The 210,090-nt window shown below is 43.4% G+C and overlaps 2 protein-coding genes across 11 annotated transcripts; both read right to left on the reverse strand.

Moving 5' to 3' along the window:
* Window positions 1-6,100: 6,100 nt before the first annotated feature.
* On the reverse strand, window positions 6,101-28,185 carry PPIB (peptidylprolyl isomerase B). The gene is made up of 5 exons (XM_040342923.1): window positions 27,965-28,185; window positions 19,585-19,698; window positions 18,642-18,735; window positions 8,907-9,091; window positions 6,101-6,528 (listed from the first exon to the last, which is right to left on the reverse strand). The coding sequence occupies exons 1-5, from the start codon at window positions 28,097-28,099 to the stop codon at window positions 6,406-6,408; spliced, it is 651 nt and encodes a 216-aa protein (XP_040198857.1). The 5' UTR covers window positions 28,100-28,185; the 3' UTR covers window positions 6,101-6,405.
* Window positions 28,186-58,281: 30,096 nt separating this feature from the next.
* CSNK1G1 (casein kinase 1 gamma 1) lies at window positions 58,282-193,646 on the reverse strand. Of its 10 annotated transcripts, XM_040342927.1 has the most exons (14): window positions 193,243-193,646; window positions 140,799-141,202; window positions 131,109-131,149; window positions 129,734-129,803; window positions 129,450-129,601; window positions 128,639-128,873; window positions 113,494-113,579; window positions 109,302-109,386; window positions 103,522-103,670; window positions 102,120-102,227; window positions 86,747-86,857; window positions 84,185-84,291; window positions 80,869-80,892; window positions 58,282-60,473 (listed from the first exon to the last, which is right to left on the reverse strand). In XM_040342927.1, exons 2-14 carry the CDS (start codon window positions 140,977-140,979, stop codon window positions 60,416-60,418), a joined length of 1,407 nt encoding a protein of 468 aa, XP_040198861.1. In that variant the 5' UTR covers window positions 140,980-141,202; window positions 193,243-193,646; the 3' UTR covers window positions 58,282-60,415. The 10 variants fall into 10 exon arrangements, with proteins under 10 accessions (XP_040198861.1, XP_040198866.1, XP_040198862.1 ...); XM_040342932.1 differs by lacking the exon at window positions 86,747-86,857 and having other exon boundaries at window positions 193,243-193,645; XM_040342928.1 differs by lacking the exon at window positions 80,869-80,892 and having other exon boundaries at window positions 193,243-193,645.
* Between the last annotated feature and the right edge of the window lie 16,444 nt (window positions 193,647-210,090).

A 210,090-nucleotide genomic window follows, 5' to 3' on the forward strand; every position in this document is an offset into this window, starting at 1 on the left:
AGGTCCATCCTGTGGGGTTTCTATCATTTGTCTCATAAAATTGTTCTGCAATATATTGTCAAAAAACAGTAAGCCATAGTCAATTATGCAGTACCATTAATATCAGAGTAACTGAAGTCCCCCTAATAACACCACACGGTTTCCCCACTTCTTCTGAGAAAAGAGATTTAGCTCTTCAGTTTTGAGCATGCTATAACTTACTCACATAATTAACTATTCGTTGCATTTGTGTACATCTTCAGCCATAAAAACTTTGCGCCATCACCATATTTGTTGATATCCTCATACTTTAGATGGTTTGGCATATAGGCATACCCCCAACTCTTCTACCAACCCAGTCCCTCTGGACTGGAGTGTTCCCTTGGATATTCGTAGTTCAGTCCTGTGAGCACTCCACACAGATTCTGCCACTCCCACAAAATCAAAATCTTCCTCAAGTAACAGAATTTATAGTTCATCCAAAATTTAGCATTTGTGCACATGCCTTTTAATTTTGTACTAGCACACAGCATTCTGTTATTGCAAGACTGTTTTCATTGAATTAGGTAATATCTGACATCTAGTTTTTGCCCTGCCCCCCTCCAGTCCACCCACCTCTATATACTGTACCTGCTTTTGCTTCCTATATGCCAATTCTTTTCAGGTCCCTCACCCCAGATTTTAGTTTAAAAGCTCCTCCAACATTCTAGACATTTTCTTCCCCAACAGATCAGCACCCTCCCCAGTTAGGTGTAATTCCTACAGCAAAGCCAGTAGTTGACCAAAATGCCGTACCAGTAACCCAAACATCTCCTAATCCACTATAGAAGATCCCCTGCATCTCTGGTGTGGCTCATGACACATTAAATATATGAAGGTGATCTCGCGCTAAATAAATATAACCCTTGTGCAAACTACAATTGATATAGAAAGTGTAAAAAATAGGAAATAGAAAAAACTGTGCCAACTCTATAAACCAGTTATGATACCGGAAAGGAAAAATGTTCAATATGAATAAAAACATAAAGAGGAATTTAAAAATTGAATTGAAAAATAAATTGAAAAATAAATTTGTCCAAATAAATGATTGATATAGATTGATATAGAAAGTGCAAGAGAAATAGCTCCTGGGATCTAAATAAAGTGCAATAGTGGTGAAAACTGTCACCTTCACAAATGTGCCAATACATCAATGAATCAATAAATTAATACAGGTCAACAAAAGATGGAAAACACTGATCTAGTGCAAACATGCAAGCAAAAATGATGATATAAGTGCAAATAGTGCAAAAATAGTTCAATATTGCAATCTTAGTAGATGGATGAATGTTCAGTTCAAAATAGTCCCATACAATGGACAAAATTTAGGAATCCAATCCTCAAATTCTTTAGGAGACTTTATCGTATTATATGTGCCATCCGTAGTATATTCTCAATTGGAGTATTGAACCTTAGTGGGGATCCTACACCTGTCTCCCAGAACTCTCACCTCTGAATTATATATTAGGGCATATTCTTAATACATTAACACCGGGAGGAAAGAATGTAGAGTTTGATTTAAACTCTAGTGTCTTGTACCACATCTCTACACATTTAGTTTGAGTGATTAGTCAACGTTTACCTTAGATTTGGTTTCAATTTATTGGTCATACTGTATATATCCTAATATTTACTCTCCTTCTGTAACTTCAAGGTATGCAGTGTTAGCCCATCCAATAATACAGTATCCAGAGAGAGTAGATATTGCAGCCACCTCTAGGGGAATGCCAGCACTTTACATTGTCCCTCAGTGGATTTAGATTTTATCTCAACATTTTAATATTTATATTTTAACCTACGTAGGTTTTATTATAGTTTATGATGGTACAGTGGTGAGATGGGTGGTATTAATTGTCCCAACGGTTTGGTGTATAGCCCTGTGGGAAAAACCAGATACACAGTCAGACCGCTGTGTCCTATGCATGATGGGGATGTCAGTATTACTATTGGATGCTTTATCCATCAATTTCGTTTACATAGTCACCATCTTACAGCAGAACATTACAATTCCTGCTGGTACAGACAATAGGACTTCAGGAAAATGGTGGCTCCGCCATTTCCTGTATCTTCAGGAAAATGGCGGCGCCCATCTGCTTTGTTGTGACCTCCAACAAAATGAATTATCGTCCATTTCTGGTCTAGAGCGGTACATAAAATATGCCTCAGCAACCAATCAGGTTACCCTGAGGAAGTCACAAGGCACGTGACGTAACGGCGTAGGGAGGAAGCGATGAGCGAAAGGACAAGTAAGACAGCGTTTACCACGCTGCGATCTACCTTACTGCCTGCTTTATTTTAATGTGATGTAAGAGTCAAATTTTTAACTTGTGTTATATTAAAGTTTTATCGAGCATACTACACCATTCCAAGTCTCTCTGTCCCTTGCTTTTATTTGGGTCACTGGCTGGGGCTCTTCCTCCTCCCCCCCCTCCCTTTTCCGTTTAGGAAAGCTACCATCTGAGGAATTGCTGTGAAAGGTAGAGGATGCAACACAACAGGAACGCCAGTAACCAATAGCAGAGGAGAGTTGAGAGAGCTGATGTGCCCTAATATATAATTCAGAGGTGAGAGTTCTGGGAGACAGGTGTAGGATCCCCACTAAGGTTCAATACGCCAATTGAGAATATACTACGGATGGGACATATAATACGATAAAGTCTCCTAAAGAATTTGAGGATTGGATTCCTAAATTTTGTCCATTGTATGGGACTATTTTGAACTGAACATTCATCCATTTACTAAGATTGCAATATTGAACTATATTTGCACTTATTTCGAAATGTTTGCACATTGCATTTTTGCATATATATATATATATATATATATATATATATATATATATATAAATATTATTTTTTTTAAAGTGTATTTTGTGCGTGTACTCGAGAGAGCCGGACTGCAGGAGTTGGGAGTAGGCAGGCCTCCCCCAGAGGCCATCTGCCACCTTTCTCCATGCCCCGGGTGGCAATGGCGGGTGTGTGAGGGGGTCCTCCCACACAGCCCGCCCTACCTGCTCCGCTTTGAAGCCCAACGGGGCAGAGGGACTCCCTATAAGGGAGTGAGAGGATTTGCCCGCTCAACCAGCCCCGTTAGTCCTTTGCCTCTCTTTTTTAGAGACGGCGTGGTTAAAGTGCGTGCATGTTAACCCAATTTCGAGTGCGTGTAAGTGTGGTGGTTTTTGTGGGAGGGGGGTGGGCGTACTAAGCGCAGGCTTACCTCGCATAGCACACCCACCGGGAGCCGGGCTGAGACCACCAAACTCAATTCACATGTAGCCGAGACCGGGATCCGAACCCCTAGCTGCAGAGGTAAATGGCTTGTCAGCGCAGTGCCAATCGCGTTGAGCCACCGCAGCACTAGTGTATAGAGTGCATTCATATTTTTGCCACCCAAATGCATTCTTACATTTTTCTACATTAAACATCATTTGCCATGTAGTTGTCCAACCCATTCATTTGTTCAGATCTTCTTGCAAGGTTTCCACATCCTGCGGAGAAGTTATTGCCCTGCTTAGCATCGTCTGCAAATACCGAGATTGAGCCGTTTTTCCCTATCCTCCAGGTCGTTTATGAACAAATTAAATAGATTGGTCCCAGCACAGAACCCTGTGGGACCCCACCGATGACCATTCTGAGTACTCCCCATTTATCACCACCCTCTGAACTCGCCCTTGTTGCCAGTTTTCAATTCATGTACTCAGCCTATGGTCCATGCAAATGGACCTTATTTTGTACAGTAAACACATCTACGGGCCTTCCTTTATCTAGATGGCAACTCATCTCCTCATAGAAGGTTAATAGATTGGTTTGGCAAGAACAATTCTTCATGAATCCATGCAGATTACTGCCGATACCATTTTCATTACTAAAATCTTGTATATAGTATTGAGGTTAGGCTAACCGGTCTAATTCCCAGGGATGTATTTTGGGCCCTTTTTAAATATTGGTAATACATTGGTTTTTCTCCAGTCTGCTGGTACCATTCCAGTCACCGTTGGTAAAAAAAAAAAAAGTACCCTCGGGTGCAAGACATCCGATCCCAGTGATACATTAATGTTACGTTTCCCCAAGTCTAATTCTGTCCTGTTAGCCATGAGGGTGCTGCTCGTAGATGTCGCTCAAGCCAGTTGGTAGCCATAGGCAGGCTTTCAAAGAAGTGTACAGAACCATCTGCTACCACACATAGTTTGGCTGGGTAAAGCATGGAATAAATCAGATCTTGCACCTGTGAATTTTGCCCTCTTTCAGACTGCAGCTGGAAAATTCAGATATATTGGCTTTTTGCCTAGCCAGGTGAAGGATAATGTCTTTGTAGTGTAAGAGCTTCAGCAAGAATTGTCTGTCATTGCCTCCTGGTGGAGGTGGCTGAGAAGGCACCCTGTGAGCTCTTTCCACAGAATCAAAAAAAATGGGGTAAGTTTATTTCTGCCAAATGTGTCAGCTAGCCAAGTTTCAATAAAGTCAACAGGGTTCTTTCCCTCAGATTGTCAGGCATGCCAAAAAATATGGATATTGCTACAGAGCAGCCTATTCTCTACAGCAGGGATCCTCAAACTACGACCCTCCAGCTGTTGTGGAACTACACATCCCATGAGGCATTGTAACACACTGACATTCACAGACATGACTAGCCATGATGGGAATTGTAGTTCCTGAACAACGGGGGGGCCGTAGTTTGAAGACCCATGCTCTACAGTTTCAACTCTAGCCGCTATTTGCCGTTTATTTGAAAATCTTGTAAAAGTTGAGGCAATTCATCCTCTCTACCCTCCAAAAGCAGTGGCCCTTCCTCTGATTTTTTGCATGTCTAATATGCAATATACATTACTTCACACTTTACTTCTGCTGATAAATCAGTGAGAGATCAGCCATATGTACTGCAGGAAGGATTTCTAACAGAGAAGGTTCTCTATGCTCAGTCAGGTTTCTGCTATTCCAGGTAAGGGGGGGGTTAGAACTCACTTGGTCCCATGAGCTGCCGCCGCCATTTTCTCTGCTACATGTTGCTCCATGTGCTGAGGTTTCACAGAGGGGGGGGGGGTAGTTCTTTGCTGCCTATGAGACTGCTGCACAGATTTGACCACCTGGTTCGTAGGCACTTTTCCTCACTTTTGTCCGTCCTTCACTGCCCGCTGCTGAAGCGGTGATGCACAATTTTGGATCTGCCGCTCGGCAAGAAAAAGTTCTCCTCCTGCCTTTTAGTCATCCCTGCCTTAAGGGGAATTTGACTGGAAGTCACTGAAGGGGTAGCTCCACATCGGGAGCAAAGTGTGTCCAGTCAATGTCTGCTGGTAAACCCACTCACAACAGGATGAATGGCGTCGGGATACTAGAGCCAATGTGAGGCATGTCTTCTCACATGTACAGCCAAGCCCCGCCCCCTTGAACGTGTTTAATGAGCACATACATGGAGCAGGATGTGCAATGGGTAGGTATACCACTCATGGAAGACAGTTGCCTTTTGCTTATGGGGATACTCAACAATTTTAGAGCCCTGTGACAAGCAACACTGTTAGGCTTGTTGCTGCCCCTAATCATGATTTGCACTACACACTCGCAGTCTTAGTGCTGCCATGTGCCTGCTCATAGAACGCAGTACCACCAGATTCTGTGATCCTGCAAACACTTTCCCACGCAGTCAACAGTCACGGTCCCGTCATGTGCTGCCACTTGCGGTCCACTTCATGTAGCCCCAGCCCCCCACAACAATCTAGATATTTTACTGGCAGTAATGTAGATTTTGTTACTGGCATTATTTGTCACAGCCCCTTACAGTACTCCTGATAATTTACTGGCATTAATGTGGATAATTGTATTTATTGTTAAGTTTATCACAGTAGTTTTCACAGCCTCAAACACACATGATGTCAGACAGCTGTAGCCCGACATGTGGTCTCCATGACGGCAGCCCATGCTCCTCTCCTCTGGTAACCCAAAGAGTTCTTCTCCTGCCTCCAGAAATGTAGGTTTTACACCTGCTCCTCATTAGTAGAATAACTAATAAGCAACCATTGGTACTAAAGGATATTCAGACATTCGTATGCAATAAAAAAAAAAAAAAAAATAATAAACTTGACACCATACATTTTATAGAAACCGGTTTATTCCAATGAATTTTACATAGTCACGGTCTTTTCTCATTCCCAATTTAAAAATTTTGGACATTTAGTGGGTGGAATGTACAAGTCAATTTACGGTGTTCCAATAAGTGATGTTAAACAGTCACTTGTCTTGGTCACTTTCAGATTAGTCCAGTGCTAAATACACAGTACTGGTTAGGTGGTAAACAGCTGAATGCCAGTCCTTGAACAAAGGCAACTGGTAAAGAGATCCTCAAGCTCAGGCAGATCCAGTGATGGAAGAGCGTTTTCTGACCTGGTGGGCTCCATTATTCTTTGGCAATTCCAAATGGCTTCTCTACCTCAATTTTTCCACAGTCTACGATGACCACATCTTTCAGAGGCTTGTCTCGGGAATCTGTCTTTGTGGCTTCAATTTTTCTAACCACATCCTGTAGAGAAAAAAAAAATACCACAAGTCCAAAAAAATTAAAACACATTGGAAAATCTGCCAGTCGTATTCAAACATAGAAACAAAATGGAGTGTCAACTATAAATACATAAAAAATACTTTGTAGCAGCGTGGTGGCCAAGTGGTTCGATTTCCAACCACACTACCTGCATGAAGTTTGCATGTTCTCCCTATGCGAATTTCCTCCCACACTCCAAAGACATGCTGGTAAGTTAATTGAATCCGGCCTAAAATTGGCCCCAATATGTGCATAAATTAATGTGAGTTAGACCTTAGATTGTAAGCTCCTTGAGGGTGGGGGCTGATCTGAATGTATAACATATGTTAAAGCACTGCGCAAGTTGATGGCGCTACACAAGTACCTGTAATAGCTGATGGACCCTCTGGCTACCAATGACACTTAAAAGGGTTAATGTGAACCTTGCGCGCCCCCCCCATGTGTGAGGAACAAAAAAAATAATTGTTAGTTCCCCATGAGTAATCTCCAAGGGTGGAGCAAAACACGGAGGCATAGCCTGGCAGGGATCCAGGCTGTGACTGCCATTAACCATCACACAGGTCGTCTTGTTTTTATGTGCGGCTCCTGGGACAGCCGTTTACTTTTCACCATTGTTAGGAGCATAGACCAGCTCCTTCCCCATACAGTATAGTAGTGTTGTCCCGATACCACTTTAAGACCGAGTACAAGTACCAATACTTTTTTCAAGTACTAGCCGATACCAATAATTTTTATTTTTTTTATCTCATGTGGCAGTGGCACATGTCAGTAGTTTATTTTTTACAATACATTTGTTTTACAATGCTTTTTTTTTGGGGGGGGGGGGGGGGGTTCAGTGTCAGTGTTTTTTTTTCTCACAATTGAGAGAAGTAATGAAACGGCTATACATTGGTGATCGGTGCCAACTCCCCCACCGCACTGATCACCACTGACACTACAAGTATCGGGAGCATTTGCCCGAGTACATGCACTCGGGCAAATGCTTGGTATCGGTACCGATACTAGTATCGGGACAACCCTACAGTATAGCGTATTCCTACACAGCCCGAGCAGCCCACACAATTTTTTGGTTCCTATATCCAACTGGCTCATTTAGAGCAAGTGTAGATATTGTGGTGATGCCTCCTTCCTTGATACATATTTTAATAAAACCATATGGGGGGGACTGGCATTGCCGTTTAGAGCATAAAAACATACATTACCAAAATATATATATATATATTTATTTATTTATATTACACACTTTAATGGCATCCCAGTCTTAGCCCATAGGGTTCAATGTTGAGTTGGCCCACCTTATGCAGCTATAACAGCTTCAGCTGTTCTGGGAAGGCTGTCCACAAGGTTTAGGAGAGCGTCTATGGGAATGTTTGACCATTCTTCCAGAAGTGCATTTGTGAGGTCAGGCACCGATGTCGGATGAGAAGACCTGGCTTGCAGTCTCCGCTCCAATTCATCCTAAAGGTGTTCCATCAGGTTGAGGTCAGGACTCTGTGCAGGCCAGTCAAATTCCTCCACCCAAAACGTGCTCATCCATGTCTTTATGAACCCCGTTTTGCACTGGTGTGCAGTCATGTTGGAAAAGGAAGGGGCCATCCCCAAACTGTTTCCACAAAGTTGGTAGCATGAAATTGTCCAAACTATCCTGGTATGCCAATGCCTTAAGAGTTCCCTTCACTGGAACCAAGAGCCCAAGTCCAACCCCTGAAAAACAACCCCATCCACCTTCAAATGATTTGGACCCCTTGCACAAAGCAAGGTCTACGATGACAGTTTGGGGTGGAGAAATTTGACTGGCCTGCACAGTCCTGACTTCAACCCAATAGAACACTTTTGGGATGAATCAGAGTGGAAACTGCAAGCCCGGCCTCTTCCACATCAGTGCCTGACCTCATACGTGCTTCTGGAAAATGGTCAAGTGTTCCTATGGACACTCGTCAACCTTGCGGACAGACTTTCCGGAAGAGTTGAAGCTGCAAAGGGTGGACCAACTCAATATTAAACCCTACAGACCTAGACTGGGATGCAATTAAAGTCTTAATACTTTTGGCCATATAGTGTACCTTGAATTAGCTGCAGTGTTTAAAGCCCCCCCAAGTTTTATACTGTACACGTGAGGTAGTTCAGCAGGATTCTGACAATTTATTTCTAAAAAGATAAGCTTTTTTGAGCTTCTTGAGGGGGAAAGGCTGCAGTGGTCATTTACATTTACTGAATAAAAAAAAAAAAAGTGTAATTCTCCTGATGTCTGACAGATCAATCCTCAGGATAACATTGCCGTTAAAATAACAAGTCTAAATAGGTTGTTTTACAAGGATACATATTCAAACCAAAGTACAAATAGGACTGGAAATTCTTACCTCTCCTTCTATCACTTTACCAAACACCACATGCTTTCCATCTAGCCAAGAGGTCTTTACTGTGGTGATGAAAAACTGAGATCCATTTGTGTCTTTGCCAGCATTTGCCATGCTCAGCCAGTAAGGAGCAAAGTGCTTCAGCTTGAAGTTTTCATCAGGGAACCTGTCCCCATAGATGCTTTTACCTAGAGGAGAAAAGCATTCGTAGTATTAGCATTTCCATGTGGGAATGAGGATGCAGCAAGCATTGCTGGAAATGGCAGAAAGTATATTAGTGTTGAGTACAAGTTGTGACGTCTTGTGGGCCCACCATAGCCAAGATTACACAGGCAATAATAATTTTGCTACTGAGGGAAATAAGATTTGTTTACATCTTACCGGCAGCAGAATATTTCAGTCTACTACAAATTAGCAGACTATTGAATGGGGTCTCATTGTTGACCACTTCTCCTGAAATAACCGAGCTCATAATATTTCCTCCCCCACATGCCTCTTCCCCCTTACTTCTCTTGAGCAATGGCACAACCATCCACCCATCCCCACATGCCAGGGTGCTAGGTGTCATCCTGGATCCTGAACTCTTGGCCCCACATCCAATCCCTTACCAAAGCTTGCTGCCTCAACCTCTCCAAACCACGTTCCTTTGTAGCCAATGAAACTACAAAGCTTCCAATTCACTTCCTGGTTCTCTCGACTACTGCAACACAATCCTCATTGGCTTACCTTTAAATAGGCTATCCCCCCCCCCCCCCCTTCAGTCCATTATGAATGCTGCTGCCAGACTCATCCACCTTACAACCCGCTCAGTGTGCTACCTTTCTGCCAATCCCGCCATTGGCTGCCACTCACCCAACAAACTAAATTCAAAATACTAATATCTTACAAAGCCTTCTTCAACTCTGCCCCCAGCTACATCACTAAAGGTAAATCAGAAAAAATCATAACGAGTGCCCAACCAATAATGACTCGGTGTAGCAGTCCAATGATTAATTGCACAGTGCAAATAAATAAGTGAAAGTCTTGTAATAAGTGTTACACCCCCTTTGGGTTAAATGTAGAAACCGACTTGAACGCTTTTATTGATAATTCTTAACCTTTGGTTTTTATTTAACTTTTTTTATATTTTCCATACATTTTCTATTTTTTATATAGCATACTACCAATCTTATGTTATATTTCCACTCATTGTACACTCGATACGACGCCTTGGCGGCATTACAGGTGTAATATATATTAAGAATCTTTCATTAATATTGTTTTTTCCAATCAGAATCACTTTTGATGTTTCTATTTATATATTAATATTTTAGAATAGATTTTTTATCATGTAGTTGTTTCCATATAGTCCATGCGACTATTTAGAATAGATTTTTGCATCTACATATGAGACATCCTTAAGCGATCGTTCTTTTGACATTGGCAATGTAGTTTTCAACCACTATGTGGTGCCCTGTCGTTAGCATTGTGAGAAATATTAGTTTTAGTTCTCTGTCTTAATAGTTAGTCAGATTTTTAGTTATTTTATACATATTTCAATTTAATCCATTCCTCCTGCTTGTTCGCATATTAAATTTGCTATACTGGCTTCCAGTTCTGCGATTGGGGATTGTTCCGCTGCCTACGGCTCATATTGAGGCATGGTTTTGTTGTTTTATACACACGATGAGTCAGTTCGTCGCCCGTTCCCCAGACGCCATCTCTTCGTGAAACGTACGTCGGGAGGCAGACGCGCTGACGTCATCACCCTGAAAGGCAGACTGCATGCCGGCCGACTCTCCATTGTCTTTTACGGTTGTTTTTATGCTACGAAAGTGCAAGTTGCTATTTTTTGGACATTAAACAATCAAGCAATACACACTTTGTGAGCGTTTCTTTATTCTTGGGTCATTGATGCTGATCTCCGGCCATTGGGCTTATCGAGTTCATCCAGTTTAAATGCCTGCCTTCCCTGTCATTGGAAATCGCTACAAACCAGGAGTAGGACCACCACTTTTGGCTTGGTATAGCTTGCCTTCGGTAAGCGCATAACTTTATAGGTGGCGGTGCATGTGTGGTTATTGGTGACACCACTTAGGTTCACTCCTTTCCTCTCCTATACAAGACTAACTTATTGTTTTTGCACTGTGCAATTAATCATTGAACTGCTACACCGATTCATTATTGGTTGGACACTAAGATTTTTTTCTGATTTACCTATGGTGCGCATATGCACATTTTGTACACCGTTTGTAAATTCAATTTGTGATTGGAGCATGTTTGTATGAAGACTGCTGTTCATTGATTTATCTGAGTTTTCTTCCTAGTCATGTTCAATTCACTATATTTCACATTCATTCTTTGCGCAGCTCCCCCCCTCTTTTGTGTCTATTTGAATGTGTGGTCTCACATTACAAGCTGCTGCATATTTGTAATATTCACGTGTTTAGGTAGCGCAGTATATTCCATTTTATACACAGCTACATCACTAGCCTAGTCTCAAAATACCAACCTATTCATCCTATCCGTTCCTCCCAAGACCCTCCTGCTCTCTATCTCCCTCATCACCTCTTCCCATACTCTCCTCCAGGACTTCTCACAAGCCTCTCCCATCCTCTGGAATTCCCTACCCCAATCTGTCAGACTATATCCAAATCTATCCACTTTTAGGCAATGCCTAAATGTCTTTTCAGAGAAGCCTACCCTGCCTCCACCTAACTGTACTTTAATTTTTTTCATTAGATCCCCCACATTTTTTTTTAACCTTTTGCATCACCTGACCCTCCCTCCTAGATTGAACGTTTTAACAACTCCTCCTGTATTGAACTGTACTGTCTGGGAGTAGGAGGAAGGAAGGAGGAGGAGAATCATCCACATTTTCCTCTGAACTGGATTACTTTCTGCTCATGTAGCCCTCAAGCATGTCACTAGTAGTACCTTGCCAGGGGCAGAATTCCTCAAGTACAGGTCCTCATTAGGCATCACATCCTCACTGTTGGAAACTTGCAAAACCTCACTTTTCAATGAGAAGTAGTGATGGGACAGGAATTTATTGCTGCAGTCAGTAGGGAAAGCAGATTCTCTCACCAGGTTCACTAGTTTGACATGTTCATCCATGACAAGTTACTCACATCTCATTAAAGTGACTCATGAAAGTGGGTGGTAGGTGGCCTCCCTTGCATCCTTTTTGAAAATGCTAAATGCCTGGAACAAGCATGCTCCAATTGCGTGTACAAACTACTTATCTTTAAGTGACCCTGAGCACACAAGTGCATATCTGACAAACAAAACTGTTCCAGGTCAGTCATTTACCAAGTAGCAAAGGAATGATGTGAGCTTCAGCCCAGGAACAAAACCAAGTCAGCAATATCATCTCCCATAGGTCTATCCTGACAGGTCCTATATATATTTTATAGCCATCTAGACTCAAAATAAAGGGATTTTTAATACAGCTTACCTGTAAAATCCTTTTCTTGGAGTACATCACGGGACACAGAGCAGCATATTCATTACTATGTGGGTTATATGGAGTACCTTCAGGTGATGGACACTGGCAATCTCAAACAGGAAGTGCCCCTCCCTATATAACCCCCTCCCATAGGAGGAGTACCTCAGTTTTGTAGCAAGCAGTATGCCTCCCAAAATGGTCCCCATAAGAGGGGTGGGAGCTCTGTGTCCCGTGATGTACTCCAAGAAAAGGATTTTACAGGTAAGCTGTATTAAAAATCCCTTTTTCTTTCTCGTACATCACGGGACACAGAGCGGCATATTCATTACTATGTGGGATGTCCCAAAGCAATGCTTACAATGAGGGGAGGGAGAACATCTTCCCAAGACAAAAGGATTTAATTTAGAGATATACTCAAATCATAATAAATCCAACTTAGTTGAGAAAAATAATTTATATTTAACTCAAAAGGGAGCCCCCGGAATCCGAGGGTCTCAAACTGCAGCCTGCAGCACTGCCTGCCCAAAGGCTGTATCAGTATTCCTTCTTACGTCCAACTGGTAGAATTTTGTAAACGTGTGGACAGAAGACCAGGTTGCCGCCTTGCAAACTTGAGCCATAGAGATCTGGTGGTGTGCTGCCCAGGAGGCGCCCATGGCCCTAGTAGAATGAGCCTTTAATGATAACGGAGGAGGCAACCCTTTCAAGCCGTAGGCCTGAGTGATTAACTGTCTAATCCACCTTGAGATGGTGGATTTTGCAGCTGCCTGCCCCTTCTTGGGCCCATCCGGTAAAATGAACAACACATCTGTTTTCCGGATCTTCTCTGTAGCTTTAAGATAGGCCTTCATGGCCCTGACAATATCCAAGGTATGCAGCAACCCTTCCTTTCTGGAAGTAGGTTTAGGGAAGAAGGATGGTAATACCAAATCCTGGTTTAGGTGAAAACTGGATATAACCTTCGGTAGGAAGGAAGGATGAGGGCGGAAAACGACCTTGTCTTTATGTAAAATAAGATATGGTTCCTTACAGGATAAGGCTGCCAGTTCCGAGACTCTTCTGGCGGAAACTATTGCGACCAAAAATACTAACTTCCTTGTTAGTAAAACCAAAGGAATTTCAGCCAACGGCTCAAAAGGTTGTTTCTGTAAACTTGACAGAACAAGATTTAAATCCCACGGACAAAGCGGGGATTTAACTGGAGGATTAATACGCAAGACCCCTTGAAGGAAGGTCTTAACTAGCGAGTGGGTGGCCAGCGGCCGCTGAAACCACACTGACAAAGCTGAAATCTGTCCTTTGATTGTGCTTAATGCCAGTCCTTTATCCACTCCTAGCTGGAGAAAACGTAATACTCTATCGATGGTAAATTTGCGAGAAAGCCATCGCTTGGACTCACACCAGCCTACATAGGCCTTCCAGACCCTGTAATAAATCACCCTAGAGACCGGTTTCCTGGCTCTGATTAGGGTAGAGATTACTTTCTGAGACAGACCTCTACCCCTGAGAATCAGGGATTCAGCTTCCAGGCCGTCAAATTTAGATGCCGTAAGGCAGGGTGGAGGATCGGACCTTGCGATAGCAGGTCTGGCCGTAGAGGAAGAGTCCAAGGGTCTCCCACTACCATCTTTAGGATTAGTGAGTACCATGCCCTTCTGGGCCATGCTGGAGCTACCAGGATGACTGGTATGTGCTCCACCCTGATCCTGCGCAGCAGGCGGGGTAGTAACTGGAGCGGGGGAAATGCATAAAGAAGTTTGAACTGATGCCAAGGGCAAACTAACGCATCGGTTCCGCAGGCTCTGGGATCCCTTGTGCGGGACATGAACCTGTCTAGCTTCTTGTTTAGTCTCGATGCCATGATATCCACGTCCGGCACTCCCCACTTCTGGCAGAGTGTCTGAAAGACCTGTGGATGCAGAGACCACTCCCCCGGCAATAGAGTCTGGCGACTTAAGAAGTCCGCCTGTAGGTTGTCCACTCCGGGAATGAATATAGCCGATATGCAGGGCACATGGGCTTCTGCCCACAAGAAAATCAAGCTCACTTCTTTCTGAGCGGCTTGACTCTTGGTTCCCCCTTGGTGATTTATGTATGCCACCGCCGTGGCATTGTCCGATTGTATTCTCACCGGGAACCCCTGCAGTTTGGACGTCCAAGCCCTGAGGGCTAGCCGGGCAGCTCTGAGCTCCAAGATATTGATGGGCAACTGCTTCTCTGCCGCTGCCCAAGCGAGTGCAACCATCCAAAATTGCTCCCCAGCCGATCAGGCTGGCGTCTGTGGTTACTATCTTCCAGGTCACAGGACTGAACGTCTTTCCCTTCAGGAGATTCTGAGGGTTTAACCACCAAGATAGACTTTGCCGGACTCTTGGTGAGAGTGGCAAAGGAATCTCCAAGGCCTGAGGCCTCTTGCTCCATGCTGACAGGATGGCTGCCTGCAGGATGCGAGTGTGGCTCTGAGCATACGGTACCGCCTCGAAGGTGGCCACCATCTTGCCTAGTAGCCGCATACATAGGCGAACAGTTGGCTTTCTCTTGCTCAGAACTATTTGTATTAGCTCTTTGATGGCCTTGACCTTTAATAGAGGTAGAAACACCTTCTGTTCTGTATCCAATCTCATGCCGAGATATTCCAGCTGCCTTGTGGGCCGAAATGCTGATTTGTCTCGATTTAGGACCCAGCCGAACCTCTCGAGGTACTGAACCGTGAGGGCGACTGCTCGTTCCAGGCCAGGAAACGAGTGGTCTACGACCAAGAGGTCGTCCAGGTAAGCTAGGACCGTGACCCCTTGGGTCCTTAGATTGGCTAGGATTGGGGCTAGGACCTTCGTGAATACCCGGGGGGCGTAGCCAACCCGAAGGGGAGCGCCACAAATTGGAAATGACGCTGAGCCACCGAGAAGCGCAGAAATACCTGATGTGGCTGAAAAATTGGTACATGAAGGTAAGCATCCTTTATGTCTATGGACGCCATGAAGTCGTCCTTCTGGAGCACGGCGACAGCTGACCGAATAGTTTCCATCCGGAATGAGCGGACCTTTAGGTACGCATTTACTCCCTTTAAGTCCAAAATTGGCCTGACATCGCCGTTTGGGATGATAAACAGGTTGGAGTAGAACCCCAAGCCCTGTTCCTGGACTGGTACTTCTACTATCACCTTCTGGCACAGCAGATGATTCAATGCCGCCATCAACGCGGCTCCCTTCACCGGGTCGCCTGGTACTCTTGACTCCTGGTAATGAGGAGGAGGAAATTCTGAAAATTCTAGTTTGTAGCCCGTGGCCACGGAAGACCGTACCCAGCAGTCGGGAATGCTGGCCTCCCAAACTTCTGCAAAGAGACGTAGCCTTCCCCCCACCATCATAAGGCCGACTTGGGGGCTGGCTTCGCAGGCTTGCGGTACCACTGCTTCTTGCCCCCAGTGGCTTGGCCTTGTGGTTTATTGTAAAAGCCTGATCTTGCAGGAGGCCGTCGATACTGTCTGGTATTAGAGGGCTCCTGTCCCGGAGAGGGCAGGCGCTTAAACGCGGGCCCTCGGGCTTTCTTCTTGACTGGCAAGAGAGTGCTTTTGCCGCTTGATATAGTCTGAATATATCTATCCAGATCTTCTCCGAAGAGTCGTCCTCCATGGAAGGGAAACCCTACCAGGAGCTTTTTGCATGGGGGCTCAGCCTCCCAACTCTTCAAACCATAAGAGCCTTCTCATATGGATTAGAAATAAGGATAAACGTGATGCCTGCTGGATGGAGTCCTTGATAGCATCCACCGTAAAGCGTATAGCCCTCGGTATATCCGAAAATTCCTCTGCCTGCTGGGCAGGGATAAGTTTAAGCATCTGCTTAGTCTTATCTGATAATGCTTGGGTAATTCCAATAGCAGCCACAGCGGGCTGAACTATCGCCCCTGCTGAAGTAAAGGAGGCTTTCAGTAATGTTTCCAAGCGTTTATCAACCGGATCCTTAAACACCTGTACGTTTTCCACCGGACAAGTTAAAGATTTGTTCACATAGGAGATGGCTGCGTCCACCGCCGGGGGCGCCCATCTTTTGGAGAATTTCTCCTCCATAGGATATAAAACAGAGAATTTTTTAGGTGGTAAAAAGACTCTATCTGGCTTAATCCAATCCTGAAACATGACCTCCTCGAGTAGAGGATGGATCGGGAAAACTGCGTTGCTTTGAGGCGTTTTTAAAGAGCCTAAAGCTGAAACCGCCGATACTTGAGGTTCTGGTATGGGTAACTTAAATGCCTCATGGACCATGTCCGTTAAGGCCTGAACCCACAAACTTTCCCCTTGGGAGGCTGAACCAGACCCCTCAGTATCCAGATCCTCGATCTCTGAACCACCCTGGTCCAAAGCGTCAAGTCTATCCAATTCCCCTAGGGAAAGGATTTCTGTGTCTGAGGGTTCTTGCTCGGGTGACGGAGACCTAGTCCGCTTTCTACCCGATATAGCTTTAGCTATCCTTTTTGCCATTCTTTTCTCTAGTTCACCTAAAGAAACAGCAAGAACTCTCTCAGTGACAAAGCCGGGGTTGGACTGACCTGGATCAGCACCAGATCCCCCAGGTCCCATCAAGGCGTGCCCTGATATGTCCTGTGGGGAGAGCAGCGGCATAGCCGTGTCTGAGCCCTCGGATTTTGCGGGGGAATCCCCACCCTTTGTACCCTCTGACCCAGAAGGCATGGTACAATACCGAGGTACACCTGCTATCACCCAGCCACAGACGTAGCTAAGGGGATCTGTCGGTTTGGGAGCGATAGAGACTAACGCCCAAACTGAGAAGGGAGATCAGCAGTTCTTTCCCTTCTTTTTCTTTTTTTTTGAAGAGGAAAAGAAACCACTCTGTCTCCCACTAAGTATTGCCAATAGCCATCTGCTGAAAAAAGGAAAAGAAAACCTATCTGTAGGTTTGACAGTCCTTAGGAAAAACTGCAATTCTTCCTTTCGCCACCGGGTGTCCTCGGCGTGCTCCGCTCTGTGTCCTCCTCTCCTCTAGCTCAGGATGACACTGAGCTCTTGGCAGCTAATGGAAGGACCTCCCCTTCCTTTACTTGTGATTCGCCGCCCACCGGGACGCGCCCCCACCACGGAAACGGCGCGAAAATAGTTTATATCTCGGGCACGTGCCCATCGGCGGGGGCCATCACACATGGAGGACGGAGCAGCGCAGGCACCCAGGCAGGTAAGCCCTTTAGGTAGGTCACAGACCTCCTTTTAGCATGGGAAAAAGACTCCCCTCTTACAGAGATCCCACACCTAGCGCCAGCAGCCCAGCTAAACAACACTTACCAGGGAGGTCACATATTACTGGGGAAAAAAGATTGAATCATCCTGTCTCTGTCATAGACATAGTGATTCCTTGCCAATGCAGAGCATACCCAGGCCTGTCCCCCTGTGCACCCCCTGTAGGGAACCTGCTAAGAACCAAGTTCCGCAAGCTCCCCCAATACTTACCTGCTCCATGCCGCAGGACTTTTGCACAGCAAGAGGTCCAATCTTCCCCCATCTCCGTGGGTGGCGTCTAGAACTTCAGGCCCTGGGTTCCTATGAAGGAGCCACTGTCCTGGGCCCATATAGCACCCTGGCAACAGAAACATTAGGCCCCCAAAGGTTTCTAAGTTCTGGGCCCAGGGTCCAGCTCTCTGAACAGAAAGCATTATGGGCTACACCCCAATGGTTTGGGGTCCGGTTGCTGACCACTTTAGCACTGAGGCCTTTGGACAGAACCGGTTAGCCCACCTTAATCCCAAGGATGTGGAGGTAAGCTAAACCATGACCAACACCTAAGACACTGGCGAAAAAACTGAGGTACTCCTCCTATGGGAGGGGGTTATATAGGGAGGGGCACTTCCTGTTTGAGATTGCCAGTGTCCATCACCTGAAGGTACTCCATATAACCCCACATAGTAATGAATATGCCGCTCTGTGTCCCGTGATGTACGAGAAAGAAAAAAGAATCCTACTTAAAGCCATTTGCATGAATAGGAGCACATAAATCCCATAGAGTTAATGGCTCCCTTACTAGCTGGCTGACGTTTCCTGTGACAGGAAGGGTCCTACTGAATTAGAGAAATAAAATAAGTTCTGATAAGGACACCACACTTCCCTGATCCGTCACTGCACAAGTGCTGCCATCAATTAGCATGATACATGGAGGGAGTAAGCACCTGCAAAGTTTGTGTAGTTGGTAAAGGTATACTATTGGTTACCTCACTTGCTTTAAGTTTTGCCCTGTAATTGGGCTCAATTGTTTCAGGAAACAAAAAAGGGTGGAAAAAATAAAAAAATGTCGGACAACACTGACCTCCTGTACCATCTCCTCTAGTGAAATCTCCACCCTGAATCATGAAGTCTTTGATCACACGGTGAAATTTGCTGCCCTTGTAACCAAATCCTTTCTGAAATGAGAAAAACAAACAGGATTTACTATTAAAATCTCAAACAAAACAGGTCTACATTTATGGATATTCAGCTGAGTTTTGAACCCTAAAAACCTTCACTAGTACAACTGCTATTCACACGAGCTATTCACTTTGCCACGTATATGTAAGGGTTTACCACTTTAAATCTTCGCAAAAGAACATATTTTCTACCCAATTTACTTTGGTTTTACTACATCGCATTCAAGGCAGCCCAGGATAAATTGAACACTGTCTAGGAAGTGCGCTTCAAGTCTTCATTTCAGTCTTAAAGAGGAAGTGAACAACATTTACCTATAGGTAGTGTAAATATCTCCTTAATGTGTACCGTGTAGGAGATATTTATATTACATGCAGCCAGTGAAATCACTGGCATATGCGCTCTGAACAACCACAGGTGCCATTGCTTCTGAGCCCTGTAAGCTGAACGACAGCTCCCACATCATGGCTTCGGCCAATTACAGAGCCAGAGACCCGAACGTGGAAGAAAAATGGAAGCTGCTATAGCGCTGACATTGCGGCGCAGGAACAGCTTTGTTTTAAGTTAAGTTTCACATAATGTGCTAGTATGTCCAGCAGTATACAACTGCTTTAGTAGTGTGTAAAGATAAGATGCAGCCACCTCTGACTACAGATCTCACAAGAACTGCAGCTGTAGAAATACACTCTGGCTTTCAGTCATTTATTAACAGAGCCCAATGAAAAGCAGACAGACACTCACAGCAGCCAATCATCCCTCATTTATCAATAAGGAACAATGAAAAAAGATTGCTGCATGATTGGCAAGGATCAATAAGTGAGAAGGACCCTCAAACGTCATTAACTTACCTCCCCAGTTGACAGTGCAACAAAGTTCTCAACAGTCTTGGGACAAGTTTTACCAAAGAGGCCAATGACTACTCTTCCGATTTCATCATCCCCAATCTTCATATCAAAGTACACCTGTGGGGGGAAGACAAGAAAAGTGATGAAGAGGAGTTCATGTGAAATATAATGAAGGACTTTGAATGTTTTGTTCACTATGGTTTATGATTTCACAAATGTTAAAACATTAAGATTAAACAAGTTCTAATCTTTAATGTATTGTTCAATTCACTGAATGGCTTAATGCCGAGCCTGGATATTATTCACATGTAATTTAGTTATCCCCTGACATTTAAGCAAGTCCAAAGTTTAGTAAAACATAACATTTGTGAAGATTAACATTTGCAAAAAAGGAGGTTGAATACCAAATCCAACATTATAGGGTGATATTTGACCTTTGTTCCTTGACAATAACGCCAAGCTTAAGATAACACTTTACTGTTCTAGAACTACATAGGAGTATCAGATTCTAGTACGTGTAATGTGGGGCAATCAATAGAAAAGGGCACATGGGCGATAACAGGGAATTATCGGGTTATCATTCGATTTCTCATTAAGCCACGTCTAATCCAGGAAAATAAAATGCCATCAGATAACATTCTGGTACAACCCCCCCAAGTCTATACAGTATTTTCCAGGCTAATACTCCGATAAGAATAATGAAAGAAAAATTAAATGCGTCTTTGCAGACAAGCCTGCTGAAGACCATTCTGAGGCCAAAATACATTTAAGTAGAACTATAGGAGAATATTTTCCCCCCATTTTGAATAGAGTGAGGGAGGGTTATAACCCGTCAGATTTTTTTGCCATCCCTGCCCCATTGCAGAGATTTCCCTTCACTTCCCGTCTCATCCCATAGCCAAACAGGAAGGGAGAGGATGTGAATTAAGGAACTAGTATCCCAAATGGAAAATTTCCCCTCTATTACTTTTCTAGGGACAACCAAATATTTGGGATTTTATTTTACTTTCCATTAAATTATGCCAGGGTTTGACAAATTTGCTTGGAATCTAGGAGCCAGCTAAAAAAGTTAGGAGTCAGAAAACGCGCCCCGTCAAGCTTGTGCGCAGAAGCGAAAGCATACGTGAGTAGCGCCCGCATATGTAAACGGTATTCAAACTACACATGTGAGGCATCACCGCGATTGGTAGAGCGAGAGCAATAATTCTAGCCCTAGACCTCCTCTGTAACTCAAAACATGCAACCTGTATATTTTTTTTAAACGTCGCCTATGGAGATTTAAGGGTAAAAGTTTGTCGCCATTACACGAGCGGATGCAGTTTTGAAGCGCGACACGTTGAGTATCAATTTACTCGGCGTAACATTATCTTTCACAATATAAAAGAAAATTGGGGTAACTTTACTGTTGTCTTATTTAATTAAAAAGGTGTATTTTTTCCCCAAAAAAGTGCGATTCTAAGACCGCTGCGCAAATACGGTGTGACAGAAAGTATTGCAACGACCGCCATTTTATTCTCTAGGGTGTCATTAAATATTTTTTTATTCTGATTGGGGGTTCTAATTAGAGGGAAGGAGATGGCAGTGAAAAACACATTAGAACTGCTGTTTTACTTGTAATGCCAACAGCCACCACAAGATGGCGCCAGATCACAGAAGGAAGCTTAGGCCTGCAGAAGGCCGCAAAGCCGCAGCCTCAATTACCGGCAGGCCCGCCGCGATCGCGGGGCCCAACAAGATGGCGTGGTGGGGGCGCACGGAGACACAGGATCGTGCGTCCCCATCTCCCCCGCCGCGCGATCTTGGCGGTCCCGCGCTGGCCGGTAATTGAGGCTACGGCTTTGCGGCCTTCTGCAGGCCTAAGCTTTGTCGCAATTGTGACCAGGCACCCGGATTTTGTCGAGCCCTGAATTATGGTAAACCGGACAAAGAGTGTAAATCCCCCTAACTGTGGCAAAGGCCACAATATAAAAACTGACCAGGGGTTCCAAGCCCTCTCCACTTTATACTTAAAGCGGTGGTTCCCCTAAAAATAAAATGTTGACATCGCATTTAGCAAATAAATTACAGTTAGAATCGGGTTGTTTTATTTAAAAAATACCTCCGTACGTATCGTTTCCATTATTCGGTCCCACCGCCACTTCCGGGTACGATGCAGGCGGTGGGCGTTCCTAATTGATTGACAGGCATCCGAACGACGCATCCATCGCGTCACGAGATGCCGGAAAAAGCCGAACGTCGGTGCGCATGCGCCGTATAGAGCCGCACCGACGTTCGGCTTTTTTCGGCATCTCGTGACGCGATGGATGCGTCGTTCGGATGCCTATCAATTAGGAACGCCCACCACCTGCATCGTACCCGGAAGTGGCGGTGGGACCGAATAATGGAAACGATACGTACGGAGGTATTTTTTAAATAAAACAACCCGATTCTAACTGTAATTTATTTGCTAAATGCGATGTCAACATTTTATTTTTAGGGGAACCACCGCTTTAATACTTAAAAAATGTTTTGCCTTTAGTTAGACTTTAAAATAAATCACACCCTTTTGTGATATTTCCAATGGTGCTCAGTCTCTGCAGCAAACGGACAAATGATGTGGTCAGACTCTTCCCTTTTGATTAATAGGCAACCAGTGATTATTGTTATAGATGTTTTCTAGAAATTTCCACCCCATTACTACTGGGCGATTGCTTCATATACGTAAAGGGGGGGGGGGCTGCTGCACTACAGAAGGTTTTCACCTTAACCACTTTAGCCCTGGAAGGATTTACCCCCTTCCTAACCAGAGCATTTTTTGCGATTTGGCACTGCGTCGCTTTAGTGGACAATTGCGCGGTTGTGCAACGTTGTACCCAAACAAAATTTATGTCCTTTTTCCCCCCACAAATGGAGCTTTTTGGTGGCATTTAATCACCTCTGGTTTTTATTTTTTGCGCTATAAACAAAAAAAAAACATAAAAAATAAAAAGTGCAATATTTAACTTTTTGCTATAATATCCCCCAAAAATATATAAAAAAAGTGTTTTAGTTTCAGCCGATACGTATTCTACACATTTTTGTTAAAAAAAATAAAGTCTTAATAAGTGTATATTGATGTGTGCGCAAAAGTTATAGCGTCTACAAAAAAAGGGCTAGCTTTATGACATTTTATCAGGACTGCGACATTAAGGCGACACATCGGACACTATTTTGGGACCACTGTCATTTATACAGTGATCAGCGCTACAAATAGAGACCGATTACTGCATAAATGACACTGGCAGGGAAAGGGTTAAACACTAGGTGTTTAAGGGGTTAAGCATGTCCTAGGGAGTGATTCTAACTGTAGGGGGATTGTCTCACTACAACATGCCGGATCACTGCTCCCGATGACAGGTAGCAGTAGATCTGTCATGTTGCTAGGCAGAACAGGGAAATGCCTTGTTTACTCTGTCATGATCACGCACCCGCTAGGCAGCAAATTCAAAGGGATGTACAGGTTCGCCAATCTGCCAACGTAAATTGGCATGCGGTGGTCGGGAATGCATTAAGGTGAAAAATGTTGAGTGTTTATAACCCCTTTAAGTGGTTAAACTGCCCTAATTTACTTTGCATAAAAAAAAAAAACACACATTGTTTATCCCCTATGCATACAATGTTAATAAACAATTTGCTTTTTTGTTTTTTTGTCAGCTCTGAGTGAATAGAGAACCTCTCTGCACCTACATGAAAGAATGGTGTAAATGCTGCATAGAGATCATATGGGGGGAGGGGGGGGTAGAATCGAGATCGCAATGTTTTTAATGATTCATCGCACGGCTCTAACTGGAACATACCAACCCAACACTACAGGAAAACTGGGGCTTGGTGCATTTTTTTCTCACTTTGGGGACCAATTCATGGTACATGGAGATGGCCTTTGTTTGCCATTCGGCAGCACCAAAAGCCTTAACTGATCTTAATTGGTTTTCCTTTTATGGGGACAAGGCAAACACATTGCTATGCAGTATGTGCTTATAGAGCCTCATTTTCAGGAATGAAATGTGTAAAGGGTTTAAAAAGGTTCATTTTGATCCAATCCATCTCCGCAATAAAAGCTGGGATGGATTTTATCCATTTTCTTTTTATATCGATCGGTGTAAGTGCAATGAAAGATGAAATGTGGCCCCAAGTGGGAGAACCAATTGTTATCAAAAGCCTGCACCTTAAAATTTATTCAGTTAGCCACATGTAAGGTCGGGTTTTTTGTAAGGTTTTTTTATAGATTGAGTGACCCTAACATCTTTGATTGACCAATTATTTTTTAGAATATGGCAAGCATTATATCCTAAGATGGGAATCCCTGTAGACCCCAATAGAGTCAAGGCCATCTGTTTATCCTCGGAATGCACATGTGCATTGGACAGGTTGGGGCGCGCCAAACCGGCTGCAAACCAAAGCTTTAGGCTGCTGAGATTTTTAGCCAGAAGCATAACATTTTGGATGCATGAAAACTGCAAATAGACAATGGCTCATCCAATTATCACTGACTGCATTCTCTTCTTGAATGTTACCCGCTAAATACATTGCGACTTACAAACAGTTAATGTTCACTACTCAAGGCCGGCCATCCATATGGTTGATCACATGAGAAGCAACATTTTTGGCAACAAGTTGACAAGTTTTTAAGAACCAAGTGGTCGGATCTGGCTGCACATTTAGGTGGGTCTTTGGGTGTATTTTTTCGTCAGTCTCATACCTGTGCCAGACAGTGCAGCCCTTGAATGATTATATCCTTCATCCCTACTGTCTGATTTTCTAGCAGAGATCCCACAGAAGAGGGCTGCCCGAATATATACCCAGCCTGATTACTGTACAGAACACTCATATCTGTGGGGTACCACTGAAGAAAAACACTAGCAACTCCCTATAAAATAGTGCGCCAAAAAAAGATTAAAAACCTTTCAAGATACTGCGAGGAACATAAAAAGTTCAAGTCCCCAGGAGCCCATCACCGAGTGGATGACTGGCAACCTTCTGAGGAAGAGGAAATATTGCCGTTATTTCTATTTCACAATAGCTGGTTTCCCAAGCAATGTGAGGACCGGTGCGCTTCATTTTGTTCACCGCATGTGGCTATTGTTTTCCATTATAGGTCTATGGGAAAAATAAACTGAAGTAGGTGGGCAGGTCGATTGCATGTTAAATCTGAATAAATTCTCAATGATCTCAAACATCTCAAGCAGATTATTGTTAATGTAAGCAGCTAAAGTAGCTCAGATGTATTTATAAAATCATTTGCTTAGCTATTCACCCAGCCAAACGCCATTCATTGTGTATCAACTAATCAGCACACCTAAATAGCATCTGTCAGGTAGGTGCTGCCAGAAAAAGCCAGGCTAACAAACTGCATTTTTTGGCTCACCATTATGCACATTTACCAGCATATGGCATTTAGAAGTGGATGTGTAAAATCATTCTACTGGATAGAATATTTATTCCAGCCGCTAGAATGCATTTAAGTGTTTTTTACACTTTTATGTATTACAAGTGTAAACATGCTTCTCCAAGAACACATTTTATGTCCATGAACACAGCATGCAAATACTGACTTAAACACTCGCATGTGCACATTGGCCAACATGCACGTGTGTCCATAGGTATAAAAAAATAAACTGCTGGAGGGAAGTAGCAATGGTTACATTTATTATTTATTTATTACTACAGAATTCCCATTTACCAATTCCTTGCAGAGTTCTCTAATATTGCTACATTGAATCTCTTCTTGCTAAAATGTATTTATTCCTCTGTGCCATCTAGTGGCCACAATGTGCAATTTTTCCCCAATCACTATATTCATCATGACTGAACCCATCTTTACTACTACTGCCCATAATACGTAAAGAACATTCGACCAGAAGAGAAAATGGCTTAAAGCCCCGAAAAGTGGAACTTACACTTATCCGATACCCCCTCTAGGTGCCACACCTTTTTTTACAGGACCCGTCCCCACTTCCAGGAGACCAGGCCGCGGCAAAGTACATCAGCAGCTTGCCCCCCCCCCCCCTCCTCCTCCTGCTGGGCCAGCGAGGCTAAAAAGGCTACACTGCCGGGATACACCGACCCGCAATGGCGGCGGCACCAACCAACGTAAAGGGGCGGGCGGAACTCAAACATTAATTTCACCCCGTTTTCACAACGCAAACGTACATGCAGTCTTGCCAGACTAATACCTATGCACTTTATTGTACGATAAAGAGATCCTCATATGTACATCTGGAAGTGGCTCAGCTCACGTTTTACACATCTCCATCTTCAGCCATGTGACATCTTCAAATCTCACCCAACAACAGAAACATTACACCTTAGTGCAAGTTCAGACAAGGAATTATAGGGTAGAGCTGGCTTATTTACCCCAATTGCAATAGCCGCATACAGTGGCGTTTACATGCTACAATAATGACGCGTTGCGTCCGCAGCCAATGCTATCCCATGTGCAACAATGGCTGCTGAATGCAACCCATTCAAGTGAATAGGGAAACGCTGCCAACGCCCCACAACCTCAATGTATGTAGTTGTGGCGCGTTGTTGGCAAAAAAACACGTTAGAACAGGCGGTAAGGAGGGCGCCATTCTCCTCAACTACTTCAATCGCCTCTGAAGAGTGATCTAAACACAAATCACTCTTCAAAGGGGTGGCATATTAATACACATCTAATTTTAGCCGAAGGATCTTTATTCCGATAGGTTAGCTTTATGGATTGAGTCTGCAATGAGGTTATTAAATGTTCATTAACAGTGGACCGATTGCTGCACTCGGGCCAGTCAGGATAGCAGAAGCACATAACACGGGCACCACTAGTTGTAGCGGCGTTTTACCATCCTTTCGGCGCCGCTTTTAACCCCCCGCTAGGGGCCAAAGGGTTAGAAGCGCCAGGGATGCAGCAGCGCTGCTATTCATTTCAATGGGCAGGACGTATTGGGAGCGATGTATACACCACACCTAAACCGTCCCAAAGGTGCTGCTTGCAGGACTTTCCCGTCCCGCAAGCACCACCCTAGTGTGAAAGAACTTGGGCTTTCACACTGGGCAGGCATGAGAGCGCTAAAATGTATGAAAAGCACCTCCAGTGTGAAAGGGGCCCAAGAGACACCTGTAAAGATTGACACTAAAGCATTGGGCATTTTTTGTGCTGGCTTCCAGGAGAGAACATCCTGTGCACAAGGCCTAAGGTAGGGGTTGGCAACCTGGGGCCCTCCAGCTGTTGTGGAACTACATTTCCCATGAGGCATTGCAAGGCTGGCAGTTACAATTTCTCCCAGAAGCATTATGTGACTTCTAGTTCTGCAAGAGCTGGAGGGACCCAGGTTGCCTACCCCTGGGGAATTTTCCCCAGAGCTTGGTGACTGAGGGGACAGTCAACTGCCTTCCATCATCCAATCATAGACAAGTAACTACTGTTTTATATTGAATGTCCCTGCCCTGTGATTGGCTGTTGACGGTCTCCTCAGGCACTGAGCTGGGGGGGGGGGGTTGCTCATTGAACAGACCATTTGCCCTCCATCCATGGCCTTCTCTATGAGGAGCGATAAGGAGTCAGTCAGCGGTCTGCACATACAGTGCTCTGCCCTCTATACACAGCACAGTGAGAGGGGGGGGGGGCTCAGGTCTCTACACAGCAGTGAGGGGGGGGGAGCTCAGGCCTCTATACACAGCACAGTGAGAAGGGGGGGGGGGGCTCGGGTCTCTATACACAGCCCAGTGAGGGGGGGGGGGGGGCTCAGGTCTCTACACAGTACAGTGAGGGGGGGGGGGCTCAGGTCTCTACACAGTACAGTGAGGGGGGGGGGGGAGCTCAGGTCTCTACACAGTACAGTGAGGGGGGGGGGGGGAGCTCAGGTCTCTACACAGTACAGTGAGGGGGGGGGGCTCAGGTCTCTACACAGTACAGTGAGGGGGGGGGGGGCTCAGGTCTCTACACAGTACAGTGAGGGGGGGGGGGGGGGCTCAGGCCTCTATACACAGTGAGAAGGGGGGAGCTCAGGCCTCTATACAGTACACAGCACAGTGAGGGGGGGGCAGCTCGGGCCTCTATACACAGTGAGGGGGAAGCTCAGGCCTCTATACACAGTGAGGGGGAAGCTCAGGCCTCTATACACAGTGAGGGGGAAGCTCAGGCCTCTATACACAGTGAGGGGGAAGCTCAGGCCTCTATACACAGTGAGGGGGAAGCTCAGGCCTCTATACACAGTGAGGGGGAAGCTCAGGCCTCTATACACAGTTAGGGGGGAGCTCGGGCCTCTATACACAGTTAGGGGGGAGCTCGGGCCTCTATACACAGTGGGGGGGGGAAGCTCAGGCCTCTATACACAGTAGGGGGGGGGGGAACTCAGGCCTCTATACACAGCACGGATCTCCGCATTACCTTGACGGTAACCTTGGGTCCCTTCTTCTTCTCATCGGCCTCGGACGCACTAGGGAAGAGCAGGAAGATGACGGAGCCCGCGATGAGGGCGGCAGCGAACAGAAGCTTCATGTTCCTCTCCAGCACCCGCAGCATCAAAGGAGGAGAGTGGCTGACCACCGGGAGAAGAAGAGGGACTGCAGACGTGACGTCACCGCGACAGGGGCGAGACCAATACGAGGAGGAGGGGGGAAGGGGGCGGAGATTCTTTAAGCTGTGTCACGTTTAGTGAACCATAACCGGACAGGAGTGGACCGGGGGGTCGTGTAATAATATATAGGACAGCTCCCCTCCTCATAATAATGAACTCATCCGTATCAGTAGTGTGGTTTCTGAGAGAACAGAGAGTTGTGTGCGCTGTAATTAGCCGGCGTTCTGCATTTCCAGATATCCCTCATAACAACTGTGCGGGTGTATAGGAGACCAGACTGTACCATTGTCGGAAACCCCCCTGCGACCCCTAGACTCGTGCCACGTTACGACTTTTGCATTGGTTTGTAGGTGCGACCAATAGCAGGCCGACATGACAGCCATGTCTACCTATGGGAAGGGACGCTGCTGCAGCGGACCCGCCCAGAGTAAGGGGGCGGCAGGAGCCAGTAGGAGGATGTGGAATTGAATGACAGGGGGGCGGGGAGGTAGGTGGAGCCTAAAACATGGCCATAAACCCGGCAAAATTAAAGGGAGTGTGTTCAGTAATGTGCTATTCGGATGTATTGTTCCAGGTGTATACGTTCTATAGAGCGGCACGATGGGAATAAACAATATGTGGAGTGGTGCAGCTAGCCATGACAGCTCACACAATCATCTCCCGTCCATTACAGAGCGGACAACAAACTCCAGTGTAGCTCCGCCCCCTCGGCTGCTGCGGAGCATGCGCAGATGTGCCCACCACTCCACCCAGCCTTTTGGTCCTGGTAGCTCTATCAGCACATCTGTGAACACTCAGTGGAATTTCCATGCATGCACAGACATGGAAGCTTTCACACTGACGCTCCCCTATTAGTAGTCTGTGTGCAGATTCTGGGTCCCCGATATATGTACAGATCTGTCACAGGGCTCTCCAAGGCTTCACTAGGCGAGAAATACAGGACAAATTAAAGTGCTTGTAAAGGCTGAAGTTAAAAAAAAAAAAACTTTTGTTGCCCCCACACAGACCCCTAGTACTCACCCGAGCCCCCTCTCCATCCAATGATGTGCACAGGAGCCTCGGCTGTCCCAGAACTCCCCCCTCCTCCTTGGCCATTGGCTCCAACTGCTGTAAATCACACTCAGTGAGGCAATAAGGAGAGAGTGTGGGGTGGGACCAAGCCATTGCTCTATGTTTTATCAACGCATAGAGCAGGTCTCGGTAGCGAGCACACACCAGTGCCCCCAGAGCAAGTGGCTTGCTATTGGGGGCACTGGTCAAGGGGGAGGAGCACTTACCCCATCAGCAGCGACTTCCCCCTGCTCGGCGGCAGGGGCCTCCCATTCTCCATCCCCAGCGGCTTCCCCTGCTCAGAGGCCTCCCGTTCTCCTGCTCTCCACGGTGGTGGCTTCCACTTCCTCCCTCCTCTGTCCTCAGTGGCCAAGCAGGAGTGCGTAAAAAATAAATCTCCTGCTGCTGTAATTAATGTCCCCCGAAAGGGGCCGGTTGCATGAATAGGGAGTGGCCGCGATGGCAATGGATGAATCTATCCATTATGCATAAAGGGGTGGTGTGAGAGAGGAGGCAACACTCCCAATGGAGGTGCTACCACTGTCTGAAAAGAAGAGGGTTTGGGGCTTCTCTGTGCAAAACCATTACACAGAGCAGATAAGTATTGTGTTTTTCTTTAGTTTGTTGTTTTAACAAACCTTTAATATCGATTTAGGTCCTTAAAGCGGTAGTTCCCCCTCAAAAAAATTGTTACCCTTAGATTCATGCTCATTTTGTCTAGGGGAATCGGCTAGTTGCTTTAAAATCGAAGCCGTACTTTGCGTTTTAGAGAGCGATCTTCTCCGCCACTTCCGGGTATGGTCTTCGGGACTGGGCGTTCCTATTTGATTGACAGGCTTCCGACGGTCGCATCCATCGCGTCACGAGTAGCCGAAAGAAGCCGAACGTAGGCGCGGCTCTATAAGGCGCCTGCGCACCGACGTTCGGCTACTTTCGGAAAATCGTGACGCGATGGATGCGAGCGTCGGAAGACTGTCAATCAAATAGGAATGCCCAGACCCGAAGACCATACCCGGAAGCGGCGGAGAAGATCGCTCTCTACAACGGTAAGTACAGCTTCGATTTTAAAACAACTAGCCGATTCCCCTAGACTAAATGAGCATCCATCTAAGGGTAACAATTTTTTTGAGGGGGAACTACTGCTTTAAAAGAAATATATTAATGTCCATTGGTATGGCTGCTGTTAAAGTGGTTGTATACCCTCATGGCATGCTTGCACCTACAGGTAAGTCTACATTAACCACTTCCCGCCCGGCCCATTGCCAAATGACGTCCACAAAGGACCTCTAACGATCCGGGTGGACGTCATATGACGTCCTGGGCTTTGTGGGGGGATATCTGAATGATGCCTGCAGCTAGAGGCATCATTCAGATATCCTTTTCTTCTGCCGGCGATTCTGCACAACGTAAGAATGATCATAGTGGCGGTTCCGCCGCTAGATCGTTCTTACAGGCGGCAGGAGGGGACATCCCCCCCTCCCGCCGCCATCCGGTGCTTCTCCGGGCTCTCCCGTGCCATCGGGGGCCCGGAGAACGAATCGTCCGGCGCTGGCAGGAAGCATAGAGATGACTGGTGACCAGATGGTCACCAGTCATCTCTATGACCGTCGGAGGACCCGGGCACGATGTGATGACGTCACACCCGGGTCCCCGTAAGTAAACAAAGCCGCAATTGCGGCTGCTAAGCAACAGCAAGCATGAGATCGGTGAATTTTTTTTCACGATCTCATGCTTTCCAGCCTGGAGGAGAGATGTGCGGTCTTATTGACCCTGCATCTCTCCATAAAGAGTACCTGTCACACACATTCCTATTACAAGGGATGTTTACATTCCTTGTAATAGGAATAAAAGTGATAATAAAAAATAAAAAATAAATAAAAAAAAAAATAAATATGTAAAAAAAAAAAAAAAAAGAAATACAATTTTTTTTTAACGCCCCTGTCCCCAGTAGCTCGCGCGCAGAAGCGAACGCACACGCAAGTCCCACCGACATATGTAAACGCCGTTTAAACCACATATGTGAGGTATCGCCGCGTGCGTTAGAGTGTCAGCAACAATTCTAGCACTAGATCTCCTCTGTAAATCTAAACTGGTAACCTGTAAAAATTTTCAAAGCGTTGCCTATGGAGATTTTTAAGTACCGAAGTTTGGCGCCATTCCATGAGTGTGTGCAATTTTAAAGCGTGACATGTTAGGTATCTATTTACTCGGTGTAACATCATCTTTCATATTTTACAAAAAAATTGGGCTAACTTTACTGTTTTGTTATTTTTTTAATTCATGAAACAATTTTTTTCCAAAAAAAAGGCGTTTGAAAAATTATTGCGCAAATACCGTGCGAGATAAAACGTTTCAATGACCGTCGTTTTATTCCCTAGGGTGTCTGCTAAAAAAACATATATAATGTTTGGGGGTTCTGCGTAATTTTCTAGCAAAAAAATTATGATTTGTACATGTAGGAGAGAAGTGCCAGAATAGGCCTGGTATGGAGGTGTGTATAACAGCCCTGTATGGAAGTGGTTAAAGGATCACTAAAGGAATTTTTTTTTCAGCTAAATAGCTTCCTTTACCTTACTGCAGTACTGGTTTCATGTCCTCATTGCTCGTTTTTGCTTTGAAGTTGCTGTAATTCTGCTCTGATCTCCACACTTCCTTGTTGTCTATTTCCTTATAACCATCATACTGGGTGCTTTTCACGATGGTCTAAGCTGTCATTACTGTGTGTCTAAAACTTAACAGAACCAATCAGATTCATTTTAAAAACAAAACACTGCCCTGGATTTGTTTGCTTTTGTTCTGTGGGTCTCTTTACTTCACATAAACATGAAACCAGTTTTAAAACGAAAGTGAAACTGTAGGCACATTATATGATTGAATTTGATCTATTTTTAATCATTTTTAAAAGGAATCAGTTAACTTTTATGTCTCTATACCCTATAAACAGTCATTTCAGCAAAACATTTTTTTCCTTTAGTGACCCTTTAAGGCTTACCTGTAGGTGCTTGCAATATCTCCTTAACCCAGGGCTGGACTGGGACAAACATTTGGCCCTGGACTTCATCCAGACTGGCCCACTTTGACAGGTCTCTCCCATGGCGGCCGGACAAATCCCGCACCCCCCCCCCCCCTCACTAGCCGTTCTACTTTATTAGAGTAGAACGGCTGGTACTGGTATTCTTTTAGGCAGTACCAGTGGGGAAGCTAGACATTATTTCACCCGGGGCAAGGAATCAGTTCGGTACCCCCCCTTATGGGACAAGATTAGGCAGAAGTGAGAAACTCCCAGGCCATACCTGTTGAGTCAGCTGTCTGTCCCCTCCCCCATGCTCCTCTGGTCCTCCCCCTGCTTCTCTGTTCCCCCCAGGTGAGCACTGCGGGGAGGGAGAGAAGGTGAGCGCTGCGGGGAGGGAGAGACAGAGGAGCGGAGGGGGGCGGCGGTCTGCTGTCACTGAAGCCGGCCCACTGAGCCATCAGCCCACCGGGAAACTCCCTGTAGTCCCAATGGCCAGTCCATCCCTGCCTTAACCTACATGGTTAAAGTGGTTGTAAACCCCACTTTTTGACTTTTACCTACAGGTAAGCCTATAATAAGGCTTACCTGTAGATATAAAGAATATCTCCTAAACCTGTACAGTTTAGGAGATATTCCCCAACACTGATTGCAGCGGCGCATGCGCAGGGGGGATCCTCAGCTAAAGGGCCGGCCGCCGCCGGCCCTTGCCGGAATGAAATCTCCCACGCGCATGCGTGGGAATGACGACATCGCCGCTCCAGCCAATCACAGCGCTGGAGCGGCGATACCCGGAAGACACGCCGGAGCAAGATGACATCTGTTTCAGGGGTAAACAACCACTTTAAATATCACATTATTATTTTGCTTCATTTTATTTAGAACACTGTTGGAGAGCTTTGGTTAAGTGTCAGGGGTCTAAATTTTCACCAAAGAGAAAGAAACTGAGGACATTTATTACATTAATATTTACTAAAGGCAAATCCACTTTGCACTGCAAAGTGCACTTAAGATTGCAGTCGCTGTAGATCTGAGGGGGACATACAAGGAAAATAAAAAAAACAGCATTGTAGTTTGCGCGTGATTGGATAATAAAATCAGCAGAGCTTCCCCTCATTTCAGATCCTCCCAGGGGTCAAGTCCTGGGGGAAAAAGTGTGGGAACTCCCACCCAAGATCCCCTCCCCCACCAAAAAAAAAAATGATACGCTCATCGAGGAAGTGACGGAAAACCCGCACACCACTCGATTAATCCATATACAGGAAGCGGCCAGTAACAAAGGATTACTAAGGTTCACCTGCCCCTGGCAGTGACTCGAGCTGGGCATTGCCGCTTAGTGAAGGATTGGCTCGGGTGGCTCGGCTGCTCTCAGCTGCTCTAGTCCTGCAAAGGGAACTGCGTTCCTGCTGTGAAAAGAGTGCAGGAACTCCGTTCCCACGCGTTCCCGCAGGACTTGAGCCCTGGATCCTCCCCTCATTTCAGATCCACCCCTCAGATTTACAGCGACTTCACTTCCAAGTGCACTTTCATAAGAAAATGCTTCCCGTCTTGCCACTCTACCCCATAGCCCAGACATATGAAGTATATGGGAGATTGTTGTCACATGTACCACTCAGTCAGTACTTCCTGCAGATCCTATAATGCTGCTGTAGGCCCCTTGGTAGCCTCCCTGACCATTTTTCTTCTCATCAATTTTGGAGGGATGTCCAGTTCTTGGTAATGTCCTTGTTGTGACATATTTTCTCCCCACTTAACCACTTCCATACCAGGTACTTACGCAGCTTCCCGCCCAAGCCAATTTTCAGCTTTCAGCACTGTCGCTCTTTGAATGGCAATTGCGCGGTCATGCTACACTGTACCCAAACAAAATTGGCGTCCTTTTTTCCCCACAAATAGAGCTTTCTTTTGGTGGTATTCGATCACCTCTGCGATTTTTTTTTTTTGCGCAACAACTAAAAATAGGCTGAAAATTTGGAAAAAAAAATACGTTTTTATTTTTTTCTGTTAATTTTTTTGTAAATAAGTTTTCTCTTTCAATTACGGGCACTGATATGGCGGCACTAATGGGCACCGATGAGATGGCACTGATGGACATCGATGAGGTAGTACTGACGGGCACAGATGAGGTGGCACTGATTGGCGGCGCTGGTATGCGACACTGATGGGCACACATAGGCGGCACTGATGGGCACACATAGGCGGCACTGATGGGCACACATAGGCGGCACTGATGGGCACACATAGGCGGCACTGATGGGCACTCATGGGCGGCACTGGGCACTCATAGGCGGCACAGATGGGCACTCATGGGCGGCACTGATGGATACTTATGGGTGGCACAGATGGGCACTGATAGGTGGGCACTGGGCATGGATGGGCACTGTGGGGTGGCACTGATGGACACTGGGGTGGCGCTGATGGACACTGGGGTGGCAGCACTGATTTTTGTCAGGTTGCCAGTCAGTGCCCATTTGTGGGCACTGACTGGCATCTTTTTTCTTTATGCTTTTTTTTTTATTTTTTAGACTTTTTTTTTTTTTCTGCCATTTTTTTTTTTTGCCCACCCTGGTGCTCCAGGGTGGGCATCCCTGGTGGTCCAGTGTGGCGATCCGAGGGGGGGCTGCGCTGATAAACAATCAGCGCTAACCCCCCCTGTCAGGAGAGCCTCCGATCGGCTATCCTCTACTCGCGTCTGTCAGACGCGAGTGAGGAAGAGCCATCGACGGCTCTTCCTGTTTACATCGTGATCAGCCGTGGTTGGACACGGCTGATCACGTGGTAAAGAGTCTCCGCCGGAGGCTCTTTACCGAGATCGGAGATGCAGGGTGTCAGACTGACACCCCGCATCACCGATCGCCGCGATGCGCGCCCCCACGGGCGCGCGCGGCATGAAATCCTGCAGGACGTTCTAGAACGTCCTGTCAGGATTTCATAACCACTTCCCGGACGTAAATCGGCCATAGGCCGGGCGGGAAGTGGTTAATGATGACTGTCTTCACTGTGTTCCATGGTATATCTAATGCCTTGTAAATTCTTTTGTACCCTTCTCCTGATACATTTTAATAATGAGATGCCTCTGATGCTTTGGAAGCTCCCTGTGGACCGTGGCTTTTTCTGTAGGACGCGACTAACAAAATGTCAGGAAAGACAGCTGAACTTTATTTGGGGTTATTAAGAGGCACTTTAAATAATGGCAGATGTTTGTGCTGACTCCTGTTTAACATGAGTTTAAATGCGATTGCTTAATTCTGAACACAACTACATCCCCAGTTATAAGAGGGTGTGCACACTTATGTAACCACATTATTTTTACCCCTCCCCCTTAAAAGATTTTAGTTGGTTTTTCAATTGAGTTGTACAGTTTATAGCTCACATTAAAAGGTAGAAAAAGTTCTGGAATTATTATTATTTTTGACATTACAAGAAATGTGACATTTTAACAGGGGTGTGTAGACTTTTTCTATCCACTGTACAAATATATCCTAATATCAGTTAAATGTATTTCAAGCTGCATACAGCTGTTTCAGGCTTGTTAGTAGGGATGAGCTTCGTATTCGAGTCAAACTCATGTTCGACTCGAACATCGTATGTTCGATCGTTCGTCGAAATACGAACAAAACGGGTCGTTCGCGCCAAATTCGAGTTACGTTTCACAGACCATAATTCACTGCGGCATCGCTGGCTGCTGATTGGCCAAGCATGCACTATGACCTGCATGCTTGGCCAATCACAGCTTGCAAAAAACGAAGACATATAATTGGCCAAAGCCAGGGTGGCTTTGGCCAATTATGGCTCAGGGGGGTTTAGTACACGCCCCACACTATAAAAGAGTGTGTCATTTTTTTGCAGGCAGGCTAGTCAGTTAATGTTACAGTGTGTAGAGGCGATATAGATATATATATCTCCCAGGTGTTGTACATATATTTATACACTGTATAGTTTAGCTAGATCAGTTCTTCCTAATTTACTGGAAAGCAGGTGATTGTGCTATCTGCAGTATTCTTACGTGGTTTATTGCCTGTGTCCTCTGTAGTTTGCACCTAAAGCTACTTGGTGTGTACTGGCCGTGTGCTCTGTAGTTTGCACCTAAAGCTACTTGGTGTGTACTGGCCGTGTGCTCTGTAGTTTGCACCTAAAGCTACTTGGTGTGTACTGGCCGTGTGCTCTGTAGTTTGCACCTAAAGATTCAGGAGCAGTGATTTTAATAATGCTTAAATAAAAAAAGAAAAAAAAAAAAAGAAAAATTCCTTTAAATATTGTACCTGCTGGGTGTCTATACTATGCCTGTGAAAACGTCTTTGAGAACCCGGGTCTTGCCCAAGGGAACATGTATCAATGGAAAAAAAAATGTTTTAGAACCGGTCGTTTAAGGAGTCCTGAAAAAAACAACAGTTTTTAAAACTTTTTTTCAATTGATACATGTTCCCTGGGGCAAGACCCAGGTTCTCAAAGACATTTTCACAGGCATACTATAGACACCCAGCAGGTACAATATTTAAAGGAATTTTTCATTTTTTTTTTTTATTTAAGCATCATTAAAATCACTGCTCCTGAAAAAACAACCGTTTTTAAAACTTTTTTCCATCGATACATGTTCCCTGGGGCAAGACCCGGGTTCTCAAAGATGGTTTACGACAATAACTTGCATTAGGCTTTAAAATTAGCACTTTTGAATTCGAACGTTCGAGTCCCATAGACGTCAATGGGGTTCTAAATGTTCACGCGAACATTCGGTCCGTTCGAAGGATCTGGTGCGAACCAAACGGGCCTTTGTGTTCGGCTCATCCCTACTTGTTAGTCATCATGAGTGCAGTGTATGGAAGCCACCATTACTTTTATGGAATAAGTCTTGGAACACAAACAGACCTCCGAAATGCGCCGGGACTTAGTGACATCATCCGGGTCGGTGCTGCATTTCAGCCTTTGCTTTGAGTTCTTACCTGCTCTTACTATCCAGCCCACCGGAAAACAGCCTCTGCAAGTGGCGAACTGCTATAGCGCAGGCTTATGAAGCCCCTACTACACCTTCTCACATCCCACAGATTTCTCTTTCCTGTGACATGAATGTTTTTAACTAATTTCATGTGAGTTTTCTACTTTAAGCTCTTATTAAATTATCTTACAGTCAATACTCTAGACAGTATCATGTTTCTTGCACACTAAACATATTGATACAGTAGGATGGATTTACTAAAATTGGAGAGCGCACAAGTGGGTACAGCTGTGCATAAAAACCAAACAGCTTCCAGGTGTTTTTTTTATTTTGCTGCTTTAACCAAACAAAATTTGCATCTTTATTTTCCCCGCAAATAGCGCTTTCTTTTGGTGGTATTTGATCACCTCTGTAGTTTAATTATTTGCGATATAAACAAAAACAAAAAAAAGACAGAAAATGTTGAAAAAATAAATCATACATTTAGGCCAAAATGGATTCAGCCACGTGTCTCGAATAAAAAAAATAAAAAAAAATAAAAAAAAAATCAATAAGCCTATATTTATTGGTTTGCACAAAAGTTATAGCATCTACAAACTAGGGTACACGTTCTAGCATTTACACAGCTTTTAGTTTATGACTGCCAATCTCACAGCACCACCACCATTTTGGAAAGTAGACACCCCAAGGCATTTGCTGCAAGGCATGTTGAGCACATTAAATATTTCTGACCGTACGTTGCTGGTTTTTGTTGGGCATATATTGCAATGTTATTTTTTTTTCCATGCAGCCTGTGGACTGAATTGAGGGGGGAGAGATTAATCGGTGGGTATACCCACCATTAAAATACCACCCTGCACCCACCCACTTCTAATGATGGGCATACACCATTTTTTTGCTATAGTGGTGAAATCACCTCCTATAGCGCTGGAGTCACTGATTTATGTATTGTGAAAGCAAACACTGTCTAGATAAATAAAATCAGGGCTGCAGCTAAATGGCATACCTGAAAATAAAATAATGGTTAACAATAAAACACAGTAAAGTATAAAAGCATTACATACCTGAAAAGCAAACATGATAAAAAACATAGTAACAATAGAACATTGCAGTTACAAAATATAGTAAAACGAGACAGAAAGAGAGTAAAACGACAAACTATTTTTGGCTTTTTTATTTAATTGTTTTCAACTTTTATTTGTAACAGTTGTAACGGTTCCAGGTTTGAGTCTCTAAAAACTCAATGTCATCTTTGGAAACCCTTTGAATTGGGCCAGTCGTGTCTGGGTAAAGGGAGGACAGAACTTCAAGCAGGCTCTCTCCCCCCACCTAAGACAGAAATCTACAAGCCATTGGGGCAAGTCCCTGCAATTGGATCGCACAATGCCACATGCGCCAATACCATTATCAAAACAAGTGACTAAAAAATGTCACGCTTGTGTAATAATTGTCCACATAACAAGTGGAACCCCTTTCCGAAAAAGGGCGATACCGAGTCCCACACAATCTTACCAACTTTCCCTATGTAGTCTGGGCAGTTCTCTGGCTCTACGTAACTAGCTCTTCCCTCATAAAACTATATGTATAGCCTGTTGACCTGTCACAGAGAGTATATATCTTGACCCCATATGTGGCACGTTTGCTGGGAAGATACTGTTTTAATGACAAGCGACTCATCAACGCGGAAAACTTGATCAACAAGGCTGCAAACTGCTGGTTGAAGTGGTTTACGAGGGGCCGCATTTTGTAGAGCCGATCAAATTCAGGTATAAATATACAAAGACCTTGCGAGCTGCCAAAGAATGAAATAAAAATTAAATAAAATGGGAAAAAAATAATTATATATATATAAATAAATAAATAAAACTACTGCACAGCAGCCAGCACTCCCCACACTTCCTCACAATGTGAAAATGCAAAAACACATATACCCAATGTGCAGCGATCGTAACAATTTAAAACACCTCTAGATTATTAAAAAAACTCAGGTAAATCTATATCACAATGTATATAGTCTAAAAACAAATTCCTAAATAGCGTGCAAGTGCTTTACATACATACAGCTAGATTCACGTACAGCCGCCTATCTTTAGGTCGGCGTAGCGCATACCATTTGCACTACGCCGACGTAACATAGTGAGGCAAGTACTGTATTCACAAAGCACTTGCCTCCGAAACTACGTCGGCATAGCGCAAATGGCCCGGCGTAACCCCGCCTAATTCAAAATAGGCAGGTAGGGGGGTGTGTTGTATGGTAATGAATTCACGATTCATTACCATACATGTAAATGAAGTGCCGATCGTACGGCGCATGCTCAGTATCACGTCGCAAATACTCCTTGCTTTCGACGTGAACGTAACCTACGCCCAGCTCCATTCTAAATCGGCTTACGCAAACGTGAAATTCGACGGCTGTCTGACGTCCATACTTAACATTGGCTGCTCCATCTTTTTGGTGGTTTATCTTTACGCCTTACGTAAACGGCGTATCTTAAATGCGACGGGCGAGCGTACGTTCGTGAATAGGCGTATCTACGTCATTTACTTATTCTCGGCGTAAATCGACGTACACGCCCCTAGCGTAAATGTGCAACCAAGATACGACGGCGTAGGAGACTTACGCCGGTCGTATCTTAACAACATTTAAGCGTTTCTCAATTTGAGCATACGCTTAAAGATACGACAGCGCGGATTCGGACTTACGATGGCGTATCTACTGATACGCCCGTCGTAAGTCTTTAAGAATCTAGCCCATAGTGTCCAATTTAAAGTGCAAGTGCTCATTGTATTTATACACAGCCCTTAGTAATATTATTAAAGCAAAAATAGTGGTAATACTCCATAATGGCTGCAAAAAATATATTGGTGTCTAATAAATTATGTGCACTCTCCCCCACCAGGTGCACCCTCACCTTAAGGGCTGTGAAAAATTAAGCCTGTAGTGAAAAACCACTTGAATGATTCTCTTATGGTTCCCTAGATGAGACAGCTTCAAAACCCAGACCATATATTCCTTCCACCCCTTTCCTCCAGGTTTAAATGTTGATCAAAAAGTCAATACTCACTCCTAGGCTTTCAAATGGTCACCTCATATACATGCAGAGAACAGAGGCATACAATAGTGTAATTCCCTTTAAAAGGGGTTTTAATGGCAACTATAGCTTAAATTGTATAAGCTATAGTTTCCATTAAAAACCCCTTTTAAATGGAATTACACTATTGTATGCCTCTGTTCCCTGCATGCATAAGATCTATAGAGATCTTGCGTGAAAAACAGCGAATAAAACGCAAGTGATGTAAAAATCAACTGTTTTCACCCGAATTCCGGGTTGGCCAGTGAATGGGGGGGGGGGGGGTAGTATGGGTCCTGCAGAAATGGTGGGCTCCCAATTCAGATTGGCAAATGCAGCAGGAAGAGCACTATGGGCCCATCTTTGTCTTCTTGGGGCAGCGGGACACTAGTTGTGCTAGCTACCTCACCAGCTTGAACTGCACTTGTGGGACTCGCCACGTCACCACGATACTGCAGTGCTAGTTTGACCATGACCAGGACATACTAGGTCACTGGTACTTGCCAGTTCACCAGAAAGATGAGGGGCACTAGTACTGGCTCTCTGCTCCACACGAGACCCTTGCAGTTCTTGCACCTCAACAACAGCAGAACTGGGTCGAGTACGCCTGACCTGGGTAGGGACCAGAACTCCGTCATTAGAGCCATCTGTCAGGGTGCCGCTGCTGTCTACAGGATCGTATTCGGAGTCTGAATCTGACAGATGGGCGACTTCCTCTTCACTATCTGTCATGCTCAGAAACATGTAGGCCTCTTCACTAGCGTACCTTTAATTGGACATTGTGGCCTCTAAATTTACTGGTACACTAGTGAGACTCACAGGAAAAAAAGAAAAAAAAGAAAAGGAGGAGTACCTGTCAGCAACTGTATCAAATGCTACCAAAAATACTAGGGTAGGCCCGATACCACTTTGAGACCGAGTACAAGTACCGCTCCTTTTTTTCCCCCAAGTACTCGCCGATATCGAATACCGATCCTTTTTTTTTTATGTCATGTGACAGTGGCGGTATTTTTTTTTTTTTACCATTTTTTTTTACAGTGATTTTTATTTTTTGTTTTTTTTTGGGGGGGGGGAGTGAATTGTCAGTGTGTTTTTATTTTTTTATTTACATTTTATTTTTATTTATTTTTTAAATTTATTGCAATTTTTTTTTTTTATCAGCCCTGTTGGGGGTCTTTGGTGAGATATCAGGGGTCTTAACAGACCTTTGAAATCTCCCCTTTAAGACAGAGAAAAGGACTAAGGACACAGATTCCCCAGTCCCTTTTTCTGCAGCCTCAGCTGAAATGAATGGAGGGAAGCTCCTCTCCATTCATAAACTGAAGCATCGTAAACACAGGTTACGATGCTCAGTTATGAGTTATGTGAATGTCCATTCGGAAAAGGTAGGAGCCGGGTTTAGCGGCTCCTACCTCCGCTCTCCATCCTCACAAATTGAGGGGGGAGAGCGGCACGGACAGGGGGAGAGAATAGCATCACGGACGGGGGGGGGGAATAGCGGCACTGAGAGGGGGAGAGAAGAGCGGCACGGGGGGGTGGGGTGGTGAGGAAAGACTGCACGGAGCACAGGAGGGGAGGAAAGACTGCACGGAGCACGGGAGGGGAGGAAAGACTGCACGGAGCACGGGGGAGAAGACTTGCAACTCCCCTGCCTACCCAGGTATCGGATGAGGCATCGGAGCATTTCCCCCCGAGTACAAGTACTCGGGGAAATGCTCGGTACCGATACTAGTATCGGGACATACCTAAAAAATACTGTTAGCGTACACAAGGATTAGGCTTGACTCTGCTAAAAGCTGCAGTTGTGTTTTGTAAGTGACAGCGATAGATTCATAGTGCACTCGGGTGGGCTGGGCAGAGGGGCTGAACTCAGGTGCTAGCAGGTATCTGGGCTAATTCCGCTAACACTGCATTTTTGGGAACCCTAAACTATTGGGGACGCTAGTATAGATCTGATCAGATGTCGATCCGTTCAGACACTATACTACTAAGGGAGGTGTATGGTGTGTGCATGTTGGCGCTACTGGCCCTAATCTGACGTTGCCTGGGGCGAAGCAGACCCCATCCAACGCTAAAAACCTAACCAATATCACCCACCAGTTGACCAGGGGGTTAAACCTTTATTTAGGTAATATATGGCAGGTGCCCCGACGCTATAAAAAATAAAATAAAAATCTAACTTGCATCACCTGTGACACCAATACAATGATCACTGGTGGTACTCAAGGGGTTAAACTTGTATTAGGGGTGTACCCTAAAGCTATCTGGGCCTACCACTAACTGCCCTAACACTGATTAGTATCACAAATGACACCAGTACAGTGATCAGTGAAAAATCTGACAACTGCACTGGGTGACACAAACCTAGAACAAGCTGAAGTCAGAAGCCGATTGGCTACCATGCACAGCTAGACCAGATGTTTCACTCTGCGGTTTTAATAAATCAAATACCATTGTGTTTTAGCCATGTGTATATGAGTGCAATACTTACACACTGGATGTTTTTAAATGATTCTATTGGGGACAGTTGGTGTTTTTCTATTGTTCTGCCAGTAAACCCCCCCCCCCCCCCTGCATGTTAAACTAGATTTCCATGCATTTAGAGACAGGAAGGAAAGAGGAAAAAAAAGGAAGGAAAGAGGAAAAAAAAAAAAAAAAAAAGACACTGGCAGCATGTTCAGGAGCAGCAAAGTCTAGACACGTTTACAAGGGTGAAGCATTTTTTGATGCCAGGAGGAAAGGTGTCTAGAAAAAAACATGCAAATGCCCTGTGTGCATGAGAGCTTATGGTGTCCATGATGCACAAGACACTCACCTCCATACTTACCTATGCTAAAATTCTTAAAGTGGAACGTTAGGCTGCAGCCCTCCCTGTGGCAGCAGTACGGGTAGACTTTTCCTGTACTAGCCATCACTTTTTAAAATCAGCGTGGCCATGCGGGGCGGCTCTGCCCACACAGCGCATCATTCATTCACACAGCTTTGTGTGTGAATGAACTAGTCCAGACATGATATGTGCACCGCTCAGGCAAGTAATGAGTTGCTGACTGCTGCAGGCGCTCGCCCCAGCTCACCACCGTCAATTTGCAGATAAAGTAAGAGAGATGGCCACATACCACAATGGAAGCAAAACCTTTCAAAATCCTTTGTCACCGCGCCAGACAAAAGATAGGAACACCATTGACGGCTTTCACACTTAATTAAAACCATGTGAATAAACTACAAGCCCAACCTCCTTTGCAGATGTCAGCTTGTAGTTCTCGAATTACCACATCGCTGTAAAGTGCCGTGGTAGTTTATCGATTTCTTCCCGTCAGTGTATATGCCTGCCCATGTGAAATGTAGGAGTATACTGACAGATCGGAAGGAGACCTGTGTGGCAGCTGCTGATCGCTGATGCAATGCTTTACAGGCTCCAAAATAGAAAAAATAAATGCACATTTTTTTTACCTGCAAAAAATGTGCATTTATTTTTTCTATTTTGGAGCCTGTAAAGCATTGCACCAGCGATCAGCAGCTGCCACACAAGTCTCCTTCAGATCTTATTATTATTATTTTTTCTACAAAGTTGAACTTATCCTTTAAGTCCTGATAGATCACTTTAGGCTGGCTCCTTTTGCTGGTACAGCTATATAAAACATGTTTACAAATAAGTGCCTATACTGTTTAAACGGTTTGTAAACTCTCATGTTTTTACACCTTAAACACATGCTATGCATTAAAGGTGAAAAAACTGTCAGTCATCCCCCTGTATTACTTACCTGACCCCCGTATTTCCCTTGGAGGAGACGCACTGTCCCTCTCTGCAGGGGGTCCCGTCTCTTGATTGGATATATTGATAGCAGTGCAGCCATTGGCGTACGCTGCTGTCAATCAAATCCAATGACGCAGGCGCCTAAGGGCCGATTCGGCATTCTTGTGTATGGCCAAATGCTGGACTCGGGAGCATGCCCACAAGGTAACCCCCCGGGAGAGCGCTTCTCTGAGGGGGTTATCTGATGCAAGAAGGAGCTACCAGCGCCGCTGGGGAACCCCAGAAAAGGACGACCGGGGCCACTCTGTGCAAAACGAGCTGCACAGTGGAGGCCAGTATGACAGATTTATTTAAAATAACAAGCTTTACAATCACTTTATCCACTTGCCTACTGGGCACTTTCATCCCCTTCCTACCCAGGTTTGCCCACTTTTAAGTACTCACATTTTATTTTACACAAATATAGCTTTCTTTTGGTGGTATTTAATCAACACAGAACACTGATCATCAGTGCCAATGTCCCCCTTTAACACAAACCGTTATCAGCTTGTGTTTACATCTGTGAAGAGCTGTCATTGGACACAGCTGATCGCGTGGTAAAAGGATCACAGGGGACATGTGGGCACTGCAATCACATGAAGACGTCAATAGATGCCCTTCCTGCAAAGTAATCCCATCATTTGGCTATAGTGCAGGCAGGAAAGGGTTAAAATTCAGTATTGCACTGTCTCACTTTGCTTGTCTGATCTTTATTTTTAGCACTGTACCTAAAATCAGAGCCACTAGAGGCCGATCAGCTGGCATTTTTAAAGGATCGCTAAAGGATTTTTTTTTTTAGCTAAATAGCTTCCTTTACCTTACTGCAGTACTGGTTTCATGTCCTCATTGTTCGTTTTTGCTTTGAAGTAGCTGTAATTCTGCTGTGATCTCCACACTTCCTGCTTGTCTGGCTCCTTATGAAAAAACTCATGGGAGCTTCTCACTGTGGTCTAAAACTCCTCAGAACCAATCAGATTCATTTTAAAAACAAAACACTGCCCTGGATTTGTTTGTTTTTGTTCTGTGGGTCTCTTTACTTCACATAAACATGAAACCAGTTTAAAACCGAAAGTGAAACTAGAGGCACATTATAAAAGGAATCAGTTAACTTTTATGTCTCTATACCCTGTAAACAGTCATTTCAAATTTTTTTTTCCTTTAGTGACCCTTTAAGATTTACTCTTACTGAAGGGAGAATAAGGCAAGAGGAAGGACACAAACTTTCGAGGGAAAACAGATTAGGGAGGAAGAATAGAAAAGCAGAAGAGTTGACAGGACAAACTCTGCTGCCAGGGAGACACAAAAGAGTTAAACTTACGAGAATTGTAACTTATTTTATTGCCCCGATTCTTTTTCCTTTCACCCTCATGGGCAGCCTGTAAACTTGAACATTGTAAGGGGCCTCTCACACGGACAGATAGAATCGTGCTTTTAGCTGCGGATTTTCTAGTTTTCTACCGCAGCTAAAAGCACACACTGCTTTCCTATGGCCCCATTCACACACAACGTTTAGCTGTGATTTTGTTGCATGCGGTTTGGTGCGAATAGAAAAAATAGAATTGAATGCGCCCAGGTGCGATTTAGCGCAGCTATATGCATACAACCGCAGTCTTTTGTGTCAGCTGCGGATAGCAGCATGAAAAAATAAAAACAGGAAGCACATCATAAATCAAAAAAATAAAAAGGGTCGCTATGGAAATGACTACTGCAGCTAAACGCGGCTGCTTGTAACCGCACGTAATCGCAATTTACAAATGCAGCTAATCGCAGTGCCCGGAGCCTTGAATTTCACAGAAAATGTACACACTTTTAACTGCGGCAAAACTGCCGTCCATGTGAAAGGGGCCTAAAGATTCTGTCAGTGTTTCTATCAGAACCAAGATATACAATGAAGGCTCGAAATGCACACATTTTAATTACAGAGAGTGACAGTTTTTGAGACCAAGGAGAAGGGAAGTTTCCAATAAAGGAACAGACTGCTCTGGGCTTCAACAAAATGGCAGCCTCCAGCAGAAAGAAACATGAGTAATGCTGGAGCACACATTAATTGTGGTAGCATAGTTATTACTGTGGGGTGCTTCTGTAAAGAAAATTATTACCATCAGTTATGGGTAAAGTTCCGCTTTAAGGTCTGGAAACTGGTTGAACTATAACAGTAACTCAAATTTGACCCCTCCTCTCTGGTCCGTGTGGGTTGGCCTGAGCCTTACAGGAACCTTCTTCACCCGCTACCCTTCCAATCTTCTATACCCTCTTTAGATTCTCATTTTCTGCATCTGTTTTCTTCTCCGTTCCTTTCTTTCATTTTGCCAGCCTCTCAATAATTAAGTCCTAAGTCGCCCTATGCCTCCCTCTCAAACAGGGGCAATTATTAACTTTGTTAGCGAGGAATCCCCATAGATTTTTTTTTCCCCCACCACTCAATATATCTTTTACGTATTATCAATACATCAGCTGGAATTATGACTTTTTCTTCTTGCCAGGTTATTTCTAGGTGCCAGGTTTTCAGCCTCTTGCATGGCCAGCAGGGGATGGTGTCATGCGTAGGGGAGGCAGACGCTCCAGCAAAGCCAGGGGATAAAGAAAATAAGCAGTACAGTTAACATTCATGAATAGAATGAGCTGGGAGAGGCGTCTTAGTGCAGAAGAGACATAGCATGCTTCATCTGCAGTGAAGAGCTTCCTGGTTGCAATTGTAAACAGTTTAAGAGCCTTAAATTTGCGCTGTAAATTTGTTCCGTTTTTTTGTCCTGTGTGAGGTGTGCATTTACTGCGAATTTCAGGAGTTGGACATAGCCGTGTTTGATATTCTAGCCAATGGAATCATAATGTAGAAAAAAAAAAGTCTTAACTTTGTGTACTTTCTGGTTGTTGAGGAGAGTAGTGTGGAGGAATTCGCACATACAGTGAGGAAAATAAGTATTTGAACACCCTGCTATTTTGCACGTTCTCCCACTTGGAAATCATGGAGGGGTCTGAAATTGTCATCGTAGGTGCATGTCCACTGTGAGAGACATAATCAAAAAAAAAAAAAATCCAGAAATCACAATTTATGATTTTTTAACTATTTATTTGTATGATACAGCTGCAAATAAGTATTTGAACACCTGTCTATCAGCTAGAATTCTGACCCTCAAAGACCTGTTAGTCTGCCTTTAAAATGTCCACCTTCACTCCATTTATTATCCTAAATTAGATGCACCTGTTTGAGGTCATTAGCTGCATAAAGACACCTGTCCACCCCATACAATCAGTAAGAATCCAACTACTAACATGGCCAAGACCAAAGAGCTGTCCAAAGACACTAGAGACAAAATTGTACACCTCCACAAGGCTGGAAAGGGCTACGGGGAAATTGCCAAGCAGCTTGGTGAAAAAAGGTCCACTGTTGGAGCAATCATTAGAAAATGGAAGAAGCTAAACATGACTGTCAATCTCCCTCGGACTGGGGCTCCATGCAAAATCTCACCTCGTGGGGTCTCAATGATCCTAAGAAAGATGAGAAATCAGCCCAGGACTACATGGAAGGAGCTGGTCAATGACCTGAAAAGAGCTGGGACCACCGTTTCCAAGGTTACTGTTGGTAATACACTAAGACATCATGGTTTGAAATCATGCATGGCACAGAAGGTTCCCCTGCTTAAACCAGCACATGTCAAGGCCCGTCTTAAGTTTGCCAATGACCATTTGGATGATCCAGAGGAGTCATGGGAGAAAGTCATGTGGTCAGATGAGACCAAAATAGAACTTTTTGGTCATAATTCCACTAACCGTGTTTGGAGGAAGAAGAATGATGAGTACCATCCCAAGAACACCATCCCTACTGTGAAGCATGGGGGTGGTAGCATCATGCTTTGGGGGTGTTTTTCTGCACATGGGACAGGGCGACTGCACTGTATTAAGGAGAGGATGACCGGGGCCATGTATTGCAAGATTTTGGGCAACAACCTCCTTCCCTCAGTTAGAGCTTTAAGATGGGTCGAGGCTGGGTCTTCCAACATGACAATGACCCGAAGCACACAGCCAGGATAACCAAGGAGTGGCTCTGTAAGAAGCATATCAAGGTTCTGGCGTGGCCTAGCCAGTCTCCAGACCTAAACCCAATAGAGAATCTTTGGAGGGAGCTCAAACTCTGTGTTTCTCAGCGACAGCCCAGAAACCTGACTGATCTAGAGAAGATCTGTGTGGAGGAGTGGGCCAAAATCCCTCCTCCAGTGTGTGCAAACCTGGTGAAAAACTACAAGAAACGTTTGACCTCTGTAATTGCAAACAAAGGCTACTGTACCAAATATTAACATTGATTTTCTCAGGTGTTCAAATACTTATTTGCAGCTGTATCATACAAATAAATAGTTAAAAAAATCATACATTGTGATTTCTGGATTTTTTTTTTTGGTTATGTCTCTCACAGTGGACATGCACCTACGATGACAATTTCAGACCCCTCCATGATTTCCAAGTGGGAGAACTTGCAAAATAGCAGGGTGTTCAAATACTTATTTTCCTCACTGTATGTGAACCATTAATGCAATTCCAGAACGTTTTATACTGAAGTCTATGGAGACTAAATTGACAACGCAATGCTGTAAACTCACACAAGACCTTTTTTTTTTTTTAATTGAATCGCATTCGTAGAGTAATCACAACACATGTATGTGAACGACCATCATTGACAACAATGACTTTATGGATGACATGCAAATTTAGAATGTTTGACGCATCACATTCGTTATGAACGCGCATCAGTGTGAACCGGGCCTAATGATTTATTTCTCCTTTAAGTGCTAGTTCACACTACCCGCATCGCAGTAAAACACCATGCACATTGACTTTAAATGGCTAGCCATCGCACTCTTCCAGGATGCACCTGCTATACAAGCAATGCAGTACGAACTTACAGTGAAACTGCACACAAAATGTGACATTTTGCTATTAAAAATGTTAATTGTACCTAAACAGTATCCTGAAAAAACATTAGTTATTACCCAATAACTCCTTTTCTAGAAATCCTCTATGATGGTCACATTGGAGGCGCCACCTAAACAAAATAAAACACAGATTCAAAGTTGCCCTGCAGATCCTGCCCCTCAGTATTAAAAAGTTATGCTTTTTTTTTGGGGGGTTAGGAGGGAAATAAGGGGTTTAGATAATAGATGTATGAAATATATGTTATGTATATTAAGCTGTAATGTTTTTTTTTTTTTTTTCTCTCTGAGAGAGTTGTAATATGTAATTGCTTACCTATTAAGAAAATAAAAGAATGTTAAACATAAAAAGTTATGCTTGCACAGCAAAAAACGATATTAGGGAGGAAACACCTACCTTCTTGGTTTCCCAAGTCACCCATCAGGATGGTCTCACAAAAGACCATTAATGCACGTATAGAACTAATGAGCGTTCAAGTCACATTAGTGAAACGCCTCAAACACCCCGTGAGATTTTTTTGTTGAATAGATGACTTAAATGGAAAATGATCACTTCTGATGCTTTGTCACCACCACACCTTAAATGTACTGCAAATACCTTCAGGGCATTTACAGCTTTGCTTGTGGCAAGTTTCAATAGCAGTAAATAGTAACTGGTTGTAAAGCTTCAATGCTTGAACTCTCTAGGCATTGTTATTTTTGCCACAAGGCAATGCCAACACTTCAGTGTGTAAAACTTCATCAGGCTCCCTATTTTAACATTGAATGGCATTAATGGGCAGATGGGAAGTGGCAAAAAGACAACTGCTTATTTTCAACACCTATGTAAAATAATTCTTCTTGCATGCATTCATGCAGACAGATGGAGATACACCTCCTGTAAAATGAGAGGAGGAATGAAGATGGGAGGAAGCTTTTTGGAAGGATCATGGGGGACCATGTTCAAAACTGCAATGTCAGGAGACAAGGTAAAAGAAAGGTTCTTTTACAGAGAACGCCAGTAGCTCACATACGTAATTGGCATGACTACCATAAAAGACAATTTTAATAATTTGTCCATTAGGGTTTCAAAAGGAGGCTTCATGGGAGTGAAGAAAACTAGACGGTCCCAGGGTGGAATACATACATCTTAGAAAGTGCTGTGAAGAATCATTTGCCAAGTAATTGAGACAATAGGGCCTGCTCCAGCTTTACTGACAATCCTGCTGCATGGACCTACTAGACATACAGATACATTTTTCCATCAGCCCCGTTCTGTTAAAAAAAAAAAAAAAGGGGAAAAAAGAAAATCCAAGATCACTGGTATTGTATGCCAATCTGCTGTGATCAACGAGACCCTGCACTAGTATACTTCCCAAGATATTAGACAGATAACCTTAGTAACTCTTGTACTTCCCTACTTAGAGCAGGGTGTTAGCTACATTCAGGATCCATGATGATCTAGACCATGGGTGCTCAACCTGTGGCTCTCCAGCTCTCCATCATGCCTCTGCCTTTGGGAGTCATGCTTGTAACAGTCAGTAGCTTGCAATGCCTCATGGGAATTGTAGTTCTGAAACAGCTGGAGAGCCACAGGTTGAGCACCCATGATAGACCATGGATATGCAATTAGTAGACCTCCAGCTGTTGCAAAATTACAAGTCCCATCCTGCCCCTGCATCTTGCAATGCCTCATAGAACTTTTAGTTCTGCAACAGCTGGAGGTCCGCCAATTGCATATCCCTGATCTAGGCTATGACTTGGTGTGTAGGACATAGTCCTGGAGTGGGTGATCTTTATGATGGGGAGGAAATAAAGGGGTTCCTCCAATAGCAGCTCCAGTTAGGAAACCATGCTCTTTTCAGTCAATAAACTGCTATAACCACTTATAGACCAGGCCTTTGATGGCAATTTTTGTTTACAAGATTAAATCAGTATTTTTTGCTAGAAGATTTATTCCCCCCCCCACAAACATTTTTTATTTTTTTTAGCAAAGTTCCTAGGGAATAAAATGGCAAACGTTGCAATTTTTGATGTCACACGGTATTTGCACAGCAGGTTTTTCAAACGCAAGTTTTTGGAAAAAAATACACTTTAACCACTTGAACACTAGGCCTTTTCTGGAACTTGTTTAAGTTTAAAGTAGTATTTTTTTGCTATAAAATTACTTAAAAAACCCCAAACAGTGCTTTAAATAGAGATGTACAGACAGTATCTCACAAAAGTGATTACACCCCTCACATTTTTTGTAAATATTTTATTATGCAACAAAACTGAAGAAATTACACTTTGCTACAATGGAAAGTAGTGAGAGCCGATTCACACAGGGGCGACCTGGGATCCGCCTTGAAGTTGCCCCAAGTCGTGTGGTTGAGAAAAATCAATGGAAGTGAATGGAGCCGTCTTAACCTCTTGACCACTGGGCACTGGGCACTTAAACCCCCTTCCTCACCAGACCAATTTTCAGCTTTCGGTGCTCTCACAATTTGAATGACAATTACTCAGTCATACAACATTGTGCCCATCTGAAATTTTTGTCCTTTTTTTTCCCACAAATAGAGCTTTCTTTTGGTGGTATTTGATCACCTCTGCGATTTTTATTTTTTGCGCTATAAAAGAAAAAACACTGAAAATTCTGTTAAAAAAAATCGTTTCTGTCATATTAGCAGGTATTGCGGAGTATTGGGTGGTATTGCGGAGTATGGGGTGGTATTGCGGAGTATGGGGGGTTAATTGCAGAGTATGGGGGGTTAATTGCAGAGTATGGGGGGTTAATTGCAGAGTATGGGGGGTTAATTGCAGAGTATGGGGGGTTAATTGCAGAGTATGGGGGGTTAATTGCAGAGTATGGGGGGTTAAATGCAGAGTATGGGGGGTTAAATGCAGAGTATGGGGGGTTAAATGCAGAGTATGGGGGGTTAAATGCAGAGTATGGGGGGTTAAATGCAGAGTATGGGGGGTTAAATGCAGAGTATGGGGGGTTAATTGCAGAGTATGAGGGGTTAATTGCAGAGTATGAGGGGTTAATTGCAGAGTATGAGGGGTTAATTGCAGAGTATGAGGGGTTAATTGCAGAGTATGAGGGGTTAATTGCAGAGTATGAGGGGTTAATTGCAGAGTATTGCACAGGGAGGGAGGGATGGATCTGTGACTGCATGTGTCACAGATCCATCCCACAGCAGCTGCTGCTGCTGCTGCCGCTCTCCCCCCTCTCCTCTCACACTGTACCGATCGGTACAGAGAGGAGAGGGAGGAACCGGCGTCATGACATGACGCCGGTTTGTTTACAAGTGATCGCTCCGTCATTTGACGGAGCGATCACGTGGTAAACCGCCGCTATCAGCGGCGATTTACCGCGATCTGTGATGCGCCGGGGCTTCTAGACCCGGCGCTCACAGATGATTCCGCGAGCGCGCCCCAGGGGGCGCGCGAGTGAAGGATTCTGGGAGGACGTCCCAGGGACGTCGTCCCGGAATAACTCCACCGCGCTGTGGCAGTATTTTCGCTATGGCGCGGTGGGGAAGAGGTTAATACACACTACTGAAGTGCTCCGACTTCAGAAAAGGTTCCTGTACTACTTCAATCCGACTTCTAGGCAACTTGTACCCATTAATTTCAAATGGAAGTTGCCTCAGAAGTCGATCACTCTCTTAACTGAAGCAACAATACAGGAAGAGAACATACATTTCTCAGGCAAACCCCTCCCTCCCACATAGCCGATTGTGGTTTGATTGGCCACTGGAAAGCCTCCTGTCCTGGAGGAGACTTGAAGTTGCCTTGTAAGTTGCCTGATGGATTCATACTCAAGTCGTGTCCAAGTTGCCTCCCAAAGTCGTGCTGGAAGTCGTGTTGCCCCTGTGTGAACCGGCTCCGAGTGTACAGCTTGTATAAAAGTATATATTTGCTGTCCTCTTAAATAACACAGCCATTAATGTCTAAACTGCTGGCAACAAAAGTAAGTAAACCCCTAAAAAAATTTATGAAATGTCCAAATCGGGTCCAATTGGCCATTTTCCCTCCCCAGTATTGTGTGCTCGTTAGTGTTACAAGGTACCATTTGTGAATAGGGAGGAGGTGTGTTAAATTTGGCATCATCGCTCTCACTTTTAGGCTGGGTTCACACTGGTCCGACAAACGCTCCGACATTGGGAGCTCATGTTGCATGACGTCTGAAAATCAATGTTTCCCTATGAGACCTGTCTAGACTGGTCCGACACATCAGTCCGACTTTGAAAATGCTCCATGTACGACTTTGATCCTACTTCAGCCCATTGAATATCATTGAAGTCGGATCAAAGTAGAACCCTTGTCCTTACTATCCAACTTTTGACATCCGACATTGTGATTACAGCAGCAGTAAAGGGAATTTATCTCACTCTGGGATTGTTTTGATTGGTCAAAGAACAAGTCAGACTATCACAAAGTCAAATCAAAGTATCCTGTTTACGAAATATAGGACGGATGTCGCAGAGCAAAGTAGGATGAAAGTCGTACTACTGTCGTATAGTGTAAACCGAGCCTCATACTGGTCACTGGAAGTTCAACCAACATAGCACCTCATGGCAAAGAACTCTAAGAGCCAGTTCACACTGGAGCGACTCATCAGGCCGCTTAGCCGCCTGACGAGTCGCGTCCCATTCTATGCAATAGAACCGTTCTAATAGGAGCGACGCAAGTCGGGGGTGGCTCGGGGCGATTTGCATTGACTTCTACACAGAAGTCATTTTGCTAATCGCCTCTGAAGTAGCCTTCAGGACGACTTGCAGAGTAGCCCCCGAAGTCATGCCGCCGCAGTGGGAACTGGCTCTTAGGAGCTGAAAAAAAATAATTGTTGCTCTACATAAAGATGGCCTAGGCCAGTGATGGCGAACCTTGGCACCCCAGATGTTTTGGAACTGCATCTCCCATGGTGCTCATGTACTCTGCAGTGTAGCTGAGCATCATGGGAAATGTAGTTCCAAAACATCTGGGGTGCCAAGGTTCGCCATCACTGGCCTAGGCTATAAGAAGATTGCCAGGACCCTGAAACTGAGCTGCAGCACAGTGGCCAAGACCATACAGCAGTTTAGAAGGATAGGTTCCACTCAAAACAGGCCTCACCATGGTCGACCAAAAAAGTTGAATGCACGTGCTCAGTGTCATATCCAGAGGTTGTCTTTGGGAAAAGGATGTACGAGTGCTAGCAGCATTGCAGCAGAGGTTGAAGGTGTGGAAGTCAGCCTATCGGTGCTCATACCATACGCTACATACTGCATCAAATTGGTCTGTATGGCTGTTTTCCCAGAAGAAAGACTCTTAAAGATTATGCACAAGAAATCCCACAGTTTGCTGAAGACAAGCATACCAAGGACATGGATTATTAAAACCATGTCCTGTGGTCCAACGAGACCAAGATAAACTTATTTGGTTCAGATGGTGTGAATTGGGATTATAAAAATGGTGCCAATGACAAAAACAAAGGATATTTATTAGGGCTGTGCAAATTAACTTTTAATCGATTAATCTTTAATTTTTTTGATCAATCAAAATCTTTTTGATCGATTAAAATTCTTTTGATTGGTACTCACCTCTCCGCCGGCTTCTGGGCCTTCAGGGAGTTCCCTTGGAGATCCAGTAATGTCACGGACACCGGCAGGGCTTGCCGTGTCCATCTGAAGGACTCCTTGGCATGCAGATATGAAGGCACAGCAAATGGGACCTTACCATCTGCCACACGCAAGGGCTGTTACACTTCCCTCTATCAACCTGGGATTCTACAGCCATCCACCGGGAGTTGTGATAGTTCCCTTCATGGGACATCTACATGCCAACGGACTCATCTGGATTCAGCAGTGGTATCGTTGTACACATTTTTATACTAGTATCCTACTTAGCTACATGTTTTTATGACTGCTTTTGGTACCGTTTGGTATTACTCGCACCATTTTTACAGTTTATGTAGCTACATCGATTTTTATCTCCAGTGCAATATTTATTTGGTTACCTACTTGAAGACTATAAAAGTTTTAATGCTATTCCCATCGAGCGCTGCCTTTGTGTGTTTTTTGTATCCTGCTATCCATTTTTCCAGTGGTTGGTAGCTGCACTGGGAATCAGCCTGCAAGATCATCAGCTAAAAGTAGTTGGATCTGTATGTGCGTTATAATTAATCAAAATTAAAAATTAATCGATTTAAAAAAAAAACAAAAAAAAAACGATTAATCGAACAGAACATTTTTGATCAGTAACAGCCCCATAAAAAGACCCCAAAACACAGAAACGGTCCGATAACATATAGAAGCAGAGTGTTGTACAAAATAATGTTTACTAGTCTTGGACGTCTATATACATAAGGTGGTCAATAATAGATGTCATATCCCAACATGTTTTGCCAACTTTGGCTTCCTCAGGGGACTCTTATGGACCAATTTCCATGCAACTCATGAGAGCACCAAGGAACGCCAACATAACAATCCGCAATGAATGGAGGGGGGGGGAGGTTCTGTGTAATCACATGGGGTATATGGGGACCAGGAAAACTCTGCTATAGAAAGAGAATGATGCAGGGGCACCAAGTAAGGACTGCAGTCAATAGATGGATAGATTTACTCATATGGACCCTCTCGTGCAACACCACAGGAAAATGCAATGGCCCCCCTTGCCCTCTGTTCATTGCAGATTGGAGTGTTGGCGTTCCTTGGTGCTCCCTTGAGTTACATGGAAATTGGTGGTACATAAAAATCCCCTGAGGAAGCCAAATTTGGCAAAACATATTGGGATGCGACATTATTAATCAACCACCTTATGTATATGGGCACCTATGAACAGTAAATATTTTGTAAAAACACTCTGCTTATACATTTTATTTGATCGTTTGTGTTTAGCTGCCTTATGTAATAACATTTCTAATTTTTTAAATATCCTTGTAAATGTTCTTTGGCACTGTTCTAATCACAATTCACCCTATTACTACTATAAAATATTGATACTTTGGGCCCAATTTGGAAATTTTCACATATGGGTGTACTAACTTTTGTTGCCAGTGGTTTGGACATTAATGGCTGTGTGTTGAGTTATTTTGAGGGGACAGCAAATTTACACTGTTATACAAGCTGTACACTCACTACTTTACATTGTAGCAAAGTGTCATTTCTTCAGTGTTGTGACATGAAAAGATATACAAATATTTACAAAAACGTGAGGGGCGTACTCACTTTTGTGAGATACTGTAAAATCCCAATTGTGTTTTGATTTTTGTAAAAATATATATGTTTTTCCAGGCTTCTAATAATTTTTTTTTTTTTTAAGATAAAAATATTTTTAAGTATCAGAAAAGGTGAACTTATCCTTTAAGGTGGTTTGATTTTGGCACCAAGGCTGGGTCCACACATGCACAATGCCAGACATCGCATGTGATGCACATCACATGCAATTCAGCCATACAGTTTGTATGGCTGAAGTCGCATCACATTCGCACCAAAATAGTACAGGACCCTTGTTTTTTGGTCTGCACTGGAATCAGATTGCATAGGTGTTTACACCCATGCGATCAGATTCCACTGTTGGCCACTGCATTCTGTGAACCAATTAGGGGGGGTGTCATTAACGCTTTATCGACAACCACAGCGGTTCACAGAGACCAGTGTGAACTGCCTGCAAGTGAGATGCGATGCGGGAACCCACACACAAACCGCATATGTGTGAACCCAGCCGAAAAGTGGGTTCTTTACTTTCTGTTTCAGAGTGATTAGAGTAGGGCTCATCTATCCCTTCCCATTCTGAATCAGAAATAGAGGGGACCGATTTACCACTCAATGACCAAGTATGGCTGCAGCCGTTTGGCCTTTGAATGGAGTTTTAAGTCCTCCAATACTAAAAACACAAACGTGAAAGGGCCTCCCCACACATTCATGGATGCATTTCTGCAATAATATTTTTTTTCAAATAAGTAGCTAGCTTAACAGAAAAAAAAAAATGCATATTTTCTTACACAGTGGGTTCAGGCTTTTCTCGTGATTTGACCTGCAAGATACAAAATTGTGGTAACATGCTCTAGCACTTACAAGTTGTCTAAAGTGTACAGCTTCTGCCACCAAGAGGCATACACAATCAGTGCAATAATTTAAAAAAAAAAAAAAAAAAAGCCCCACGCTAAGCATCCAGCCCTAGCATTCTCACACAACAGCAAATAAGGATGTATGCAGTAAAGAAAACCAGCATCTTACCACGAGGGACGGAGGTCAGGCTCTACAGAAGCAGTTCACACGACGAGTCCTCCAACATGCCAATTGTCCTGGAAGGGACCTAGCACCAAACAGAAGTGCTTTAAAGGAGTTTCCTTGTCTGCAGCTGATTGGATCATTGAAGTGATAGGATGGAGGTGTACCCTCATTGCCGAAGTCCACCCGGTACACCACCTTAGTATTTGCCCTTATATGGCAAAGGCAGGACTGTCTTCTCTCTCCACACAGTAATGTTTTTTCTATAGACCAGAAGGTCCGTTCCTTGCGTCACTCATGATTGGCAAGCTTCAGCAACCTGCTACAACATACCTTGCAGGCATCATGACGAACAAGAGTAAAGGAGGAAACCAAAAATTGACATCAGCACCTGCCTTTAATTAACCAGCACTTGCTCAGCAGTGACCTCCGGCGTACCTACCCCCATATATAACAGGTAAGAAATTAAGGAGGTTGTAGTCCAGGGTGACCAAAACCAAAATAACCAACCTTAAAGGGTTTGTAAAGGACTTTTTTTTTTTATCTGAATAGCTTCCTTTACCTTAATGCAGTGCTGTTTTCATGTCCTCATTGTTCGTATTTGCTCTCAAGTTGCTGCAATTCTTCTCTGATCTCCACACTTCCTGGTTGTCTGTTTCCTGATAACCACAGTACTGGGAGCTTTCTCTCTGTGATCACTAATCAAGGAGGTGTGATTACTGTGGGTCTAAAACCCCTCAGCACCAATCAGTTTCGTTTTTCCAAACCATGACTGCCCTGTATTGGCTCTGTGGCTCTGTACATCACAGAAGCAGGAAACATGCAAAAACGAAACTAGAAACTACAGGTACATTAAATGATTGATTTGTATCTATTTTTAATCATTTTTAAAAGAAATCAGTTAACTATTATGTCTCTATACCCTGTAAACAGTCATTTCAGCCAAATTGTTGTTCCCCCTTTACAACTCCTTTAATTCTCTGCCATCTACAGCCTGTAGGATCCACCAACATGTTGATTAGCTAATGTTGAGGGAGAGGGATACCGCCTTTTAATTTTATTTTTTATCATTTTAGGCAGAGCTTCCGGAACCTAGCACTTTTAGGCACAAAAGGTATAAAATATCTGCTAAAATCTAAAAAGCCATTGCAAATAGGTTCATTCACAATGTGTGTTGAAATGCATTTTATTATCAACTTGCTCTTCCATGTAGCAACAGGTTTATTCAGTGTAGTTTCCAACGTTTCTTTCTGCAGCACTATTATACAGAACCCCCACCAAGTTTTGCTGAAGAATGAAATCATTTGCCCATTCATACATTTACAGTAATCTCATATACCTCTACCTGAAACATTACACAGACAAACATTTATTAAAGTTCTTAAAAGAAACACAAAACTGGTTTTAAAAAAAATCCCCTTATAGCTACAGTGCAATGCAATACTCTAAATTAAATATACCTTTAAAACAAAATACAAAAAAGTGATCTTTGTACATTGCAGATACGTGGGAATTTTCCTGAGGGGGGTGATCCATCCATGTAGAAGAGTAGGAAACAGAGGAGGAATTACATGAGTCCTAGGTTTACCTCCAAAAAGCAAGTGAAGCATCTTATGAGGCATATCCATGTGGCAATTGGTTTTCAGTGTCTGGAAGTTCAAATTGAAGACTCAGAGTAACACAAAAAGGCACTGGGAGCAGTAGGGAAACCTCTTCATCACACCACTTTTGGGTATCCCAGTCTCATCAGTGCATCAGGAGTTATCACATCTGGCAATCAAAGGCTCACAAACAATCAGAAAAGCTGCAGTACAGACTACATAATGCTATATCAGTATTCCCTCATCATATGGAGAAAAAAAGATAAGCCATCATGGCTGGTTCTAAGCACATGGTTAGAAATGTGATGGAGAAATCAGACTGGCTGATCTCTAAATGAGAAAAAAAAAAGTCATTCATAGAATTCTGGCAAGTTAAAATTAGGAGTGGTTGGCTGATGGCCATGTCATTATATTAGCCATATTAGTGCATTTTTTATGTATGCCCATTTTTTTTTTATGACACAAAAAAGGAAAACCGACATCTGAATGAGCAAAACCAAAACTGCTTCTCAAAAAAAAAAAAAAAAAAAATACATAAAAAAAAAAAAAAACCACGAGATAGAACCAGCTCTGACAGCTTACAATGATTAAATATATAAAAAGATAATGAATTCACAGTTTCTGCAGCCAAACTCAGTGTATGCTATAAAACGGGTACAACCGTTACCCTCCACAGTATTTGGAAAACAAATCAAAGTATTGTTTTGTAGGAAAAAGTACTGTCTGCCAATACCAAGCGAAATTAAACAGATGCGAGAATTTAGGTGGTTTCTATGAAAAAGTAAAACATTGCAACAAGATCTACAGTAAGAATTCAAGCATAGAGAGGTATTCCCATATTCATTAGTCCGTTTATCGATTTCTTTTCACCTGAAAGCAGCAATACTAAATACTCATCCTCAGTTTATCAGCTGTGATCTGCTGTTTACATAAAGCTAAGCAGGGAGACAAGGCTTCATCATCCTAAAACCTGAGCCCAAGCCTCGCTCTGAGGTGAACGTGCAGCAGAGCAAGAGAATGTACACGTCTTATAAAAAAGGTATATTTAGTTTAAAGCCAGTAGTGCAACACAGACTCTGTGAGGCATTTACCCATGCAGGAAGCGGCCTGTCTACTGTGGAATGCTTTCAATTGTCTATACTTTATTTCTAAGAGGGAAAAATAAAAATGTAGAAAAGTATTTAAAAAAAAAAGAAAACAAAACAAAACAAAAACCCCTTTTAGTCTGTTGGGGGTGGGGTGTTCTTAAAATATAAAGTAGTCAAGTTTCTGTTCCCTCCAGTCTCAAGTAACAAGGTGGGGGGTAAAAGTGGGAGCTGAGATGCAACCCCCAACCATGGCTATAGAGGAGGAGGAAGGAACTTTGCTGAATTCAAGCAATAAGGGAGTGCAGTAACTGATGCATTTAATACAAATGAACATAACGGGATGGTCCCTGGCAGTCCCTAATTCGAGCCTCGGACATGCCCCTTTCAGGGTTCTCAGCTCTAGGGGGATCAGCATTATTGCACCTTGTCTTAGGAACCATTTGTGGGGCGGCCTTCCATTATAGCCGATGACATTCGTTTTTTCCGGTGTTTGTTTTCCCTCAAGTTTTACACCAAGTAGAAACTACATCCTTCCCCAATGCCCTGAAGTCACTGACACAGCGACACTGTAGATGCCATTCTCACAATTTCCTCCCCAAAGGATTATGGGATTTCACTTGTGGTGTCTCTGAGAGTGGTTCTTTCTTTTCCTTTTAAAGAAACAGCAGCACCTATTAAGAAAAGAGACAGTATCTGTCAGTGACTGAAATAGGTCTTACATAAACCTTCATACAAAAAACTTTAAATGTGCCACAGTTGCCAATTTGAAATAGCCTCCATCCACAATGAAAGTGGAAAATCTATCCATGCTCCCATGATGCAGACTGGTGGGACAGACTATTTAAACACCCTGCAATTCAGCTGTACCAACAGCACTGTCAAGAAGATCTGAGGCCACTACCGTTTGGAAAGATGCTTGGTTTGTTTATTTCAGGTAGTTATACAGCGCCGTCAATTTACGCAGCACCTTACATATACATTGTAAAAAATAAAAAAAACTTGAAAATGTACTGCAAGACAAATCATTTTGAAGTTTAGCAGCATTTTGAAATGTCGAGCTGCTCCAAGTTGTGGTAGGCTAGGATGTTCAGCTGTAGGGGTTTGAAGCAGGGAGATTCCCACAAATCAGCAGCACAAGGAGTGCGTTTCTGTCTAAAATGTAAAAAAAAACAAAAAAACATTGCAGCACAGGTATTTCAGCTACGTAGAGGACTAGGTGTTATTTTTACAAAAGAATCAACAGGTATTAAATAGAAACATTATAAACAGAAACCACTTTTCTGCCAAAGGGGGAAGATAATTTGTGGATTTATAGGACAACCTGACTATGCCACAAGACAACACAAGTTGGAACCAAATGGAGGTTAGAGACACTGGAAAAATGAGGGGCAAGAAAAAAAGACCAGCATGTTGCATGCAGACAACACATGGCGAGAAAGTGAAAAAGTGCACAACAAATTAGGCAGACATAGTAGGATTTTGGTGAAAGCATATAACCCCAGGAGTGATGTGGTCTTCAGCCATTAAGGAACAATTCTGACATAAAATGAAAGTCTAGTCTACCTCAGACTTTGAGCACACAGCATAAATAACCTAGACAAGTCTACTCTGCATGTCATTTATATACTTGGCGTTTCCTGGCACAAAGATTCAATTTAGAGTTGCAAATCAATGACCCGAGTTAAAAGGCATTATTCACTCCATGTAAAATGGATTGCGAACTGCCCGATTACTTAATTGACTGTCTATAAAGCTATATGGTGGCAGCCTTAGAAGAACAAAGTAAGAACAAGATGCATACCCTTCCCTCTAATTTGTCTTCTGAAAACCACAGGCGTGTTTAAATATGAACTTCAGATGTAAAGTGTATTTGGATACCCAGTTCTTGGTGCTGCGAGTTCTAAGTGTAGAACTGGTAGCTTCTAGAAAGTATACTTCAGGTGCCTAATGAGGTATGTTTGGTTAAAGTTAGGGTTTAAGGGGTATTCTAATGTTAAGTGAAAAGGTAACACGCAACGCGTACACCCAAAAGGGAATTGTAAATGAAAAGTTAAAGCGGGAGTTCACCCATAAAAAATGTTTTACCCTTAGATTGATGCTCATTTTGTCTAGGGGAATCGGCTAGTTTTAAAATCGAAGCTGTACTTACCGTTGTAGAGAGCGATCTTCTCCGCCGCTTCCGGGTATGGTCTTCGGGACTGGGCGTTCCTATTTTGATTGACAGTCTTCCGACAGGCTTACGACGGTCGCGTCTATCGCGTCACGAGTAGCCGAAAGAAGCTGAACGTCGGTGCGGCTCTATACTGCGCACCGACGTTCGGCTACTTTCGGAAAATCGTGACGCGATGGATGCAACCGTCGGAAGCCTGTCAATCAAAATAGGAACGCCCAGTGCCGCAACCCATACCCGGAAGCAGCGGAGGAGATCGCTCTCTACAACGGTAAGTACAGCTTCGATTTTAAAACTAGCCGATTCCCCTAGACAAAATGAGCAGGAATCTAAGGGTAAAAAATGTTATTTCTGGGTGAACCTCCACTTTAAAGTTAAAGGTCCATAGACCCGATACAAAAATCTGATGGAAAAATTTGTTCGACAAAATTGTTAGTACGGTGCTTTCGACAGCAGATTGCACTTTTTCGTCAGACAAAAGCTGGATGTGCAGACTATAAAATTTGTCGGATGTGAACTCATTTCATTAGTATTTTTTTTTTCGTAAGAAAACCAAAGAAGTAGGAGCAAGACTACACATGCTCAGAAACTTAATACATACATACATACTAAAACACGTTACGTCACTTCCAACGCGTTCTGTCGTATGAAAATTTTCGCATCATTCGTAACCTCTTCACTTTCGACATGAAACTAGCATGCCCAAAAAAAAAACAACTAACATTTGGTCGCTCGAAAATCTAGGAGTGTGCACGAAGGCTTTAGGTTAAGAATAAGCTGGACTAAAATGTCAAGCAGTGCAGTCAGCCCTACCAGACTTCTCCCCTGCTTGCTTACAGAACATTCCCTATCCATATAAACAAAGGATGTTTATTAGAGACCTATAAAAGAGGGCTATAGTGAGCAGCGGCTTTGAACCAGAAAAATTTGCGCACCAAGCTCTACCAAGTTTGGGGGCTAACCTGTACAAATACTGCAGCATACGGACATTGGCAATATTACTACAGTTCACCGTTTATGCTTTCATTTTCATATGTCCGACACAAGGTCAAATAGGTCCTGGGAAATGCAATATAGAATAGGGCAGGGCATGAGGAGGGAGATTTCCAGGCATGCTAGGAGACCAGATAGGATTTTTGTCTTGCCTGTAAAACCCTTTACTTCGCGTATATTACAGCTACCATGATGAAGTATTCTGGCATCATGGGATTATACAGCTGCCTTCAGGAGATTGAACACTGGCAAACAAAGCTGTGAAAGGCACCCCTGTAACTCCCCCCACAAAGTATTTGGAGGATGGGGGGGGTTGCAGTAAGGTGTTTACCTTAATGCGTTTATTAACCCCCAAAAACAACAAATATTGATTCTGTTAAGCATTTTATACAGCACAGTACTTGTGCTGTATAATTTGCCCCCCTGTAACACCTGGTTGATCTTGCCAATTTCTCCCCTCCCCTATGTAAACTGACCACGTGGTCAGTTTATGTGCTTCAGTAAACATGCAGTCTGCTATCTGCAGCTCTCCTCCCCCTCCGCCTGTCATGTCTGTGTGTGAGCCGCCCCCCCCCCCCCCTCCTATCATTGTTCCGAGCAGTGCACTCTGCTAGGATTATATGATGTACAGTACAGACCAAACGTTTGCACACACCTTCTCATTCAAAGAGTTTTCTTTATTTTCATGATTATATAAAATGGTAGATTCACACTGAAGGCATCAAAACTGTGAATTAACACATGTGGAATTATACATAACAAAAAAGTGTGAAACAACTGAAAATATATTTCATATTCTAGGTTCTTCAAAGTAGCCACCTTTTGCAGCAGACACATCTCTAGAACTGTTAAGAGGAGACTGTGTGAATCAGGCCTTCATGGTAGAATATCTGCTAGGAAACCACTGCTAAAGAAAGGCAACAAGCAGAAGAGACTTGTTTGGGCTAAAGAACACAAGGAATGGACATTAGACCAGTGGAAATCTGTGCTTTGGTCTGATGAGTCCAAACTTGAGATCTTTGGTTCCAACCCCCGTGTCTTTGTGCGATGCAGAAAAGGTGAACGGATGGAACTCTACATGCCTGGTTCCCACCGTGAAGCATGGAGGAGGAGGTGTGATGGTGTGGGGGTGCTTTGCTGGTGACACTGTTGGGGATTTATTCAAAATTGAAGGCATACTGAACCAGCATGGCTACCACAGCATCTTGCAGCGGCATGCTATTCCATCCGGTTTGCGTTTAGTTGGACCATCATTTATTTTTCAACAGGACAATGACCCCAAACACACCTCCAGGCTGTGTAAGGGCTATTTGACCAAGAATGAGAGTGATGGGGTGCTGCGCCAGGTGACTACCTCTTGAAGCTCATCAAGAGAATGCCAAGAGTGTGCAAAGCAGTAATCAAAGCAAAAGGTGTCTACTTTGAAGAACCTAGAATATGAAATATATTTTCAGTTGTTTCACACTTTTTTGTTATGTATAATTCCACATGTGTTAATTCGTAGTTTTGATGCCTTCAGTGTGAATCTAGAATTTTCATAGTCATGAAAATAAAGAAAATATTTGAATGAGAAGGTGTGTCCAAACTTTTGGTCTGTACTGTATATACTATATGCCATTTTCTAAAATTTCTCTTATAAATACATTTTTTTTATATCCCCGATCAGCAGTCATGTGAATGCCTGGCAGACGTCAAAGGGAGAGCTCAGCCCCTACCTCTGGAATACATACAGCGGAGAAAGACAGCGTTGGGCGGTCACATGATTGGGGATAAGAAAAACTTCATTTATAAAAAGAATTTTAGAAAAATGGCATATAGTATATACATTATATAATCCTAGCAGAGGGGCTGGCAGTGGCTGTATGCACTGCCTTAACGATCACATTAATGCAGACAATGCATTAAAGTGGAACTTTAGTCAGAAAATTACATCCTGATAGATCATCTGACTGGCCTCTTGGTATAGCTATACATGTAAAACATAAAAAATAAGTGCTTTTACTGTTTAAAATACAGTACTGTACTGTCTCACCCTGCTCTCATATGCTCAGTCCCTCTCAATTCTCAGCACTGTGCTTAAAAATTTAAGTCACTAGAGGCCGATCAGTTGATAGCCTAAAGATTTACTGTTGCTGAAGGGTGAAGAAAGCAAGAAAAATTGAACAGCCTGTGCCGAGAGAACACAAATAAGGGAGGGAGAAAAGAAAAGCAGGAGAGGACAGGACAAACTCTGCTGTCAGGGAAACACAAAGGCATTAAAAAGGTATAAGGATAGGGTCTTGTCTTCCAGATTTTCTTTCTCCCTGGGCAACCTGTGAACTTCAGCATGCCAAGACATTACAATCAAGGCTGGAAATGTACAGATTTTAAATTAAAAAGAAAGTGACATTGTTTGAGACCAAGGAGAGGAGAGTTCCCAATAAGATCTGACTGCTCTCGGCTTTAACGAAATGGTGTCTTCCAGCATAAGAAACAGGAGCAATGCTGGAGGCAGTTTACAACACACTCATTTTGGTAGGAAAATTACTAATGTAGAACGTGTGTTCTTTTGTTAAACATTGTTATCAAACTGTTATGGGCAACATTCTGCTTTAAGGTTTAAAAACAAGCAATAAATTAGAGTGGTTATAAGAAACAGAATGGAAGGACTCCCAAGAAAATGATTTTACTGTATGAACTATTGTGGAACCAAGGGACATCAAAAAGCAGTCCAACTGAGAAAAAGGAACAGATAGGGCCTTACAGCTTACAGGGATGCAAGAACCATATGACCAAAGCCAGCATTCATGAAGGCCTGGGTAAAACGTAACAAACATGTGAACCAAAAGACCAAGGGGGCAAACCTGAGAAATGTAACCCTGATGCTGAAAGGTCCAGGAAGCACTAACAGATCCAATACGTGCACCTTGACCAGAAAGGGAGGAACTTTGGTTTCGAGGTCACAATCATTACTAGAGTAGTTGTCAAATCCACCTAGCAATAGTGGAACGTAAAGGCGGCTGACCCCTGCGGGGGTCTTTAGGAATTTAGAAATGGCGAGTTGGATTATTGAAAAAATAAATTGTAGTCGAGCCAAAAACCTGTACATGTATACTTTTAATTTGATCTTGAGATGTTTTATAGGGGTACACCTTTTGTGGTAGCTGCAGGGAGTTTTTTTGAGATATACTTACCAGTTTAATTAGGTGCAACTTTTTCGATTTTATAATCAAAACGCAAATAGGTCATACAACATCCAAACAATAGAGGAAATTATCCTTTTGATGATTGGACGCAGAATATGGAAAGAATGTCCTGGTCAAGGTAGAAACCACCATGGGAAGGAAAGATGCCCTAGGCCTCAAGACAACCTAGTTTGTGTAGAAGTTTTTTTTTTTTTTAAGCGGTCAAGCCTGCCAACTCAGAAATTTGCAATGCAGAAGTGATGGTAATAAGAATAGCAAACGGAATACAAAGAAATATGCCAAATGCTTCCTAGGCTAGGTCTCTGAAAGACCAACAGGACTAGGCTGAGATCCCACAGAGCTGCAGGGGAATGTAAAAGAGGAACAATGTAAGCAACAACCTGTATGAAGGCCTTCACTTACAAGTGACAGGCAAGTGGTCTCTGAAAAAGAACGACCAAGACTGAGCTTTGACCCTTGATGATAAAGTCAAATGGTGACCCAGCCAGACTGGAGAAAGACAGGATTTATCCCACAGTATACTTCCTGAGATAAAATGTTCTTGTCTTACACCAAAGTACACCTTCCAAGTGCAATGATGGACGTTGCGAGAAGTATTCATAGCTTTTAAGAGTGTAGCCAAAATCGAATCAGCTAGATCCCTGTTAAGACCTGGGCTTCAACAGCAAAGCAATTAAAGCCAGGGACTGAGACGCAGCAGGATACAGTGCCTTGAAAAAGCATTCATACCCCCTTGAAATTTTCTCATGTTACAACCAAAACTGTAAATGTATTTGTGTTGGTCTATCACATAAAATCCCAATAAAAGTGGCACATAATTGTGAAGTGGAAGGAAAATGATAAATGGTTAACTTTTTTTTACAAATAAATATGTGAAAAGCATGGCATGCATTTGTATTCAGTACATTTTTGCTGCAATTACAGCTGGAAGTCTTTTTTGGGTATTACTCTACCAGCTTTGCAAATCTAGAGTGAAATTTTTGCCCATTCTTGGGCAAAATAGCTCAAGCTGTGTCAGATTGGATGGAGAGCATCTGAACAGCAATTTAAGTTTTGCCACAGATTCTCAATTGGATTTAGATCTGGACTTTGACTGGGCCATTCTGACACATGAATATGCTTTGCTCTCAACCAGGGTAAGCAATGTGGGGCACTCCAGCTGTTGTGAAACTACATTTCCCATGAGGCACTGCAAGGCTGGCAGTTACAATTACTTCCAGAGGCATGATGGGACTTTTAGTTTTGCAACAGCTGGAGGGTCCCAGGTTGCCTACCCCTGAATTCTAAACCATTCCATTGTAGCTCTGGCTGTATGTTTAGGGTTGCTGTCCTGCTGGAAGGTGAACCTCCGCCCCAGTCTCAAGTCTTTTGCAGACCAACAGGTTATCCAAGACTGCCCTGTATTTGGCTCCATCCATCTTCCCATCAATTCTGCCAAGCTTCCCTGTCCCTGCTAAAGAAAAGCATCGCCCAAAAGTGCTGCCACCACCATGTTTCACAGTGGGGATGGTGTGTTCAGGGTCATGTGCAGCATTTGTTTTCCACCACACAAAGCAGTTTGCTTTTAGCCCAAAAAGTTTTATTTTGGTCTCATCTGACCAGAGCACCTTCTTCCACCTGTTTGCGAGAAGACATGTGGGGGACACCGCAAACTGCAAATTTGACTTCTTCCATAAAGGCCAGATTTGTGAAGTGCCCGACTAATGGTAGCCCTGCAGACAGATTCTCCAAGAGTTGGCTCCAGCTCCTCCAGAGTTACCATGGGACCCTCGGCTGCTTCTCCGATTAATGCTCTCCTTGCTCGGCCTGTCAGTTTACGTGGACGGCCATGTCTTGGTAGGTTTGCAGTTGTGCCATACCATTTCCATTTTTAGATGATGGATTAACAGTGCCTCAGAAATGTTCAAAGCTTGGGATTTTTTTTACTACCCTAACCCTACTTTAAACTTTGTCCCCGACATGTCTGGTGTAATCCTTGGCCTTCATGATGCCATTTGTCAACTAAGGTTCTCTAAACAAACCTTGAGGGCTTCACAGAACAGCTGTATTTATACCAAGATTAAATTACCCACAGGTAAACTATTTACCAAATTAGGTGCCTTCTGAAGGTAATTGGTACCACTAAATTTTAGTTAAGGGCATCAGAGTAAAGAGGGCTGAATACAAATGCACGCCACACTGTTCAGATATTTGTAAAAAAAAAAAAAAAATATTGAAAACCATAATTTTCCTTCCACTTCACAATTATGTGCCAATTTATGTTGGTCTATCACATCCCCCCTCTCTCCATCTTCCTGTTACTTTAGCCTTTTCCCCCCAATCTGTAATTTGTAAACCCCAAACCCTTTTTTAAAAGCTAGCATTTTCTTTAGAATCAAGGAACCTTCAAAACAGCACATTCTACAGCCTAAGTATAACGCGTTATATTGTTACCGTTATGTTAGAATAGCTATAAGAAACTATGCGCAAAAAAAAAAGTTAAATGGTTTGACCTTACAAGGCGGAGAAGACATTGGTTCTCCTAAGGATGCTAGCAAAAAACCTGGGAGTGGGTGTGGAGGATTATACAGGGCTGTCCTTCAACCTTGTTTGCCAGTGTCCAGACTCCTGAAAGCAGTTGCATAACCCATGGCTACAGAACACTTCATCTTGGGCCTGTAATAGATGATTAAAGTGGTATTAAACCACAAAAAAATAATGTAATACATTACAACTTACTAATCCTTAGATGCGGTGGCTGCATTCGTTTTCTTTCCCTTTGTTTCGACTTGGTGATCTGGCCAGTAATGCACCTCCTGTATTAACATGCCCTCCCACACTGGATGAAAGGGCATAGCAGGCTGCAGCACTGTTAATCTGAGTGGAGTTTTAGTCTATTTAAATCTGCTAGTACATCTAACAAATTGAAGCCAAACTCCAGCCCATATTGCTGTTGCACAACTTTTTTTTACTTTTGTAATAAAGGTTTTATATAAATAAAAGTCGAATATTGTAAACATCCTTTATCAGTGGCAAATAGTTTGTCTCAACACTCTTAACTGATGCATACAGGAAAGCTTGTTCTGTTGAAAAACAGACTTACTAGCTTGATCACCAGTAGAAAAATAAAGGAAAGAAAGCCCAAAGAAAAACAAATGCAGCCATCGCATCCAAGAACTGGTAAGCTGCAATATAAAAGGGTTTCTTTTGGGTTTAGCACCTTAAATAAAAATGAATGCGACAATAAGCTGCTTTTATTTTATAGGTCCTGACTTACCCACAGGTTTGCTGACAGGCCTAGAACGTCTGATAATTTGCATATTCGAAGCCATCAAAATTTTTGATTTTATAGGTCTGAACAGCTGTTGGCTAATAAATCAATAGTGCGAAAAGAAATGAGTCTTAATTTTTTTTTTTTTAAAGCCAATCTAGGGTGCAGAACCCCTGCATCTGGGAACTCAAATGCCACTGCATATCAATTGCATTTAACTAGTGGGTGCAGTGCTGTAAAAACAACATAGTGTATTACACGCCTTATGTTAGAAGGTCGGGGTATTTTTTCAGAATCACAGAATGCATGGGGAACACATATTCCCAAGCCCTCATTAGGCCTCATGCACACAGGTGTCACAACACGTCTAGTTGAGTTTAAGGCTGGGTTCACACCAATACTACACGACAGTCATTCAACTTGTCCTTTGACAAAACAATCCCAGTGTGATAAATTCCTTTTACTGCTGCTGTAATCACCATGTCGGATGTCAAAAGTCGGATGGTAAGGACAAGGATCCTACTTTGATGCGACTGCAATGACATTCAATTGGCTGAAGTAGGATCAAAGTAGTACAGGGAGCATTTTCAGTGGCTGACCAGTTAAGACGGCTCCCATAGGGAAACATTGATTTTTCACAAGTCATGCGACATGAGCTCCCAAAGTCGGAGCGTTTGTCGTACCAGCGTGAACCCAGCCTGAAGCCAATTTCTAAATGTGTCTGGAGGATAATGCTTTTTTTTTATTTATTTTTTTTAATAGCTCAATGCACACCTAAACGTTCAGTAGTTGACATTTAGCAAGTGCTTATATATAGAGGTATGCATGTCCTGGGGCCGGTTAGTCTGGTTTTATGCAGTTAAACGTCGTCTAAAAGCAGCTAAATGTGTGCAAATGCATTTAGAGGTCATTTCTAAATGCATCTGGAAGCATTTAAGGCTTTTTATGTATGAAAGCACACCTTGACATTCAGCAGTATCTACATGCATTCCGTCTAGCGTCATTTACATAAAGAAATAGGTGCATCCCAGGACCATTGGCCTGGTTTTATGCAGATAAACAGGTGTAAAGAAAGGTACATTTAAAATGATCTGAGAACTAAAAAGCGTGTTTATACTTCCCAGATCGATTTCTCCTAAATTTAAAAAAACAATCTCAGGCGGACCGTATTAATGGGGAGTCACGGCATTAACTTTGGAACATATAAAATGTTTAACCGGTTCCTGACCAGCCGCCGCAGTCGTACTGCGGCAGAATGGCACGGGTCTACGAAAATACGTTACCATAAGGTCAGTTTGCATTTTGACCACTAGGGGGCGCGCGCACGCCACCAAAGCCACGATCACTCATGACAGAGCAAGAACTGGGAACTGTGTGTGTAAACAGTGACATTTGTACAGTAGTCGGTGCATCTTTATAGCACCGTTCGCTGTATAATTGTCACTGATCAATGTTGTTTGGGTCCAGTGTCGCACGACCGCCCAATTGTCAGTTAAAGCGCCACAGTGCCGTATTGCAAAAAATGGCCTGGTCATTGAGCAGCCAAATCTTCCAGGGCTGAAGTGAAAAAAAAAAAAGAAAAGAAAAAAGTGTGGCAAAAGCTATCAGAAAATTATAGAAAATTTAGTGCAGCGCAAAACTAAAGCAAGTGAAATACTGATATGGTAGTAATACTGGTATAATGAGTACCAGTAAACTTATATATGTGTATATATATTGTTAAAAAAGGCCAAGAAAAATAAATTAAATAAAACTCAAAGTCATAGTCCCAAATCCACAGGTGTCAAAAATTGAATGAAGTAGATATAATCAATCTCCACCACGTGATTAACCACCAGACATAAAGTGATCCCTCCACGTTAGAGATGGCTACTCTCACCTTCATGTGTGGACCACTGAGTTAACAAATGGTCAGTAAGGCAGGTATCACAATAAACAGGAACCAGGCAGGTGTATCAGATCCTCATTAGGCAACCATATCACATGAAACCGATGCATGGAAAAGATAATCACAGATAATCCTGAACCCGGGGGTTCAGGAGCCTGCACACCACGTCGCTCATCTGCCGTCCACATCTTGAACTGTTCTTCTGAAAAGTCGTTTTTAGTCTGGCCAAATGTGAGTAGCCTGACTTTTGTATACACTTATGATTAAATCTACCTAATACAACAGAGAGCACTTAGTCTGTGATTATCTTTTCCATGCATCGGTTTCATGTGATATGGTTGCCTAATGAGGATCTGATACCACTGCCTGGTTCCGGTTTATTGTGATACCTGCCTTACTGACCATTTGTTAACTCAGTGGTCCACACATGAAGGTGAGAGTATTGATACAAAAAAATCACTGGCGCTCAATGGGAAATAACTAATATCCCATGAAATACTTGAAACCCTCGTATGGGCTGAGAACAGTCCGTGCTGCAGAGATCCGGATACCCTGAAGTACCACAAATACACAAATACACCAAAAAGGAAAACTCTGCGCTCCTGAAAGTTCACCAATTATAAATCCACTTAATGTTTGTGAAGAAAAAAACAAACATACATTAACACTTTAATTTTCGGAAGATCCAGTCCTTTATATGGTTAAAAAAGGGAAAGTTTCCACAATGTGCACAATATGATAAAAAAAGTATAAAAAAAAAAAAACTTTCCAAATGTCTGCATCAGACCAGCACCCTCTTCAGACTTCAAATGGTTAAAGCTTGCGGTTTTAGTTTGTGGGCTGTCTAGCAAGACATCATTAGTGCAAATGGTGAGCACAGTACATTACCCAGCCAGATGTAAACATCGATCGAATGTCCTTCTCCTGGCTGATGTAACAATGTCCGGGATCCTAAGCTCTCTCCTATGCGGGTCTGGAAGCTTCACAGACCCGATAAATGTGACTGCTGGAGACACAGGGTGGATCAGCCTATCAGAAAGGACGCTCTCCCTGGGTGAACATGCAAGCGTCCCACGTCTGAGACACTGTTTCAGTAAACCAGCTGTACTGCAGGGAGAAGTTTAGGCGCCCTCCAGTGGGCAAATTGCAGTATGCGCTTGTTGAAAAATCAACAGCGTTGCATGGCGATTAAAATAATCGGATATAAAAGTTCTTATGCATGAATAGGATCTTCCATCATAAAAGGGGGATATTAAGAGGGGTCCTAGACGACGCGTTTCGCCCTTACAAGAGCTTTGTCACAGTCAATAGGACCTAGGTATAAAGTTTAATTAAATAGACTAAGATAGGGGGGGAATTTGAGGAAGGGGAGGAGAAAGGGGAGGTGTACCAAACCGAGAGATTTAACCCTTTGGACATCCAAAAAGACAAACAGACAAATAAATCACATATATATTGCAAGAGAATTATTTTTAAAAAATATATAGCAAGAGAATTCGTTTTTAAAAAAAAACATATTAGCATATCATAAATTACTAAAAGATAAACAGCAGTTTTGTGTCTTAACTGGTCACTAGATCTCATTATAACAAATCTATATTGTTGCAACATAATATCCACAATAGGTTGTATGGGCACTCTATCCAGATGGTGCCCTCTAGTGGCAATTCATAAAAACTATATTCTAAAAAATGTTATAGAATATAGAATAAAAAGCTATATATAAAATAGGAAGAGTTAGATAAGAACGTTAACTTCAATTTCCTCATTTAACCCCTTAGGTGCCAAGCTGTCGAACTTATGTATCCAGAAGACCTCCCTTCTGCAAAGAAGGGAGAATCTTTCATTGGTAGTCAGAGTTCCTTTCGGAATGTGCTCAATTACAAAAACTTCAAGATATTTAAAATCCCTGTTGTGACAACGATCAAAGTGCCGAGGAACGCTGTGTTCAGTACAGCCCTTTTTAATCAGGCGACGATGATCGCCGATTCGGGCGCGTAGAGCTCTGATAGTTCTGCCAACATAGAAAAGACCACAGGCACACCGTAGGACATAAATAACAAATTCTGTAGAACATGTCACAAAATGTTTGATACCAAATGATTTTCCAGGAGATAGATGAATCTTCTCTGTGCCATGGGAAATGAATTGGCATGTCAAGCATGCCCGTTTTTTGCACTGAAAGATCCCCTTACGGTCATTAAAATAGCTTCTAATATCTAGTGGAGAACCTGATGGTTTCTTCTGAATTTTACTAGGGGCTAAGATATTTTTGAGTGTACGGGCCCTCCGAAAAGTAACCTGCGGGATGGCTGGAAGTATAGGAGCCAATCTTTGGTCTAAGTGAAGTATTTTAAAATGTTTCTTTATAATATTGGCAACTGATTTGTAACAATCATTGTATGTAGTAACAAATCTAGTGGTATATTCACTAACCCGTTGTTCTTTGGTTGTTACCGTCTCAGGGGGTTTCAGAAAAAAAGAAAAGGCCTCATTGACTAACTTTTCAGGATAGCCCTTCTCTTCAAATTTCTTCTGCATTAGGATGCTCTGTTCAATATATTCATCATCCCGAGTACAATTCCTTTTGAGTCTATTGAATTGTCCTTTTGGAATATTCTTCTTCCACACAGGATGATGGCAACTGTCATAGTGCAGATATGAGTTACCATTAGTTGGTTTGTTATGATTCTTGGTAATTATTTTATCTTGTTCATGTGTTACCACTAAACCTAAGAAGACTATTTCAAGGGGATCTATTACATATGTAAAGGATAAATTGAAAGTATTGGAATTACAATACGAGACAAAGGAGAGAAAAGTCTCCATTGTCCCACTCCAAATGAGGATCACATCATCAATGTAACGTCCAAAATAAACTATAAATTCAGCATAGGGATTGTTTTGCCAAATATATATGTCTTCCCATTGGCCCATGGTTAGATTGGCATATACAGGTGCATAATTAGCTCCCATCGCCGTCCCCTTTAATTGTAAATAAAACTGCTCACAGAACGTAAAATAATTGTGTTTGAGACAGAACTCCACTGCCTCCAATAAAAACTGGGACTGTAAAGAATTAAAATCTCCACTCTTGTTTAGGAAATATTGGACAGCTCTAGTTCCCACTTCGTGCGGAATAGAGGTATATAGCGATGCCACGTCCAGAGATGCCCAAAAGTATCCTGGTTCCCATTTGTAATGTTGGAGGGCGTCTATCACTTCTTTTGAATCTTTTATGTATGACGGCAATTGGAGAACCAGAGGTTGTAACATATGGTCGATATACATTGAAAGGCCATTAAGGAAGCTGTTCGTGCTGGCTATAATAGGGCGGCCTGGATGATCTACAAGAGATTTGTGAATTTTCGGTAAAAAATAAAAATGGGGGGTACTACATTCAAAGGGGAGGAAAAACTGCCTTTCTCTTTTCGTGAGCACACCACTTTCCCACGCTGTATAAATCAGCGTTTTCAGTAGCTGTTGGTATTCGGGGAGAGGGTCTTTAGACAGTTTAAGGTAAGTGTCAGTATCCGCTAGAAGACGGCTGGCTTCTTTCAGATAATCTACCTTATTTTGGATCACTATGCTGCCCCCTTTGTCCGCCTGTTTAATAATAAGGTCAGCATTATTCTTTAAAACTTTAAGAGCTTGATTCTCCTCAAATGATAAATTCAAATGTTTTGTATTTTTTGGTTTTTCACACAAAACGACCAGATCTTTGTAGACCGCTTGATAGTAGGTCTCGATGTACGGCCCTTTAGAGGAACTGGGGTAAAATGTGGATTTGGGTTTAAAAGTGGTGGTTAGCATAGGGGGCTCCACCTGTGATATGGCTTTTAAACACAGGTGGAGCCCCCTATGCTAACCACCACTTTTAAACCCAAATCCACATTTTACCCCAGTTCCTCTAAAGGGCCGTACATCGAGACCTACTATCAAGCGGTCTACAAAGATCTGGTCGTTTTGTGTGAAAAACCAAAAAATACAAAACATTTGAATTTATCATTTGAGGAGAATCAAGCTCTTAAAGTTTTAAAGAATAATGCTGACCTTATTATTAAACAGGCGGACAAAGGGGGCAGCATAGTGATCCAAAATAAGGTAGATTATCTGAAAGAAGCCAGCCGTCTTCTAGCGGATACTGACACTTACCTTAAACTGTCTAAAGACCCTCTCCCCGAATACCAACAGCTACTGAAAACGCTGATTTATACAGCGTGGGAAAGTGGTGTGCTCACGAAAAGAGAAAGGCAGTTTTTCCTCCCCTTTGAATGTAGTACCCCCCATTTTTATTTTTTACCGAAAATTCACAAATCTCTTGTAGATCCTCCAGGCCGCCCTATTATAGCCAGCACGAACAGCTTCCTTAATGGCCTTTCAATGTATATCGACCATATGTTACAACCTCTGGTTCTCCAATTGCCGTCATACATAAAAGATTCAAAAGAAGTGATAGACGCCCTCCAACATTACAAATGGGAACCAGGATACTTTTGGGCATCTCTGGACGTGGCATCGCTATATACCTCTATTCCGCACGAAGTGGGAACTAGAGCTGTCCAATATTTCCTAAACAAGAGTGGAGATTTTAATTCTTTACAGTCCCAGTTTTTATTGGAGGCAGTGGAGTTCTGTCTCAAACACAATTATTTTACGTTCTGTGAGCAGTTTTATTTACAATTAAAGGGGACGGCGATGGGAGCTAATTATGCACCTGTATATGCCAATCTAACCATGGGCCAATGGGAAGACATATATATTTGGCAAAACAATCCCTATGCTGAATTTATAGTTTATTTTGGACGTTACATTGATGATGTGATCCTCATTTGGAGTGGGACAATGGAGACTTTTCTCTCCTTTGTCTCGTATTGTAATTCCAATACTTTCAATTTATCCTTTACATATGTAATAGATCCCCTTGAAATAGTCTTCTTGGATCTAGTGGTAACACATGAACAAGATAAAATAATTACCAAGAATCATAACAAACCAACTAATGGTAACTCATATCTGCACTATGACAGTTGCCATCATCCTGTGTGGAAGAAGAATATTCCAAAAGGACAATTCAATAGACTCAAAAGGAATTGTACTCGGGATGATGAATATATTGAACAGAGCATCCTAATGCAGAAGAAATTTGAAGAGAAGGGCTATCCTGAAAAGTTAGTCAATGAGGCCTTTTCTTTTTTTCTGAAACCCCCTGAGACGGTAACAACCAAAGAACAACGGGTTAGTGAATATACCACTAGATTTGTTACTACATACAATGATTGTTACAAATCAGTTGCCAATATTATAAAGAAACATTTTAAAATACTTCACTTAGACCAAAGATTGGCTCCTATACTTCCAGCCATCCCGCAGGTTACTTTTCGGAGGGCCCGTACACTCAAAAATATCTTAGCCCCTAGTAAAATTCAGAAGAAACCATCAGGTTCTCCACTAGATATTAGAAGCTATTTTAATGACCGTAAGGGGATCTTTCAGTGCAAAAAACGGGCATGCTTGACATGCCAATTCATTTCCCATGGCACAGAGAAGATTCATCTATCTCCTGGAAAATCATTTGGTATCAAACATTTTGTGACATGTTCTACAGAATTTGTTATTTATGTCCTACGGTGTGCCTGTGGTCTTTTCTATGTTGGCAGAACTATCAGAGCTCTACGCGCCCGAATCGGCGATCATCGTCGCCTGATTAAAAAGGGCTGTACTGAACACAGCGTTCCTCGGCACTTTGATCGTTGTCACAACAGGGATTTTAAATATCTTGAAGTTTTTGTAATTGAGCACATTCCGAAAGGAACTCTGACTACCAATGAAAGATTCTCCCTTCTTTGCAGAAGGGAGGTCTTCTGGATACATAAGTTCGACAGCTTGGCACCTAAGGGGTTAAATGAGGAAATTGAAGTTAACGTTCTTATCTAACTCTTCCTATTTTATATATAGCTTTTTATTCTATATTCTATAACATTTTTTAGAATATAGTTTTTATGAATTGCCACTAGAGGGCACCATCTGGATAGAGTGCCCATACAACCTATTGTGGATATTATGTTGCAACAATATAGATTTGTTATAATGAGATCTAGTGACCAGTTAAGACACAAAAAAACTGCTGTTTATCTTTTAGTAATTTATGATATGCTAATATGTTTTTTTTTAAAAACGAATTCTCTTGCTATATATTTTTTAAAAATAATTCTCTTGCAATATATATGTGATTTATTTGTCTGTTTGTCTTTTTGGATGTCCAAAGGGTTAAATCTCTCGGTTTGGTACACCTCCCCTTTCTCCTCCCCTTCCTCAAATTCCCCCCCCTATCTTAGTCTATTTAATTAAACTTTATACCTAGGTCCTATTGACTGTGACAAAGCTCTTGTAAGGGCGAAACGCGTCGTCTAGGACCCCTCTTAATATCCCCCTTTTATGATGGAAGATCCTATTCATGCATAAGAACTTTTATATCCGATTATTTTAATCGCCATGCAACGCTGTTGATTTTTCAACAAGCGCATACTGCAATTTGCCCACTGGAGGGCGCCTAAACGTCTCCCTGCAGTACAGCTGGTTTACTGAAACAGTGTCTCAGACGTGGGACGCTTGCATGTTCACCCAGGGAGAGCGTCCTTTCTGATAGGCTGATCCACCCTGTGTCTCCAGCAGTCACATTTATCGGGTCTGTGAAGCTTCCAGACCCGCATAGGAGAGAGCTTAGGATCCCGGACATTGTTACATCAGCCAGGAGAAGGACATTCGATCGATGTTTACATCTGGCTGGGTAATGTACTGTGCTCACCATTTGCACTAATGATGTCTTGCTAGACAGCCCACAAACTAAAACCGCAAGCTTTAACCATTTGAAGTCTGAAGAGGGTGCTGGTCTGATGCAGACATTTGGAAAGTTTTTTTTTTTATATACTTTTTTTATCATATTGTGCACATTGTGGAAACTTTCCCTTTTTTAACCATATAAAGGACTGGATCTTCCGAAAATTAAAGTGTTAATGTATGTTTTTTTCTTCACAAACATTAAGTGGATTTATAATTGGTGAACTTTCAGGAGCGCAGAGTTTTCCTTTTTGGTGTATGAAGGTGAGAGTAGCCATCTCTAACGGTGGAGGGATCACTTTATGTCTGGTGGTTAATCACGTGGTGGAGATTGATTATATCTACTTTTTATATCTACAATTTTTGACACCTGTGGATTTGGGACTATGACTGAGTTTTATCCAATTTCTTTTTCTTGGACTTTAACAATATATATATATATATATATATATATATATATATATATATATATATATATATATATATATATATATATATATATATATATATATATATACACACACACATCTATAAGTTTACTGGTACTCATTATACCAGTATTACTACCATATCAGTATTTCACTTGCTTTAGTTTTGCGCTGCACTAAATTTTCTATAATTTTGTATCTCCTTGGATTTTTGCGACTATCCTGTAGTGTTCAGCCGGCAATACTTGTGATCCGAACCCTGGGGATCTTCTTCACTTAACACATTATTTTAAATATTTTGATCTATATATTTGCGCTGATTGCACCTTATTTTGTATAAAAGCTATCAGAAACCACAATCACATTTATTAAAAAAAAATGGGCCAATAAGGAATTGCAGGTCACCTGCTCACAATCATCCAGAATCAGCCCATGCAGAAATGAACTTTTACATCCACCAGACCATAAACCATGGATTCAAGCGCAAGTTCACCTATACAGGGGGGGTGGGACAAACCACACAGTAAGATGACCTTACACTGGACCCATTTACGCTGTACTGTAGTTCTGTGGTCCTGCTCTGTCAGGGACCGGAAATGCTGCTTCACCGATACAGGGAATTTGTAATCCTCCTGCCGGGACAGGCAAGACACATTCGAATTGGTCAGCACATCCATGTGACTGTGCTGACCAATTAGAATGCCTCGTCAGCACACTGAGAAATACGGAAAGGACATTAAGCCGCAGGGATTCCAAATCTCCAGACCGGTGAAGCATTGTTCTGGTGCCTGACAGAGCAGGATCACAGGACTACAGTACAGCGGGGCCAGTGGGGGATTGGGACGGGATCAAGTGCAAGATCACCTTATAGATTTTCTGCAAAGGTGAACTTGCACATTAAATGATTAGTTCACACACATATATACACACACACACATACATATATATATATATATATATATATATATATATATATATATATATATATATATATATACACATATATACACACACACACACACATATATATATATATATATATATATATATATATATATATTATATATACACACATACATACATACATATACATATACACACACACACACACATTATATATATATATATATATATATATATTATATATACACACATACATACATACATATACATATACACACACACACACACACACACACACACACACTGCCTACAACTTTCTGTTATCCATGTATGGGTTTCTGTATGAAATCTTTAGGTAGGAAGTGTCAATGAACTACCAGAAACTACAGAAATAACTTGTGGTTCATTCAAAAGGTCCCTCTGAACAAATGACGCAGCTGGGTGGGCAGAGCCCCGTACAGCTGCGCATTTTTTTAAACACTTCAATACCAGACACTTTCAACCCCCTTGCTGCCCAGGCCCATTTTCAGATTTCAGCGCAGTCATACTTTGAATGCCAATTAAGCAGTCATGCAACACGCTACCCAAATAAAATATATAAAACATTTTGAGACAAAAATAACTTTCCTTTGATCACATTTAATCACCAATAGGGTTTTTTTTTTTTACATATAAATGAAAAAAAATTAAACAAATGCACATTTTTCTTAGTTTATTTTAAAAAGATTTGCAATAATCTTTCTTCATAAATGAAGTCCAAAATGTATTCTACTACATTTCCTTGGTAAAGAATAACCCGAATCAGTGTATATCATTTACATTTTATTTTCACATTGAGTATGCAGTGCAGTTTTTTTAGGCGGTATAGCAGCGCTAATTTTAGCACTGTACCGCCTGAAAAACTCCTCAGTGTGAAAGGGGTCTAAGACTTAAACTATAGTGTGCCTTACTAATGTAGATAACAGAAGACATCGTAAAGCATCCTATCAGACCCCAAAAAACATCCCAAACTGCTGCTCAAGGTTTTATATATTTTAAGAACTCCATCTCTATTCTAAGAATTCTACTTTGACATGCAATAAAAGTATTCATTACTGATTTCTACAACCAATACTATCCATTAAAGCAACAATATATTGAAACCCGGCATGTCAAGACCTTATAAACGCCTTATAAGCCAATACAAGTACATTAGGTTGGGATTGTTTTTATATACCAAATAAGCAGAGACCATTGAAAATCTGCTTTTGTAACACCAATCTACAAAAACACCTTCCAGGATTTTTTAAACCAATTATTGCTTAGCTGACTTGATTAGACATTGAACAATTACATAAAACTAAAAGGGTATTTTCCCTAATTAGAAGGGGGACCTCTCCCTGGTATGCATTCCGCAGAGAGAGACTCACCACAAGTTGAGCATTTTCACGCAGCTACAGAATGTTAAAAGACAGAGAGAAAGAGAGAAGAATTAATACACCCAAGAGACACTAGGGAGAGGATGGGGGTGCAGCCATGCAGACAACATGCCTTGCAGGTCACAGGAAAGGAGAGTACATTAAGGTTAGGAGAGGTTGCGACTGTCCAGACAAAAAAATTAATCAAAAATAATTTGAGGAGGACAATTTTATTTTTTTAAATAAAGGGGACTTCTATATAAAACCTATAATCCACTCATACATCCTCAAGTCCAAGTATGGCAGATTGTTGGGAATGCTTTCCTGGGACCTGAATCATTGTATATTATGTGGTATTTCAAGGCCTTTTACATTGTGGGCTCACATTAGTGTAACAGAAAATAGAGCATCCATAAGTGAGGCCAAGCAAATAAAACAAAAGGTCTCAAACGTTTCCCTCCGCCAACATCAATCACTGCCCCTATTCTGCTGCAGTATCATACTGGTAAGCACGATGCAGGGCTCTCCAAGTGGAATCAGGCAGTGATGAGTGGACGCAGTTGACTGATCTAGTGCTCATTGAGCTCTATTCTTGTTTTAGCTCCAAAATATTAAGTTTGCAGGGCTGTAGAACTACACCTATTATTATGCTTGCTTTTAACTCATGAAGACGTGTCAAGTAGCAAAGTGTCCAAATAAAAATATCTTAACATTTACATACTAGGTCTTGGACCTGATGTTCCTCAATACTTTTAAATGTATAAAGTGGTTGTAAACCCTTACATATACCCAAGGTCGTGACTGGCCTCAGGTGGTACAGAGAATAAATACGTTGTACACGTTTATATGCAGCGCTTTCTTCTGTACAGCTGGTCAAAATGGCAAATTACATTTGTCTGAGCTTTCAGAAAGCGGGGGCAGAGAGCTGTAGTTATACTCAGTGAGAAGAGCCGAGAGCTGATTGAAGGGAAGGGACACAATCCCTCTTCACACAGGAAGAGAAGAGGAGCGGACTACAGGCTGCGTGCTGGAGCTCGCTCCTGTCAACTTTTTACATCTTGGTGCAAGGAAAACTGATAGCAGAAGAATTAGGCAGCAGAGAAATCACACGTATGCCCAGTACACACTACTAATTTTTTTTCCCCGTTCAACTTAGTGGGCTGAATGAAAAAAAAAAACACAACTGAAGAGCTCGGGAGGAGCCAACTATCCAATGTTAAAACACAATTGCTGCACTGACAAGGGGACAGACCCCCCCCCCCCCAAGAACACACTGGTCAGTGCTCGCAACCATTGGCTGAGAGCACATATTGGGTGCCGATAAAGGGGCATTACTGAAAAAGGTCTGTCTGACAGAAGCCAATGAGGTGGGAGTTTGGGACTTTGCATGAGGCACATAAAAGAAAAACAATGTTTGGTAAAAAAAACAAGTTTAACGAGTACATATGACCTAACGCATTAAATATATACATGGATGAATAGTAAATTGGTCAACAATCCAATGACCCCATATAATACACGTAGGAGTGCAACATGAAACAGTATAAAAATGTCAAACTTTTGAAATGATCCCTTGTTGTGTTCATACTTTGAACCAACATGCAAGTAGGGGGATGGATATTCCTCTTCCTCCCAATGCCTTGCTCCGTTTCTTTTGTCCATCTTCCCCATTAATGGGGTTCTACTTAAGCGCACATGGGCTTTTTTTTTTTTTTTTTCAGACAAGTCATATCCATCTGCTCCTGATGAGGTGGTACAATCACCAAAATGCGTTGAGCCTATTGATGCATATATATTTCCTCATACACGATGTGGTCGCTGTCTATTCTTGTCTTTTACAATTTATCATATGGAGCAATTAATGGCCTTTAATACTGTTTATTCCATGTTACTCTCATACATCATGTCCTACATGGGGTCATTGGTTTGTTGACCAATATACATTCATCCTTACAGGTATATATTTGATGCGTCATGTCATTCATACTGGTTAAATAAACTTGTTTGACCGAACATGGTTTTCCTTTCATGTGCCTCACGCAAAGTCCGAACCCCCCCCCCCCCCCCCCTCAGTGCAATTGATAGGGATGGAGACACCTACTTCCCCATGTGGTTCATTCAAAGTCCCAATTCTTCCTTTTTTTACCTTGACAGAAGCCAAGTGAACCGCCGGCTTCTGTCGGACTGGCTGCCGCACACATGGGCTGAATGTTGGCCCGGTTTCTATAGAACCGGCTGATGCCATTCAACATTTGGCCCATGTGTACAGCTCTTCAGCGCTCTGGACTAAGACAAAGTACACACTATAGAGGGATATGCTTTGTTCATATTTCATGTCAGAGGTTTACAACCACTTTAATTTTACCAACATGAGACACATGCTGTCTTCTGCAGGTACAAGGCTTTTGGTTATCACAATAATCTATGGCACTAGACATTTAAAAGGTTTTTCCATAAAATTGTCACATTTTGAAGATCTCGGCCTTCTAACTCTGAAGCCAATACCAGATGCAACCTGGAAGAGTAATTGCAAATATTCTCAGCAGATCCTTGATTCTGTGGGAGCACAGAAGCGCCCCCATAGTAATTCGCTTTAAAGAAGCAGAACATTATTGCTCCTTTCATCTATGTAGGAGACCAGTGATCTGTCAATTTCCTATCACTAATGTAAGTACTTTTGTATTGGCAAAAAAAAGCTACAATCTACAGTACTAGCTGCAGCATAGGAGAGACATGCCATGTCCCTATCCTAGGTAGGATGTATCCAGAGTCCAATTGCAGGGGGAAAAAGGTCCATCAGTGCCAAGAGTGGACTTTTCTTTAACTGCGCCTTTGCCAAATGATCCAGAGTAAATACAACCAAAAGTAGCACATCAATTTATAGGTTTTGAAGGTTTTGCAGTTAAAACAGGCTATATATACACTGGAAAGAGGTATAACTCTTCCATACACACACCAGGGACTGATAGTGTAGGCATTATAATACAACCTGGTCAGTGTATGAAGTCTAAAATCTGTACAGGCCTGAAAATACCACCCAACTATAAAGATGGCAAGCTTTGTTTTACAAGGGATGAGATGATTCAGTGTGAAAAGGACAGCTGTGTAGTCTGCATCCTTTAGAAAATTGAGCGACCGCATGCAAAAGCGGCTGCAATTAAGGATGTGGCTGTATACATTAGGAGTGTTTATGATAAAAAAATAAAATAAAAATAGTAAGAGCACATGGTGCCAAACAGAAAAGAAGATGAGGCACATAGGTAAAGGTACCAATGGAGACACGTGCAAGCGTAGCAGACTATGTAGTAATAAACTAGATGGCACATACTTAGCTTCCTCCACAACCTCCACCTCGGCCTGCGCTGTGATCGGTGCGTTGGAGTGACCTCCTGTTTGGTCATCAGCATTCAGCTGCCCATTTGTTGAACTCATAACCTGTGTGTCACAAATTAACAGAACAAAAATGCAGGTGATTCAGTTATAGCAAGTGGCCATGCATATAATTTTTGCATCCTAAAGCTTTTATTACTAGCAACATATACACTAATGGCCCTTTACAGCAAGGTTTACAATCTTGCAGAAATAAATCTCATACTGTTAAGACTTTTTCACCCGAGGATGCCACTAGTAAATGCAATAAATAAGATGAGACAACTTACAGTGAACCTAGAGGTGTGCTGATGCAGGCCAAACCTATAGGTTCGCATTAACAGTGGCGTTCGCATTAACAGTGGCCCCAAAAGCAGCACATACCCCTTTGTTCCCACACCCCTCTGCTGGTTGTCTGCTGGAATGGAAGAAACTCAATACTTCTAGGTGTTTGAAAGCAAGTGAATTAGCACAATCACATGGAAGCATGGAGAGAGTCCTGCATGAGCTTCAACCAACAACTTGGAGCTTACAGAAGGCTTCAGCGCTCCACTCCCAGTTATAAGAGGGGCGTAGGTAGTGAAGGTAGGTATGTGCACCTGGAGTGTCCGACAAAGTGAACCTGTTGATCATCCCAGCATGGGCAAAGCACAGGTTCACTTTAAGTTTAGATTGGGACACACACACACACACACACACACACACACTTCAAAAGTACATATTTAGTGAAGATTAGATTTTTGTGCTTGCATTTATTTAAAAGCGGAGTTCCACCCAAATGTGGAGCTTCCATTCATCGGATTCCACCCCCCCCCCCTCCAGTGCCACAATTGGCACCTCCCACTTCCGGGAGTCTGGGCTGCGGCCCGTGAAGTCAGCGCGGGGCTTCCTCCTCTGGGCCAGTAGGAAAGAGGAGCGGGGCCTCGAGCATGCACAGTAGGGTTCCCGCTGAAATGCTACACTGTCGGGTACCCTCATCCGCAATGGCAGCGACAGCTGATGGAAACATCAGCTGCGGTGCCAACATCGCTGGACTCCAGGAAAGGCAAGTGTCCATTTATTAAAAGCCAGCAGCTACAGTATGTGTAGCTGCTGTTTTTTTTTGGGGGGGGGGGGGCGGAACACCGCTTTAACCTTTAAATATTTCAGAATCTCCACAACTATTTTATTCAATAAATTAGCTTCACCTCCATAAGTAAACTTGGTACATGGTAGATCGCATTATATACTACATAAATTTACTATCCTGAAAACAGTACTTAGTATTTAGTAAAACAGTCCATCTTAATATTACCTAAAAATGTAATAACTTGCATATGCCCTCCAGCAACAAGTATTAAAGCATATGTAAACCCTCGTCTTTTAAAACACATTCAAGTAAAAATAGATGGGAAAGGCAAAACATTTGTTTATAAATAATAATAAAAAAAACACCACATAAAAAACCTCCCACCCCACACACTTACTTTTTTTTTTTTAATAAGTGATTACATACCCTCTGTTCTCAGCTGCATAAGGATCTTGGAAAGCTAGGGGTGGAAAAATGGTAGCACACTGGTCTTGCTAGTGAAGAGCTGTGCAGTGGGGGGGGGGGGGCACATGTCAAGAGCAGGTCGAGTTCTCAGCACAGCTAGAAAATTGCTCTCATGTCTAGTATGGTCAGTTTTTAAGTAGGAAATCAGATGGACTGACATGAACACCATGAATTCTACACAATGGAATTAATACAAAGAACAGGATGCTTTCTGTTACAGGTACATGGTACAAGGGGTGCACATCAGGAATATAAAAGGTCAGGTTTACATATTCTTTAAAATCCATTCTGACATATATTTTTGCCAGCATATAGTGTTTGTTGCCCCAGCTTTGAGCAACAGAACTGCTGACCTTTTCTTCAAACATTCATCCAATCTATTGATCCCAGGGCAAAAATATTAAAGTGGAATGTCAGCTTGAACATAACTACTGTTAAAACTGCCTCCTTCACCCACCTAAACACACGCTTACCAACCTGTGCAAGAAAGAATAGTAGAACATACTAATCTGCTCACTCCAGTCACATGACCACCCGTGTCAGCCCACTGTGGGAGGACAGAGAGGTCAGACAATGGCAAGTAAAGTATGGAGTGCTGACATCACCCATATGCTGCAATGGCCCATCCGTGGTCATCGCTAGCTCCTCTCCTCAGAAGCCGTGCAGGCTGACACAGGAGAGCTGGATCACATGACTGGACTATCATAAAATAACTTGTATATACAATTTTTTTTTAAATGACAAACACAGGTTAATTAGCGTAGGTGTTAAAAAGAAAGGGGGGGGGCAGTTTTAAGAGTAGCTAAGTTTAAGCTGGAGTTCCACTTCAGTCAGGTTAATGGAATTGGTTAGAGATAGCAGAAATATTTAAAAAGAAATTATTGCACATAACTGAAACGAGGACATATGCAAAACAGGTTACAAGAATTAAATGCAGTTTAACGGGTTATCAAGTAGCTGAAAAAGAAACCCAACATGCTCTAATACCTGCACGGATCCCCCAAGCCGGTCTGATGCCAGGTGAGGTGCCAGGTAAGCGGGGTGAGCCTGTCGGCTGGCTTGTAACTCCCAAGCTCCTCGGCGGTCTGGGGCGCCCGTCTGCGCAGAGGCGTTAGGAAGCATGCGATTGCAAGGTGTAGAAGGACAGGGGTGTTTGGGGAGAAGGAGGTCAGCCAGGCCAAAGCAATGGAAACAGATCACTGTGTTAGTGAAGGTGAGTAGAAAGCCAAGCTATGACTGCGTGCTGCAAGCAGAACAAAATACTCCAGGCCCTCTTTTTGCTGGGAAAAAAGCAGGGTATACCATTGTGCTTTTACTCCAGCAAGAGAGGGCTGATAAAGCAATGCAAGCAAGTAATAACACACTAAAGAAATTAACCCTTCATATTATGCACTCATTTCACAATTCTCCAAAGCATCAGTCCAAAACGCAATACTACTTTGTTGTAAATACAGTGCCTTGAGAAAGTATTCGGCCCCCTTGAACTTTGCGACCTTTTGCCACATTTCAGTCTTCAAACAAAGATATAAAAAACTTTTTTTTTTTTTTGAAGAATCAACAAGTGGGACACAATCATGAAGTGGAACGAAATTTATTGGATATTTCAAACTTTTTTAACAAATAAAAAACTGAAAAATTGGGCGTGCAAAATTATTCAGCCCCCTTAAGTTAATACTTTGTAGCGCCACATTTTGCTGCGATTACAGCTGTAAGCCGCTTGGGGTATGGTCTCCATCAGTTTTGCACATCGAGAGACTGAAATTTTTGCCCATTCCTCCTTGCAAAACCGCTCAAGCTCAGTGAGGTTGGATGGAGAGCGTTTGTGAACAGCAGTTTTCAGTTCTTTCCACAGATTCTCGATTGGATTCAGGTCTGGACTTTGACTTGACCATTCCAACACCTGGATATGTTTATTTGTGAACCATTCCACTGTAGATTTTGCTTTATGTTTTTGACCATTGTCTTGTTGGAAGACAAATCTCCGTCCCAGTCTCAGGTCTTTTGCAGACTCCATCAGGTTTTCTTCCAGAATGGTCCTGTATTTGGCTCCATCCATCTTCCCATCAATTTTAACCATCTTCCCTGTCCCTGCTGAAGAAAAGCAGGCCCAAACCATGATGCTGCCACCACCATGTTTCACAGTGGGGATGGTGTGTTCAGGGTGATGAGCTGTCTTGCTTTTACACCAAACAAAGTTTTGCATTGTTGCCAAAAAGTTAGATTTTTGTTTCTGACCAGAGCACCATCTTCCACATGTTTGGTGTGTCTCCCAGGTGGCTTGTGGCAAACTTTAAACAACACTTTTTATGGATATCTTTAAGAAATGGCTTTCTTCTTGCCACTCTTCCATAAAGGCCAGATTTGTGCAGTATACGACTGATTGTTGTCCTATGGACAGAGTCTCCCACCTTAGCTGTAGATCTCTGCAGTTCATCCCGAGTGATCATGGGCCACTTGGCTGCATCTCTGATCAGTCTTCTCCTTGTATGAGCTGAAAGTTTAGAGGGACGGCCAGGTCTTCTTAGATTTGCAGTGGTCTGATACTCCTTCCATTTCAATATTATCACTTGCACAGTGCTCCTTGGGATGTTTAAAGCTTGGGAAATCTTTTTGTATCCAAATTCAGCTTTAAACTTCTCCACAACAGTATCTCGGACCTGCCTGGGGTGTTCCTTGTTCTTCATGATGCTCTCTGCGCTTTAAACGGACCTCTGAGACTATCACAGCGCAGGTGCATTTATACGGAGACTTGATTACACACAGGTGGATTCTATTTATCATCATTAGTCATTTAGGCCAACATTGGATCATTCAGAGATCCTCACTGAACTTCTGGAGAGAGTTTGCTGCACTGAAAGTAAAGGGGCTGAATAATTTTGCACGCCCAATTTTTCAGTTTATTTGTTAAAAAAGTTTGAAATATCCAATAAATTTCGTTCCACTTCATGATTGTGTCCCACTTGTTGATTCTTCAAAAAAAAAAAAAATTACAGTTTTATATCTTTATGTTTGAAGCCTAAAATGTGGCAAAAGGTCGCAAAGTTCAAGGGGGCCGAATACTTTCGCAAGGCACTGTAGAACTGAAAAGCAACAAAAGTCCATTCAGGGAAAGGTAATCTTTGCATTAGAATTTCCACACCTTTTTTGGTCATAAACATGTACCATAGATGTAAAAAACACAAAAATGTTCACCAAACCTAGAGATAGATTAGAGTCTAAGGTTGTAATCTTAAAAACTACAAAAAAAAAAAAAAACTTTGAGCTTTGAATTGAGGATTTAAATTGACATCTATGGTTCCCGTTAGGCTAGGTATACATGTATTGCTGTGAATTTTACATTTTGAAGAAACACACTACAGTCCATTTACCATGGTTTCCTAAGGGTCATATTCACATCTGATTTTGAAACCAATGCTTTTTTTTGGAAAGGGTCAGGAACCTTACTTTTTTTGCCCACAGGTTATGTTTTTGGTTAAATAAATTCAATTAGAAACGCACCAGAAATGCATAAAAAAAAACATGCCGCTTGCATTTATGCATTTCCACTGCATTTTTGTAGGTTTCTCCAGCATAAACAAACACCTACTAAAAACACAAAATGCATTAAAAAAAACAAACAACTAAAATAGTACCAATAAGGTGTGCAAAAAATGCTACTCCCCTAGCATTACACAACCTCAACCTGCATAGGTGTAAACCTAGGGAGATTCAAAATCTATATATGTTCTGTTTGGCATTTTAAACAAGGGTGAAAAAAAAAAAATATAATATATACATAAATATATATATATATATATATATATATATATATATATATATATATATATATATATATATATATATATATATATATATATATATATATATATATATATATATATAATCTGATCAGGACCCTAGTTCTAGTGATTCTGGTTGACAATCAGGAATTCCCTCACTTTTGGCATTCAACTTTCCGTTTTGGCCATGGAGCAGGAAGTAAAAAAAAAACGGAAAATCTCCCCAATAGGACACGGATGGCAAAAAAATAAATAAAATAAAACACACAACGGTCAAGGGTTATTCTCGTACGGTGTCCAAAATGTCTAATTGGTCACACAATTTAAGGTCAGAGCCTAACAAGCTGGATATAGTTACCATAGTCATGACAAATGGTATGAGAGTTCAATTTTTTTTTGTTACAAAAACCCAACCCTGCATATTCTTCTGGCCTCCTCATTCCTTTGTTGACAGCGGGTATCTTACAGTGCAACAGTTAGCCTCTGTCCCGCAAAATTCAGAAAAAGCACCACATTTTAAAATAAAAACCTCTTACAATGAGTATTACAAGTGCTTGTTACCACATACAGATTTTCCAAGGTGTTTTTTCTTTGCACAAAAAAATGTTACCTTTCAAAATGGGCTGTATTCATGTGCTGGTCAGACAAATCTGTCAGGTGCTGTCATGTCAGCACAAGGCGTGTTAACACGGGCAGGGATCTTACCATTTTATTACAATGTTAGACACTTTCCTGCCTGCATGCTTCCCGTAAGAATACGGAAACGAACATCCCTAAACACTATGCAGATTTACAAATAGTTTTATCCAGGCCATTGAATAATATTATGGTAGAATGGTGGAAGGGTTATAACTTTCACAGAGACAAAGAGGACCAATTCAAAATGTTAGAGCAGTCATTGTAACATGAGTAAGGGCTCCTTGCTAAGATCTGGTGTGGAATTTCTGATCAGAAGTGGAATTTTTGATTACAAGTGGAGAGTTAATAACCAGGATTTGCTTTTAGCTGCTTTTAACTGTTTCTGCTGCAAGTGTTCAATTGTTTGTCTTTTTTTCTCTGACACTTTTTAAACAGCTTTTTTTTTCCTTTCTGCTAATTTAGGGGAGTGTTTAATTGTTAACAGGGGAGTGTCTAATTGTTAACAGGTGAGTATATAAGTGTCTGTAAAAACTCCATAAGAGCTGGCTCCTTGCTAAGATCTGGTGTGGAATTTCTGATCAGAAGTGGAATTTTTGATTACAAGTGGAGAGTTAATAACCAGGATTTGCTTTTAGCTGCTTTTAACTGTTTCTGCTGCAAGTGTTCAATTGTTTGTCTTTTTTTCTCTGACACTTTTTAAACAGCTTTTTTTTTCCTTTCTGCTAATTTAGGGGAGTGTTTAATTGTTAACAGGGGAGTGTCTAATTGTTAACAGGTGAGTATATAAGTGTCTGTAAAAACTCCATAAGAGCTGGCTCCTTGCTAAGATCTGGTGTGGAATTTCTGATCAGAAGTGGAATTTTTGATTACAAGTGGAGAGTTAATAACCAGGAGTTTAAAACAAGAGTTAAGACACGAGTCTTCTAAAACTGTAAGTATTATCTTAATCTTCATACAAGTAATTATATTGTAACTGGGAAATGAGTGCTAGCAGGGTTGAAGGTTTTGCTCAGTGCACAGTGTGTCACATGTATGCAAAATTGGTGCAACAGCTCCAAGATGGATACCGCTGTGACAGATGTGAGCAGGTTGCCCTTCTGGAAGCTTGTATTAGAGATCTGGAGGAGCAAGTTGCAACACTGGGTAGAAATGACAACCTTGAAAGGGGTCCTCTGCTCGCTGAGCAAGTGGTCAGTAAGGTTGATGTGGAGGGTGGAGGGGAAAGTCAGGATTATCAGATAGGGAGATGGGTTAATGCAGTTAGAGGGAGTGGAAGGGGCGTGAAGAAAGGGAAGGCCAGTCCTGTATTTGTGCATCAAAACAAATTTGCCAAGTTGGGTGATGATGTGGAGGTGGCAAACACAGAGGTGGCAGCCCTAGATGTTACTGCTACCCCTAACAGCCGGGAGAGCAACCCATCTAGTAGAGGTGGGGAGGGGAGTGCAGGTAGGCCTAGACAGTTGGTGGTAATAGGGGATTCTATAATCAGAAGGACTGATAGAATAATTTGTCGCCAGGATCGCTTCAACCGAATGGTTTGCTGTCTCCCTGGTGCCAGGGTTCGGCATGTGGTGGACCGGGTGGATAAATTACTGGGAGGGGCTGGGCATGACCCAGCTGTCTTGGTCCACGTTGGAACCAATGACAGTATACATGGAAGGTGGAGGCTCCTTAAGAATCAATTTAAAGAACTAGGCTGCAAGATGAAGGGAAGGACCTCCAAGGTGATATTCTCTGAAATATTGCCTGTGCCATGCGCAACACAGGAAAGGCAGGGGGAGATTAGAGAGCTGAATGCATGGCTAAAGACCTGGTGTAGGAAGGAGGGATTTGGGTTTCTAGAGCACTGGGCTGACTTTTCATTGGGGTGCAGCCTATATGCTAAAGACGGTTTGCACTTGAATGGAAGGGGGTCTGCTGTGCTGGGGGAGAGGTTTATGGGAATGCTGGAGGAGTATTTAAACTAGGATTGAGGGGGGAGGGTGAATTAGAATTACATCGAGCAGACAGGTCAGTTAGTGGTCAGACATTAATGGAGAGTGGAATGGGGATAGATGGGGGGAGGGTTATGGCAGGTGACAAGAAAGTTCCCATGTTGCAAACAGCCATTGGAAATAATAGTGCCATTTGTACTACTATAAATTATATGAAAAACACCAGAGAAAAATGTAACAATACATTTAAGTGTTTGTTCACCAATGCCAGAAGTCTGCCAAGCAAAACAGGTGAGCTGGAAGCTCTGATGCATGAGGAGAGCTATGATGTAATCGGTATTGCTGAAACTTGGCTTCAATCCTCACATGACTGGGCTATTAATATTCCTGGCTATGCTCTCTTTCGGAAAGACAGGGTAAAAAGGAAAGGTGGAGGGGTCTGTCTCTATGTGAGAAGTGACCTCAAAGCAAGCGTGAAAGAGAACCTGGTTGATGGAGCGTGTGATGAGGCTGAAGCATTATGGGTGGAACTGCATACAGATGTGCGTAGTTCAAAATTAATCATTGGAGTTTGTTATAAACCACCCAATGTTAATGAGGAGGTGGAGACTCAGCTCCTTGCACAGATGGAAAGGGCTGCAAGGTCTGGGACGGTGATTATAATGGGGGATTTTAACTACCCAGAAATTGACTGGATTAATGGCACTTCTGGGACAGTTAAAGGACAAAAATTTAAAAACCTATTGCAGGACAATTTTATGGTGCAGTTTATTGAGGCCCCAACTAGGAATGATGCCCTGTTGGACCTGATAATTTCAAACCATGCAGAGCTTATTACTAATGTTCAGATAAAGGAACACCTGGGTAGCAGTGATCATAACATGATTTCATTTAATGTTAACTATAAGCAAGAAATACATACAGGAAATATTAAAACACTAAATTTTAAGAGAGCAAATTTTCCAAGGATGAGGGCTGCTCTCCAGGACTTGGACTGGGAGGGACTATTGGCACATATGAACACAGAACAGAAATGGGAATTCTTCAAAAAGACTGTGTGGAACCTCACTGCAAAGTATGTTCCCATGGGCAATAAGTTTAAAAGGCTAAAAATAAAACCTATGTGGCTCACGGTCAAAGTTAAAAAAGCTATAAACAATAAGAAAGTAGCTTTTAAAAAATATAAAAATGAAGGAACACTAGTGTTGTTTAAATGTTACAAAGAATATAACAGGATATGCAAAAAGGAAATCAAGGATGCAAAAATTCAAAACGAACGACAGATTGCAAAAGATAGTAGGACAAACCCCAAAAAATTCTTTAAATATATTAATAGTAAAAAGGTGAAGTCTGAGCATGTAGGCCCCTTACAAAATAATCTAGAGTGGGTGACTGGGGACAAAGAGAAGGCAAATTTATTAAATGTTTTCTTCAGCTCTGTGTATACAATGGAGCATGGGGGAGCTCATGTCCAAAATGGGGGTGGGAGTGACACAGCCCCAAATCCACAATGGCTCAAAAGTGATATGGTCCAGAAATATTTAGACAGAATAAAGGTGGATAAAGCACCTGGACCTGATGGCATCCACCCACGGATCCTAGGTGAGTTGAGCTCTGTCATTTCAAAGCCACTGTATCTAATATTTAGGGACTCATTAAAGACAGGAATAGTACCACTGGATTGGCGCAGGGCCAATGTGGTGCCCATATTTAAAAAGGGAACAAAGTCTTTACCAAGTAACTATAGACCTGTTAGTTTAACTTCTATAGTTGGGAAGATACTGGAACGTTTAATAAAAGACCACATGGATGAGTTCTTGCTGGAAAAAAACTATTTAAGCAGCAGTCAACATGGATTCATGAAAGACAGAAGTTGTCAGACAAACCTGATTTCCTTTTATGAAGAGGTAAGTAAAACCCTGGACAGAGGCGTGGCTGTGGACGTGATATATTTGGATTTTGCAAAAGCGTTCGATACAGTTCCGCACACACAGCTCATGTGTAAGGTAAGGTCTACAGGATTGGATATATCAGTTTGTAAATGGATAGAAAACTGGCTGAAAGCCAGAATTCAGAGAGTCGTGGTTAATGATTCTTACTCTGAATGGTCCAATGTTATCAGTGGTGTACCCCAAGGTTCAGTGCTGGGACCCTTACTTTTCAATATATTTATAAATGATATTGGGTCTGAGATCAAAAGTAACATTTCTGTCTTTGCAGATGACACCAAGCTATGCAGTGGAATAACGTCCTTACAGGATGTCTCCAATTTACAAGCCGACCTCAATGCTCTGTCTGATTGGGCGACTAAGTGGCAGATGAGGTTTAATGTAGATAAATGTAAAGTTATGCACTTGGGGGCTAAGAATATGCATGCATCATACATACTAGGGGGAGTACAACTGGGGGGGTCTGTAGTGGAGAAAGATCTGGGGGTTTTAGTTGATCATAAGCTCAATAATGGCATGCAATGCCAAGCTGCGGTTTCCAAAGCGAGCAAAGTCCTTTCTTGTATTAAGAGAGGTATGGACTCCAGAGACAGAGATATAATTTTGCCCCTGTACAAATCATTAGTAAGACCTCATCTGGAATATGCAGTTCAGTTTTGGGCACCAGTTCTCAAAAAGGATATAGGAGAACTGGAGAAAGTGCAGAGAAGAGCAACCAAATTGATAAGAGGCATGGAGGAGCTCAGCTATGAGGAAAGATTAGAGGAACTAGATTTATTCACTCTTGAGAAGAGGAGAATAAGGGGGGATATGATCAACATGTACAAATATATAAGAGGTCCATACAGTGAACTTGGTGTTGAGTTATTCACTTTACGGTCATCACTGAGGACAAGGGGGCACTCTTTACGTCTAGAGGAAAAGAGATTTCACCTCCAAATACGGAAAGGTTTTTTCACAGTAAGAGCTGTGAAAATGTGGAACAGACTCCCTCCAGAGGTGGTTCTGGCCAGATCAGTAGATTGCTTTAAGAAAGGTCTGGATTCTTTCCTAAATGTACAGAATATAACTGAGTACTAAGATTTGTAGGTAAAGTTGATCCAGGGTAAATCCGATTGCCTCTCGGGGGATCAGGAAGGAATTTTTTCCCCTGCTGTAGCAAATTGGATCATGCTCCGCTGGGGTTTTTTGCCTTCCTCTGGATCAACTGTGGGTATGAAGTTGGGTGTATAGGATTTTACTGTGTTTTTTTATTTTGTTTTTTGTGGTTGAACTGGATGGACTTGTGTCTTTTTTCAACCTGACTAACTATGTAACTATGTAACTATGTAACTATATATGGAAAATCTCCCAAGGAGGATTCCCTCTACCTTCCTGTTCCAGTGTTAAATTTTTACATCAAATTTGGATTTATTTTTTAGTCAGTCTTAAAGCGGAGGTTCACCCGTATATATGACTTTTTCCCCCCTTAGATGAATGCTCGTTTTGTCTAGGGGAATTGGCTAGATGTTTTAAAATATGAGCCGTACTTACCGTTTACGAGATGCATCTTCTCCGTCGCTTCCGGGTATGGGCTGCGGGACTGGGTGTTCCCATGTTGATTGACAGTCTTCCGAGAGGCTTCCGACGGTCGCATCCATCGCGTCACGATTTTCCAAAAGAAGCCGAACGTCGGTGCGCAGGCACAGTATAGAGCCGCACCGACGTTCGGCTTCTTTCGGCTAATAGTGACGCGATGGATGCGACCGTCGGAAGCCTCTCGGAAGACTGTCAATCAAGAAGGAACGCCCGCTCCCGAAGACCCATACCCGGAAGCGACGGAGAAGATGCATCTCGAAAACGGGTAAGTACAGCTCATATTTTAAAACAACTAGCCGATTCCCCTAGACAAAACGAGCAGGAATCTAAGGGGAAAAGATCAAAAAATAAATAAATGGGTGAACTCCCGCTTTAACTAAAATGCCATTTTAGTTTTGGTTAAACTCATTAGATTTTAGTCAACTAAAATGTACTGGATATTTTAGTCGACTAAAACCGAATGAGTTTAAATTGTAATGCATTATTATAAGCATTTCTCTAAAATTTCCCAACTCATTATATACTCCTGGAGAAAAAAAAAGTTACATTATTTATGGTATTAGGGTTTGAACATGCATTACAGACGCCGATTTAGCCGCTGTGATATAACCAGTGGTCATTTTGACACTAAATTTCTATTTCATTTTATTACTTTTAGTCTTGGAGTAAAAAGTGATTTTTGGTTTAGTCGTGTTTTAGTTGACTAAAATAGTGTTAAATTAACTGTCTCTCTGATCAAACGCATGTTAAAAATCCCCATGAGGACCTAGGCAGTAACAAAAAACCTGATAGAAGTTCTATGTGGTTCGATCTGTTCTCCCCTACTTCACTACAGGACACAATAGTTAGGTGGGGGCTATTGGAAAGGAAACAATAAATAAAAATATAGAGGGCCAGGCATTCTACACATTCTTGAAACGTGTCTCGTGAATATTCTGCGGAGGCTGTACCTTTGAACAAAAGCGATGTGAGAACATGTCAAATCGCACCAGTGTGAACCAGGGCTAAGGTTCATATGTCTCACAATGTGCTACGCGCATTCTGACAAAACTTGAACACTTCAACAAAAGCAAACTGGTCAGATCTTCAGGTTTTATTAGCTGGGAAAAGGCAGCTGAGGTGGGAGGTTTGTTTCTGCTAAATATCATGCATAGGCAGTACACAGCTAGAAGATTAGACCATGTATGAATAAAATTTCATCTGTGTCGGCTTTGCTTGGGGATAAATTCCAATTTATAACAAAAAAAACACACACAGTTTATGGTATCTGTCAATAACGGCTTCCGAATCCTTCCACTGACAGCATCTTACAAGCAATGTGTGTGGCCTGACCCGCTCCGATCCACCAAAGTGTGACGGAGAAAAAACCTACTTTTCCATCCGTCTGGCGGATCGGATGAACAACGGACAGACGGTCCATGTTCATCCGATCCCCCCATAGGGGAGAGCGGAGAAAAGACAGGGCGGTCCCTGCACAGTGTGCGGGGACCGCCCTGTCATCCGCCGGCTCAGCGGGGATCAACGGAGCGATCCCCGCTGAGCAAGCGGAGGTTCACGGGGCGGATCATTACTGATCCGCCCCATGTGAAAGAGGCCTTAGTCAAGGGTGGAGGACGGTCCAGCTATAGCCATGGCTCAGCTAGCCTAACAATCAGCAATCTACACCTGCCCTAACAATTTGGTCTAGGCTAGAAATAGCCACCAGTACAGGATCGAGACCACCCTGAAGAGGAGGCCTGACGAATGTTTAATAACCACAACTCCTGCAATGACTTGGTTACTGGGTTTAAGGACATGGCGGAAATCTTCCACAGTAACTGCGGATCAGCAAGCAATTTAGAGGCCAAGTCCCACTTTGCAAAAAAATAAGTGCACGTGTTTACACGCAGGGAAAAAAAAAAAGTGAATTTATTAGTTTACAGCAAAACATTGCACCTGTGATCAGGGGATTGCGGGTGTAATGTCAGGCTCCTGCAGACACTCCCTCTTGCTCTCTGCCTATACCTCTATACAGGTTTTTAGTTAGAAAGCAGGAGAAAGTGTCAATGGACTACGAGCACGCTGCCTACTTGTATGCCTTTTTGCTCCTTCATTTGTAATCAGAATATTTTGCACTATTTCGTGGTGTGGAAAATTACTGAAAAACCTCAATAAAAATCTTTGTAAAAAGAACAGAGTGCGCTTATTAACGCACTTAGTCTATTGAGAGCTGAAAGTCTGTCTAAATGGCAGGGAATGGGCCTTGTAGTTTATCCAAAGATCACTATAAAAAAAAAAAATGCTGTGGTGGGAGTGGAACTCCACACAACCATGCCGATTTTAAATGCAATGGCGGCTGTGCAGAGAGGGGAAGTCTGGGGGTGGGAAGAAGATTAGAAACATGTTACACCCTAAATACTGGTTTAATGTAATCCATTTCTAAAAGTGAACCTAGACTTTAAAACAGGGTTATGCAATTAGCGGACCTCCAGCTGTTGCAAAACTACAAGTCCCATCATGCCTCTGCCTCTGGTTGTAATGCTTTTGGCTGTCAGAATTTTGCTATGCCTCATGGGACTTGTAGTTCTGCAACAGCTGGAGGTCCGCTAATTGCATATCCCTGCTTTAAAACATGAGCTGGAAAAACGTATCTTTTATCAGAGAAATTATCCTATTAAAAATGAGACTTGTGTCCCAAGCACAGCATTAAGAGCCTTTTCACACTGCCAGCACCCGAAAAACGCTGGTAAAGCGCCGATATAACTAGCAGCGTTTTTCAGGCAGGGCCTGCTAGTGGCCGAATAAAGGGTTAAAAGTGCCCACAAAGCTCTGCTGCCAAGGCGATTTGCAGGCGCTTCCCACTGATTTCAATAGGAAGGGGTGCTTTAGGAGCGGTGTATTTAGCGTAATAGCGCCTGCAAACCGACCCAGTGAAAGGGGTCTTAACCAATAAAGGTTACCACTTAAAAGTGAATTTTAATTTAATTTTTTAAGAATAAACAAACCTTTACAAACAGGTTATACTTGCCTGCACAGAGCCCCCCCCCCCATCCTCTTTTTCTGGGGTGCCCCTTGCAGAAAAGGAGGGTTCCTCCTCTTCATTGAGTGCCCCCACGGAGGGCTGCATTCCATTGGGACACTCGTGCAGGCACTCTTCCGAGTGCTGCGTCCATCGACACAGACAGCAGGACTCAGCCCCACATGGCAAAGAACTCAGAGGATCTGAAAAAAAGAATTGTTGCTCTACATAAAGATGTCCTAGGCTATAAGAAGATTGCCAAGACCCTGAAACTGAGCTGCAACTCTGTGGCCAAGACCATACAGCGGTTTAACAGGACAGGTTCCACTCAGAACAGGCCTTGCCATGGTCGACCAAAGAAGTGGAGTGCACGTGCTCAGCGTCATATGCAGAGGTTGTCTTTGGGAAATGGACATACGAGTGCTGCCAGCATTGCTGCAGATGAAGGGGTTGGGGGTCAGTCTGTCGGTGCTCAGACTATACGCTGCGCACTGCATCAAATTGGTCTGCAATGCTGTTGTCCCAGAAGGAAGCCTCATCTAAAGAGACAGCGTAGGATAAATAGGGTATCCTAGAAAGCAAAGGCACAGTGGGAACAGGACGTGGGACACATTGTGGAAACGGACTGGGGTGAAATACTGGAAGGTGTTAAGACTGCATCCCCTAAATTATCAGACAGACTGACGCAACTATATATACTTCACCAGGCGTACCTTACGCCACTAAGACTAGCGAAGTTTCAACCTACAAAGAGCCCCTTGTGCCCCATGTGCTCCCGGATGGAGGGCAGTTTCTATCACCTACTGTGGCAATGTACTGATATGCAGGCCTACTGGCTGCAAGTGACACGATTCCTACACGATAACATGGGGTCGCCTGTGGGGATGGACCCAAAAATGTGTATACTGGGGCTACTGCCGGATGTGGAGGTAGACAAGTAACAGGCCATATTTATCTACGAGACATTGTTTCTAGCAAGAAAGGTGGTGGCCAAGGCTTGGTCTCGGGAGACAGCCCCAACACTGAGAGACTGGAAAAGGGAAATAAATGCAGTCCTTCCATATAGGAAAATGATCTATAAACATAGGAGGTACCCTCCGAAGTTTGCCAGTGTGTGGGATAGGTGGCTGGAGGATGGGGAGACTTGCACTGGGTGATGTGAGGGGATGTTATTTGACATGGGCCAAGGGGACTAAAAGATTCAACCACAAAGAAATGATGGCATGTGTGTGTGGCTTGCTGTTTGTACCTGCCACCGCTGTGCATAATAGGCACGGAGGTATACCTGAGTTACTATGCTGGTTCAAGACAATGTTACTGTTAATAGTTCATGTGTACCGGATCTTGATGGAATTTCTGTGATGTCATAACTGTATGCCTTGACTACATCTCAATAAACTTGTTTTTCTGGTTAAAAAAATCAAAAGATTCCGCACAAAAAAAGCATGCAGTTTGCTAAAGAAAAGCCAACAAAGGACATGGATTACTGGAACATTGTCCTGTGGTCTGATGAGAATTGAAACTTAACTTCAAAATTAACACTGGTCTGTAGTGCATGTTCATACCTCAATACCATAAACAACAACATATTAGATTATTCACTCCAGCAGTATAATGAGTTTGGAAATTGTAGAGAAATGTTAAGTAATGCATTACAATTGAACACCCATTCGATTTAAATGACTAAAATTAGTTTTAGTTAGGGGTGCAACGGATCGTCACCGATCCGTGATCCGAACGGGCCACCCCGTTCGGATCGGCACACCCCGCGATCCGCGGAGCGCTCCGGAGCCTAGGCCTAGGAAAGTTCCCGGCTTCGGCCTAGCTCCGGAGCGGCGGCCAGTCTGCTTGCCAGAGCCCAGCGTGACACGCCTCCCCGGGGAGGCGTGTCACGCTGTGCACTGGGCTCTAGCAAGCTGAATGGGAATGTTAGCAGTGAAGCACTGGTGTGAGAGGAGGGGGGGGGAAAGGGGAAAAAAGAGCACAATAGCAATTCACAGGGGTGGATTAAAGAGGAAGCAGGTGAGGCTGTTTGGGACTTAAAGTACAATCTTGATGTTTTTACAGCAAAAAAAAAAAAAATATAAATATATAAATATATATAAATATATATATATTTATATTTTTTTTTTTTTGCTGTAAAAACATCAAGATTGTACTTTAAGTCCCAAACAGCCTCACCTGCTTCCTCTTTAATCCACCCCTGTGAATTGCTATTGTGCTCTTTTTTCGGATCAGCAAAAAAAAAAGGTTCCTTTTTTTTTCATTGGTCCAAAATATATATATATATATATATATATATATATATATATATATATATATATATATATATATATATATATATATATATATATATATATATATATATATATATATATATATATATATATATATATATATATATATATATATATATATATATATATACACATATACATACACATATACATACATACATACATACATTTTTTTTTTGCTGATGCGAAAATGATCCGATCCGTGACTCCTGATCCGAGGATCGATCCGATCCGTTGCACCCCTAGTTTTAGTTGATTAAAACGTACTGAAGATTTAGTCCACTAAATACGACTAAAGCTAAAAAAAACAATTGCAGAAGACTAAAATGTGACTAAAACTAAAATGCCATTTTAGTCCCAAGACCAAGATTAAAAACTAAATCGAAATTTGCTGCCAAAATTAACACTGCGCAAGATGTATTGCCTTTGGACTAAACCCAGTACAATATTACCTCTGGACTGATTCTTTGGTGCTTATGAAATAATTTAAAGGATATCACTGGTCACAAAAATAGAATACTTTTCTCAAAATTTTAGAATACATCTTCAATATTATTTGCTACTCCAGAACAATTATCTAAGACAGTTTTAATTTGGTAATTAAATAAAAGCAGCAGCAGCACATTAAACCAGCTCTAAGTAGGATGTTCAAAATTACACACAAACTTAAAGGGGTGGTTCCCCTAAAAATAAACTTTTGACATTGCATTTGCTACATTAATTACAATTAGAATCGGCTGGTTTTATTGAAAAAATACCTCCGTACGTAGCGTTTGCTATATTCGTTCCCACCGCCACTTCCGGGTACGATGCTGGCGGTGGGCGTTCCTAATTGATGGACAGGCATCCGACCGACGCATCCATCGCGTCACGAGATGCCAAAAGAAGCCGAACGTCGGTGCGCATGCGCCGTATAGAGCTGCACCGATGTTAGGCTTCTTTCGGCATCTCGTGACGCGATGGATGCGTCGGTCAGATGCCTGTCCATCAATTAGGAACGCCCACCGCCAGCATCGTACCCGGAAGTGGCGGTGGGAACGAATATAGTAAACGCTACGTACGGAGGTATTTTTTCAATAAAACCAGCCGATTCTAATTGTAATTAATGTAGCAAATGCAATGTCAAAAGTTTATTTTTAGGGGAACCACCGCTTTAATCTAGTGTTTTGACAATAAAGAAACTGACCTGGTTTCTGAGTGGTTGAGTTTGTGATGGCCGCTCCCGGTGGACATGACTGTCTCTGGTTATCGCAGAAGTTCCAGAATCAACGTGGACGGATCCCACAGGGGTAGGCTGAAAAAAAAAAACGGCTTTTACTGTGATTACATGAAGTAGTCTTTGTGGGCAGACATTTACAAAGACAAAAGAAGCTAATCAGCAAAAACTACAGTTAGATTACATACATGTTAAAGTACATCAGGAACTAAATGCTAGGACTAAGGATTTACAGCCAGGAAGCTGCCATCATAGCCAATTTTGATTGGCATTTTCCATGTAATCAGTTATGACACAAGCCATTTGATAGCTCGAAAGCTCAGTTGAGAGAAAAGGCAAAATGTCAGAGTTATTCATAACATTCCTTGAATGTAACGGTTTTGGAAAACAAAGGGGAGGTGCAGTATCCCCCCCCAGCGCAACAAAAAAATGAAAGGGGTTGTAAAGGGAAAAAAAAATTCCCCTAAATAGCTTACTTTACCTAAGAGTGCAGTCCTTCACTTACCTCATCCTTCGATTTTGCTTTTAAATGTCCTCATTTCTTCTGAGAAATCCTCACTTCCTGTTCTTCTGTCTAACTACACACCGTGATGCGAGGCTTTCTCCCTGGTGTGGAGAAAGCCTCTTGAGGGGGGGGAGGGGGTGAGCAGGAGTGTCAGGACGCCCACTAACACACAGCTCCTTTCTCTATCTGCAAAGTAGAGAGTGTCCTGACTTGCCTGCTTGCCCCCTCCCCCCTCAAGAGGCTTTTTCCACACCAGGGAGAAAGCCTTGCATTACGGTGTGTAGTTACAGACAGAACAGGAAGTGAGGATTTCGCAGAAGAAATAAGGACATTTAAAAGCAAAATCTAAGGATGAGGCAAGTGAAGGAGGACTGCACCAAGCCATTTAGGGGGAAAAAAATAAATCCTTTACAACCCCTTTAAGTTAGCAGCTACAAAATACTGTAGCTGCTGACTTTTAAACATAAGAACACTTACCTGTCCAGGGATCCTGCAATGCCAGCATCCCAGACAATTTTACTATCGGTGCTGCAACCGCCATTCATGGTAAGGGAAACCGGCAGTGAAGCCTTTTGTCTTTACAGCCGGTTCCCTACTGCGCATGTGCAAAGTGCACTGGGATTTCCAACTGACAAGGCGGCGGAGGAGGGCGGGGGCCACACTTCCTGCCGTGAGGTCTCCTGGATGTGGGAAGAGGTTTAACCACTTCAATACAGGGCACTTCATTGCCATTTGTAAGGAAAGTAAAATGTTTGACATTTTAAAATTACAAAAGATAGCATTTAACGGCAACTGTAATTTGACCACAGCTGGTTCTATAAAACTAGGAAATAATCCTTCAGTCCTTAAAATGAAAAAACTACTCACAATTGGCCTGCCAACCCAATCATATACATAGTCAAACGTGTATCCTTTTCGTTCAAAGAGTTCAGAGAACAGCGTTCTGAGATAGTCATAGTCCGGCTTCTCAAAGAAATCCAAACGCCTTACATATCTCAGGTAAGTTGCCATTTCTTCTGGAAAAAAACAAATGCAAAATGAAAGATGTTTCAATACAGTTTCTATATCAAATACAATAGGTATCGCACTCAGCAATATATGATAAATAGGATATTCTTGAAAAAATGGTCACATACTCATGTTATTCAACTACAATCTTCTACAGATCAACAAATGAATACGTAATTGAAGGGGCTGCCCAATTGGAACCAAAATTAAAGTGGTTGAATTAGGCAGCCACGTCTAAAGACTAGTAAATGCTGTTTCTTTCGTTCAACTCAGCTCAAACGCAAATCTACCCAGCTGAGCTCTTCAGTGTGCCGTGTTGTGGTTTCCCCCCCCCCCCCCATTCAGCCTGAATGAAAAAAACAAACAAAAAAAAAGACACACACACACACACTGAAGAGCTCGGCAGGGTAGATTTGATTTAAAATCAAGTCCATTTAAATCAATTTAGATCAACTCAATTTAAATCATAATTTTTAAAGAGAAACTTTCATCTCGGTCCTGCAGTGGCTCCTCCTCTGACCTGCTGTTGACTCACCGACAGTCCCATTAACTATAATGGGATAGCTGGTGATGTGGCAGTGGCACAAGGTGAGGGACGTGGCGGAAGCAGGTGAGTGGACGCCCGCCAACCGATGCCGCCATGATGGATCTGAAATTACAGGTGCTCTTTCAATATAAAAAGGGGCGAGAGTTAGGGACTTTGAATGAAGTGTGTACCAAACAGGTGATGCAGTGAACATAAACATAGTACAAAAAAGGGCAATCTTTATTAAATTATCCATAGACAATGAGTTCAATGTTTAAACATGATAAAACAATTAATCAAATCAGTAATCACAGCAATATTACAATAGACAACGAATACAAATAACCAACATATAAATACATAACTAGAAGGATTGCAGCCCAATATGCTCTACACGTTTCGTGAGACATCACTTCTTCAGAAGCAATCCAAATATAAAGGTGGCTTCTATGTCAAACATGGCACCAACAGCACAGCAAGAGCTCTCCAATGGGTGCCCACCATGGGGAAAGAGGGGAACATACCACAACGATAGGTTGCAAAGTGGAGATCACAGGGAAGACGGAGGTGTCCATATGAGAATCACTAGTGGCTTAACAGATCATCCAGAAGAATTCTTGTTTATGCTGTTAAGTGCTTAGCCAGAAAAAAATAAAGTTGGTCCAATAATGAAAGTGACCAGTGGTCCTTTGAAAATCACCTAACCGGCAAAAGCCTGATCAGATTTTGGCGGTCAGGTGATGACGCACTCCCTCCTAAGTGCGGCACGTGACACTGGGGGCCATTTTCCATGCACGCCTGATAGGGTTTACATCTACCCCCCTTGCAGAAGACTACTGGTCAGTTTCATTATTGGACCAACTTAATGATATTTTTCTGGCCCCGCACTTATGTTGGTTTTGATTTTCATTCATTGCTGTCTATTGTAATATTGCTGTGATTACCGATTCAAGGAATTGTTTTAACATGTTTCAACATTGACCCAATCGTTGATGGAAAATTTAAGATTGTCCTTTATGTACTCTTACCTTTGCATACGCATTGATTTATGTTCACTACATCAGCTGTTGGGTACACGCCTCATTCAAAGACCCGCTCCCCTTTATACAATTGAACAGGGATGGAGACACATGTCTATGTGGGCCTCATCTAAAGTCCCAAACTTTTTCTTATGCTTTTTAAATGCAAGGACTTATTCTTGCTGCCAATTAGAATCTTTAAGATTTTTAATCAAAATTAAAAGGTTTCCTATTAAGAATAATAAGCAGTCAGGTTGGTAAAACGGCGATAAAAACGGCGATAGCAGAACTGATTCAATCATACAGTTTGAAGTGCAAATAGATTTGCAAAACAAAGATAAAAGGGATATTCCTGAACCGTTTAATCACAGGGTTACAGCGAAATTGTGTGAATGCATCAATGCAGTGCATGTTCTCAGCTTGGATTCATTAAAAAAAGTTCACCAAAAATGTAAATATTGCAGAATATACAGCCTTATGCTACATAACCAAGCTCCATTTTATGCCGAATAAACCAAATTATTAATGCAGCTTAAGATTTTTACACCAAAAGCATTTTTATAAAAAAAAAAAAATGTAAACATTGATTTTTACCCACCCTAGAGCTCAGGAAGAGCCGCTGTATTAACAAAGTAAGGTTTGTACAGCGATCTCCCTGCTTAGCTATTGCGTTCTGGAGAGGGGGACGGTCCCCCACTAGAAATCATCGGACAGCACTTTCAGCTATCGGTCGAGAGCACTGATCGGATGCTGATCGCCAGACCTTTTTCAGTAATGCCCCTTTGACAGAAGTCGGACGTTTGGTTCATTTCTGTCAGACCGGCTGCCACACACACAGGCCGAACGGCAGCCGGTTGCTATTGAACCTCACGACAGGAGTATGACACTTTAGTGTCTTATATTCCACCCTACATCAGATCGTCTGGTAAGATACTGCATTATAAATGCTGTATAGTTTTATTCCTAGCTGGAAAGATCTGAATCTTAAAAAAAAAATATCTAAAGCTCAGTTTCTCTGAACCAAACCCTTCTCCTCCTGCCCATTCAGTCATTCCAAATGATGTAATACTGGAGGAAGCCACAGACACAGCAAGGACTTCTGTTGATGTGAAATAGTATAGCTTATAGGGGCAACTAATTTATACTTGGAGCCCTCCCAGGGACCTGTTAATGCTGTCTGGCAGGGGGTGTGACTTGCAAAAGACAGACTTCAGCCAAACCTTGTGTTATGTCAAAGCTTAAAGTGCGATGACACTTGATAAGGGGATAAAAAATGCTTTTGAATACCCGTGCCCTCAGAATAGGGAGGGTTTGTTTTAATTCTCACCTCATTTCTAATGAAGTTGCAGGGTCGGCATTCCTTTAGCAGGCAAGCGTTTAGGGAGTATATCCCCGAAAATGTAACTCCTACTACAGAGGATGCCTAAAATTTCTATGACTACACTACTAGAACTTTGTTCAAAAACATTTGTTCCAAGAGAATTTGTTAGATTTTCTAATCGTTAATGGGGTCAAACTGACATTCATTTTAAACTGCAGTAACAAGAAAAGTCGAGGAGCAAAATGGGAAATTTTTTTCTTAAACAAAACTTCTAACCATAAATTTGCTTTTAACATTCAATTTTGAACTACTTTCAATTCTGGTCAACCAAATGTACCAAGAATTATCAATCAGCCAGCTAATCACAAAACACACAGTTGTGCTCATAGTTTACATACCCTGGCAGAATTTTGTATTTCTTGGCCATTTTTCAGAGAATATGAATGAGAACACACTTTTCGTTCACTCATGGTTAGTGTTTGACTGAAGCCATTTATTATCCATCAACTGGGTTTACTCTTTTTAAATTATAACAATAGAAACTACTCAAATGACCCTGATCAAAAGTTAACATACCCGGGTGATTTTGGCCTGATAACATGCACACAAGGGGTTTGAATGGCTATTAAAAAAGGTAACCATCCTCACCTGTGATCGGTATGCTTGTTATTAGTGTGCGTGTATAAATAGGTCAATGAGTTTCTGGACTCCTGACAGACCCGTACATCTTTCATCCAGTGCTGCACTGATATTTTTGGATTTTGAATCATGGGGTAAGCAAAACAATTGTCAAAGGATCTGGGGGAAAAGGTAGTTGAACTGTATAAAACTGGAAAAGGATATAAAAAAAGATATCCAAGGATTTAAGAATGACAACCAGCAGTGTTTAAACTTCAATCCAAAAGTGGAATATGAGGGGTTCTGTTGAAGCCAAACCACGGTCCGGTAGACCAACAAAAATTTCAGCTACAACTGCCAGGAATATTGTTCGGGATGCAAGAAAAACCAACAAATAACTTCATATGAAATACAGGACTCTGAAAACATGTGGTGGGGCTGTTTTACGATGCATAATGAGGAGGCACTTGAGGAAAGATGGGCTGCATGGTCAAGTCGCCAGAAGAAAGACATTACTTTGCGAATGCCAAAGCATCCTGCTTACAATACACCAAACAGCACAGAGACAAGCCTCAAACCTTCTGGCACAAAGTTATTTTGAGTGACGAGACCAAATTTGAGCTTTTAGGCCACAACCATAAACGCTAAATTTGGAGAGGAGTCAACAAGGCCTATGATAAAAAGGTACGCCATTCCTATTGTGAAATAGGGAGGTGGATCGCTGATGTTTTGGGAATGTGTGCTCTACAAAGGCACAGGAAATTTGGTTGAAAATGATGACAAGATGAATGCAGTAAGTTATCATAAAAATACTGGTGGAACATTTGCATTTATCAGCCAGGAAGCTGTGCATGGGACGTACTTTGACATTCCAACATGACAATGATCCAAAACACAAGGCCAAGTCGACCTGTCATTGGCTACAGCAGAATAAAGTGCATAAAGTACAGTTCATGCAAGACAGCCCGAGAATTTACAGGAACTGGAGGCTTTTTTCTAAGAGGAATGGCAGCTTTACCATCTGAGAAGATAAAGAGTCTCATCCACAAATACCACAAAAGACTTCAAGCTGTCATTGAAGTTAAAGGGAGCAATACACGGTATTAAGAACTGGGGTATGTAAACTTTTGACCAGGGTCATTTGGGTAGTTTCTGTGGTCATTTAAAAATAGTAAACACAATTGATTGATAATAAATGGCTTCAGCCAAACACCAACCATGAGTGAAAGAAAAGTTTGCGTTATCCATATTCTAGGAAAAATGGCCAAGAAATCAAATTCTGTCAGGGTATGTACTTATGGAGCACAGCTGTATCTGAGGCCACTGTAGATTGGAACAGCAAAGTAATTTTTAAAATAACTCTAAACTACAAAATGGCTTCTGCATCAATTTTACAAACTACATTTATTTCAATGGAATTTTCTGCTATGCGGTGTCAGTTCAGTGCAGCAGTTTTGGGCCCAATTTTCCTTGGGAACTAGTTTCATCCCAGTAAAAGGCTTTGTGATAGGGGGGGGTGCACATGGTACAAATCAGCCACTAGGTAGAGGGGTAAAAATGAATTGCTACTGATTCACCCCCAAATAACCCAAAGCTTCCTTGGAGGATTAAAGCCCAGTGGCATCCAAATTTCTAGTATTACACTTTGGACAAAATGAAGAAGCTTTAAAGTTTGTCTCAATTTCATCGGGGCCAAATCACACTTATCAATTTTTGCCAGATGCATTTTATGTTGCAATAACCGGAAACAGCAAAACGCATGTCAACACATGTGAATGTGTATTAATACTGGCAATCACATGCAGTGGAATTCCACCCAAAAATGCAACTTATGCTTTTCAGGAATCTTCCGGGCATAGACCCCCCCCCACTGCTGTCTCCTGGGAAACACACTGGTCCCAGGAGAGAGCGGGGACCAGTGAGGGCGCTCTGCGCTACTCACGATTGCTCTGTCTCGGCTGAGCAATCGTGGATGAATTACATGACATATTCCATAGCCAACAGACCTGGAATTCTGCTAGAACTGGGCTAATATAACAACTCAAGATGAAGGGTGTGAAGCCAAGCTCTTTACATTATAAAAACCTAGAGACAACATTGGTAATCCACGTAGGTTGCCCTACTAAATAGTTTTACAAGGAAGAATAGTCCTTACCTGGGAAATTCTCACAAAGAACTTCTACAGGAGTGTTGCGCTTTGTATCTCCAATCTTCTGATAGCGTTCCTTAAGGGTATCCGCCTGTATAGTTGACAATACATGGGATAACATGACAGAATTCCATTTATAAAAAGGAGCTAAAAAGCAACATGAAAGCCACAAGGGCAAGCACAAGGCTTACAAGACTAGCTATCTTTAAGCCTAATAAACACAGTATTGCACAATTACTTTACCCGTTTACCACTATCTTTTTCAAACTACAATATTACGGGGTGGTGGTGTAGTTAGCACTTTCGCCTAGCAGCAAAAGGGTCACTGGTTCAAATCCCAACCATGACACTACCTGCCTGGAGTTTGCATTTTCTCCCTGTGCCTGCATGGGTTTTCTCTGGTTTTCTCCCACACGCCAAAGACATGCTGACAGGTGAATTGGCTCCTGTCTAAAATTGGCCCTAGTAGGTGTATGTATGAATGCGAGTTAGGAACCTTAGATTGCAAGTTACTTGAAGGTAGGGACTGATGTTAATGTATATGAAAAAAAGTGCTGCATAAATTGATGGCGCTATACAAGTACCAGAAATAAATCAATCTAAGCAATACCTTTCTACAGTCTGCTCCCTAGCCCTGCTTACTAGCATAAGGTTATAGAAACATAATTTAACAAGATATCAATTATGAATGGACGAATAACTAAACTAAAGCATAGACGAATAAATGCAAGTTATGCAACAGATTTTAGCTCTGTGGTGACAAAGTCCTGCGGTCAGAAAAGCAACAAGGGACAATATTTAGAAAAATTGCAATGGATGGTGGCGCAGGTTATAGCATGTAAAAATGTAAGGCAAGTCCAACAGGAAGTCCTTTGAGCTTAGTTAGCTCTAGTGTGAGATGAACAGTCTAATATGACAGGGCAGCCTTGCAAAGGGAGCTGAAGCCACTCGAAACATGTAAAGAGAAAAGCAAGAACTGGCGCCTCTTAAAAGGGGTTGTAAAGGTAAAAAAAAAAAAAAAAAATCCCTAAATAGCTTCCTTTACCTTAGTGCAGTCCTCCTTCACTTGCCTCATCCTTAAATTTTGCTCCGATGTCCTTTCTTCTGAGAAATCCTTACTACTTGTTCTAACTACACACCGTAATGCGAGGCTTTGGCCCTGGTGTGGAAAAAGCCGGGGGAGAGGGCAAGCTGGAGTGTCAGGACACCCACTAACACACAGCTCCTTTCTCCATCTGCAAAGCAGAGTGTGTCCTGACACTCATGCTCGCCCCCTCAGTAGGGTTTCTCCACACCAGGGAGAAAGCCTTGCATTACGGTGTGTAGTTGCAGACAGAAGAACAGGAAGCGAGTATTTCTCAGAAGAAATGAGGACATTTAATAGCAAAATCGAAGGATGAGGTAAGTGAAAGAGGACTGCAATAAGGTAAAGGAAGCTATTGGGGGGGGTAATTTACCTTTACAAACCCTTTTAAGACTGTATTAAATTTAATCGGCAAGTGCACTAAAATAACTCATTTAGATATCTTTAAGCAGGCACAAGAAAGTCCAGTATGCTCAATCACAGTCTCCGTTGTCAGCAAAGGCTGTTAGCTCTGTGTCTCGTGTGCAGCCGGTGTCCTGTCCAGCAGGGCTCTTCCGGTGTACGAGTGGGATGCAAAGCAAGGCTTGGAATTCAGCTCATTGGTCACAGAGGGCTGGAGAGTGGCGTACGACATAATTATGTCACTGGCGTGAGGACGAAGCGTTTTGAAGCTTGGCGCACCAGGGGAATACTGGAGGTGCGCGCTCCTTTGTCAATCTCTGGTGATTGAGCACACTGGACTTTCTTGTGCCTGCCTAAAGATACCCAAATGTGAGTTATTTTAATGCACTTGTCGATTAAATTTAATACAGTTTTACTCAAGAGGTACCTGTTCTTGCTTTTCTCTTTACAATATTTTGAAAAATCCCTGTGGAACCAATTTGTGTTATCTATGGAGAAAGACAGCCAAAGGATCACAGTACAAGTGTTACACGCATCTGAAACCCAAGTGGGGAAGAACACTGGGGTTGATTTACTAAAAACGAAAGAGTGCAAAATGTAGGGCAGCTCTGCACAGAAACCAATCAGCTTTCGGGTTTTAGGCTGGGTTCACACTGGTATGACAAACACTCCGACATTGGGAGCGCATGATGTGTATAAATCAATGGTTCCCTATGAGAGCAGTCTTAACTGGTCCAACACAAGTCGGTCCGACTTTGAAAAAGGTTCCTGCACTACTTTGGTCTGACTTTGATTCTACTTCAGCCCATTGAATAACATTGAAGTTGGATCATCATCTTAACAGATCTGACTTTGGAATGCGACTTGTGCCCTGAGGATTTTAATGGGGACAAGGGCCTCTTCCCAACAACCCTGGCCGGTGGTTGTCGGGGTCAGTGGGCGGAGATCTTATCGGAATCTGGAAGCCCCCTTTAACAAGGGGGTTTCAAAGATCGCGGTCCTCCACCCTATGAGAGTCAGTATAGGGTACATTTTACCCCTATGTATTCACCAAAAAAAAAAAAAAACAGACACACAGATTTGTGACAAAGTAATTTATTAAAGCAGCTCCAGCATCTGCTCCTCCCTCCGCATAAGACGTTGAGAGAACCGGCAAAGGGAGAAGACTTCAGCGTGGAAGAAAAACTGGAGAAAATTGGAAAGAGAAGAGTCACCGGAGCGGTCTTAATAAATTACTCACATGGGGTGGGGGAACCTGGATCTGGTTCCCCCTTGTTAAAAGGAGTTCCAGATTCAGATAAGCCCCGTGCCAGCAGACCCCAACAACCACCAGCCAGGGATGTTGGAAAGAGGCCCTTGTCCCTATCAACATGGGGACAGGGTGTTTTGGGGTGGGGGGGCGCACCCACCTCTCCATGTTGAGGGCATGTGGCCTGGTATGGTTCAGGAAAGGGGGGGGGCTCTCACTTGTTCCCACCCATTTTCCTGACCTACCGGTCTGTGTGTGTTTGGATAAGGGTCTGGTTTGGATTTTTGGGGAGGGACCCATAAAAAAAAAAAAAAAAAAAAAAAAAGGCATAGGGTCCCCCCTTCAATCTGGTATAGATTTTAAGAGGAACCCCCACGACAAAGAAATGACATGGAATTTCCCTTAAACTCCATACCAGACTGAAGGGTTTGGTATGGTCTTGGACGGGGGACCCAATGCAGTTTTGTTTTTTAAACACAAAGGGCCTGGTATTGTCAGGATCAAAGTCGGATCCCGTCGGACTTCGATTTATAGGCCAAAGTCGGATGCAGTCGTATGACTGTCGTGCCGTACCAGTGTGAACCCAGCCTTATTGCCAAAGCTTATATAGCGGAATTCCACCTGGGTAAAAAAAAATTTTTTTTAAAGTAAGCGGCTACAAATACTGTAGCTGCTGACTTAATATAAAAGGACACTTGACTGTCGGAGTACACGATGTTGGCACCCCGAAGCTGACCAGTCCCTGGTTTTGACAGTTATCTGTTTATTCCCCCCGAAAGTTGCAAAATGTGGCATCGGAGGGGGGGTTTCAATGAGCAGAAGTTCCCTTTATGGGTGGATCTCCGCTTTATTTGAACAAGCTGAAATTAGAAGCAGATTGGCTACCATGCACAGCTGCAAAAAAATTGCACTCTCCAGCTTTAGTAAATCAGCCCCAATGTGTCAGATACCATTGAGACACAGCTTTCACACATACTGATCTTAAATTCTTTAAACACTTTTTGTGGAAAAACTCTTGGGGTTCCCTGCCAGTGATTTTTGCTCCTCCTGAGTGTTTCCATATAGCAAGCCATTTTCTGAAGGAGCGCATCTGCAGGCTCACTCACACAGAGGAGGCTCAATCCCCCCCCCCCTCCTCACAGGATTTGATTGAAAGCAGGAGCAGTCAATGGCTCCCTCTGATGTCTGTGTTCCATGGAGGGGATGAACACAGACTGGCACAGCACCAACATAGGCAAGTATTTAGGTTAGTGAGGGGGCGATGCAACTATTGGGACATTCCCCCCCCCCCCCATTAATGCATGGAATAAATCAGAAATCACGTTTTATGTTCCAAGGGCCAATTTAAAAATACCTAGTGAAAGATGGTAAATCTTGACTTTCCACAAATAGAAACGGTACTTTCTACAACTGCAGATCGAGGAATTATTCTTAAACTGGAGAAGGAAAAAAAAAATGCTTACCTTAAGGCCTTGCCATGGAAGGCTTCCTCGCAAAAAATACATGAACATGTGTCCCAATGCTTCCAAGTCATCTCTCCGACTTTGCTCTTAAAAAAAAAAAAAAAGTGAGCCAAGCCCTTAAATCATACGAATTGTGATTATACCAGCATTTTATTTTTGCATATTTTAATTTGGTGGAATGCTTAAAGTTTTTTTATTTTTTTTTAAACACACAAACATATCATACTTACCCACTCTGTGCAATGGTTTTGCACAGAGCAGCCCCGATCCTCTTTACGGGTCCCCCACCGGTGCTCCCAACTTCTCCCCCTTGACCAATGCCCTCAACACTGGTGCATGCTCCCTTCCGATGTGTTCATAGGATACAGAGCCACGGTTCGGCCCAACCTCCCAAGCTCTCCTTATTGGCTCATTGGCTGTGATTGACAGAAATGAAAACCAATAGCTCCCACAGTGGGTCATCCAATGAGGAGAGAGACCTGGGACAGCTGAAGCTTCTGTGCACATTGCTGGATTAAGAGGGGCTCAGGTGAGTAAAAGCAGCAACAGCCTCTACAACTAAATACATTATGCAATAAAGAATAGAAACGACTTCATTTAAAGCAGAACAGTCACAAAAACACTGAACATGAATGTTCCAATTCAAGTAACTCGAGGAAATGAATAAATAAATAAAAAAAAAAAAAACACATAATATATAATACACATACACAAGCATCTGGAAATTCTTCACACAGCTTCCATTTTTCCACATTGTTATGTTACAGCCTTATTCCATAAATGGATTCAATTCATTATTTTCCTCAAAATTCTACAAACAGTACCACCCCATAATCACAACATAGAAGTTGGTTTGAAATCTTTCCAAAAAATAAAAAAAAGTTCATAGGTATTCAGCTTTTTCCATGAAACTCAAAATTAAGCTCAGCTGCATCTGTTTCCACTGATCATCCTTGAGATATGTTTCTACCTGTGGTAAATTCAGTTGAGTGGACATGATTTGGAAAGCCAGACCTGTCTATATAAAGGTCCCACAGTTTACAGTGCATGTCAGAGCACAAATTAAGCCATGAAGTCCAAGGAATTGTCTGTAGACCTCCGAGACAAGACTGTATTGAGGCACAGATCTGGGGAAGAGTAGAAAAACATAGCTGCAGCATTGAAGGTCCCAATGAGCACAGTGGCCTCCATCATTCATAAATTAAAATAGTTTGGAACCACCAGGACTCTTTCTAGAGTGGGCAGCCCGGCCAAACTGAGCGATTGGGGGAGAAGGGCCTTAGTGAGGTAGGTGACCAAGAAACACTCCAGCATTTCTCTGTGGAGAGGAGAGCCTTCCAGAAGAACCACCATCTGTGCAGCACTCAGCCCTGTATGGTAGAGTGGCCAGACGGAAGCAACTCCTTAAAAAGGCACATAAAAACCTACCTGGAGTTTGCCAAAAAGGCACCCAGAAGGACTCTGACCACGAGAAACAAAATTCTCAGGTCTAATGAAACAAAGATTGAACCCTTTGGCCTGAATGGCAAGCGTCAGGTCTGGAGGAAACTCTGCACCACCCACCTGGCCAATACTATCCCTACAGTGAAGCATGGTGGTGGCAGCATCATGTTGTGGGGAGGTTTTTCAATTGCAGGAACTGGGACACTCGTCAGGATCGAGGGAAAGATGAATGCAGCACTGTACAGAGACATCCTTAATTAAAATCCTGCTCCGGAGTGCTCTGGACCTCAGACTGGGTCAAAGATTCATCTTCCAACAGGATAACGACTAAGCACACAGCCAAAATAACAAAAGGAGTGGCTACAGAACAAATATGTGAATATCCTTAAGTGGCCCAGCCAGAGCCCAGATTTGAACCCGATTGAACATCTCTCTGGAGAGATCTGTAAATATCTGTGCACCGACACTTCCCATCCAACCCGATGAAGCTCGAGAGGTCCTGCAAAGAAGGTTGGGAGAAACTGCCCAAAAATAGGTGTGCCAAGCTTGTAGCATCATACTCAAAAAACGTAAGGCTGTAAATTGGTGCCAAAAGGTGCTTCAACAAAGTATTGAACAAAGGCTATGATTACTTTGCAAATTTTTTTTAAAGTAAAAAAAATTTTTTACATAAGATTTCAAACAAACTTCTTTCACATTGTCATTATGGGTATGGTTTAATTTTGAGTAAAAGAATGTAATCCATTTAGGAATAACACTGCGTACACACGACCGTTTTTCACGACGTGAAAAATGCAATTTTTTTAAATGGTCATTAAAAACGATCGTACGTAGGCTCCAAAGCATTTTTTCTCGACGCAAAAAATGGCCATTAAAAATTTAGAGCATGCTCTAATTTTTTGCGTCGTGAAAAACGGTCGTGAATGAATGAATGACTTGTATAGTGCTACACATGCAAACTGAATCGCCTCTAGTCGCTTTTTGCAGCCAGTGTCTTCCTGGCTGGTGCAGTCAATTACCCCGTAGGATATTAACACGCTTGGGACACACACACTATAATTTTATATATATATATATATATATATATATATATATATATATATATATATATATATATATATATATATATATATATATATATATATATATATATATATATATATATATATATATATATATATATATATATACATACATATATATATATACACACATACACATACATATACACATACATATACATACATACATATACACACACATATACACACACACACACACACTGGGCCAATTTGGCCAGGATCCAATTAACCTACCAGCATGTCTTTGGAGTGTGGGAGGAAACCCACACAGACACAGGGAGAACATGCAAACTCCAAGCAGATGGTGTCGTGGTCAGGATTCAAACCAGCGACCCTTTTGCTGCTAGGTGAAAGTGCAAACCATTACACCACTGTGCTGCGTGTGTAGGCTTTAACCACTTAAAAACCGCACACCGTCATGATGTCCAAAAAGGGGATCTCTTATCCCGGGTGGACGTCATATGATGTCCTGTACTTTGTGGGGTAATATCTGAATGATGCCTGCACCTAGAGGCACCATTCAGATATCATTTTGTTCCGGTGGCGATCCTGCGCACCATAAGAACAATCATAGCGGCGATCCTCCGCTTGATCGTTCTTATAGGCGGCGGGAGGAGGCAACCCCCCTCCCGCCGCCATCTGGTGCTTCTCCGGGGGATCTCCCATGCCATCAGGGGCCCGGAGAGATGGTCACCAGTCATCTCTATGGTCGGAGGCCCGGGCGCGATGCGAGGTCACGCCTGGGTACCCGTAAGTAAACAAACCGCAATTGCGGCTAGTAAGAATGAGGAGGATCACTCGGAGGATCACCAGGAGGAATCAATTGTCATTTGCCCTCTGTTCTGCTTGCAGTGAGGTTTGTAGCACCTGCTGCCAGAGGAAGGTTAGGTAGTCCAGCCAGCGATATTCCAGCCTCCTACATCCAGCAGGACTCTGCACCCCCAGCGCCGACTCCCAACTCTCACTCCTAGGGCCAGACAGGCAGGGGTCTCCTCAGCCAGGATCCAGGACAGCCACTCTTCCTCCACCTTTGGCCTCCCTCTTTCCTCCCCAACATCATCAAGGTAAGGCCTTTTTTCGTTCAGGCCTATCCACCTCCCCTTGGGCTAATTCGCGACTGCCTTTTTCAGGATAAGCCTCGGCTGCGGCCCAACAAAGAGGATAACGAATAGATCTTCCAACCCCCACACTCCCAGCCGCGATCAGGGCCTCCATTCCTCAATCCCACCTCGGCCTGAACAATTCGGCGGCGACCGCATTTAGGAAAGTCCACGGCTTCAGCCGCGGCCTAGCGGTGCGCCTGCTCCTCAAAAACCCCCTCAAACTTCACTAAACCACCCCTGCCCCTGGAGGATCTCTACCATCGCCCCTTGGTGCCCCAGAGCCCCCTCCTCCCTACAACCGGGCCTCACCCAGCTGCACAGCCCCTGGCTCGGGCCTGGAAAAAGTGAAGCGCTAAGAATACTTTCTGGATGCACTGTATACACACACACACACACACACACACCTGCATTGGGATTCCCCTGCAAAGGGGAAAAAGAAAATTGCCTTTGGTATCAGAGAAAAAAAAAAAACACCAACACACACACACACACACACACACACACACACACACTTACTTACCTTGTCCTTTGCTCTGCAGCCGGTGATAACCTCTCTCCAACACTCCAGGGTTGTGGATGGGTCCTTGGCTTACAATGCAAGACCACTGGTCCTGCATTGTAGCCTATGATATCAGAACTGTGACTGCTGGTTAGAGCACCTTAGAGAAATGGCTTTGGGTGACTGGTCACTTGGAAGGAAGCTTGCAGGAGCGAGGGATCAGGCATATGAAAATCTTTCCTGGTTCACTGTGCAAAAAATTTGCATTTATACATCTACAGTGTGAGTTGAGCCCCACTGCAAGGGTATTTTTTTATTTCCCCTGGAGTTCAACTTTAAATGTACAGTCAGTGCCTTACACTAGAACTTTCAACTATACATTTTTTCAGCTCTACTAGGAGAGTTCAGTAATGCCTTACCATGCATTCTAACAATGTCCTGCTACTAAATGTTCCCAGCAGTACAGTAAGCATCTTATGCCAAGATTTTTTTTAACTTATAGATGTGGTTAAGTTACAAATAGAAACTCGTCGCATATCACAAATATTCCTTTTAACATTTTCTCTACAATACAAAAAAAAAAAAAAAAAAAAAAGGTGCAAAACCTATTAATATACTTATTAGGAAGGTTTAACTGTCTAAAAAATTGTCTTCAAGTATTTAGCATAGAAAATGTGGAGGCAAGACTAAAGCAGAAGGTTACAGTAATGATATTACAACACTGTAGTTGCCATAGAAATCAAACCATTATACTCTTTCCTATAGAGATTGTCAAAGCAGCAAGCAACAGAGGATAATAAGACGTTTAGTGATACCAACTCTGGAACTGACAGCCAATCAAACCTCCATACTTCAAACCATAGCATTTAAACGCATATTCTTGCTGTGGGTTACCAAAGACAGATACATTATGCATCACAATCCTAGTACACGGCATGCAATAAAAAAAGACTCATCCAAAGACTATAGGATTAGTAGCTTCTGCCACATTAAGCTTAGTCATTACAGGATCATTATTCTGTGAAGGTGAAGCAAAAACCTCTGCATAATATACTTTTTTAAACCTCGCCCCTCCCAATAGAGATTAGTTCAAGACAGCCCCTACCAACAGACTGTTTTCCACGTGCATGGCTGCATCAAGTGGCAAACTTTGTTCGCATCAGTTATTGCCAACTGATGTTCCTGCCAGAGGCATGCAGCTGGCCATGCTTTATGCCAAGTTTCACCAATTTAAATTTGTCTTTTAAAAAAAATAAAAAAACACAACATCTAAAACCTACCACCAATAAATTTTGATCATTACATAGCATTAATAAAAATGTTTTGCAAATCGCATGCGCCAACAGGGATATCTGCTGATCCTGCCAGTGAAATCACCCTCCTGCAGATTCCTGTGATGGGGTGACAATGCTGCTGTACTGCCTGCGACTGAATACACAGCAATGTTGTCACCCTGATGTAGGCTGTGCCTGTTGGCTCTACAGAGAGATGACAAAACGATGTGGGGGAAATGGGTATCAGAATTGCAAGTACTACTCCACAAGCCAGTAGCTTGTATATCAGCAGATAACCACAACTTGTATTTTCCCATTGCTTTCTAGATAGACAGAACTGCCTTTGCTTCTAAAACCTCCCCATTAACAGTTGTCTTGGATGGGGTGGAGGCAAAGGCAAATGCAAAGATAACCCCATAAAGGGAGATTTGAACTTTTCTGTCAACTGCCTACAGCAGTAGTCTCCAAACTGCAGCCCTGGGACTGGATGCGGCCCTTTGCATTCCATCATCTGGTCCTTTGAGACACAATTCCTTCCAACAATGGGGCACAATTCCTTTCATTTATACCAACCATTTTCTCCCCCCCCCCCCCAATACCAGAAATCAGGCATGGTCTACTCCCACTGGGTAGACTCAAGGATAGTAAACTGTCCCCTTTCTTTAGAAAGTTTGGAGACCCCTGGACCGCAGCCTTATCTCAGAGATATTTCAAAAGAATAAAGAAGGTATTCTTGCCCTGATGACCATTGTGAGACATTTTTAAGGAGGTTACTGGATCAGTAGGCAAGGGAAAACCAAGACAACCAAGAGAGAATTTCCCTGAAACTTTGGGGAGATTTATCACTTTCTTTGTGTGCCTCAGATAGTTGGAAGTGAAAGGGAAATTTCCCCAAAGTAATAAAAAGGCACCTGAGAGTACCAAATCACCTTCTCCTAAAAAAAAAAAAAAAAAAAAAAAAATGGATAATTGCTGAAGCCAACATCAGCTTCTGACTCATCCAAAAGGTTTCTGGAGAGAAGGGAAAAAAAATGTAATTAAATTTTATAGCCACAATATGTAAAGATCATACTTTATTGCACATCCTAAATTCAACAACTATTTGCAGTTCTATTAAATCATTTGTCAACACTGCAGCCATTAGGCTGAGAGAGAGAAGAGAGCCGGCCACGTGAGCGCGAATATGCGCTCTGTAAACAGGTATATAGCTGCATTATTTTTATAAAAGCACAGTTACAGTGGGACATTACATGAATAAACCAAGAGGCTAGTGTCAATTTAACCCTGTGGGTTAACAGCCACTTTAACTTAGTCTGTGTCCCTATTCTGTGGAACAACCACCACCCACAAGGAAAAGATTGAAAAACTCCAAGGATATGTTCTCAGATAAAAATTCCTAGTTTTGTGCGGTAAAGCTTAAAGGGCAGGTTCACCTTCTCAGGAAAATGTATTTTCATAATAGAAGCCTTCAAATGTCGTTTCTGCCGAAGCCAGCCCAATGCGCTCATCTCTCACTTACTCCATGGCAGCCTTCAGTCTGCACCCCTCTAAAACAAAATGTTAAAAAACGCAATCTGAGACCTGACTTCCTGTAGCATCATGTGACCATTCAGGAAACCTCATCTCCCATCCTGCTTCACAGAATAGGGCGTTTTTTGGGAAATGTTTTATTAAAGTTTTCATAATACAGAAACAAAAAGAACACATACACGTTGGGGGGGGGGGGGGCACAGCCCAACTACCAAACACATTACTAACAAGACCTCGGCACTTGGCAAATAGTACAGCTCAAAGGCAAATATAGAACTGTAGGAACAATAAGTCCAACATATATCTCACGTACAAGCGGGGTTCCAGTCAAATAATTTTTTTTTTTTTGGCCAGTTCAATTGAATTACACTACACATAACATTAAACATAGTAAAAGATCCCCAAACGATTGCTAAAGCAATCCAACACGTGCCTTCTTTGCTGTAGCAGATTCTGTGGCCATTGCCATTTTATGTGGGGGCATTTGAAGCCCAGTACATTTTTTTCCTGTTTTCGTCGCGTTCTCGCGCCTGCGCAGTACATCGGCGCTCGTAGCACATGTTTGTGCCGTTGTCATGACAACGGGCGGCGGCGAAACGTCACTGACGACACTCCTTTCCCAGGAGTCTGTTCGGCTTAGTTAGGAAAGGAGAAGGACCGCGGTCGAGGAAGAAGGCAGATTAGAAATTCTGCCTAGCAACTGGCTTTTCCAGGCAAGTAAAAAAATGTTTTCACATAAACATTTTTAAACTGATTAAAAGGAACATATTGAAGCAAAGTGAGATTTTAGGGTGGAGATCCGCTTTAATGTGGTATAAAATATCTGTACGGACTCCCATTTCTTATAACCATCTACTGATCTATAGGTGTGAACAGACTTTGGATATAAATATCTAGATTAACTAAAGCGCTCTACAAAAGACCCAAAATGTCAAACTCAAAAACAGAATGGATACTATTACAAGTCATCTAGAATATACCAACTCAGACACTGTAGAAACATTATTTGTCCAGCCCCCCCCCCCCCCCCCCACACTTTATCAATTTAAAGGGGGATTCCCCTATTAGTGTATGTGGCTTTGTAGAAAGGGAGGGAGGGCTTTATTGATAAGTGACTTCCAGGCTGGAGCAGCAGGAGGTGCTTTCCAAGAGAGAATTATCTTTCTAGCATAGTAGATTAGTAGTGTCAAAAGAGTACGTGTAACTAGTCCCAGGAGAGACACATTAATAGTGGGTCCAACATTGAGAGTAGTTCTTTCCTCTATACATTCATTAAGCCCAAGCCAAAACTGCTGTACAGTAGTACAGTTCCCAAAAATATCCATAAAATCCACCCTGGGTGAGGTGCACCACCAGCAGCAGGACTGGGAGGAAAATAATTTAGCCAGTCTGGCTGGAGTAAGGTATATTCAATGCAGGAATTTGTATTGGGCGAATTTGTATTTGTCTTGAAATTTATTTGCCAGATATCATCCCAGTCATCTTCAGCTAACTGAGGGAACACCCCCTCCCAAGCCACCCTGCAAGGTACAAGGATCCTGCCAATAGCCACAAACAGCTGCGTATAGATATTGGACAAAGGATTGTCTGATCGTCTCCAAGCATAGATTCTATATCGCTTTCTTTCAGTGCGATTGGTGCAGTACTAAATGGACAGTAATACGTATGGCGCAGTTGTAGATAACCAAACTGATGAGAATTAGGCAGGTTAATTTCGATTTCAAATAAAAATTTTAGAAATTTTCCATTCAAAAATATTGCCACCTTTTTAATACCAATTTTGGTCCATATGACAGGGTAATTATACAAGTGCAAGAGCTGAGGATTTTCCACAATGGAGTGTGGGGAGAAATTACCTTACAGTCTTGATTCTGTCTTATCTGCCACCACCCATGCTCCAAAAGTTGCCCACATAGATGTAGTGATAGGGTAGGGGGAACTACTGCCCCTGAGCAAAAGATGCATCAGCGCCTCATAGGAGCCTACTATAGCAGCTTCCAAATCAACTGCTGCATTACCCTCCAGAAGGGTGAACAACCCATGAACGAAAACTAGTTGCCCGGCTCTCAGGGGTACAGAGGCCAGGAGACATAGGGCAAACTTGATGGGCACCTAAAAAATTCAGAGAGCAAGCCATTCAGTTTAAAGGCCGCAGTTAAAGTAATGATACAAAATTCGAATCCACTGTTGGAACTGAGGGCCAAAGCAATATGTTTCCAACACTGAGGTCATATACTGCCAGTCCACTGAATCAAAAGCTTTTTTTTAAAAAAGGTGCAAAAAGACTAGAACTCCTCCACTGGAAATATCCGGTCCTAGCTGGGTATGGGTAAAAACCCTGTGTAGGTTAATGTCTGACTTTTTTGGCATGAAGCCCATCTGGTCAGAGGAGACAAAGTGCCCGGCCTGAGTCGTACTTTTGAAATCTATATGAAGTAGGGATATAGGTCTGTGGGATGAACACTGAAGGGGGTCTTTATCTGGTTTGGCCAGCAACACTATATGCGCCTCGTAAAAGGAGGAAGGAAGGGAGCCATTCTTAAAACAATTATAAAAATTGAAGTAAATTCGGTGAAAAAACCTCAGCGTATTGTTTATAACACTCGATCGGTAGTCCATCCGAAACCGGTGCCTTTTCATTAGGAAAATAACCTATAGCAATGGTCAGAATAGGGCGCGTTTATACTGGAACACACCTCCCTCATTACTGGTGCACCCTCTTTACCCTTTAAAGGCCGTACAATCCGATTATAAAAATATTCTAGATCGTCCAACTACGAAGTGCAACAGCCTTTCTGATTTTATCAGTATTGGCCCGTCCATTAGGGGTGCATGCAGGCACCCTCATCCATGCGTCCGGCCCCCTAATCCACATGCAGGGTGCCGACTCATGGGATTCCAATGGGGATTTTTTTTTTTTTTTTACTTGGCCTTAAACATTTTCATTTTGATTTTGAGGAAGATAGCCACTAGAGGGAGTATTTACCAACACAGACATCAGAATCTGCAACAAACGCCTTATAATTTTCAGAGTGGCTGCCTTAACCACTTAAGGACCGCCTCCTGCACATATACGTCGGAAGAATGGCACGGCTGGGCACAAGCACGTACCGTATTTTTCGCTCCATAAGACGCACCTAGGTTTTAGAGGAGAAAAACAAAAAAAAAAAAAAATATTCTGAACCAAATGGTGTACTAAAATATTTTATATTATACTACTACTATAGGTGGGTGGTGGACACACAGCAATACCACCCCACCTATCAAATCAGCTCAGCTACACTATATCTGGTGGTGGACACAGCAACCTCCCCTCCTTCCCAGATCAGCTCAGGGTGGCAGGGCAGACACAAACACCCCTTAAGCCTCTATCACATTAGCTCAGTAATGAGCAATGGATACCATGCCAGCTCACACCTCCAACCCCCTTATCAACAGCTCACCTCAGGCAGTGGAGGACACTGCCATTATAATCCCCTCTGGCTGGCTCTCAGATGTACCCAGGAAGCAGCTAGAAATCAGTTGTGGGGACATAGTTTACAGCAGCAGCTGCAGGGGAAGGAGCAGGAAGTCAAACAGGACTAGACCACGGCGCCAAATGGGGGGGGGGGGGGGGGGGGGGGATTCGGCTGAAAGAAAAACCCAGCAAAGGCTCTCACTGCCTTCGGGATGGTGTCACCACCCCCATCGCACGGCTACTGACATCCATGTTTTGACACCCGGGGGCAAAACGTCTCCCCCCACTCCCTCTTGGTATGCCCCTGCTAGGAATGCGTCTCACGTCCTGTCCTCTCTCCTCCACAGAGGAGAGAGCTATTCTGACACGAAGCTCCGTGACCGCTGCAACCGATCGCCGCCTGAGTCCCGCGAGCTGAAGAACAGGGAGAGCTGTGTGTGTAAACACAACTTACCCGTTCTTCACTGTGGCGCTGTCATTGATCGTCTGTTCCCTGGTATAGGGAAGCACGATCAATGACGTCACACGTCCAGCCCCACCCCCCTACAGTTAGAAACACATACGCGGTCACACTTAACCCCTTCAGCGCCCCCTAGTGGTTAACTCCCAAACTGAAAATTGTAATTTTCACAGTAAACAATGCATTTTTATAGCATTTTCTGCTGTGAAAATGACAATGGTCCCAAAAATGTGTCAAAATTGTCCGATGTGTCCGCCATAATGTCGCAGTCACGAAAAAAAAGCAATAAAACTATCCCCTAATTTTGTAAACACTATAAATTTTGCGCAAACCAATCGATAAACGCAAAAATAGGTAGAAGAATACTTATCGGCCTAAACTGAGGATAGAGAGATAGATAGATATATATATATATATAGAGATAGATATATATATATAGAGATAGATATATATATAGAGATAGATATATATATATATAGAGATAGAGATATATATATAGAGATAGAGATATATATATATATAGAGATAGATATATATATATATATAAATTTTTTGGGGAATATTATAGCAAAAAGTAAAAAAATAGAATTTTTCTCAATATTGTCACTATTTTCGTTTATAGCGCAAAAAATAATAACCGAAGAGGTGATCAAATACCACCGAAAGAAAGCTATTTGTGGGGAAAAAAAGAATGCCAATTTTGTTTGGGAGCCACGTCACACGACTGCGCAATTGCCAGTTAAAGCGACGCAGTGCCGAATCGCAAAAAGGGGCCAGGTCCTTTACCTGCATTTTGGTCCGGGTCTTAAGTGGTTAAGGGCATGCATAGAAAAGTACTGGTTATCTGTTCTTACATGAATAACCAACATACTACACAAGCCCACCCTAAAGAAGCTTACATCCTAATGTGCACGCCACAGTCAAATGAAAAGTATAAACACTATGAACAAGGTTGAATGAGCAGAAGTGTAAACCATGTAAATACAAATTCTATTAACTTAGATTGTATGCTCCAATGATCAGGGCTCTCCAAGACCCCTTTCACACTGAGGAACTTTGCAGGCGCAATAACGCTAAAAATAGACACACCTATACATGCTCTTGCTCGAGCAAAAATATTTTAAAAGAAAAACAATCCTTGTTCTTCCCTTGTTGAGTTCAGATTGTTACAGATCTGGTCTAGTGGTAGTGAATGGTTCTCTTATCACAGATTTGTAGAAGTGGTAAAAGATTTCTGATATATATTAAAATGTATCAAATCATCGGTCATCACTTCCTAAATTAACCTACCTCTTTCTTAGCAGCGGATCCGTCTGCTGAGCAGCCAGATGATAGGTCTGTGTCCACGCCACTTATGTAGAGCAGACACAGTCCACTCTAGACGGTGTAAATGGAGACAGGCTGTCCATTTACACCAGACTACCCTCTGATCTGACCAGTTGGAGGGGAAAGGATCCTCTTCAGGTTTTTTCAAGAGCAGATAAATTTTTTTTTTTTTGGGTATAAGCTCAATGTTAGTGGTGTTATGCAATAAGTTAAAATTACCTGATTTTAACTTCTTGCATAACACCACAAACATTGAGCTTCTAGTATTCTTGTAGTTGGTGACAAGGTTTGCACACATCTCGGGAGGAATTTTGGTCAACTCTTCTGGACAGATCTTCTCTAAATCCTTAAGGTTTCTTGGCTGTCACTTAGGAACTCGAAGTTTCAGCTCCCTTCATACATTTTCTATAGGATTAAGGTCTGGAGACTGACTAGGCCACTCCATGACATTAATGTGCTTCTTCTTGAGCCATCCCTTTGTGCCTCAACAGTATGTTTTGGGTCATGCTGGAAGACCCATCTTCAGTGTTCAGGCTGAAGGAAGGAGGTTCTCTTTCAAGATTTTACAATATACGGCCCCGTCCGTTGGCACCTCAATGCAGTAAAGTCGGCCTATACATTTTGCAGAGAAACCGCCCCAAAGCATGTTTCCACCTCTGTGCTTGACTGTAGGGATTATGTTCTTGGGGGTCACAGACAGCATTTTTCCTCCTCCAAAGCAGCGAGTCGGGTTAATGCCAAAGAGCTTAATTTTGGTCTCATCTGACCACAGCACGTTCTCCCAATCCTTCGCTGAATCATTTAGATGTTCATTGGCATGACTGTACATGTGCCTTCTTGAGGGGGACTCGACATGTCGATCAACTCGGGTACAACCAGTCGGTTGGATTTTACGTAGGAATATAGCCACTAGCAATAACAGTGTTCTCCTGGTGGTGACAGCACAGTTTGACTTAAATCTTTGTGTTTAATAACCCTGGTTTAAAAGGAATCCAAAATAACTCAACCAGTCACTATAATTGCACAGGCTTAAAGAACCCATACACAGCTTTAACCAGTTCCCGACCCCCGCATGTACATGTACGTCCACAATATGGCACGTACAGGCACATGGGCGTACACGCAAGTCCTCGCCTATTAGCGGGTGGGGGGTCCGATCGGGACCCCCCCCCGCTACATGCGGAGGTCGGGTCCGCTCGGGGAGCGATCCGGGACCACGGCGCGGCTATTTGTTTATAGCCGCTCCGTCGCGATCGCTCCCCGGAGCTGAAGAACGGGGTGAGCCGTGTGTAAACACGGCTTCCCCGTCCTTCACTATGGCGGCGCATCGATCGCGTCATTCCCTTTATAGGGAAGACACGATCGATGACGTCATTCCTACAGCCACACCCCCAAACAGTTGTAAACACATACTAGGTGCACCCCAACTCCTACAGCGCCACCTGTGGTTAACTCCCAAACTGCAACTGTCATTTTCACAATAAAGAATGCAATTTAAATGCATTTTTTGCTGTGAAAATGACAATGGTCCCAAAAATGTGTCAAAATTGTCCGAAGTGTCCGCCATAATGTCGCAGTCACGAAAAAAATTGCTGATCGCCGCCATTAGTAGTAAAAAAAAAAAAAATAATAAAAATGCAATAAAACTATCCCCTATTTTGTAAACACTATAAATTTTGCGCAAACCAATCGATAAACGCTTATTGCGATTTTTTTTACTAAAAATAGGTAGAAGAATACGTATCGGCCTAAACTGAGGAAAAAAAAATGTTTTTATATATGTTTTTGGGGGATATTTATTACAGCAAAAAGTAAAAAATATTGCTTTTTTTTCAAAATTGTCGCTCTATTTTTGTTTATAGCGCAAAAACTAAAAACCGCAGATGTGATCAAATACCACCAAAAGAAAGCTCTATTTGTGGGGAAAAAAGGACGCCAATTTTGTTTGGGAGCCACGTCGCACGACCGCGCAATTGTCTGTTAAAGCGACGCAGTCCCGAACTGTAAAAACACCTTGGGTCTTTAGGCTGCATATTGGTCCGGGGCTTAAGTGGTTAAAAATAAAATAGTGCTCTCTAAAAATTATGATACTATATTCTGTAGTACTTGCTTTAAAAACAGCAATAATATTAGTTTAAAAATATTTTTTTTGCCCTCAGTGGCATCTCTGCTCATCCACCCAAACGTTCTCTATTTGTGGGTAGCACTGTGGCTGGGCCGCAGCAGAGCACAGTGGCTACTCTTTGTGCAATTCACATAATCAGCTTCTGTGCTCCAATCTGTGCACTGCTAGACAAAGATAACACTGCCAATATCCTGCATAGCTCCATCCTGTTCTTTGGCCAGGAAGAGCAGCCAGCCATTGGGTTTTTTAACCACCAGCATTATAAATGGGAGCACCATATCGGTTTAGAACCCCATACATGCACAGTGTTCTTTCTCTGTCACTGTGGAGAAGTCCAGCAAATGCTGGAGCTTTCTGGCTGCATAGTCATTTTCTTTACAAAAGAGACCAAGTACAACAGCCAGGCAATTATATATTTCAGGGGGAAAGGTCAGTGGTAGCCTCAGTTTCCCTTATTAGAAAAAGTAAAAGGTTTCCCAGATATTTCTATTCTCACAGGTATAAACTAAGTATTTCACAAAAACCGAAGAGAGGCATGCCATTACTTCAGTCGAACCATAAAGTTGTTCATTACAACATTTTTGTAACTTTTATTATAGTGATGAATGCAAATGTAAATAGTAATTGAGTATCCAAGCAAATGGGTATAAAAGCAATTCTTTAAAAAAAAAAATAATTGGGAGAAAAATCCAACAGGATTTTATTAACCAAATAAGAAGATAAAAGGATTATGGATAATGAACTTCTGTCCAGCTTTACCTCAAAAATGTCACTCCACAGATACAAGGTCTGACAGCTAATTTGCGTGCGATTAAATCAATTCATGTAGAAGAAAAAGAAACCAACCTTTTCCCAGGTGGGTGTTTATGGACATATATCTGGCTGTTCCAGTCAGGCTCTTGTGTTCCCTATAAGGTATGTGCTTTTTGGTTTCTGGGTCTATATATTCCTTGGCCAGTCCAAAGTCAATGATGTGAATAATATGCTCCTTCTTATTCCCTTGACGACCAATAAGAAAGTTCTCTGGTTTTACATCTCTGTAAATGAGGTTCTTGGAGTGAACATATTCCATCCTGGTTATCTAGAAATACGAAAAATACTGTCAAAAGGGATTCCTATTAGTCTGTAAAACCCTTCAGTGCTAGAGGACACCTACAAATTTTCAGACGATTGTGACCACATGTAAACTAAAGAGCCTGAAAGTTCATTGTTTTTAGAAATAGAAAAACAAAATGACTCTCCTACATTGAGCAAACTCGGGTACAGTGCTCTCCAATGACATACATGCAAATCATTACCGGGAAAGACTATAACAGATGGTGGCAACTGTGTCTTAAGACTCATACATGGCCCGTGTGTGTGGCAGCTGAGCATGCTGGAAAACCAGCAGCCAACCAGCTCCCAATCGGCGCCCTCAGCCAATGGCTAAGAGCACTGATCGGAGAGTTCTGGCTGGGTGGGAGGGGGGTGCCGTCCTGCCAGGTCAGCGAGATTACCACTAGCTACAATTGCATACAAAATCAGGCAGGCTGGATGTACACAACTGGATCAACTTGCTACATTCAGCTTGCCCATACATGCCTCGAATCTCAGCCAGTTACTGGTCTTACAAATGACAATAGGAGATCACAATTGTGTTATGAAACAATTATCTTACCAGCTGAATGGCTATCATGAGCACAGTCTTTAAAGTGAATGTCCGATCACAAAGGTCAAACAAGTCCTCCAAACTTGGACCTAGGAGCTCGAGTACCATGGCATTGTACTTTCCACATGGGCCAAAGTAGAAGACCTGAGGAAGGCCATCCGCTGTAATAAAACACAATACAGTAACAGGACATCAGAACAGGAACAGTAACAGGGCATCAGAATCTAAAACTGCTATATATATCTGCCAGTCTAACTTCACAAACTTAGAAATATGCACATTCAATCTTATACCTGAACTTCCAAGTTGCTTGTAAAATCGATATTCCAGATGAAGTTGGGGTGCACGAGATTTGATTGGTTCCTGAAAAAAAAAAATAAAAAAAAATATGGTAGCAAGTAAGGTACTGATTTTTTGTTTTATTATGAAAGGTAAAATATATTTTTTATATATATATATATATATATATATATATATATATATATATATATATATATATATATATATATATATATATATATATATATATATATATATATATATATATATATATATATATATATATATAGTGTTATAGTATTTTGGAGTCCCTTACAATTTAGTAATTTGCAGAATGATATGCTAACCCTCTAACATCTGTTAATAAAGCCGACTTGCATGTACGAATTTCATACGGTTCGCTGTGAACTGGCCAAAACTCAGTGGGTGGCCCTGTCATCACCTACCACCAGACATATCTAGATCTCCAGCTTAAAGCAAACTTGTTAGCACCATCATAACTGCAAACTGTATGGAAGCACACAAGGCAGAAGTGTAAAATATTAATCTGTAGGAAATGGGGGCTACTATTACTGAGACCACTTCTTGACATCAGGTGACCTCTGACCCCTGCAACTCTAAGGCTGGGTTCACATGTGTGTGGACTTGGTACCCAGCATGGGGTCTCGTACATCCCCGTTTACCAGTTCAGGTGCGAATCGGGTCCGAATTCTTGCCTGAATTCGCACCTGACCCAGACCTAAACACGCACAGGACCCATTTGGAATGCGGACCACAGCCACCCCGGACCTGTGCAAGCCGGGCACACTCACATCTCATGCAAATTGGATACGGAGAAACGAAGCAAAATCCCACATATGTGAAGGCCGCCTAAAGTGTCATGCTTAAAGTAAGTGAAAATAGCACAGGACAGAAGCACTTTTTCAAAGCTGCCAATATACACACAAAGTATGCTAGCGACACTTGGTGCCATTTACAATGGTGGACTCTTTTCAGGGTATTCACTGCAGCATCAGCAATAGCAAGATAGGAGTTTTCCTTCCCAGAGCACAAGAAATTAAAATTTTCCAGGTAACGTTTAAGTATACAATTTGTGTCACAAGCTTAACACCTGTCTGTCCAAAACACATTTCAGTGTATGGAACCTAGCACTATTTTTTGTACATATACAGAAATGATGTATAAAATAAAAAGACAAATACACAAATGCTGTTGTACGCCATACTAATTTCTCCATTTCCAAGGAACCTAGGAATGCTGACATCTTGAACCCGGAAATGAGCTAGTTTATACACAAAGCAGGAAAGGGAAGCCAGTAAAAGTTGGTCAGGAAACTATAGACAAAACGGTAATCCTAAACGAAACCCTACATGGTTGATAGATACTCACCAGTTTAATAGCCACATATTCATTGGTGTAAAGATTCTTACCTGTAGCAGGGATGGAAAAAAAGTTATAGTTCTAATATAGATCTATGCACAGGCAGCAGCTACAAAAAACAATTAAAAATCAGTTCTTTAGACATTTAACCACTTGCAGGCAATTATCACTTTAGCAGCATGCTGAATTCTGTGTACTGCAAATTAGGTAATTGCTAATGGGAGATTTAACCAAGATAATAAGGTGTCCTAATTTACACAGGTGAAAATTAAAATAAAGTGCGTTTGTACCAAAGTAAAATATATATTTCATATTTATATATTTTTTTACATGTGTAACATTTTAAAAAGTAGAATATCATTTTTTTTTTTTTACAGACGCAACCAGCACATGGGCTTTTGGAGGAGACCGTCTACTGACTATGGGCCCTGGCTTTTGAGGGGGCTCTATTCTTGGGAGGCGTGCGCCTGGGGGACCATTGGTGTGGTTTTGCTTCAGATGCAGGGTTGTCTCCCCGAAACACACAGACTCAGAGTCTAGGTCCGGGGTACAGACAAGGGTCCTTTGTGCCCAAACCAGCAATGACTGCTTTCGACAGACTCAGAGGAGATGTTCATATAACGAATTCAAAGCAACCCGATACTGGAGTCACCTGCAATAGTCTGTTTATTAAGGTGGTATGTGTTTATTGTTAAATAGGTCTCTCCCATTGTGTGCCTCCTAGGTGTGCATTCCCATTGCCAATTGAGTCACCTAATGTTTCTATAGGTCTGCTCATCTCCTGGAGATGCAATTAATATTGACCACTTTACCTGGTTATCGAATCATTGCAGGATGTTGTGTTTATTTTTATAAAAATGTGTAATGTATTTTGTGTATTCAGGTTTGTGGGCTGGGTGGCAAAACAGTCTGTGCACCTAGGTATGTTTAAGTAACTAGTTGTCAATTAGTTTGTTAATTAACAGGATTAGTGACCGCCCAGGCGCCCACTGTAGATATACTGTGGCAGGGCGGCCGCTCTGTGCCAGATAACGCATCTTGTATGTAATCTGACACTTCCGTGTCTGGGGTGCGAGCGCCACCCGCTCCTGCTGTGATTGGACAGCCAATCAGCGTTCCGGGGGACGCGACGTCCGCCAACCGTTCTGGAGAGACAAGGCAGATGGCCATTCTGGGAGAGGGAAATGTGCTGATCCTGTGTTCCTGCCAAGCAGGAACATAGACATATACATTCCCGCAGTCAAAGCACCACCGACACAGTTAGGAATCACTCCCAAGGAACATATTTAACCCCTTCCCTGCCAGTGTCATTAGCATAGCAACACTGCATATTTTCTTTAGCACTGATCACTGTATTAGCGTCACTGGTCCCCAAAAAGTGTGCGACTTGTGCGCTGTAATATCGCAATCCCACTATAAGTCGCTGATCGCCACCATTATCAGTAAAGAAAAAAAATTAAATGCACCAACATTTTTAGACGTTATAACTTGTGTGCGTAAACCAATCAATATATGCTTCTTGGAATTTTTTTTTACCAAAAATATGTAGCAGAATACATATTGACCTAAATTGACAAAAACTGGATTTTTTTTTAAATGTTACTGGAAATGTTCTATAGCAGAAAAAATACAAAGGTTATTCGGATGCAGCGTTGCATGACTGTGCAATTGTCAAAGTAACGCAGTTCCGTTTTGGGGAGGGGGGGTCAAATCTACCAGAGTTGAAGTGGTTAAATCACTGTCAGCTATTAGACGCTAGATGTGGATTAGCATACTGTATGTTGGCTGTTAGTTAACCATGTTAATTATATTCTGGTTTGTATTGTTAGGGTAATGTTATCAGGCCCTACCTTATGTGTGCTATATACAGTGCATTTAGAAAGTATTCAAAGCGCTTCACTTTTTCCACATTTCATGTTACAGCCCCATCTCAAAATGTATTAAAATTCATTATTTTCCTCAAAATTCTACAAACAAGGCCCCTTGACAACAACGTCTAAGAGGTTTGTTATAAAAAAAAAAAAAAAAAAAAAAAATTCAAAGATTTCAAAGTGTTAAAAATCCAAGGTACATAAGCCTTCACTCAATACTTTGTTGAAGCACCTTTGGCACCAAAATTACAGGCGTTATTTTTGAGAGTGTTGCTAAAAAGCTTGGCACACCTATTTTTTGGTCAGTTTAACCCAATCTTCTTTGCAGGACCTCTCGAGCTCCATCAGGTTGAATAAGGAAGTGTTGGTGTACAGCCATTTTCAGATCTCTCCAGAGATGTTCAAGTCAGGGCTCTGGCTGCACCATAAGGACATTGACAGGGTTGCCCCATAGCCACTCCTTTGTTATCTTGGCTGTGCGTTTAGGGCCGTTGTCCTGAAAGAACAACCTTTGCGCCAATCTGAGGTCCAGAGCAGGTTTTCATTAGGGATGTCTCTGTACATTGCTGCATTCATCCTCCATCCCGACTAGTCTCCTAGTTTCTGCCGCTGAAAAACAGCCCCTCAGCATGAGGCCGTCACCACCATGCTTCACTGTAGGGATGCGATTGGCCAGGTGATAAGCATTGCCTGGTTTCCTTCAGACAGGACGCTTGCAATTCAGGCCAAAGAGTTACATTTTCGTTTCTCATGGTCCTTCAGGTGCCTTTTGGCAAACTCCAGTTGGGCTGTCATGTGTCTTACCGAGGATTGGCTTCCGTCTGGCCACTCTACCATACAGGTCTGATTGGGGGGGAGTGCTGCAGAGACTGATCTTCCAGGAGGTTATCCTCTTTGCAGAGAAATGCTGGAGCTCTGTCAGCTTTCCTATCGGATTCTTGGTCACCTCCCTTACTAAGGCCCTGATCGCTCAGTTTTGCCGGGCGGCCCACTCTAGGAAGAGTCCTGGTGGTTCCAAACATCTTCCATTTACTGATGGAGGCCACTGTGCTTATTGGGACCTTCAATGCTGCAAAAATGTTTCTGTACCCTTCGTAGGGTTGCCACCTCATCCCTTTAACCCCAAAACACATTAAACAGTTTTTTTGGCCAATTAAGGTGGCAATTAAAACATTGAAATGCCTTATCTGCATTAAAATTAGCCTCAGAACCTATGTAATCCATGTGTGTTCAGGTTTAAAGGGATGAGGTGGCAACCCTGAACCCTTCCCCAGATCAGTGCCTCAAAACAACCGTCTGATGTCTACAGACAATTCCTTGAACTTCATGGCTCGGTTTGTGCTCTCACATGCACGGTTAACTGTGGGACCTTATATGGACAGGTGTGTGCCTTTCCAAATCAACTACATTTTCTACAGGTAGACTAATCCAGTTGTAGAAACATTTTGAGGGCGATTAGTGGAAACAAAATGCATCTGAGCTCATGGTACATTGGATTTTTTATTTTTAAGAAATTTGCAAAGATTTTAAACAAACTTTGTTCACGTTGTCATTATGGGGTATTGTTTGTCGAATTTAAATCCATTTTGGAATAAGGCTCTAACATAACAAAATGTGGGAAAAGTGAAGCAATGTGAATACTTTCCAGAAGCACTGTATTCTGAGTGAATTTACAATAAAGAGTGCTACTTCCAGCTTGCACCATAGCTAGTGTCCAGTATCATGAGTGCAATATTCAGCTATATCATCTGGATCCTGGGTGCAGACTGGAGGAAGCTGCATCTTGATGGAGGCACCCAAGTTGTTCAAAACATGGACCCACAGTCACCCGCAATGAAAAGTGTGCTGAATGCGTGCAGCTGAAACAAAGTGATACAGCAACTTGTCGCCCTCTTACGTCCCCCTTCACCATTACAGGCACTGATAATGGTGGGGAAGCCGTCATGTAATGCCCTGGGCCATGTGACTAGGCCAAGGCCCTTCAATTGGCTGCTAGGCAAAGGAGCAGGTCAAGTTTATGAAGTTCATTAGCATTTTGTTTTTGGGCTTTTTTTGTTTGTTTAATGAGTAGGTAGGTGCTCATTGTCTGTACCTTAAATGTTCAATGTCAATTTTGATTGGAGTATCTTTAACCGCTTGCTGACCAGCATGCATATATAAACATCCTGGGCAGCAAGTGTTTATATCATGATCATGACACCAACCAAGTAAAAAAAACACACCCCTGCGATTACACGCAAACATGGGCCCAGCACACATCTAAATGATTGCACCACATGTGAGGTATCGCCCGTAAATGTCAGAATGAAAGCAATAATTCTAGCACATTAGCTCATGTTGAACTTTAAACTGATAACCTTTTAAGGCTGAAAGGGTCGCCTATGGACAATGCCAGGTAAAAAATGTGTCGTAATTTCCCCAGGCGTGTGCCATTTTAAATCTTGAAAATGTTTATTTACTACAGACACACACAGTGCCCTGAAAAAGTATTCATATCCCTTAAAATTGTCCAGATTTTGTCAGTTACAACCAAAAACGTAAATGTATTTTATTGGGATTTTATGTGACAGACCAACACAAAGTGGCACATAATTGTGAAGTGGAAGCAAAAATGATGAATAATGCAAAAATGGTATGGTGTGCATTTGTATTCAGCCCCCGAGTCAATACTTTGTAGAACCATTTTTGCTGCAATTACAGCTACAATTCTTTTTGGGGATGTCTCTACGAGCTTTGCACATCTAGAGAGCGACATTTTGCCCATTCTTTGCAAAATAGCTCAAGCTCTGTCAGACTAGATGGAGAGCGTCTGAACAGCAATTTTCAAGTCTTGTCACAGATTCTCAATTGGATTTAGGTCTAGACTTTGACTGGGCTAGTTAACACATGAATATGCTTTGATCTAAACGATTCCATTGTAGCTCTGGCTGTATGTTTAGGGTCGTTATCCTGCGGGAAGGTAAACCTCCGCCAAAATCTCAAGTCTTTTGCAGACTAACAGGTTTTCGTCTAAGATTGCACTGTACTTAATCCATCTTCCCATCAACTGACCAGCTTCCCTGTACCTCCTGAAGAAAAGCATCCCCACAACATGATCCGGCACCACGTTTCACAGTGGGGATGGTGTGTTCAGGATGATGTGCAGCGTTAGTTTTCCGCCACACATGGCAAAAAATAAAAAACTTAAATTTTGGTCTCATCTGACCAGACAACCTTTTACATGTTTGCCATGTCCCCCACATGGCTTCGCAAACTGCGAAACAGGGCTTCTTATGGCTCTTCAACAATGGCTTTCTTCTTGCCACTCTTCCATAGAGGCCAGATTTGTGGAGTGCACGACTAATAGTTGTCCTGTGGACAGATTCTCCCACCCGAGCTGTGGATCTCTGCAGCTCCTCCAGAGCTACCATAGGCCTTTTTGCCACTTCTGATTAATGCTCTCTTTGCCCGGCTTGTCAGTTTACGTAGACGGCCATGTCTTGGTAGGTCTGCAGTTGTAAATACTCTTTCCATTTTCCGATGATAGATTGAACAGTGCTCCGTGAGATGTTCAAAGCTTGGGATATTTTTATAAGCCAACCCTGCTTTAAAACTTCCATCACTTTATTCTTGACCTGTCTGGTGTGTTCCTTGGCCTTCATGATGCGGTTTGTTGGTCAATTTTCTCCAACAAACCTGAGGGCTTTACAGAACAGCTGTATTTATACTGGAGATTAAATTACGCACAGGTGGACTCCATTTACTAATCAGGAGACAACTGATGGCAATTGGTTCCACTAGATTTTAGTTAGAGGTAGCAGAATAAAAGGGTGCTGAAAACAAATGCGCGCCACCCTTTTCTTAGATTTATAAAAAAAATATTAAAGCCATCCATCATTTTCCTTAAACTTCACAATTATGTGCCGCTTTGTGTTGGTGTTGCATAAAATCTCAATAAAATAAATACATTTACGTCTTTGGTTATAACATGACAAAATGTGTAAAATTTCAAGGGGTGTGAATACTTTTTCAAGGCACTGTATATACACTAGATTACCAAAAGTATTGGAACGCCTGCCTTTACACACACATCCCACTCTTACGCCGTAGGCTTCAACATAGAGTTGGCTCACATGTTGCAGCTATAACAGCTTCCACTCTTCTGGAAAGGCTGTCCTATGTTTAGGAGCATGTCTATGGGAATGTTTGACCATAGTGCCAGAAGCGCATTTGTGAGGTCAGACACGGACGTAGACAAGGCCCGGCTTGCAGTCTCTGCTCCAATTCATCTCAAAGGTGTTCGATCAGGTTGGAGGTCAGGTTCGTTCACCCAAAACTTGCTCATTCACATCCACAAAGTTGGGAACATGAAATTGGTATGCCGACACCTTAAGTGTTCTTCGCTAGAATGAAGGGGCCAAACCCAACCTCAAATCCTGAAAAAACAACCCCACCATAATCCCCCTTCCACCAAATGATTTGCACCAGTGCACAAAGCAAAGTCCATTAAGACATGGATGAGCGTGTTTGGGGTAGAGGAACTTGACTGGCCTGCACAGAGTGCTGATCTCAATAAAAATTGCAACAACCACTATTTTATTCTCCAGGACCTGCTTTCATAAAAAATATGTTGGGGGGGGTTCCATTTCTAGCACAATTAATTTTTTTTAAAACGCAAATTTTACCATGTGAACAAAAGAATTGCCCCAATAGGAAAGCAGTTAAAGCTGCTCAATTTTGACTGGAGTATACCTCTGACTCTGCCGCTGGATATAAATGCATGGGTTGATATTCGAACTAGCAAGATTGCTGTAAACAGAATCTGCTGATAATCAGCCAATTTGTTAAGAGCAAACTTCCACTGTATAACAGTGATCAAGCTGGAATCCTGCTCTATCGGCAGGGATAATGTGTTGAAATCTGGGCTTGTTCCTTAAGCGCTAGAATAAATATTTGATAGCTGTCAACATCTAAAAAGGCAATACCAGCCCTGGGTAAGCAACCTGTTCAGCACTGCACTAACTCAGAATGACAAAAAGGTACTATTAACATTTGTGCAACATATTAAAATTATATATATATATATATATCACACACACACACACACACACACACACAATACATATATATTATATACACACACACACCACACACACACACCTCTGCAGAAAGAATTTACAGTTAAGGAAAAATAATTTTGCAAAACATTTTAAAGTTGCCCTTTGCATAGTTATACTGAAAAACATAGGGAGGTGGTGCGATAGAAGCTCCAGAATTATTTAATGTACAGCAATTGCATTTAGGTCTGAAGAGGTGGATCTAGTTTGGAAAAATCTGTTTGTGTCTCATCTCTGGTAAGCAAGTCTCACGGGAATGATTTTTAGCCAATTCATGCTGTAAGCTTGCAAAGTGTCTGTAAAGGATTTTCCCTTCCTTAATGCTCCTTTAGCTATGAGCAGGTTATACTGGGTATGCCCTGAAAGGAAAAAGCACATCACTACATGGTTCATTGATTAGGTGTAATCAGTCATGCGCACCGTGTCAAGAAGGCGGCTTCACACCTGGTGCTTGGATGTGGAGTGGCCTACGCAGTACAGTTTCTGCATGTGCATTACTGACTGTATACACTGCTGATGTTCGGGGCATGCAGTTGCACTTCATGTACTTGTGCATGAGAGCTAAATACACAGAATGCGTTACTGCTCCACATGGGTCAAATTACTATGGAACATTTACTGCATACTCCATAAACTTTTTCCTAGACAATCTACTAGGATTTGCGGAAGTTGGTCAGCGTTGGTCAGTTTTTAAGTCACATGATTCCAAAGTATTAGATCAGGGTTTGACAAATTTGCTTGGAATCTAGGAGCCAGCTAAAAAAGTTAGGAGCCAGAAAACGCGCCCCCGTCCCGACGAGCTAGCGCGCAGAAGCGAATGCATACGTGAGTAGCGCCCGCATATGTAAACTGTATTCAAACCACAAGTGAGGTATCGCCGCGATCGTTAGAGCGAGAGCAATAATTTTAGCTCTACACCTTCTCTGTAACTCAAAACATGCAACCTGTAGATTTTTTTTAAACGTCACCTATGGAGATTTTAAAGGGTAAAAGTTTGTCGGCATTCCACGAGCGGACGCAATTTTGAAGCGTGACATGTTGGGCATCAATTTACTCGGCGTAACATTATCTTTCACAATATAAAAACAAAGTTGGGATAACTTTACTGTTGTCTTATTTTTTTAATTAAAAAAAAACTATTTTTTCCCAAAAAAGTGCGCTTGTAAGACCGCTGCGCAAATACGGCGTGACAGAAAGTATTGCAACGATTGCTATTTTATTCTCTAGGGTGTTCGAATAAAAAAAATATATATAATGTTTGGGGGTTCTAGTTAGAGGGAAGGAGATGGCAGTGAAAATAGTGAAAATAGTGAAAAATTTACACTTTTAGAATAGCTGTTTAACTTGTAATGCCAACAGCCACCACCAGATGGCGCCAGCATACAGAAGGACACAGAGGGACTTCACAAGGCCGCAAAGCCGCCGCAATTACCGGCCATCGCGGGCGCGGCGGAGGTTGGGGCGCACGGAGACACAGGATCCTGTGCCTCCGTGCGCCCCCAACTCCCCCAAAGCTGTGGCCTTAATTACCGGCCGCGGGCGCCAGGTCACAATTTCTTGTTGTAATTGCGACCTGGCGCCCGGGGATTGTCGACCCCTGTATTAGAACAGCTCATTTAGGAAATATGAATGAGAAATGGGTTACGTTTGTGCTCCAGGAATAAATGTCACTTAACATATTTATATGTACAGCTGCTGTGATGGGTGGGGAGAGAACAGAATATGCCAGTGCAAATTCCCATTGTTGCTGGCTTCTAAACTTTTGGGAGAGTGCCCTATGTGTGTACCAATATACTTATTTTGTGTGTCACATTTGCAGGCTTTCAAAACCCAGATACCTTTTATTCTGTCTCTGAATAGCAGGTTAACAAAAAAAAAAAAAAATGTTTGAAAGTAATTGTAAATGATTCCGTTTTAAATTGAAAAGAAAAGGCAAAACATGTGTATAGATATTAAAGGGGTTGTAAATGCTCTTTTTAAGAGCAAACGTGTCGTACTTACCTCCACTGTACGGTTCGTTTTGCACAGAGTGGCCCCGATACACCTTTTCTGGGGTTCCCCCGGCGGCGCCATTAGCTCCTCCCCACACCGGTAAACCCCCCTAGGAGAAGCACTCTCCCTGGGGGCTACGGGCACGCTCCCGAGTGTGGCTTTTGCGTCTAAACACAGAATGCCGGACTCGACCCCGGAAGCCAATGGCTGCGCTGCTATTAATCTATCCATTCAAGAGACAAGACAACTGGCAGAGCGTGTTTCCACCGTGGGAACAAACAGGCTCAGGTGAGTAATACCGGGGGGGCTAGTCAGTGTCAGAAGATTTTTCACCTTAATGCATAAAATGCATCAAGGTGTAAAAACATGAGGGTTTACAATCCTTTTAAAAACAATTATAAATACATTTGTAATCCCTTTATTTATAAAAAAGTGATGGCATTCCCTCTGTTCTCAGCTGCATAAGATCTGGGGGGGGGGGGGGGGCAGCAGCACACAAAGCTTTCCAATGAAAATCTGTGCAGGGGGGGTATGTCAGGACCTAGCACAGCTAGAGAATTGACCATAGTGAGCTATCCTGCCTAGTGTGGTCAGTTTTAATTAGGAAAGCAGAGGGACTGCCAGGAACACCAGGGATTTCACACACAAAAAAAAAAACACACACCACTCACACAGCATACATGGTACACCAGGCACATATCAGGAATTTGAAATGCTGGGGTAAAACACTTTAACCTTACCTAGCCGTAGCTCCCCAAAGTTTCCACAGCCAATCTTCTTTCCCACCCTAAAGTTGGGTCCCACCATAAGGACCCCTGAGGAGGTGGTCGAGCTGGATGGCCGGGAGCTATGGCCGGTCCGCACTGGCAAAGCTTTGGCTGCTCGTGGCCTGTCATCCTTCTCCCTGTTGCTATGGTCCATGTTCCTATACCATAAGAGCCAGGCCTAGGGATCCCAGCAGATGCTAAGGGATTCCCAATCAACAAACCCACAAATACAAGGGGGCCTTAATAATATCCAGCCGAGAATCCTCAGGGGCCAAAACGACGGATCACATCACCGCACAGTGCTGCCAAGGTATCATTTCACCACCAATTGGCAAGTCCATGATGAAGTTTTCCCATGGTATCCAACAGAAAGTTTCCTAAAGCAGAGACAAAAAAAAAAAAAAAAAAAGTCAAATGAGTTAACAAAATGCACAGAAACACCACCACAGCAGAGAATGTTAGGTGATAAGTGGAACATAAGTTACATATACAAGTGGCTTGTAGAAAGGCAATGGGGTAATTTCGTGAAGGCAGTTCTCTTTGCCAAGTTAAGGTGGTTCTAAAAGCCCCCCCAAATACTTCCCTGAGCCCATCTCGTTCCAGCAAATGTTGTATAAGAGACTAAGCTATCCAGGGCTTTACCTTGCCATTGGCTGAGATAGCAGTGTGCGCCATCGACTCCCGCTGCTATTAAAGCATGTGAGGGAATCAGAATAGAAGGGCGAGGCCAGACTGTGGCTCCGTGTATAAATGGACAAGGAGCAGCAGCTGGGCAAGCAGTTTGCTGTGGAGGCACAAGGCAGGAGGGAGGGGCCAAAAGTGCCAGTGAGGGACCCCAAGAGGAAAATCGGTGCAAAACCACTGCACAGAGCAGGTACGACTTGAGCAAAAAGACTTTAGCATCACTTTAAATGTTAGCCAATAAGGTGATGCTGTGGTCACTTTAGAAGCCACACCCTACTTTCTACCTATCCCCACCCCCCTGAGGGGAGGAGGGGGCAATCCCAGAGTGAATTCTTTTCATTTTAAAAATTTCTCTCAAGCACAATTGAGAATTGATAGCTTTATTTAAATTTACCAACATTAACTTTGGGATGTTTTCACCAAGGCTGCATTCACACTTCAGCGTTTTGAAATGCATTTGAGATGCCTTTCATTTGAACAGCCCTCAAACAGCAGCGCGGGCCAGCCGCGACTGTCGGGCGATAAATCGTGCCGCAATTGTGACGACATGCATCACAGGAAGCACGTCGTTCCAAAAAGTTCAGGGGCTACTTTTGGGTGACAGGCAATGCGCAGTTGGGCATTTTTTTCAGCTGCCCCCAAACTTTCCTCTATGTGATCTGATCTGTACACAGGGTAGTTTACAGGGATTTCTAGGCAGTTGAACTTGGAGGCTTTTTTTGGAACGCAAAAAAAAAAAAAAAAAAAGGGTTCCGAAGCTAAGCGTACATGCATTTCAAGCACCAAAACGTGGCTAAAAGTGGTAACTCGCATTTAGCCGCATTTCGTTTACCGGCATTTTTCATTTTTGGGCATCTTGAAAATATATATTTTTAAAAAACTGTTCTAACGGACATTTTAAACGTGGGTGACTGTTAAGTTAAATGGTTCAGGAGAGGTTGTAAAAATGTTCCGTGTACATGAAGCCTAAAGCCTCACACACGATCGGATTTCCATCGGACAAAGTCCTGGAATTTTGTGCGAAGGGCGCTAAACCATGTGGTTTTTCAGCTCTTTAGCGCCACCCCTTGGGCAACTTCTGCCAATGTTGTGTTATGGTTAGCATTGGTTCGGAGCATGCGTGTTTGTACTTTGGATTTTTTAAACCAACGGACTTCTGGACACACGATCGGATAATCACACATCTGTTGTCAGAAAATTTTAAAGCATGCTATCCCACATTTGTTGTCGGAAATTTCGACAATTGTCCGATGGAGCATACATACTGTTGGATTATGCGACAACATCCTGCCATCACACAATTCAGAAAGTCCAATCATGTGTACAGGCTTTTTGGCTTCATGTACACAGGATGCTTTTATAACCTCTCCTGAACGATTTAACTTGACAGATAGTAACTAGGGATGCACCGATATATCGGTGCCGATACAACCCCGCGTGACTCTGAGCAAGCTGCTCATCACCCAACGGCGGGACCCACTTACGCCAGCAGTTAAGGTAAGGTCTGTGACCGACTGTCACAGACCACCAGTCCCAGACTGTACTAGTGCAAATTTATGATTAATGTGCCCCTCGCCTCGGCCCTAATTAAATGCAAGGTGCTGACTAGGTCTATGTCACCTACCATTTTTTAAAATATGAATGCCTCGTTATCCTCCTCATACCTCACCTAGTGCAGTACACAGACATCTAAGATCTTATATTATATGATATAATTATATAAAGATGTCTGTGTATTGGCAATACACAGACATCTTTAATAATATATTATATGATAAAAGATGTGACGTCTCTGTATTGCACTAGGTGAGGTATGAGGCAGTCGAATTAAAAAGGGACAAATAAATAATGTCACACATATATACATATTGCATGAGGCACTGAATCTGTATATGAAGATGTGCTGAGTGAGGTATGATATAAAATATTATATCAGTTCAGTGCAGAATGCCTCAGTCAGTGCAATGGCCAACTTATATTATCACAATTATTTAAAAAAAAAAATTGAAATAGAAAAAAAAAAAAAAAAAAGTCATTTTCGGTGTCGGACTGGATTTTTTTTTTATTTCGGTTTCGTTTCGGTTCTGAAATTTCCATTTCGGGGGAACCCCTAATAGTAACCCACCTTTAAACGTGGCAAAACTGACGACGTTTTAAAATGCTGCGATTGCGTTAAAAAAAAAAAATGGCCAAAAACTAAAAAACACCTGTAAACATTGTCACATTTAGTGATTGAAAAGCCTCTAAAATCAGCTCCTGAACTCTTTTTGCTTTCCAACAAAAGCCTCTAAAATCAACTGCCTAAACACGACCCTGTGTACATGTACTGATAGATAACAGGAGCAGTTGTGCATTTTTTTTTTAACTGCTCCCGAACGCTCTAATGCCGCGTACACACGATTGGACATTCCGACAACAAACCCGTGGATTTTTTTCCAGACGGAATGCTAGCTCAAACTTGTCTTGCATACACACGGTCACACAAATGTCAGGAAATTCCGATCGCCAAGAACGCAATCACGTACAACACTATGACGAGCCGAGAAAAATTAAGTTCAATGATTCTGAGCATACGTCAAATTGATTCCAAGCATGCGTAGGATTTTTGTGCGTTGGAATTGGATAAAGACGATCGGAATTTCCGACAAGAACTTTTGTTGTCGGAAAAATTGAGAACCAGCTCTCAAACATTTGTTGTTGGAAACTCCTACAGCAAATGTCGATGGAGCGTACACACGGTCGGATTTTCCGACAACAAGCTCACATCGAACATTTGTTGTCAGAAATTCCGACCGTGTGTACGTGGCCTAAGGACTAGGAACTGTTTATAAACTATAGCAATGTGCTTGAAGCAAACAACTGACTTGATCAGAAAATGTGTTTACATAACAGGAAAAAAAATGAAATAAATATTTAATGTTGATGCTTAAACTCTACACAAATGTGAATATATAAAATATATCTATGTTATCAGTACTCAATGTCTCGTCACACCCCTATTAAATGATTTATGAAGGCATCAGCATTCAAAAGGATCAAGGACACATTTTTCAAAAAATAAAAGGAAGGTAGAAGAGGGGGAGGAAGAGGTTGTTATCCCAGTCAATCAAGAGGCCATTGACTTTGAATCTGAAGACAGAGAAGATGAAAGAATAGCATTATATTGCAGCAATGGAGAGTATCGCTTGCAAGGCAAGTCTTCCATAATGTGCGAATATGAAGTGCATGCCAGCCCATTATGGCAAACAGTTCCTCTGGGCTCAACATTTTTTATATTGCTGCGACAGTTTACTTCTGCTTTAAACACTAGTAATAAATTCTGCCTTCCTTGTGCTGGAATTCCTATGGCTTATGCATTATTTAAATAAAAGTCAGATGTTATACAGTAGCCTGGAGCCAGTTCAACAACTTTAGAGACTAGGTTAGACTGTCTGTATAAAACGTCAAGTGTAAAGAATGAGATCTATAAAGAAGTCATACATACTTTGGTTAAATGTGGAGTTGCATAAAAATTGGTCCTTTATTACCAGAAACCCCATCACCCACTTTAATAAAAAGGTACCAACAATTTGCTCCGGGTACTCTCACTGCCGTGCCAACTACACTCACATCTGTCTGTACAATCAGATTTACCTAAAACTATGTATTGAAAGATGTTGATCCACATTTGTCAATAAGAGTTGTGATGAAGGACAAGTCAGTTATTCAGCACCCAATTAGATTTTAAGTACAGTGTATTCTTAAAGCGGAGTTCCACCCAAAAGTGGAACTTGCGCTTAATCCACTCCTTGCCCCCTTACATGCCACATTTGGCATGGATTTTTTTTTTGGGGGGGGGGGGGCTTCAGGAGGAGTGGGACTTCCTGTCCCACTTCCTCCTTCCGCCAAGGGGCTGCTAAGGCGAATAGTCTAATCGGTTTTGGCAGCCCCTCCCTGTAGGCGATCCTCCCTGTAGGCGATCGCCTGGGACACGTGACAGGTCCCAGGCGATCGCCTGTCAAATCGGATGGCGCAGCGGCGCATGCGCAGTGGGTGCCCGGCCGTGAAAACCGAACGAAAAAAAAACGTCCGGGTGCCCAATCTTAGAATGAAGACGCGAGGGCCGGCTACTGAGGGGACAGTCGGATTACTACTTGTCCCCGGCTCGCCCCTGCCCCCCCCTCACTGAATCTTCACTAGACGCCTGTCGTGTCCCCGTGTCCTCTGTGTGACCAAAGGGAGACCAGCCGTGGCTCACCACAGATCTACACAGACGATGCCGCTTTTGGTTTGAGAGACCAGACCCATGTTCGTGGGTCCCAATTCCGCCCCCCCCCCTCCTGGCCACTTCTCCTCCCCCCCTCCCCCCGTCTCCTCTCTACATATGGGCTATCTTGCCACTATCTTTTATTCTTCCTACCCTGGATCGCCAACACCTTTAGATGAAACAGGAAAAAGAGGGGACTGGGCCCGATGGGCCGCAGTATAGTTCCATTACGCACCGGAGGTGCTGATACTGTATCACCTTCGCAGGAGAACCCTATCCATGTTAATGTTTTGTTGTGATCATGTGATCTGTTATACTGTAATTGCTGTGGTCCTTGTGGACCAGTTTCCCCGATATAAAAAAAATAAAGAATGAAGACGCCGGCCGGAGAGGGGGGGGGGGGGGGGGTATGTAGCAGAGCCTGGCCGGCGTGTCGCTGGAACGTGGAGCAGGTGAGTGTATGTTTATTAAAAGCCAGCAGCTACACTTTTTGTAGCTGCTGACTTTTAACATTAAAAATGACTGGGACACCCCTTTAACTCAAAAAGTACATTCGAATGTTTTCAGCCTCCTCCAAATTACTTCTTTAAATTATTATATTTTTACGCCAAAGTTCAGATTGCTTTTTTTTTTTTTTTTTTGCTGTAATCAAACTACCTGTTAGGGGGGGCTAAATTTATTCTCCATGGTCTTCCTGTATTTAGGAAAAAAACCACCTTCTCTTGCTCACTCCCGGGAAGGACTAAAGACTCTGGACTTTGCCGGCAGATGTAAATCGACTTGTGTCAGTTTACACCCGCCTACCTCCAATCCCATCTGGGGAAAAAAAAAAAAAAAATGGAAGGGGGATCAGTTTCCCTTCAATATACTAAATTGGATCTGTTGCGTGTCAACAGACAGTAGGGGGGTGTTGAAAATAATCATATAATCGACGCATCGCGATGCAGCCTTAAACGATTCTGTAACGATGCAGGGAACGGCTGCATTTCGATTGTATCAACGACATCATCCAGGCACGCTGCTGTCAGAGTCCTCCCTCCATGTCTAAACGTGTATGCGTGATCACACAGCAGGGATCTCTGGCTGTGACACAGGACCTTGGATCCGAAATGCCCGGCCGACGCCGTAACAAAGTCCCGCCTCCTAGACAGGTTCCTATGAGACAGCACGCATTGATACAATGCCGGGAAATTGAATCAGTGTGACATGCTTCATAGGCGCTGATCCAAGAAGTGGGACTTTGACAGCAGCTGCCAGCAAATTTAAATCCAAGCTTTGTGACATAGTGGATCCCCGCTGTGTGATCCAGGCACTGGTAGGCTGCATTGATGGGCACTTGATGAAAACCACAAGCTGGAATCATGATGCACTACGGACTTAGCAGCTATCAAGCACAAGCCAATGGGATGGGATCTGGGCGGGCTGCTACGCATATATACACACACACACACACACACACACACACACACACTATTTAAAATACTGACACCGATTTAGGATTACCAAAGTGGAATTCAAGGTTATTACTAACAAAGCTTAAATCTGCTCCCACCCCCTTCTAAATCCTATACGAACTACTCTGTGGAAGGAAGATGCTTATACTTACCCATTCTCAGGGCGCTCCAGATGGTCATGTGATCTTCCCAATGGCTGGCTTCAGGGGATAGAAAAGAACAGCGCCAATGGCTGCGACGTCACTCATAGGCTTACTTTGGGGCACCCATTGTCGGCTGTCCCTCCCCTCTGAAGCTGCTGTTGGGAGCTGATCACATGACTGGCCCGGATCACCCCGAGACTAGGCAAGTATAAGCATCTTCCTTCTACAGGGTAGTTTGTATAGGGATTAAAAAGGAGGGGTGAAAACAATTAAGCTCAATAGCCTGAAATTTCAATTTAAAAATAAAATATATCTTTTACACATACAATAAAAAAAAAAAACAACACACACACACAAAAAGACTATGTTGACTTTAGAATAGACTATTCTACAGTGAACAGCTGAAATCACTTAGTAACATAATACCATCCCCTTGCTGTTAAGTGTCTCATCAGCAATACCAAGTCCCAAGTGTTGCAAATTAGTGAAAAACCCATTTCATTTGTAGCTGGTCTCCAAAACTTATAAGATTTAGAATGAACTCATTTCACCAAATAGTGGTGGACACTGGATTGGTAAAGCAATGAACTATGCAGTTAGCATTTGATATCCTAAAGGGATTAATGGCCATACATTTAAAAAATAAAGTCAGAAAATGTTGTGTACTTGTCATGGACTACAGGGTTAAAAAAAAACAAAAAAAAAAAAACAGACCAACTTAATAGGAATACCATTTGTCAATTCCAAACTTGTAGCCTGTGACCGTGAACTTAAACACAGGAAGACAGGGTTCACTTTACAAGTCATTTCATCCCCAGAGGATGTGAGAAGCAGCTGCACAATGTTTGGAACGCGCACCGACAACCAGCCAAGTGTTTCAGCATCATTTTAGACCTAAACAACTTCCACTTAGATCCTTATTTATAAACAACCAGTTGTTTGAAATACTTTCTTCCCATGTTAAAATGAAACTGGCATGTTTTCATGGATTTTGTTACACACGACAATGCTCAACTTCAAGAACCCTATGTATTTCTATTGCGGCTGTTCACATCTCTAGGCTCCACTGGTTGTAGTTTCCTTTGGCCCTAATAGAATTAGGCGGAGCTCCACCCAAAGGAAGAAAGCTCTGCTTGTTCACTTCCTCCCCCCTCACATTTGGTGGTGGGGGGGGGGGGGGGTAGCGGGTACCTGGTTTTGACGGGGTACCTGAGTTTGCTGCAGCGAAGTGAGCTGGAAGTTGGGCCCCCTACAGCCAGGAGGAAACTGTGAAGCTACAAGGCTTCACTTTGCTGAGATGGCAGCGCCAGCACCCGAGACCCAATTCAAGAATCGGCAAAGGTGAGGACACCGCTACATGCCTGGACAGGCAAGTGCCCCAATACTAAAAGATAGTGTTTGTTGACATTAAAACGTGTTTAATGTGACATTAAAAAAATTGGGCTGGGAGGGGGGGGGGTGCAAAGGGTCTCCGTGAGTTTAGGAGATTTTGGTGTTTTTTTTGCGGGCTCTGCAGGATTTCAGCCATTCACAATGTAGTGTGCTACCAATTGTTTTCTTGGCGAATATGGTCCCAAATGCCTTGAGATCATTGACAAGTTTCTGCTGTGTAGTTCTGGGCTCATTCCTAAATGTTGTCATGATCATTGAAACTCCACGAGGTGAGATCCTGCATGGAGCCCCAGATCGAGGGAGATTAGTGTTATTTTGGGTTTCTTCCATTTGTGAATAAATACAAACCAACTGTTGTCACCCTCTCACCAAGCTGCTTGTAGCCCATTCCAGTCTTTTGTAGGTCTACAATCTTGTCCCCAACATCCTTGGTCTTGGCCATGGTGGAGAGATTGAAATCCGCTTCTGTGGACAGGTGTCTTTCATACAAGCTGAGATTATGAGCACTCCCTTTAAAGTGCTCCTAATCTCAGCTCGTTGTGTGTGTGTGTATGTACACACACACACATATATATTTATTACAAAAAAAAAAACACCTAGGGTGCAGAAATCTTGACGATTGATAGAGGATCAAATACTTATTTTACTCAATATGCAAATCAATTTATAATTTTTTTTTTTTGTAATGCATTTTTCTGAATATTTTTGTTATTCTCTCACTGTTAAAAAAATAAACCATTACAAAATATAGACTGATCATTTGTCAGTGGGCAAACAAATTCAGCAGGGGATCAAAATACTTTCTTCCCTCACTGCAGTTTTCGGTGAATCTAAAAAAGAAAAGAAAATTTGTACAAGAAAAATTGTATAAAGTATGCCTAGCCTTGGCTCCATTTCAAGACAAGACTTGTATCAAATTGGCACCAAAAAAAAAAAAGGGGGGGGTAAGCTGTAATGACCTGTTCTCAGATTTTTTTTATTTTAGACAAGTGAAAAAACAGACACACACAAACATCCACGCTGCAAACTATCCCTCACCTTAAAGGCATACGATTACTGCCCGATTTGGCCAAAAAAAAAAATATTTTGTGGAAAAAATGGTGGAAAAAAAATAAATAAATAAAACACCACACAAACAAGCAAAAGCCACCTGAAACCTGAACCCTGAACGACCACCCCCCCCCCCCCCCCATTTTGAACATTGGTGCCATTAGTATTATAATTTTCAAAGCTGTACCTATTAAAACAAAAAAAAAGTATAGCATTAATAAAAATAAGAAAAAAAAAGTGAGCAAGACTGACATTTTACTAATAGCAGTTAAATAATAGACCTAAATTATAGTGGGTGTCCCCCTTTTCTGTAAGCATTTAAGTGTGGATTTCAGTAAGCATACCGTAGAGGCCTTACCCTCCCTAAAAAGAATCAATTTGCTTCCCTGGTAAACAGCCTGCTGTACGCAGCAACCAGATTTGTGTTGATTCTGCTGATCAGAGGAGAAAGGTGTGTGAACATTCAGCTTTCACTTTCAGAAGCTTTCTGCAGTCAAGCCGGAATCTCTTTATCCCTCCCATTCATGTTGCTATAAATATCCACTGCATCTTACCCCTGCAGGCTGCTCACTGATTCCACAGATCAAAGCACTTATTAACCTGGGTGGTGGTTTCCCAGATCTGTTTCCTTGATGGCTGTCCCTGCCCTGCAACCTAGCAGCCGCCATTATTCAATGATCAGACTTCAAAAACAAACCCACACACACTTTCACATTACCTCTATTTTTGCAGCCATATAAGGATTTATTCTGAAATTACCAAAGGCTGCGGGGAGAACGTAAACAAGTACACCTAATAAAATCCTTCATTTAAAATGCAGAGCTAAGATAAGATGCAATACAATGACACGTTGCTTTCAAAATCCCAAATAAGCTATGGAAGATATTGTCAATAACAGAAAAAGACAATAAACCAACCACACTTGCCACCTTAGCTCTGAAATAGCCACATACTCTTGTGACATATTGAAATTTGACAACAACTCGTTTTAAAATGAACTTCAGGATTTCTAAAGTACTGTAGATGTTGATAGGTCTATCAGGGTGCATTTGATTTAAATCCCAATAAAAAGGCTTGATTTAAAGTGGGAGTTCACCCATTAATCTATTTTTTTAAACAATCCCCTTAGCTTCATGCTCGTTTTGTCTAGGGGAATCGGCTAGTTTTAAAATATGAGCCGTACTTACCGTTTGAGATGCATCTTCTCCATCGCTTCCGGGTATGGGTCTTCGGGAGCGGGCGTTCCTTCTTGATTGACAGTCTTCCGAGAGGCTTCCGACGGTCGCATCCATCGCGTCACTAGTAGCCGAAAGAAGCAGAACGTCGGTGCGGCTCTATACTGCGCCTGCGCACCGACGTTCGGCTTCTTTCGGAAAATCGTGACGCGATGGATGCGACCGTCGGAAGCCTGTCAATCAAAATAGGAACGCCCAGTCCCGCAGCCCATACCCGGAAGCGACGGAGAGGATGCATCTCGTAAACCGCAAGTACAGCTCATATTTTAAAACAACTAGCCGATTCCCCTAGACAAAACGAGCATGAAGCTAAGGGGAAAAAGTATATTGTACGGGTGAACCTCCGCTTTAAATCATACATTTTAAAACAGCAACTGTCATCTGTCCCCATGTTGACTCAGACAATCCCATTCACTTTAATGGGACAGCTGGTGATGCAGCAGTGACAACAAGGTGAGGGACATGGTGTAGCAGGTGAGTGGATGCCCGCAAATAGGCACTGCCATGATGGATCCGAAATGACAGGTGCTCTTTAAATGTAAGGACTTGTTCTTGCTGGTAGCTAGAATCTTTAATATTAATACAGTGCATGTTCTCAGCTTGGATTCATCAAGTTGTAAGAAAATACACTGAAAAAATTAAATAGTACTTTTTTCAATGCACACCACTTATCATTGTGGTATGAACCAACACCTTTGGAAACCAGACAATTTTCCTTATTGATGTGTTAGGGCTGCGCTGAAAAAAAAAAAAAAAGAAGCTGCCCGCATGGTCCCATAGCATCTGGTGTGAACAAACCCTTAAAAGTGGTTGTAAACGCTATACAACCACTTTTACATACAGGTAAGGCTACATTAAGGCTTACCTGTAGGTGCGGAAATATATCTTCTAAACCTGCACCGTTTTTAGAGATATCTCCAATATGCCTGTGTGCCAATGTTTACATGCTGTGACTGGTGGCTCCCACGCGCATGCACGGGAGTGACATCACGCGACTCCAGACAGTCACAGAGGGCTTACTTCTTTAAAGCGGGGCTCCATTCAAAAGGGGAAGCTCCACTTGTTTGCCTCTCTCCCTCCGCTGCCACATTTGGCACTTTTCGGGGGGGGGGGGTACCTGGTTTTGACAGGTACCCAACCCCCACTTTCGCCTGACTTCACCACGGCGAACTCCGATGCCCCCTCTTTCCCCCACTGCAGGGACATTCACAAAGCTAGGCACAGTAGGGAACTGGCTGTGAAGCCTCAAGACTTCAGTGCCGCCTTTCCTTAGCCGAGATGGCCGCGGGAACACCCAAGAATAGATTGAAATAACTGCTCAGGTGAAGACACCACTGAATTTGTGGACAGGCAAGTTTCCTCTTTTTAAAAAAATCACTTCAGCCTGGAGCTCTGCTTTAATGTGTTACTAAACCCACTACAGTAAAATCAGTCTGTATATTCAGTAAAGCATGCTTGTTATACTACTGTGGAACCTAAGGGGTTAATCCTACGCATTGTATAAAAAGGCTTGTTGACCCTACCTTCTCTGATCCTCCCTTTTTTTTACTGTCCCCAATCCATCTCCTGATAGTACAGAGAGCCTTGGAGGCAATCGGCAAATGGTCAGTTTTGTGTGTGCATTGCTAGAGTTTTGGGGGTTGTTTTTGGGCGAGTGCATGTGATCAGCACATGGCCAGTCAACATGCAGCCTCATAGGACAGTCTTGAATGAATGAAAGCATCCTACACACTTTAACCAGACAATAGAAGTCACACGACTGCTATATACTGCTGAGGATAAAGGTTATTTTTAGTAAAATTGCATTTTCATGTTCTGTGGGAAACAGATGATTTAGGTGATGGGGTGAATGCAGGGTCCTGGGTTTAGTAAAAAAAAAAAAAAAAAAAAAAAAAGAGAGAAATACACAACACCCATAAATCCTGTCACACAATCTATGCTAATCCCTGCACCAGCAAATTACAACTGGTCTTTGCTAGAATTGGATAAAAGTCCAAATTCACACATGCTGCAACCCAAGTATTTGAAAGTCGGGTGCCCCCCCACCCCTTCCCTAATATGCTTGTTGTGTCCAGGGGGTTCCAAGACTTACCTTAAACCTTAGTCCCGCAGCACTCAAGTCTTTCCTCCATGTCTCATAGAAGAACTGCCCTTTACAACTACTTTCTTTGGCTTGTACAGTTAACAAGCCAAGAATCTGGAAACCATCTCAAGCATTGCAGTCACATCTTAAATCACTGTGCCATGACATACAATATAAAGTATGCAAACTAAAATGGACTGGGCATAGGACACCATGCCTAGCCCAACCACCCACCTATTAACACTAGTCTGGGTTCTAATAATCTAATCTGCTGGGCTCAACACTTACCCTTCTGGGAATAACAGCACACAGATGGCACATTCACACTCGTCCATTACAACATTAGTTCTGCATACTAAAGCAGTATTAAACCCAAAAGCAAACATATTGCAGCTTACTAATTCCTAGATCTGATGGCTGCATTTGTTTTTCTTTAGGCTTCCCTTCCTTTTATTTCCACCTGATGATCTGGCCATTAAAGAGGAAGTAAACCCTATTAAAAAAAATCCCTGCAAGAGAAAGGCATAATGAGCTAGTATGCACAGCATACTAGCTCATTATGAATTACTTACCCGAGATCGAAACCCCACGAAGCGGTCCTCGATCAGCTCCTGCACCATCTTTCCTGGAGTGAGTTCCGGGTATCACTGCTCTTCCGGTGCCGTGACTGGCCAGAGCTGCGATGACGGCACTCCCGTGCGGAAGCCACTAGTGACGGCACGATCGCCTTCACCAACGGCACGCTCAGTGAACCTGTGCCGCAGACATCGGTGTCCCTTTTTTGGAAAATATCTCCTTAACCGTGTAGGTGTCAGGGTTGATGAACACACACTTTTTTCTCCTTTAGGAGCGATAACATATCACGTTCTCAGCTGCACAAGGAGATGAGAAACCTGGGGGATAAAAACAGCAGCACACTGATCTTACCAGTGAACGGTTATGGAGGAGGGGTTTGTCTGAACAGTGGAAGAGCATATACCGACCTACCAGCACAGATAGCTAGAGAACTGACCACGCTGTTTGACCAAGTGTGGTCAGTTTAAATGGAAAGCAGAGGGACTGGCATTTTACACAAAGGAAGCAATACAAAGAAAAAAGGGAAACTTTTCATACAAGTACATGGTACAGCAGGCAAATATCAGGAATATGAAATATTAGATTTACATATTTCAGTCTAAAATAGTCATTTGTACCGATTAGTTTGATTGCGTGCTGAGGCATTTTTGTACTGTCCCCTTTTCATATTGGGGTCAACCTGTAATTTCAACAGAATAAGATCGCTACCTACACATTTGGCACATGCTCACAGGTCTCTAGTTTTTTTTTTTTTTTTAATCCCTCACCAATGACAATACTACATATTTATACACACACACACACACACACACACACACACACACACACACACACACACACACACACACACACACACACACACACACACACACACACACACACACACACACACACACACACACACACACACACACACACACACACACACACACACACACACACACACACACACACACTTGTTGGAGATCAGCAGTCTCTCAATCTGCTTTCCAGGGATTTTTACTTTTAAAAAGGGCAATTGTGCCAACGCTGTATTTATTTATTTCTGGGGTTTCTTCAACGCTAATCATACGTTGGAAACAAATAAAGAAAAAAATCAGTATTGGCTCATTTAAATCACCAGGCAACATTAGACAAAGACAAAGAAATGCAAGGGTTTGGAGGAACATCTAGTAAGAGCAGCTCAAATTAACATGAAAGCACATGGTCAACAAACACATCCTGGAGTTCTTGAAAATCCTGTTTTAAATTTGCGTAAATCACCAGACCCCAACCCCCCACCCACCCACCAAAATATATATATATATATAACTGCAAAATAAAACTAAAGCTAGACTTTTGAAAAGCTTCTAAAGGGCAGGGTGGCCGAACAAACAAAAAAATGGATTTTAAAAATTACATTCATTGTAATCTTTTTCTTCTACAAAAGGTCACTCTGTACAGAATTTTGGTGAGCTGCACTTTTAACATACCAGCCAATGTAGGGAAGGCTTTAAAATGGGAGTAAACTTCCATACATGACGTTTACCTAGGGTTGTCCCGATACCACTTTTTTTTAGGACAGAGTACAAGTACCGATACTTTTTTTCCATGTACTCGCTGATACCGCTACTTTTATTTAATGCCATGCGAGTTTGATGGGCACTGATAGATGGCACCTATGGGCACTGACAGGTGGCTGGCCTTGATAGGCGGCACTTATGGGCACTGACAGGTGGCAGGCACTGACATGTAGTAATAAATGACATGAGGAAAGGATTTTGAAATGCTATGCCGCAGCGCCCATCTTGGTACACCCTGCACTCGGGATCAGCAGCTATGTTGTTACACCCAGCTGGCATACTGCGGCCAAGTACAGGGTGTGCCAAGATGGGCGTCGGGATATCCAAGGCAACGGTGACCGAATGCGACGGTCCGGTCATTGATCCTGATGCACCCTGCCAGCTTACCTAGCTAGCTCTATTGCAGGTGAGGACTCGCTCTCCGGTCCGCTGACATCGCCCACTGACCGCGCCCGCCGACCAAGTATCGGATCAGGCATCGGGAGCATTTGGGCGAGAACAAGTACTCGCACAAATGCCCGTAGGTCCCGGGACAACCCTACTTTTACCTATAGGCAAGCCTATAGTAAGGCTTACCTATAGGTTCTGTAAATATCTCCTGAATGTACAGTATGCCATTCCTTCAGAGTCCTGTGCCGCGAACGGAGGCTCCAGTACACATGCGCGGGAAGGACATCACCACTCACACAGCCTGAGTCCGCGAACCCGGAAGGAAGACCGGGTCACGATGGAAGCGCATAGCTGGAGGGCTCCGTTTTAATGCAAGTTTCACATAATGTGCTAGTATGCAATGTATACTAGCACGTTCTGGCATTGCCTTGCAGGATTTCAAAAACAAAAATCTATTTCCGATCGCTTTAAAATGGGAGGCAAAAAATAATGGAGGCAGTTTTAACAATTAAAGGGGTAAGATAGCAAGTAAGATTTACCCCAATTACTTTTCCATTTAAATCTGCAATTATGTAATTTTCAACATTCTATGCAAAATGGAAACCTGTCTTTTCCTGCTCGTGCGATTTGCTCACCGATTTCCCCCAGAAGTCTGTACTAAAACCACAACACAAAATTGTAATTATCCTTTGTAACAGACATTTAAAGTTTTTGTTGATTCTCCCTAAGGCTGGGTTCACACTACTACACTACTTTCATCCTACTTTGCTCTGTGTTCAATGTTTCCCTATGAGAGCGTCTTGTAGCGTCCTACACAAGTCGGTCCGACTTTGAAAATGCTCCCTGTACTACTTTTGGTCCTACATTGATCCTACTTCAGGCCCATTGAATATCATTGAAGTCGGACCAAAGTAGTATCCTGTTCATGAAAGTAGGATGGATGTAGGACCAATGTAGGATAAATGTAGGACCAATGTAGCAGAGCAAAGTAGGATGAAAGTAGTGTAGTAGTGTGAACCCAGCCTAAAGGTTACTTCCCAAGGAATGTAGACCCTGCACCTTCTTATCAGAACACTGAAAGTGCATCAGCTGACTTCAATCAATCCCTCCAATTCAGAATCAATCTGCACAGGACATGGCCATTGCTTCAATGCCAAAATAGGTAGGAATCTAACAGTTTTATTCGCCTACCCATCCTTTTACAGTGCGCTTTTTACCGCAAGAACTATGAGTAGAGTTTTTATCAATGTAGCAGGGGAACTAAAAAGGCAGGAGTAGTTGCCACAAATCACAGCAGCGGCGTTATTTGGGAGCAGAGGAATGAAGACTTCAAGGTACAGAGCAGCCACTGTTTTATAGCTAAATGGGCACAATTTTCTTCAGCAAGCTCTAAGTACTCTTTAAATCTGAACTCCAAGCAGACAAAGAACACAAAATGACAGCTATGTATTTAAAAACCATAAACAAAAAAAAAAAGTGCTTTACCAACTGTTACTTGGTATCAAGACTCCTGAAACCCCCTTTACAGTAGATCTGATGCTAGGAGAAGCAGAGAAGACTAAGAAACAAATAAGGGGTGTGGTGCATACATTTACGACAGCAAGGAGCATGCCGAGATAAGAGAGCAAAGAGATGAGATCATCAATCTGCCATTTCACCTTTGACCAATCTAAAGCTGAGGGCAACTAGAATACCCTCCATATTACTCAAATACAGCAGTTAGAAGCAAGTTCATAAACTTTTGTGACAGATTCTATGCATCTGAACTGTGCATGTTAGGGTTGTCCCGATACCACTTTAAGACCGAGTACAAGTACCAATACTTTCTCCCCCCCCCCCCCCCCCCCCCCAAGTACTCGCCGATACCGAATACTGATACTTTTTTTTTTTAATCTATAACAATTTGTTTTTAATCGTTTACAATATTTTTTTACAATTTTTATTTTATTTATAATGCTGTCTTTTTTTTTAAGGGGGGGTGGACCGTGTCAGTGTGTTTTTCTTTTATTTTTTTTATTATTTTCTACGATAATTTTTTTATCTTTTTTTTTATTATTCTTTATTTATTTTTTCAGCCCTGTTGGGGGGCTTTGGTGAGATATCAGGGGTCTTAAAAGACCTCTGACATCTCCCCTTTGAGACAGAGAAAGGGACACATGTTCCCCTGTCCCTTTCTCAGCAGCATCAGCTGCGCTGAAAATGAATGGAGTGAAGACAGCGTCTTCTCTTCATTCATAAACTGAAACATTGTAATCACAGTTGATGTTTCAGTTATGTGAATGGACCGAGTCAGTGATCACCGACTCAGTCCATTCGGAGCAGTAAGGATCTGGATTTACCAGCGCCTACCACCGCTCTCCATCTTGACATTTCCAGAGGGTGGAGGAGGAGCACGGAAGGGGAGAGAAACACGGCGGGAATACACGGCGATCGGTGCCTGTAACTTCACCATGCACTGATCACCGCTGACAGTACAAGTATCGGGTGAAGCATCGGGAGCATTTGCATGAGTACAAGTACTCGGGCAAATGCTTGGTATCGGTCCCGATACTGATACTAGTGTCGGTATCGGGACAACCCTAGTGCATGTTATTCATTTGCTTGGACTTCAGCTTCAAAGAGGAATGCAGTCCACTCACATAGAGAGATGCGCATGATGTCACAAGCCTTGGCTTTTTACCAGACAAGAAACAGGAATTGGGCTGTATAAAGGTATTAACTGGTTGAAAAAAAAATAACTGAAGGTCTGATTTAAAAAACAACTTGAGCAAATAAAAGTCAGTAACTACAAAGAAACTTCAGCTGCTGGCTTTTAATATACAGATACTTACCAGCCCATGTATCCAGCGCCGTCTTGAACTATGCCAATTGTTAGCTGGTCTTTGGGTCTCCAGCACCGTCATCCTGACTGGGGAAAGTAGACAACTTCCCGATGCTTCACAGCCAGCTACATAGCGCACATGTTTGAGACATGCTACGCTTCGTAAATTAATCCACAGTCTGTTAGGACAGGAGACGTATCCCAGGAGGTTGCAGGCGAGGGGGGAATGGGGAGTGGGCACCTGTTAGAAATGGGTACCCTGCTCCCTGAAGAAAATTAAAAAGAAAAAGTTAAGTTCCGCTTTAAATATTTTGCAAATAAGATTTCAAAAATCGCAAGCGAGGCCCTGGACATAAAATGAACTCTAGGGCTCTAGTGCCCAACCAACAACCAGGGGGCTACATGCGTAAACTTTGGCAGATTGTCTACTGGGGCGCCAAGGTCTGCACACAGTCTCTGTTTTGTGGATTACTCAAACCAGAGAAAAAAAAAGTATTACTCAGTGTAGCTTCATAGTACTTTTGCACCAACTTGTATACCCTATTCCTGCTTTTTTTTTTTCTAGGATTCCAAACTATTGCGCAGAAGTGAAAAGGGTACTGCAATAGCAGTGATATCCATACACTGTTCAAATCTTGGCTGGTACAGAAGGAAAAAAAAAAAAAAAAAAAAAAAAGAAGACACCCCGTGCAAGAGAAAAGGCATATTGAGCTAGTATGGATAGCATACTAGCTCATTTATGTGGAACTTACCTGAGATCGAAGCCCCCGAAGCGCTCCTCGTTCCCCTCCGCCGCCATGTCCCCTCCCATCGTCTTCCGTGTATTGCCGCTCCGGCGCTGTGACTGGCCGGAGCAGCGATGACGTCACTCCCGCGCTGGACCGGCATTATTCCATTAAGAAAACCGGCACACATGCGCCCTAGACATCGATGCAGTGTTTTCTGCAAAAGATATTTCTTGTACCTACTTAAATTTAGGCTTACCTGTAGGTGCAAGTTGTCAGAGTGGGTTTACAACCACTTTAACGGGCAGGCTGAATATATCAAGTTAATCAACTTGGATACAACTGGCTGGATTCGTTTGCAACTATCGCAAGCGGCTGCAAAAATCACCGTCTTCTCCAGGCCAGCTCCTGCCGCCGCCGGGAGAAAAAGACTGCTCAGCAGGAAGGACTCCCCTGCCAGCACTGTGTTGATTGGGGAATCGTGCGGGTTGCAGGAAAGAAATTGTCACCATTAATGGCTTGCCTTACAATTTCATGTCATGCATCTTTAATTCCCTATTCTGAAACTCCCACAGCATGTTTGAAATTACATAACGCCATTGGTCAGTAAAAAGGACTAGTGCCCCATCATTGATATCATGTTGAGTAATAGTGCCCCATCACTGCTGTCGGTGGCAGCAATTATTACCCACTCTTGAAGTCAGTGGGAAGACTAGTGCCTCAAGGGCTGGATAAAGGCTAGCAAAGGGGAGAATTTGGCCTGCAGGCAGCAATTTGGAGATCCCTGTTCTAAAGGGTATTTTGCTACAGGCAGCCAATCTCCTGCACTGTAATCCGAATGAAGACGATTTATGTTTAACTGTCTCAATGTGAAACATCCAAAAGCAGAAACTATGCTCACCTAAGCAACACAGCAATGAAGCAATTTAAATTATGGAGCTCTGTCAAACCAAGCACTCAGTAGGCTTATTATTTTTTAAATAATTTATAGAGGTCTTAAACTGACCAAACAAACTTGCAGAATGCACCGTTAAAGCAAAAAATGTTCATAAAGATCCTTAGCATGCAGTCAAGCAAATAGTTTGCTATGTGACAGCTGCGATACATATGAATGTATTTCAGCACAAGAATATACCCTGCAGTAAACTAGAATGCTTTAATGACGGAAGCACTGCATTTTAAGTTCAGTGGGTTTTTCAATATAATGCATAGAATTGGGCAAAAAGTCTATACCCATTTTCTCTCTATGTCAGCTGACCTATAGGAAATAGGTGAGGTTCGTTTGTCCGAGGTTAATGCATTGTTACATCAATTTTAGAAGTGACAAAACCAGCTGGATACAGTCTAACAGGTATATTTTTATAAAACCTGCTCTGCTCTAAAATCTGGGTTATGGTCGCCTGGGACTAGGAAAAGCTTACACGAGTGGGTGTCAAGTAATTATCTTACCCACATGAATTCAGGGGAGGAGAAACAATGTGACGGGAGCAGAAATCTCAGCATGAACTAGCTGCCTGGAACAAAGCACCCCCACCCTTCAAAAAGCAAAGCAGAACGCGAGAAAGGCAGCAGTAGGACGACGGGAGGAGGGGGCAATTGACACAATCAATAGGACCATTTTAAAACATGCAAGCCCTTGCCCATTCCTCATTAATATTACATGACAGTATAACATGACAGGAAGCATAATATATTGTAACCACTTCAGATCCAGTGACCTCGCTACAAAAAAAAAATAAAAACAAAAAAAAAAAACACACACTGTCATGTAAATGAAGTGTCTGCAAACGCATTTTCCATTATACATGCCCAGTTACTAAAAAGTGTTACTATACCCACAACAGTAAAATATGTCTGTATATGCAGCATAACATGCATTTTATGCTCACTGAGGAACTTAAGGGGTTAATCCTCTGCATTGTGTAAAAAAGACTTATCCTGTATGGCCATGGGTGCTCAACCTGTGGCTCTCCAGCTGTTTCAGAACTACAATTCCCATGAGGCATTGCAAGCTACTGACTGTTAGAAGCATGACTCCCAAAGGCAGAGGCATGATGGGACTTGAAGTTCTGCAACAGCTGGAGAGCCACAGGTTGAGCACCCATGCGGATCCTTCTCTCCTGCACATCTGGGGAAATCCAGCTAACAGACAGGGTAGCCAACCTGCACATGCTCAGTTGTGTCTTATGCTGGAGAGAACATTTACTTGTTCTCAGAGCTAGCCAGGTCACATGATATTGGCATCACCCATGTGGGCATGTATACAGGCTGCAGTGGAAATCTTCCTGAACTATCAGAACTAGAGAAACTGCACTGTTTATCACTGACCATGGTATACAGATCAGCCAAAAAGGTATATAGTGGCTATATTTCAATGTAAAAAGATGATTTATAAGCTGGGGGCACTGTGGGGGATAAACTAGTTTCATATTACTGGGTTTAGCTACACTTTAAAAAACACACAAATACGTACAACTTCTGCCCCTAGTAGCAAAGGAGTTATTTTCTAACCAGTATTATGTAACAGCTAAGGTAAACGAGAGTGAACCACAACTGCGGCAAGCAAGGAATTTCAATGCACTTCTCTATGTGAGAATTCAGTATTGGACCCCAGCCGTCACTCCACACAAACAGGAGTTTGGGGGTTCTCTACATCAGATCACTTAAAACACACAGTAGTGCATTAGGCCACTAAGGGAGTAGGTGAGTATTACCTGCGACCCTTAGCATAGAAAAGTTAGAGCGAACATGTTCAGTAACTTCGAACAAGGCCCTTTAACAAATACGAACTTATGTCAAGCACGTAGTTAGTATGAAGTGATAGCAACTAGTATTTGCATAAGAGAGGCATATATAGCTCAACTGATAGGGAGTATGTTCCTTTAAGAGCTTGCAGGGCAAACAGCCAGAGCACAACAGTCAGTCCCAAGTAATAAGATGATAGGAAATAAGGCAGCATTAAGTATAGGACTTGTATAACAGCAATATGTGTAGCAGGTCTTCTTAAAGCACTACAAGTAACACAATTTTACTTATCCGATTGCAGGGCTTTAAGACTTGGGATGCCGTAGTGTAGGGTATTCTGGTGGAAGATATTCGTAAGGTGTCCGAGCATGGCGGTTTGCATCAGCTTCAATCAGGCAGGCATCCATGGTGGCATGGTTTACAGGGTTTAAAGATTGCTGGTACCTGTAGTTCGTTGTAGCCTAGCCGGCTACGGCCGACAATAATACAACAAGGTTTCTGTAAAAGCTGAACGCCTTTATAGGCAGCAGACAGGTGCAGTGCATAAGCACTTATACGAGTCGCCAGGGAGGCACACTTCTGCGTTCCAAGCTGGAAGGCAGGGCTCGACAAAGCCTGGTCGCAATTGCAAAAATAAATTGTGACCTGGCGATCGTGCGGCGGGGGAGGTTTGGGGCGCACAGAGGCACAGAATAATGTGTGTCTGTGCGCCCGCGATGGCCGGTAATTGAAGCCGCGGCTTTGCAGCCTTGTGAAGGCCCAAGCTTCCTTCTGTGACCTGGCGCCATCTGGTGGTGGCCAGTGGCATTACAAGTAAAACAGCAGTTCTAACAGCAGTGCGTTTTCACTGCCGTCTCCTTCCCTCTAATTAGAACCCCCAAACATTAAATATTTTTTTCATTTTAACACCCTAGAGAATAAAATGGCGATCGTTGCAATACTTTCTGTCACACCGTATTTGCGCAGCAGTCTTACAAGCGCACTTTTTTTGGTGAAAAAAATTCACTTCTTTTAATTAACAAAAATAAGACAACAGTAAAGTTATCCCAATTTTTTTTTTACATTGTGAAAGAATGTTACGCCGAGTAAATTGATACCCAACATGTCACGCTTCAAAATTGCGTCCGCTTGTGGAATGCCGACAAACTTTTACCCTTTAAAATCTCCATAGGCGACGTTTAAAAAATTCTACAGGTAGCATGCGAGTTACAGAGTAGGTCTAGGGCTAGAATTATTAACGATCGCGGCGATACCTAACGATCGCGGCGATACCTCACGTGTGGTTTGAATACCGTTTACATATGCCGGCACTACTCAGGTATGTGTTGGCTTCTGCGCATGAGCTCGGCCGGACGGGGCGCGTTTTCTAGCACCTAACTTTTTTAGCTGCTCCTAGACTCCAAGCAAAGCAGATGTCATCGCCGAAATGCGTTCCAGTGTGGAACGCATTACGGCGCTAGGAGCGCCTGTTACATATTAATCTTAAGACCGTGGTACAAAATTTCAGTTTTCCCCAGGAGTCTGGGTATTGCAGAACTTCTGTTTATTCAGACACATACAGCCAACCATGGCCTCTGTATTCTAAAGATTCCTGTAGTTGTGAATAGGGACACAAGGCCAAGGGCATCTGTAAGGAGCTTAATCACCAAGAATCAGTGCAGTAGATAAGTCCTGAAATACTTCAACCAAGCTGACTGACTGGAGGCATTTTATGTGCAGCTTCTTTCCCCCTGACAATATTACAAGCAATTTCCGGCTGTCAAAACGACAGCTGTTACTGCTTCGATTTCACAGCAGAAGTGGCTATCAATAGCAGCCTTTTCTGTATGAAAAGACACCTGCAAATAGTCTGCAAGTGTCACTGAGTATTACAAGGCAACAATGTACTTCTATTGTATTACAGATGCTTATAAAGCGCTGTCAATTTATGCAGCGCTTTACATACATATATTGTGCATTTACAAAAGTCCCTGCCCTCATGAATCTTATAATCCAAGGTCCCCAAGGCCTCATGTACACTGCTGCTGTTAAACGGACGTTTAGGTACAGTTGGGCATTTTTTCATCTGCCCCTTAACACTCCTCTATGTTATCTTATCAGTACATGTACACAGGGTCATTTATAGTGCTTTCTAGGCAGTTGAGTTTAGAGGCTTTTTTTTGGAACACCAAAAAAAGCAAGTTAGGCTTACCGGTAACTTGTTTTCCAGAAGTCTTTCAGGACAGCACCTCGAGATATTGGCTCCTCCCTCTCCACAGGAAACACCTTCAATCCAAATCTTTAAAGGGAGGCTCCTCCCAGCACACATCAGTTGTTACCGAGAAACCTCCGGCCCCGGCTGGAATACATAAACACATAGGTTAGTCACAGCGTGGCACATTAATAATTACATATACGGGCGGGATGCTGCTGTCCTGAAAGACTTCTGGAAAACAAGTTACCGGTAAGCCTAACTTGCTTTTTCCCAGGGCGTCTTTCAGGACAGCACCTCGAGAGGATACCAGAGACTTACCACCCTAGGGCGGGACAACAGCTTGTAGGACCTTTCTGCCAAATGCTTGATCCTTGGCAGAAATAAGGTCCAACCTATAATGCCGTACAAAGGTGTTAAAGCTTGACCACGTCGCCGCCTTGCATATTTGGTCCGGGGTGGCACCAGCTCTCTCAGCCCATGAGGTTGCAAGCGCATGTGTAGAATGAGCACAAATCCCTTCTGGCGGCACTAACTCTGAATGTAAATAAGCCTCCCTGATAGCTAATTTTAACCATCTGGCTATAGTGCCCCTTGAGGCCGGGTGGCCTTTTCTTTTGCCCCCAAATAAAATAAATAGTGACTCTGAACATCTGAAGGACTCTGTTATTTTGAGATAGCAAAGCCCTGCTCACATCCAACATGTGAAAAAAAGATTCTTTCTCCCCCACGGGGTTGGAACAAAAAGTGGGTAGCACAATCTCCTGAGAGCGATTGCTCGCTGAGGCTACCTTAGGTAAGAATTTTGGGTCTGTTCTAAGCACAACCCTATCAGAAAATAACGAAAAATACGGTTCCCTTATTGACAGGGCCTGTAGTTCGCTAACCCTGCGAGCTGAGGTTATCGCGACCAGAAAAAGAACCTTCAAGGTAGCATCCCTAAGAGACGCATCACTCAAAGGCTCAAAAGGTTTTACTGCTAAAGCCTTTAAAACCACCGATAGGTCCCACTTAGGGAAGCCCTTGACCCGTGGCGGCCTAGCCCTAGAGAGGGCTCTAAAAAATCTGGCTACCAACGGCTCTGAGGCTATGGATCTTTCCAAGAAGACTGCTAAGGCGGACACCTGCACTTTTAGGGTGCTGACCGCTAATCCTTTGTCCGCTCCATCCTGAAGGAACTCTAGGATGGCAATAAGACTGCTCGGCTCCCTGGCTGAAGCATTACACCAGGACGTATATACTCTCCAAACTTTAGCGTAGATGGCTCTCGTGACTTTCTTCCTGCTATTTAACAGGGTAGAGATCAGCCGGTCTGAAAAACCTTTATCTTTTAAGATCTTCCTTTCAGAAACCAAGCTGCAAGGGAGAGTCTGGATACGTCCGGGTGGAATACTGGACCCTGCCTCAGAAGATCTGACCTGAGAGGAAGATGCCAACATGGTTCTGTTGCCATCCCTAGGATTGCTGAGAACCATGCTCTCTTGGGCCAGTAAGGAGCGATCAAAATAACTGGGACTCCTTCTTTCTGAATCTTTCTTAGGACTAGCGGGAGAATCTGGAAAGGGGGGAAAGCGAAGCAAAGGCGAAATCTCCATGGATGCGCCAGAGCATCTATCCCCAGGGACCCGACACGCCTGTCCAGGGAAAAAAAAAAAAAAAAAAAAAAAATCGAGGTACCTGGGCATTCTCTCTCGAGGCAAACAGGTCCACCTCCGGTTGACCCCACCTGTTGGAGATTTCTAGAAAGACTTCTGGACTCAATGACCACTCCGCCTCCCGAACCTGATGTCTGCTCAGAAAGTCTGCCACCACGTTCAGTGATCCCCTCAGGTGCACCGCTGAGAGGGATGGTAAGTTCTTTTCTGCCCACTGCAAGGTGCTTTCGGCCAACAACAGCAGGGGCTTGCTTCTGGTGCCCCCCTGTCTGTTTACATATGCTACAGCCGTAACATTGTCTGTCAACACCTGAACGTGGTGGCCTACCAGATCTGGGGCAAACCTCTGTAGAGCCAATGAGATCGCTCGTAACTCTCTCCAATTTGAGGACCGAACCGACTCCTCTTTTGACCAGCAGCCCTGAATGAAATCCTTCTCCAAGTGGGCTCCCCATCCCCACGCACTGGCATCTGTTGTTAACCTTTTTTCCACTGGAAAAGACCACAACAGACCCCTCGAAAGGACCTGCTGGTTCTTCCACCAATAAAGGGATCTTTTTACCCGGGATGAAATCTTTACAAGATTGTCCAGGGAGCTGAGACTGTGATCCCAAGATCTTAGAAGAAAACTCTGCAAGCAACGGACATGCAGTCTCGCCCACTGTACTGCCGGCATGGTCGAGGTTAACACCCCTAAAGCCGACATTACCTGTCTTATAGTTATGGGCTGGTTGGACTGGAGCCGAGAAATGGTGTCCTGGACCTTGGCTTTCTTTTCTAGGGGTAGAAACATTTTTTGGCTCAAAGAGTTCACCTGATAGCCCAGGAAAATAATTTCTTGAGTGGGTACTAGAGATGATTTCTGAAGATTCAGAATCCATCCCAGAGATTCTAAGTGACTCTGAGCTTTGGACAAATCTATCAGCAGTTTTTCCCTTGACGGGGCAAAAATCAATAGGTCGTCTAAATACGGGATTACCGCCACCCCCTGTAGACGAAGCGGGGCCAAGGCCTCTGCCATCACCTTGGAAAATATCCGTGGTGAGGATGAAAGCCCGAAGGGGAGAGCCCTGTACTGTAGGTGTTGGACCACCCTTCCTCTCCTTACCGCTAGTCTGAGGTATCTCTGGGATTGCGGAGCGATTGGGATGTGTAGGTAGGCGTCCCTTAAATCTATTGACGCCATGAAGCAACCTGGCGTCAATAGATTCCTTACCGAAAAAATAGAGTCCATTTTGAACCTCCTGTACTTGACTGATTTGTTCAAGGGTTTTAAGTTTAACATCATCCTGAACTTTCCCGTGGGTTTCCTCACTAGAAACACATGGGAGTAAAACCCCAACCCTTGTTCTGCCTGAGGCACCTGCACTATTACCCCCTGCTGAATAAGCTCCTTTAAAGAGGATTTCATGGCCAGGGATTTTAGTGGATCTTTTGGGAGGTTTGTTACCCGGAAACTTTGCGGTGGGGCCTCCGAAAATTCTATCTCGTACCCCCGGGACAAGGTGTTCAGAATGTAACCATTGGTGGTTATCTCTGACCACCGCGGAAGAAATTTCTGCAATCTTCCGCCGACCCGGGTCACCGAGTCATTGAGACTTCTGGGGCTGCGCAGGAGGATTGAAAAGGATTCCTTTTTTCTCCTTGCCCTTTTGGGTTGCCCAACCTCTCCTATCTCCCTGGGGTTTGTTGTTTTTGTCTTGCCCTCTTTGCTGACGAAAAAAACGTCTGGGAGGTTGCCTCTTTCTCTTGACAGGGAAAGACCTCTTCTTATCTGCAGTCCTATCCAAGATGCTATCCAACTCAGGACCAAACAGGAGGTCTCCTGAAAAAGGAATGCCGCACAACTTATTCTTTGATGCCGCATCCCCTGGCCAGGTTTTTAGCCATAACGCTCTCCTGGCAGAATTTGCCAGAGCCGCGGACCTAGCTGACATTTTTATAGCCTCTGCTGAAGCATCTGCAATGTAAGCTACAGCTGTGGTTAAGGTAGAAAAAGAATCCAGAATCTCTTCTTTCGATGAATCAGCTGAAATATGAGCTTTCAACTGGTTCGTCTAGAACTCCAGATTCCGGGCCACACATGTTGTAGCCATGGCAGGCTTTAGACCATTCATAGTCGATTGCCATGCCCTCTTTAAGAGTAGATCCATACGCTTATCCATGGGGTCCTTAAGGACCCCCATGTCTTCAAAGGCCAAGTCTGTTGACCTGGACACCTACGAAAAAGCCGCGTCTAGTCTAGGAACTTTGTTCCAAACTGCTGCTGAATCTTCCTCAAAAGGAAAGCGCCTCTTATGAGCTTTAGGGAAAAAGGGCTTCTTTTCTGGATCCTGCCATTCTCTAATTATGGCCTCAGAAATTACTGCATGAACCGGAATAACCCGCCCTTTAGGTTCCCCTAGACCCGCATACATGCGGTCATGTAAGGTTAAATCTCTTTTTTCCCCTCAGTCAGGCCCAAAGTAACATGTATGGCCTTGATTAAGCCTTCCACTTCCTCCAGGGATAATTTAAACTTTGAGGGTTGTCCTATCACCTCCCCCTCTGATTCCTCTGAGTCCTCACTACCGTGTTGGTCCCTGGGACCTGAATCCTCAATCATAACAAGTTCAGGTACAATCCCTGACTCCTGCGAAGATTGGGAAGTGGATGCTTGAGGGGTGGAAGGCGCAACTAATGAATCACGCATAGATTGGAACGTGCTCAATAGTTCTTTTTTCGCTGAGGAGATCAGATCATCCCGCATGGCGGCGGATTCTTCCTGAACTAAAACATCAATGCAAGCTTTACACAGTACTTTCTTCCAGCTATCGCTCATCTGATCTACATGATGGGAATTTTCTTCTAGTGTCGGATTTAGCCTGAAAAAAAGCACAGAAGAAAGTAGGGGGACCCTAGTGAGAACCCTGTTCCCATATGTGGTCCCCTAGCAAAGGTGCACTAGTAAAAGACAGCAGCCAAACCAGTGCCCAGACAGGCCCCCCAAAGCCACTGGGGGGGGGGAAGTTGAGACCGACCCTCCACCTTAAGAAAAAAAAAACTTTAGGCAGAAAAACCAAAAGGAAGGACACTTACTGTGCTGCTTCCTGCTGAGGTCTTGCTGGTGCTTGTGCCTGTCCCCACCGCTGGATTCTCTGCCGTTTCCATCGCAGAACGCCAGCGCTTCACCCTGTGGCTTGTCACACCTTCTCCGGAGACCAAAAAGCGCCGTTGCGCCGGACCGGAAGAAGGAAATCAGCACCAGCTCCCGCCCCGCCCCTTCCTCTAGCCGAAAGCGCCGGAAATGACGCATTACACCAGCGACCGCGCTGTATGAAAAAAATTGGCGCGAATCACGCGCGCGGCCGCCGGACGCCATCCCAGCTTTCCGTTGGTTCCACTGAGCACGCTACCGTGGAAGGGGGAGCCCGGCTACTAACCGCCACCGAACGGGTAGCGCGGGGAGCGGACGTCTCACAGGCAGATGCCTGGCAGGTAAGAGGGAAGCGGTCCCACTGGACCACAAAAAAAATATACTCCCCTCTGGAAGGTGTTCCCTCCGGGTCGGAGGAAACACAAAAACTGATGTGTGCTGGGAGGAGCCTCCCTTTAAAGATTTGGATTGAAGGTGTTTCCTGTGGAGAGGGAGGAGCCAATATCTCGAGGTGCTGTCCTGAAAGACGCCCTGGGAAAAATGGGTTTAGAAGCTGAGTTTACAGGCATTTCAAGCGCAAAAAGTTTTTTTTTTTTACGCTTCTAAAAGCAAATGCTGCTAAAACGCAGCATGTAAGCGCAGCAAAATGGACATTTTAAACGTGGGTTACTATCTGTCGAATTAAATCGCTCAGTCCCGTGTACATGAAGCCTTACTCTCATTCACACACAAACTAGGGCTAATTTAGATGGGAGCCAATTAGCCTACTAGTAGGTCTTTGGAGTGTGGGTTCACAATATAATTTCTATGTCCATCAAAAAAAGGTGCGACCTTTGAGCTGCATATGACGTCACTTAATGTGTCATTCACACAGGCACTGGGGACCATAAAGTAAGAATTGGGCATTTATGCATCTGTACGGACATAACTGCACATTCTAAACTTTGACAGGCATGCAGGAGTGGGTGAGCAGACCTGAATGCAGTGTGCAATTGAGCAGCTCACCTGCCCCTGCATGCCTTGAAAAATTAGAACGAGCATCCGTGTCTGTAAAGCCACTGGGTTCTCAGAGATGCATAGCTCCAGATGCATAAACAAACAGCCAACTCGCACTGCACTTGTCACAGCGCATGTGTGAATGAGGTCTAAAAAAAAAAAAGAAGAACAAAAACGTAAAGGTTAAAAATAAATTAAAAATATTCAACCCATTATTAACTCAAATCAACTCCCTTCTCTTTAACTGCTTGCCGACGAGCCGCAGTTATACGGCGGCAGTGTCCCTACTGGTAGCACAAGGCAATACTTGGACCCTATAAAGGTTGCACAGGCAGTCCAACTCCTCCAGGATGGCACATCAATATGTGTCATTGCCATAAGGTTTGCCGTGTCTCCCAGGACAGTCTCAAGAGCATGGAGGAGATTCTAGGAGAGCTGAACAGGGCCGTAGAAAGCCTTTAACCCATCAGCAGGACCAGTATCTGCTCCTTTGTGCAAGGAGGAACAGGATGAGCACTGCCAGAGCCCTACAACATGACTTCCAGGCCACTGGTTTAAATGTCTGACCAAACAATCTCTAGTGTGCTCACTGCTGGACACTGTGGAGCTCGATTGGCATTTTCCATTGAACATCAGAATTGGCAGGTCTGCCACTGGTGCCCCATGCTTTTCACAGATGAGAGTAGGTTCAACCTGAGCATATGTGACAGACGTGAAAGTCTAGAGAACTTTATGCTGCCTGTAACATCGTTCAGCATGACCAGTTTGGTGGTGGGTCAGTGATGGTCTGGGGAGGCATATCCATGGAGGGACGCACAGACCTCTACAGGCTACACAATGGCACCCTGAATGCCATTAGGCATCGGGATGAAATCCTTAGACCCATTGTGAGACCCTACGCTGGTGCAGTCGGTCCTGGGTTCCTCCTGGTGCACGACAATGCCCGGTCTCATGTGGCGAGAGCATGCAGCCAGTTCCTGGAGGATAAAAAAAAAAAAAAATTGATACCATTGAATGGCCCCCACGCTCACCTGACCTAAATCCAAAAGAACACCTCTGGGACATTATGTTTTGGTCCATCCGGTGCCGCCAGGTTGCACCTCAGTCTGTTCAGGAGCTCAGTGATGCTCTGGTCCAGATCTCGGAGGAAATACCCCAGGACACCATCCGTCGTATCATTAGGAGCATGCCCTGATGTTGTCAGGCATGCATCAAAGCACTTGGGGGGCCATACAAACTCCTGAGGACCATTTTGACCACTTTGATTTTTGATTTGAATTCAGCCCTCTGTAGGTGGATAATTTATTTCCATCAAATAATGTGCCATCCTTTCATTCCTAACACATTACCCAGTCCATATCAGTATAAAATATCCAGCATGAGATTTTTGCCCGTTGAGATCCGATATGGTTTTCAAAGTGTAACTTGAATTTTTTTTGCGCAGTGTATATTCAAGTATATACATTATAAGCTACATTGTTTTCCATGCTCTATGTGCACAGCACATGATGCACAAGAAGTGCCCATCTGGCAGCAAATTATACAAACGAGGTTCTGCAACTGCCAGCTTCTAAGCAACATGTCAATTGTCTATTCTCATGTAAATCTAGGGAGAATAAAGTATCAAGATAGACCCAGGGTCCAAATCATAACCATTATTAATTCTATTTTCAAAATGCTCAGATCTTCCAAAAAATCTAATTAAAAACAAAAAAAAAATATTGAGATCTTATTCTTGATAAAGTAAATCTGGCACAAAGGGTACAATGGCTGTATTAGAGTAAACCTATGAGAGATAAAAAAAATATGTGTGTGTGTGTGTGTGTGTGTGCCTATAGTACATGGAGGGGGTCTGGTTTGTAATACAAATCTCTCCTCTCTTACAGAAAATTTTCTTGTTAGTCCTTCCATACCATAGAATGTTGCAAATCTTTATAGGTCCATTTTCAAGTTGACATTTATTCCTAGTGCAGAGGACAAATGCAAAAAATAAATACATGAGTCTATGCCACCACTATAATACTGCATGGTAAACCTGAATCTGTCTGTAGGCAGACATTCGTAACGATTAATTCAGGTTGTTTGAGGCACTGCCATTCCGCGGGTTAATAATTAGGCAAGACCTAACTCCATCAATGAGAACGACAGTAAAAGCATGGAAAGCCGGCATGGCAAGAGAAAGGAGATCAAAAACAAATATATCTCCGAATGCTCCATTATGGAGAAATCCTGAGTTTATACATTTAGCTTCCATTCAAGATCCTAGAGCATGGACAAAATAGGAAGTTAAAAAAAATATCACAAGTAATACATGAAGGGAAAATATCCTCATTTACAGATAAGAAAAAACTGGAATGTGCCAGAGAGTTATTTTTTTAGACATATGCAATTGGCACATGCCTTGTCGGCTCAGTTTTCCGAAGGCATCCCACAATTAATAGAATCAGGTTTGGAACAAATGGTGAGAAAGAATGAAAAAAGGGATGATTTTAAATTTATATACCCATCTACTAGAGACAGAAGTCTCAGACATGAATAAAGTATGTGAAGGTTGGATGAGAGATGTCCCAAAATTATCGGTAGAAAAATGGGGAAGATATATACATTTCCATTCCAGATTCTAGTCTCACTTCGAGACAAATTAATCCAATTCAAAATAACACATAGGAGTTAATATACACCGTATAAAATGTTTAAAATATTTCCATCAAATTCTCAAAACTGTTGGAGATGTGCAGGCACCCCAGGAAATTGTATTCATTTATTTTGGTCCTGTCCGAAGATGGTGCTATTCTGGAGAGAGGTCTTGAGAGTAATTGATAAAGTGACATCAGTTCAGCTCGATCTAGAGGCAGAGGTCTGCCTATTGGGACTGGTAGAGGAAAACATGGCCTATATAGAAAGAAGAACACAGGTAGGCCTGTTGCTCTTCTATGCAAGAAAGGTAATAGTATTAAATTGAAAGAGGGTAGAAGCTCCCTCGGCGCAATGGAAACATTTGGTTAATAGCAACTTGTCGCTGTATAAGGAGACATACTGTAATAGAGGAAACGGGGAGAAATACGGAAAGGTATGGGCAAACTGGATAGAGAATGTGACAACGGACTTCAGGATAGGGGAGTACAGAAGTGGGAGGGAACTACACCTATGGAAGAAAGGGTTAAGGAAGAGGTTAAATGCATAGAATGTACAAATGAAAAGTATGCAATTGTAATGAAATGTAATGATTTGTATGATTTTATAGAAATTTGGAGTAAGTTGACAAATGTGAAAGATATATTGAATATGAGAAAAAGAAAATTAAATAAAGAGATTTGTAAAAAAAAAAAAAAAAAATGCAGGTTGTTTAGCCCTATCCGTAAGAAAGTCAATTGCCTAGAGTAGGGGTGTCAAACTGGCAGCCCTCCAGCTGTTGTGGAACTACAAGTCCCATCATGCCTGCAACAGTCAGCTTTGCAATGCCTCATGGAATTTGTAGTTCCACACCAGCTGGAGGGCTGCCAGTTTGACACCTGTGGCCTAGCGCAATGAACTAGAACAGTGGTCCTCTAGTGCTGTGACCCCTTGATAAAATTTCCCAAGCTGTGGGGGACCCCCAACAGTAAAATTATTTTGTAGATTGGGTTTTCGGCACCCAAGGCAAGACAAGTAATTTGTGCCCCTAACCCATGGACATTTAGCGCTCCCTGAGTCCCTTCCACTCGTACAGTATTAAATCCCATTATGCTACATTTTAGGATGTACCACTTTTTCACTTTGTTCTCCTTTCTTTCCCTTTTATCTCTCTATCCTAATTTTAAAAAAAATCCCATCACTCTCTAGCCGTCTTTCTTGTTGTTTAATGGCAACTATAATCATAGGTATTTTTACTCACTGTGTGTCTGACTTTGTGGTGTCTCGCAGCAGTGACACCTATGCCGAAATCAGGAGATGGGGTCTCCTCCATCCCCTCCCACTTCATACTTTACCAGTCAGCTGACCTCTAGTCTCTGCCCCCCCCAGCCTTGCAATGAACTGAGTGGGCGGTCGCAGGCTCCAGGGACAGCCCTACCGGGCGGCTGCAAAAAGACTAGAAGAGCAGTGCGGGCTTCAGGAACAGCCCAGGATTCGGTGACCCCTGGCAAATCGTCATTTGACCCCCGAGGGGGTCCCGACCCCCAGGTTGAGAACCACTGAACTAGAATATCTCTTTATTTTATTTCTGCGCTGTTGCTAAAGGAAATCTACACTTAACCCCATGAAACCCATTAAGAATAAAATGTTCATAAAAAGTAGCTTGCAGCCTACTATTCGTTGTATCGGGGCTCTACCTTGCATTCTTGCAACCCAAGGTTTAGATTGTTTGTTTTTTTAACTAAATTGAAATGGCACAAAAACTACACATTTTCAAATTCAGCAGAGCTACAGTGCATTGTTATGCTACATTCCTCACATTGTTCTGTAAACATACAGAACTGTTTATTTATTTTTTTAGGTGCCCTAGTGGTTAAATTTAGGTTACAGTATATGGTGTAAAAGTGCCCATACTTTCAAACGGTGCTGTGGACAGCATAGCCCTCGAGATATGCAAGGCAAATGAGGAATGGAAAGTAAAAAAAGTTAGATTAAAAAAAAAAAAAAAAAAAAAAAAAAACCCACACTGGAATAATTTAACTGTGTTACATAACAAGAGGAAGTCACAGAAATATGCCCAAAGCAACAGATTCACAATATACATTTCTCTTTAAAAAGGGATACTGAAGGCTAGCAAAATTTAAATATATATGTTCAGAAAAAAAACACACACACACACACACACACACACACACACACACACACACACACCTTTACAACTTCTTTAAAGTGGCAATAAACACCCTGATTGTGTTCAAGAATTACAATCTGGTGCTGAATGGAAATGTTTAAAAAGCGTCAACAAAACTTGCTTAACCACTTAAGCCCCGGACCTTTAGGCAGCTAAATGCCCAGGCCAGGTTTTGCGATTCGGCACTGCGTCGCTTTAACAGACAATTGCGCGGTCGTGCAACGTGGCTCCCAAACAAAATTGGCGTCTTTTTTTCCCCCCACAAATAGAGCTTTCTTTTGGTGGTATTTGATCACCTCTGCGGTTTTTATTTTTTGCGCTATAAACAAAAATAAAGCAACAATTTTGAAAAAAATTCCCTCAGTTTAGGCCGATACGTATTCTTCTACCTATTTTTAGTTTAAAAAAAAAAAAAAAAAAAAAAAAAAAAAAAATCGCAATAAGCGTTTATCGATTGGTTTGCGCAAAATTTATAGCGTTTACAAAATAGGGGATAGTTTGATTGCATTTTTATTATTTTTTTTTTTTTACTACTACTAATGGCGGCGAACAGCGATTTTTTTCGTGACTGCGACATTATGGCGGACACTTCGGACAATTTTGACACATTTTTGGGACCATTGTCATTTTCACAGCAAAAAATGCATTTAAATTGCATTGTTTATTGTGAAAATGACAGTTGCAGTTTGGGAGTTAACCACAGGGGGCGCTGTAGGAGTTAGGGTTCATCTAGTGTGTGTTTACAACTGTAGGGGGGTGTGGCTGTAGGACTGACGTCATCGATAGAGTCTCCCTTATACAAGGGATCACTCGCTCGATCGATACGCCGCCACAGTGAAGCACGGGGAAGCCGTGTTCACACACAGCTCTCCCCGTTCTTCAGCTCCGGGGAGCGATTGCGACGGAGCGGCTATAAACAAATAGCCGCGCCGTCGTCCCGAAAAGCTCCCCGAGGGAACCCGACCGCCGCATGTAGCGGGGGGGGTCCCGATCGGACACCCCACCCGCTAGAAGGCAAGGACGTACATGTACGCCCATTTGCCTGCACGTGCCATTCTGTGGACGTACATATACATGCGGCGGTCGGGAAGTGGTTAAAGCGGAGTTCCACCCAAAAGTGGAACTTCCGCTCATCCAATTTCTCCTCCCTCTGGTGCCACATTTTGGGGGGGTATCTATTACCACTTAGCCTTAGCTAAGGTAGCCCCAGCCTTAGCCACAGATATTGACGTCACGGCTGGGGCTCTCTCAGGGCCAGTAGGAGAGAGGAGCGGGCCTCGCACATGCGCAGTAGGGTACCTGGCATGAAGCCATGCAATGGTGGCAGCAGCACCTGACAGCTGATAGAAACATCAGCTGCAGTGCTGGCATCGCTGGACTCCAGGACAGGCAAGTGCCCTATTAAAAGCCAGCAGCTGCAGTATGAGTAGCTGCTGGTTTTACCTTTTTTTGGGCGGACCTCGGCTTTAAAGCTCTGCAAATGCTTTGTCAAAGCTTGCTGTTCCCACAGGAAACTGGCCCTTTTCAAACCAAGCCAGCTTTTAACATCCATGCCTGCCTATTGGCCACTAGTGCTAGCACAGCTATACAGATATCATTTTGCAATAAAACTACCAACATAAAATGGATGGAAGAAAACACATTTTAAGATGCAAAATATTCAGTTCAAGCTCACACTTTCCTAGAATAGTTGTAGAACATAAAACATCAAGACAACAGTAGATCCTGCAATACATAGTTTTAGCATGCAGGGAAACCCATGGTTAAAATCAACATCATTCCTTTAATGACTCAAACTTTATCACACTTTCCATCATAGCGAATGACAGACAATAGGATGGACCAGTAAAGCATTTTAAAAACGGATTTCCAATAATGAGTCAACCTTTCTCCAAGTACAAGTGATCATATACAAATAAGATTATGATGTAACCTGCGAGTCATCTACTAGAAAAAACAAACAGTTCCTAAGAAATATAATCTAGCAAATGCTTGGTTGATGGCATCTTACAAAAAATCCTCATGCCCAGGTGTACTTGCAATTAAAAGTATATATCTATATATTGCAGCTAACCAGTCCTTAGATGTGGCGACGACTGCATTTGTTCGCTTTCACCTAGTGATTCACTGTCAGAAAGGTTTTTGTAAGTTAACCCCCAACGCATAGGTGCTGCAGCAAAGGGTGGGCTTTAACACCCAAACACTGCACATACGCAGAGGTTTCTGTGCACGCTGCACGCTCCCAGCACAGGGGATCCAATAGCTGTCTTTCACAACCTGGCCTGCTAATCATAAATAGAGGCCTGGCTCCTGATCATGTGATCGCTGTGACATCACAGTGTTAATGTGATCAGCAGGTTCTTCCTGGCATTCAGAACTTTTTAAAAAGATGCCAGCAGGGGTGGGAAAGGGTTAAAAGACCTTTATATGCACAGCTATATATTTTCTAAGACCCTGGGGAATAGGATATTGGTAAATCCCTTAGTCCTTACAGCGCAACATAACCGTGAGAAACACACCAAGACATGAGTATTTGGAACATTTTCATTTTCTCTGATGAGGGGAAAGCCCTCACTGTCTTAGATCAGATACAAGCGGCTACTTTGCTCTGGAACCATAGTCACCAAAAAATCATGTTCAATTTACCTGCTATGGGTAGTGGTTTTTGCACAGAGCAGCTCAGGATCTACTTCAACCCCTCCCTCCTTCCAAGTACCCCCAGAATAAGCAGTTTGCTGTGGGGCACCCAAGCAGACACGCTCCCGAGCCACTGCCATCTATTGAAACAGAGCCGCAGCTCGGACCCTCCCCCTCATTGGCTCACTAGATGTGATTGACAGCAGCCAATGAGGTGTGAGCCAAGGTTATTGTGCACATCGCTGGATCGTAATGGGGTGGGCCCCAGCGCTCCAGGTCTCTGCTCATGGAACTGTGAGAACCGAGCAATCAGCATTCGATCACTCGGTTCTCAGCGTAGAGGCGCAGGGGGAAAGATGCAGCATCAGATAAATGCTGCACCCACCTGCATTAAGCTAAAACAAAAATGGCCCACTTAGTTGTTCAGCTCCCTCAACTTACACCGAGTCCCCTCTCTATCCAGCACTTTCAGCAGCAGCATTGGTGTCTTTCCCCCTCACATGCTCGGAGGTAGCCATTGCACCTCTCAATTAAATCCTGAGGAGCAGGGGAGTTGACGCTGTGTGTCAATGGATGCACAAAGCCCGGCTTGGGAGAGAGCCCACAGGTGTTCCACCATAGGAAGTGGCTTCTTATTGTGGAACACAGAAGGAGGAGCAGCCAAGAGCACCAGTGGGGGATCCCCAAAAGGTGAGGTTCATGGCCGCTTTGTGAAAAAAACATTGCACAGAGCAGCCAAATGGACCATGTTTGTTTACAACAAATTTGAAATTGTTAGTGGGGTAAAGTCGATGCTCGAAATTGGGAAGGAACAGGATAGACATTTTTAATTGAATGAACTTCAAACAATGTATGTGGTTTTCATTCTGGAAAGTCAAACGTAAAAAAAAAAAAAAAAAAACACGACACACATTTGCCAAGTCATCAAATATACAAGCAATGGTTATACGAATATTTGTATAAAAATATACTAGTGAATGGCCACCCATAGTTACCCGAGGAAAAAATAGATAACCATTTCTTAGAGATGTTTGTGGCAGCCCGCTGGTGCCCGCTAACCTGGGGATTATTAGCTGGACTGTGCAGATATCTTCTCAAAATCTAGAGAAAATGTACAAGGTTGCTGATTAAAATACATCTTTGGCTCCTGACTTCTCACTTGAATTCTACATGAATTTGTATACTCCAAAAAAGGTTTTATAATTTTGCTGACCATACTTTTTCTTTCACATTAGGAGTTAATGGCCTTACTTTACAATGAGTACATGGGTGTGAGCAGTGACAGGAGGAAACAAAGAAGTCCCCTTTGTGAGTCACAAACTTCTGTTCTCAAATGCGTTCTACAGTTTCAACTTCTGTAAAAGTTCTAGAAGCTCCGAGCAGGGAGTTCTGCTAATGCATGCATAGTCCTTTTACGCGTATCATACCAAGCTCTTGCAAACAATTGAGTGTATGTATGTATGTATGTATGTATGTATGTATGTATGTATGTATGTATGTATGTATGTATGTATGTATGTATGTATGTATGTATGTATGTATGTATGTATGTATGTATGTATGTATATATATATATATATATATATATATATATATATATATATATATATATATATATATATATATATATATATATATATATATATATATATATATATATATATACACACACACACACATACACATACATACACACACGGATTACTGTATAAATGTTACTGGCAGGGAAGGGGTTAATGTGTGCCCTGCATAGTGTTTCTAACTGTGGGAGGTGACCGATGTCTATCCCTATATACAAGGGACACACCATCGCTCTCCCTGACAGGACATGGATCTCTGCGTTTACACACAGAGATCCATGTCTCTGTGACTGCCTATCACGGGTGCCTGGCGGACATCGCGGCCAGGCACGCGCATCAGCACCTGAGTGAGGCGGTGGGCGTGCACGCGCGCGCCCTCCAGTGGTCGTATATAGATGGCCTCCCGGCAATTAACATCCACATTGCGGCCGTATATTGTCGTCTGGCCGGCGGGAGGTGGTTAAGCTAGTGCATTGTTGGCTCACTTACCTTTTCCTTCGATTTCGCTTCTAAATGTTTTTTTTCTTTGTCTGAATTTCTCACTTCCTGTTTCTCCTCAGTAAGCTTTCCACCATAATCCGAGCCGTTCTGGCTGGGGGTTAGTCAGCCAGAACAGCTTACAGAGGAGGAACAGGAAGTGAGAAATTCAGACAAAGAAAAAAAAAAAAAAAAAAAGGTAAATCAAAGCAAAAGGTTAATGCACCAACAATGCACTAGCTTAACCACTTAAGCCCCAGACCATTTGGGTGGTCAAAGACCAGGCCACTTTTTGCGATTCGGCACTGCGTCAACTTAACTGACGATTTTGCACGTGCGACGTGGCTCCCAAATAAAATGGACATATGTTTTTCCCCCACAAATAGAGCTTTCTTTTGGTGGTATTTGATCACCTCTGCGGTTTTTATTTTTAGAGCGACAATTTTGAAAAAAAAAATTTTTAACTAAATATCCCCAAAAAATATATAAAAAAAAAAAACTTCCCCCCCCCCTCAGTTTAGGCCGATATGTATTCTTCTACATTTTTTTTTTTTTTAGGAGGCGTTTTTACAAGTTAAAAATCATATAGGTTGTCCCGATACCACTTTAAGACCGATATGGTTTTTAAATGTCATGTGACAATTTTCAAACCTGGTGGCACCGATATGCAGCACTGATGAGCGCTGAGAGGTGGCACTGATTAAGCATTACTGATAGGTGGCACTGACAGGTGGCACCGAGTGATGAGCACTGATAGGTGTCACTGGCTGGATGGGCACTAATTGATGGCCTCAATAAAGCAGCAGCTGACATCTTGTTACACCCAGCCCATGTAGTTTGGGCGTAACAAGATGACAGCTGCTGGCATACTGTGACCTAATGCAGGGTGTACCAAGATGGTCGTCGCAGATTTTCAAGCACCGATAGTGTACCGGTGTAGTAAAAAAAACCTTGACTCGTGCAGAAGCGCGACCGCATCACTTCATGTGCAGCTACGCACAAAACAGCTGATCGCGGGGCTCCAACAGCTCCAAGTGGCTGCATATACTGGACACAAGTGTCTGCGTACGATTGGGGGGGTTCCAGTATTTTTCCAGTTTGTTTGCGCCCCCCAAGCACCAGCCGCCACTGTCACTTGACCTCAGTCCCATTGATACAGTGCCAAGTTTCAAGGGGGCCGCCCCCCTTCTCCAGAGCAGGCTAGGGGCGGAGCTGCCAATGATGTAAGCAACTCGCACCACCTCCGCCCGCTCAAGTCTATTTTCCTCAACTGAAATGAGAGTCTGCATGGTATAGGTGAATCGCATGTGTAGTGGAGCCCCGCGATCAGCTGTTTTATGACGTAGCCGCACAGGAAGTGATGCGGTCGAGCTTCTGCAATAATCAAGGCTTTTTTTACTACACCAGTAACACCAGAGGACTCATGCTCTGCCCTCTGCCCGCTGACTCGGCAAAGGCATCGGGAGCATTTGCGCGAGTACAATTCCTTGCCCAAATGCTCTGTATCTAGTATACACAAACACACACACACACACACACACACACACACACACACACACACACACACACGTTTGAAAACTAGCCCCGGTCTTAAAGTGGTTAACAGGATCCCCTTCATATGGAGCAGATTTCATTCTGATCAGCAGAGGGTCAGCTCACAGTTCCCCTGCTGACTGGAGCAGACGGGGATATTCAAGGCTTTTGATATCTTTTTATATCAGTTTCATCTTTAGAAAAGTTCCATTACCTTCTTTTCTGCCCTTTATGGCTCAGTATCTAGCCTACCCAGTGCATCCACCAGAGAGCTAACTGATCATTTACACACAGACACCAATTGCAATTTAAAAAAAAAAAACACAGACGTGGGACATTAACCTTTAATTGCCATATTAACATTTGGGTGTCTGTACCAATGCCAAACATTCCAGGGTATGTAAACTTTTGATCAGGGCCATTTGGGCGATTTCTGTAATGATTTAAAAAAAGGAACCAAACTACTATGACAATAAAATGGTTCATATGATCACTATCCTTAAATATAATACATTTTTAGGCATGATCAGTCATATTTTCAGTATCAATGGCAAAATTTCAATATTTTTGCCAGGGTATGCAAATTTGAGCACAACTGTGTATGACAAAGGACAGGTTTCCTTTCACCAGCTCCTTTATGTCTGCCCAACAGTGTGTGGTAGCAAAAGGGTGGGCACAACTACCACACACATTCATAGCTAGAGGCAACGTTTATGTGACGAGAGCGAGATCACCCGCAACAAAGGTCGAGCTACTAAAGACCGGTAGCTAGCAGGACCAGCTTCTGATCAGGTGACCACTATGGCAGTAATCACATGGTCGTGATTCTTCCCAACACCCCAGTGAGAGACGCTGGGGTGGGCGAGAAAGTTTTAGCATAAAATGCTAATGGCCAGATTATAGATTTTTATTTTTTAACCCTTTGTTAGGACAGAAAGTGTTCCCGACTGATAAGATCTGCAAGCACCATACAGACATGGTTAATAAAATAATAACTCCACAACCCCTTATAAATATTACATACAAAAAGGAGAACCAAAGTAGAATTTTTCAATCCTGGAGTTTTCAGAAAAGAGCAAATATATGAAAAGATAAAAAATATATTTAAGCTGGCAACATGAAAACTATAAAAAAAAAAAAAAAAAAATTCAAATCCTTTTAACCAAATAAAAATATACGTCGGGGTAACCCCAAAATGCAGGCAAAATCCTACCATAAAACCACATATGTTCTGAGAATAAAGCAGAGTGAAAACAATGGATGGGCCTAAAGCAAGGTTCAAAGATAGCAACGTTGCGAAGATAATCAAGCAAAAAGATCTAAAACTACAAAATACAATAGGGCTGGGCACTACAGGCAGGCAGGTCCATAAACAAAGCATTTTTTTTTCTCGTATATACCAGTTGCAAATGCACAATGTAAGCCCATCAGTCATTTCCTTTCAGAGTTCATTAGGTAACACAGGAAGTGCACCCCTACCACAGGAACCTAAATAAAGGAAACATCACTGCTAAAGCACTGTGCATCATAAACCAGTACTGTACCATTCATCCCCCCCCCCCCCCTTTAGGAAATACCGGTTTCATTTTTTTTTCATATCTTGTTTCATCTCAAGGCTACTCATCCCCTTCTAGCTTCTTCAACTATTTGTCTACGTGCAATCACTCCAGCATGGTTTCTCAGGCCTGGTTCTCTCAGTGACACAGTAGAACACACCTGTCTATAGTCCCCAGACTCACATGACAGGGTGATAATGCAGGAGATCAACTGGCAGACGGGGACACAAGATACCTATGCAAGGACCTTCTTAGCATGATAAAGTCTGCCATGCACTATGCAAATATTGCCGATTCCCCATGGTTAATACTGTTAACGCCCGTCAGCCCCCCCCCCCCCCCCCCATACTTCAACTGATAAATCAAAGAACAGGACAAACCACAGCCATGTCCAATCAGATGAAGCCGCTGTTCAGGTATTCCAACTGTCACAAGTGCCAGAACACAAAAGCCACAGAAGGAGATTTCTTGATTTGTGCAATTTGCATGGGTGGAGGAATCATTTATTTTATTTTATTTTTTCCCCCTTCAAGGGGTTGTAAAGACAAAAATATTTTCCTCTTAAATGAAAGTCTGACAGTAGCTGATAAAGTAAAAAGTAATGTTTTGCATTATAACTAGTTTGATAGCTGTTGAAATTGAGCTGTTTTATTCACCTCCGTCACTCCTGAATCATTATTCTCACTGACTTCCTGGTTTGCGGTGCACATTCATTCTTGCTACATCACGGCCTAATGGCAACTACAGTTCCCATTAGGCTTAGCCTCCATGCCTGTGAGGGATAAGAGAGCATCTTCACGCAGGGCTGTAGTCATAGGGAGGGGGTGAGCACATTCTGCTTTCCACCATGCAAAACGGCTCAGATGATGGTGGAAAGCAAGAAGAGGAGAGACAGGAAATGGCATTTTCAAACCTGGATTACTGCATTTTGGAGGTCAAAAGGAAAAACGAGGTAAGTGATATTTAAATGCTCTAGCTTACAGCAAGCAATTGATCCAATAAAAAAAAAAAAACAATAAAAAATAAAATAAAAAAAAAGATCCTTTAGTGTTCCTTTCAGTTAACAGGCTGAAAAAAAAAAAAAAAAACAACACACACACACACACACACACACCTTTTCCCCTTCAAGGCAATGCAATAATGTGCTAGTATGCACCGTGCCTAGCACATTATGTAAAACTTACCTTAAAGCGGAGGCTCACCCGAAAGTGCACCTCTGCTTTACGGGAACCTTCCCCCCCCCTCCGGTGTCACACTTGCCACCTTTCAGGGGGGAGGGGTGCAGATACCTGTATAAAACAGGTATTTGCATCACTTCCTTGTATAGAACGTGCCCTTGCATCAACACACTCCATCCCCCCCCCCGGAAACACACGGCTCACAGAACACAACAGTAGGGAACAGGGCAGTGAAGCCTCAGCGCTTCACTTCCCGATTCCCTCACTGAGGATGGCGGCAGGGGAAGCCAAGACGTAGCGACCTGGACAGGCAAGTGTCCATTTTAAAAGTCAGCAGCTGCAGTATTTGTAGCTGCTGGCTTTAAAATGAAGCCCTCCTGCGGTGTGCTGTAACAGCTGACAGGGCTTACATAGTCACCCAGTCTTCCTTCCGGGTTTGTGTGCTCCAGGCGTATGACTGGTTGAGCCACGATGACGAGATACGGAGCTCTGTAAGAATGGCACAGGTATGCAAGAATGGACAGGGTGCATGCGCCGGTAAGGTCACCAGCTTCTACATAAGTAAATAGTCTCTAAATGGTGCAAGGTTATGAGATATTTATGGTTCCTACAAGTAAGGTTTATTTTAGGTTTGCATAAAAGAATGACTTTACTACTATAACTAAGGATTATGTTAGACAGACGGATTCTGATAGTACAAATTGCCAGCCGTAGAATCACTTCAACTTAGAGCTGAAAAGTCTGAAAATATTTTTTGGGCATTTTGCAGATAGAAAAAAAATGTGCCGAAAAACGCACATGATTTTACTGTGCTTGTGGTGTTTTTCATAGCTCATGTGACTCCAAAACCACAACACGGGTGCATTATTGATTTGTTCTTGCTGCATTTTCAATGCCTTTCAATGAGGTGCGTTTTTTTTTTAACTGACCAAAATGCATCAAACAGGATTTAAGCACCACAAAAGTGTAACGGACCAGTGCGAAGACATACATAGATTTTTAAAGGGATGCATTTTTCTTGAGCTTCTCTTTTGCTAAAGCTGCCGACAATGACCAACAATAATTTATATTCATTTAAATTCATATTAATAAAAAAAAAAAAAAAAAGTAGAATATGATAAATACACACTTTTTTTAAACTGTCAATTTCGGTTTCGGCCAAGTGCATTCTGAATGTTTGGTACCAAAATTTCCCATTCAGTGCACCTCTACTTAAATGGGTTCTCTTTCCCTATGGAATCATTTTCCATTGACAGATGTCGCTCGGTCACTGGTCTGAACACTGCTGAAATTTGATCGCAAATGATGGGAGTGACATCTTGCTGCCTGAGCGATTCCATAGGGATACAGGCAGTCTTCTAGCAATCCTGCTGCTGGCAATGTCGACAAATCTCCTGCGGCAAGACTGCTAAACATCAGCCTAAATATTTTAGTGAAAGCTCCAGGTTTTAAAAGATAAAAAAAAAAAAAAAAAAAAAAAAAAAACTCATGTTAAAGTGGTTGTAAAGTCAGAAGGTTTTTTTTTTATCTTCATGCATGAAGATAAAAATACTGTACAGCAGCCCCCCAATACTTAGCTGAGCCCCATCTCAGTCCAACAACTGACTCAGCCATCCAGGATGCTCCCTCTCTGATCGGCTGAAACGCTCAGTTAGCCAATCAGGAGGAAGAAGGGGTGGGCCGAAATCACAGCTCCATATCTGAAAGGACACACAGAGCTGTGGCTCGGCTGTCCCCATAGCAAGCTGCTTGCTGTGGGGGCACTCAACAGGAGGGAGGGGCCAGAAGCCCCAGCCAGTGACCCAAGAAGAGGAGAATCAGGGCTGCTCTGTGCAAAACCACTACACAGAGCAGGCAAGTATAACACGTTTGTTATTGTAATAGAAAAACTAGCACACGAGACGTAATCACTTTAAAGATTAAAATATTTGTGTGATATTGTTTAACATTGCAATTCTGTTAAAAGGCAAGAGAAGATAAGTACCCCTATAATTGACTCAAATGCTAAAGCCCATGACACTATGTGTATGGAGTTTGCATGTTCTCCCTGTGCTTGTGTGGGTTAAGGCCCCTGTCACACGATCGGCCACAAAGATCTGCCCTGTCCATTTTTCAGGCGAACCTGAGCAAGTCACCCATTGACTTGTATGGGCAGGTGGATGTCAGCAGAGATGTGTCCACTGACACCCACTTGCCATCCGATAAGATCCACTCAAAAAAAGATGGATGGCGATACGTTTGCCACCCGTCCAGCAGATGGAATCAGATGAAGATGGACATGCTGTCCGTTTTCATTCATTCTTCCCATAGAAAACAGGGCTCCGACAGGTCTGTCCCTGCACAGTGAGCAGAGATGGACCTGTCATTCGTTTGCTCAGCGGGGATCAAATGGAGCGATACCCAGCTGAACTATCGAAGTCCGCTGAACGGATCTATACAGTGTGAAAGGAGCCTTTCCTGTCCAAATTGGCATGTCCGCGCGTGCGTGTATATATATTATTACACACACACACGATCACAGGGATCATGTGAATGTATAATACTACATGTGTAAAGTGCTTTTATAAATTGTCAGCACTATATAAAATACCTGTAATAAACAAACACGAGTCAAGGACCTTAGACTGTAAGCTCCTTGACAGCAGGGACTCATGTGAATGTACAATATACGCAAAACACAGTGTACATTTTCAGCACTACATAAATACTGTTAATAAGTAAATAGTGTCATACTTTATCCAAGGACTAGAAGGTGAGGTGGGGTTGGGGGGACATGCCTGGACAAGACTAGGGAAGTAGTGTCTGCTCTATACACCCATCTATAGAGGAGACAATGATCTACATACAGAAACTAGGAAGTGTCACATCAAGATATATAGGTGGTTAGTGACTGAGTGCAGAAACATGGGGGGGGGGGGGGGTTTACTAAAGCCAGGTTCACAGTTTGACTGCAAAAAAAAAAAAAAAACTGTCAGCTCCATTTGGACCCGCTGTACTAACCATGTGAGGTTAGTTCAGAGATCTCCCCACCTGAGCAGCAGATGACAAAGGATGCATGGCTGCCAACACCCGCCTCTATCTGATTAGAATCTGTGTCAAAAACAGACGGATGGTGGCGCGACCATTCGGCGGTTCGGATGACATCATTGGATTGCCCCATAGCGGAGAGCGCGACTGTGTTCATGTGCGCTCTGCATAGTTGACCGGACATCGACCTGTCATTCGCCTGCTCAGCAGGGATCAGCGCAGAGACCCCCCACTGAGCAAGTGGATCCCGCTTAGTGGGAAATGGGTCTTAGATGTTTTCAAATACATATTTTACATGCTCCCTTATAGGTAAAGCAGGCACAACAAATTTAACCTTGCCTACTTGCCCTCTACTAAGCATTGGTATCCCAAGTCAAGGCCCACCTCTTCCCTACCCTGACTGTTTTCCCACCTCCAACTTCACCTATCCCACTCCATCACTCCCTCTGTGTCATTACTTAAACTGAGCTGAGGCATGTTCAGACATGAACCCACATTGGCTTGAGTTATCCCGCTGGGAAGCTTTTAAAGCCGAGAGCCAATCATAGGCAGCAGAGACATTCTCCGTCCTGCAGCCGCATGTGTACATGGGGATGGTGGGTTTGGGAATGCCTCTGCCACCTATGACTGGCGGCCAGCTTTGACAGCTTCTTGGCAGGATAGCTCCTGCGGGTTCCAGCTCAGATCTGGAAAAAAAAAAAAAAAAAAAGTCAGTTCATTCTGATTACTTACCATATAGGTTTCCCTGACCTTCCCCCCACCCCCTCTCCTACATGCTCTACGCCCTTAACTTCAATTTACAGCAGTTATCTATATATGGAAACTACATGTGCTCATGTCATAAAGCGTTTAATGCTGTTATATGAGAATTTTCCATGATTGTTATAGATAAAAACCGTGACAAGGAAGCTTTAGCTATTGTACAAGCTAACAGATGACCTAATTGCAATCATGAATAGGTGGTGTCAGTCACTTGACCTACAGTATGTCATAAAAGATGTCAGAAATATTATCAAGACAAATTATATGTTTTTTTCCCCTTGTGGTCTACTCTAAAGCGGAGTTCCAAAAGTCAGCAGCTCCAAAAAGTATAGCTGCCGACTTTTAATAAACAGACACTCATCTGTCCCACGTTCCAGTGATGCGGCCGCCCGAAGCCTTGGTCCTCTCCCTTGCCTCTCTCCGGCATTGCAAGTGTGGGTACCGCACGCATGAGTCACACTGCACTCGCTTAGTGGCCAGGCAATCTTCTGGGACCTGTGACGTGTCCCAGAAGATTTCAGAGAGGGGAGAGGAGTCGCAGCAGCCTAGGCAACAAGAGCAGGAAGTGGGAGCTGGGTACCTGTCAAAACTAGGTAACTACTCCCCGCACAAAAAGTTACATGACAATGTGGCAAGTAAGGAGGGCGAGACGTGCTTAAAGCGCAAGTTCCACTTTTGGGTGGAACTCCGCTTTAAAGAAAGTATTTTTTTGCACAAATGGGTACCCGTCCCCACTTCCGAAAGATCTCGCCACAAGATCACTAGGAGGTGGTTCAGCCCTCCTCCTTCCCCCGACGCCAGGCCATTAAAAAAAAAAAAAAAAAAAAAACAGCGTGCTTCGCGCATGCACAGTAGGGAATCCACTATGAAGCCAAAAGGCTGGGGTGCCGACATCGCTGGATTCCAGAACAGGCAAGTGTCCCAATATTAAAATCCAGCAGCTATAGTATGTGTAGATGCTGACTTAATTTTTTGCTGAGGGGGCAGAACTCCTCTTTAAATTGGAACAAAATTTGGAAGAAAAAATAAATAAATAAAAAAAGTGAACAAGCAGGCTCTTTATTGCAGAACATGCAATGTTTCTTCCACAATAAAAAAACACTTACCTGCTTGTTCACAATCCTCTGTAGAATGTACACTGAAGTACTGTGCAGCTCTATTTAACATTTTGCCACAGTGCACACGTGTGCCAGAATGACATCATCCTGCACTGGCCAATCAAGATGGCTAAAGACTAGAACCCAGAAGAAGCTGGGGAGAAGATGCTGGCAAGGGACCTCAAGTTCACAGAACCAGGTGTATTTGTGCCTTTAGTTCTGCTTTAAAGGTTCACTGATGGTATTTTTATTTTATTTTTTAAATAACATGTTATACTTAACTCCACTGTGCAGTTCGTTTTGCACAGAGTGCCCCTGATCCACGACTTTGGGGGTCCCTCGGCGGCTGTATCGACTCCCCCTCGCAAGGGCTCAACACCTAACGCGAGCGAGCTTGCATGGTGTTAAGTGCTTGCGAGCACGCTCCCGTGATACAGCCGGTGGCCATAGCCACTCACCGTATCATTTGGCCCCACCCCCCGGCACGCTGCGTCATTGGATGCGATTGACAGCAGCGCAAGCCAATGGCTGCGCCGCTTTCAATCAACCAATGAATGAGCCAGGAAGACTGCCCAGAAGGGTGCGCGTTCACAGTGCAGGACTTTCAAAGGGTCAGGTAAGTACAGGGGGGCGCTAATACACAGATGTTTTTTCACCTTAATGCATTAAGGTGAAAAAACGTTTACCTTTACAACCCCTTTAAGCCTCCTTTAACACAGAGCATATATAAACTGTGGGCTCATGGAGAGCCGTGTACATGCATTGGTATGCACTAGTGTCCCATACATCCCCATGCAAGCAGTTATAATGCGGTCAATTAAGCTGCTGCTGCCAAACGTAACATCCATGTGGGCGCACAGTTCTTAACGCATTCAAGATTTGTTCTGGCCATGCTTCTCCATAGATGTCACATTGGGTGTCCATGCAGCTGCTGACAGAAATGGGACACCTATGATGTCCCATGCGGGAAAGCACAACACATGAATCTGCCAGTGTTAACAAGGCCTTAAAAAAGAAGTGCGGCCAAAACTGTTTTTCTGTAGGTCTCCTCAAGGCCTCAGAAATGCAGTTTGTTCTGCACCCCTGTGACCCGTTTTCAGCCGTCAGCTGACATCACTCAGCCAGTCCAGGCTCAGGAAAGATCCCGACCATATGGTCAGGGATCCACCCATATGCCTGGACTGGCACAGCCTCTCAGTGATTCGCCGAGAGCCTGAGCAAACTCCTCCTGTCCCCGCCACAGCCCAGAACTCCGGCTCTGATTGGGGGGGGACTAAACAATCCACTGCATTTGATCCGCAAGTACTCACTGCAGAGCTGGCGGAGGACTAATGCTGCATCCACCTAGGGAAGTATTTTTTTGCATGTCAATGTTACACCGCTGCCATACATGCTTAAATTTTCGTTACCCAATCGATGTGCGATTCAATCCAAAAATGAACAAATAGCCATAACGTTTCTTACGATCAAAGTAGATCCAACAAACTGGATCGGCCAGGACATCAGCAGCACAGCGATACTTTGTTCATAAATATGCCTGTATTTCCACTGATCCGATTGTAAGCTCACATGATAAGATAACAGATCTAAACTAACAATCGAAATTCACTTCCGTGTGTGCATCTTATCGATGGAACAGGCTGAAAACTATAGATCGATCGGATTAGACAATTTATTCTGTAGCTACCACCAGACAACCCAGTGAGCCTGTAGGATGGAGATAGAACAGATCCCTGGACAAGAAGGGCTCATTTACACCACAATCTCTGCATTCACCGTTTCTGCATGCGTTTCCTGTGCCAGGTCACACTGGAACATGCGCCTTCTGATTTTGACCACCTATTCTATTTGAAAGGGCTGCGTAATGCACAGAACCGCACAAAAAGCAGCTCAAGAACCACATTTGCAATTACACCAAACTGCGGTACCATGCTGTTTGGTGGCTGCCATTAAAAACTAAGGGCCCCTTCACACTGAAATGCAGTGCGGGAGAGCCGCGTCCCCCGCATGCCGATCGCAATGCCCTTGCGATCTGCTACGGGGTGTTCAGATCGAGTTAATTAAGGCCGCAAATGCATTGCGATTGCGCGCACAGTAAAAGTACCATGCGATGCAGTTGCCACACATTTCAAAAAGTAGTCCATGCACTACTTTGGTGCGGTTTCAGCTCATTCAAAATGATTGGAGCCGAAATCGCACTGCACATTACTGCATGTGAAGCGCAAAGCGCTTTCTGTTCTAGTGAAAAAGGAACGTGTGCGTGACTTGCAAAAGCAATGCAGTCAACACACGGCACCGAGCACACTTTTTCCACGCCACTGCAACCAGTGTTTGGGGGTCATTAACATTGCAGGTCACACCCGCTGCAGATCGCGGGGGCAGTGCAATTTGCACGCGGTATAGGAATCACATCAACACGGTCTAGTGTGAACTGGGCATTATTAAAAATGATTTCTCATTTTTTTTACTTTCCCATGTTGCATTCACACGCGATCGTGTACATTTTGTGTGAGATCATGCACCTTTGCGGTACATTCCAGTGCAGAAAAAATGCAGCATGCTGTGCTTTTTTATTGCCAAGTGCCACAATGGTGGAAATGAAGGCATTTGGAATACATTTATTTTTCCTGCATATATGTCCATACTGCGCCTGCTGTGAATGAGAGCTGCCCCCACACAGGGAGGAGTCTGGCTGCTGTGAATGAGCACCCCACAGGGAGGAGTCTGCCTGCTGTGAATGAGCCCCCCTCCCCACAGGGAGGAGTCTGGCTGCTGTGAATGAGCCCCCCTCCCCACAGGGAGGAGTCTGGCTGCTGTGAATGAGCCCCCCTCCCCACAGGGAGGAGTCTGGCTGCTGTGAATGAGCCCCCCTCCCCACAGGGAGGAGTCTGGCTGCTGTGAATGAGCCCCCCCCCACAGGGAGGAGTCTGGCTGCTGTGAATGAGAGCCGCCCCCCCCCACAGGGAGGAGTCTGCCTGCTGTGAATGAGAGCCGCCCCCCCACAGGGAGAAGTCTGTCTGCTGTGAATGAGAGCCCCCCCCCACAGGGAGGAGTCTGCCTGCTGTGAATGAGCCCCCCCCCCCCACAGGGAGGAGTCTGCCTGCTGTGAATCATGAGCCCCCCACAGGGAGGAGTCTGCCTGCTGTGAATCATGAGCCCCCCACAGGGAGGAGTCTGCCTGCTGTGAATGAGAGCCGCCCCCCCACAGTGAGGAGTCTGCCTGCTGTGAATGAGCCCCCCACCCCCCACAGGGAGGAGTCTGCCTGCTGTGAATGAGCCCCCCACAGGGAGGAGTCTGCCTGCTGTGAATCATGAGCCCCCCACCCCCCCACAGGGAGGAGTCTGCCTGCTGTGAATCATGAGCCCCCCACCCCCCACAGGGAAGAGTCTGGCTGCTGTGAATCATGAGCCCCCCACAGGGAGGAGTCTGGCTGCTGTGAATGAGCCCCCTTACAGGGAGGAGTCTGGCTGCTGTGAATGAGCCCCCTTACAGGGAGGAGTCTGGCTGCTGTGAATGAGCCCCCTTACAGGGAGGAGTCTGGCTGCTGTGAATGAGCCCCCTTACAGGGGGAGTCTGGCTGCTGTGAATGAGCCCCCTTACAGGGAGGAGTCTGGCTGCTGTGAATGAGCCCCCTTACAGGGAGGAGTCTGGCTGCTGTGAATGAGCCCCCCACAGGGAGGAGTCTGGCTGCTGTGAATGAGCCCCCCACAGGGAGGAGTCTGGCTGCTGTGAATGAGCCCCCCACAGGGAGGAGTCTGGCTGCTGTGAATGAGCCCCCCACAGGGAGGAGTCTGGCTGCTGTGAATGAGCCCCCCACAGGGAGGAGTCTGGCTGTTGTGAATGAGCCCCCCACAGGGAGGAGTCTGGCTGCTGTGAATGAGCCCCTCACAGGGAGGAGTCTGGCTGTTGTGAATGAGCCCCCCACAGGGAGGAGTCTGGCTGCTGTGAATGAGCCCCCCACAGGGAGGAGTCTGGCTGCTGTGAATGAGCCCCCCACAGGGAGGAGTCTGGCTGCTGTGAATGAGCCCCTCACAGGGAGGAGTCTGGCTGTTGTGAATGAGCCCCCTTACAGGGAGGAGTCTGGCTGCTGTGAATGAGCCCCCCACAGGGAAGAGTCTGGCTGCTGTGAATGAGCCCCCCACAGGGAGGAGTCTGGCTGCTGTGAATGAGCCCCCCACAGGGAGGAGTCTGGCTGCTGTGAATGAGCCCCCCACAGGGAAGAGTCTGGCTGCTGTGAATGAGCCCCCCACAGGGAGGAGTCTGGCTGCTGTGAATGAGCCCCCCACAGGGAGGAGTCTGGCTGCTGTGAATGAGCCCCCCACAGGGAGGAGTCTGGCTGTTGTGAATGAGCCCCCTTACAGGGAGGAGTCTGGCTGTTGTGAATGAGCCCCCTTACAGGGAGGAGTCTGGCTGCTGTGAATGAGCCCCCCACAGGGAAGAGTCTGGCTGCTGTGAATGAGCCCCCCACAGGGAGGAGTCTGGCTGCTGTGAATGAGCCCCCCACAGGGAGGAGTCTGGCTGCTGTGAATGAGCCCCCCACAGGGAAGAGTCTGGCTGCTGTGAATGAGCCCCCCACAGGGAGGAGTCTGGCTGTTGTGAATGAGCCCCCCACAGGGAGGAGTCTGCCTGCTGTGATGGGTGAGGAGGGAGCCATGCCCCCGGATAGGCTGAGCCCTCATACCTGTCCTCGGTGTCAGTGGCACACACTGGGATGGGGAGTGTCTCCGGTCGGACAATAGCGCTGCCTCCGCCTCCTCCTCCTCCCGGCTCTCATAGAGCCCCAGCCGGACGCGCTGTACACCGATAACAGCCGGATGCCTTTCTTCGTCACGGACAACCAATCCCCGTCAGAGTATGAAATCTCAGCCGGCGCTCCCTCTACACAGGGCGGTGGCGTATTCCCGACATCCAGCCGGCCTGCTATCCTCTCCGTACCTGGGACCCCCTTTACAGTTCCGGCACCCGAGTAAATATCAGCCGAAACCCCCGCTGTTTCCGGCTACTCGCTCCGCCCCCGGTATCCCGGTTCCCTTCCTCACACTGCGGACCGGAAACCCCACTGCCAGCTCCGCCCTGCGCTCCCGCACAACAAGGGAAGGGGCGGGGTCCCGGGTGGGTTACGCACATGCCGTCATATACTATAAATGGGCACAATCGCAGGAAGACATCACGAAACCTGGCATGCGTATTCCAGGTTGAGAGTTGGGAGCTTTTCTTTCGCGGTCATAGATGTTTTGTTAGCGTTTTTTACAGCCTCGGCTTCAAATGCGTGAAACGGTAGGAAGGGTCCAGGGAGCAACGCCTTGTCTTGTTTTTTTTACAAAGGGTTTGCCAGCATTAAAAATGGCGCCTTAAACAGTAACAAAGTCACTGCGCACACCCGGGTTTCAGCGTTACTTTTTTTTCTTCCATAGCGACGGCTTGTATTGTTGCTAGGCGGAAGTAGAAAACAAATTAGTCCGATAGAGCCACCACGCCTCTAGTGGTTATTCAGTAATAGTGCACCAACCATAGTGATTGCAAGCTAGGGGTAGTAAGCCAGCTTGCTATGCCCCCTCAAACATAAGATACATGTTGCATGTCAAAAATATCATTCAAGTCATTTGTAAATTGAGAGTGTTTTATTCAAGCGAAACTTAAAGTGGTAGTAAACTCTGTACTACCACTTTTACCTACAGGTAAGCCTATAATAAGGCGATGCGCTGGCGGGAGAAAAAAAAAATCTTCTGCAAGTAGCATCTTTGGAGCGGTGAGAGGAGCAGTGTGTATACCGCTCCTTCCCATTGAAAACAATGGGACACGGCGGTAATACCGCCAGCAATGCGCCTCTGCAGAGGCGCATTGCCAGTGTTGTAAAAAATCCTCGGACCTGTGAAAAAATCGGACCGCGTCACTTCCTGTGCTCCTACCTCAGGAGCACAGCTGATCGCGGGTCCACTGCGCATGCGCAGATGCTTTTTTTTTGTCCGTGAATATCATAGACTGGGGTAGGCGGGCAGAGGCGGATCAAGCTAAAATCATAGACTCGGGTGGGCGGAGCGGAGGCGGAGCAAGAGTTTTAATGACATTGCAGAGGCGGATCAAGCTAAAATCATAGACTCGGGTAAGCGGGCGGAGGCGGAGCAAGAGTTTTAATGACATTATCGGCAGCACCGCCTCCAGCCCTATCCCTAACACACACTAGCCCGAGGTCGAGAAAAAAAAGGATCGCCTAAATATTTGGCCAATCGGGAGACAGGTTTTACTGACCTACCTGCTGATTGGCATGGAGAAACTTTAGTGTGAAAATAGCCTCTGGGTGTCCTCGTCCTCGGGGGAGAGAATGGTGTCCTCGTCCTCCGGGGGAGAGAATGGTGTCCTCATCCTCCGGGGGAGAGAATGGTGTCCTCGTCCTCTGGGGGAGAGAAGAGTGTCCTCGTCCTCCTGGGGAGAGAAGAGTGTCCTCGTCCTCCTGGGGAGAGAAGAGTGTCCTCGTCCTCCGGGGGAGAGAATGGTGTCCTCGTCCTCCGGGGGAGAGAATGGTGTCCTCGTCCTCCGGGGGAGAGAATGGTGTTCTCGTCCTCCGGGGGAGAGAATGGTGTCCTCGTCCTCCGGGGGAGAGAAGGGTGTCCTCGTCCTCCGGGGGAGAGAAGGGTGTCCTCGTCCTCTGGGGGAGAGAATGGTGTCCCCGTCCTCCGGGGGAGAGAATGGTGTCCCCGTCCTCCGGGGAGTGAAGGGTGTCTGTCCCCGTCCTAAGGGGAGAAGGGTGGCACCCTCTCCTCCTCCAATCACCCAAGAACCAGCTCTTCCAATTTTCGCCAACACTGGGGCCCATCTCCTTCTCCTTCAAACAGCCAGGGGCCCACTCCTTCTCTGCCAACCACCCAGGTTCTCTCTCCTTCTCCCCCGGCCACCCAGGGCCCTCTTCTTCACTAAATGGCCACCCAGGGGCCCTCTCCTCTTCCAAACACCCAGGTGCCCTCTCCTTCTCCCACGTCCACCCAGGGGCCCTCTCCTTCTCCCACATGCGCTCTGCCCTCCCGTGACCTTGTACCCACCGTCCTGGGATGCCATGATGATGGTGTACAAGTCTCCAGTGTGAGGGCTATAGGTAAACTCGCACTCAGCTTCTTTTGTCCGATTGAAGGAAAAGCAGCGGAGGCGATCCAGACCCCAGCACTTGACAGAGATCAAAGACCAGTGGTGGCCACTGCATGGTTGCATGGTGGGCCCACAATGCATGGGCACCGCCCCCATCACCTCTGCCGCCCTCCCTATTCATGTGCCCCTTTCAGGACGCCGGACGCATGAAATACTATAGAGGGGATAGGCGGGGTGTGTATTTTGAAGCACGTGATTAGAGCCAGAGGCTATTTTCACACTAAAGTTCCTCCTTGCCAATCAGCAGGCAGGTCAGTAAAACCTGTCTCCCGATTAGCCAAAGCTTTAGGCGATCCTATTGGATACCTAACGCTTTGGCGGAAAAGGAGACATGGCGGAGGAAGCCTGAGGAGCCGAGCGGACACAGGAGCCACAGCCACTAGGCGGGGTGTGTATTTTGAAGCACGTGATTAGAGCCAGAGGCTATTTTCACACTAAAGTTCCTCCTTGCCAATCAGCAGGCAGGTCAGTAAAACCTGTCTCCCGATTGGCCAAAGCTTTAGGCGATCCTATTGGATGCCTAAGGCTTTGGCGGAAAAGGAGACATGGCGGAGGAAGCCTGAGTAGCCGAGCGGACACAGGAGCCACAGCCACCACTACAGAAGAGGGGGAGGAAGTGCCGTCATTCGATAAGTGTCGCCACACCCGGTTCCCCCCTCCCAGGGGGGGAGGTTTGTTTGGGATTAGTGAAGTGACAGCCGGGGGATGCGCCTGACTGCATTTGATGGGCACAAGTGGCTCCATTTGATTGGCACAAGTGGCTGTGTATGACGGGCACAAGTGGCTGCAAATAGTGGGCACACTGGCTGCGTACGACGGGCACAAGTGGCTGAAAATGGTGGGCACACTGGCTGGATATGAAGGGCACAAGTGGCTGCAAATGGTGGGTACAATTTCTGCATATGATGGGCACAAGTGGCTGTGTATGGCGGGCACACTGGCTGCGTATGACGGGCACAAGTGACTGCGTATGACAGGCACAAGTGGCTGCAAATAGTGGGCACACTGGCTGCGTATGACGGGCACAAGTGACTGCATATGGTGGGCACAAGTGGCTGCAAAAGGTGGGCGCAATTGCTGCGTATGATGGGCACACTGGCTGCATATGGTGGGCACACTAAGTGCGTATGACGGGCACAAGTGGCTGCAAATGGTGGGCACACTGGCTGCGTATGACGTGCACAAGTGGCTGCAAATCGTGAGCACACTGAGTGCGTATGACGGGCACAAGTGACTGCATATGGTGGGCACACTGGCTGCGTATGACGTGCACAAGTGGCTGCATATGACGTGCACAATGGCTGCGTATGACGGGCACAATGGCTGCGTATGATGGGCACAATGGCTGCGTATGGCGGGCACAAGTGGCTGTGTATGGTGGGCACACTGGCTACGTATGATGGGCACAAGTGGCTGCAAATGGTGGGCACAATTGCTGCGTATGACAGGCTCAAGTGGCTGCATATGGTGGGCACACTGGCTGCATATGACCGGCACAAGTGGCTGCAAATGGTAGGCACACTGGTTGCGTATGACGTGCACAAGTGGCTGCAAATCGTGAGCACACTGAGTGCGTATGACGGGCACAAGTGACTGCATATGGTGGGCACACTGGCTGCGTACGACGGGCACAAGTGGCTGCAAATGGTGGGCACACTGGCTGCCTATGACGTGCACAAGTGGCTGCATATGACGTGCACAATGGCTGCGTATGATGGGCACAATGTCTGCGTATGACGGGCACAATGTCTGCGTATGGCGGGCACAATGTCTGCGTATGGCGGGCACAAGTGGCTGTGTATGGCGGGCACATTGGCTACGTATGATGGGCACAAGTGGCTGCAAATGGTGGGCACAATTGGCTGCATATGGTGGGCACAAGTGGCTGTGTATGGCGGGCACAAGTGGCTGTGTACGGCGGGCACAATTGCTGCGTATGACAGGCACAAGTGACTGCATATTGTGGGCACAACTGCTACGTATGACAGGCACAAGTGGCTGCAAATAGTGGGCACACTGGCTGCGTATGACGGGCACAAGTGACTGCATATGGTGGGCACAAGTGGCTGCAAATGGTGGGCACAATTGCTGCGTATGATGGGAACACTGGCTGCATATGGTGGGCACACTGAGTGCGTATGATGAGAACAAGTGACTGCATATGGTGGGCACAATGGCTGGGTATGACTGGCACAAGTGGCTGCAAATAGTGGGCACAATGGCTGCGTACGATGGGCACAAGTGGCTGCATATGGTGGGCACACTGGCTGCGTATGACGGGCACACGTGACTGCATATAGTGGGCACAAGTGGCTGCAAATGGTGGGCACACTGGCTGCGTATGACGGGCAAAAGTGACTGCATATGGTGGGCACACTGGCTGCATATGACAGGCACAAGTGGCTGCAAATAGTGGGCACACTGGCTGCGTATGACGGGCACAAGTGACTGCATATGGTGGGCACAATTGCTGCGTATGATGGGCACACTGGCTGCATATGGTGGGCACACTGGCTGCATATGACGGGCACAAGTGACTGCATATGGTGGGCACACTGGCTGGGTATGACGGGCACAAGTGACTGCATATGGTGGGCACACTGGCTGGGTATGACGGGCACAAGTGGCTGCAAATGGTGGGCACAATTGCTGCGTATGATGGGCACAAGTGACTGCATATGGTGGGCACAAGTGGCTGCAAATGGTGGGCACACTGGCTGCGTATGACGGGCACAAGTGACTGCATATGGTGGGCACACTGGCTGCGTATAATGGACACAAGTGACTGTATATGGTGGGCACAAGTAGCCGCAAATGGTGGGCACAATTGCTGCATATGGTGGGCACACTGGCTGCGTACGACGGGCACAAGTGGCTGCAAATGGTGGGCACACTGGCTGCGTATGACGTGCACAAGTGGCTACATATGACGTGCACAATGGCTGCGTATGACGGGCACAATGGCTGCGTATAACGGGCACAATGTCTGCGTATGGCGGGCACAAGTGGCTGTGTATGGTGTGCACACTGGCTACATATGATGGGCACAAGTGGCTGCAAATGATGGGCACAATTGCTGCGTATGACGGGCACAAGTGGCTGCATATGGTGGGCACAAGTGGCTGTGTATGGCGGGAACAATTGCTGCGTATGACGGGCACAAGTGACTGCATATGGTGGGCACAACTGCTGCGTATGACAGGCACAAGTGGCTGCAAATAGTGGGCACACTGGCTGCGTATGACGGGCACAAGTGACTGCATATGGTGGGCACAAGTGGCTGCAAAAGGTGGGCGCAATTGCTGCGTATGATGGGCACACTGGCTGCATATGGTGGGCACACTAAGTGCGTATGACGGGCACAAGTGACTGCATATGGTGGGCACAATGACTGGGTATGATGGGCACAAGTGGCTGCAAATAGATGGGTGCAACTGCTTTATTTGAAGCCCACTGCCAGATTGAGAGTGAATGCATCCGTGTCTGATCCCTTTCCGATAAAGAGAGGCACTAGACAGGGATGTCCTCTGTCGCCGATGCTCTTTGCATTGGCGATAGAACCCTTGGCGGCACTGATAAGGTCCAGTGGGGAGATTGCAGGACTGACGATTGGGGGTCTGGATGACATGTTAATATACTTGTCGGATCCCCAGTCGTCTCTCACAGCCCTGCTGGAGATTATTAGGAGGTTTGGTCACTTCTCTGGATTCTAGGTTAACTGGGACAAGTCTCTCTTGTTCATGATTAACCAAGCAACATCGATAGTGCTACCTCCCTCTTGCCCACTACAAGTGGTCAGCTCCTTCAGATATTTGTGAGTCATGCTACAACACACACTATCCTCCTATATCAAAATTAACCAAGACCCTCTCATCGGACGGATGAAAACCACACTCAAAACATGGACTACTGCCGCTAACATTACTGGGTAGGATAAACATTTTTAAAATGATTTTCTTGCCACAATTTTTGTATATCCTGGGTAACTCACCAGTATATGTCACGAAAGTCAAATTTAAGGAAATAGACTCCATCCTTATTTCCTTTCTCTGGAGGGGGGGAGCAGCCAGGATTGCCAAGAATACCCTACAATTGCCGGTACTGGAGGGCAGGCTAGCCTTACCCTGCCTCCAGACCTATTATATTGCCTCGCAGCTGGCCTATGCACATTGGTGGTTTTACCCTGAAGCCAACAATGCGGCCACTGCCTTGGAAGCAGCTATACTTACCCCCTACGAGTCCCTGCAAAATCTGATTCACCGCATGTCCCTCAGCAGGTGGGAGGGTACAACTATCCTGGCAATGACTTTACGGATTTTTAGGCCCCGTACTTACGACCAAACATGTCTGCTGAAACTGGTCCGCGGACCAGTTTCAGCAGACATGTTTGGCCGTGTGTAGGCCCGAGCGGACCATTTTCGGGCGGATCGGACAGGTTTCCAGCGGACAACTGTTTCCTGGACTTGCTTTAAAACAGTCCGCTGGAAACCTGTCCGCCCGGACATGTACGGTCGTCTGTACAGACCTACCGTACATGTCCGGCCGCCCGCCATCCCTCGCATGCGTCGAATGACTTCGACGCATGCGGACACGCCCCGCGTATTGTTTACGCGCGGACTTCTGTTCGATTGTGTGTACAGTCATCGAACAGAAGTCCCCGGGCAGACATGTCCGATGAAAACGGTCCGCGGTTTCATCGGACATGTCTGCTCGTGAGTACAAGGCCTTAGACTCACTAAACTACAATCCTCCAATGACAGTAATACGTACTCGCCAAACACTCCACTCTGGGGAAATCCGAATCTACCAGAATTATTTCGCAGATCTGATGGAGGGATACTGGTCGAAACGGAGGGTGAAAACCATTATGCATTTGTTCTCAGACAACATGTTTCGTCCCTTTGAGGAATTCTGTAGGGAATATGTGATGGAGTTAATAAAATGATTATTTTGTGTTTATGTTATTTTTCTCCTAGCCACTCAAATATTGCCTTCCTTTCTTATATTTTTTTTATTTCTTGATCTATATAGTGTATTTGCTGGCGTATAAGACTACCTTTTACACTTAAAAAAAAATGGCCAAAAGGCAGGGGTCGTCTTATACGCCGGGTCAACTGCTCGGATGCCTGCTGGATGTGTGGTAATACTGTATGTAGCTTCGGCTATATACATTATATACTGCTTAGCCAATCCCGGTGAGTGATGTATTCAAATTAATACAGAGCCTGCTTGGATTAGAGTAACAACCTCTGCCAATCCGAGCAGGCTACATACAGTAGCCTGCTCGGATTGGCTTTAGGGCGGCGTACACACGGTCAAACATGTCCGCTGAAACTGGTCCGCGGACCAGTTTCCACGGACATGTCCGACCGTGTGTACGGCCTAGCGGACAGGTTTCCACCGGACAAAAGTTTCATAGCAAGCTAAGAAACTTGTCCGCTGGAAACATGTCCGATGGTTAGTACACCTAATCGGACATGTCCGCTGGTTATGACGTGTAACCAGCGTCCCGAAATCCTGCGCATGCGTCAAATTGATTCGACGCATGCGTGGAAGCATTGCACTTCCGTGTTTGAGAACGTCAGTGTCTTCTACGTCACCGCGTTCTCTGTTCGCGAGGATTTTGGTCTGATGGTGTGTACACACATCAGACCAAAATCTCCCAGGAGACATGTCCGATGAAAACGGTCCGCGGACCGTTTTCATCGGACATGTCTCCTTGTGTGTACGGGGCCTGAGAGTCAGAGAGGAGTGGGCTAATGATGATACAGCCTCTGCCAATCCAAGCAGGCTTTGTATTCATTAATAGAATACATCGCTCACCGTGATTGGCTCCAGCTCCAGCAAGAAGGAAGAAGAATATGGCTCCAGAAGGAAGAAATATGAAGTGTCGGAATCCTTGTAAGGGGGGTCGTCTTATACGGTGAGTACAGGCAAAAAATCTTTAAAAAAATGTAAAATTAGGGGGTCGTCTTATACGCCCGGTCGCCTTATACAACGGCAAATACGGTATATATATGGGTGTATTACAATAGTATTATTTTCCATGAAAAAGTCATTATAGAGTTAAATCTCGGCCCGGGAAGTAAAACTGAAAACAAATGTCTTTGTACTCCCTACTCATAATCAACCCCCTCTTTCCTGCCCCTTATATCGACCAAAGAAAGATGGCCCCCATGAGTATGAATTTAAGCCATGTGGTGAAGAAACAGACGTCACAAGAGAAGAGCATATATGGATTAGCGAATCAGATGTACCCATATGAATGATGATTGCTTATGTCACTCTGTCTATAAAGCTACGATACCAATAAAGGTTCCGTCTCTCTTGCTGTTGGGATGGTGGAGGATGTAGACTGAATTTCCCTCTTGTCTGCATGCTTTACTATTATGAAATTTGGCTCAGAGGCAGAATGGGTTATGTCCTGGAGTTGTGCCAGGGGGTATCTTTATCAATTGACGTCCAACGTGGACTTTGGTTTCTTGACCAGACGCAGCAGACCGAGATGTGGATGGGGTGCGCCTGTGCGGACAAAGAGATTGATCACCTTTTTAAGAATACGGTAAGAGAAGTTTATTTTTACTCTTTGCCCATATTCTTCCGCATACGTGCTCTCCCTTCGCTCACGGTTCGTCTGCTGCTTCTAGGCCATGCAAAGACGGGTAATTTCTTGTCCAAAGTCGCTTTAAACAGAACCTGTTGCCCTATTCTGCCGGCTGATATTTTATGTTATGTTGTGTTCTATGTTGACTTGAATGTGGCTATTTCAGCGGATGTCTGTATGAGAAGGGGGTGACACAGTTGCCTTGTCTGGCTTTTTGCACAGAGTGGCTTAAAGAGGATGAACCGTAAGAGTCACAGATGCCTTGCCATCTCTGTGTTTGATAAAAAAAATAAGAGAAAAAGCAGATTTACAGATGGTGTACAAAAAATTATAAATACAAATTTGTAATATAGAGACACAGATGCCTTGCCAATTTTGGTTTACAGATGGTGTTATACATTTTTGTGCATATAATAATTACCTCCATACAGACAAAGGGCAAAAATTATTGCTGAAATAGTGTGTCATATTCTCACTGTATGTGTTGTTTCATGTTTGTAGAAAATTGGGATAGAAAATAACGCGCAGCCTCTCCCTCCCTCCTTTTTTTCTTGAACAGGAGACTTTAAGTTCCTATTGACAAGATTGGGAGAGTCTCAGGTTTCGTCTGCCTCTAGATTCCAGGATGGCAGATTAACCCTGTGTTTGCTGGCAGCTTGAGTCTCTTGAGGAAAGAGGGAAGGAAAGAGAATAAAACAAAAGGGAAATGGTTTTTAAAAGTAAGTCAGACAAATTGCAACTGTTATATATATGTATGTGTTTAACTGTTTCACACCACAGCAACTGATAACGTTGATGCATAAGACTGGAATTTTTAGTAACTCACAATGCTTATCTTTGAAGCTTATTTTTTTAAGCTGAGCTTAATTTAAATATTGAATGACCACCCTACACTGATTTTTATTGTTTTCTCAGTCAGATTGCGTGATCTATGGAGCCCTGCCTGTAGTTCTCACTGAGTTTGTGCCCAACTTGGTGACCTTCCTTTTGTATGCCACTTCCCACATGCCACTTCCCTTATGCCCAGCCATCTCAGCTGAGAAAGCCTCACATGACAGTTCACTGTGGCTGACTAATGCTTGCTTTTGAGATGGCTAATCAGATGGTGAAATGTGACCCACGACATGATAAATATATGGCTTGTTGGCTGTTATACTGTGATGATGTGGTGCCCACGGATGTTAATGCGGCTATTGCCACTATCAAGCCAAGCCTACTGCTTTCACTGTTGGTATTACCTATCAAACGCTGACTGTTGTACAAGGAGGTGATCTGGCCAAGGTTTAAACTGCTGTGTGTATTCTGAGCAACACCACTGCTATTGTAGAAGCATGGGCTCTGCCCGAATGCTGTTCTATGCTGGAGGTCCCTCTGACTTGCTCCAGCCTGACCCATCCTGCCCCAACCCCTGCCCAGTATTGAACTACCCCCTCTACCCCCTGTTACTCAGTTGGCATCCTATACTGCCCACCGGCCATTGCCCATACCAGATTCTGTGTTCTGTAAGCCACCAACCCTGCTACTCTCGTTCGTTTTGTCCAAGGGGGGTATCATGCCATGTCTCTGGACAAAACAGGAAGAAGAGAATGGTGCAGACCTACCTACTCCTACCCTGGATGAACATGATTGCTTTGAACTCATGAAGGTGGAATCCGCTCATCTACCCTCTGCGCCCCGATTCCAATGCCTTAACTCATCTTGTATGTTGATGGCTCCAGATTCAGATATGGGATAACTGAGGTAATAGAGTGATCAAGGTTCTAGGTACCACATTAATGTTTCACACACCTTACCACCCTCAGAGTAGTGGGAAAGTGGCCCCAAGGGGAAAGCATTCTTTATCCCCTTTTGAAATCCTGTTTGAAACAGCCTCTAGATTAGTTTGTTATTACCCATGACAGTTGCAATTACAGTCTGATACTTTGAGAACTTATGTGACCGCTCTTGAAGAGTAATTAACTAATATCCATGTACGAGTATTTTATTCCATTCCAGATCCTGATTTAGATTCAGGTATTCACTGCATACTCCCTGGGGATTGGGTGATGGTTAAGAAGTTCCTTCGAAAACATTCTCTGGAGATGAGATATGATGGACTGTGCCACCCGCATCAGAATGAAACTATATATCTTTTTTCTTATATTTGATTACTGTACTATAGTCTCCTTCCCTCCATTAGACTGGCAGGGTATTACATTCAGGAACCATATATATGTGTGTGATATAGGTGATGATTGTGACCACTGGGAATCTGTGGGCTGGAATACAGTTGATGACTGGGGATATAGGCCACAGAGTGCTCTGAACAAGAAAGATAAATATGGAGAGTCATTACTTAGCATCTGAATCCAACGGGAAGCATAGAAGTGCCCCAGCTGGTAGTTTTGACCCCCATATGTATATATGGATGCCATAAGGGTCCCAAGGGGGGTCCAGGATAAGTTTAAAGCAAGAGACCAAGTAGCTGCAGGTTTTGAGTCCCATAATCACTGTGATATATTCCATAGGGTAATTAATTAATTAATGTCAGAGTTTAAAGAAGTTCTTTAACAAGGAAACTAAGTTTAATGCTGCATGTAAATGTTTATGAATATTTTAGCCCTAAACCAAAAATGTGTTATTACATGTGGTCATTTAAAGCACAAGCAAGGATCGGAACAAAGTTTTAAGAGAAAATTATTGATTAAGATTGTGTAAAGAACTGTTTAAAATCCAGATAAACAGTAATGGTAAACAACATAGTATTTAGTGTTTAACAGAAAATCCTACAGATTTGGTTGCAGGAAATAATAAGTTAAGGATTGAGCAATTTTTTACAAAAGATTCCAAACTTGGATTTGGTTATTAAATTAAAGGTAGTAGATTGTTCTAATTTACTTAAGGTTACCCAAGAAAAATATTAAAATATGAAAGTTTTGTTCAATCTAAAAATTATAAGTGTTAAAAGTTTTTGTAATTTGATATTTCTGATGGGAGTGGAGACTTTGGTTGGAGGAGGAGTTTCTCAGGAAAATGGCCAATTCACAGTTCATTAGGCTGGAACTAATCTGTGAATTTCATGAGATTGTCCTCTAAACAATTTTTCATCACTACTGTAATCAAGAAACGTCATATTATAATGTAATGTACATGATTTTTGGCAGATGTACAAACCAAATATGTTTAAACAATTGTAAAAAAGGTTAAAAATTAGAAAAACTATAAATTCGATTGTAATCGAATTGTACAATGCATGGGGATACAAAGCATTGGAAGTTTAAGTCTGGCATTAACATATGTTTCTTTGGAGATCATTACATGGAAAGGAATGTGTTCCCAGCAGAGAGATGCAGATCAGGTTACACAGACTGAGACGCCATGACAATTTTCACTTCTGTGAACCTTAGAATAACATTTTTGTTCAAGAAGGTTCATGTATGAGAAAAAAAATATATTTAGAGGGTATTACGGTACTTGCTACAGTAATAGTTTTAAAACATTTTTGAGCCTAAATAACTTTCCTTGAGAGTTTGTTGAAATTTTTGAAGACAAAGTATCTGTCTGAATAAATGTTAATGAACTATAAAGGCTTACTATAGGGCAAATCGTTTCTTTAATAATAAAAGATAACTTGTATACAATCATTTGAAGATCTGAAGAAAGCCCTTATTAATTTAGTTTTTTTGATTAATATAGAGATCTCTCTCTTTCTCATACATTTACATTGTACAAGTGTATGTGGATGATGATTGGTATTTTAAAAAATGTGGGTTTTGCACCATTTGTTTTGAAGGACATTTTGGTGTCAATATACACAGCTTTGACTAAGCTTTGTCTAGTGACAACTGGGTGTTAAAAAGAAAGGTCAGTTGAAGTGGGATATAGATACATTATGAATAAATGATGCAGTGTGATGGAACCACAGTTGTGAATTCAAAAGTCACTTTTTCAAGCTTTTAGTTGACAAATGTATTTATTGGGGAGGGATATTGTGCTTTTATAAATTAGCACAGTGGAACTTCCTGTATGTTTGTCTACGCTGAAGGATGAACTAAGACTGCCATGTGTTTGTTTAACAGTCATAGTGTGACAGAGCATATGTGGTTCATTCAATCATACTGTATGATTGGTTCTGAAATATAATGTAATTCAACATGAAAAAGTTTCCTTTAGAAGTAAAATATTTAGGAAATCCCAATATAAATGAATGTTCTTTTGCAAAATTAAGACAGTTATAATTGAAAGTATAGTAAGAGGAAAAATACAGTAATCTGGTAAGATTGTTGCTTTTACAAAATGTAATTTAGTCATGGGATAAAGAGGGTTCAAATAAGAATGTAGATTGGATTAATTATACATACTATAACCAACAGAGGTTCGTTAACTATACCAGGGATGCACTCCAAGGTTTAGCTGAACAACTAGAGGCCACTTCACAAATGACTTTGTAAAATCGTATGGCCCTAGACATGATTTTAGCTGAGAAGGGGGGTGTATGTAAAATGTTACTTGGAAACAGTATTTTGGGTAACAACGCATTTGTACTCAGATGGGTATAGCAATTTTGTTTCTGCTTATATTGGTTACGATAATGGTTTGTTGTATTGACCGTATCCTCCATTACAGTCCTTACCTGTTAAAAACACATACAACATTCTCAAATGATGAGGGAAAGAATAGTGTTTGACCGCCTCCTGACTGTTTCGTTGGTAAGGACTACGCATAAGACCTGTCTGGTCGCTATGCGAAATACAAAAAGATCCTGATAGGGGGGCTAAACACAGGGACAGTACTGATAAAATAGTCATTTTAAGGGGAGACTGTGATGGAGTTAATAAAATGAATCTTTTGTGTTTATGTTATTTTTCTCCTAGCCACTCAAATATTGCTTTCCTTTCTTATATTGTTTTATTTCTTATAAAATATATATATATATATATATATATATATTGTGACAGGAAGTCAGGTAAACCTGTGGGTGTTGTCACAGACTGGACATACATTTCTGCCTTGTTTAGACAATACACCAATTGTTATTAGGCGTCGGCTGCAAATGTAGCCAGGAAAGGTCTAAGGGCGTTGGAAGACTTCAGCTGTTCGGAATGAGGCAATTAAGGCCTCTATAAGTAGTCCAGAGGATTACCACTAATTTGCTGCATGCTGAGGCTTTCTGAGTGGAAGAGAGCCGTACTGAAAGTCTTATGAGGAGGTGAGGAGAGGATTGATTTTTCTGTGTGATAAAAATCAAAAGACTATTGTTTTTCTGCTGTATGACCAGCACTGTCTACACAGCAGTAGGCTGTGCTAGACTCCATAGATAGGTTCCTGTGTGGAAGGTAGATGCCCAAAGTGGCTAGGGTTTATTTTATGTTTGATTTTGTTTATGCTGTTTGGATGCTTGCACTTGTTTCCAGCAAGATCGAAGAGTAAACCAAAATCTTTGTTTTCAACCGTCTTCGACTGCCTGTCTGTATAAATTCAGTGTGTGGTGAACCCATCCAAGGGGTCACACATCCCGCTACCGAGCTAACCCCTTACAATATATATATATATATATATATATATATATATATATATATATATATATATACACACATATACATATATGGGTGTATTACAATAGTATTATTTTCCTTGATAAAGTCATTATAGAGTTAAATCTCGGCCCGGTAAGTAAAACTGAAAACAGATGTCTTTGTACTCCCTACTCATAATCAACCCCCTCTTTCCTGCCCCTTCCATCGACTAAAGAAAGATGGCCCCCATGAGTGTGGAATGTAAGCCATGTGGTGAAGAAACAGACGTCATAAGAGAAGACCATATATGGATTAGTGAATCAGATGTACCCATATGAATGATGATTGCTTATGTCACTCTGTCTACAAAGCTACAATACCAATAAAGGTTCCGTCTCTTTTGCTGTTGGGATGGTGGAGTTAGACTGAATTTCACTCTTGTCTGCATGCTTTACTAATATGAAATTTGGCTCAGAAGCAGAATGGTTTATGCCCTGGAGTTGTGCCAGGGGGTATCTTTATCAAATATAATCTACCCCTCACGGCCTACTTCCTTTATTTACAGATCCGCCATACTGCGGCAATGCAGTTGGGCCTCCGTAATATAATTGTTCAACTCTCTCCGCTGAAGCAATTACTGACTGACTCCTCTCACGCCAAACTAGTCTCCACATACTATGGGTCCCTTTTACATTCCACAACTCATAGGCTCAGCAGTGTGGCCAATAGCTGGAGAGCTGGCATCCCTGAACTGACGGAGGACATCTGGCAGGAGGTTCTCCCCTTTCAGGTTCCCTCTGTCATTTTTTCCCATGACAAGGTGATACAGCCTGAATTGCTATACAGATCCTACTTTACACCATGCTTACTGTTCAAGTTAAATAGATTACCCTCTGCACTATGCTCCCGATGCGGCATGGCTGATAGCACATTCTTTCACCTGATGTGGGACAGTGCTCCTATTAGAAAGTTCTGGTCGGAGGTCACAGCCTTCATTAGTGGCCTAACGCAGATACCCAATATCCGCAATCTCCTGAGGTGCTTACTGGGTTATATTCATGATGATGGTATCTCTAAGAATGTGCAAACCTTTTTGCGGATAGTATTGTCTTATGCTACGAAATCGATAACCTTCCATTGGAAATCTCAATCCTCGCCCACCGTAGCCTTTTGGCTCACTACCATTAACCATGCTATACCGCTATCCAATCTGACATATGAGGCTAGGGGGTGCCCAAAAAAAATCTTGAAGGTTTGGGGCTCTTGGGTTAACTCTGAGAGCACCATACCACCTGCTCCTTGAAATCTGACTGAAGCCCCAGCACACTGAATGGTCATAATTGGAAAAAATGACAAAGGTTTTTAGGGTTGCTATATATGCATAAAATGTTTACCAGCTACCAGATCTTTGTAATGGAATGGGAAATGTTTGCTCAATATATGTGTTTGTTGTCTGTTGTATGTTGTGTACTGAAAATAAATAAAAACTTACCTATAAAAAAAAAAAGTTCCACTTTAAAATGTCCTCACACGCACACACTTTTTGTTTTTTTAGCAGACTCTAGTGACATTGCCAGGGCTTCACAGTTGCCCCCTGGGAAGGCTACATTGCCTCTCTGACATTGCCTTGGCTGACTACCTGATCCGGTTACTGAAGTCTGGCTATGTTTTGTCTACGCTTACTCTGTTTACCTTTTTATTTTTATTATTAAACAAGTGTGATTTAACTGTACTTCTGTCTCGGTCTGATTCATGGTTTCTGACAAGCTGGCAGCTGAGTGGCCAGCTCAGAGAAGGAAGGGCTGAGCCCAGCCCTGACAGTACCCCCTCCTCAATGACCCCTCCCCTTGGAGGACCACTGGGCTTGAGGCGAAAACGTCTATGAAAATCACGGAGGGGGACAGAGGCATGTGCGTCCGAGGATGAGACCAAAGAGCGTTCCTCCGGACCGTACTCATTCCAATGCACTAGGTCAGTGATGGCGAACCTTTTTGAGCCCGAGTGCCCAAACCGCGACACAAGAGCAATTTATTTCTTGCAAAGTGCCAACACAGAATTAAACCTACCAGAGGATGGGACTGATCATCCCTCTCTAAATGAGCCCTAAGGTACTAGAAATTTACGATTCTGCCAGATTCGCTCAGACTGCAGGGATCAGGAATGCATTGTGCTCAGAATGCACTGTGCAACATACACTGACCATTACACTCACCTACCTGACCATTACACTCACCTACCTGACCATTACATTCACCTATCTGACCATTACACTCACCTACCTGACCATTAC

This window comes from Rana temporaria, chromosome 3, assembly GCF_905171775.1.
Source record: "Rana temporaria chromosome 3, aRanTem1.1, whole genome shotgun sequence".
Lineage (NCBI taxonomy): Eukaryota > Metazoa > Chordata > Amphibia > Anura > Ranidae > Rana > Rana temporaria.

What these genes read in the sequence shown, in the direction of transcription:
- PPIB (XM_040342923.1), bottom strand. Translation starts at nt 28,099, where the DNA reads ATGCTGCGGGTGCTGGAGAGGAACATGAAGCTTCTGTTCGCTGCCGCC. An exon ending in TTGCACTGTCAACTGGGGAG is followed by an intron (nt 18,736 to 19,584) that starts GTAAGTTAATGA and finishes TTCTCATTTCAG; the next exon opens with AAAGGATTTGGTTACAAGGG. An exon ending in TAGAGGAGATGGTACAGGAG is followed by an intron (nt 9,092 to 18,641) that starts GTCAGTGTTGTC and finishes TTTCTCCTCTAG; the next exon opens with GTAAAAGCATCTATGGGGAC.
- CSNK1G1 (XM_040342924.1), bottom strand. Translation starts at nt 140,979, where the DNA reads ATGGACCATAGCAACAGGGAGAAGGATGACAGGCCACGAGCAGCCAAA. An exon ending in CAAGCAACTTGGAAGTTCAG is followed by an intron (nt 129,602 to 129,733) that starts GTATAAGATTGA and finishes GTTTTATTACAG; the next exon opens with CGGATGGCCTTCCTCAGGTC. An exon ending in TCTTTGTGAGAATTTCCCAG is followed by an intron (nt 103,671 to 109,301) that starts GTAAGGACTATT and finishes GTTTTTTTCCAG; the next exon opens with AAGAAATGGCAACTTACCTG.